Source organism: Cyrtonyx montezumae, unplaced genomic scaffold, assembly GCF_038088225.1.
Source record: "Cyrtonyx montezumae isolate F1298 unplaced genomic scaffold, pur_monq_1.0 scaffold_8, whole genome shotgun sequence".
NCBI classification, from domain to species: Eukaryota; Metazoa; Chordata; class Aves; order Galliformes; family Odontophoridae; genus Cyrtonyx; species Cyrtonyx montezumae.
Genome location: NW_027072089.1, coordinates 10,026,788 through 10,291,570, shown reverse-complemented (window position 1 = coordinate 10,291,570; position 264,783 = coordinate 10,026,788). Strand labels below are relative to the sequence as shown.

Sequence of the window (264,783 nt, the reverse complement as noted above, 5' to 3'; positions counted from 1 at the left end):
ACAACCCAAGAACTACAACAACAAAAAACATGTAATTGCCTCTAAAATTTCACTAGCATCAAATTATATTGCCAACTTTTCTTCTTAAAAACTACCATCTGTAAAAGTACACCTGGGAACATTCATTCTTAGTGTCTTGCCGCAGAGGGCTGTGGGGGCAATGTCAACTCCAAAAGCAAACCTTTTCCTACTCATTATACAGGAGGCACAGCCTCACCCAGCAGCTCCAGGAGAGATGGCAGGGATTCATCCCCTCTGCCACGCTCTGTCCTTTGCTCCTCCACAGTGCAGTTGCACAGAGTGAATCACCAGTATTAAAGAGAGATCATTACCTGCAGATATTCTTGCAGACTGTTCAGGTAAGTGAGAAGAAAATGCTGTGAGGCAGAGCAATAAAAAGCATAATTCACTTGACATGGGCTGCAGAGCAAGGTGAACACAGAAGCAATGTGACTTTATTCCAAGATATATAAAAACACTACTTTGAAGCCTAATGATTTCCTAGAACTGAAATAACCCACCCATAAAGACCAATGCCTTGAGAGAAGCAAGGGGCTCCTTGAATTGTGAAGATGTCTTTTCTTAAAGAAAGAGGAAGCGGAGGGAGATGAGATTTGACAGCCCTGCCTGGTGCTCTTTGGCTGATGCTTTTCTTCTTGAGATAATAAAAATAAGTGTTCTGAGCTGTGCTCCTGTGGACAGAGTGATTGTGGCATGGGCTGGGCTGGGGAGATGTCAGCACCATTTTCATCTCATGCCACCACAGTTTCTTTTTCCTCCCCCATGCAGCTCTGGCTAAAAGGGGTCATTTTTATATCCACTGTCTGTGAATGCTGAACAATGAAGCTTGGTGGGAGTAAGTTGTCAGGAATCTATGCATGAAGGCAGAGCTGGGCTCCCAGAGATGCTAGTGGGACTTCAGCTCTCCAAAGGTTTCAGAGTATTTCTGTGTTTAGGGATGGGGCTGGGTTCCATCTTATTCCATCTTATTGCTTATGATTCAACAGCATAGGTAACATCTATGATAATATCTATTTAGATAATAGACAATATTCACAATAGATAATAGATCGTGTCATAGATATCTATTTTTGGAGGCCGTGTCTATTATTAGAAGCTTATATGTTCCAATGGATTACATTAGAGTATCTCACTGTAAATGTAGACTTTCTTATTTGGTATTGTCCAGAGCACTGCGATGGCAGTAGTGCAAATATAATCAAGTAATAAGAGAAGGCAGTGACGTGGTTTGTCTGTCACCTGCCAAGAGTTTCACTTTCAGTTGATTTCAGCAACTTTTTTCTTATAACGTACTGAGTATTCCAAGTAATAAAGTAAATGCAAAGATGGCAAGCAGAGCTTCTAAAATATTTATCAGGGCTAGCGCTACAAATATGAGCCATTCCTCCATTTCTATTTACGAATTTGCTTAAATGCAGGTGGATGAAGTAATTTCATGAGGAGCATAATGTTGTTCCCTTGCATTACACACACATCGACTGCCTCTGATAGTGAGATCAGAAAACAAATAGGAGACAGCCTCCAGATTTTGCTGTTCCTATTCCACTGTGACCACTCAGTGGGCTTCCTTTCCTTGTTAATCCCAACGCTCCCTCCCAGACAAGGAGCTGGGTGTGCCAGAGGAGTGGTGGTTTGCAGTTCATGCGTGCCATGCTGTTGTATGAAAGCTGATTCTGCTCCACACAGACCATCAAAATGTTATTATAACATTAAGCTACCAAAATGTTTTTACAGATAGCCAAAGGAGAGAAAAAAAAAAGGAGAAAAAGGTTTATTTTTCTCAAGTGATAAGAAAGTGCCTGTCTTGAGAGATGCTGCACCTTTTATCTGCAGGTGGGTGCATGGAGGCAGAGCACGTGTTTCTCCCATTGGTGTGCTCTACAATGCCTGCATCTACCCCTGCCCCAAGGCTTCGCAGGCACTACCCATCCATGTGTTACCACCATGCGTGCACCAGTTATATTTCCTCTATCTCCCCCTATGGTCCTGACTGCCTGTGATGCAGTGAAGGACTGAGACATGGAACTTGGTGGGCTGTCCCAGCTAAAGCCCCACCTCAGCACATTTATTATCAAAACTTATATGGGACCTACTGAAGACAATTGCACTCTGGACAGCATCAACAGAGGGGTGGCCAGCAAGGCAAGGGAGGTCATTGTTCCCCTCTAGTCTGCCTTGTGAGGCCACATCTGAGGTACTGTGTCCAGGTCCAGGGCCTCCAGTACAAGAAAGATGTCAAGCTGTTGGAGCGGGTCCAGAGCAGGGCCATGAGGATTCTCAGAGGGGTGGAGCATCTCTCCTGTGAAAAGAGGCTGAAGGAGTTGGGCTTGTTCTTCCTGGAGAAGCAAAGGCTCAGGAAAGACCTCAATGTGGCCTTCCAAAACTTATAGGAAGATTATAGCAGGAGATAGATAGTGGGTAGATAGTGATAGGGCAAGGAAGAATGGCTTTAAACTAAAAGAGGAAAAATTTAGACTGGATTAGAAATAATCTACTCACAGGGAGTTGAGGCACTGGCACAGGCTGCCCGAAGAAGCTGCGGATTCCCTGGAGGTGTTCAAGGACAGGTTGGATGGGGTCCTGGGCAGCCTGGTTTATTCAGTGGTGACCCTGCCCATGGCATTGGGCTGCAACTAGATGATCTTTGAGGTCCCTTCCAACCCAAGCCATTCTATGATTCTATGAAAAACAAGTCATCCTTTTCTCCCCACTTCACAAAGCAGTGGAACAGGTATGTTTCTGTCTTGTTCACATTCTAAGATTAAATCTAAATGAGTAAGAGAGCGGGATGCTGCCAAGACACTTGGCTGATCCTACTGCCTAAGAAATGTCCATGGCAGAGACGACCAGGTTGAGGCAATGGGATGCTTGTGAGATCCTCTGGCCGAGGAGTGACAGAGGTGAGAGCATGAGGAGAACACAGAGATGTGGAAGTCTGAGGGTATAATCAGGAGCTTCTCCCATGAAGGGGGTGGGTGAGTGAGACTGATTCTTTTCTCTCCTACACGCCTTTATTTCCTTTTCTATTCCTCTATATCTCTAGTCTCATGGGGAAAACGTTGCTGCCAAAGCAAGGCTCCAGGGAGGGATTCTTTGGAGGAGAACTTGGCTTTGGGGAAAACAGGAGTTTTGAAATCAACTTCAATGGAGCCTGAATTTCACCTTTGCCAACTTCAGGCCCATACAGAACACTGCTGGCTGATGCTGACCTTTCCACTGCAAATGCACTTAGCCTGATACCGTCCTGTGAAATTTAGCATTCTTTTGTGATAAGTCACATTCCTCTCTCAGGGGTAAAGACAAATAAATACCGGCTTCATCATCCTGAGAGCTGGATCAGCAGCTTCATGTATCACTGCAAACCATGACCAAACCTTCATAATTCCAGTAGGAAACGACTGAAAATCAAATGTTTCTGCAGAGGTTTTTTATGCGAGGGACAAGTAGAATATTCTGGTGATCCAGGTGTAGTTATTTTAGGTGTCCCTTTCCATAGGGAGTAGGCACTGTATTAAAATCGAGGGGACTACGACTAGCTATTCCAGTCTTGTTCTTCTGGATTTGTGCTGTGTGTATTTTGGAAACAGTGGTATCTCTGAGCAGCAGATAGAGCGATGCCACAACCCACACCAGTGAAATGCTCCTCTGACTTTTTTTCCTCCTCCATCCTCAGTGAAGGCTGTCCTGTGTTCTCACTCTTTCTGTACTTTATTGACAATGTAGGTGCTTCAAAAATGCAATGAAGCAATGTATTGCCCAACAGGGTCTACACTGCATTTCACTCTCTATGTTCTTTCCAACAGCAGCCAAACCCTCAGTCAACATTCCAATGATTGAAAAAGCAGAAGCATTTTCTGTTTGGTAAGTACAGCTTTGGGGTCATTGACAATAGACTTTCAGTATAACATAGAGAACTCACATTTTCTTAAGTGCAGAATGGTTTTGACACTGTAGGTCTGATTTTCTGCAGTACTTGAATGTTTGAGCCTCTGAAGTCTTGAACTGCTCAGCAAGTGAGACCAGACATAGGAGATTCAAAAATTAGATCCAAAGAATGAGCCACCCAAATCTGTGAAGCCATAGAGTCATTACTGTTGGAATAGACCATTAAGATCTAGTCCAAGCATCAACCCATCCCCACCATGCTCATTAACCATGACCCTCAGTGCCACATCTCCACATTTTCATGAACACCTCCAGGGACAGTGACTCCATCACCTCCCTGGGCAGCCTGTTCCAGCACCTCACCACTCTTCCTGAGATGAAATTGTTCTTAATATTCAACCTGAAGTCTGAGCCTTTACTTTTATCCTCATCCCCACATTCTTTTCATATTCCTGCATGAACTCTGCCTGATTTCCTCGCTCTGACTTACATAAACACTTTCTCAGATGCTTCTCCCTCTGGCCTGTGCAGATTTGGGAGTGCCTGAGCACCTGGGAATGACTCAGCACTGATAACTGTTTGCAGCTTCAAACCTGTGACTCAGCAGGAGCAGTCAGTGTATGTATGCAACCACGTTCAGTCTCGCATTGGTGTGACAGAATGGTAGCCTCTCCTTGTACAACTTCTGCCTGGCAGTTTCTCACCTATAGGCTCAGCAGCCAGGCTACTGGCACTGTGTTTGTCCTTCCCCAGTCAGCAGTGAGGGATCCTTCTCCTGCATCATCTTCATCTCACTGCTTGCCAACCTCTGCGGACTGCTGCTAGTAAGAAGGGGACCAGTGCACTGGGGAGCCCCTGCAGAAGATGAGACCACTGTCTTCTCTACACTGTCTGCTTTTATAGACTAAGATGATGGGATGATGGGAGGTTTTCTGTATCTTCAACTCCTCCAAGCTCTATGTCTGGTTTGGCTGTGCACTTTGGGACAGAGGGGGGAGCAGGAAAAGGCCTTCCTGCTTTCACCATGAGCTCACCACATGAGGCTATAAAGGCAGGTAACTTCTCTGTTCTCTGTGTTTAAAGACTAAAAAAGCAACTCTGACACACTGAGATTAAAATAACCTGGGCAGTATCTTAATAGCTCATCACTGTTAGAAAAGGAAGAGAAAGAACAAGCTGGTAAAAAACCTCTTTCACTTCATTTCGTCTGTAAAAATGACATTTGGAAAAACTGTCACTTGAGCATGCTGAAGTCTGCAACTCTGCTGCCACCAAATTCCCCCACTCTCTACCTGCCTGCCAGGATCCCTGTATCTCAGCACATGAACAATCTTGTGTTGATGGGCTGTCATCCCCCAAAACGAAGAGGGAATCCTGGTGGGTTGCTGTTGTGAAGAGGAAATTTCATTAGAAATATTGGTAAAAGACAGAGGAGGCGAATGACAAACCAAGTCATCCACCTCAAGGGTGTCACGCAAAAGTCACTGTAGCTACTTTTGTACCTTCAAACTGGGAACAGAGACTGAACCATTTTGAAGACTTCGATCTTCAACCCTCCAGAGCAGTCCTGGAGGAGGAGGATGGCTTTAAGGTCCCTTTTGGACAGTTCTTGGCCAGATTAATGTGTTTGAAATTATTCTTGCTAGGAAACTTTTGTAAGAAATGACCTTAGTGATAACGATGCTCAGTTTTGTTCTGTCAGTTATGTTATGAAAATAAACATCTCCTTGTAAGCAGAAAAAGGCTGGTGGGACTTTGCTGCTTTCTCAGTGGGTGGCACCAGAGTTGTGACCTCAATAAGCAAGACATTTTTGTCAAATAGGGATATAAAGCCCTCTCTGCAAGAGGCACTGCTGGGATGCTGCGTGCTCTCACAGTCTGCTGTATTCCTTCCAGATGCTGTCTTGCTTCAAGCAGAGGTAGCCATAAACTAAGTATTTGGCCGCAATAGAGCATTTCCAGATTCCAGGGCTAAAGAAGAGATCCCAAGCCAGCATTCCTGTCTCACCTCAGCATCAGTTCATGATCTCAGAGCCAAAAGTGAGAGAGACAACTAGAATCATGGAATCATAGAATGGTTTGAGTTAGAAAGAGATCTTTAAGATCATCTAGTTTCAACCCCCCCTGCTATAGGCAGAGATGCATCCCTCTAGACCACGTTGCTCAAAGCCCCATCCAGCCTGGCCTTGAATGCTTTCAGGATGGGGCATCTACATCCACTCTGGGTCACCTGTTCTGTAGTCTCATCTCTCTCACAGTGAAGAATTTCTTCTTCGTATCTAGTCCATATCTACCCTCTTCCAGTTTGAAACCATTTTCCCTCATCCTGTCATGCCTATCTAAAAGTCCTTCCCCAGCTTTCCTATAGGCCTCCTCCAAGTACTGGAAGGTCTATAAGGTCTCCCTGAAGCCTTCTCTTCAGGCTGAAGAGCACCAGCTCTCTCAGCCTGTCTTCATAGGGGAAGTGCTTCAGCCCTCTGATCATCTTCATGGCATTCCTTGGAACTCCTCCAACAGAGGTGTGACCTTGCTTCCATCTGGTGCCATGAGTTTTCTATAGATCTGGTGATTTCCATCACAGACACTTTTCATGGGCTGCTGCTGCTGCTTGACTATGCTTACATTTATAGTAAAGGCAGCGCTACATATGCTTTGAAAATCACCAGCCCTTGCCTCTTGCATAGATAAATTCCTATGGCATAACTCTGGTTGTGCTTTTCTTCTGTGTGCTTACCCTACAACTATTTTTATCTTGCTGGGCACAGCCCTTTATAGCTATCTCTGCTTGTTTTCAAAAATCTGAGCTGAGCTTAAAATTTGGCACAAAACATATTTGTCTTAGTGATTTTGTGTTGCTTTTCTTCCCTCTTAACCTCCATTCCTTGCCTCACATCCCAAGTAGATGCCAATCCACCACCTCCTTCCAGCCACTCACTGGCTTCAGCCCTGCCTGCCCCTGAATGGGCTGCATTCCCACTGCAGCCCCTTCTCCCAACCCCAAATTATAAACCATCCTCACAAAAGTCAGCCACAGTTCTGTTGGCTTATTTCCAAATCTTATACTTACAGACCTATTTATAGCTCAAAAGGCCTGAAAAGGGGTCATTAGGGGAATACCGTTGCTGATGTAGAACAAAGAACTGATTCTGGGATTTTCTTTACACAATCACTTACTGAAAATAATGGTGTTTGACACCTGCATTTCTCCTACATAGAAATCTGGAAGCTGAATTCACTAACACTCAGTCAGCAGTGTACAAATCAGATGGAGTGTGAGTGCCCTGTGCAGCAAAGAGAGGAGAGGAGTCATCCCTGTGGTTCATAGGCTGACACTGTGTTATTGCTATTTATCTTTTAAACTCACTGAATTGCTCTTACTCTCTCTGTGACCCCACTGATGTACTTCTGTGCTTGAGAGGCAGAAGCAAGTAAATTAGACCTTCACAGATTCAGATTATATCAAAAATATACCATGCTCAAAGGTGACATTCAGTGAAGACCCCAAGTTCCTCCCTATATTCTGAAGACATTAAGCATTATCACTCATCTATAAAATGTAACACAGTTACACAGTGATGCAGAGAGAGGAATTTTTTCTTCTATTTCTTGATTTCCCTTCAGTATTAATGTAATGTGCACATCTGAGCGTGGGGCTCAGGAGTTCAATCCCCCCTCTCTGCAGCAATGAACCATTTTTGTGCACACTATGATTTGTTGTTTCCCTTTGGTTCTGGTGAGAAACACAAACCTACAGTTAATGATTGAAAATCAGGGCTAAGTTGGAAACTATCATGCATTACTCACAGAAATGCACTTGGGTTTAAAAAACAAAACACATGATATCTATTATGGGTTGTGCCTCCACAAACAGAAGTCAGGATTTGGTAAAAATGACAACTGCAGAACAGGAATCAACCTGAGAATGCAGCCACATGAGCTTGCCATGACATTTCTATTTCTTAATTCAGGTGTGTGGTTTTTTTCCTGTTTCCCTGTCATTCTTCAGCTTGAAGTGTTATTTTGCTGGTTGTCACAAGAGCTTGGCACTGATGTGCACCTGTTCACAACTCCTTTCCGCAGTCAGGCCAACGTTACAAGGACAGTCACGTTGACTTAAGAAAGCAGAACTATCTACCTATGCCTTATACAGCCTGACAGCCGATGAAGGCACAAGGCCAGATATTTCAAACACTAGATTCATAACAATTTTTCACAAGGTATTTTCTTTAAACTTCAAGCCAACTTTCTCCCAGCAAGTGTCTTTTTGTGGAGGGGCTGATGTCTTCTGTAAAGGTTCTTCTTGTCATGAATCATCCTTTAAACTGAACTGTGGACCTTGACAAGTGTCTAAAGGCCATCTTGTTACCCTGAGCATTCATCCTCTTGCAGGCCAGAAGCTTTGTTCTCAAGCATTGGCTGTGCTTGGGCAGCAGCCTGAGCTCAGGGCTTCTATACTGTAGATGCACTGCTCCCAGATTGTACCCAGATTAAAAAAAAAATAAAAAAATAAATGCACCTGAGTGAGGTTTCCTCTAGAAAGTAAGGCCAAAATGAAACCTTCATTCTGGGAATTCAAGTGTGAGTTGCAGTCTTGGGTAGTTTCTGCAGGCAGGAGCAACAGTGAAAAAATGGGGACATGGTGATTTTGGAAAGTAAGGAAGGTAAAGGGAGGAAGGAGCCAGAATCATACCTCTTTGGGTATGTGAGATGTGTCTTAGGGCTGAGACCAGAAATGCCCCTGCAGACATGAAGTGCAAGTCTGAGCCTCGTCAGGTTCTACATATGTTGTCTTCTGCTCATGTACAGACCTTGAGATGCACCTGCACACCCAGAGACCCTCTGGAGCAGAGGCCTGCTGGCTCTGTGGAGGTTGCTAGCTGCTCTTTAGGGCATAAAAAAAAAAACCTGTAACCCAGATGAGAGCCAAGGAGAGGCAGAACAGCACTGCAGCTGTCCAGCACTGCCAAGTGGGTCATACTGGCTCCAGCCACATCTGCACCAGCCCTTTGTGCCAGATCTGTCCCTGGACCTGAGGCCAGCTGGCATAGCCTGGCTGTGGCTCTGCTTCGAAATTCCCTCAGCACCCAAATCAGGTTTGCACAGTTCCTACTGTCAGTGATCCCTGGCCCGGGTCAAGGGCTTTCTCTAAGAGAGTGCTGCTTACCCTGGGCCACAAACACACCCATGAGCACTCTAACAATGTCATAGGGCTGACGATGACGCTCCAGTGCCTGAAGCTGGATGGAGCTAAGTTGAGCAACTCAACTCAGTTTTCAGTCCAAGTGTGCCCTTGCAGGGAGATACTCTCAGCCCTGTTTGGTGGTTGGGAGCTTGGGAGGAGATCTATAGGGACCTTGTGTGTGGGCCTTCACTCCAGTTACAGAGTGACAGCTGTGTGGTAGAGATAAAACAGAAATTTCTGGTTTAAAATAATCATAACACATAATTCAGCCTTCACCTTTTTTATTCCCTGCAGGATAAACGAAATCGTGACAAATTCCAGGCCACACAAACAGCTGTTACTTCTGCAAGTCGGACACATCCTATCCCTCAGCTTCTCAAGGTCTGAAGTGCCTGGAGAGTCAGGTCCTAAATAACTTGCTATGTGTCATGAGGGATGTGGAAGCATCTCTTTCAAGTCACAAGCTAGCACAATGTCCCCAGCAGTCAGAAAGCAAGTCTCAAAGGAAGGGAAGGAGCCCCAGAAGACAAATGTTATTTCAATGGTCCAAAGTCCTTAATTGTATATGTTCTTCTATATTATTTCTTTGATTATAATACACCTTGAAAAAGTATAATCCTGGAAAACAGAAAGAGTGAATAAAACAGAGAGTAGGAGAAAACGGGAATGTATCTCTTCTCCATAGCAAGCTCAAGGCAAGCTTCCTTGTTAAGGAAGGTCTGAGGGAGATGCTAAGTCACACAAAGCTCCTCCCAGTGCAAGAGCCCCACAGTACAAGCTGCAGGTGACCCTCCAGCATCCAAGGGGCATGCTCTGAGTGGTAAAGCAGGTCTCAATGAGGAAAGCTCAGCTGTGTCCTGGAGCAGTTGCTGGCAGTGTTGTCACCTTCAAAATGTGACTGTTTGATCTGCCTATGTTAACATCAGGTCAAAATTTAGGGCCAGGCAAATCCCTCTAAGTAACACCAGGTTCATCAGTCTCCCCACTTAGTAATTTACTAACTGCAATATTTCAAACAAACTTTTTTTTATTTTCTAGCATGCTTGCATCCTGAGGTCTTATTTTATCTGTCACATCCAGTCTGCTAAGGGAGGCAGGTTCTGTATCTTCATCTTTGGTATGATTTTCTGTTTGTCCTTTTAGATGACTTTGCCCAAAGGGTTGATGATAAAAAAATATGAAAGCTGATGTCAAAACAATTTCTCTGAGCCTGGAATACACATTTTTTTCATTATTCTTGTCATGCTCTTATATTTGTGTCTATTCTCTTCCCCTCTCCACTTATGATCAGTATTAGAACAAAGTAAAGCACATAATGAAGATAATTCTGCTTTCAGATTTCTTGGCTAGCACTGACCAACCCACCCTTATGTGAAATCTGGGAGCTCTGCACACAACATATGCTCTTTTTAGTCCAGAAATTCATAAAATCACATAATTTTCCATTCAAAACTGAACAAGAGCATCATCATGGGGAAGATCCTTTGATTCCTGCTATTGGGAGTTCTCTTGCTAATTAGCAAAGCTACAAGCTATGGAAGAATCCCAGCATCAAAAGAAAAAAAAATGCTCCATGTTATCATGCAGATGATCCAAAATGCATCTTATTTGGTCCTTCCATTCTGCTGCCAAAGAAGAGGTGAGCCAACCTCAATCTCTCCTCATGCCCATCATTCATTTGAGTGGGAAGCTGGGCTCTGGAAGGTCTTCAGGAATAAATCCTCCCTCCCTGATACATAAAAAGATGACAGGGATATTTGTTGTTATATGCTGTGGTGAAGAACTGAAAGGAGGAGGGATCACGTTGCTGAAAAGCAGGTTATACATGCTGTTGGGCATTAATTGCCCCTGGCAATGTGGTCTGTAATGAGGCACCAGTGTGAACATTCCCACTCTGTCTACATGGCCCTTATCATAGGGGTGGTGGGAGCCAAATGGCAGTCAGATAGGAGCAGAAGGCATTGCTACAGCACCAAGCCCCAGATAAAGCTGTTGTAGAAAGGGAGTTCTTATAGTGGTACCATAACAACACATAATCACCGGTATAGTCAGCTGAGTGGTTTCTCCCCTTCTCTTGAGTCACAGGAACAGGTTCTTTGAAGCACTGGAGCAGGCTGTCCAGAGAAGTGGTGGATGCCCCGTCCCTGAAGACATGCAAAGTCAGGCTGTAGGTGTCCTGTTCATTACATGAGAGTTGGACTAGATGACCTTTAAGGGTCCCTTCCAACTCAAAACAATTCTTCAATCTCTTCCTAAATTCTTTCCTCCCAACCCTGAGTTCTCTGTTTTAAAGTCACCTGTAAAAAGTCTAGACTTATAAATACATTGAAGAAATACACAGAAATGTATTTCAAACGTTTTTGGGCATCTGCCACCATTCTAACATTTGTGTTTCAGAGATACCATCTCCAAGGGTGACTTCTCAGAATCAGATGAGGTTTGGCTGGCACCACAGCTTTGTTCCTGTGTACATCAATTTCTACTGAAGGTAGTGCAGGGTGAGCATTTTTGCTCTTCATCTTGATAAGACATAAGCTGACAGTTTTGCTCTTTAGTATCGATGTTACAGAAACTCTTAAAAAATGTATCAGACGATGTGCTGACAGGGAGGACACATTGGTCCAGCTCCTACATCAAAGTCGATGCAAAAGGTACAGAAGAGTCACGTGTACCATGTGGTAGCAGAGGTGGGGTGATTTGAATCCACCTGAATGTTTAATATCTGCGGCTTGAAATAGGTTACAACGAAGATCCTTTCACACTCCAGGATCTCTGGCAAATTGTAGTGCCACAGTGCTACAGCTACCAAAGTCACTGTGGAAAATGGCTTTGACTTGTGCTTGGAACAAGGGACTGGCTGTCCTCTGATATTTGTTGCTGTCTCCACTGTGGATATGAAATGGTGGCTTAGGGTAAGTCTTTGTTTTTCCATCTGGCTGATCCTCTGCCTGCAATAAACCGTTTCCCCCTGAAAGAGGTGCTCATGCCTGGAGATGAATAAGGTCCAGCTAGGCCATGGCTTGAAATGCCAGGGTCTGCTCAACCATCAAGGCACATGTTAAGTAACTGTGCTTTTTTCTGTTGTGGCTGTTGTCTGTCAGCAGCAACAGGAACACAACCTCATCACCATCCTCTGACACAATGAAGGAGTTGGGTCACAGGTAGAGTACAAGAGATTTATGAAGGCAGGTGCACAAATGGCTTTTACATGGAAATACACACATTTTCCTGGCACAGGTGGTGCACATGATGTGAACAGTTTGGAGAACTGCTTTCAGCAGACACTCTTTGCAGATAGTGTTTGCTTTGTTTCGAAACAAGCAGGGAGTGATTGAAATGCACAGAGGTACTGGCAGTGCCACAATGGGAAAATTATAACACCACTCACACATGACCTGTTGACTGAGTTCACATACCAGGACATCTCTGAAGCTGAGGTTTGTGAAAGAACAGAAGAGAATCAATCAAGTCTATTCAGTGGGTTTTGAGTGCTCAATTCCCTTCAACATTTTAAAAAATGGTGGTATGAATTTTAATGCCAAATTGAGCATCCATGCAATTGCTTCAGTTTATGCCCATGTTTCTTGGCATGGGTTGCAGGGCTGAGGAAGTATCACAGCAGGGCAGAGGCTACTGGTGTCATCCACAGTGCACTACCCAGCAGCTGGCAGTGAGGGTTCAGCAGCTTCCTGGCTATGGAGCTGAAACTGCAGGACAAAAGTGGAGAAAGGACTAGACACGCTCCAGAGGACAATAGATCAAACACCCATAAGCAGTCAGGCAAGGAGGGAAACTGCTTCCTGACTCCACAGCAAACTATTTACATCTCAAAGATTTTGGTTCAATTAGCTCCTTTCTCAGTATGCAGGATATCCCTGCTATTCCTTTCCAAATCAAAACCATAGGTCACCAGCCCATTCTTCTTGGCAGGTAATTCTCTTGAATGGAGTTGTTGTGAGGTCTTGTCAGGACACAAGGTTGATTAACTCTATGGCAAGTATCTTCAGCATAGACCGAGGCATTAGCATTGAACCAGAGAACCCAGAAGCAGGTTCTGACCTTTACATCAGCTAAAGTCTCAGGTAACCCCAGTAGCTTCAAAGGATTTCTCTTAGTCTCCTGTTAGTTTAAACAGTCCAAAATCCAGTACGAACGATTCTGTGTGGACAAGAGTGGATCCTTCCACAGGTTGCTTTTGGAGTGACCTCCAGTTTTGTATGCCACTCTGGAAAACAATGGCTAATTTGGGGTAAGCACTGCGTACCAGATCATTGCGTGTTCAAAGCATGAGGTGGGCAGCTTTCCCACCTCCCTCGCAGTAGGATGACCCACACGCAGGAACTGGGCCAGGTGAATGGGCTGGTAACTGAGGCCAGCAGCCTGGAAGACTTACCTTCTGCCCTTTGTCAACTCTCACCCAGAACAGCGACCTGGATGATGAAGGCAGAAGAGGAGAGCAACTTGGGGGAGACTTAACTGGTAAATTTAGCTGATTTCAGTTTATACACTGAACTGGACATACACTACCAAGATCCCCTCGATATTTCAGTCTGTAAATGTCAAGAGCTGTCTTGGCACATTAGCGAGGGACACACCACACAGGCTATTACTGTCCTATTTTTTAGAATAAAATTGACCTTTTCTTTTTTTTCTCCAACATTGCCCACAGGAAGAGTCGGCCATCTCTGGATTTTATATTATCTGCAGCAGAATTCTCATTTTCCACCTCCTGACTTACATGGCAGGATGTGGTTGTCAGATAGTGTTCTACTTGCTCTGCATACACTCTCTGACAGTGCTGACGTGTTTATTATGATTAATAAACACTATTATTCATAGCACAGCAGCAGCTAGAGAGCATGATGATAGATGAGGGCCCTGCTCCTCTAGGCCCAGTAGAAACCCATAGGAAGAACCAGTAATTTAAATAAAGAATGCTATTGCTGTTTTACAGGTGAGATCAAGAGAGATCTAAGAATCTGTCCCATGCTTCACAGGAGGATGTGCAGAATCAAGCTGAGCTCACAGCCCCTGAGCTCCAAACTTATGCCTCTAATTTTACTGAGACAGAAACACAGAAGGAAACCACTGTCATACAGCCAAGAGCATCACAGGATATACACTCATTCTTTCAGCCTCATAGAGCTGCAGCACTTCCATTTCTTTGTTTGTTTGAGTGTTACCCTTCCCTGGTGATTATTTCTTCTTTTTTTTTCTTGGTTTGCAGCCTGTGAGTCATCATTGTGCAGATAAAAATTTCATCTGAAACAAAAGTAGCTCTGCTTAAATCCACAAAATAAACACTTCTTTTAATTTCCTTTTTTAATATCAAAGCGGAATCACATCGGGTCCTACTTCTTTCCCAACACTTCATTTCAAGGCATGCTCAGATAGTTGGGAGTGATTATAACCTTGCCAGTCTACATCCCACCCCAGATATTGCTGGACTTCAGAATTTCCTCTGGCAGGCCTATGGCATGGGTTAGGACTACCAGGGGTTCAATGCATAGTCAGGGACTGCTTGTGGTGTTACTCCAGGAGTAGTATTTCATGGATGGATGCCCCTCTTCCTCCAGGGAGGCAGCAGTTTTAGGATATCCAACACAGGTGTCATTTCCAAGGGCTGCTTGGAAGAAGGAGGATTTCTCTGAAATAGCAGCCTCTGTAGATTGCCAGGGCTGTAGATTAGTAAGACGAGGGCCTGCAATCATAGAGGCTGCTTTCTTCAGGAGGGGAACATGTCAGCAGAGTCTGCGAAGGACAACTCCTACAACAACAGAGCAGGTTGGGTGGGCAGAATACCAATGCTCATGTTGGAATTGGCCAGGGTACGGAGGCTTGCAACACTCCTCTTCAGAAAGCTAAAACAACATGAACCTGGCATTCAGGCAATGACGTGAGATGTAGCAAGGTGTGGTTATTAATGTTCCCACACTAAAAGGACTACAACATCAACTCCGTCCTGAAAGACAGTGTTCTGGCACACAGGTATGGCTTTCTGACACTGCAGCTACAGCTGGCATATTACTCAGTTTGGGTGCTGTTTAGAGATTATAAACACATAGCTGTCAAGGCAACGGTAAATTTGGTTAAGGATTTGTGGGTCGATTTGCCTCATAACATACTGCAAACCAGTACAGAAAAGTGTTTTCTTCTTTATAATGTTATTTTTTGCAAGTAAGGTAAAATGAAGCCAACTTCTCCTCAAAAGAAAGACAGCAGATGGCAAAATCTAGACGTACTGGTGTTAAGTGGAAAGAAGAAAAGCATCACAAATGGCCAGGTTTGAAAGCAAAGATGAGATATGATTTAGCCTTCTATTTCCTCTTCCCTTTATTTAAGGACAACATCTGACTGCACTTTCACCGTATTTCAAAGGAGTGCTTCAATTTAGATGTTTCAACTCCAGGCTTCCACTCTTCCCAAAACATGAGTCACCAGGGTGCTTCATTACACCAGTTAGAACTGACTTTCAGAGACACTAAATGCCAAACCCCAAAGGCTTGATGGTGGATATTCAAATGTGGAGATACTGGAAAATATGTGACCTTATTTTTCTTTGTAGAAATGAGATTATCCCTACTCAGTGCTGAGCACATCCAACATCCACAGATCTAACTGTAGATGCGAGGGTGTAAGGAAAGGGTGTTCATTAACACCACAGAAAGGCTTAGTGACTGCTCTTCTGTCCAGCAGGAAATCATCCTATGGAGAGGTTTACATTCTTCATATACCTCCCATCTCTCTGGGGCACAGCAGATCACATGGAACTACCTCTCTTGGGCCATCCCATCAGTGCACACTGAGATATATCTAACAGTAGCCTCAGCTTACAAAACACCCTGCCTCACAAAACTGAGTCATGTGCATTTACCTTGGCAACAGTTGCATCACAGTTCCTGTATCTTTGTGGCTGTTTGTTCTCTGTGCTTTAGCATTTTAAATCAAAGGCTGATGTCAATTTAGAGTTGGAGTTTACTAAATTTTCCATTTTTGATGCAGTCTTGTCGGACCTCTCAAACCACAAAGACTTATCAGTGGCAAGAGAGTTCTGTGACTGGGCAGACAGTGCTGGGAGCAGTGCTGACTGATCTGTGTGGCTCACTCTGAGTCAGAGCTGAGCCCATCAGTGGAGATCAGGAAGCACAGTGTCCATCAAGATACCACGTTTTGAATGTTTGAATGAGAAAAGAAAGAGCTCCACTGGGTCACCACAGGAAGTATGGCTGAAACCTTACCTGGTGTCAGGTCCCTTATAACACTAATTGAGGAGCTCAGCAATTAGCAGTGTATGTGAACAGCCCTCCGACCTAAGCTGGCTTCACTAGCGCACATTATCTAATGGCTTGGAAGGGAGAGGGAAGCTGTTGTCTCCAGGAGGCAGAGGGTCACTGTGATCTAATGTCTGTATTTGCAAACCACATCTTCTTACACATCCCTTAAACATCTTTTTCAAGCAGTATTATTTTAAAAATAGCTATGAGACAGATTCTAAAGCAGTTTCTTGTAAAAAATCATTGGTACACAGATCCCAGTATCCAAGTAGCCCTTTCAAACTACAGATATATTCTGCCCTCTTCAGACTTCCCTTGCAGTAAATAATGGATTAAGTCAGGAAAATCACATTAGAATGAAAATGACATGAAGCTTTAATGAGCCCATAGCTGGGGAAACTAACCTTATTTTCTGTTCTCCTCAGAAATAAGGATAAGGCTTATCATTATCATATCATGACCAGCTTAAACTGAGCAATTAAGGACAATAGCAAGATAATAGCAATATCTTGGAGGGAGGGTAAGTTCATAAAGACTTTTCAGAGCCCAGCACTGGAAAAAGGTTGTCCACAAAGGTGGTGGACACCCTGTCTTTGGAAACACACAACGGTGGACAGGGCTCTGAGCACCCTGCTCTAGCTGTAGGTGTCCCTGTTCATTGCAGGAGAGTTGGACTAAATGGCCTTTAATGCTCTCTTCCAACTCAAACAGTTCTGTAATTCTATGATTCTGAAGGTTCTGGTGCAAAGACAAAGCATCACTGTACATTCTTGACACCAGAAGAGCCCAAACATATGCTGCAGAGGCAGGATCTACTTTGCTTGCCTTCTCCTGCACAGATGAAGACTCCACTGCTTGCATCATAGCTCAACTACAGTTAAAGAAATGGAGTGTGGGAAATGCTTCCTACTCTCACTGAACTCCAGAAAACCTGTGAAGATGCTCCTAGGGTCATGGAAACAGTGACTCTGAAGGCTCTCAGACTGACTGTGTGAAACCCAGGTCTTCTAATTTCTGTGCAAATGCTTGAACTAATAAACTTTTATACAAAAAAGAAGGAATTATCTGTTCCGGTCATGTTCAGGAAAGAAAGAAGTGAGCTAATGATTTCTACCCAAGGGGAAATATGAGAGTGTTTTGAAAATCCCCAGTTCGGATGATTGAGGCCCTCACTACAAGACACCAAGGCCCTAGAGTGTATCCAGAGTAGGGCAGAGAAGCTGTGAAGGGTCTGGAGCACAAGTCTTATGGGGAGCGGCTGAGGGAACAGGGATTGTTCAGTCATAGAAGAGGAAGCTGAGTGGAGATCTTGTCGCTCTCTACAACTCCCTGAAAGGAGAACATGGTGAGGCAGGTGTCAGCCTCTTCTCCCAGGTGACAGTGATAGGACGAGAAGTAATGGCTTCAAGTTGTGCCAGGGAAGGTTCAGGTTGAATATTAGAAGAAATTTCTTCCCTGAAAGAATAGTGGGGTTTTGGATCAGGCTGCCCAGGAAGGTGGTGAAGTCACTGTCTTTGGAGATTTTCAATAAAAGGTTGAATGTGACACTAAGGGAAATGGCCTAGAGAGGTCACGGGCATGTGCTGATGGTTGTACTGGATGATCTTAGTGTTTTTTCCACCTTAATAATTGTATGATTGCCCTACCCCCTTCTTGTTGGCTCAAGGGACACTGCAGTGTGCAGCAATCTTCCACTCCCTTGTTTTCCACAGGCTAGAGATGGGGGTACACAGGCTGGAAGTCATGGCCCCTTCCAACCTGGCTCTGACCTGGTTGTATGGATGACCATGACATGAGCTGTGGATATTCAATACTCAGCAGCTAGGACATAGCCATGTGTCTCAAGTTACAGGTTTACGCCTAATTCAGGCTTTCACATAGGTACCTAAGCCCAAGACTTTCAAAGACTGGTTTCAAAGACTGATTGCTTCCTCCCATTTCAGACTGTCCTAGCAGTGTCCTGCTCAGCCCCCACAATACTGTGGGCCTCATTCTGGGCTGCCAGCTGTCCTTGTTGAGCACAGTGCCATAGAAGCTGAGCCCACGTAAGGCTAGGGGCCTTCTAGCTGCAGATATGAAGCCTACCTGTCACTTACAACTTCACACCCTACCTCCAAAGCTGCTGCATGAGCTTGTTTAGCTTCTAGGGGAATAATTTTACCCTGCTGTTCTTACACCAATCAAAGTGTGGTCCCAACAGTATGGCAAGCTGGAATAAAGAGAATGCGAGCAATTCCTGATGAAAATTGTTCTATTACTATTGAAAGTTATAGTGGAAGGACACTGCTACACTGGAGAGGATGTAACAACTGAGGGATCTCATTGCTTGCTTTTCCAAATGACCCCTCAGGGAATTTTCCCTTTCCCTTCCCTCCCTGCTTCAATGCCCAGCCAATGATAGGCCAGTAGCAGCAAATGCTGCTTGATAAGATGGCTGCAAACATACTTTACTCCATTCTACCCTATGTCACTATGTGGTTATGACTAGAGCTGAGAACATCTTGGCAGTGTCTTCATAGCCCATCATCCTTTCAACCAGTCTGGTTCTGAATGAGAGCATCTCTCTCTGTTCTGAGCACTTTCCAGAGAAGGACTCCAGGTGTTCAGCCCAAGTTCAGAGTAGGCCCCTAAAATGAACTCTATCCATCTATCTAATAAAATAAATAAAAGCAAAAGACATCAGCTTAGCCAGTTCTACAGTGATGGCCTGAGCTAAGGTTTCCTGATGTTACAGAAGTGTGGAACTACTTCCTTGATGTAAACAGTGATGTCAGTTTATGACTAGTGAGGATTTTTTTAATCGCCTTTATCTTCATAACAGCCCAGTAATTAAGACTCAGAAAGGATTGTATGAATATGTCTGCATGCAAAAAATGATGTTCTTTGAGGAGTAACTGATTATATTAACAGCTTCAGTTCTGGCTGAAATGTTCCTTAGGCCTGCCAAAGCTCAGGAGTCAACCCGACTGAGAAAGATGTGATTTCTTTGTATATTTTCCAACTGCTGCTAGAGTCTTTTCAGCCAGAGTCACAACCAACACAAACCCAGAGAAAGCACAGGGAGCACACAGATCCAGAAGGCTCAAACTGGAGAGCATGTAACTTCGCAGCATCCTGGAAGACAGCTGGGAGGTGTTTGTTAGCCACAGTGATACATGAGATAGAAGGAAAGATGACTAACAAGCCTTTCACTTGAAATTGTTGCTGTCTCATAATCAGTAACACAGCCTCCTCCAGGCAAAATCCCCCATCAGCCCCAGAGAGCAGACAGTGCAATGAATAAGTAAACTGAAGCTGGGACACGATTTCTCACATCCCTTGCCATTGCTGATTTCTAAAAGCGGTGCTTTGAGCTCTAGCATTTAGCCAGCAATGCCCTTGCTCCAGAATCATCATTGGCTTGACGATTTCTAACATAACTCACCCATTACACATTGTCTAGGGTTTGGCTGTCATGGCTATGAACAGTGAAATAAGGAGAGATAAGAGATCACCCAGATTATTGGCAACTGTAGAAGCTGTAGGGCGACTTTGGCAAGGCTGTTCTGCTGTCTGGCAGAAAGAGGAGCAGAGAGAAAAAGAAGGCTCTGCCCTTTCTGGAGGCCCAGCTCTTGGCATACCATTAGGAGAGTTTGACAGAGGTGTCCATCACCCAGGACTGATGGCAAGCCATCATTCTGGCTCATCAGGGCTCTTTACAGGCTCGGGACATCTCCCTGTGCACAATGTTTGCCAATGGCAGGAGATACTGGGGGTTGGAGTTACCAAAGCCTAAAGAGGAGCTGTGTGCCACCTGAGCACTAAGCTGGCAGCCAGGGAAGATTAAACCTCATTAGAAAGGGGTCGGGGTCATTTCCAAATAGAAAAACTCAGCAAGGAGGGACTGCAAGCAGGCTAGCTGGGCTGTGGTAACTGTTGGTGTCCACACTTCTACTCCTTTGCCAGTAGCAAGGAAAGCACATTCATCTCACCCTATTCCACCGGGGCTTAACATAATGTGTTTTATCTCATGGCTGCCGTAGGCTGTGTATGAATCAGTCAGCTATTGCAGTGCAGCCAACATGTAGGAACTCAACCGTGTGTCCCAGCCCTCTGGGCTAGCTATTGTCACACTGTCCTTCCTCCTGCATTTGCCTCAGCTTGTCTGTGGCCCTGTGGGGTTGGGTCACATCAGATTTACTTTGTGCCTTCCCTTAGCTGGGACTCGGTTCCCATTTCAGTTTTGCTAGGCTGTTTTCACATTTCTGGGCTGCTGCAGTTTAGGCACTTTTCCCTCCACACACGGGGGGTTTGCTGAGCTCTGGGAATATTTTTTGTTATGGTTTCAGTTAAATCACCAATTGCTGAGCCTTTCTATTCATATTCAGATGTTCATCTATTGCTCTTCATGGAAGTAATAAAGCTCTCTTCATAAGCAAGCAAACAAAAAAAATGAGCTTAGCACCAAAAGCTGTTTGAAACAGATAAAGTTTAAAGCATTACATAAAAAGTGGGGCTGTTTTTTGCAGTCCTCATTGTACTTAGAGGAGCATTTTGTCATTATAACTTTGGACTATATAGCAAAAGAATCTTGCAATAAAAGGCTGCCATAAATTGACCTTTTGTTGCAAAATCTGCCATTCAAGCATAAAGCAGCAAGAAAGGCTACATAAGCTGTGTTAAAAGTAGGTCACTGTACATCCACTGTTGCCATGGAGGGTCCTGGCTGCGTGCTGCTCACTGGGTTTCTCATTGGAGCACTGATACGTATGCAGGAGATACTCTCAGCTTACTCCACAACTTCACACTGGATAGAAAGGGCAGGGTGGCATCAAAGGATGTTGAAAAGCTGTGTTCCCAGGGTCGGACTGGTGTGGACCATCTATAAAAGTGATTTCTGAGAAATGGGACGTCCTAAAAGCAGGGACAGTGTTTCTGCAAACAGTGTGATGGCTGGCACTGCAACAACTGGGTAGGCTCCAGGGCTGCAGAAGTGACACCCAGAGCTGGTGGGAAGCTCTACCTCTGATACTAAAGCTCTAAATGAAGAAGCAGTACTACAGGTCTGCATTGCTCTAGTCTCGGTGAGCCTCTCACTCTGTGCTGTGCTCCAATCCAGTGCTGGAACAACACTGCCTGAGCAGGCCTTATACAACCGCAGCACTCCTCTTTTTCCAGTCCTCCATAAGGGCACCCAGACTTTTGTCCTAGTTTGCTCTCAGCCAGACAGAAAAGAGGAATAAACTTTTGCCTCCTCTTCAACTGTGGTGCCTACTAGAGGATCCCTGTGGGGTTTTTTTTGCAGTGTTTTTGACATTACTGAAGAGAAAGTTGAACTCAAGCCTCCAAGAGTCAAGAGGATCTTTCTCCATTGACTCCAGTGGGCTGCAGATATCTACAGACATTATTTGTAAATCCATCATGCTCCAGGAAAGTGTTTAAGTGAACAAAGCTCTAAAATGCCATTCTGAATAGGAATGGATTTAAGCTCATGATCAAAAGTTTTCTCGACTCCAACCCTAAACAGCATAATACAGATAATGTAAACTTAGTCACAGGAATTCCTCAAGAAAACAGTTATAACATCCATGTTTCCCATGGCTGTCCAAGCTTATCTGACTCAGCTGCACTAACAAGACTGGATGCAGAATCCCAGCTCCTCCTGGTCCTTGGCAGCTGGAAGGTAATGGAAATCAAAAGAACCTCCCCAGAACAAGGAATCCATGTGCCAGCTCTTTCTTATCCTCAGTTCATGTGTTTCCTGTTAAAGACTTTACTCAGCAGCAGGGAGGAGCCCTCATTTACCATCCTTGACATAAGCTGACGTGATAGGTTGAAGGCAAAATTGTTTTCCTTTGTGCCTCCATTACAGACTTACACAGTGAAAATATGCAGTCTTTGATCTTCTTCTGCTTGTGTTCTGCATCATTTTTTGCAGCTTACTGAAAAAAAGTCACATGTAGGTTTAAAAACAGATTCAAAGCAACAGAGTAGCTAAACATTCTGATTTGTGCTTAATTCTTTTTGCACAATAAATGACTTAACCATTTTAACAGACAATCCATCTGCCCACCTTCCCCTTCTATGGGCTGATGTCCAAAATGGCTTAAGCAGTGTAAGAGCAGGGAAGAAACAATGGAAGCCTATAAGACGCTAGTGCCGAATCACCAGAGGAAAGAGCAAAGGAGGATATTATTATTACTGCTACAGCACTGGATAGATATTAAGTTGTAACATTCTTCTGCAGCACTTCTGAGTGGTCCCAAGTGGAAGTGCAGTTCTCTCTACTCAATAAATATGATGGAAAACTCACTAAGCAGAATGGACGACGCAAGATCACACAGAACCAGAACAGCAAAGTTTGATTTGCTTATCTGGGAAAAAAAATGTGATACATTTAATGTCCACTTACAACTTCTTTTGAAGGATTCATATAAAAACACATTGAATAGGCTTGAAGATACTATATGCTAAAAGGTCCATGGCCTGTGGTGTACAGAAGAGCAAAACACAAACATAGATTTGAAATATAAATTTGTTAAATCACCTCAGGCAAGTATTATGATACTTGTGTTATCTCTGTAAGACTGATATTTAGTTCAGTGTAACACTTTACTCAGTTAAGCATTCTATGTCTTCAAACACATGTATGCACAGATGTGCTCATCTTGCAGAATCACAGAACAGCTGACGTTGGGAATCCATCTTTGGAAACCCTTTAGTAAGAGCAGGGGCAATTAAAAGAGGTTGCTCAGGACCCTGTCCATTTGGTTTTCTAATAGCTCCAAGGACAGTGACTCCACAACCACCCTGAGCAACCTGCCACAAGGGCACATTGCTGCCTCATGTGTCAGTCCTCCCAGCATTGTACACGGATGAGTGATAATGGCCTTAAGCTGTGCCAGGGGGAGATTCAGGTTGGAAACTGGGAACACTTTCTTCTCTGAAAGAGTGATGATGCCCAGGAACAGGCTGCCCAGGGAGGTGATGGGAGTTCCTGTCCCTGGAGGTTTTCAGTTATAGGGTAGATGTGGCACTTAGTGACATGGTTGTGGTGGTGATGTGCTGATGGTTGGACTAGACGATCTTAGTGGTCTTTTCTGACCTTAAAAATTCTATGATTCTAAGTGGAAATCACATGAAGGTGCATTTGGCCTCACTGTCCAGGTCAATAATGAAGAGATTAAATAATATTTGCTCAGGAACTTAGTCCTTGGTGTGTACATTGACAGGGGCTGATTTCCATCTAGACACTATGCTGTTTGTCACAACCTTTTGAGACAAACCAGCTAGTTTTCAACCCACCCCATTGTCTGCTTATCTAATCTATAATTCATTAGTTTGTCTGCTAGGATGTCAAGGAAGAAAATGTCAAGACCCTTACAAAACAGCACCCACTGCTTTCTCTTTGTCCACTGAACTGGTCTTCTCATTGTACAAAGCTATTGGACTGGTTGAACACGATTCCACCTTTGTAAATCCATGCTGATTACTCTCGATTACTTGGGTTAATGTGCTCTATCACCCTTCTTAGTTACTGGAAATCCAGTTATATGACCCAAATAATTAGGGATGAGGGGAATATCATTCAAAATCAATAAAAAAAGATTGCCTTATTTCTACAGCTTATAAAGCAGTTCTTATTTTTCATAGAAGCATTGTGAGACTTTGGAATGTCTGAAATACATACTGAATGTTATTTTTAGAAGAAATGAACAGCTACATCATAGGACATCCTAAGGAAACTTAAGAAAGAATGTGAGAGGTTCCTTACACAGCAGGAGTCCAGATCACTAAGTTGTTCTACAAGCAATTATCACCTATGCTTTTCATAAGAATTTTGACCAACTTACAGCTCCTTCAAAATAAGGCATGGATACATGCTGTACTATCACAGGAAGCATGCAGGATTGTTCATTGTGTTATACACATTGTGGGTCCCATTGCTGAGCATCTCATGAGTGCTAGAGGGTCCAGTTCAGGCCAGTCATTCAGCACTTGTTTTGGCATCTGACAAGCTATTACAACTTATTTGTCCCTTACTAAAGGACAGTAGCATGCTTAGAAAGGGTCCTATATCAAGATTATAGCAAGCAATAAAATAGAAAGCACTAAAACTCCAAATGTAAAGACACAGCTTTAACTTAATGTTTCTCAGATTCACATAGGAAGGAGAGGGAATGAACCCAGTGAGTGGGAAGTTACAAACTGGCCCTCAAAACCTGAAGAATAATTCTGATGTTTATTTATAATGTGTATTAATTCCTTAGAGTATACAGCCATATGTTCTGCCAAAAAAAAAAAGAAAAAAAAAAGAAAAAGGAAAAGAAAATTGGATCAGAGTTCCTACAGCTTATTTGCAAATTGTTGGAAATGTTTTAAAGCTTTTTATGACTTGTCTGCTCTTTAAATAGGCAGGAATGAGGAACACAAACATCAGCTGTTACCTCAGGCAGGTATCTCCTACCACGGGGCTACTCAAGTGGGGCTGCTGCGGGTCAGCTGGGGAAGAAGCCACGCTCAGCACAGAGGGAGCAGCCCTCACCCTGGGGAGAGATAGCACAGTTGGCCCCCTGCTAAGGAATGAAACACTTTCAAAAGGATTCTTTGTTTCTATAAATAATGTGTAAAATCCTTAAAGGGCAAATCTACACTCTCAAAAGCAACACAAAGTCCTTGAGCCCTAGACTGGAAAGCAGGTGCAACTGAGTTACCTGATCACAGAGATCCATAGGATCCAACCTGCCCGAACACTGAGAATGTGGGCCAAGAACTTAGGTTTCACCAAGCAATGAAACAAGGACTCCTAAGAACTGGGTTTTGAGAGTATTTAGCTGTTCAAATATGACATTGTGAAGCACCAGTCGCACCAAAGCACTCCTTGTAATTTTACAGCTATTCAAATTTACAGCATTTCAAATATTAAACTTAGTTCCAGTGGAATACTACTTTTTTCTCCTGTAAAGACTTCTGATATATAACCTAACAGTGATGAAAAAGCAGTGAATAAAAGTTTTACTTGTACATAAATGCAAATGATGAGTAACATTAAAAAAGTAACTATTAAAGACAGGATAGGACAAGAGATAATGGCTTTAAGTTGTGCCAGAGGAGGTTCAAGCTGGATATTAGATAAAATTTTCTCAGAAAGAGAGGTGAGGTATTGGCACAGGCTGCCCAGGGAGGTGGTGGAGTCACCAATCCTGGAGGTGCGCAAGGAAAGGGTAGATGTGGCACTGAAAGACATGGTTCAGTGGGCATGGGGCTGCTGGTTGGACTGAGTGATCTTAATGGTCTTTCCAACCTTTGTGATTCTATGAAAGCTGGGAACCTGCTTTAGCAAGGGGATGGACTAGGCAATGTCCAGAGGTTCTTTCCAACACCTCTGATTCTGTGATTCTGTGAAAAGACATTTGGAGATGGCATTTTCATTTTCTCCCTTCTGCCAACACTGTTTTCAAATGAAAATGAAAAGACTGTGGAATAAAATTCAAAAGAAATCTAGTATAAATTCCATGTAAGCCGAATGACATCCAGTAGACCTGAAGCTGACCTGGCATTTGTGATGTTTCACTAAATCAGAGGTGTTATTTTTCTCGTTGCTGTGTCCACAGGCTCAACATGGCTGCACGCCTTCCTTCCAAAGTGATGTACTGGAGAACATTTGGTAGGAATGAATTATGTTTGCATTACTGCAGACTACATGATGTGCTAGTACAAATGTCAGGTGAGAATTTCAGTTACGATAAAAATCAGTACAAAGTCTGTAGCTGGCCAGGAAACCTCTGCACATTTATGCAACTCTGCTCATTCCAGAGCTGTCAATCCAAACTGCCCCAGCTAAGAAAAGTAAAACAGCTACAAACAATTATTTTCAAATAACAAAACTCTTAAATTGTAATTAAAGAAACACTGAGCTCTGTTCTTTCTCATATTAGACAACATTCCATGCATATCAGGGATTAGTCAGAATTCCCCTTCCTCCACCTTGCCTTTTTGTAAACTTTACTTTTAATAACTGTCAGCTTCCTAAACCACAAAGCTCTCTCTTCTGTTTTGCTGTTATTCATTGGGGCAAAATGAAATGCTAAGGCAAGAAGAGAACACAGGTGTGTTTATTCTGCGCCACAGCAAAAGGAATTTGCACTCTAGCAGGAGTGGAAACACAAGCAAGGGGCTATAGGGTTGTTTCCAGACTTTGCCTGCTGTGGTGTAGGTCGGCTCACTAAAGCACACCAGCTAAAGTTGTGCCTCACCTGCCCCTACTGACACCACATGCTGTTCACTGTGTCTTGGAGGGAATGTGACCATTCTCTTCCTATCGTAGGGAGTCCCAAACTTGCAGAGAGAGCAGCAGGGTAGGAGGTATCTCATACACTTCTATTTCCCTCTAAAAACCAGCGTGCTTGCCTCGAAGTTTGAAACCTTGTCATTACAATGAGGCAGTAAGTGCCAAGGAGAGAGGTCTCAGTGCCTTTCATCTCATTGGTGCTTTGAAACTGGAAGCCTGGAAATAACATGACCCAGTTATTGTTACAGAGCAACTACAGAAGAAGACTCCCTCTTACTATACAGCTCTTGTGATGAGGCCAGAAACCCTTCTCCTGCCACAAATGGAAACATTCCTATGGAAAAATATGGTGGATCTTCACAGATGTGATGGGCCAGGGTTTAGGAAGCATTGAGCTCACTGCAGATGTAGATAGATCTTGGAGAGGGATTTTCAGTGGAGCTTAAGTCCCATTGACTTTCATGGCAATTAGATGTTGGTCACCAGTCAAAACTCCCACTAAGCAGAACTCCTCCCTGCTCCAGTTTTAGTCCTTTAGAAAAGGACAGTGCCCCTAAAAATGAATTTTGAGGGGGATAGTTTTTTAATATAATTTATTTATTTTTCTGTATTCTAGAGGAGGCTCAGAGAAGACCTTATCACTCTCTACAACTGTCTGAAAGTTGGGGGTTGGCCTCTTCTACAGGATCACTAGCGATAGGAGGAGGTTCAGGTTGGATATTAGGTAAAATTTATTATCTGAAAGAGTGGCGAGGTATTGGAACAGGCTGCTCAGTGAGGTGGTGGAATCACTGTCCCTGGAGGTGTTCATGAAATATGCATTATGTAGCACTGAGGGACATGGTTCAGTGGACATGGGGTTGGTGGGTTGATGGCTGGGCTAGGTGATCTTAGTAGTCTTTTCCAACCATAATGATTTTACCATATTTACCATAAAACTCTTGTACAAAATTGATCTAACACTCAGCAGAATTATTTCCTAAACCCAGTTCTTTATTTCTTCTACACTCATGCTGTGTCAGTGCAGTAACAAGGCAGTCTTGCTGTATGATGATGAGCAGATATATCTTCAGCACATACATAGTGTCAGCATGACCTGGAGTACTGAGTACAAAGCCACATTCCATTATGCTGGAGCTGCAGGAAGAATACAAAGAAATGGACTGTAACCAGGGAGGGACTTGCAAGAGCAGAGAGAGAAACAGAATGTATACTGCTTTTATCGTTGCTGTGCTCTTAAGAACATGGTGATCCCTCTCCAGTCCCAGGATGAGAAAAAATGCAGTTGTGAAACCTTCTTTATATCCACTCTCCAAAATATGGACTAACCAGTGGTAACGGTCCTTCTCTGAAGATAGCTTTTCCAAGTTAAACACACTTACTACACCCAGTGTAATCACATAAATAGCTACTATGCATACAAATCAAGTATCTTCCTCAGTATTTAAATGTGTGACCAGTTAGAGTATTCATGCTAATTCCTGCTTACAGAAATAATCTTCAGTTATGAAGAAAACACTGTGAAGGAGTGCTTGCATAGTTAGTAGACAAATACTAAAAACACATGGAAAATGCCCCTGCTTTCCAAAGTAAATCCAACAGTAGGTCTTCAATTGTGAATGCTGTCAAATATCTTACTAAACACTTTGAAACTCATTGCTTAGCCTATGCATAGACTGTACACAAGACTATTTAAAACTATTTCAGCATAAACGTTGGCATTTCTAGCCACAATTTTTCACCATCTCCTCACCAAAAAATGTTTACAATAGCTGAGAATATTCTTGCTCATGGATTTGTTTGTCAGGAACATCCACAGAGTTTTCTGTATATATTGCAGAGTACTGAAAAACCAAAAGCCAACACCCTAAAAGTGAACACCTGAAAAACAGTACTATATGTGAATAAAGAGGGGTAGTTAGGACTCTCTTCAAGAAGTGGGAGCTATGGAGCTACTTTCTCCAATGGCCACTAGGCTAAAAGTGAAAGTCCTTCCCCTTTCTCCCAAACCACACTGCTGCCCAGGTACTTTTCACATAGACCTGAGCACACTTGGCTTCCTATCAGTGCCTCTGGGAATGAGCAGGAGAACTTGCCTTGGCTCCCAGGTGCTTTAATGTCTCCATTTTCAACCATCAATTGATTTTAAGTTTCACTTAAATTTTGAGGGCACACAAATAGCCCCAATAAAGCCTCAAATTAACTGTGTTAAGGCATGACTAGGTGAAATTTAAGTCTAATGCAACTCGATATATTCAATAGGAAGTGCTCAAGTGTTGACTACTAAATGCTTGTAATCAATTTTTTTTTACAAAATCAATGAGAGAACTTTTGGAAAATATTTAATAACATAAAAAAATAAACAAACAAACAAACAGCAGAGACCAAAGCAAAGTGTAATCTCTTAATGAACAACTTCCAAGTAATAAAGTTACTCTGTAAAAAAACTGACAAGAGCCACTAATCAAACTATGCCACAGATGCCTTCAAACTCTTGATTTTTATCCCACTTAGAGCAAAACACCTTCTGATCCTTTAATACTAGAAGACAAGGGGGTGCTCTGTAGATAGAAGCAAGCTGTACTGTCATGAAAAATTACAGCCTGCAGGGGCATGCAGAGCAGTTCAAAGATTTCCTTTTTTTTGCTGCCCATTTGCAGGCTGATGGGATGAAAGGATGACAGCAGTCACTCATCCTTACCCTGGGCACAAACCCAGGGAGGGGAAAGAGGAAAAGAAAAAAAGGCTCCTTGCTGTCATTTGTCACCCACTAATTGATATCTGGGGCACTTTGGTACAAGCAGGACGCTCAGAGATGTTTATCAGAAGTGAAGCAAACATCCAAATTCTTGCAAGGAAGGTCTACTGGTTGTACATGGGGCTGTATTGAAGGAATCATGGAATCACAGAAAGTTGAAAGGGACCCATAAGGATCTTGGAGTCCAGCTCCTGGCTGGCTCCACACAGGACCACCTGAAATCCAAATCCAGTGACTGACAGTGCTGACCAAACACACCCTGAACTCCAGCACTCAGGACCATGTCCACTGCTCTGGGCAGCCCGACCCATGCCCACTGCCCTGTGGTGCACACCCTGTCCTTAACCCCAGCTACCCTTCCTGACACAGCTCCATGCCATTCCCTCAGGCCCAGCCACTGTCACCAGAGTGACAGTGTGAGGAGCTGCAGCCACCATGAGGCCTCCCCTCAGCTCCTCTGCTCTGGGCTGAATAACCCAAGGAACTTCAGCAGCTCTTAGTACTTCTTGTCCTCTAGACCCTTCACCATCTTCATTGCCCTCTTATGGACATTCCCTAGTAGTTTTATGTCTGTAAGACATTGTGGTCCCCAAAAACGGCACACAGTATTTGAGGTGAGGTTGCACCAATGTAGAGTAGAGTGGAACAAAAACTCAGGAAAAGAGGAAAGGTCTTTTTGATACAGTTCAGGGACCCTTGGGTGTTCAGGGTCTGGGAAAGCTGCAAAGAAGAAGAAATTTGGTCCAGGGCAAGTGGAAAGGATCAGATCCACACATGCATTTGTACATTGGGATCAGGGCAACTTTCTCTTCCTGAGCTTCTCATGATGCCCACCCAGAGCATCATGGGTTGCACTCCCTGGGAGCCAGGTTGCAGAGGTCTTCTGCCTTCTGGGGAAGGTCTGGGTGCTTCCTGCTTCCCCCAGATCACTAGGAAGTCCTGTGCAATCCTTTCTCTCTGTTCCCCATGTGAGGCAGGAAAGACCTGAAGAAACCCAGGTCTCAGCCTCCTAACTACAAAACACCTGGCATGCCTAAGTAGGCGTATGCGTGACAGGAGGAGGCAGCTCAGAGATAAGGGAGGAGAGGACTGGGACATAGGCAAGGTGAGTAGGCAGGAGCAAGACAGGGCAGGCCCAGCTGCAGCAAGGGTAGGAAGTTCAAAGATGGAACGTGCAGCTGGGCACAGCTTCCAGCCTCCTGTGCACGCTGCAGTGTGGCACTGGAAAGGCCTCCTGAGATACATGGACGCAGCAGAGAAAAGCCAAGTCAGCTTTTGAGCAAGCTCCTTCTAAAGGTGAGTGCTTTGAGGGGGATCTGGCAATGGCAGGGGTTAAACGCTGTTGGAAGTATCAGCATCATGTCTACAGACCATGTCTCAGATTTCAGGCATTGTTTACAGACATCTAAAAGAATACACCCTCGTGTTTCATCGCACTATTTATTAAGCTATTAGGAAGCAAAGAGAGAGGGATCCGTTGGTTCCCTACCTGCTCAGGGCTGTGATCAGGCATACCAACAAAAGCTAAATGACCACTGACTCTCCAAACCACATCAACTTCTATTAAAATTGGTAGCCAAATGGCAGAAACTCCAACTCCACTAATATTCAGGCAAGCTCTTCTGGGGTGTCTTCTCCCTCAGCAGCTTTTTTGCTAAATCAGACATTCAAAAGAGAGAGAATTGCACAGAACTGAAACTACTCAGGAAATCATAACTTTGTCACATCCTCTCTGCTCCTTGTCTAGGCTGACCATCAGCAGCACATCGCTGACATAGCAATAACATGGCCACGTGTACAATCCTGCATGGTGTGCACGTGCCTCCCTGCAGCATCACACTTCCCAGCCTCAAGCAGGAAGGCCACAGATGGATCTTAGTCACTGTGTCTCCCCCTCCCTCTGCAACAGGGCAACTTGTGGCCCGTGTAATTTTTTTCTATTTCTGGCATTTTCAGCAGTTTGCAGAGTTAAAATGTATTCAACTGCTTAACGAAGGATATCATCTGAAGCAAAATCAAGGTTGGGAAATCTGCCTTTTGTGTCTTTCTATGCAAAATGCCTTTAGGTACCTTGAGAAAAAAAACATTATTTTCAGCTCTGTCAGCCACAATTTTATCTCGCCTCCTCTCCATTTTGTTTTGTTTTGTTTTAATACAAAACACTTTCAAACAGAACCCAAACCTTTCCAAAGCTAACAAGGAAGGGATTTCTTCCTCCAACTGAAGTGGAGTAAGCAAGGTTGTGATGAAGCACTACGTGCCGAGACCTGTACAATGTTGGCAATGAACACGTATTAAGATGAGAAGATTCACTGTAAAACTGTGGGCAAAAAGGTTGGCCCCATCTCTCTCCCACCTGACATATGCATCATTGTTTCAACAGCAGACAAACAGCATGATCAGATTGTTTGTAGGAGCATGAAGGTAAATCTTGACAGTGTTTTGTTTCTTCTGTAGTCAGTGATGACAGAGCAGATGATTATGAAAAGCAATTGAAGTCTTTCTTCCCAAATTAGATGATTCATAAGTCTTTGCTGATGGTGTTGTCTTCAAACCAAAGGTTGTTGAGGATGGTGAGAGGAGGAAGAAGGAAGAAAGAGAAGGCATAAAGCACAAAGTCATGTGGTGTGCTTGCAGCAATTTCTGCAATCCCAAATCACCCCTGCATGCATCCCTTGAAGACACAGACATGGACACAGCATGCAGTGCAACGCAGAGGTAAGAACGGGAGGAAAGCATTAAGAAGAACATAAACAATGCCTATGTGGAAGGCTGAAGATTATGTGCAAATAATAGTCTAGACATCAGGTCGTGCACTTAAAGCCCATTCATAATTTCTCACTTTAAACCATCACTCTGTGCACCCCAAAATGAGTAAGCCTGATCAAAGCTCATCAAATCCCTTGCCAGAACACAGGGACCAAGGAGGGTGTGGGTTAATCTGTGCTACATCCTCACCTGCCTCCATCAGAATAACTAGGACAAAGCCAGTGCAGCTGTGCCAGTTTACACCCGCTTCAGCTATGACCTGTTCAGATGTTTTTGGAAGGAGTCCAGTGATAGAGTCTAGACATTGTTATTCAGAAATAACTTGATCTTCATCTTTTCCTTTTCTACAGAAAGGAAGAGGAAATGTATGTCACAAAGCAACGTTTCATGCGGAACAGCAGGGAAAGACTGGATGGGAACCCAATTAAAGGCAGATCAGAAATCTTTCAAAGCCATTTATAAAGTCACATAAACTATCTCTGTCTTCCTGTGACTGAATGAAAAGAGATTGCACATGGAGCAAGGAATCAGGTGATCTGCCTTGCAAAATCTTCTTCGCCTCAGAGAACAAAATTCAAGAGCCCATTTCATCAGCTTTGCCCCTTGGGTCACTGCTGCAATCTTCAGCTTTTGTCTTTCTCAGTTCCTGATCCGGCGGGCCCAGTGCCAAGAAAATGAGTCTTGTTACTGTCTGCCATCTCATGTTTGCAAGGAAAAATTTAAGGTGCTTGCAAGGTCTTCCGTGTTTAGGGGCTATTTCCAACAGCAGTTTTCTTTACCCCTATCTGCTTCCTAGCACAGTTGTCTGAAGCAAAACATCTTCTCTAATTCTAATATTTTCTTTCTAGCCCTCATTGCCTCCAGGTCTCCTGGCCACAGAGTTTTATTTTTAGCTTTTTTTTTCTTTATTTAAGTTCCGTGGATGCATTCAGCACTCTCCCTCCATCAAATATCAGCACCAAGAGGCAGAAGATGAGGGGATTCTTTGAAGGGAACATCTGTGAAGTCTTTGTGCTACACCTTCCCGAAGGCCCTGACATTCTGTCTCTTCCTTTGCTTCTACTTCAGCTTCTTGTCTCTTTACATGCAGCTTTTAAACTGTATTTTTAGATAGCTGAACAATTCAAACAGTTTGCCTGGAGCCAGTGTTTAAACTTAGTCCTATATTTTCAGGGGAAAAAAAAGGTTTAAAGTCCGACTGCTTATTTAGAAGTTTCACAAAGGTCAATCTCCTCCTGATATTTTTACATACTTTAGTTTTGCAGCTGCTTATATTTCCAACAAAAAATGTGCACTTCATAGAGGAACATTTTATGGGTTGAAAAATAAAAAGAAGCTACCAGATCAACAAAGTCACAGAGTTTGTTTATCTCCACTTTTCAGGTTAAACTCACTGGTGATGCTTGGGTACAGCCCAAGCTATGATTGGAAGAGATGAAAAGGTTTATGTTTGAGGTCCTCATATGGCTTCTCAAACATCACACACACCTCACTATGACCACTGATCCAATAAAAATATACTCATTTGCTAGTTCTCACTTACCAAAAACATTTTTGTAGGTTAACATGGCAGGGATAAGCATTACATTCTGCCTGTTCTCCTGTGGCTGGCCAAAAAGCAGGATAAACATCAACTTGAGTGTCTGCTAGCTGAACAAAAGCATATTCATGTGTCCAGATTTTACTTCTTTCCAATAGGGCACAGGTTCTACTTGCAAGCTTGGAACCACAGCCTTCCTTTGATACACTGAGAAGAAATTCAAGCAATCTCAGCAGCTATCAGAATGACTGGATATTTAGGAATAAAAATACTAAAGCATGCAACCTCACATCTCACAAGCATATCCCATCCCACGCTGCAGGATAGTCCCTGACACACAGATTAGTTCTCTTCTAGGAGATCTCCAGCTATCTCCATTACAGCCTGTCCTCCAGTCCCAGGAAATCCAACCTTCCTGAGTTTACTGAGATACCCATTGAGAAACTGTCACCATCAGCCACATGAAGACACATAAAGGATGGAGAGCTCTATGGGATTCTCCATGGAGGAGGGAACAGCAGCTTCTCAAGGTTTTCATACAGGGCACACTCATCTTAGGTACACCCAACTGGGCTCTAGAAGGCCTGACACCAAATTTATTAGCTAACAACTTGATTCCTTCCACAGATGAGGACAGTGATCAGCTGCAAGGCTGTTCCCTGGACATTGTGACATTACAGGAGTTCCACAGGACCTGCTGGGAAGCCATGGGAGGCTCAGGGGTCACAACATTGTCACCACTGTCTTAGCCTCATCTGCTTGGTATTGGGATTGTTGCTGTTATCATCTGCCTACCTCCTCCCCTTTACTGATGCTTTTTCATTGAGGTTCAGACTACTAAAACAAAGGCAAATAAAACCAAACTCTGCTGTTCTTTGTTTTTTTTTTCCTGCACCGTTCCTGACTTGACTCATCCACCAACCGCTTCTTCTTTTTTCACTTGCTATTTCTGCTGGTGCTTCCTGCCCCTTCTTTTTCCCCCATACAGAGGATACCAGCTACCACTCAGATATCAAGACCTTCAAAGTCTTCCTTCCTGCACTGCTAGCACCGTACAGTTCCCCAGCAATAGTGTCTGACAATGCCAAATTAAAGGAGACCAAGCAGAACAGAGACCAGAACACTGGCGTGGTGATTTGACATTGATAATCAAATAAAATATTATTTAGGTAACTATGACAGTAGATGGAAGGGTTCAGACAGAACGGGACTATGAAAGGAAAAACAATTGTGATGGGACTGTGCTGGAAGGACAATTTGCCACGTTCCATCCACTCTCTTGTTTCTCTCCATGGATATTTATAGCACACCTAAAGTAATAAAAAAAAATTTAGCCTTCTTGTGGCCTCAAAAGGCAAATCCAAACCAACTGTCTATCCTTAATATTTGCTTATCTGGGCTTCAGCTCTCTCACCCGTTCTTTTCTCTCAGTAAAACAAAGAATCATACTAATCTCCAGGAAGGTGCGAAAATTAACTCAATAACTTTAATGCTGGTTCTAAAAACCACAAAAGGGACCATGAGGAATTTAACATTCATGACTTCAGTGAAGCATTAAATAGAAACCACTGGAATATGATCCAAAAATTGCACCGCCAATCTCTTCAAGCTGGTCATTTGGCAGATATTATCCATCTTTTGCACTGGACAAAGCAAGCATCATACAGATAACAGCAAGAAATCATGCAGTGAAAATCTGTACCATAACGCATAGAAAAGGCATAAAGTAAGGTTACACAGTAAACATTAATTCTAATACTTTTGGAGTTTTTGCATTTGTAACTCAATTTTTTTTCTAGTACAGCCTTTTCAATGAAATATCAGTACAATGCAGTGAAAAAGAAACTCAAACGACAGCTGGATGTCATTTTTTCCCCTCTAAGGAATGTCACATTTGGAATGGCCCAGTGGGCAAAGGCAAATACATAATGGTTACTCAGAAAGCAATTAGATTCTGACCGCAGGGAAATGTTTTCTGAATGGATTGAGCTTTAATAGAATAGACCCAATAGTCTTTTTTGTTCCTTTATTTCGTATATAAGGAATCTTTTTTCCTTAGAGTTAAGATCTGGGTTAACACTGAACACATAATTATACTCTTCAGTTCTTTGTTATGAACTCACACGTCCATCTTTATAGTTACAACAGCTGCACTCTAAGATAGATATAAACAAAAAATAGCTAAAGATACTCTTAAGCAAATGACTCTCTACCTCTCTTTAACCAGGAGCCCAGTTTATGCTGGTTGTCTTTTAGCCTTTTCAGTTACAGAAACATGGCATTACAGGAATAATCAGTATTGTGGGTTGACACAAACATCAAAAGCAAGTAGTAACCCATACCAAAACTAAAAGGATTTTGCATGCCCTTGAGCGACTCTGATGATTTAGAAATTTCACATCATGAGAGTGTTAACATGAGAGGTTACACGGTACAGAAAGGTAACAAATAACTGGACTAATTCTGCTCTGAGCAACGTGAGTGAATCTCAGAGCAAAGGCAAGAAGGTTGAGGTAGGCTACATAAGCCAACCCTGCTACAAGATCTCTCCAGAGGCTAATCTGCAGCAGAAAAAAATAATGATACTATCCAACACTGCTTGATAACATAAAATATTACGAATACTTAACATTTCATATTCTCACACCCCTGTAATGACAAACTGTAAATATCTATGTTACCTGAATAAACAACAACAGTCAAGATTACTAAGTAGCACAGTACAAGAAGTACAAAAGAGTGAAGCAGGGCAGAGGGGAGGGAATAGAATCTTTTCTCCCTTCTATTTTTTAAGGACATTCTCATGCAAGAGGCAATTTCAACCCTGAAGGTACAAAGCAATACAGAGAGGAAGCAGGCTTGCTGCACAGCAAAACATGCTCTTCTGGGTAGCAAAGTATCATCAGAGAGGCTGAATTTCATAGAATCATATAATGGTTTGAGTTGGAAAGGGACCTTTAAGATCATCTAGTTCCAGCCCCCTCCTATAGGCAGGGACACCTTCCTTTAGAACAGGTTGCTCATAGCCCCATCCAGCCTGGCCTTGAATGCCTCCAGGGAGGAGGTATCTACATCCACTTGTGGTGACCTGTTCTAGTGTCTCACCACCCGCACAGTGAAGAATTTCTTTCTGATATCTAGTCTGTATCTGCCCTCTTTCAGTTTGAAACCATTTTTCTAAGTTCTGTTACTACATGCCCTTCTAAAAAGCCCCTCCCCAGGTTTCCTTTAGGCCCCCTTCAAGTTCTGGAAGGCCACTGGAAGGTCTCCCTGAAGCCTTCTCTTCTCCAGGCTGAAAAGCACCAGCTCTCTCAGCATGTCATTTGTTTGTGTTTGTTTTTGCATAAATAATTATGTTTGAGTTATTCCCAGTATTGCTCAACTAAAAGCACAAAAAATATTGACGCCTTATAGACTCATTTTTCTAGGAGTTCTGCTAGTTTTCAGTTGCAACAATTATATTCACAAGGGTTGCTTCATGCAGGTTTGAATATATCAGCTGTTGCTTGTCTTCACACAGAATTGATTTCAAGTGCCTGTAATTAGTTGGTGAGATCAGGTGCTCTCATAAAAGCTGGCAGCATTGGCTCAGCTTCTTAGTGCATTGAAACCAATCTTCTGTATCTGGTAGTGATCAGCAGCTGAGGTGTGAGTACAAATGCTCGAGGTTACATCATCACATTCCTTGATACCACGTGGATCAACTTATTTTTTTCCTCATTTTATTATATTATTTTATTTTATTTCTTCTTCTTTCTAAGTGGAAAAATACATTTCTCATTCAATCTCTCTGTCTTATGAGGGTTTAGCTTCCAGACTACCTGCAGACCTGTGGTGTTGCAACTTAGCTTGCAGTTTAAAATAAAGGAAAAGAAGGATTTGCTGATCTGTTCGCAGCAACAATGAGAATATTTACTGTGTGGTGAATGGGGTCCAGTTGCTAAAAAAAAAAAAAAAGAAGAGGCTTCTGTGTGATCACTGACAAGCCAGTAGTGAATGGATTTGGGTCATTAAACCTGTTCATAAGAAAGATAAAGCACCTGCCTGGATAGATAACAAAAGTGAAACGTGAATTGTATCTTACATAGTGCTCTCTCCAAGTGTGCTCAGGTCTCAGAGCACATTTAAATGGAAATAAATACTACAGGAAAACAACTGTGAAGATGGCAGATAGAGGAGGGAAATCACACGCTCTCCAGCCAGGAGGCTGGTAAGAAAATATTTTTCTTTCACTTCCCTGATCAGATTTCTGCAGTTACAGTACCATCAGCTAATATCGTTTCATGTTGGCTTTTTTAATCATAGAATGACCTAAGTTGGAAAGGACCCACAGACATCACTGAATCCAACTCTTGGCTCCACATAGGACTGCCCAAAATCCAAACCTTGTGTCTGAGAGTATTGCTAAATGCTTCTTGAACTTCAGCAGGCTCAGTGCTGTGCACACAACCCTGGGGACTGTTCAGTTCCCAACCACCAGCTCAGCAAAAATCTTTTTCTAACCCCTATCAGACACTTTCCCCATGCAGCTCCCTGCCTTCACCTCGGGTCCTGTTGCTGCCTCCAGAGAGCAGAGATGAGTGCCTGCCCCTCTGCTCCCCTAGTAAGGAAGCTGTAGACAGTTGCAAAAAGACCAAGAGAAAAACAGTCATTGCAGACAATCCTTTCAAGTAATGTCAATGTTATAATGGGAATTTGTCCACTGACACCCAACGTTCTCCACATGACTCACTAGAGCTCCCAGGAGCACATGGAAAAAAAAATTAATAATATTCAAATAATGTGTGAAAGACAATATATACTTTAAACGTTTCTACAGCTGCTCTTCACCGTATAATCACCTTCAGAAAGAATTGTAAAGATTCTTTCCTGATATCTTTGAGAAAAGTGGAATACATATTGTCCCCTTCTAGCCAAGTCACTTTTAAGAAATGTTGGAAGATCATGGTTACTGTGTTTTCATTTATTTTTTGTTTCTCTATGAAACAGAATGTAATGATTTACTGCCTCTTTCTCCTTTCTTTGTAGTGGCTCATTTAAGCTAAAAGTAATAGCCTAGTGGATGAAAACATAAAGAAAAACATGGAAACATTGTTTTCTGCCCTTTGCAGGCAGACAACAACAAAAAAATAAAAATAAAAATAAATAAAAGCTGTCAGTGCAAATGAACTAGATTTGAAAAGGTTTGGCCTCTCAAATATTTTTGACGTATGTAGTGTCTTGTATTACAGATATCGATGTTTACTTGGCTTATGATCTTTGCTCTGTAAATCTCTGTTTGAGCCTATGGTGTTGAATTTGCAAAGGGAACAATAATGTCAGAAAACAGACTTAGGTACAAACTCCAAAACAAGGAAACGTCGAAGTTTTTACTTAGTGCTATGGATGTATGAAGTGCATAGTTGTCTACTTTTACATTCATAAAATTTCATGGTAACTTTAAGTTCTCCTTTTGTGCCTATGGTCAGGCCATCCCCCTGCCTGTGACTCCTGAAGGTTCCAATGCAGTTGCTGTGCTCACTTAATGAACATGTAAAACATGATGGAACCATAGGGATTGCATCTCCAGAAAAGGTGATTCCACAGCCTCTCTGAGCAGTCTGTTCCAGTATTCTCTCACCTTCCAAGTCATTTTTTTCTCATGTTTGTGTGGAACTTCCTGTGTTCCAGCTGGTGCCCACTGCCCCTTGTCTGTCAGTGGGCACTGCTGAAAAGAGGCTGGCCCCAGCCATCTGACTCTCGCCCATTAGATATTTATAAGCATTAAGATCTCCCCTCAGCCTCCTCTTCTGCATGCTGAACAGGTCCTTTTCTTCCTGTGGCAAATACCACTTTTGTTCAGAATCTTGGCTGGAAGAAATGTTCCAGAGCCAATACAATTTTTTTTGAGGTATTCTCACAAAGACTATTGTTGCATATGGCCTTAGGGTCTTCTATTTCTTTTACCTTGGTTGCATCATTGGTCATTTTTTGTTTATTTTTAGATAAAACAGAACAATATTTATTTTTTAATTATTTTTGCATTCCCCTGATACAATAGGGAATATCAGTAGTGTTACAAAACTTGTTATAAAAGGTTTCTGAAATGTTTCTGTTATCACCTAAGCTTCACAGAGCTTCTTATTAACCAGAGAGAACAGAGGAGGCAGTTCCATACCATCTATAGGACGTAGCTATGCACCTTTTTTTTTCTTTAGGACTGTTGTTTTAAGAAGTACAAACAGCTGCTCAGCCAGTGTCCTCTCTTCGTTCCTATTCCAACCTCAGCTTCTGTTTTTCTTAGATACCAGGGTATGAGTCAACAGTGACATTTAAATCATATCTGTATTGAAGACACAGGAAACTGCTCCAACCAACAAGTCTTAATGTCTTTTGATATGCAGATGCTTTAGCTGAGTAACTCCACTTGCTTATTGCACTGACTCTTTCCTCTGTTTTTCCTAACTTTTACTGTCTCTTAGGTAAAATATGAAATGTAATGGATTATTGTTGTACACTCACGTGTACAATGGTTTCCAAATTCAAAACCTAAGTTGCAAAGTATGAAGGAACTTAAGGTACCTTCTACAATTTTCATCTGCTACATTAGCAAATATAAATTTATATGAAGAATATATTGTTATAAGAGTTACTGTTGGAATCAAGGATCGTCGACCAGAAGTCACAATTTAGCTGTCCAATGTACTCTGTGCGCTTTATCTTCTGTGTTAATCCAGGAGAATGTTTTATATTCTAATGCACTGCCTAGGTATATTTTGAGTTGCAATTTGTCATGCACCATTAATTTACAAGTCTAAACAAGTCCTGATATTAATTATTACTTCACATCAGCCAGACATTTTATAAAGCTATAGTGATAGAGTGTTCATCTCTCCCCAGAAGCATCTGCCTGCTGAATACTTGGTTCTCAGGGCTTATTTTTTCTCATATTTTGAATCTGTTAGTCTCTACTTAATCTGAAAAATTAAAAGCATGCATTTATGACAGACTTTCTTTAACCTTCTGCATGGTATTTGACATCCACAGAGATTTTCCCAGCCCTGGGATTTGTTGAGTCAATGTTGTCTCAGCTAAAAACCATCAACTATAGCTAATGTTTCAAAGCTGGCTTAAGCTGCACTCTTAAATCCATTATTTACACTCTTAGAAAAAAGCGATCTGATTTTTAAAAACAATTTTTAAGAAAGAGTAAATTTCTGATTAAAATCAATGAAGAGTAATTACAAGCATTCCTAATTAGCAAGTAGAAATAATATTCTATGTTCAGCCTAGAGTGTTTGTGTCTGGTCACACCACCTCCACCAAGACCATTTGGCCCACACACGCCCATCACACAGTCTGCTACATTAGCAAAGCAGTTCTTAAGTCTGGGATTAACATTCCACAGCCATGGCCAAAGGGACACCGCAGTCCAGGTCATACCAGTGAAGGAATTGCACTGGTACCTCAGAGAACTGAGGTCTAGGGGTTTAGACATGAGGGCACAGGGATAAAAATGACAGACAGTAACATGGTTTTAGTGGTTGCTTTTTTTTTTTTTTTTTTACATTTTTAAAGAATTTGAGAATATTTTAATTTTAGCGCCAACAAACAGCTATGTAAAAGCTGAGAAACATATTCTAAAGAAAGAGGGGGAAGCAAACTGTCAGTTTTCCCTTACAGTACAACCTGAAGGACACAGTGGGAGATGTGAAGATCCCTTCCATCGCATAGCCAAGAGGTGAAAGCTTTTTCCTTTCCTGCAGTGACCACAGCCCTTTCACTGTCACTGCAGGACACTACAGCCACAAGCACCACTCAGATCCCCCAGCCCCACAAGCACACAACTCTGGGCCATTGGTGGTGCTGCAGGGAAAAGGATGGGAAGAGGAAAGCCCCTCATGCTGGGAGGGGTAGCAGCAAGGGGAAGAAGCTGTCTTCATCCCACAGCAGATTGCAGGAGGTACACACACCCTACCTCAGGATTAGGCTTTAGCCAACTTACTTCTTTAGGCTGCCTAGGTTTATATTTCTTCTGCAGCAGCAATGCAGCCAGTTCTGCCTGGCTTACCTCCAGTAGCAAGTACACAGCTGAAAGCCTCATTATAGCACACACTGATATGCTGCCCTTTTATATCAAGAGCTGAAATAACAAACTCGGTTCATGCAAGGGGCAGAGCTTTGGGCTCATCTCTGCTTGAGAGGCCTGGTTATTTATTAATTATATTTAAAGTTTTATAGCAGCTTAAAAGGAATGTGAGCCAGAGGCAGCACTTCCAGTCAGGTCTCCCTTGTGAAATGCTTGTGTAATTTTCTGGTTTTAGTGCTGGCTTGTGCAGCTACAGAAGGCTCTAGTTTGTTTCCTTCTCTAATGCCTCTGCCAGTGACGGTGATTTCCTCATCCTTCGACACAAGAGTGCTCTGACACACGAAACCCCAGAAGAACCACCTTGTTGTGAAATCCCAGGGCATGGGAGTCCAACAGGCAAGCCAGTTCTGGGGGAGAACATTAAAAAAAAATCCTACCTAATTATTTTCTAAGGAAAATTCATCAGACTCCTGAAATCCCCTTCACTGAAATAAGTCAGTCACCTGCAAGTTTGGTGCGCTGCAGAATCCAAATTTCTGATTCAGAGCCAGCCAAAATTAGAATTCAAGAGCAGTGTTAAAGTTTAGTATAAGCAAATGAGTTGTGGATAGTGTGTTCAGTTTTGGGCCCCTCACTACAAGAAGGACAGTGAGGCCCTAGGGCATGCCCAGAGAAGGGCAGCAAAGCTGGGAAGCGGCTGGAGCACAAGTCTTACGGGGAGTGGCTGGGGTAACTGGGGTTGTTCAGTCATAGAAGAGGAGGTTCAGGGGAGACTATTGCTCTGCTGAACTCCTCGAAAGGAGACTGTAGCAAGATGGGGGTCAGCCTCTTCTTTCAGGTAACAGTGATAGGATGAGAGGCAGTGGCCTCGAGCTGTGCCAGGGAAGGATCAGGTTGGATGTTCAGAAAACTTTTTTCTCAGAAAGAGTGGGGAGGGATCAGAACAGACTGCCCAGGGAGGTGGTGGAGTCACCATCCCGGGAGGTTTTCAAGAAAAGGGTGGATGTTGTACCAAGTATTGTGGTCTAGAGTGATCTGGGTTGATCTTAGTGATCTTTCCAACCATAATTATTCAGTTATTCTGTATGACTCATCGCTCACTGTCTTTTGCTCCATGCAAAGCAACACTGTACTCAGTTTTGATTAACTCAGGCTGAGTCTGTCTAGGGCATGGGTAACTACGGATGGACTCTGCCATCGGGCTGCTGACAAAGGCACGGGTGCTCATCTCCAGCCCGCAGCCAGCCCCACTGCTGGCATCTGCAGCCACCTGCTGGTGGCCTCCTCCCAGCTAGGCCAACAGGGCATGGGTGCCCATCTTCTGGCCTCATTGCCTCCATAAACAAACGTCAGCTATTTCATTTGAGAGTGTGTTCTCATTTTGAACAGATATTTTGAGATCCCTCTTTTATGAGCCAAGAGTTACTTCCAGACACTTAGCACATATTAGCTAATGAGAACATTGCAGTTTTGCAAAGTAGGCTGCTAGTAGGCCTATTTTGCAGCAGGGCAAAATTATGTACTGATAACCAAGTCAGGTGGGGAGTTTAAGAGCTCGGCAGCCTTATTGGCATGGGGCATATCTGGCAGTTCCTGGCCACACAATTTGCTCCTTGCTGGTGGTTCTTGAGACCCTGGCCTCAATGAAGGAGAGATTGTAAGATATGATGTGCTGTGTATATAAGAAATACCTCAGGAGTCCTTGGAAATCTTTCCATGCTGTCCTTCCCTACTGCTGAATTTGGCTTTGTAGGAGCAGATAGAGAAAAGTCAGTCCTAAAACCTGATGCAAATTCAACATATTGCACGTGAGCTGCAGCTCGTTCTTTGATTAAATGAATTTGCATAGCCAGTATTAGTTAAATCCTAATGTATTAATGAAGATGCTAATCAATGAAGACGTGTGTAGAAAACAATATGCAAACCAAATAGGAAGGCGTGCTTAAGGGAGTGGTTCTGGAGAGGTTTTTTCACCTTGCTGTTGGGAGTAATCTGCCATCCTGCCTCAGAGAGGCCTTATCAGGATGAGCCGGTGAGAAGCTGCTTTGATTTTAGCAATTGAAGATGTTATCTGTGCTTCTTGATTTCTTTTAAATTAACATGTAGCTTTCTGTAGCGATGTTACAGGTTTCATAAGCAAACTTGGCAAAGACAGCAAATGTTAATTGGGCCTGCTAATCTCAATTTAATATGATGATCAGCATCTTTTGTTTTCCCTTCCTTTGCCGCTGACTGTGCCATTTCTTCCCTATTCCCCATCCTTCCTTCAGTGCATTTGTTCAGTTACACTGCTGATTTAACTTTTCCTGCATCTTACCTTCCCACTATGTGTCTCTTCACATCTCTGGCCTCTGGTGCCGTCCAAATGAATAAAGTGGAAATGCCATGTCCTTGAGCCCTTGCTGTCTGAAACCATTACAGAAAAGAACTGGATTAATTAACTGACTGTGATGGCAATTGGGAAATACAGAAGATAGCTGTGATCTAGACTCTCAGACCAGTTCAAGTCCCCTCCATAGCTCTTCTCCCAGTCATGTCATGAGGTAGGTTCCCACCTGCTCACCGTCCTTACCCTCTCTGAGATACTTGTTGCCCCTGACACTACTATTAATCCTTGGAGTTGGAGTTCATGATTTTTCTATACTCTCTTTCTCTGTCTAGACTCTTTCCAAAGCTTCCTCTCCAACCTCCAAGTGGAGAATTCCATCCATGCTTCCTGCTGTGCCTTCCCTCCCACCTTCTCTTTTCCATTCTTGGGTGACCTCTCCTGCAGACATGGATCAAACCATTAGCCTGTGTCAACTGCCTTTAAAACACTTATCTACTGCTAATTTTTCTTCTGCGCATTGGCTTTGCATCTTGTTGCTTCCATAGTGCTACATCCTGACAGACAGCTTGCTGCCAAGCTCACTGGGATACAAAACTGATCTCATTAAAAACCAAGCCCAACAACTCAGCTTTCCTTGTCTGTCTGGCTGGCAGCCAGCATGTTTGTCAATTTTAATGTCTTTGATATTTAAATTTAGCTTTCTTTTACCACTGATACCATTTGGCAGAAGGTGTACTTACATTGTTATTCCCAAAGCTATTTGCCAGGCATCTCTGCTCATCTCTGCTTCACTCAAGCATTCCCAAGAATTCAGTTCTGCTTATAAAAAATAATACTGGTATGAATGAACTATTAGTGCTATCCTAACTGGCTGAAGGGATCATTTAAGTATTTTTCACTCTTGTTTCCACTCTTCATATGTTTGTATGCTATATCAAAACTTGTCTTCTAGACAAAGAACCTTTAATTGTTCGTAACACATCTAACACCTTTCTGTGTGTGTCTGTGGGATTCTTTCACAGAATTCCAAGGAAAAAAAACAATTATTTTAGTAACAGGACAGTGTAACTACAAAGCTGCAATAGTGATATATGGTATTAGAAGTTGATCAGTTATTTGTCTGAAAATATCGTACTCCTGTGTTCCAGTTTTGAAACTAGTTGTGCAAGATACTGCAGGTCACCCTAAAGCTTCTCACTTGTTGAATGTCTCAGTTTAAGAAGAGGGGAAAAAGAAAGCCCAAGGGTTACCTGACACCAAGTCTCATTAAGACTCCTCAGATATATTTTTTCTGATGTAGAAAACTTCAGAGCTGTGCAAGTGTTCCTCCATGTATCTGTTAACTTTTGAATCCCAGGAGTTTTCATTAAGGTTCTTAGTTTCAATTTTGAGAAGGATCAGAAAAGCTCTTGGTTTACTAGGACTTGATTCTTGAAAATTTTAAGAAATTATAGAATGTTGATATTACACAACTGCATTTCAGGTGATTCCATGCCATGCCACTTTAGGTACCTCTGACTAAAATAGAGATGCTCTGGTATAAATATGTATATAAGCACACCAGCAGTTTGAATTCAGACACTGCCAAAACCTAAAGATGTTTACTGTGCCTCGATACCAACACCACAGCCATTACAGCACCCAAGCACTTTGAATTTATTTTAGATGGAAACAACACTGAGATCTAGGGGACAGATTTTTGCCTCTCCTATTTCATCTGCAGTATTCAATACAACATAGATGCCAACACGCAGTTCCACAAAACCATGGCTGAAAGAGTCTGTCTTTTTTCTGTCATTGCTTGAATGTGAGATGTTCACCTAGACCTAAATTATTTTCTAGTTTTCATCCCAGGACGCAGGCCAGAAGCATCTAGTTAAGGAATTCATGGGGGATATTCTAATAGTTGTTTTCAGTAAAATGCTTAACTGCTGCTGGGCACACCACCCAACACTCTCCAGTGTTCCAATGACCATACTGTAGTATCATACTCATTTGCTTCCCTTGTCCTGCTGTGTATTCAAGTATGCCATACAAAGCAAACGAACTTACACAGAGGACCAGTATATCCTGCAGGAGATGGGTAAAGTGCCATAAGGAACTGTGAGCTCTGGTTTTAAACCTTCTCCAGAATAAAGGCTGCCAGACTCTGGTGTTAAATTAATTTTTGTGGTACATTAGGCATATATAAAAAATTATTGGCTTTCTCTGTAACAGCTCAAGGAAGGCATTTAGCTGTGGAGTTACCTATGGTCTGTTCTGTTTATATATGTATCATGTCCTTTTCTAACACATTTTTTTGTTCACAATATAGCCCCAAACCTGTTAAATGCGGTGGAAACTGTGCTGGTGGTTCTGATGCTCAGCTGGAATTTTTTTTTCTCATGGTGCTTTAAAAGTGGCCTAGAAATAAAAACAGGAGTTTCAGTCTGAGAGGACTGCTTGACATAAATTAATTATTGTATGCATATTAATATTCATAAGGGACCCAATTATGTGGGAAAGTCACAGTGATCTATTTGCTGATTAGAAAAGAAAACACTGGCATGATTTTTCTGAAGTTCACCTTGTTAACTACAATTTGTGTCAATAAGCAAGTGCAAGGTTAAGATGGAATGGGATACATACTGGTGAGGTGACTGCTCAAAATGCAGTCAAGCAATTTTTCAGCAGCAAAGAATCACAGAATTGTGAGATAATTTAGTTTGGAAGGACCTCTGGAGGTAGGTTGGCCCAACTCCTCCATCAAAGCTAGGCCAAATTCAACATCACATTCCTCAGTGGGTGCAGAACACACTGAAGTGTGAAAACAGGAAATGCTTGAGAAAAGGAGGTGGATGTAATTAGGTCTAAGAGGTTTAAGAGCTACCACTTCAGGGTGGTTCTTTCAAATTTCATCCAGGAAAAAATATATATTTTTTCTTCCCTCCAAGCAGTCCTCTTTGTCCAGGCAGTATTAAAAGCAAAGAGATAAAAACTGACACCTCATCTCAGATGTGTTTTTCCTGTAAAAAATGAGAGTGATTTGGGGCAGCCATGAGTGGTGTGTAGCAGCTGTGCCTTATCTAACATCATTTTCATCTGAAAGTCAGCATCTCAAAAACTGCCTCACTTGCTGACGGACCGCTGCAGAAGTTGCTCACAAAAGACACCTGCCTCACATCTCTGGGGCTGAGAGAAGAGCTTCACAGCACAGATGTGTAGGGAACAGCAGTACCAATGACATCCTAAGAGCTGACATGTGATGAGCAGCATCCCTACACACAGTCAGCACCCTGTAATGAGGAGCTTACTGACACTGCTCTCTATAACACATACATTAAAGCCAGGGAGTGTGTTTATTCCTCTTCCTGGGAGGGGTCACCACCCTGAGACTGTACCCAGGATGCATTCAGCCTCGTTACAGCTCTGCTTGCTGTTCCTTTTCTGACTCACAGTGAGAGTGAGAATCAAAGGCAAGCGAAGTTCCTGGGAGAGCTGACCTCACTCAGCAGGGCTGTGCCACCTTCAGCCAGTTTTCAGGCTTCCTGTGTGCAGCAGGAAAGGGCTGACTCATCTGGTTGCTTGTGATGCAGAAACAAAAGGTACTCAGCACCTTCCAGGTTCTTTGGAAACTGGATTTTCATTTGTGTTATTTCCACACAGTGAGAGTGTTGCCATTTTGTAGCTGAGATTGGGCTTATTTGACAACAGGGGGGAAAAATGATAAAGATTCTTATGAAACAATTTGTATTTTTTCCCTATAGCATCTGTAATTTTTTGCAAGTCCATGGATTTAAAGATCTGGAGAATTATTAGCAGAGTAGATGTTGAGTATGCTTAACTTCTCCTTACATTTTCCACTTGTTTTAATTCCCATCGGTTTGCTCTTTTGAACCACCCGTGCTGGTACAGCCCTACTGATTGTGTATGTTCCCTTATACATGTCTAACAGATCTGTGATGAAACGTTTGGAATCTGCCAGCTCTTTTATTATTCTGTGAAGTATTGTAATACTTGTTTTAATATTATAATGTGCAATTAAAAAGAATGCCTGTTAGAAAAGTATGTGAAATTCTGATTAAAAAGCTGCCCTTGTAGTGAGAGCTTTTGGATTTATATGAACCATAGACTGAATTTGTTGCACTTTCTGAAATATTTACCAAAATGTGCAACAGTTATTTTTGTAAACTTACCTATCCAACATGTTTTCTCAAAAGACTGCTGTGGAAGAGTCTGGGAATGATATCAATTTGTGACAATACAATTATTAAGTTAATCTCCAGTTGTGTCTTATCAGTGTTGTTGTCCATTCAAAGCATTAGAAGTTCCAGACTGTATCACTGAGAATGTCAACTAGAAGAGCTCCTCAGTCCAGCTTTATTTTCAGTTGAAGAGAAATGTGCAGATCTAAGGAGAATGAATTAAGAAAGTTTTCAGGGAAAGGGATGGGATACTGCCTGTAAATTATGGGCATTCACAATACAAAGGCAGAGAAGAGAGCTGTTGTGATCTTGAGAAGCTGAACTACAATGGTCTTTTGGGGTCTGAGCACTTGGAGACACAAACTCCCACTTCTGTTGAGTGAAGAAACTTCCTGGCAATGATGGCTTCTTTTGCACACGCAGAAACAGGATTTGTGCACATTTCTGTCAAGCAAGTTTACATTATGAACATATCTAATTATCATTAGTAATTTTTATTCAAGTGGGAAAAAATAATCCTTGCAAGGCCTTTAAATTTGATGGGACACTTGAGCAAAAAGAGCAGCACCATGCAACAGCATCTCAAACAGAAAACTCCTGAAATGCTTTGAGGAGTTGACTTTTCAATATCATTTTGCTCTGGAACAGTCAGAAAGTAAACTAAAACATCAAATTCTGTTGTTTCTCAAATACTGAAGAACAGAGTGTGTGATTATGTCTGATAATGGAACATTGAACAGAAAATTGCTTGAGTCAATATTCAAAGCAGGGAAATCTGGACACTGCAGACTAGAAAAAAAGTTAAAAAGTTTGAGAAAGAGATAAATGAGGGTCAGCAGAAAGTTTGAAGATGGACCAGAAATCTCCAGTACGTTTAGTGCTATGATAGCAAAGGCAGGGCTTTGCACAATGAGAATGTCTACCAAGCTGACTGGAACTGCAAAAGAAAGTTTTAGGAAAACAACTTTCTGAAATAGACATTTATGAACACTCGACACTTGCCAGACCCTGAGTGATATGTCTGGTATTTTTTTAAAGGCAAATATGTACACATATGCTGTATTTATAGATGGAACATTTCAAACAATGGGAAGCTGATAAAATTAAACATCCATTGACTTCATAAAACAAAACAAAACAAAACAAAACAAACAACCTTGATACACATTTTTTGTAGATGAGAATGGATCAGATTAAAACAGGATTTTCTTGCAGCTGCAGATTTACCTTTAGGCCTCTGCCTTATGCAGTGACACAGCAAACCTGGTTGGCTGAAACTGTTGCGCTACTGACTGTCTGCCAAACATTTGTGACAGAGCTAGTGCCACAGTGCCTTAAATCTAAAATCCGAAAGTGAGCTAACCCTAAACACAATCACACAATTGGCCTTATCACTCTGGCCTGAAAAACACAGCAGTCTAAAAGATGCTTTGGTTGTCATTTACTTATCCCATGGCAGAGTAAGTCATGAATTCGGGGTGGGTTGAATCTGCCATCAATCTGAATCTGCCATCACATTATGTTCAAGTATTAAGTACAGTTCCACAGCTGCCAAAGAAGATGAAACGTCAGCCAAGAAATGTCACTGGGCAAGACAAACTTGGGAAAAAATGTTCAGTCTGATCTGTGAGGAAAAACACACAGCGAGCGCAAGCCAGAGAAGCTGTAGTTTGTGGGTGCAGTCAGTTCTGTAAAAAGTGTTGGTCTATCTTCAGTTATTTAGTCCATCACCCATATTTGGAAATAGAATGTAGAGAAAATAAGAAATACGCTTATTTCTGTAGCTGACTTTTTCTTGATAACACAATAGCATGAATGTGGCATAAAGAATTCAGCCCCTAGCTAATGACATCTTTCACAGTGTTTGATCCATTCCTTGTGTGGTCTGCTTATCATCACAGTGACCTGCGTGGTTTTGAATGTGAAATCCAGACGTCTCCAGGACTTTCTCTTTGGCTCTGGCTGTAAATAACAATAATGTTTGCTGGTATCCCAGTACCACACTTATTTGAATCTAATGACCATGTCCTGCCTCTGTTACTCTCAGTAATGTCCCAGCATTGTTTTCACAGACCACATCTCTCAGGAATATTTGCATTACCACAGCCCATTCAGGATTCCTCAGATGTCAGAACATGGTTTGTGTTCAGGGCGTGAGTACATCAGCCTAGCAAGGACAGCCAGAATCACACAAAAACTCAGGAAGACAGGATTCTTGGTCAGCAGGAGCATCCTGTGTGCCCAGGAAGTGTTGCCCCACTTGCATGGGATCAGGCTCTGTGATCCCTACTTGTTGGTTCCCACAGCTACTGGTTCTCCTGTCAGAGCACCCAGAGCTTCTCAATGCCTCCTAATATGGCATTTGGCTCTTTGGCGAAGCTAAGGATACAACTTGTCTCTCTGATACCCACTTTTAGCAAAAGCTGTTGTTCAGCAATGCACTGCTTTCTTTCACTCTTGTAGTATGCCAGACAGCAGAGCTAGAGGCAGCCTGGGTAGCAGAGCCTGAATATCTTTACATTCAAGCTCAGCCTGTAGCAAGAAAAGTAGATGGAAAACAGATGTCAGTGAAAGGAAACTGTTGCAGACAATAAAGCAGAAGCAGTCCCCTTTTTTGAGGCTTTTTTCTGTCCCTCTGGTACATTTGTCTCAGACTTGCCTTATTTCTCCTGGCTTCTGTGTAAATGTTGCTATATTGTTGGGACTTCTCTTAATAATCTCAGTTTAGATATTTACTTGTGAAGGAAGGAGTCTTCTTCTCTTCCCAGTCATTCACTGGTAGAATTATGATCAGCTTCATTTAATTTATATCAGTTATCAAGAAGTAACCAACTCGTTTTTCCCTCTGAAAGGAAAGGCTGCATTTTGCTTTAAAATCGCTTAAAATAATGTGTTGTAATATTCATTTATTACTCTGCTTGTACCAGCAAATCTGGCATTTAAAATAAATTGGGGAAAGATGGCAAGAGGCCTGAATGGATGAGCAAGGAACTCATGGATAAATTGAAAGGAAAGAAGAAGGTCCATGAAATGTGGAAAAAGGCCCTGTCCACCTGGGAATGATACAGGAATGTCATCAGGGCCTGCAGGGATGCAACAAGGAAAGCTAAGGCCCTCTGGGAATCAAATCTTGCAAAAGAGGTAAAGGATAACAAGAAAAGTTTCCTTAAGTATGTCAGCAGTAAAAGGAAGACTAGGAAAAAACACAGGTGCCCTACTAAATGAGGTGGGTGCCTTAGTAACAGGGGATGCTGAGAAGGCAGAGATTCTGAATGCTTTCTTTGCTTCACTTTTTAATGCTAAGACTAGATCTCAGGAATCCCAGACTCTGGAGGTAAGTGAGAGAGTCTGGGAAAGGAAGACTTCCCTTTGGTTGAGGTGGATCTGATCAAAGAGCCAAATTACACAAATCCATGAACCCCAATGGGATAAACACACATGTGCTGAGAGAACTGGCAGAGGTGACTGCTGAACCATTCTCTATCATCTTTGAAATGCCCTGGCAAATGGGAGAGGTGCCTGAATAATGGAGGATAGCCACTGTCACTCCAGTCTTCTAAAAGGGCAAGAAGGAGGATCTGGGAAACTACAGGTCAGTCAGCCTCACCTCCATCCCTGGAAAGGTGATGGAACAGCTTGTTGTGGATGCTATCTCCAGGCAGTCATAAAAGAAGAAAGTTATCAGCAGTAGTCAGCTTGGATTCACCAAGAGGAAATCATGCTCATCCAACCAGGTGGCCTACTTTGAGGTCATAACTGGCTGGATAGATGGGGGGCTAGGGTTAGCAACAGTGGATGTTGCATACCTTGACCTCAGCAAGACATTTGACACTGTCTCCCACAGCATCCTTATAACAAAGCTGAGGAAGTGTAGGATAGATGAGTGGATGGTGAGGTGGACTGAGAACTGTCTGACTGGCAGAGCTCAGAGGGAGGTCATCAGCAGCACATAGCCTGGCTGGAGGCATGTAACTAGCATTGTTCCCCATGGGTTGGTGTCAGGTCCAGTCTTATTCAGTATTTTTATCTGTGATCTGGATGAAGGGTTAGAGTGCACCCTCAGCATATTTGCTGATGATACAAAGCTGGGAGAATTGGCTGACATGCCTAAGGCCATGCTACCGTTCAACATGACCTGGACAGGCTGCAGAGTTGGGCAAGGAGAAACCTGATGAAGTCTAGCAAGATCAAGTGTAGAGTCTTGCACCTGGGGAGGAATAACAGCGTGTATCAGTACAGGTTAGGAGATGAACTGCTGGAGAGGAGCTCTGCGCAGAAGGACCTGGGTATTCTGGTAGACAACAGGGTGGTCATGAGCCAGCAGTGCGCTCTCGTGGCCAAGTTGGCCAGTGGTATGCTGGGGTACATTAAGAAGAGCATGGCCAGCAGGTAGGGGGAGGTGATTTTCCCCATCTACTTTGCCTTGGTGAGGCCACATTTAGAATACTGTATCCAGTTCTGGGCTCCCCAGCACAAAAAAGACAGAGATCTCCTAGAAGGAGTCCAGCAGAGGGCCACAAAGATGATTAAGGGCCTGGAGCATCTCGGGTATGAGGAAAGGCTGAATAAGCTGGGTCTGTTCAGCCTGGGGAAAAGAAAACTGAGAGGAGATCTGATAAACGTTTAAAATATCTAAAGGGAGGTATGAGGCAAATGGATGACGCTCTTCTCAGTGGTGTGTAGCAACAGGACAAGCAATAATGGCCTAAAATTTGAACATAGGAAGTTCCATACTAACATGCAGAAGAAATTTTTTATAGTAAAGATGATGAAGCACTGGCATAAGTTGCCAGAGAGGCTGTAGAGTCTTCTTCTGTGGAGATCTTCAAGACCCAGACAGACATCTAATTCTGTGACCTATTGTAGGGCACCTGCTTTAGCAAGGGGGTTGGACTCAATGATCTTTTGAGATCCCTTCCAACACCTGTGATTCTATCATTCTGTGATGTGTAGTGTCTCCACTACAGTCACAGAATTCCAGAAAGACTTAGGATGAAAGGCAGCTCTGGGTCCATTTGGCCCAACCCCTGCTCCAGCAGGGACACTCAGAGCAGGGTGCTCAGGACCATGTCCAGGTGGCTAAAGACACCCAACTGCCTCTGAACAACTTGTACCATTGCTCAGCCACCCGCATGGCACAGAAGTTCTTCCTGATGTTCACGAGCAACCTCACATGTTCTAGTTTGTGTCCATTGCCTCTTGTCCCTAAGTACTGTCCAACACTGAAAAGAGCCTGGCTCCATGCTTCTTGCACTCTCCCTTCAGAAATTTGTACATATGGGTGAGATCTCTCCTGCTGAGCCTTGTCTGCTTCTTCCCAGCTCTCTCAGTCTTCCCTCTTAGGAGAGATGCTGCAGATCCTTACTCATCTTTGTGGCCCTTCACTGGACTCTCTCCAGTAGTTCATGTCTTGTACTAGTGAGCCCCAAACTGGGCTCAGCACTCCAGGTGTGGCCTCACCAGGGCTGAGAGCACAGATCACCTCCCTTTACCTGCTTGCCATACTTTGCCTAATGCAATCCAGGAAACCATTAGCTGTCTTTGGTGCAAGGGCACATTACTGTCTCATGGTCAACTTGGTGCCCAGGAGGTCCCCCAGCTCCTTTTCTGTCAGTCTGCTTTCCAGCTGAGGATTTCCAGTACATATCAGTTCAGAGATTGTTCCTTAGATCCTCTTATCTGTCCCTCATTGGAGACAGAAGTGATATTTGCTTTTGGGTGCTTCTCCTACGACCTTTGATAATGACTGATTAAAGATTATTGAGCTGCCTCACAATGGCAGCTACCTCAGCATTCACAAGTAAAAGCCCATCAGGGCCCATGCACTATGTACACCCAACTTGCTCAGGTATTCCCTGAACTCATCCTCTTCTCCTAAGGGTACATCTTCCCTGCTTGATGTACTTAGATCCTATATTTCCTAATCCTTCATTTAATCACTACCCGTTGGCGTTTTATAATGATCAGAAGGTATCTCAGTAATGTGAGGATAACTCCTTCCATCATTAGCTCTGTTTTTCTCTCACACTAGTGAGCAGCTGGTTTTGAAATCATTAGAGAATCCAAACTCATAGAATCAAGTTCTGGGTTTTGTGGGGGGACAGGACCAGTCATTTAAACTGTCACATATAATACAGACCAACCAGTGTCAACCAGTTACCCCTCATATTTAACCCAATTATTTCTGCTAAAAGCATATCTTATAGTTGGGTAAAATATGTACAATGTGACAGCTGATTTACAGCTATAAAGAGATGGCTCTGTCACCTCTCCTGAGAGTCTGTGCCAGGCATTAATCACAATCAGAGTTAAACATTTGGGTCTTACCTGTCATAGAACAGTTCTCAGTCAGTTGGCAGCCTCTGCTTTTCAGCCAATGCTGCCTGATTAAAGAATCTGTTGGCATATGGGATTTTTCATTACCTAAAGGTATTTCTCTGCTATAATCCAGTCATTTCTCAGTTGTCTATTTGACAAATTCAACACACTGAATTTTTCACATGTCCTGTTGAAATGCATTTTCTCTAGTCCAAAAATCAGGTGTGGTGCTCTTTTGCTCATCTTTTTTCAACTCTAAGGTTGATTTTTTGCCATAATTCCCAGAGGGATTTCTGCTATCATTATCACCAATACCATATACCACAATAAAATCATTTCACCTTTCCTACCCGCTATACCTGTTTATGCATCCAAAGATTTCTTTATACTGCTTGCTACAGCACTGTCATGGATATGCACGTATAGTGATTTTCACAGTCATTTCTCTCCATGACACAGCCCCTCTTGTATACTGACTGAAATATAAAGAGAGCTTCAAAGACATCGCTGGTACAATAAATGTGATCTTAGCTTCCAGTACTCATTTGTTTTCAAAACAATCTCTATTCATTAGTTAAAAGCACAAAGCAGAAACAGCTACAGATGCAGCGTGTGGATTCCAAACAACACAAAGTAGAACTCCTCTGCTGGAACCCCCTCCCATCCAGTAGTGTTTCACGTGTGCTGCCGAGTATTTCACCGAGGCAGCAGCTCAGCTGCTAATCGGGTCCTGATTTGGAAAGAGGGACGGGGCAGCTTGAGCCTGTACTTCGGCACGAAGCTTCGCCACAAGAGGGTGCTGCTGGCCAGAAGCTGGGTGTGCTCCGCAGATAGTTCAACGCCAGTGTTGCTGCAAGACGAAAGCTGTTTTCTGAAGTATCTGTAGAGTCATAAAATCACAGATTATCTAGAGTAGGAAGGGACCCATAAGTATCATGGAGTCTAGCTCCCGGCTCCAGACGCTGCCGCTCAAAAATCAGAATCTATGACTGAGGACGTTGTCCCAGAAAGTTTCAAACTGAGATCTACTCATTGATTTTCAAAGCAGCATCATTTTCTGGTTCTCAGTTCTTCATAGCTAGTAGAGAAGTACTTCTGTGACCAGGTCACTGTGGTATCCTCAGGGTCTTACTGGGCTAATTTCCAATCAGTTACACTTGGACAGTTTTTTAGCATTGATAGAGGTTGAGAGCAATCAATATCCATTTTGCTTCTCTCTCTCTCTTTTTCTTTTTAATAAAATTTAACAAAACAAGAGAGGAATCTGAGATTGTATCTGAAAGAACCTTTGGAGAAACTTGGGTAATATAAGGTAAGTTATGTGTGTTTATGTTTCTTGCTGTTTCTATTTCCATTGCAGTACATTTGTACTTGTTACACATTCCTTTCTCTGTTTGAAAGATGGCTGCTGATAACCTGAGCTGTTGTCTTGGTGTATCAGGCTTATGTGGCAAGGCTTTGGTAGCAGAAGGTCCACTCTGGACCCCGTGTCAGATCAGAGGCAGCTCCAGCTGCTCCAGAAGGGACCTGCCAGTGGCAAGAGCTAAACTGTGAGCAGCACTGGTTGTGGCTCTGAGAGCAGATTTAAGAAAGGGAAAAAACTGCTGGGCAACAGGGAAAGTTATGGAACAGATGATATTGAGGGAGATCACACGACACGTGCATGGCAATAAAGGGATCAGACCCAGCCAGCACGGGTTCACCAGGGGCAGGTCGTGCTTGTCCAACCTCATCTCCTTCTATGACTGGGTGACCAGACAGGTAGATGAGGGAAAGGCTGTTGATGTAGTCTACCTGGACTTCAGCAAGGCCTTTGACACGGTCTCCCACAGTATTCTCCTAAGGAAACTGGCAGCCCGTGGTGTGGACAGGTTCACTCTTCTCTGGGTGGAGAACTGGCTGGAGGGCCGTGCCCAGAGGGTAGTGGTTAATGGAGTTAAGTCCAGCTGGCGTCCTGTAACGAGTGGTGTCCCCCAAGGGTCAGTTTTGGGGCCCATCTTGTTTAATATCTTTATTGATGACCTAGACGAGGGAATTGAGTGTATGCTCAGTAAGTTTGCAGATGACACAAAGCTGGGAGGATGTGTCAAACTGCCTGAGGGTAGGGAGGCCCTTCAGAGGGATTTGGATAGGCTGAACAGCTGGGCTGAGCTCAATGGGATGAGGTTCAATAAGACCAAGTGCCGGGTCCTGCACTTTGGCCACAATAACCCCATGCAATGCTATAGGCTTGGGGCAGAATGGCTTGAAGAATGTAAAGAGGAAAAGGACCTGGGGGTGTTGGTTGATGCTCGGCTCAACATGAGCCGGCAGTGTGCCCAGGTGGCCAAGAAGGCCAACAGCATCCTGGCCTGTATTAGAAATAGTGTAGCCAGCAGGAGCAGGGAGGTGATCATCCCCCTGTACTCAGCTCTGGTACGGCCGCACCTCGAGTACTGTGTTCAGTTTTGGGCCCCTCACTACAAGAAGGACATTGAGGCCCTGGAGCGTGTTCAGAGAAGGGCAACAAAACTGGTGAGGGGCCTGGAGCACAAGTCTTATGAGGAGCGGCTGAGGGAGCTGGGATTGTTTAGTCTGGAGAAGAGGAGGCTCAGAGGAGACCTTATTGCACTCTACCACTTCCTGAAGGGGGGTTGTGGTGAGGAGGGGGTAGGCCTCTTCTCCCTGATAAGTAATGACAGGACGAGAGGGAATGGCCACAAGTTGCGCCGGGGAAGATTTAGATTAGACCTGAGGAAGCATTTCTTTTCTGAAAGAGTGGTCAGGCACTGGAATGGCCTGCCTAGGGAGGTGGTTGAGGCACCATCCCTAGCGCTGTTCAAGAAGCGTTTAGATGAGGTGCTAAAGGACTTAATTTAGTAGTTGGGTAGAGATAGTGATAGGAGGATGGTTGGACTAGATGATCTTATAGGTCCTTTCCAACCTTATGAACTTATGAACTTATGAACAGCAGCTAGGAGAGAGGAATGTGAGGGAAAGGTGTGAGGGAAACAACTTTGCAGACTCTGTGAGTGTGAAACCAGCGCATCTGTAAACTACACATTGCGCTGACACTGACATTGTGTTGAGGGACATGATTTAGAGAGAACTATTGATGATGGGTAGATGGTTGGACTGGGTGATCTTGTAAGTCTTCTCCAGCTTTGGTGATTCTATGATTCCATACACCAACATGCAGATGTTCTAACTCAGACCTATTGCAAGAGTTTTCAGTGAAAAATGCAATGAACTGTAGCCTAAAGTGGTCTGGAGGAAAGGAACGTGGGCTCATGTCCCACCAGAGGTGACTCAGATTATATCACATGTAAGTAGTCCTTCAGAAAGCCATAAATGCCATCAAAGTGCTTCCTATAAGAGTATCATGCAGGAATATTCATACACATTTTGACAGTAGGCGTCAAGCGCCCAGAGGGAGTTCACACACAGTCAAGAGAAGATCATTTTTAGAGACCCTGCTTACCCCACCAGTCCTTGCTGTGGAGATATCAGCCACCACGTTCCTCTCCTTGCTCTGCAACAGGCCTAGTGCACAAGGAAGGAAGATTGCCCAAGCACAGGGTGTCAGTCCTCTTGGCTTTCTACCACTCTCCAGTGCCTGCGTTTGCTGCTGGTTGTTCTGGCCAGCTAGGATACAGGCAGCTGCTCAGCAAGGCCTGTCCTCCTCAATGGCTGTGTGAAGGATGTCCATCACCTGTCCTGTGGTTTGACCTCTCCCTAGAGGAACAGCCAGGCTAGGAAGGACAGTCAGCAGGCTTGATTCTGCTCATCAGCCCTGACTGAGATGAGGCTGGCATTCTTGAAAATCAGCCTGGTCTTACATTAAAAGGAAAAAAAAATGGTAGCCAAGGACTTGCTGTAAGTGAGACAAGACAGAATATTTCCTGGAAAATTAAATTGGCATTGATAAAAACTTGTGGGAAAAGCTAGAGAAAAGCATAGATCATCCAGAAGTCACCCACTGGAGATGGTGAGGCAGATTAGGACAGAGATAAGCAGCAGTTCAGGCATCTGTTTTGTTATAACTGTAGCAGTGAAGCAAGCTTGAGCTGAGCTTGTAGGCTGCTGAATAGTTCCCTCAGAGAGAGGATGCTTAGTGAGCTCCCTTTGAGTTACATTCTTTTGGTGGAAGAGCAGCAACCCAGAAGGCAGTGCGAACTTTCATCTAAGAGTTCACCTGTTCTCCATGCAAGGCCAACCCAGATATAGCATAGCTGAGTGAATGGGAATCACTTTTATTGAGAACAGTTACAAAAAAAATAAAAATAACAATGCATGAACTTAAAGCTTTACCATGTAAGAAAAATAAAAGAGGTGCGAGGTTGTTGGGATCCTAACAGTGAATGGTATAAGGACAACAGGAGAAGTCTGATAGGAAAGTTATAAAATCCTAAAAAAAAAAGATCAGAAGATTGCAGCTCAGCAACACAATATCTGTTCCCTTTGTGAATGGAAGTTATCCTCTCCCCATGTGACTGATGATTTCCCAAAAAGCAGAGTCATGGATTATCTCATCTAGGGCAGTGAGCATTACACTGAGCCTGATACCTCACTAATTGTACCTACGTATTTGTCACACGTTGGTCAGTAAATAATTGGGTTTTGCTCTTACACTGCATTTATTGTGCCTGAATAGATTCTTCTGTAAAGGCTACTGGAACAAAACAACCTTTGATACTTTAATCTAAAACTGAATGTCTTCAAGGGGTTGAAATAAATAACACATAGCAGTAAATTCAACTTGGAACTTCAGAGAAAAATATTCAGTTCTCAGCTCCAAGAGTATTTTGCTTAAGAGAACTTTTTTACAGTTCTTTAAAGATTAAGAAGTAACTGCAGCCCCCAATGAAAAAAAAAAGAAGAAAAAAAAGTCAGAAAAGACTGAAAAGAAATTATAAAGATGGGTGGAAGTGAAAGACAAAGAACGGAGTGGAAGTTATTGGCCAAAGAGGTTATGAGTTTTCAGAAGATTTTATCACATACATCTGAAGTCTAGAGTCACTCCTTGGTTCATTATAAAAACCTGCCGGATGGAACTTGCCAGCTGTGTGGATTTTCTCCACCTAGTTTTGTAGGTCAGGCATCTTGCTGAAATGTGTCCCTGCAGACACTATAATTGTAGGGTATTCTGATTATTATTGATATTTCCAACCCATAATTTTCAGTCATAAACTTTGTCCATCCTATACAGTTATGTTCAATGAATTATATGTAAAAAAAAAAAAAAAAAAAAAAGGTTTACTAGCAAGCAATTTAGTATGTGGCAATTAATCCTCTTGGGAAGCAAGTTTGGTCACCTGCAGGAGAAGTTCAATCACAGCCAAGTTGGTGAAGGTTAATTCCTGCCCCTTAAGATTGTTTTCCTATTTGCTAAGCTGTTTCTACCACTCCATTCTGTTCATTTCACTTTTCTTTCCTATTTGCCCTCTAGAGCTCATCTGTTCTGAACTTATAATGAGTGGGTTTTTATTGTTGATGTGTAATTTGCAATTCCATCTTGTGGGAATTCACAAATATGAGATGCTTTCCTGTTTATATATCTAGTGCACCTCTTGCTTCAGCTCTCTTCTGAACTTGAGGACTTAATTGTCTTCTGGATGAATTAGTCTCCAGCTACACAGAAACAAACTGCTGTCTGAGCACATGAGGGAGAGAAATGGCCTCTGGGATCCAACCTGGGTCTGCTGTAAAGAGAAGGAACCATTTGGATTGCATGCTCAGGCAGACAATGCAGAGGTTGCATTTCTGTTAAATGCTGTATAAATGACTTTTGATTATGGGTGTAATTGAACTTACCCACTCTGTATCATAAGAAGAAGAATTAAACACATTGAAAATATCTTGAAAAATCATGATGTGAAATCTAATGAAGTGATGGGTGGCACAGTTCCAACTGGTCAGGGGAGGCAAAACAGAGAAGGGGACAACGGGTAGATGTGGTTGTTGGGGCTAAGCAGGGTCAGGTGGTCACTCCTGTGCCTCAATCTGCATGCTGCCTGTATTCCTCAAGCCCCAGTAACTTTAAATTATGACCTGAGCTCCCTGGGCATTACAGCTTTCCTCTAAAAAAGATGTTGTCTTAAATATTGTGCAAAGAATACTATAGCTACTGAATTTATTTCCTTACTTATGAATAAATAAAAGACAAAATATTTTACTGTCTTCCTGATGGGAGTGAGAGAAAATATTGCTGGCCATCTGTTTGGCCATTTTAAAAATGAAATATGTCATGGGGATGAAACGTTATGATGTGCTTAACAATATTTTAAACCTCTTAGTGGGTTTTCTGTGCGCTACAGTTACATTTGACATTTTTTGCTGTATCTCATTATTTTTTGACATGTAGCAAAAGCTTACTGAAAACATCTGCAGAGTTCTTGTGATCAGTTCTAGAAAACATCCAACTGCGCTCTACAGGTTTGATAAAAAAATAAGTCACCTGACTTGTCAGTATAATTAAATCCCCACAGAGAACGTAACAGTTTTATATCCCTTCACACACCCACTGGCATATCTGCAATATCAGTTATTGTTCTCTCTGGAAGTGGCCTCTCGCTTCAAATCATCTGCAATTTGGAATAATTGCAGTTTCATATAGTCACCCTTCTAATTTTTCAGGAACTCTCCCACCTTCCTCTTCTGAACATTAAGAAGGCTCCGCTTCTTCTTACAATGATTACTGAAATGTGAAGATCAATATTTTTCTTCTAAAGTACACAGCAGACCTCCCCCATCCACCTGTCAGCATGGGCAGAGGACCACCATTTGTATGTGCACTGAGATCAGACTGCCCATCACACCGTGCCCAAAGAAAGCAAGGCTCAGTCTCATCCCGCACACGTGGGTCAGTTGTGCAACCTATGAACAATAGGTCCGATGCCCTGGATATTTGTCCTACTGCAGGTGCTGCCAGACCTCTATACTAGAGGTATTTCAAGGGTTGGCATCTTAAGATGACATTCTTAAGAAACCTGCTTCTGCTAAACCGGAGAAGTCTATCTTAACTGAATTGTTTTTATACCCTGGAGTTCAACCCATGATTTGTGGCTGCCAAATGCTGGTTGCCTGTGTTGAAACACTGGATTGCAGGAGAGAGCTGCTTTTAGCAACGAGCAAAAAGTCAGCTCCAACCTCTTCTCAGGTGCCCTTATTTCCTGCCTGTGAAGTCATTTTGTAATTTTAGAAATTCTTGTTTCAGCCTGTTCCTATTTGCCACTCTGAGCTTTGAATCATTAAACAATATTTCACAGTCATCATCTTGACAGTGTTTCACAAGTGAGGGAAGAATAATTTATTCCAGAAACAAAAATACTAGTAAGGTTCAAGAACATGGATAAATATGAAACAAATCAACCAAATAAAAGGGTGTTATAAAAAAAAGATTGGTAAAAAACCCACACAAATACCACTTATTTACTGTAAGCAGCAAAAGATAACTTTCACAGGAAACAGAAACCTAATTATGTCAAGCTCTTCACCATGGCCAGGACACTGAAAATAAATAAGGAAACAGTAGAGATGTCTTCTGATGTCTTGGCTGGAAACATTTGGAACATTTCTGAGACTTCGACAGATGCATCTGTGAGTGTCTCATTCAAAATCATAATCTTCAAATTGCTTTAATCCACTCTGAACAGAAGTATAAAAAAAATTACTTGGGAATTACATAATCCTGACAGAAGTTTTGCACAAGCATCTCATTAACAGAGAGATTTATTCTGGTGGAAGTAGGACAGATGTGTTATTTGTTCTCTAATTAAATCTAATTACAACCTGCAGGAGCAATGACACCCAAGCTCCATGTTCTCCACCAGCCACGTGTTGTCCTCTCCTCTATCTCTAACACAGTGTTCATGTCTCTTGGGTGACTTAGACAAAACAAAGTTCCTTTTCCATGGGTCACATTTTGTTGTCAGTGAGCTGAAGCAAGTAACCTTCCAGCTGCATCCATCAGGATCCAGGGCTGGGGGTGAAAAGCAATTTTTGGCAGTTTGGAGTAAAATGAAACAGGACACTTGACTCTGATCTTAACATCAGCACACCATCATCTTCATTCACATCACAGTTTCACTTCTGTTTTCTTAGACGCCATCCTCCTTTCTCTTAGCTCCTTAACACCTCACTGTTCCCTAGTACAACTCTTGCTGTGTGTTTTTTGTTTTAGTTTCAGTATTTTTTTGGCTTGTGATTGCCAACTGTCTTATCCTTAGTCTTCCCAAGATTTATGTGGGTTCCAGTAAATGTTCCAACTTAAAGACTGTGCTTCAGCTCATGCTTGGTCCTGGCCATGAAATATCCAAAAGACTCAGTTTGGTCTTCCAAAGTATTGAGATGTGGGGCTCAGTTCGTTATATAAAAAAAAAAAAAAAATAGAGCTTAAGGAACATTACTGAATTGAACATAAGAAATCAAGTGCAGATGTACTTAAAAGTTTTAGTCTCAGGAGGTTTAAATATAAAAATTGCTGACAGGTATATTAACTCTAGTTCAAACTGAGGATAACTGGTGCCTCTACTATGTTTAAGAGCCTGTGTTTGATCTCTTTAGATCACACATCTAGCCTTAACTGTCTGATCTGATGAACAAACCAAACTCCATTCTTTTACCAGCTCCTATTTTTGCCTTTATTCTTACAAGTCATTGAATCATTAAGGTTGAAAAAGACCTCCAAGATCATCTTGTCTGTTAACCCATCAGCACCATCCCCATTAAACCACATCTCAGTAAAACGTCTACACGTTTTTTGAACACTTCCAGGGATGGTGACTCCACCACCTCCCTGGGCAGTATGTTGCAATGCTTGACCACTCTCTGAGAATAATTTTCCCCTAATATCCAATCCGAACGTCCCCTGGCAAAACTTGAGGCCATTCCCTCTCATCCTATTGCTGTTGCCTGGGAGCAGAGGCTGACCCTCACTTCACTGCTACCTCCTGTCAGGCAGTTGTAGAGAGTGATAATGTCTCCCCTGAGCCTCTTCTCCAGACCCAAGAATCCCATTTCCCTCAGCTGCTTCCCAAAAGATTTGTGCTCCACATCCTTCATGGCTTCGCTGCCCTTCTATGGGCATGTTCTAGGGCCTTGACTTCTTTCATGTTGTGATAGGTCCAAAACTGAGCACAGCATTCAAGGCACAGCCTCACCAGAGCTGAGTACAAGGGAATGATCACCTCCCTGCTCCTGCTGGCTGCACTATTGCTGCTACAAGACAGAATGCCATTGGCCTTCCTGGCCACCTGGGAACACTGCTGGCTCACAAACATCAACCACCACCCGCAGATCCTTTTTCTTCTTACAGCTTTCCACCCGCTCTGCCCAGAGCCTGTAGCATTGCTTGGGGTTATTGTGGCCAAAAGGCAGAACCGGGCACTTGGTCTTGTTGAACTTCATCGCCTTGACCTCAGCCCATGGACCCAGCCCGGCCAGGGCCCTCTATTGAGCCTTCAAGCAGAACACCTTCTCCCAGCTTGGTGCCATACACAAACCCACTGATGATGTCTCCCACGCCCCCCAGAGCGCATGCGCGGCCCCGCAAGGCGGCGGCGGCAGCGGCAGCGGCAGCAGAAGCGGGATTCGGGGCGGCCCCGCTCATCCCGTCACTATGGCAACTTCGCTCTCCCGCCCCGCCCCTCGGCGTCACATCGCCCTAGGATCCCGGCGCCCGCAAGCCCCGCCTTCCCCTCGCTCTGATTGGTCGTCCGGCCATAGCGCCATCTCAGCATAGCACCGCCGATTGGTCTGATGCAGCTGAGGCACGGGGCGCGCGGTGCCCACAGGAGGCGGAGGCAGACGCTCGTTAGCATAGTCCCGCCCCCCTCACCGCCCGTCCGTCGCGTTCCCGTGAGGGGCGATCCCCGGCTCTGTGGGGGGGCCTTTCACCTCAGCTGTGGGGCGCGAAGGCTTCGGCGGCACCGCCCGGAGCTCGGCCGCCCCCAGAGCCGCGGGGAGGGCTGGGTCAGCCGCCCAGGGCTGAGGGGAGACCGCGGAGCATCGCGTGGGGATGGAGGCTGCCGGCAGCGGCTCTGGTGGCTCCGCAGCTCGGTGAGGCGCGAGGGAATCCCGTTGTGTTTCTCCGTTCTCTGGTGTCGGCGTGTTACGTTAAAAAGCCGTTTCTGGAGCGTCAGAAGTCTAAGGAAGCGCCCTCACCATGTGGACTTTCTTGGGCATCGCCTCGTTCATCTACGTGTACAAGAAGTGTGGGGACCTCCTCAGCTACGCCAACAAGGAGCTGCTGCTCTCCGCCGTGCTCTTCTTCTCCCTGGGGCTGCTGCTCTCCTATCGTTACCACTTCGGCGCTCCCCGGCAGCGGCAGCAGAAGCCGCACCTGGGGATGCTCTCCCACGCCCTCTCAGCTCTGCCCCTGGTGGGTTTCTTCTGGGCCAAACCCGCTGCGGGGTCCCGGAGAGTCGAGCAGCCCAGGCCCAGAAAGGTGAGTTCAGTCAGGTTGAGTGTGACACCCAAGTGGGGAGAGGCCACCCCATGGGCGCTTTGGAGTCGGCCCCAGTGAGGGCAGGGAGGGGTTGCGTTGCATCTGGTGTGTCACATTTTGTGCTGGTTTTATGACGGAAGAAGCAGTGGGGTTTTATGAGGGTGAATGAGATGTGAGTGTTTGAAGAAAACAACATAGTAATGGATCCTGTAACTGGCAGAGTCCCCCAGGGGTCTGTGCTGGGTCCAGTCTTGTTCAGCATCTTCATCAGTGACCTTGATGAGGGGGTAGTGGCCACCCTCAGCAAGTTTGCTGATGATACAAAGTTGGGAGGATTGGCTGACATGCCTGAAGGCTGTGCTGCCATTCAGCAAGACCTGGACAGGCTGGAGAGATGGGCAGTCAGAAACCGGATGAAATTTAACAAAGGCAAGTGTAGAGTCTTGCACCTAGGGAGGAATAATTGCATGCACCAGTACAGGCTGGGGGATGAGCTGCTGCAGTGGAGCTCTGTAGAGAGGGACCTGGGTATCCTGGTGGACGACAGGTTGACCATGAGCCAGCAGTGTGCTCTCGTGGCCAAGAAGGCCAATGGCATTCTGGGATGCATTAAAAAGAGCATGGACATCAGGTCAAGGGAGGTGATCCTCTCCCTCTACTCTGCCCTGGTGAGGCCTCATGTGGAGTACTGTGTCCAGTTCTGGGCTCCCCAGTATAAAAAAGACAGGGATCTCTTGGAAAGAGTCCAGCACAGGGTCACAAAGATGGTGAAGGGCCTGGAGGATCTCCCCTATGAAGAAAGGCTGGGTGACCTGCATCTGTTCAGCCTTGAGAAAATAAGACTGAGAGAGGACCTGATTGAGGTTTATAAATATCTGAGGTGTGGGGGTCAAAGTGGCAAGGCCAGACTCTTTTCAGCAGTGTGTGGAGACAGGACAAGGGGGAACGGACAGAAACTGCAGCACAGGAGGTTCTGCGTGAATGTGCGCAAGAACTTCTTTATGGTGAGGGTGACAGAGCACTGGCACAGCTGCACAGGGGGGTTGTGGGGTCTCCTTCTCTGGAGATATTCAAGTCCTGCCTGGACGCCTACCTGTGTGACCTGCTGTAGGGAACCTGGTCTGGCAGGGGGGTTGGACTCGATGATCTCTAGAGGTCCCTTCCAATCCCTACGATTCTGTAATTATGCTAGCAAAAGGGTATCCTCAATTACCAGTCTGCTCTAGACATTAGAGAGAGGAGCGTCTCTTGTGAGGAACCACGGAGAGCTGGGACTTTGCCCAAGAGAAGGGTCAGCTGGAGGGGGTTCTCATCCACGTGCAACAAAGTTGTGAAGGTAAAAAGAGGATGGAGCCAGGCTTCTCAGCAGTGCCCTGGCTGAAGACTGGAGGCAGTGGGCACAACTGCAGCATGGAAGGCTGCCCATGAACAGCAGGAGCGCTTCTGTGCTGTGCAGGTGACAGAGTGCAGGCATGGGTTCCTCAAAGGCAACAAGACCTTTTTCTTGGAGACCTCCAGAAGCTGCCTGGATGTGGCCATGGGCTCTCTGCTCTTGGTCACCCTGCTGGAGCAGGGGCTGAGCCAGATGCGCCCTGAGGTCCCTGCCAGCCTCAGCCATGTTGTGATCATCTTCCTCTTGTGTCTGCATAAAATGTATCCATTTAGACAGCAGGAGATAAAATAACATGAGTGAGGGGTCTGGAGCATAAGTCTTACGAGGAGCGGCTGAGGGAGCTGGGATTGTTTAGCCTGGAGAAGAGGAGGCTCAGAGGAGACCTTATTGCACTCCACCACTTCCTGAAGGGGGGTTGTGGTGAGGAGGGGGTGGGCCTCTTCTCCCTGATAAATAATGACAGGACGAGAGGGAATGGCCACAAGTTGCGCCGGGGAAGATTTAGATTAGACCTGAGGAAGCATTTCTTTTCTGAAAGAGTGGTCAGGCACTGGAATGGCCTGCCTAGGGAGGTGGTTGAGGCACCATCCCTAGCGCTGTTCAAGAAGCGTTTAGATGAGGTGCTAAAGGACTTAATTTAGTAGTTGGGTAGAGATAGTGATAGGAGGATGGTTGGACTAGATGATCTTATAGGTCCTTTCCAACCTTATGAACTTATGAACTTATGAACATGGGAACTATTCTTAAAATACCGCTGATATAATATCTACAGAACCGGGGCTCAGTTAGTCAGCCTGTTCTACTGTGATAGTGGAGAGCACTGGGCTTTCAGCTGGAATTTGGCAGGAGCCCTGCAATCTACAACCAGTAGGTGGATATGTATATCCAGTACATCTCTGGGTCAGTGTTGTTTGGCTCTGTGCCTGGGTACTTCTGGGCATTTTTGGCTGGGCACTGACTGCTTGCACAGAGCAACCTGAAACTCTTTTTGGATGCATGCCCTATTATTTTTTTTTTTAAGTTCTGGATTTTTTTTTTCTGTTAAAAGCCTGCCTTTACCTCAGTTTCTTCTTTCTCAAAGACGTGGTTATTTTTACAGTCCCATTGTAGCTAAAAACATTACCCATGCCGCTAGGAATCCTGGTGTCTGTGTTGTCCCAGGTACTCATTTCACTGAGTGACATACATATAATGTCACCTGCAAATGTACTATACTGCTGTCAGCACTGTAGTGCCGAGGCATTTGTGGAAGAGTGAATGGGACTCTCTTCATTCAACTCAGTAAAGTTAGAGAAATACGTTTTCCTGTGTATATAATAGCTTCTTTAATTGCTAAGTTCTCTGTGTAGTAGGGATGTATATGAGGGTATTGGAACGTGTCTTTAGAGACACTTTAATCAAGTGTCTGCCTGTTTGTTTTCCCTGCTTGATTTTTGTTGTATTTTACAGTACAACTGGTCTCATTTGAAGCAAAGCTAATCTAGAAGATTCTGTTCCTCCCTCAGTGGGCTCTCAGTCTGCTGGAAAAAAGTAGAACTAGTTGAAAGTCAAACCCCTGCAAAGATGATGGTACACACACATCAGCACATCTAACTCTGGATTATTATTTTTTTTTTCTACAGGGCAAAATAGAAGTAAATGTATCAGACATGCATCTGACAGAGGCTGCTTCAGTTACAACATTGTCCCCACAATATGATCCAGAAGTTATTGTTGTGGGTTCTGGTGTCCTTGGGTCTTCCTTGGCCACAGTGCTCGCCAGAGATGGAAGGAAAGTGACTGTAATAGAGAGGGATCTGAAGGAGCCTGACAGGATAGTTGGAGAATTATTGCAGCCTGGTGGCTTTAATGCACTTAAAGACTTGGGTCTTGAAGGTGAGTGTGTTTCAAAGTGTAAATACTTACAAATTTATGTATTTATATATATATTTATATGTATGTCACAACAGTTACTGCACTCAGTTATGTACTTTGATAAGGCATGCTGTATCTAAAATGCAGGAAAAATGAACAACTGTATTATCTACAGTGAACAAAATGAATATAAATTGCTTGTGTGTTTTGAAGATACTCTTTCCTAAGTGTGTTTTGATTAGAATAATTAGACTTCATGTGAAGAAATACTTTTAATAAATAAGGCTTTTAAAAGCTTTCTTTTTAACTCGTCTTCTGGCTTCTATTTTGCAGATACAGTAGAAGGTATTGATGCACAAATAGTAAATGGTTACATCATTCATGATCTAGAGAGCAAGTCGGAGGTAGAAATTCCTTTTCCGACAGCTGAAGATGGCCGTGTGCTGAGTGGAAGGTCCTTCCATCATGGCCAGTTCATCATGGGCCTCCGAAGGGCAGCCATGGCAGAGCCTAAGTGAGTTCTGTGTGATGGTGAATGTCTCAGCCTGGGTGCTGGGATGCTTTAGCACTGTTCCTGGCATCAGTGGGATTCCTTGGCTGTTCCACTGTGCCCTGGTACAGGGCTCCAATGGACAAGTCTGAGAGAAAGTGACAGCTGAAGCTGCTCTTTCTGTTCCCTGTGGAAATTTATGAGTGGAATATACTTCATATGTTAGCCTTTGGGACAAGTCTCTTTCTAGCTTATAGGAATAAAGGCTTTAGATAGTAGGCTCAGCACTGCCTTGTTACTGTGAGAGAACGGTCTGAGGCTAAAAAGTTGATTCTCTTAGAGCTGTTTCTGGGTTTGATTTTTTTACCAGAAGTACTAACCCTCAGGGTGAATGCATTCATTGGTCAAGAAATGTGTGATGTACCTTGGTGTTATTTATTCCAGCCCTGTTGTTTATGGTGCCAGGAATCAAACTTCTTACATCTGCGTGTTCAATCTATTTTTTTATTATTATTTTTTGCTAACAAGAGAGCAAAATAGCTAGGAAGGAGCACTAACTAATGGGAAAGGGCTACTCCCAGTAACTGTTGCACAATCTGGAAGACACATCCTAATCCTAATTAAATAAAAAATGTTTGATATATTTCCTCCTATTAAAAGAGAGGATGAGGAAACATTTCTTAAAACAAATGGATTCTAGATGCTGTTTCTGAAGGGTGGATTTTTTTTTTCCCATCAGTAATGCTTACAGGGGAATTACACAGGGTACTGTCTTCTTACACTACATGTCCATTTTGAAGTGGAAAATCACTTTCTTTTATTGTATCTTTTATATCCTATGAATCATTAGCACTAAAAGATAGCAGCTCTGCAGTACAGTTAAAATCAATGACAACTGCATTTAATAGCTGTAAAAGCCAAAGCTTTCTTGGTGATGGCTTCCAGTTCAGTGAAACTGGGGCATCTCAACTTACAGCTCCATGAGCTATACAGAAATCCTTTCAGCAGAAATTCATGAAAGCTAATGTTTGAGTCTTGAGTTCAGTCCTTACTCCTTCTTCCACCCTGTTTATTTCCTGTTTCATTTCTTCCGTTTGAATGATAGCACTTAAAACTGCATGTTACATCAAGGCACAAGAGAGGTTAAATACTCTTAATAATTTTGTGAAGCTTTTTCATCTCAGAACTTGTGAAAGTATAGGGAACAATGGCTACTCAAGATATTGTTTATCTGTTTTAGATAATATGAACTTCTTTCAGATGAGTAAAATTAATTCTGCAGAGGAAAAAAGTAGCTTATCATTAGTTAGTGATTTTTATAGTGGGTTAGAACCAGAGAAGGAAATAAGCACTTAATTAAATGATGGCTACGTAAGAAATATAAAAGCTAGTAGGATCTGCAGGACGCTGGTTCACCTGCTACTAGCCTGGTAGGCTGCTGCATTCTCTTGCTGTTGAAGTTCCCATTAGGCATATTTTCAGTTGTTATCTTCAAGAGCCTGAACTGTCAAGCTGTTGTATTCTCATATGGAACTTCATCTCATTTCTCTAAGTCTTTGTATTCTGTGTGGACGTGAAAACATTTCTGAAGTAGAGAAGGTGTATTCATTTCGAGCTGCTGCGATGGTGTCTGACAGCTCAGACACCATCAGGTCCAGGTTTAAGAGGAAAAAGAGGATTTGTGAAACTCAAATATCTCTAGTTTTGGCTAGATGCAGATGATGCTCAGTTCAGAGTCTGATTGTGACCATTGTTAGAGCTTTGTCTCTGACCTAAACAGGTTAGATTATTGAGGACTATTCTGTGTTCGTTAGGAACCTCACTCCTGTCTCATTTGTGTGTTAGCTAGTGCTTTGGATCTTGCTCCTGCCCTCTGTGTGGAGTCAGATCCCTCATGCTCTATCAATGTTCTCTGCTGAACAGCGGGAAATGCTCAAGGGCCAATTTCTGACTGTTTGTAGGTGTCAGACTTGTCTCCTTTGGCCAGGGAATGTCTTAAACAAAAGCAAGGGCTCTGCTCAGCAGCAGGGTGTTTATATTAAGCACTGTAACTTTGGAGTAGTCTCAAACATCAAGCCGAATGGTGGTGGTAAACTGAAGTTAATGACACGCAGTGTTTGATGGTTATAATGTGGCTTCAAAAAGCATCGATGAATCTTTGTGTGGTGCATTTAGAGAGAATATCATGGCAGAAGCAGGATTAATGAAAATCGCACTTTCCTTCTGTGCTTACTACCATGAATTGTTGGCATCCTTAATCCTCTTCCCTCCTGTTTTCACTCCTGTTTTATTTCAGTGCAAAATTCATTGAAGGAACTGTGACACAACTGCTTGAAGAAGATGATTGCATAGTGGGTGTTCAGTACAAGGACAAAGAAACTGGGGATACTAAGGTGAGACAGTTTTCTGTTTTGATCTTTGTTTAACTACTGTGAAAATAGAGTTAAGTGTATACTTTATTTATTTATTTATTAAGGATTTAAAAAGCACTCCTATCTCAGAGCTCTGAAAGCTTTAATGAAGGGAGATTGCACCCACTAGAAAGCAGTCCTGGCGTATGGAAATTCCTCTTATAACTCCTAGTGCTTTTTTGCTTTTTTTTTTCCTGTAAATATTCATATGTTTGGAGCTTAAAATATTTGGAAGTTACTGATGGAAGAAATAACATATTAAGATTCAAACTTTGTGTAAAGACATCTATGTTAAGGCATATGCTTGCTCTGTTGAGCAAGGTGTCAGAAAGTCTGGTGGTATGTGCGTGTTCATAGAGATAGCTCTGCCCATCATCTCTTGTGTCACAGAGGGAGAGTTCTGACTTGTTTTAATTGCACCACTGATTTGATTGCTCTTTGCCTCAGCTCAGGCAAAACTGCTGGCTAAATGCTGAGAAACGGAGTGAACCTGCCATAACTTTAGGAGAGATTGATGTAGATAGAACATTTGTACCGAAGTTCTGGTACGCTCCTAGAAAAGCCATAAAACACTTTAAAATAACTCTTCCAAGAGGAAGGAGGAGTAATAAACCTGCTCAGGCTTGAGGCATTGCAGTCCACGGGGTGTGCTAGGAGTGGGGAGCTGTAAGACAGCTGTGGAGGGGCACTGTCCTCAACTCCTTGTGAGGTAGCTGGAGGCAGATCCAAGCCCTCTTTGGTCTGCTTTTAATGTCACGTGATATGAACAGATGAATAGAATCCACTGCAGTGGAACAAGCTGCAGAATCACACAGGTGTGCTGAAAAGATGGGGGGACTTGGAGGCAGCAAGATTTTGCTTGTGCTTTTGTGTGGTGGTGGTGGTGGTTTGGGGTTTGTTTGCCTTGGTGGTAGTTGTGTTTTTTTTCTTGTTTTTGTTCCCCCCTCACCATCCAGTGTGCTCAGTCACCTAAGAATTATAGGCATTATTTTGGTGGGAGGGTGCATTTTGCTTGGAGATGTATTTTAAGCTTTGCATGTTCATGGGTTTTATTGCTGTAATTTTAAGTACAACTTGTTCAACTAGCATTAGGATCACCAGTGTTCTGGCCTGTGCTGTGTCTGACAGCATGGATGTTGTTCTCGGGGCTTTCAGTTTCCCATCTATACAGCAGTGATACTCAGAGTCACTGAGCACGGGACTTCTGTGGCTGGAAGGAGTTGTATTATTTGGTGTCTAGGTAGTCTCTCTTTTATAGCAATGTAGTGCTTAGAGGGACTTGTTCCAGGCAAGGATGTACACTTGCATTGCTGGCTCACCAAATGCTTCTGTCCAACTGTAAATTATTTTCCAGAAGTACCAATGAAACGTGGCATGGTTTTTCCTGAAAGCTGCATAGGAAAATTTATTCTTTTCTGTTCCAGCCAAGGACTAATGCTCCTTGTAAATCTCCAGTCATTATGTCCAGTGAGCTAACTGCAAATGACAGTGAGGCAGCTGTATGTAGAAGGAAACATCCATCTCTAAATGCTTCCTACTTCTTTTCTTATAATATGTTACCATAAAAATAAAATGCTTTATTAATAGTCTGAAGAATTTGCTCATGTTTGAGAATGGTGTAAGTATTAAACAGCAGGAATTTGTGCACATATTCAGGGTGAACCTAATCCATTTGTCTTTTTTTCCTCTTTCTTTGCCCATTGCTTTTATTTATAGAACCTAAGTGTAGTAGGTTCAGAATTCACTGCTTGTTCTTTTAATGAAGATCTGGGCGGGTTAACCATGTTTTGGTTTAGTACACTTTGGTTTCTTTTAGTTTTGTTTCTTGAACGTGTTATGTTTGCTTATTTATTCCTGAAGAGCATTTTGGGCTGTAGGTGGCAGTCACTCCACTGTCTGTTTTATCAAGTTCTCACACAGCCCCTGCAGCTACCATGATTGCATGTCTAAAAGAAGCTGAAGCACGTTCTTGGGCTACACTTTAGAACAAGCAGTTTAGCATCAAGATGAGGAAGGCAGGGAAAAAAAATCACCCTTTCACTTAATAACAGACATTTTATAAATGAATTATTTAATCATTTTATGGACGTTGTCTGTGGTCTTCTTACGTGCTTATTGTTTTGAAGAACATGTAATATGAAATTGAAATGGAGGGCTTGAGAGATATTTTCAACTGCTGTGGGGGGAATAAAAAGACAGGCAGATGTCCTATCTCTCTCTTTCTGTTCTGCTGCAGGAACTTCACGCGCCGCTGACAGTTGTCGCTGATGGACTTTTCTCCAAGTTCAGAAAAAACTTGGTATCCCAAAAAGTGACCGTGTCATCCCATTTTGTTGGCTGCATTTTGAAGGTAACTTGTGTATCCTCAGGTTGCACATGTATTCCTGCATGGATAATGCTGCATTATCTGTCTGCGTGCAGCAGCCTCCGCCCTCTTGGTGGTGTCCCGCAGCTGGTGGTGCCGGTGTGAGCTGGTGGCCGTGGTGATTCAGCAGACTGCTGGCACCCTGAGTGTGTGGCTCTGCCACATTCCACAGGCTTGCTGCTCTCCACAGTTTAAGTCCTTGGGAAACTTTCATGTTGTTTCTTCTCAATATGTATTTCTTCTCTTTGTGGCTGTTGTTTTCTGTTTGGGTGTTTTTTGGGGCTGGTATTTCCATCCAAGCATACGGGTCCCTGTGGAGCTTATTCATAGGAACTTGTACAGAAGAGATGTGTGGTAGGGCTTTATAAAATCAAGATCATAGGATCACCAAGGTTGGAAAAGACCTACAAGATCTTCCAGTCCAACCACCCACCTACCACCAATAGTTCTCTCTAAACTGTGTTCCTCATCACAACATCTAAATGTTCCTTGAACAGCTCCCGTTTCAGTGACTCCACCACCTCCCTGGGCAGTCCATTCCTGAGCCTGAAAGATGTTTTAAAGTCTGTGAAAGGAGATCTATGCAAGAGTACTTTAATCAAATAGAATTGGAGATAGCGTTACAGAAGTTTGCATAGGGAATAGCTATGGAAGTAGTGTGATTGTTAAAGCAGCTATTGATGCTTTGTTTGAAGGACTGTCTTGCATTCCATACAAGATGTTTTCTGACAGAATCAGCTCTTCTGTCCACTTCTGTGTCACACTGAGAAATGCTTGGAAGCATGCATCCATGCTTTTGAACTTTTAAGTCACTGGTGCATGTCTGTCTCACCTCTAGCATGGCTGAGCTTGTTGAGTCAGACTCAGCGTATGTGAGTTCTAGGACTGGCTTTCAGCTCTTCAGTTATATAACTGTGTGAACCAAATTATTTTTTCTACGTGGATATTGTGGTTAGAAGTTGGATTAACACCAAAATCTACTCTTAAAGCCAGCAGCTAAGCATATCATTTCTCTGTAGTTGAACAAGGGAGGGTGAAACCAGCTGAATTACCTGGAGTACTGTGTCCAGTTCTGGAGCCAACACAAGAAAGACACAGAGCTGTTGCAGCAGGTCCAGAGGAGGGCTGCAAAGGTGATCAGAGGGCTGGAGCACCTCCACTATGAGGACATGCTGAGAGAGCTGGGGCTCTTCAGCCTGGAGAAGAGAAGGCTCTGGGGGAACTTTATAGTGGCCTTCCAGTACCTGAAGGGGCCTACAGGGAAGCTGGGGAGGGAGTTTTTATAAAGGTATGTAGCAATGGAATGAGGGGAAACATTTCTAAACTGGTATAGGGTAGCTGTAGATTAGTTATCAGGAAGAAATTATTTACTGTGAGGGTGGTGAGACACTGGAACAGGTTGCCCAGAGAGGCCGTGGATGCCCTCTCCCTGGAAGCACTCAAGGCCAGGCTGGATGGGGCTGTGAGCAGCCTGGTCTAGAGGGAGGTGTCCCTGCCTAGAGCAGGGGGCTGGAACTAGATGATCTTAAATTTGCCTTCCAACCCAAACCATTCCATGATTCTGCAATTGGCCTTCAGCATAGTTACCTGAAACTGAACCCCAGCCTAACTAGACCCAGTGGTGGGGAATACTGAAGGAGAAAAGTTTCAGCACCTTGCATAAGCCTGGTTGTGCTGCTAGTGCTCTATTTTATGTAACCCCAATCTTTGAATTAGGTGTTACTCTGGACTTAGGTGCTTTCACTAGTTTGTGTTAAGATAATAGCACTCCTTCAGGGGGTGAAAAATGAGTTTTAGGCGTAAGCTGGCATCTGTGGTTGAAACAGTCTTTTGTTTATACTCAAAAAGCATACTTTAACTGTGCCCCTGCCAGCAGATGGGGTACCTTGTAACCAGCTACCTATGCACCTTCAGGATCTATACATTCAGGTGAGAAAGTGTGAGTCTAAGTCGGTAGCTGGTTGGCTGTAGCCAACTCAGGTTGGCTCTGCCTCGCTCTCTGTGGCTGCTGCAGTAACCATTGCATTAACAGCAAACTAAGGGAGAGCAAGCAAAACCCTGCACAACTTCCACTGGACGCAGACTGAGTTGGAGGAGCTTCAAAACTTTGTGTCCATAACCCTACAGTTATCTATCACTGCCTGAGTGCCTCCTCTTTCTCTACTTCTGGAAACTTGTTCAAGCCTGAGGAGCAGCTGTAGTTGCAGACCTGGGGTGCTGAAAGCCTCCGACTTTTCCTGTGGGGTATCCTACACTACAGTCTGGTGTACTTCAGTCCTTTCCAGGACTTTATTTATGGGAGTCCAAATGACGTTATGGAAAGCTTCTGCATTTTTTTCTCTTGAAAACGTGCTGTTTGTTGGAAGAAAAAGAAGTTATACAACCTTTAATATCATTCAGGATTCTATTTTGAAGCGTGTCAGAGAATGATTTTGCATATCTGAAGTTTAATATCCCTTCGTTAATTGATTTCAGTCCTTCTGCTTCTTTTCTTTTTCAGGATGCGCCGCAGTTTAAAACTAATTATGCCGAACTTGTTTTGGCTAAAACTAGCCCAGTGTTAATCTATCAGATTTCCTCAACGGAGACGCGGGTCCTTGTCGATATTCGAGGGGATATGCCAAAAAACCTGAAAGAATATATGCTTGAGAGCATTCATCCCCAGCTGCCTGGTGAGTGTGGTTTGTTGGTCTGTGTTCCCTCCACGCTCAGTTACTGCCTCAGTAACAGTTCACCCTTCCTGGATGATGCATCTCGCAGCAGATTGTCCGGTTGACCTTACAAGGTTAGAAGCTTGGGAGGATTGTATCTGTGAGGTTAAAATGGGTCGCGTGCAAATGATTTAAGACTCAACCAAGAAAGGGTAACAAAGAAACCTTGGTTTTTGCAGATCACCTGAAGGAACCATTTTTATTATCAGTTCAGAATGATCGTTTAAGGACTATGCCAGCAAGCTTCTTACCTCCTTCAGCTGTTAACAAGAAAGGTGTGTATGGTGAAATAAAGCGGGTGAGGGAAGGTGGTAGGAACCTGTGGGACTTAAGACTGTGTTTAGTAGATATGCATTTGTTGATCGGTGTGGCTACCTCATTCTTGTAATAAAAATAGATCTGAAAATGCACGTTTGGCACAGCTTAACAAGAATGTTCATATCAGCACAAGACTTTACATCACTGCTTCATCTTTAACTTCCAGTAACTCAGTGGGTCGTATTTCTTTAAGTTTGGTCTCCTTATGAGGGAGAACAAAGTGTGGGGTTTGAGTGCTAAAATTATATGGTAGTCGTGCAGTAGCTCACTGATCTTTTTCTTCCATCTAGGAGTTCTTCTTTTAGGAGATGCGTATAATATAAGGCACCCTCTTACTGGTGGAGGAATGAGTGTTGTTTTGAACGATGTCAAAATATGGAGGAGCTTGCTCCAGGATATTCCAGATCTTTATGAAGATTCTGACGTTCTTAAGGTGAAACTTCATTCTGGACTTAACTTAGACAAATCTGGTCTCCATTTTAGTTGCATTTAAAGTTGGATGCACCTGAGGGATGTAAAAGTCATAACTGAGGCACAGCTGTTCTCAACTCTTCAGATGATTTGTTAATCATTACATTGTGCTAGTTGTATTTGGAGCAATGAGCATGTGTTTGTAGTTTATCAGAGTGCATCCTGACAGCACAGTAGTAAGTCAGAAGGTGCTCACATTCACACGCCTCTTATCACCTACTTGAAGATCTTCTCAATTATGTTCTGTGTTGCCTAAATGAAATGCATTTTTTTTTATCCTTTTGCAGGCAAAAAAAGCATTTTACTGGTCAAGGAAAAAGTCTCATTCTTTTGTAGTGAATATTCTTGCCCAGGCACTTTATGAACTTTTTGCTGCTACAGATGGTAAATATACTTATTTTAGATTAACTTCTGATTGAGATTTGTTTAAAAAAATATTTCTGGAGAGTGTATGTGTTTGTATACGAGTGTACACATGTGGATATATGTGTATACACATACAAAGTGTACTGATCAGAGGATGTTAATGAGTTTTAGCCACAGTCTTCTTCCCAGTTACTTCTAGTGCTGTGTAAATTAAGTCATAGCAACCTAAAGCAAATCTGGTGTTAGTATTTAAAAACAAAATGCAGGATAACTGAAATCACTTGTTCTTGTGCCAGTATTCAGGAATATGTAGATTCTCTATAAGATGCTAGAAAAACAGCTTGGCATCTAACTGAATTTAACAGTAGCAGCTGCCAGAATGCTGAAGTCCTGTTTGATATCACTGTTGTAAATGCTCAAAGTTTTTCATTCTGTTGACTGTATTTGTGAGTCATTTTGAGTCATTTTTAATTCATTCTGTAGATTCCTTGCACCAGCTAAAGAGAGCCTGTTTCCACTACTTCAGACTTGGTGGAGAATGCGTCTCCGGTCCTGTTGGATTGCTCTCTGTGTAAGTTCAGCATGTCTGTAGCAGCTGCTGTGAACCAGGTCAACATTTGTGAGCTGCTGTTAGATTCTGCTTTGCTCTCAGTCCGTCACTTTTGCATGGGGAGAATGCTCCATGTGAGGCAGTGTTTTTGGGATTATGCTAATGTCTGAAGCTTTATTAGAATAAAGTTTGAATGCTGCCTTTTTTTAGCTTTTAACAAATGCCGCTGCGTACTGGAGAGGCACTGGAATAGTTTGTCCAGAGAGGCTGCGGATGCCCCATCCCTGGAGGCATTCAAGGCAAGGCTGGGTGTGGCTCTGGGTGTCTGGTCTCGTGTTGGCCACCCTGCCCATGGCAGGGGGTTGATTATCTTTGAGTCCTTTTCAACCCGGACCATTCCGTGACTCCAGGACAAGTGGTATGGGAGTTGACGTGGACTCTTGTGCCTCATTCAAACCGGGGAGCTGGTGTGGAGGTGTTTGGTGCATGACAAGTTGAGAGTGATGAGTGAGGTCTCCCACAACTTGAGCAAAAGGAACAGAGAAACGAGTAACTATCAAGGTCTTCTGAATGCTCCCCCAAGCTGGTGAACGCTCAGTGAATTGTTCTTTGGACACGTGTGTGTCTGTTTGGGAAGAGAGCTGAAGCTGGTAGGGCCTGGACAGGCTAACCTGGGAGCTGGTCAAGGCAGCAGAGGTGTCCGTTGGCTGTACTGCAGAGCAGAATACAGGTGTGCAGCAGCTCAGGGGGCGTGCTCGGTGTCACCTCAAGTAAAGAGCCCAATCTGTGACGTAGCATCTGTCTGTGCTTTTTTTCTCCTAGCCCTTGAATGTTCTCCCTCCTGCTTTCTAACACAGGTTATCTCCTAAGCCGATGGTGCTGATCGGACACTTCTTCGCCGTGGCGCTGTACGCCGTTTACTTCTGCTTTAAGTGGGAGTCGTGGCTCACCATGCCTCGAGCGTTTCTCAGCAGCGGAGCCGTACTTTACAGGAGCTGCTCTATAATATTTCCGCTTATTTACTCTGAAATGAAGTCCCTCATCTATTGAAGTCCACGGGGATATGACCAAACAAAGAAAATGTGAAGATCACGATGCCTTTAAACTCTTTGGACATGTACTGTTTAATATTGTACCATGTTTTCTTTTCAAAATGCAGTTTCCTTGATCGGGATTTGACTTAGTTTGGGTTTTGTGGTTATATACAGATATATTATATGTAAATATCCTTTTCTTTGCAATTAAAGTTCCAAGAGGAGTTAGCTGTTTACAAGGACTGTAAGGGAGCGTGGACATTGCCAGTTCTGTCAGAATTTCATTCCTCGCTTTATCCATTGCAGAGTGCACCACTAATATTAATAAACTGGAAAGTGAAAACTGTAACCCCCATGCTGCTATTATCCTTCATGCTTCTTTCTGCTCAGTAGCTCCACAGCCTCTTCCTTTGTGAACCGCTGTGAGAAAACTGCTGACGCGGGCCATTCCATGAGGACATGCCTGTTCTCTTTCAGTTGCAGCTACGGTGCTGTTATACCGATGCTGCAAAGGGCACTGCAAGTCACTGCTCTTTGCAATGTCACTGTGTCTCCAGTGTTGCTTTTGCAAATGCCACGTGTTGTGCTCTTCTGAGTGCGTTCTTTACACCACAGTTGCTTGAAACAAGTCATAACCAAAGCATGCTCACGTTCCTGCTGCACCCAGCTACTGAAAGCACACGGTTTTGAAACTGCCTTCCCATCTCACTTCCTTCCAGAAACTGAGATTTGGTTTTGCTTGATGGTGTGCAATTCACATTTAACACTGCCACTGATTTAAGCACAGCAACCACCGGGCTGTGGAAACAACCTGAGTGCAGCTGTTTCCAGCACAGTCTTTAACACTGCTTCTGCAAACCCGAGACAAGTACCGTTCAAGTGCCCTTCTAACACTCAATCTCTCTTTTCCTGTAGATGCTGCTGCAGTTACCTGAGAGTTGGTGTGTTTTACTGCTGGGCAATACTCCTCTGTGCGTTGCCTTCACTGGTGGCCTTTCCGTGGTTCTTGTTTCATTTTCCCTTGCCTCTCTTGCAGTTGCTCTGTGTGACCACGTGGCTGTCATTATTGTGGCTTGCTGACCCCACTGTGCGTCAGCGTGGCCCAGAGCTCTGAGAGCAGCATCGCATCATGTTCCCTGCTTAAAAACCTGGACTGTGTTTTGGAAGTGACAGATTGCATAAGCTGTATAGAAATGCCCATTCTGTGTTGGGCTGGGGGGACAAAATCAATGCAGAAGTTATTTTTAGTGTTCTATTCATCAGACACTGAAATGCCCGAGGTTTTTGCATTAGACACAAAGATGTGGATATTTTTCTAACCGGTCTCACTTTCGATACCTCGATATCTAGAACCACGTTCACAGCGCATGCAGACTTCTGGGCAGAGTGCTGCTCATCTCAGCTGTCATTGTTCGTGGTGATTAAATGATGCCCCTGCTGAGGGGAAGCACAATTCCCAGCATGTGGACACGTGTTTTCAGGATTTGCGACAGCTTGGAGAAGATTGGTTACTCTCACGTTTTCTATTTTTAGTACAATTTGCAGTCAGTGTCTCGAGGTTCAAGGAGGAACAATCTTGAGCCAAACACATACCCTCAGCCAACTTAAATAAAATGTGTAGATTTTTCTCGTGCATCTCCGGGTAATGAGTTTAATTAGGTCTGGATTTATCAGGAAATACTGATGTGCTTAAGCGTACATCCAAGCACTTTTCTTTCTGGAAGCCTGGCTAAGTGTCCTGCTGACTGAGGCAGATATCTCTAGCTGAAAACTACTGCAGAGAAAAACCTCGTGTGTCTATGGAAGAGCAACGTGAGACCCCATCCTGTGCAATGTGCTCTGTCTGCAGGGCAAGGTGGGAGTACCCTGTGCTACGGACCAAGCTGCGCTCACCTGGGACGCACGGCAGCACAGTGTGCTCTTCCAGCTGAGATTATTGATGTGTGCAGAGATCATCTGGAGCTGGTGGGTTTTATTCTCCACCTGCAGGCGTGTGGTGGTGAGTTGCGTGCGAGGAGTGACTGTTCTGGGCATGTGTTTGGTGCCTGCTTCAGCTGAAGGCAGAGGAGGGGTAGGAGGAGGGAACCACCATTCCCACCCACTGTTTCAATACCTTTATTTCCAATTGCATCGTGATACAAAAGTCCAGTTTCCACAGTTATTCAGAACAAAAAACTAGATGATTTTTATATGTCAACTATTACATACAACATTTATAAGGTGCAGTACAGGATGTACACTGCAGAGCTGAGATTCTTCGCACATCATGGCAAGATTGAAAGAAGCACGAATGATAGAGGCGAGCTGTGGGGACAGCTGTAGGTACTGCCTCAAAGCACAGCAAAATGGCAGTTCTCAGCCCCAGTCCTGTGTTTGGGCTTTGGTCCTTTGCCGTATTCACAGAACAGTTCTGAATTCATCAAAGATGAAGCTAGGCACGTGTGCTTCAACGACCTACAGAAAAGGAGTCGCTCAATTACCGCAGCACGTTGAACTTCCTAAGATTAAGGTTAAGTCTCTCTATAAGCACAGGCTTTCAGAACTTCCCTTGCCTGTAAAATGCAGAAGCTGCAGAAGGAAGGCAAGGCAAGGAAATGAAGGGCTGGAGATTCACTTTCTAAACAGCTCTCAGCCCTAGACTTAGTATATTGCTGAGCCTTGTTATTTAACTCTGCAGCGTCTTTCCCTTTCCTGAAAGGAAAGCAAGTACAGAAGTAACAAAAGCTGCACAGAGCTCAAAAAAAATGCATTTTGACCCATTCCTGTCAGAGCATCTGAAAAGGGTAAGGATTGCTTTTTGGACATTCCTAGAGAGTCCATCACTTCAGATACAGATACTCATTTACAGATGATGCCACGTTCTAGAGATGGCATGAGTGATTGGACTGCTGGCATGCAGCTGCAGCACAAACCGAGTTTAATGTCCCTGAACAGGGCTCCAGGTAGAAAAGAATGTGTACAAGTGTCCTTCCAAACAGAAGCGACACTTGTTATTTAGAATACCTGATCAGAGCCTTTTTTTAAATTTTTTTTTATTCTTTGGTATCTAAAAATGGAAATGAAGGGAGAGAAGAAAATATGCAGCAAATAGCAGTTGAACAGTCTGGGAAGAATCCAGGCAGATTCAAGTTGGTATAGAAACTATTCTACCACTGGCTGCTCATCTGTTAACACCTCATATGGCCATTCCCCAGTATTCTGAATTCTCTTTGAGCCACTGTCTTCAGATCATAGAATGGTCTGGGTTGAAAAGGACCTCAAAGATCCTCTAGTTTCAACCCCCCTGCTATGGGCAGGGTCTCCAGTCACTAGAGCAGGCTGCACAGAGCCACATCCAGCCTTGCCTTGAATGCCTCCAGGGATGGGGCATCCACAACCTCTCTGGGCAAGCTGTTCCAGTTCCACCACCCTCCGAGTGAAAAAATTCCTCCTAACATCTAACCTGAATCTCCTGTCTTAGTTTAAAACCACCGATGTAGAGCTCCACTTCAGCTCAGCGGAGCCAGCACACCCAGTGCTGTGACAGAAGACAGGGCATTTATTCCTACCTTTCTTGGTAATTTCGTGTAGCGAATGTAATCCTCCAGGAACATGAGGGCAGCCACTACATCAGCAGGCATCTCTGGTATCTTCTGGCTAATGTTAAGCAAACATGGAGAGCATGTCTTACCAACTGGTCAGCTACTTGCATAACAATCTACAAAAACACCAAGATTCAAATAATACTTCTCCGTTTTGTACTACGTGATCCATTACAGGATGAGACACACTTCGGTCTTAAGTCAAATGGACTTTACTAAGGAAAAAAGGAAAACAGCACTCTGAAAAAGCAGTGAAGCCCTTAATGGAGGTGATACATAGGAAGAGGGAAACGCGGATACCTCGTGCACTGTTCCATCGTTGAGCGGATGAACTGACCGATCAGAGTCAGAAACTGCTCTGTGTACCTCGAGTGGAACTGTTTCAGCAAGGTGAGGAGCCCCAGCACCAAGGGAAGCCAGTCGATCTGATCAGCTGGCCGCCTGCACACCACTCCTGCACAGAAAGAAAAACCCCAAACCATGTGTCTGTAAAACAACATATTCTTTGGGTAGAGGCAAACATGTATTACGTATTTCTCTCACAGCAAATGGCAAGTGACATTAACTGAGGCATGGGATGGAATGGCAAAGTCAGAAGTCTGGATGTTGTTTCCTACTCTGCTTCATTTTGCTCTAGTAAGTTCTGGTTTCAGCTAGGATGGAGTTAGCTTTCCTCCTAGTAGCTGGCATGGTGCTGTGCTATGTATTTAGGACAAGAATAATATTGACAACACCGATGTTTTTGTCGCTGCAGAACAGTGCTTACACTGAGTCAAGGATGCTTCAGCTTCCCACACTGCCCTGCCAGCAAGGAGCTGGGGGCACAGGGAGCTGAGAAGGGATGGGGCCTGAACAGCGACCCAAATGGGCCAGAGGGATACTGCACACCACATGACATCACGCTGAACAATAAAGCTGGGGGGGAGTTGGCAGACAGGTTCACAGAGGCTTGTATTAGATTTAGACAAGCAGTAAACAACTCATACGATACCTAAATTTTTGCTGTACTGAAGTTTTGGAAACTGTGAAATCAGAAACAGGAAGTTGACAGTGGGAAAATACGGCAGACGTTTTGTTGTGATGTAGATCTGAGGAGAGGAAAAATAAAAAGGGCACAGGTTTTCCATAACATGTTCCCCCTCAATGAATAACACGTGAAAGAAGAAAGCAAATTGCATCAAGCACGCAAATGCCAGTCTGACCTTATTTAATGGATTGTGAATGCCAGCTGCTTCCAGATAAGCTGTGATTTCATACAGAAGAGTGTTGTCTTCTTTAGGATAAGGTAGTGATGGATTCTGATAATGTGCTTCTATATCAGCCAGTATGGCTCTAAAAGAAAAATAAATTAAGTGCATTAAATACTTGAACTATCCAGAAATAAACCTCACACTAATACAACTACACAGGGACTGCATTAGAGAACGCAGTGACAGAACAAGTGGTACTGGCATCAAGCTAAAAGGAGGTAGCTTTGGATTAGATGTTAAGAAGAAACTCTTTACACAGGGGGCGGTGAGGTACTGAAGCAGGCTGCACAGAGATGCTGTATACACCCCAGCCCTGGAGGTATTCAAGGCCAGGTTAGCTGAGGCTTGGGCTGGTGAAGGTCTCCTGCCCACGGCAGAGTGGGTTGGAACCTGATGACCCTTAGGGTCTCTTCCAGCCCAACTCCTATTCTCTACTGGGTTCAAATTCAAATACTCATCCACAAGAACCCAAATCCAGCCAGACTCCATATTTTTCCATGTTAGAGATTTTGGGAGTGGTTGAGCTAACAACAATTCGAGTAACAACACTGCAGTAAAACATGCAGCCCTTCAGCACACATTACTTCTTACTTGTTGAGATTCTCCAGCGCAGCAGCCAAGTGCTTGGAGTCAAACCTGCACGAGTAATTCAACTCGTTGGTAATCTGCCGTCTTAAGATCTGCATCTGACCAACCTGTTTGTGCAAACAGAAATGGAAAAGCTGTGTGTTTTATCAGATGCAATGGGGGAAGAAGAAATTTAAACTAAGGGAAAAGAGTAACAACGTACAGTTTACAATAAAATAGATTACGTGAAGTCCTCATTACATCTCATTCCCTTTCTTTCCCTGATCTTTTCAATAGCACAAACAAATATTTGTGGCACTTGGAAAGAGAATCATTACAAATGGAAGATAAACAGACATTAGTGAGACAGCTCATTTAAATCTCCAGCATGTTCGACTGCCTTCTGTGTGAACGTGGCACGTCCAGGACACACTACTGCTCAAAACTTCAGCCTTAGCACTTTTACATTCCCACTGCACCGTGGAGAGTTTATGGACTTTAGGCTGTGTATATAACCAGAGCTTAGGAGCTCTCACAAATCCAGTCATGCTTCATTTGTAGTGTTACAGAACTCTATCGACAAAAAACAAGCAGTCTGAAGTATAAGCTTGGAGTGGACTCTGCATCAGTAAACAGTGTAAGCCTACCTTCATTATGGAGTCTAAATATGCTGTCCAGATCTTCAGAGTTTTTGCAATTGCTGCAGAGTAAACCTTGTTTGAATTTGCTAAGATGAAAAAAAAGATATGAAGAGGGGAAAAAAATAATAAATGCAAGTGTACTGAGACAACAGCTTTCTTCCATCTTAACCAGAAAGCACTCACCTATAATTCCTTTGAGAGGACTGACAGCATTCATAAGTGCTTTTAACGTATCCTGAACTGTTCTGTCTCGTAATATATTTTTCTGGAACATACTGAGGAAATTCTAAATAAAGGAAAGACAAGTGAAGTCCTCACACATGTACACTACACTTGATGTTGGTGGTACAACCACATTCTCAACATCAGTCTTTGCTGCTCGAGCAGAAGCAAGGAGAGAGTACTTCCACAGGTGAAAAGTTAGAGAACCCTGCAGAAGGACTTCTTGCTTTTCTGAATTACACTCATCAGAGTTTGGACAATTAGATTCACCTCCTCAATACACATGCCCACCACAAACAACTGCGTATTCAACTGTCATGCAGGAACTCTTCACAAATACTTCATTTGACTTAAAATCTTTAACCAGACTAGGACTACATTTTTCAAAGGAAGACTTGCTTACGCTCTCAGGCAATATGGGTCAACTGCATAGAACTGACACCTTATTTACATCATAGTGGACTCAAACAATCTGATCTTGTTGATATCTATATAGAAAAATAAAAGCTGACCCGATGACAACTGTTAAGCACACACAGAAACTGTATGCTTGAGAGGCACTGTGTCACACAGCTCCAGAGGAACAAGTCTTCTATCTGCAACCTTTGGGTTTGAAAGCAAGTTTTTCAAACGCTTTTGATTTCAATTTATCTTTCAAAAGTCAACAGAATTTTTATTTCAGTAGCAAAGTCGCTAAGCAATAAAAGCAACGCAATCTGGAGAAACTGAAGTTCAGCTATTACCTGCAGCTCCTTTACAATCATGAAGCACAGCAGTCTGTCTAAACCGTTGAGACCAAAGGTACCCAAAGTATCTTGTATCTCCGAGAAGAGACGACTACTGGTTACTTCCTGATGAGTTTTGATATCATACCAGGTGTTCATCTGGTCAATGTAACAAGTGGTTCTAAGGAAAAGTTAAGGAAGTGAGGTATTTCAGAATAAGCCGAGGACAGTTTCTGTGACAACATGAGTAATGAGTTATCTTATTTGGGCAGATATTAGAAAGTTCTCTCTGTGCAAGAGTTGTACACAACCGTGTTTTGTATACAGCTGGTGACACACAGTACTTACCTTGGGTCTGTGATCCTCAGGATTTCTCTACAGAGACGACCAATAAATGTTACAGATTCATCTACAGGTGTGAATTTTGGTATAGGAATATGAGTAGATTGGTATATGCTTTGCCAGTCTTGAATCTGAAAAACAAATTTACAGTGTTACCTTTGCACAGTTTTACTTTGCTCTCCAGATTGTTTTGTTTAACTTAAAGTAGTACAACAAATACAACACAGTAGGTCATACATAGCAGAACACCATAAAGAGAAGAATGAGTCCTATGACAAAGGGCAAGCAGCTCTAAGTGTGAAGGTCCAGAAACCCACCTCCACTCCTAGCAAGAGTTTCATCTGCTCCTTTCTGTGGTAAACTGTCTGCTACTTTGTTAGCTAAATGGAAATCTATTCACTCCTCTACTTGTGAAATATCACAAGATCTGGCCATTACTGCAATCTAAGCCTGCATGGAGGTGGCTAACTACAGTTATACAGAAGAGTGATTCTCTAGTTATCTTCCATTTCCTTTCAGGAAGGGAGAAAGGATATCACTCACTGACAGAAGATATTAGAACACTTTTTTGGGGATGTTTTACTCTTATATATATATATATATATATATATATATATATATATATATATATATATATATATAACTAATTCACTAAGGATGCTGAAATTGCTGAAATCATTAAAAAGCCAGGGCAGATAATTTTCATGGTAGATAACTTGTTCAGTAGAAGACACCTATATGGACTGTGCATGATGGACTACAACTGTTCCACCACTCAAACTTCAACATCCCAACGTAAAAGCATTTACTGACTTTTTATTCTTGACTAGCACCTTTGTTCTTAAGAAGTTGTTGCACTCCTGTTCCACATTGTAGTTAATAATACGAGACACTTCCTCTTGCCAAATTTTTAAACCATATATGTTGACATAATCCTGGATATATTCAAACGATCGATGGAATCCATCCATCGTTGCCGCCATTTCTTTCAGTTTGGGCATCAGTTCACTTGGCTAAGGAGAAAAGACAAAAGTAAAATGTTGAGCAATACAAAGAAAATATACAAGAACTCTAAATGGCTTTTTGAGCCACAGTCTCTTTGTACTTTCACTACGTTCCAGCCAGAAGTAAAAAAAGCACTGTGTCATAGGTTGTCTGACATTTCAAGTGGTGGTTCTTAGAAACGGGAGGAAAAATATTTTATAACTTTTCTTGTAGGACTCTGTGGTACTACTGATTGATCTAGGGACACATTTAACAATTTGGACAGGAACAAAGCAAGGAGTCATAATCCTTTGTCTACGTTTTTCTTTTTGAATTCTTTACCTGGCTCATTTACATATATATATGTGTGTGTATCTCACATGATGCCACAAATCACCACAAGGTCAGAACTGTGAATTCATAATTCACAGGACCCTCGGAGCAGAACAAAAATAGGATTTCCAATTCTGTGCACTCTTATTGGTCTATACACTAATTTTAACATCTAATGAGGCACATCAAATAACCTTTAAAAAGCTCAGAAATTTATCTTTTTATGTGAAGGAAATCTACACAGAAAATTAAGAATTAAGGTAGTACAATAAAAGAGTTGCCACACAAATTCAAATAACACCAAGCTGTGACACACCTTGGCTCTGGGGTTGAAGATGAGTCCCCTGTGAAGAGCCAGAGCTACTCGTTTTACTAGCTCCTTCCTTATTCCATCCTCTAGTAACTGTTTTGGGTCCACCTAAACAGAAAAACATTTTTTTTTTCTGAAAATCTGAAAGGTATCAAAAATATGAAAGGATATTAGGTTTACCAAGAAAGAGATTAAATATTGACTTTGTAATAGGAAAGCAGTGCTCACAGACACTCTTTCCCATCAGCTGCTTGTCCAGAGGATAAATACTTAAGGTATTTCTGTAAGATAACAAACAATTCCTTTAAGTTGAATAACAAAGGCTTGTTGTTCCCATATTCAAGCTTTGTTACTGATCCATTAAGAATGCCGTACAACTATAAAAACAAGAGTGTACTAAGAACTGCATATTGCTTCAAGAATGATCTCTTCTGAAGACCTGAAAGATACAGAAAGAGCAGCCTTCACCAATGGAAGAAGCAGCTCTTCAGAAAAGCTTACATGCATATTCCCAATAGAAAAAAAAGAAAGATCAGCTAAGGTTGATCAACCTCTTTACAAGGAGAACTGCAGCTTCTTAACCATCCCTTTCAAAGTCTGTATGCAAGCTCATTTTTTCTTGGATTTCTTTTCTTTTTTAATAAATATCTTCTATCTATGTCTTGCTTAACATGCTGAAGTATTTGCACTGAAATACTAATTGTCACCAAGTGACTTTTTCTAACCTAAATAACAGAACATTACCTTGATAATACCAACTAAAGTAGTTTTCATCATGAGGATACCTTCAGTGAAAATTGAAATTGCATGCGTTAGCTTGGCAACCTTTAATTGAAAAAGAAGACACAAGTTATTGAAGCAATTTAACAGATAATCACTCTAGAAAGATACACATCTTCTCCAGTGGTATCTGCCTTTAAGTGTATGTGATTTGCATTGATGAACTTCCAGCGTTACACCCTGTTCTAGTCTTATCATACAATAATGATATTTCTTTTCATTAGATTAATGTAGGTGTGTTACCAGTAGGAGAGAGCAGGTACTACTCAGAGGCTTTACACAGACTATGGCAGAAAAGACATGGCTTGCTGTATCACACGTATAAAACATCAAATCAGTACCTCTGAGCAGCCTAGAGACACATCTTGAAGTAGCTGTAAAACCTCTTGCTAGCAATGAATCCACTTCAATATTCCCACTGACAAAACACAGCAGCATCTTTGCTTAGTTTTAAATTATTATGTAGGCATCTTCGTGCTCAGAGTTCAGACAAGCCTTTTATTGACATTTACAGTGTAGAATAAAAACAATGCAGTCCTACAGAGGTCACAAGTGAGAAGATTCATGCAAGGCAAGTAGTCATTCCTCTCCTTCCTTGAAAGTAAAAGAATATTACAGAATACTGACTCCTGCATCCCTGCTCTCCCTTCCCCCAGCAAGCTTTCTTTACAGAGTTTAATGGGCAATTGAAAACCTACTGTTCAGATCTGAGCGTCAGTTTAATTAGAAACAAGTCTGTTCATTTAAAACTTGTAACAAGAGCATGCTTTGAGAAAGACTGTTGGAAAAAGATGGCATTCTAGCTGACAATCGGAGAACCAGAAGGTATATTATTCAGGAGAACGACTGGCCTACTCAGTTTTTTCTGCTCCTCATAATATTCTTGACAACAGTGCAGAAGACATCACATAGCCACAATAGCAACAGCAACTTCTTCAGGGAGGTGGTGGAATCACCCACCCTGGAGGTACTCAAGGAATGTTTAGGTGTGTTGAGGGACGTGGTTTAGTGAGAACTACTGGTGATAGGTGGATGGTTGGACTGGATGATCTTGTAGGTCTTTTCCAGCCTTGGTGATTCTATGATTCATCTGATGAAACCAACATGCTCTTGCTTTGTAATCATACTTGAAAAAGCTTAACCCTGCTGGTTTATTCACTCTAACTTCCTCCCTCTCCTGGAACACACATTCCAAAGTGTGATGGCTCCATTTTATACTTGGGTTGTTGGTCTATTCAGCACCAAAACTTCATACTCGTTTACAAATAGGTTTAGTTTTCCTCTCCTTCTCTACAAGATCAAAAGTTAAGACTTCTACAAACAGAAGGAAAATTACTTGTATGTCTTCAGGAAAACTACGGTATTCTCATTTAATATCACTCATCAACTTTAATTCTTAATCAACACACCCTATTTCACTTTTAAAGGTGTAACTCCATGAAGCTGTACCTATTTAAATTTAGGCTGAAGTCGGCTACCCCACATAACATTTTTAAGAAATCCCTGTTTTAACTGCACCTCGTATCGTGGTCCAAGCTGAGCATAATCTCGTAGCTTATCCTTATCCAGGCGAGTAGGAACTTCAATGATATCATGGGTCTGAAGCTTTATTATTTTGAGAAGAGAAGTAAACATGCTCTCGGGAATTATCTGCAGAACCTTCAAAAAAGAAAGATAAACAGTCACCACATTACTTTTTTCTATTTATAAATTGTGGAAAACTAATTATAGAACATGACAACAACATCTCTTCACACGCCTACCTTTCTTACATAGGAAACCAGCTCTCCAGAATAATACTGTGATACACTGAGAAGATCAGGACTGTTTGCTTGATTGATTCGGAGAAGCGGCAGGTCAAGGGCAGAAGCCAGCTAGAAACAAAGTGAACATTTCAACTTCATGTCTGCTTTTCTAATAAGAACTAAATGACTCAGCTCTTTCACTCGGGCTCTTAAACTACAACTCAAAGTACTACACTCTTCCTAAACAGCAGTGTTTTATTACAACTTCAGAAAGTTCAGTCTACTAAGCCACATTCCCTGCATTTATTTTTCCTCATTTTATCAGCTGTGTGAGCTATTTTTTCCTGTGATTTTACTCTCCCCTCCCCATGCTATTTTTCATTCTTATCCCTATAGACAATAGGGATTTGAATTTTTATTTGATGCCAAATCTTCACCATAACAGAAAAACGGTGCAACCAATCTATCTTCAGTTTCCTCTGGTACATATGCAGAAAATTCAATCTTTGGATGTGATGTCAGCAGCAAGTAACTGTAATGTGTCAATGTCTGATGATGAGACTATTTTGTCTAACAGCAGCAATGTTACTGACTGTATAGAAAGAGCATACATAACTTGGTTTTATCTTTAGTGAAACTGAACTACAGTTAATTCAGCAATTTTATTCTATAAAAGCTAGAAAACAGTGGTAAAATAATGCTTTGTAGTACTTGTGACTTTGTAGTCATAAGGCCTAATTAACAAACACGTTGGTTGACCTGCAGGGTTACAGTACCTTCATATACCCTCATACTTACCTTTAAAAAAGTAGCTCTGAGTTTAGTTACCATAGATGGACTGACTCTTATGCTTTCCTGCATAATAGATGTAAAGCTGGATAGGAAACAAAGAAAACAAATCAGTTCCTTCCCTGAAACTATTTTCAACTGATTTTTCACTAGCAACAGTGCAATCCAGAAATGGCATGGGAGATCCATGGAACTTCACTAACAGAAGATTTTGATCTGAAAAGCTACCAGCTAGGAAAAAAAAAAGTAAGATGGGGGAGATGGAGGCAAAAGACAGTGACATCAGGGATACATAATGAAATAGCAGCTTAGCAAAAATCACACTACGGAAAAGAAGCTCTGTAAAAGTTTTTCTTTCCCTGTCTGTTTCTGGTTGAAATGAGAACTCTTGTATTTTAGGGGACACCTAGTCAGACTAAAGGCTGGAGACAGAAACTTAACAAAACTGTTGTAGTCAGACCAGGGTAGAAACTTGACCTGCAGCTCAGAATATGACAAGCACAGCTGTTAGCTCTTATTCAAGTTGATAAGAGTTAAATATATTCACATCAATTCACAGAGCAAGACCTTAAGAATACTTCTTGAATTGGAGAGTTTAGAATAGAATAGTGTCATCCAGAAGGGACCTGCAATGATCACTGAGTTTCACTGTGCTATAGTATTAAGAACATTTACATGCATTACTTCCTGACAGTTTCACCACCAATGACTTGGAAGAAATGCCTCCTGCAGGGATACCTGTCAATTAGCTGCCAAGCATAAGAAAGGTCGCCAACTATCTGCATGGTGATCAAGACCTCTTCTTTGATGTTGATGGTTCGGATCATCTGATGCAGAAATTTGCGGGTGTCAGCCAGAAACTGGCAAACTTGTAGATTAGTTTCCAGCTGGTGAAACTCTTGGACCTGCATTCACAAACAAAACAGCAACAAAAATTCCCCCTTTGGTCCATTCATCTTTACAGACAGCAAAACAAATAGAATCATTAACCTGGCACCTCTTCAGACAGTGATACAGTAGTACACTTAAACCCTGGCCTACTTTAGAGTGTGCTCAATAAGAAATTTCATGAAGTTACTGTAGGAAATGCACTGGGATTCTGTTATAACCTAGAAGGAGAAATAACATGCATGCAACAAATTATGGTATTTTCATTCTGTCTTCAAAATTACCCTCTCCAGCTTCAGGTGAATCTCAGAATTTCCCTAAAAATCAGCAATAGTGACAAATAATATTCTGTACTGAATTCATTTCTCCAGAAATCCCCACTAATGCTGAGCTGCAGGTGGCATGATTCTACATGCTGTATCCTTATTTTACAATCATGAGGTCCATGGGCAAGTTCTGATGACAATATATACAAAACTGCAAACACACTCAGACTTAACCTATTATTAAAATGAAGATCTGTTCCGTAAATCATCATTTATCTTAAAATGTCTTTGCCATACCTCCTCCAGTGCCTGTATGAGCTGCACAGTTTTTCTGCCTGCTGCAGTGGAATCGTCATAGTTGAGAGACATTATCTGCTTGGAGATTTCTCTGAACCAAGCCTGAAGATTTTCTATGAAAGAACAAGAAGAAAAAAGAAAATCAATTAAATCTTTCCATTGATGGTAAGCAATAAAGATACAAGGAACTTGTTGGACAGTACCAAAAAAAACCCAACAAACCAACAACCCAAAAAAACACAACAACTCAGCAGAAAACCCCCTCGAGAAAACAAAACCAAAAATTCCTCATTGTTATACATGAAGGAAATTATTTACGAAGTGTTCCTCTCTCTTTTTACGTTACTATCCTTTCAGTGCATACACTTTCAGAGGAGCAAATGCCCAGGTGAATGTCACACAACATTAAAAAGCAATTATAAAAACCATTTGGCATTATAAAGCCTATCAAAGAAGTCTTTCAAATCATGAATTTGTGTTTTATAAATGGCTTTATAATGTCAACTGCCTTGACAGCTGCAATTTCTGTGTTTCAACTACAAGCACCCCTTACACTGATGCTTTATCCAGTTGGCCCAGGGAGCTGCTTTGGCAGGGGGTTGGACTCAATGATCCCTAGGGGTCCTTTCCAGCCCCTACAATACTGTGATTCTGTGAAATTAAACAGTGATCTAATATCCTTAGTTACACCAACTGGGGGAAGAAAAAAAAAGATATTTCAAGAACACAGCAAGAAATTTGGAAATACAGACTCGTGCTTTTAGGTAGTTTCCTTACAGAATCTCAAAAATTCAGTATAGAAATAAAAGAAAGTTTGAAAAAAAACACTAATGCAATAGAAATCCAGGTTAGCACTAGAAAAAGAATGAGAAGAAAACTTGAAGTATCCCCATATTTAATGGAAATGATCTTTCCACTCCTTTTTACATCAAGTACAATAACATGAACTCTATTGCATACGGAAAAGTGAAATGGTATTTCATGACTTTACCTGGCACCTCTAAACGAAGTGATAAAAAACATACTGAAAAATACAGCCATCTAAATATTAGGATCCTAACCAAGGCTTACCTATGGAATACAGACAATAAACCCAAGCAAGACAACACGTAAGAGACCTCTGTGGAATCTGTGTAAATCTAATTTAATCTACATTAAATTTTTTTGTATTATCAGTATTAAGCTCATCTATTTTCTTTCACTATTAGCTTAGAAACAGAAAACAAAATTACTTCTTTCCCTCCCCCATCAGTTCAGTTCTCAGCAGTTACCATTTTTCTCTACTCTTGTCAGAGGCTTGACTCCTGAAAAGACATCAGCAAGCTCAGTCATCCTTTCAGATCCCTCTTTTTTGTAATTCTCCCACTTTGCTTGTTTTTCTGACAGCATTTGCTTGAACATCTATTGATAACAAAGCATTTGGTTTATGAAACTGGCAAGACAACACACTAAAAAATATGAAATGAAATACAATACTCAAAACGGACGGAACAAACTTACAGGGAGCACTGCATAACTTCAAGATCTTAGCAGAATATTAAACACAAAGTTAAAAGCATTGTGAAATACAGCCGGTGAGAGGTACATACTGTGACAGAAATAAACAGAATACATACACACACACAGATACTGTTGGGTTTCAGTCAGTTACACAAATATCCTGAACCCTTCTTTTTATTTACAGATGCTAGAAGACTGATCTAACGTTGATTTACACTTCACATAATCATCTCAGCCTACACAGAGACACTCTATTCAGAAGAGCGTGTAATTAAAGTTAAACATACTCTCTGATATCTGACCAATTAGCACCAGATTGCTGATGTTTGTTTTACAGAAGGCATAAATTCATACATAGGTCTGAGAGTTCTCCTTGCAGTTTAACCTCAACATACAAAAAAAAAAAAAAAGAGCCTGAAAAAAGAAGTATTGGAAGCTGAAAAATGATACACTGAGTGGAGTATGCTTACCATCAAGATGCTCATGCAAAGTTCTCAATGAATACTAAGACTGAGGGCAATAAAAACTGCCAATTACTGAGAAGACTGAAAAGTTATCAGACATTTGCAGCTCTCTATAGAAAGCCCACAGTGAAATGAAAATAATTAATTCCTTCTAACTATTCTGTGTAATAAATGTGCAACTACTGCTTCAGCCTTCAGCTCTGTTGTGTTGTTCATGGGAAAACAATGAAGAAGGTGTTAGAACATTACCTCTTTCAAAATGAATTCAAATTGAGCTGTATCCAGAAGAAGCTGGAAAAGGACCTTGGGATTGTACCTAGAGTCTGTTAGAATTTGATCCTTTATCTGGCGGAGACGTTTGTTATTTGGATCACAAGCTGAAAAAGGAAGGGCAACAGTATAAAATTTAACCAAACTTTTCAATCTTTGTAAATAAAATTATATTCAATAGCTTGAAAGCAAAAATGCTTTGGTCTCGTAGGTCAGTCCCCACTCATTCTCCATTTACATGGATTTAATCAACTCTGTACAACCTTGCATTAGAACAGTTAAGGTTTCTGTGGTACTTTGGCTTCATTAACTCTTTTTCTGGCTTCTGCAAACTAAGTGTGAATTTAGCACTCCTTATTGAGAAGCCCATAGGTCAGCATTTCTTAAGGCTGTTATAGAAAATGCATGGAAATACAACACATCTCACATACTAAGGAAATACATGCATTTTTACTTCAGGTAATGGTTTTGGGAGCACGTCAGCAAAAGTACAGCTCAACAAACTGCTAAAATACAGCAGGTGACACTTTGCTGACTGCACACAGTGAACTTTGAGACACAAGATGAAATGCCAGCGTAGCAGGACTGACAACTCTGAAATGAGAGTGTGGCATCAAGTCTTACCTGTGTCTGCTGTGTGAAGCATCAGCCAGCGGATTGCTACATTGCAGTCTCGCAGGCAGTTCAGCAGTTTGGGAATATTGTCCAGCACCAGCTCTTCCCTTAGACAGCCCTCTTTGAGAAACTGCTGCACCTGAGTGTGTACTCGCTCAGTGACTGCAGCATACCTGTTTGCCTTAGAACATACGTTTGCATCAATATAATCCTTGTCTCTAAAGGAATGCACTATGTACAACGTGGCTGGAGCTCCCCCAGAACTGAATGAGGACAAGATAAGAAAAGTATTCTCATTCCCAATACATGCTTGGGAGGCATTATCTAAAACTATCTAGCTGTGTGCCACATTACCAACAGAAACAAGTAAGTAACTGCTTTAGAATCCAAGAAAGACAAAACACTACAGTTAGCTCAAGATATGCCAATACTGAATGATGATGACTACTAGCAACTATTCTGTTAAGTCACAACCTTGAAACTCTCAGGGAAATGAACACCACAAGAGGAAGCGAAACAAGCAATGCTAGGAGGACCAGAATCTGAGACTCTGAAGCTTTTCTAATTCAGTTATATACAAGAAGTATTCCTCTTGAATGAAATTCAAACGATGCTATACTCTAAAAAAATACTAAAAATGATTACACAGGTTGAAATCTTGCTAAAAGTATTGAAATCTGGTTTATGTACCTGCTCTTTTACATTTGCAATATCCAGTGTGTAGTTGAGGGCAGTTTTGGCAGCTTTGTAGGGTTCCCATGCTTCTGCGAGATTTACAGTGATTCCCATGTAAATGCTAATAACCTAAGCAGAAAACAAGAAGTGTTAGAAAGTGATACGTTACAGGCATCAACAGGAGGTGCTTTTTTTGATAGCCATATTCTTTGCTGCAGAGTAAGAAACGACATGAAGAAAAGCTCATTGGAGGCTTAGTCGGTTCAGAAAGCAATCTGATAGTTCCTTCAATCATTAGGTATCCATCTTTGTGAGAATTCTTCAGAAAAGGACCTAAGCAACCTGGTGGGCATACTGAACATGAATCAGACATGCAGGCTTATGAAAATTAAGACTAATTATACACTAGTGTACGTCATTCAGATTGTGGACAGTGTACTGAGGGAAGTGACTACTCCTCTCATCAGCCCTCACCAGGTCACATTCAGAGTAACGTGCCCATATTTGAGCACCTCAGTACACAACAGGCATGGACAAACTGCAATGAACTGAGTAGAAGGCCACTAGGATGGGACTCACTATGAAAGCAGAGGCCAAGGGGGATGGGTTTACTTACGCTAGAGAAAAGAAGGTTTAAGAGGTCTGACCGCAGGCTTCCACTGCTTAAATGGAAGTTACAGATAAGACAGAGTCAGACTCAGATCAGAGGTGCAAAGTAAAGAGTCAAGAGGCAACTGTCACAAGCTAAAAGAGAAATTCCAGTTGAACAGAAGGAAGATACTGCTTGCAGATGCTGCAGAATATTCTATTTCAATATGTTCAGAACGCTACTGGACATGGCCAGGAGCAATCTGATTTAAATCTGAAGTTAGCCCTGCTTTGAGGAGAAGGCTGGACTAGAAGATGGCCACACAGACTTTCCTGTCTACGTTTTTCCATGAAGCACTTTAGCACGATGGTATCAGAACGCAGCTAATGTAAGCATTTACAACAATAATTGTTATATTTAAAGAGCAGGTGTCCTTGCTTATCCAGGATTGACTCAGAGTGCTTCATTCTGAACAAAGTAAGACTGCTCCAGAAAAGAATCAGGACAGACACACAGGGAACACTTGTTTTATGCTTTTTCTTTCTTGGTTGTTTTTTTTTTTTTTTAATATATATAGTAAAAATTAGGTACATTACTTCTCTAATATTAAACCCAGAGAGCGGTTTTAAAACAAAATTAATTTTTACCCAATTATCAGGAAAGTATTTATCCACTATCTCTCTCATTTTTGCTTGCTGTGTGTGAAGAATATTAGCATCAAAATACAGTATCACATAGAGCATAGCAGCCTGAGTGGCCAGGGCAGTGCTGCGGTGTTCTGGTAATGGATACGCTGAGACCTGGGAACAGAGACCAAAATAAACAAGATAAAATAATGCAACAGAAACCACTCAGAAATATTGTAAAGCAGATTAAAAAGTACTATCTATACATCAATACACACACAGCACATAGTGTGCTACCAGGTAAGGAGGATATGCAGGTAAGCTGCTTATACATGCAGTGTATTTACCAGACATATTCTAAAGAAGTTGACTGTGGAGATGTCTGCCAACTTCCACAGGTTACAATAATATTAGTGCGTTGTACGTGAGTCAAATGAGGGATGAAGCTTAAGGTGATGTGGAAAGAGCAGAGCTAAAAATAAGGATTTCATAGTGACTGGGCGTGTTATAGTTCATCTCACAAAGAAGCAATAATTAATTTAATAAAAGAGACAAACAGAACACAGCTAATTTAATTATTTGGCAATACCACCGATTTCCACTGACTCCAATTAGCAACTAGCATTTTATTTTACAGATAATAAGATATTAAAAGACCTTCATCCTAATGTTGACAGTTGGCATCAAAACTATACTGAATAACACAATATTTGTCATTGGAAACACTGTCCTGCACTTATTTATTAACACCCTAGTTCACTCTTGCCTGGTAACTTCATTAGGTTAAGTGTTTAGACTAGTAAGAAAAATCAGGAGGCTTCTGCCTGCTGCCATCAAAAATAAGCTGCAATTTTCAAAGGAGGAAACAACTTAAGATATAATGTACTTCTGTAAAACAAACTGTACTCAATTTTTTGTACTGCACTTGGAAAAAGTACATTAATAATTTCTAAGGGAAGCATGATTATATTAATGTTTTTCATTAACTGTAAGCAATGAGTTAGAAACCACAAATTTCATTAAGAACGTAAAACAATAACATAAAGACAGCAATTAATTTTGAAATGAAATATCAGTTCTAAGTAAAATTTCTTGATTAAGAAGTACTTTACAAGAGCACCATCTCACTAACACCAGATGGTTTCCTACCAAAGCATAAATTACGTTGCAGAGAGGGCTTTCTTTGCAATGTGCTTAATGCTTTTTTTCCCCGTTTCTAGAACTCTGCAAAACTTAAGTATTACAGTACCTGAAAAAACACTTCCCCTTCAAATGTTATTATGTGCTTTCAGACTGTGAGCAGACATTCAATATGTTCCCTAATTTTTAAGCCTTTGCTCATTTCTTTTATCATTCAATAATTTTCCAATGCTGTTTTTCTGGCATCTATATACACCTTCAGTTCTCCACGATTCACTAATTCCAGTAATAAGATTGTCCATGTAAAATATGAACTGCTCAAAAGCACATGACTAAGCTCTCTCAATTGAGTTATATTAGAAGAGTCTGTAAATGTAGGAGCTATTATTCATACTTTGCTTCAGTTTTCTCCTAGTGATACAATCATATAGTTAAGACCTGTCACTGATGTGTTTCCTTTTAATCAAGTTGTCTTATTAAAGAGTGGACAGTCATTTAAAGACACTAAAGGAAATAGGTGTGGTTTGTTTTCTTGTTTTGTTTTAATTTCAAAGTTAGACAAACACTGGAAGGGGTTGCCCAGAGAAGTTCTGCAGGCTCTACCTCTGGAGATATCTAAAGCCCAGCCATGTATGGTTTGTTCTACTTGACTGTTCCACTGCTCCTACACCGAAAGGTCAGACTTTGTGACTGCAAAAGGTGCTTTTCACCCTCCACAAATTAGTGATTATGCGATCTGTACTTTTCTGGTTTCTGGCTTTCATAGTCGAGCACCTGACCTAAGAAACCATTTAACATTCAGTTTTAGATCCCTCTTATCTCACAGTAACTTACCTGATTATAAATGTCGTCTGACCGCAAGCGGCCAATAACCATGCTGATGAACGTTTCGCTTATGGGCACCCTGCTGAAGTAGCTCTCAGGGTAGTTTGGAGGTCTTCTAGCTCCAGGTTGGCTCGAGTATCCAGTGCTCCGAAGCAATTTACAGATATCATCTAAATTGGAATCAGCAGAGGATCGGGCAGCACTGTTTTATGGAAGGAAGGAATGAAAACTGAGCTGTGTGACCTAATAATTTCCTCCTTCCACTTTCCTTGTAACTATGTTCTTCCTCTATGAGAAAATATAAGATCACAAAATAACTGAGGCTGGAAGGGATCTTTAAATCACAAGGGTGTGAGCTCCCTGTTGTGGGCTGCCACCCACCAGTTAACAGCTGCCCAGAGTCCCATCCACCCTAGCTCTGGTACTAAGGTCTGGGAGATTTTTGGACATTCACCCCACAAATACAATTCTCAGCAAAGGACACCAATACCAGTTCCTACTGAAATCCCATTATATATTGAGATACAGAATAAATACAAATGCAAGCAAAGCAGCATAGGCACAGCATAGTTCATTTTCCAGTTAGACTATGTGTAAAAGTATTTTCACTTAAAACCTTCAAGATTCTACCTGTCACAAAGGATGCTGTCAGTCCACTCTGGAATCTCACAACTGCTTCAACTTACCTAGCCTTGTAACTACACGAAGTCTGACTTGCAATACATTTGCCATATTGATATCCAGAACTTCACATCTGTGAAGCTGTTACCCTTCACAGCTCACACCTGCAGTGCCACAGCTTTAGTTTGCCAGTGAACTTCAAATCTTTTGCTCCATTTTTGCAGTAACGCTTGCAACAATAGCTAATGCAAGGAGTTCTGCTGATAACCAGAGAGCTCTGCAGAATTATCAGTCTACCAGGGATCAAAGGAGTGCAAATATTTCCATTTACCTTAGTGCAATAACTCAGTGAACTGAGTATACCACACTACACTGTTTCAGCCCTGAGTACCTCTGAATATCAATCTAGGTTACCTGTATCTGTAATAGGAAACCAACATTCTTTCTCTGACTTCTCCTTCAATTTTCTGGTCAATGACCAGTAGCATGACTCCATACAGATAGAGCGCTTCACACTGTTTGGGAAAAGCAAGAATGAAGGAAATTCAGTGTTACTTCAAACTGTAAGACAAGTCATTGCTGACAAACTAACAGAATGTCAACTTCTCAGTCAATACAATGTGAGAAATGGCAGGCTGTAGACTTCTGCTTGTTGACCTTCTCAAGGCAACCCACAGCATTACAGCGTTCTTGGTGAATTTTATTTTTGGTCTTGTTTTGCACTTATCAGTTCATTTTCTACTATTACAACATTCTTGAATACTTACTAAAAGTTGTTTTCCATCTTCATTAAGGAGAACTGTTTCTAATGTTTGCTGAATGTAAATTCCCTCATTGAGGTCATCTAAATACCTAAGAACCATGACAAAGAGTTAGTAATTGACTATTTTACTCCCCAAAAAAGTCTCCTCAGAACACAATTGACCAAATTCCTCTGAAAGTCATCAGAGACAACAAAACATCCCCTGCAGTAGTACAAGCAGCTGCAAAGAAATGCTTTCATAGTAGTTTACAAAATGAGAGGCTGAATGGAACTCCTAGTTAAAGCCAACCAGTGGGCAAAATACTCCTCTCATTTCTAGATGGTCTATGTGAACCAGACTGCAACTTCTTAATAAACACCCTCTTAATAAACAGACACGTGGGTAACAGCCTGAGGACAAAGTACTGAGAGGGAAAAGCTCCTCCCCAAGTGCAAAATACAGCAGAAATGTCATATTTTCAAGTTAACCCCAAAATACCTCATAGAAACATGTTAAAAGTACAATTTGAAAGGTGGAGCTACAAATAGAGAATGTTCACCTGTATGAACAGAATATTTCTTCTTACTAATGGGCTGTCCAGTAAAATTACATGTTACATAATTCTAATCTTTTCAAACAAATCCATTAACAAAAGCAAATCTTACACTTAAGGTTCTCCGGAATTTTTTTTCTCTTATTACGTGAACTTCTCCTATTGCATCTGCAGGCAAGAGTAGTAAACTTAAGGCAACTCCACTGAAGAATTAAGTTCTTAATAAAGTAATCACAGAACCACAGAATTGTAAGGGTTAGAAGGGACCTCTAGAGATCATCAACTCCAATCCCAAATGATAGTGACAATAATGACAAAGAAAGCTAAAGAAAAACAAAACCAAACCACCAGTATCTAGTATATTGTTTTTCAATACCACAAAAATCTAGTCTTTAAGAAACTCCACATGCATTTATGGTACAATACCTGTTTAAATCTACGATGTATTTATGTACACTCTGAAAAGCCAGATAAAATCTTGTCAAAATTTCAATGTTGTTTTCACGAAATTCTTCATCTAAATCCAGTAACTCAGGTTTTGCTTCCAGTTTGCCTTCACATGCCTCAGGCCCCTACAAAAAAGGGATTTATGCTTAGAGACAAAGTCTGCGTCCACAACACAACCACACACTTTCCTGCATGAGGGTAACAACAGAATTAACCCTTCCTGCTAAAGCAGTTTTACAAACTACTTTATGATTGAAAATGTATTCCATAAAGAGGAATTTTACACTTTTTTTTTTAACAATGATTTTAAATATGATTTCTTCTATGTAAGCAATGCAAAAGAATGGTTAATGCTTTCGGTAAAACTCTGATGTACCCAAAGTGGTGGTGTAATCACTCTGAAAAGCAGCAGCATAGCTTCGCATCCCTAACATTCAAAAATCTTCTACTTCCCAATATAATTGTATTTCTTACCCAATCATACATATCTGCTTTTAATTTTTCCAGTAATTTGTGCAAATAAAACTAATTAAAACAAAATTCTAACAAACATCTGCAGGTATCTATGAAATCATTTACGCTTTGGGTTTCCAGCATCTGAGGCTCTCAGTCACTGCTCAAAATTTACAGCTCCTGTCAGTTTTCCTCCTCCCTAATGTTGCTGTACTACTAACATTAATTTTAACGTACAAATCAGCTAAAGTCAAACTGCATTGCCTCTGTAGCTCCTTCTAAGTCATACTGCAATAGAGGGAGATACAAAGATCAAGCTTTTCTCAAGACGTAAGGAAAACAAGGGCTTTTCTTGCTCACTACTCTTTTATTTGTTGATTCAGCACACGTGACAATTCCAGTGAGTGAACAATCACAGTACTGTCACACAGGAAAGGATGAAGCAGCTTTCACAGCTGCAAAGAATAAGCTACAGATAACTGAAGGAAGATGGGCATGCTGCCCATGACACTGCTCTGAAAAACACAACCCACTGCACAGGCTCAGAACCTGTCAGTGAAAAGTAACACTTACAGTTACTTCAGGAATAATATCTGAGATCTAAGGAAGAGAACCCACAATTCAAGCCTTATATGATCAGTATCTGCCAAAACTCACAGGCCAAATGACTCATCATACATGCTGAAAGACTGTTCTTCTACATATATACTTAGAATTTTAGTACTAGAAAGGAGTTATAATTTTATGTAGTTATACTTCTATTCTGCTCAGATGCCTGAGAACTCACCAGACTGTTTCTCCTCACTGAAACTGAGTGAGATGAGGTTTGGAACGACCAGAACTACACAAGATGCAGGATAGACCAAAACTAGAGTGCTTGCATGCAAGCACATCCCAGATACTACCTTAGTCTGGCAAACATTTGGTAAGGACAAAGCAAATAGCAAGTCATAGAAGGTTATTTAGGTTAGGTAAGACCTCAAAGGTCATCAGTCCAATCATCAACCCATCACCAACATGCCCACTAAACCATGTCCCTCAGTACTACATCTACCCTGTTCTTCAAAACCTCTAGGGACAGTGATGCCACCACCTCCCTGGGCAGCCAGTTCCAATACCTCACCACTCTTTCTGGAAAGATTTTTTTCCTAATATTCAACCTGAACCTCCCCTGATTCAACATGATGCTATCAAAAACCTCTCTGCCCTATCAGTGTTACCTTGCAGAAGGGGCTGACCCTCACCTCTACCACTACAGCCTCCTTTCAGGCAGTTGTAGAGCACAGTCAGGTCTGCCCTGAGCCTCCTCAGACCGAGCAATCCCAGCTCCCTCAGCTGCTTTGCTGCCCTTCTCTGGGCCCGCTCCAGGGCTTCAACATCTTTCTTGTAACGAGGGGCTGAAAATTGAACGCAGCACTCAAGATGCGGCCTCAGAGGTGTTGAGTACAGAGGGACTGTTGCAATAACACGTTACCTGTCAGTTCTGAAGGGTGTTAGTAAAAAATACGTCAGGATTCTTCTTAGCCCTTACGTCCTACCAGGACAACAACGCTTTGCTGGGAAGCTTAACATCAGAAGAAAGGGGTTTACCTTAAAGTAACTGAAATCAAAGATGATATCTCCATACTTCTGTTGGTCAGCTTTGTCCTTCAGCCGGAAAACCCCAGGGATAAACTCGGACAGCCTTAAGAGCTCCGCAATGATGGCATTCCCACAGGAGACGATCCGAAGAACCGCCTGACCACAGAGATTATTCTCTGCTAGAAAATCCAACATCGCGGAGCCGGGTGCGCAGCGGAAGCCCCGCTGCCTGTTTCTGAGCGCCCGTTTTCAGGCGATTTGAGGAAGAAATCCTAAAGCGAAAACGGGCAGCTCCAAAACCCCACCGCGGGGCGCGGCCCGGCCCGCGTCACGTGACCGCGCCGTCGCGCGTTGAGGCGCGGGATGATGAGGCGGTTCCGCCGCCCGCTCCGCCCCGCTGCCTCCATCGGGGCTTCGGCGGCGGGGACGAGGTGAGCTGCTGGTGGGCCGGGGCAGCGTTAGGAGGGTCTGGCTGCGTGGCGTGGGGAGGAGGTCCCATGTCCTGTCACTGGGCACTGTGGAGAAGAGCATGGGATAGTCGCCTTCATCTCTGCTGTAGGGTTTGCGAGGAGGATGCATGGGGAGGTTGGGACATTTGCTCGGAATATAACTTCAGGTTTCTTCTCAGCAGTCCTGGCTGGATTATATCTCCCCTGTGAAGACAGGCTGAGGGAGCCGGGCTTGCTCAGGCTGGAGAAGAGAATGGAGGATGGCGGCAGTGGCTGTGGCAGGAGGGCTGGAACTGGGTGATCCTTGGGGTCCCTTCCATCTCAAGGCACTCTGTGATTCTGAAACGACTGCTTTTTGTCAAAAGAAAGCAAAAAGGCAAACCTGCCTTGCTACTCTCACTTGGTCTCTTTTTCAGATTAGTTTGCCTCATTATGTTTTCCAGAAGTGAGATGTAAACAGCAACAACAGTGTTGTCTGAGCATACTTAAATTGCCTTCAAAAAGTCAGTTTGAGATGCAGTGGTATGATTTATCTGTGTAAATAACAGCTGTAGTTCCCATATAGTTTGGTCAGTGCTTCCACAAATATGAAGAGAATGAAGAAGCCTGTTTAATTTTTTAGTACTTTATTTTTTTTTCCCCAGACTCTTGTCTTTCAGGGTTTATCTGTGAAATTTCCTAAAAGAACAGCAACCTTGCTCAATGAATGAGATTTACCAAGTTTGAGAAGTGAATTAGATTCCTGCCATTAGCTCTGAAGTACTAAATGTGCCCAGAAAGATAAAGCTGCTAACATAATTTTGTGGGGCTATTTTGCAGTGTATATAGTTTGGATCACAGATTTCTTTCAGTTTTAGTAAGATGGCAAACAGCTGCTTAAAAAAAAAAGTTAACCATAACAACTTAAAGGATTTCTCGTTTAACTTTCAAAGAAGTCTTTAAGGAACCTTTCGAGTGTCTCCTGCTGTCAGTTTGACAGCCTCTAAAGATCTCCTGAAGATGACAGTCACTGACTTTTGACAGAGAGAGCATGAGCTGGGCCAGCTGGAGCATGCATTGAAGCCTTCTGCCTCCTGTCTGGCGCGATGCTCCTTTAGAAGGGAGAGAGGGGCAGTTCATATGTAATGCAGAAGTTCAAGGTATGCTGAATGGGAACCTAAAAGCAGTGGGATAAATGATAGTCTTAAGTGACCAAACATATTTATGAAGCAGAAAAAAAAAAGACGTGAAAGAAAACATCGGAAGGGAATACAATGTGACAGCAGGTGTTCAGGTCTTGTAATTTGCATGATTGTGAGGAACATGGCAATGTTGTTCATGTTTGGATGAGTGCAAGAGGTAGTTCTGGAATCCCAGGGTAAGTGGTAGAGAGAGATAAAAGTATGAAAAGCTTGGGCAAAGCTTTGTCCTTTCTGTTTTGACATTTTGCAGATCTCTGTTGGATTTTGGCCTTTCAAAGGCTACTGTTGATACAGCAACTCATCCTATTGTTATTTTGTGCACCACTTAGATATGATTTCTACTGTAACTCAATTTTGGTTGTGGATTCTCTTCCCTCCCTGCTCCCCAGTATGATCCCAGTGCAATTGTTGAAAAATCCTAGTTACCATTTACATAAATTAATGGAATGTTTCTGTCTGTACAAGACTTGCTTTTATAAACAGTTACGTGTTTAAAGGTTAGTGGAACTTCTAATCTCCTGGATCATTATGAAGGTCTGTTCACCACATCCTTGTTTCTTAGAATACCTACATGTTTTCCAAGCATTGTAAAGCATAGAGAAGGAAGAGCAGAAGTTGAAAGTTTGAGAGGAAACCACCAACTGATGTAACAGTGCAGACAGGGATAGTGTAAGCAAACCACTTGAATTTGTATTAATAACAGAGGAGAAGCAGTTAATCTCAGGTTGTGGGTCTGTATCAGAGGAGGCAGTGGTAGGAAAGACAAACCTGATTCTTCTGTGACCCAATGCTGTGTCAGTGTAACACTGCTACGAACAATGAAGTTTGAGACAACTCTGGGGAAAGCAGGCACCACTAGTTAGGTGGGCTTTATTTAAAAATGATGCTAGATGATTTATTGTTAAACATACTGTTAGAGCAGCTCCCCTTTATTTATTTTTTTCCTAGCAATATCTGTTGTAACAGGCTGGTAGTTGGAGAGGCTGAATTTGATGTGAGAAGTCTTATTTTTTGTTAACTGATAATGTGTCTAGAAAACAGGCAATCTTTTGGGCATGTGGACTTTTTTGGATCAGAAATCGAGCAGTAATTTTCAAGCTAACATTGTCTATGAGGTTTTGCAATAGCAAAAAGCAGGAGAAAACTGGAAGTTGCTTTTTTGTAGTGTAGTTGAACTTAATATTGAATAAGAAGGGAATCAAAAACCTCCGGTGAATTGCAGTTCCACTGACACTTGGGAACTTCATCCTTGCTCTCTGATGCTTCAGTGGTCCTGTTACAGTGCTTTATGGTTATATACCTGTGCTTAGGTTTTCTCCCCAAAATTCATTGGCTGTAAACTGCATTCAGACTTTTTTGTCTCTTTATTTCTAGAGTAACACTCTCAAGATGCAGAGGGGCACAAGAATCTCATTCAGCTCTGTGAATTCCTCTCTCTCATCTCTGAAAAACTGCCAATCTTACATAAATACTGGAATGGATATTGCTACTCACGTTGCCCTTGACCTGGTGGAAAATTTCAGTAAGTAATTCCTATGAGTGTATTCTTTCTTTTGTATTGCATCCTGAATCTTACAGATTAATCCTGGACCTGTATACCTAGGTTTATTTATAATCAGTATCTGTCTTCACTGTGGCATCTGTTGCTCTTCTGGCTTTACAGAGTGATTTCATTCCACTCACCTCATTGTCTTCAATAACAAATTCAATGAAAATACAAATACCAAGCTAACATTGTCCCAGCTTTTGTTACAACCAAGCCTAATTACATTCCTGTGCTTGTTATCCTGCTACTTTGTAAAAACTTCAGTATTGCTGGATAAGATGTAGAAGACCTCTTAAAGTGAATAAAATAACTTCTTTCTAATACTGCTTCCCTGTGTGCGTTTTATTTAATGTTCAGTGCAAGACTTTAAAAAATGCTAATTATTTTGAGTGCAGAGCTTGAGACACTTGTTAAGGGATACAGTTTTTTTAAATGCTTTCTGTTTCTCTGCTGGGAATCAGGCTCTCCAAGGGTACTTCAGTCTGGACATGTACAAGCTAGAGTGGTCTAAATCTCTAATTTCTTCTAATGGTCCTGTACAGTAGCAGATGCAGTGCAAAGTTACTTTTCAAATATAAATATTAGGCCTCCTATTTCTGTTCTTAGATTTATGATAATGTCTTCACTGGGGAGAAAGGGGCAAAAAGAAGGCAAAACTTAAAGCTTCTAAACTCAAAAAATCTTGAATTGTGTGTGTGGAGTGAGAGCCCTTGAAGAAAATAGTTGTCATTCATTACAAATCTTGCATTCAACCGAACCAAGGTTTATGTACAGTCAAAATTCCTGGATGGAAACTCATCTTAACAGTCAGCTTTGTAATGAAATGGGTATAGCCAGTTCTGCTTTTCTCTGCTTGTGCAGATGCTCTCTCTTACTTTGCCATAAACTTCAGTATCCATTGTGTTCATATTTTGAGGGGTGAAAGGCAATTTAAGCTTCACTGTGCAGGTTTGTTCTGAAGGTCTATGCATTATACTGCTAGTAAATCTCATATTTTCTTTCAGTCATGCACCTCTTGCATGTTAGTCTCCAATTACAGCCTTGAAGTTACTTTGCCCACTTCATTCAGTAACCAAAAGGGCTTTACTTAATATGTTGTCCAGAGGGAAAATTACTTTGATGCAACTTGTATGGTCATTGTTACTGTTAAATTATATAATGCAACTGGAAAACAGCTTCTAGACCATAATATTTAGTTTTAGCAGCGGTAGCATCCTGTGGAAGCTAGGATTATAAAGTAAATCCTTTTAACATAGAGAATGAGATGGACTACAGTAAAGCTATTACAGACTTGTACCTACTGTCTGGTGTTATGATGTTAACTTTTCACTTACAGTAATTGTTGTCTTCATTCCTACTCTTTTCTTAGCTGATTTATGTACATGTGAACATGGAACAAGCAAATAAGCAAAGCTCCCTCAGTTCTCTTTTACAAGATTTGATTTTCACTCCCCTGACCATGTAGAAATCATCTTCATCTCCTCCTCTTGGGCTTCATTTCCTTTTGTTTATACAATGCCATCAGGAAATATACAAAATTTTTAGGGTTTTTTTTTGGGTGGTTTTGAGTAGCATCATTCGGTCTGCTAAACTTGACTTGTTCTTATGTCCAACTAATTAGTATAGGATAAGTTCAGTTTCCATAGAACTGTAACCAAGTATCCTGCATAGCCCTCTTGTTTTGAGGGAAAGTATCCATTTCATTTTGAAACAGCTTTTGATAATATATTTCTGCATTCTTGTTCCTCTCCCATTTACAGTTTTAATTTCCAGCTTTTGACAAGTTTCATTACTAGGTTTTGTAGTAGCAAAGAATCCTGTTGTGATTGTTATTTTATTTTAGAAGCATTGTTGCTGTGAAGGTATCTTATTCCTTTTGAACTTCACCATGTACAACTACTGTTTGGGAATAGCCCTGGGCTAAAATTTTCTTAGGAAGGATGTGATAGAAGCTGCTTTACATCTGAAGGCATGCAGAGTTTGTACAGTAAGTGATGTCTGTTTCTTCTCTTGATTGCAACTATCCAAGAGCATGATTCTGAAAACATTTAGGTAAGCATTCTTATTAAATAACACACTCTAATGTTTGCTGGACTAGCCACTGTTTAATGCAGTAACATGAAGGGACCTCCTCCATGTAAGTACACTGGCTAGTAATTAGGTTGGTGTTTTGTTTTGTTCTGCTTTTTTTTTAAGGTCTAACTGCATCTTTTTTCTCTCAGACTACAGTAGAGGATGTACTGTGGTATTTGGGATGATCTGTAAGCAGCAAACACAATAAATCCTTTTTTTATTTTCTTTCCCCCCAAAATTAAAGGATGATTCATGAAAGAGCCCTCAGAGCTGTAAAATAAAAATAATATAATGAAGAAATATGAATTAACAAGTATAAATTTTCTTGGACATTTTAAGTGCTCATAGGTTGAGCCAGTTTTGAGAGTGTTTCCCTGTCAAGTAAAACTTTCTGCATTTTAACGCTGTAGGGCTGGAGAATGCTATTTACTTTCTGACATACTCAGTGAGAGAGCACTTCTGAAGAAAGCAGAAAGAAAAGTTTGGTGTTTCAGTACATTTGTATGCAGTTATAAAGCAGCCACATGACTGTACAGGTGGAGTGGAAGTCAAAGCTCACTAGGGGGCAGGCGAAGATAGCAAAGTAAGCAGTACTGCCGTGGTGATTCCGAAAAGCTCTGAAAAGAAGCTCTCTTCTTTATCTCTCTGCTGATCTGGCCGCGATCCCTGAGTTGCCTCAAGCCCTCTCCAGTTAAACCATCCCGAGAACAAAGAACTCTTCTTAAAATGGTTATGGAAGCTATAAAAACCTCTCAGAGCAATTGTGAACTTAAGCTATTCAAACAGAGGGTGGTAGTGTTAGGTAGAATAAAGAGGGAGTAAATCTGCTTCTTAGATCATGAAGCCCAGAGAGCTGCTGATAGGAATATAGATCATGAAGCTCAGAGAGCTGCTGATAGGAATAAGTGCCAACATGCAGGCAAGAATTGGCTCAGGATATTCCATGATTTCTGGTAGCCTTGTAACCTACGGTAACCTTTCTTTAGAGGATCTCAGATGCTTTACAAACACTGGCAAAGCCTCTCAGTTCTCCGGGGAGGTAAATAATGGCTACAGGGATTTCTTACTCTGCTGCTGTTAAAATGAAAATCTTTTGGGTGAATAAAGACTGCCATATAGAAACACTGAAACTGTTTAATAATCCAGAAGAGAGAAACTTTTCCTTCACCTAATTGAAAAGAGCAGAATAAACAGCTAGAAAACATAGAGAGGAGTTTTGAGTTGGACGTCAGGGACAACAGATTAAAATTGCTTACTCGTGGATAAATACCACAATAGATTTTTTGTGCCTTTGTGTTGATGTATGCTTTGAAAGTTTCAGAACAAAATCAAGCACTAGGTTTTCATTTGAATGGGAATTTCTTTTAGAGAATTCCTCCTATTGAAATGAAATTATCCTTTCTCTTAGCATCGTATTTCCCTTTAGGAAGCTGCCATCTTCCTTCCTACTGACTCACTTCAGTCCTTTTGAAATGGGTTTTATCTGTTTCTGGATGAAGGTGGCATGGCTGCAAGCCAGTGCAGATACTGAGGCTATGCTGTTGTAGTTGAACTTAGTCAAAGATGTAATAAAAGCTGCAATAAGTATCAGTGTGAGAAATCTGGAAAAGTGAGGGAATCTGTTTAACAGAAATAACAGCATAAATGACTTTGAAGATAAGCAGGCTTGTAGTGTTTCATCACGTTTTTACATTTTGAAATGTAGAACATCTGTAGCACAGAATGTACCAGTTAATCTGATTCTCTGCACACTGGAGTGAGTTAGTTTTACTGCTTCCTGCAAAATAATAATCCTAATAAAAATAATGTTTACCCATTTCACAGGAATATTGGAACAATTTATTACCCCAAATTTCTAAGCAGATTCAGTTATCTCATTCATGTGACTGTCTTGACATCTGCTTTAAATGTACCACAGTGGTACATTTAAAGTGATTTCTGCCATCTATCCATTTATACTGTCTAAAGATCATATTCTTCTCCCTTTTTCAGAAATAACATTGTGTTATGCAAATGTTTTTAGATGTCACTACATTATAGGGAGTGTAAACAGCAAAATGAGCTGTGCAGAGTTGGTTTAAGTATGTCTTCCCTGTACCCAAAATACTCTTGGTTGTTCTGTGGTCCAGTCCAGCGAAACACTGAGGGTAAGAATACACTTAAATTCCAGAGTTAGCCACCAAATTTCAGTCATCTACATTTATTAAAGCTTGCATCCTCATATCCTTTGGGAATTTGAAGGTGACATTGTTAAAAATCAGTTGCAAATGCAAATAAAAACGTCAAAGTTCAATAATTTATATACTTCTAAATTTAACTTCAATCTGTTGTTCGAGCTGTACTAGCGTGACTGAAAAAAGAATTAGCTCTCAGTACTTGTTAGGCAATTTCTCTTAGTTGTAATACTCCTAGAACTTTAAGCCTTCTGTTATCACCTGTGCACACTAAGAACAGCTATTTGCACTGCTCACTTAACTTCTGTAAATCGCTGAACTGTCTTTACCCAAACTCAGCATCTTCTGTAGAGGTAGAAAGGACATCCATTTGAAGGATAAGTCTGCTTTGCTTTTGTTTTTGTTTTGAATGGGTGTAACATGCCATCTGTATTGACTGATGAGTTGGTAATGGTATGAATATACCATAACAAATACAGAAATCCACTTCCAGCTCTGCTCTGAGAAATCAGATGTGAATTCTGCCTGTGTGCTGAGGATGGCATTTTATCTGTCTCCTTGAAAGCAGGGGAATTTTCTCAAGAATATGGGACTATAAAGTACATAGAGTTGTAGGTATCAGAAGAAAGACAATTAATTCATCATCATCTCCTGGCTACCCGCCCAGCACTTGGCTATTTAAACGGATAATTGAGGGGTAATTGCTTTTGTCTATGGTCTGGAGCCAAAGCCATGTGGAACTAAAATGGCCAAAGCAAATTGGGAAATAATTGGAGGGACAGGAGAGTATGCTAACTGTAGACACGATGATACGTATAGATAAGCATAAAGCATCTAAAAAGCACTTTAAAGCATTAGCACATAGGGTTTTGCCTAATTATATGAACAGGTTTTCAAGCAGACAGCAAGGTATTTCCTTAATGTCTAGGACGTTCTTCTAACTACACATTGCATTCCCACTGTAGAATGCTGAGGCCCTGGAGCGTAGCATAAGTGAGTGCAAAGCCGTTATTCCACCTGAACTGTAAATTACTTAGCAGGAAAAAGATGAGCTACTTCTTTTTTTCTCTCAAAAACTTGCCCTAAAATGTTGTGGCCAGCTGCTGGTGACTGCCTGCCATCTGTATAACTCAGTGGTGATCTTCCTGTCACAGTGTCAGCATCTATGTGAGAGCTCCATTTCCCCATCCCCTTTGCTCTCTTTCTCCTCATTCAGAAGGATTTTTTCTCCTCGCTGCTCTGTGCAAAGCAGCCCTGTGGGTCTACCAGAGTGTTAGTGATAGCATGTTGTGGCAAGTGCTCTGGATTTAGTTAGCCCTTTGCAGCTCTGGTTCTTCCTTCCTGCTTGTCTGCTCTGTTTCCTATTGCATAACCTGCTCCCTCTGCCAGAACAGCTTCCCTCAGTCTGACTGCTCATCCCATTTCCCTGTTCCTCCTTGCTGTCTCTGCACTGTAGTGTGCAATGTCCTTTTACTGACTGCATTTTTTTTCATCAAATTGCTTATGATTTACCTGTGTCTTTATTCCTGTTCAATGCTAGTCTGAAAGCAGTTGGTAATGTGGGTTTAGGTCTGTGAGGTTACTTAACAGCACTTCAGTTTCTCTTGCTGCTGTCTTCAAGTGGTGTTAAATAGGAATTACTTTAAACATTGCTGACCCTTGTTGGTGCAGGAAGGAGTATAGGGAATATAGGCATACGGGTCAGCCTGGCACTGTGGAATTACTGGCAGTCTTTTAATAGATGCTTCACGAAGTTCTATAGAACATCCACTATTTTTACATGCAGTGTCTTGCTAAAGACATTGAGGAAACCTATAACAAACAAAAAGTCCTGAAGATCAAAAGTTCATTCATCACTGGGAGCAGGGATCTTTTCTGTGGGGATTTCTCTGTCATCGATCTGAAACTTGTCCTGCTTGGAGTAGTGCCAACTCACTAATAAGGATGGAATGTCTGCCCGTGTTTTAATTATTTAACAGTTTGGTTCATTTGTTTCCTTTGTCCTTTTTTTATTTTTATTTTAGCTTATTCTGTCATTTAAAATTCCCATGCAGTGACTCCTGCAGTCTGATAACATGAGTCTTAACACTGGAAAAGTTCTGTGTACGAAGTGACAGTGATGTGATTGTGATGGGATCCAGAAGTGATCCCACTGGTAGTCGTGTTCCTAAAATTCTCGTGCTCTGTTTGTTTCCATGGTGACAGAGATCATTCATAAAAATAAGCAAACTAAGGTACTTGTCCTTAGGAAAGGCTACAGTTTATTGGCTGGAATGGCACTTTGCAATCTGATTAGGAGGTGACTTGAAGGATGAGGAAATGAGCAGGACTAAACTTTGACTTGTTATCCTACCTATCCTTGGCCTGGGAAGGTAAGGTGTGATGCAGCTTTTCTCCTCCTACATCCTGCTTTTGCATATGAATGGTGCTTTTTTCAGACAGCTGTCTGCCTCTGGCCTCATATTGGACAAAACTTTGGTCTTTGTTTTAGGGACTGTGCATAAGGAACCAGATCTTGCTTTTCTCTTGCACACTGCCATACATGCCCATATATCTGTTAAGATACTCCTGGGGAGGAAGTAGCAAACAATTTTATATACTGTGTAGGAACAGCATTAGAATTGAGCAGTCCATTATGTTTTTATGGATGCTGAGCAGCAATCTTACCTGGATTTGAAATCCCCAAGAGTGTGCCTCGATCTCTCAGATTTACTTCGTCTTTAGGCTAGAGTGAATTCCAAGGAGGGGCTGTGGGATGTTTTTTTTCTTAGTGGAGAATGCAGTAGCAGTCTGTCAAAGTCCATCCTGGAGATTATTGACTTTTCTCTGACAACTGCTTAGAAAAGAACTTTTCTAGCTGTGTGAGAAAGCATGGTAGAAAACAGACTAGTGATCCATTAAGTTGAGCAACCTTCACTGTGAGCCTCTGCCAGAGGCTTCGTTGGAAGCTGCAAGAATTCCCCCAGATAGTAGAAAGCTATTCTTTGGGGAAGTTCCTTTCTGACCCCAGGCATTTGTCCTCCAGAAGCTGTTTGTTAACTCCCTGCTTCACTGCTACACCAGTGTCTGTAGCACTAATTGGGAGCAAGAACAGTGTGGGCACTGAAGCGACTTTTTCTCTTGGGTAGGCTTTTTCCCCCGTCGTTTAAGGTGTAATTGCATTTTTAGGGTATTTGAGATAAAATGCTTCAGATTCCCTTTCTCAAGAATACTGTGCAGTTTTTCTTTCCTTCAAATCTTTCTCTGAAAATTCATCCTTTTAGGAAACGTGTCCTATGTTCCATTGTGCTTTGTAGATTGTTTTATATGTACATAACCTTTCAACTAGTGGTAAGGAAGATACATGTGTTTTCTTGAAGGTAAATGGTGTCACACTGAAGTATTTCTTCCTCAATTTTATTGTTTGGAAAGTGAAAGAACTGTCTGGGTTTTTGTATAGTAAGATAAAAAAAAGTACATTTGATGCATTATGCTCTTCAGTCAATGCCAATATTTTGAGAAGAGAATGTGGGTTCTTTTTATTTTAGTTTTTTCTTTTTAACTTATTTTTGTGCCTCAGTAATTGCAATGGAAAAACAACTTACAGTGTTTATTGGTAGTGCTGATGAGCCCACTGCTAGAATACAGTTTGGTTCTGAAGGCTGTTCTTCAAAGAAGCTGTGTGAAAAATGTGAGTTTGGAAATACGCCTTGTTTCAAAATGTAGAAAAATATGACTTAATGAAAGATTTGAACTGTTTTATTTTTACCCTAAAACCACCCTGACCACAGTCCGTGATCTTACGGAATGGGAAGAAATATACGTGCTTGTTATTATTTCTTGGCTGGAATTTTGGCTGTAAAATGAAAGCACTGTGGTGAGGGGATAGTGGCAGTGTTAAGCAGTGTGCTCCTACCTCGTTACCTTTCTGCCTATTCTGTGCTCTAGGAGCTGAATGCATCCACCTGTCTTTGTTCCTCAGCTTTTTCTCGAAGGAAAAAAAAAACCATTAGGTGGCAGCAGAGGCTTTCCTGAGCCCTTCCCGTTACTCATTCTCCTGCTGTGGTCAGCTGTGGCTCTGCAGGACCTCATTCCTTCAGTGGGTTTAGAGGGGAAGGTGCTGTATTATCACACCGTTGCATTTGGTAACACTAAAATATTAATGGAGGATTAAGGTAAACACTGGAGAGAGAGGATTAGTATTAGTTTTAAAGCTGTTTGAGACCAACGTGATCTACCAGTCTGACTTCGTATGTAGCACAGATCTTTGCATCTCATCCACTTATTCCTGCATGAAGCTGGTATGCTGTGGTTGAACCAGTGGACATTGTTTAGAGTGAAATCCAATCGTGATTTAAAGCTAGCTGAGTAACTGTCCTCAGTGCTTTTCCATGGAACTGTGTTAACAGGCAGCTTGCACCTGAGCAGGAGGTCTGTTTGGGACAGTCTTGTTTTTATCAGAAAGGCACCATTTTTAATTCTCAGGTTTCAGCAGCTGGTTTTCTCATGGTGTCCATTTTCAGGTACATACATGCATGTGTTTGTATGTATGTTTATACCTTTTTCATACGAACTTCCTAACAGTGGGTAATTTTCTTCCCCGAAGGTCACAGTGAGTTTGGAGTTACCTGGTTGGTTACCTCATGTACCCGTAGTCACTACAAATTCTCTGTGTCTTAGACCCATAAATTCTCAGGAGTTTGCAAGATAGATCATAAATGGTATTTAAATGCTGTATAGACCTTTTTGCAGACCCTCTGCCCACCAATGATGTTAACCTTGAGAGAATGAGCGAGCTTATGGCTGTGAGTTATATCCTTGAATTTGTTGGGTGAGGTTCTTTGGCCTCTGCTATGCATGAGATCAGAATAGATGATCCTAATGGTCTGTTCCAGCTTTACAATACTATGAAATACTGCAGAGGTCTTGTGTGGGCTCCTTAGCACGAAGATAAATCAACCTCTTTGAACAAAAGCCAGAGAGGAATATTTTATCTGAATAATTTACTGTATGAAAATATTCTCTGTAGTATATTAATCTGTCATTTTCTTATCATCATATTTCTGCCACAGAAATATGGCAATAAGAAACTATAGCTAGATCCTGTTTAAATGTAGAGGTATACAGTATATATAGAAAATAGCGTGGGCTTTGAAAAACCCACTCTTCCTGGAAGATTTAATTTTTATCAGTTTGAGTAGATCAGAATTTGATTTTCAGTGATATAATTGTCTGCCTAAATAACTAGGCAGGGAGGAAGAACCCGTTAAAGTTTAAATACATTTATATATGTGGTTGTCAACATTCAGCAGTATGTAAAAGTAAATAAATAAATTATATTTCTTTTCTTGATTCTTTCATTAGGGAAAAGTTTATCTAAGTTAAAAGTAAGCTTCCTGCTGTTGTGCTCTCAGTGTTTGGTCTAAGCCCTAAGAAAGCCCTTACATACACATGAGCATTCTGAAACAGTCATCTCGATCCCCTATCAGGAGTCGGTGGGCACTAACCTCTGTATTTTCTTCTTTATTTTCCTTTCCTTTCCTTTTTCTTTGGCTCATCTCTTCAAGAAATGAAGGACTTGCATTTGTGTGTTATAACTTTCCTTTTTTGGTACTCAGAAACTAATTCTACCTGCACTGATAGGAAAATTATTAGGAGGTTTTTTAATACTTTCAGATAAAAACATTTCATAAAAGAAAACTTAAAATTTCACTCTGGCTCAAATCCAGGTTCTATGACATATTTCCATTTATGCCAGTGTTACTTAGCACACTGACATCCTAGTGAAGAAGAATGGTTATAATATGCACTGTTTACATTTGAAGAATTTAAATGGGAATGTGTGCCTCATCAGTCAGAATCACACACACAACTTGGGTTTTTCTTACAATTGCTGGCAGTGAGATCTCTGAAAAATGTCAGCCTTTGGAGGACAGGCATAAGTTGTTTGCCTGAACTGCAGGTTTAGAATATTTTTTTATTATAATTCTGATAGATTTTTTGTTTCCCTTCTTCCTTTCCATTTCTCTCAAGAAGAACAAGGAGCTCATAATGGTATTATATGCAAGAGACAAAACAACTGTGATGCTCCAAGTCTGATTTTGCTGAAGCCTTGAGGCTAGGAACAACTGTGCTCTCAGACTGGTGTTGCCACTGTGTGGCCCTGGGCAAGTCATTCAAGTTCACCAGGCATCTTTTTAAAAAGAGATGCCAGGAGTGTTTTGAGATGTATTCATGTTTGAAAATAGCATACTCCCGTGTAGATATTCACTTCTGTTGTTTCTCATGTCTTGTATGCTTGTGAAAATTATGTTGCAAGAATCTAGATTCAGTTGTCTGTGATGGGGTAGGTGGCTGGAAAAGGTAAGAGCTAAGTAGCCACCAAAAATTGGGTTTGTAAGGGAAAAAAGGACAGCAGAAGCCAAGAGCCTAGCAAAGATAGCATTTTTACTTTTTGTGAATTAACAAATCAGAAGCATCATATTTTCAATATCACATCTCTGAAATATACAGAGAAGACTCAGTGAAGATTTGCACTTAACGTGAGTTTTTTGAGTGGATCCTTCAGATATGTCTGGAGGTGGATTGTCTGAATTTTTATTAGTGGGTCAATACATAACAAATGTGAAGAGAGAAAATTTCAGTAGCATTCAAAAATATGCTACTGAAACTGTTTATGGAAATAAAAGCACAACCACTGAAGCTCATGGCTCAGGAAAAAGTCATCTAAAGTGAAAGACAGTCTGTCTTTTCTCTGAATATGTTGTTCAACTGTAGTTGACAGAGAAGCTTGTCATTCTTCATTATCTTTCTTTCAGTTTTCAGCCACTGAATTGCATGGCTTTGTTTGCTTACCAGAAGCCATTATGTTAAGAAATCTCTAGGGCAGTTGTGGTAGGTCATGAGCAAGACTCCTTCAGCATCACTTCCTGAAACTAGTCACATTAAGCTGCTTTAGTCAGTCTTGATGCAAGTTATGCTTTCCAGCCTCTGAGTACTCTGTGTTGTTCTTTCTTTTAAATACCAGAAGAGCTTATTGAAGAAAAATGCAATTAGCAGGATTTAGTTTTGTTGATCTAGAAAGACCCTAAATTATGCTGTATGTGCCATATAAAGATAAGAACACATCTGCAAAGTTGTCAGCAATTTTTTTTTATTTAATTTTTTAAAAAGGAACAAATCCTCTACCTCTCCTTCAAACACTGAATAAATGTCTGTTGTTCATCATGGGCATCATACTCTGTGCAGGACACGTGGTAATAGCCAGACAGTCTGCAATCATTCACTCTGTTGGCCTAGATGCAGTTTTTGACAATGTTAGTGTTACACAGCCCAGACTGTGCAGCGCACAGCAGTTAGTATTAATGACTAGTGAGCTTTATGTCTTACTTTTGTTGTCAGTTCAGGTTTTTGTGTGTATTAATGGACTTTTATTCCAATAATACCAGTAAGAAAAAGGCCATGGACCGTTATATAGGAGGACATGAGAAAGTAGGTGACCCCAAGGATTGTGAACACCAGGGAGATATCACTTGCTAGGGAGTCAAAAGCAGGATAGTAAAAAAAAGAACAGATTTGGCAAAACTGGTTGCGGAGGAAGAGAAGAGGAGCAAACAGTAAAGAAATGTTCATGAAGGAGAAGAGAATTAAGAAATAAGAGGGCAACAGCAGAAGGTCAGTACAGGACAGCAGGGCAGTATGCTGATTGAGCTCTAGATGACAAAAGATTTTGAAATGCTTTCCTTATGAAGTCTCTCCTTTAAGCAACTTGTGTAGTTTCCACAAAGCTGTGATGCTTTTGCAAAGTAGGAGGAGTAGCCTGGCATATAAATTCTAGGAGAACAGTACATATGGCTGCAAATGAGTCACAGAATGGCTGAGTTGCAAGGGGCTCTCAGTGGTCCTTTGGCCCAACCCCTGCTCAAGCAGAGACACACAGAGTGGGGTGCCCAGGGCCACGTCCATTCAGCTCTTGAATGAGAAGACACATTTGGTCTTTTGATCAGTGCAAATTCGACATATTGAGGATATATACACGTGTGAACTTTCTTGATTTTTTTTGACACTATCAACAAATGCTGCAGTGTTCTGCTATAGCATGTGCTGTTGCGTTCAATAGAAGATGACAATCTCAAACTGCTCCGTAAATTACATATAATGGACCTTCTTATTAAAAAAGGCTTAACAAAAGGAGCCAGCTGGCTTAAGGAGAAGGTGGCAGATGAAAAGAACACAACTCAAAGAAATGTTCACACATTAAGGAAGTATTTTAACAGGCTTTCCCCAGACTGTAAGTGGGAATGGAATTATACATTGCATGTAAATGTCAAGTGACAATAATATCTTGCAAGTTAAATCAACCTTGCAAACTCTTTCCTATTTTTTTAAGCAGATGAATAAAGTTTAACTTGTGATTTCCTTACTAATCATCTTAGTAAGCAGTGGGTGAGGAGACTTTTTCTATATGGGTAGATTAATGTGACATTTTCACAAGACTTTAAAGAAAAAGTTTATTAGTTGTGGGTGTGGATCTAATTCACAGCTGCTTTTTGAGTGAATTAGGTATGCCATCACTCATTTAATTTCTGTATTTCTTCAGTATTTTTAGATTCCTCTTTTACCTGTTCTTTCTCGAAGGTGTATAGTCTGTCCCAATGTCTCAAGGTAATCTGTTATTTTAAGATGAAAACTTCTCTTTCACAGTGCACAGGTTTGGCCCAGTCACTTTTATAGAAAACCAAATTAAAATTCAAAAGTTTACCAGTATAAGGGTGGGAAGAACTTCTGAGAACTAACACGTTTCAGCCACACAAATCTCAAGCATAGTGATACAGTTGTAGATTTAATTGTTTTGTTAGCACAGTGTCTCACAGCTATGTGATAGTTTCCCAGTTCTGCTCAAGTACTGAACAGAGGGAGCCTTCCTGTATCTGGTTACTGAACATTTCCACAGTCAGTCTCAATTTATATTCTTATTAACAAAAAACAACAACAAGGAAACCCTATCCCTTTAAAGGGCACTAGGCTCCACAAAGTCATTTCTCTATGAACTAACAGGGTTACCTAAAAAAAATACTGAGAGATCATGATCTGTAGTGTACTTTAAGCCATGACACAAATTCCTGTTTCACGTTGCATGTACGTTCGAGACCTGGGCATCACAGAATCACTGTTCTTTTCTGCACAGAGATGTGCATTTTCCGTATGTTGACAAAGCAGCAGGACTTCATAGCAGGAGAAATTCTTGTATAAAGTTGGTGAAAAATGAAATCTTAGCAATGGAAAGATTTTGCTTTGTCACTTATCAGTATGCAAGCAACAGAATGAATGCCACATACCTGTGATTCATGCCAAAAAAGGGAGATCTGCCAATTCACAGAGGAGGTTTAATGCAAAGGAAGCCTGCTAGAGGCAGAATGAATTGCTGGTTTTCATTACACATGGAGTTTGTGACCGTACTTTGCTTTTTCTATGTAAGAAGCTTAGGTTGTGGGTTGTTTTTTTTGGTGGTTTCTTTTTCTTTCTTGTCCAAGTCATGCTGAGACTCTCAAAGCCCTGGCTTTGATGCTGCTGCATGGTTAACACTTCCAGGGTACCGTATCGGTGTGTGACTCATGCTGAATAGGATGGTGTTGGGAGCATCCCTTGACCTTTGCTTAAATGAAACACTGGCATTCTAGGCTCCTGTGGTCCAACCTTGTTTGTGTCCTGTTATCAACAGAAATGAGAAAATACCCAAACCATGTGAATGTGTCTGCATTTCCAACAAACATTTTGGCTTTGGAGAGGATACTGGTTTTTATTTCCATAAACCTTCTAAGAAATGGTTGTCTTTGAAATTCTAACAGGTCGGTGTTTCTGATATTAAAAACAAAGATTTCTAATTACAGTGTAGATTATGAAACTCATTTATCTCTTATTTATTCCAGTGTGTATGCAGACCAGCATCAGCTCTGTGCTAAGATGCATTACCTCACTGTCCATAGTGATGTAATGTGGCAGCCAAATTTTTCTAAATATTTTGAGCATACAACTGTGTAGTTTTTCTACCTTGAACTGCTTGCTGTTGCAGCTGGAGTAAAGATGGTCCCTGCTGGGTAGCTGCAGCATCCACTCTTGCAGTGCCTGGGGCCACTGATAAACTTATCTGACTTCTCAACTCAGTAGTGCCAGGGGTTGTTGAAGCAGAAGAACTTAGAATGGGAGACTATGTGGGCTCAGGGGAAAAAAACAGTCATGTTTGAAAGTCTCTAATCAAAATATTTGACATTTAAAAAGCAGACATTTTGGCATTTCTCCTCCCCCAGCTGTTTCACTTTAGGTCAATAATGTGAAAATTTTTGTGCTTGAAGAGCGTTCATTTGTGTCTGTGTGATGCTGTTGCAGTTGGTTGTGGAAGCTTAGCTTGAATTCTTTTGATTTCGTATGGTAACTATGGGCACAAACTGTAGTGAAGTAAATCAGTGCTGGATTGTCTGTCTTGAAGTGGAGGGTTCCCTTGGAGTGAAGGATTTTCTTTGTCTTACTTTCCCATATGATATCTCCTGTAGCTTGTACTCTTGCCCACTGCTATTTGGGGTTTGCTTGTATTAGGAAGTGCAACTCTGAGATTTAGCAGAACCGGTTTGTTGACTCTCCTATGCTTCTCTCTGTGTCCAGCCCTATTTTATGGCCAAGCCAATGACATTGCATTGTGTGACTACAATTTCTTGTGGTGCCACATGAAGTGTGTCTCATCCGTGCAATTAGATTTTGAAACTGATGTATCTGCAGCAGACTCGGATGTTTGGTAGTTTGAGCCCAGAACTAAGATAGTGGCATTTACTGAAACATAATATTTGATTTAATAAGCTCTGATGAGGGCTTGTTAACTTGCTCTCAGAAGTAGGCTGCCTCCAGTTCTGGATGGAAAATAATTTAACTGAGAATTTTCAAAGTCATGGGTGAAAAAGGTTTATTTTCCTATCTTTGCTGCTTGTTGTTTCTCATTTCCTCCCACTTCCCCAGAAGTCAGTTTAGATGGAAGACAAAGTAACTATCAAATTTAGTTTAACGGACAAGCATGAACAAGTGTCTCTTAGATGAGAGCTATAATACTAATTAACGGAAGCCAAGTGTATTCTGTGAAGATCCTTATGGTATTGTTTACAGTTGGATAACAAGAAATACACTTTGTATTAGATACAGACTTGCACTTCACCCTGAAATACTTTAACCTGTCAATGCAATTAAAAATAAGAGAAGAATCAGTTATTCACAACAGAAAGCATTAGCTGTTGACTATAAAGAAAAAAGGGGGGATTACATCAGTGGGACTTGCAGTGTGCAAGCAGGAATCCTGTGTTAATATAGAGGAAATTGTGCTTCTTAAAAGAAAAATGCAATATGTTGAAAATGAACAAAACAATCTTGCTGATATTCATTTACAGGGGAGGTGTTGGATACAGCAGCTTGTGAACTTTTTCTGGAAATTAAAAATACTCTTGGAAGCCTTGAAATAAAATACTTCATTTTAAGTAGCAGTTTCAGAACGTGTTCTGAGGGATCAAAAAAGAGCAATTATCCTAAGGGAGATCATAGAATAACATGAGTTGGAAGTGACCCATAAGGATCTTCCCATTTCCAGAAGAGAAACTTTTGTCCCAATTTTTATCTTGCTAATACCACATTTTGAAAGCAGAAATTATGTAGAAGAAGGACAGCAGTGGACTCTGGTTTTCAGTCTTCCCAGGTGTCCCATCTCTGGTTCTCAAGGAAGGCTGGGTCAGCAGCAAGCAGCTCTGGGCTTTGAGCTCTGTGGTCTGATGCAGACATGCCCACGCCTCCACAGGCAAGCTGCTGGTTAGTCATAGGAAAATCCTTTCCCATTGAAATTATTAGTGAATGTTGTTTTCAGCCTCAATTTCAACATACGTTGAAATCACTGAGAACAGAATGGTATATATATATATATATATATATATATATATATATATATATATAGTTATGAAAACAGAAGATATAAAAAAACCTTTATTTTATGAGAGTTTGTCCTGAGATTTCTGTGTGAAGATAACAAATAAGTACACCTTGTACTTGCTTGGAAAATACCAGTGTGGTTCCTTTACCTACTTCTTGGCTAACAAGTGGCTTAGGAGCTCCACTCTGCCGCAGTTTGCCACTTCTCATGTGTGCTGCTACAACTGTTTGCATATCTGCACTTTGAATTCAGTTCCTGGAGTACCATTGTTTTGGGGGGCTTGCTTTTGTTGTTGTTCTTTTGTTCTGGGGAGGACAGGATACTGTTTCTGTCTTGAATTGCTTTGTTGACCAAATTTATCGTATGACTGAAAAGTTATATTGTTCCAGCAGAGGAGAAACATGGGTCTCCTTCAGAGGTCCCTGCCAACCTCAGCTGTTCTGTGATTCTGTGATACCAGAAAACTGATGAAAGATTTTGAAAGATAAGAGCTTGAGATGCTTCCCCAAACTTCTGTGTCTCATAAATGTTTTATCCTCCTTTCAGTGCTCCTATTAGCTAGACTGTCTTTGTTAACTTTGTTTTTCTGCCAAACCACGTAGATGCTAGATGGTAAAGAATTAATGTCACCATGTCTATGGAATTTAGTAAAGTGTGTATCATTGAATCAAAGAATATCCTGAATTGGAAGGGACCCACAGGGATCATTTGGATCCAACTCCTGCCTACACAGGACCACTCAAAATTTCAATCCTTTGTCTGAGTGCATTGCCCAAATACTTCTTGCACTCCATCTGGTTTGGTGTTGTCACCACTGCCCTGCAGAGCCTGTTAGAGTGGCTGTCACCCTCTTGTGGGCGACCTTTTCCTAATACCCAACCTGAACCTCCCTTGGTGTAGCTCCATGCTGTTCCCTTGGGTCCTAAAGAGGTGCTGGTCAGGATCAGACTAGGTTGGTGACTGCATAGGCCTTAATTAATATTGTCAAGCAAGCATCCACTATCATTAGTGTTCTTGTACTATCTGCCTTCATGTCTTGGTAGCATATGTGTGGCAGTGAATGTAGAGGTTACAGTACTGCAAAATATGTACATATGATATAAGTATTAATGTTTCTCTCCCATAGCAAACTGTGTTTAGCTGTTTGGAATATTACAGTATGTCTTTTTGTTATTTGTGTCTCTTAGTCTAAGCTGAACTCTATTTGTGTTAAATAATAATTTACATTGGATTTTATACAGTAAAGTATGTCAGCTCATGCTGGACTATTTACTAAATCAAACTCTCTGTGAGAACCTTCCTTATTTCATTAGGTATTACCACAGTGTCCATAGGAGTTAGGAGTTATTGCCCATTCTTAACACGCAAGCTGTGTGGATACAATGGCAGAAATACTCAGTAAGAATATCTTCATTACTGCTCTCAAGTCTGAACTGCATCATTATGACATTTTAACCTTCCTCTCTCAGTCTCTAAGAAAAATAAGCATTATAAGGAAGTAACTTTCAAAAGCATTGCTGGCCTAGTTGTACTGGCAGTGGGGTTTAAAGGAGTTTCATGTTGAACAAAAGTTTCATGATTACTTTATTACGGAATAGTATAGTAAGTTCTTTTTAAAAGTGGTTATTGATACTGGGTACCTCAGCTTCTCTGTGCCCACTCTGAGATGACTCTGTTTTCAGAACATGTGCTTCGCCCACTCCCTGAACGTGCTGGCCCCTTGAGATGCTTCAAACTGGGTATTCAGAAAGGAGACATCCTGCGTGGTCCATTTCTGTTGAAATTCTGACTCTACAATATAATGTGCTTGGGTTTCATTTCCATAGGACTGGCAGTAAACTCCTGGGACACTGAATCTTGTCACTTCCCATTTCAGACAGTCACAGCCTACGGGGAAATGACTTGTAACAAAGGATGAGTTTTCCTGTCAGGAGCAGTTTGTAATCTAGCAGACGCTCTTGGCTCATCTTACAGATTAAAAGAGAAAATTAATCAGAGAATACTGGAATATTGGATAATTGAATTTTTTTTTCTTTCTTTTTTTTTTTTTTTATTTCCCCTCCAGTCAGTTGCTAAATAAAATTAAAGTTTCAATCCAAGCTGAAAAACAGTGCCCTTTCCTCTGCAAAATAAAACCTCTGAAGACTCGATTCAGGTAAAAGCAAAATGCTTGATGACCTGAATCCAAGTTTTGTAATTTGATTTGGAGTCTTTGAACAAAAGCCAAATAGAAAATACTGTGAAGTTTTAGGAAGTTTTAGGTTTGGGTGGAGCCATGGGCACAGTCAAATAACAGTTTTCCGTTGCTTTCTCTTCTTACACTTACTAGTAGTCTTATCTCCCACATACTTCTCACTTTTCTTCTCCCTAGTCAGATTTTTTTTTTTTTCTTTGATAGAATATAGGGAACTTGGACTCAAATTCCTTCTTTTCTTGAGAAGACTTGAATTGGTATTTATAACTTTGAACTCACTTTCATCCGTTTTCCATAAGAATGGTTTAGAGAAAAAGGTTGTTAGATATCAAGGAGTATCACAGAACAGTTGAGGTACAAAGGGACCTCTGAATATCACCTTCTCCAACCACTTGCTCAAGCAGGGCCACCTAGAGCCAATTTGTCTTTCCCTCATGGATATTTCATTTTGGAGGAGCTTTTACTGGTGTTCTGACAGCTGAAGATATAGGTGTGTAAAATCACTGCTACGCAGTCAGTTTGTAACTGTGCGTGGAAGCTTTATACATAAGTAGAATGGTTTCACTGGGGAACAGTGAGGGAAATGCAGCTTGAAGTACACTGCAGCCCCGTTAAGGCACTTCCTGAGGAGCTGGAGCTGTCTGTAGGACTGACTTAAGCTGTAAGTAGCTTCTGACTGTTAAATGGCAGGAAATTTTGCAATTGCTGCCCTGAGTTCCCATTGCTTCACTGGTTGTCATTCCTTCTCTGGTTGGCATTCTGATCAGCAATATTTTTTTCTTCTCTTGCTAATTGCAGTGGTAAGTTCCCTATCCAGATGTCTTCATTGGCACTGCCTGGACTTTTCAATTTCAACCACTTACTTGGTTTTCACATGAAGACACCTTCACTTGGGAGACTAATTTAGTTCTCTGGCCTTTTGCTGTTCCTTTGTATTGCTTCTAAACTCATTTTTTTTCCTGTTTTCTTTCTTTCTTTTTTTTTTTTTTTTACCATTTTTGATTCTTATTTTTTTTTCTGTATTAAAAATACGTTACAGGTCAGAGAGGTGAGGCTTAGAATAGAAATCTTCAGAGAGAGTTTTCTGAGGAGCTTTTCATGTACCTGGAGGGGGAAAAGTGAAGAATTGCCCACAGTGCTGGAGGAACAGCATATTGTTTAAGTTTCTGTTGGTCAGTATGGTCTGGAGTATCAAGGCAGGATTCAAGTGCATATAGACAGAGCAGAGAACTATGACTGCAATCTCCTGCATAGCTCTGTACCCTCTCCTTTGTGCATCTAGAAAGTACAGGGACATCTCTCTACTGACTTCCAAGCATTTTGTGCATCTGTTTAGAAAGATTCATAAAGCGTACATAGGTTGATTTTTTTTTTTCCAGATGTGTTATCCAAATTGAGTTAGCAACAGTTTTGAACCAACTGGATACAAGAGCAAGGGGAGTGCGGGCAGGGAGTGTCTTTGCACTTTTCTGTTTCAAAAATGAAACAGTTGCTAAAAACAACAACAAAAACGCTTAGCTGTATCCTGAATTGAGTGTGCTCATTCTCCAGAAGATGGAACTAAAGCGTGAAGTCCTACAGCCTGTATTCCTCTGCTGTCAGCAATTACTTGAACCGTACTGGCAAAGCATGTGTTTTTTTCTTGCTGCTGGTGTGCATAAAGACAGCTGTGTACTACTGCTATCACTGTTGGCTCAAGTGACAGATGTTTGTGTTACATATGCTTTAAAAGTCTGAAATCTACAGGCAGTAGTTTACTACTCTTCCTTTGCCTTGTACAGTAGCAGAGCCTGATGGTAAAAACAGTGTGTAGTCTTGCAATTAAAAAGAGCCTTTTTTTAAAAAAGTGAAGTGCAAGAGAGAGAATTCCCAGTGTCCTGGTGTATGGCTAAAGGAAGTTATAACAATGACTTCTACAGGTGCTACAGAGCAATAGCAGGTAACAAAAAAAAGGAAAATGGGCTCACCCCTTCCAGGAATGGCTCAAGAGGAGTGTGATCTCTATCCAAAGAGATACTACTGTCTTGGCTGCTCACCCTTCAATGAGGGTGAGGAGGGATGGATCCAGGCTCCACCCCTTCGAGTCACCCAGGTGCATTGCGTGCACCAGAGCTGTCTGGGTTAGCTGTGCCTTCTCACCTGGTGCTCAACCACTGGTTCAGGCTGTGACCTGGCAATTCTGTTGCTATTGCATGTGCTTTGTTTAAAATTGAAAACCTGGGTTTCTGTTGGTCAAGAATATAAAGAGATGAATGTTGATACTTCCATTAATCCATTTCACCTGTGTTTAGCTATTCATTTTAAGTACTGTTACACTTTGAGGCCTGGAGCCTTCCTATAATTTCATGGTATTCCAGGCTGTTTTGCATTTCATATAGTCTGCTTGGAAGAGAATAATTATTTCAATTGGTATGTGTTGGCTGCAGCTGTTGTACCATAAATCAACAAATAATTATGCTGTATGTTGTTAGTAACTTCTGTACAAAAAAATAGCTGTGGAAAAGCTTTAGCCATTTTTCTAAATTGTGGATGTATACCAGGAAATAAAATGAGTGATAAATACAAATTCAGGTGTAAGATTGGGATAAATGATTGTCATTTTAGACAAGTGTTAATACAGGAAGTGTAAAAATAGTCCAGACTTGAGTAAACTGTTACTGTAACTTCTGTTTTAGTGCCTTAGAGTTCATGATACGTAACTGCCCTGATCGATTATAGTTTGAATCAGCAGTAAGGCAGCTGAGCATGACCAGTTTGATCTCTTACCAGGAAAGAGAAATGGAACGGTTGCTGGTCTCTGTATGTTTTGTTACCTAATTTGCAGGGAGACTTTTCAGTGTAATAGCCCTGTCTGCATTATAAAAAGAGTTCACAAAGTCATATGCACTTAAATTCAGTTATGAGATGTGGATATTCAGACAGCTAATTTTAACATGATGCATAGAGGCCTTTGAAAACTAAAAATTGCAGCCTTGAACTGAGCTTTCTGTGAGTGAAATATGTAATAATGCAAAATGTATAATCTCTGGGTGGTGAGGGTAGGCACTTGTGGAGAAATGCTTACTGAACTCAACATGTTTAGCCTAGATAACAAGGAGATTTAACTACAGTATGCAACTTTGATGGTATGTTGTGGCAGTAGCTAAAAGTATATGCAGAGAGTTTAGAATGCATTCCTTAGATATGAATTAGAAACAAGATTAGAATAAAGTTTGATTAGATAACACAGTGGCACTGTTCCAGCACTTGCAGAGCATTTGATTTTGATGTTGAGCTAGGTTGGCTTGCAGATTGAAAGGTCTGAGTGCTTTGGAGAGCTAGCTGGCTTTGCAGCTAAAGTCTGGCTGGAGGGTGCTCAGCAGATAACGTTGTCCCTGTCTGATGGAAGAGGGAACGTGCCTTGAGTCTCTCTTTGCCAGGAATCTGCACTGCCCTCCTGACAACTGAAACAAAAGTAGCAGGGGGTTTGCAGAGTGAGTAGTGGACAATGCCATGTGAATCTTTCAGAAGCCTCATGTCAGCACTGAATTTGAATCTTCTTATAGTGCTGCTGCATTAGTGGATTGGTGGGATTTGGGACAGTGAGCTGTGGGGTGGTAATCAGGACAGGTAGTGAAGTATTTTCTAATTTCTCATTTCCTGTTGAGACCAAGTCAGCTGGGGTGTTCTGACTGATCCGTGGCAGTATCTGTCATAAAGAAACATTGAACGTGCTGGGATTCCTGCCATGGTGAACTGTAAAACCTTGCATCCTCATAGAGAAACCCACAGCTTCTCATCAGGTGTACCCAAGGTCTCTTCTGCATTAGCTTCTTTCTGGAGGGGCAGAAGAGATCTTAGCACACCAGGGAGTGTGCTAGGAGCAGAGGAACTGTGTGCATAGGGTGACTGCAGTGTCCAACATAGGGTTACATCTGTTTTTTAAAGGCAAATAGAACAGCCTGTAATGTATGTTTCCTTTTAAGTCTTCTTTGGGAGCTGGAGATATGAGTAGCTGGCGACAAGTTGGGAGACCTCCTTTTAACTCTCAGTGCCTAGAGCTATGGCTTGATGTGCAGTGAGAAAATGTTCTCTGGTATCTGTAAGGTCAGAAGTGTGGGATGGACATCACTGACCTATATGCAGTCCACCAGACTCATCTCTGCATCTGTAGTAGCTTCAAAGGCAAGCTGTGACCATGTGTTACTGACAGAAAATTCCGAGTTTTCACAGTATATTTAACATATGTACCTTCATGTGCATGGAGGTTCAAAAGCGGGGAGGTGACTGAACATCACTGAGGCTTAAAGCAGGCTGGTGGATGGGCAGAACAGTCAAGACGTAAAGACCACAGAGCAGAATGTCATTACTGATAACATCCCTCTTGCCTGAGCTGTGTTCCATCTCTTTGTACCTTATTTTAATGCATTTCTCAAGAGCAGTAAGATCAGTGGAAGCATTATTATTCTTTGTCTAAAACTATTTGAACTTAGGAGAGACGGCTTTATTATACTCTTGGTGTTTAACAATGCACTTTTCTTCCCCTAAGAAAATGATTTAGGCCACTGTAGTTTCTTTATGTCATAGATATGATTCATTTTTGCCATGGGAGGAGAGTGACAGTTCCTTGCTGCACAAACCTTTCCTGTGATTCATGGAGTGCCATTTATGTCAGCTTTGAAGGAAACACTTCATATGCATCCTAGCAGGAAGGAAAAAGAGCCTGAACACAGTTAGCAGATAGGATATGGAAATCGGGTGTGAGGGAAGGGAAAGGGGAGAGGGAAATGTTGCAGGGATGCCAAAATTCTGTCTGCAATATCCATTTGCCTACTTAATGAAAAATGGATATGTATCAAGCTTATATATAATTAAGGGAAACATTGTAACTGTAATTGCCAAGTTCACAAAATAGTATGGCTTATTATATAACTTTTTTGGGGGTAAATATAACTTAGCACTTTTCCTGCTGTCCTTTGGATCCATCACTGTTTTAAATGGCATGCAGTTCCTAGCCCTGAGTGATGTGTTTCAGCAAGTTTCAGGTGCTGCTGGTACGCTGGGATGGCAGTGTGCAGTGCTTTGTGCACTGAGAGTTTGTGCTCCAACATGTGAGTGCAGTTAGCAACTTAAGAGGTATTGTAGCTTGCCAGAGGAAATGATCTTCATTTGCACACACATGCACACAATTTAAAGAGCAACCCCATGATTTTCTTCCTAAAAAGAACCGTGCATATCAGCTATATAAGCTGCTTGTGGAAGAGAATTCTCCATTAAATGGTTGCTCCTAATGGTACGTGAGGTCTGTGGGGCACTTTCACGGCTTCCAGCTGCATCTCGTGGTTTCCTCTATACCTGGAAAGTGCAAATAGGAATAAATGGGAGCAGGAGAATTAGAAATTTATGTTTCCTAATTCCTGAAGTAGGAAGTGTAATTAATTTCCCGAACAGGTTAGGGGCTCGTGGCTGTTCATCTTCCAACTGCTGGCAGCACTTTTGTCAGAAGGTAATGTGTGCCCGTGGCACCTGCAGTGAGTCCTTGTCCAGCAGTGTCAGGACAGGAAAGCAGAGGTGTAGTTAGAGATGAAAGGAGTGAAATTAGGAACAATAAAGAAGAGAATAAAAGTGGATGTGAATTGGTAAGCACGTGTCCTGGTTCATTGATTTTTCCCTGGCAATTAAAATGTTACTGTCTGATTCACCAGCACTACTCAGCTTTCCATCATGTCTTGGCTCATAAAATGTCTCTATTTTGATTTTACATTAGCTGTGTTTGTTGGGGACAACAGGGTCTAGTTATAGCTATGGACTACAGCACACTGAAAGGGCATTTAAGTTTCTTGTGAATTTTTCTGAGGCGATGTGATGAGTCATGAAATACAACTTTTGCAGAAAATATCCCTATTGCCTAATGACTAGGTGTTAGTAGCTGAAATTACACACACTCTCTCTGGTTCACATGAAACCAGGGAAGTGTCCTTCTGAGTAAGCTGTTTGTTCAAGTTACCCAAGAAATGTCAAGGTTTATGGTTGCAAAATAGGAAAGAAGTATGTGTTGGAGGAGCTTGGAAACACCTGCTGTGCCTCACGGCATTAACAGCACCATCTGTAAAGAAAGAATGACGCCTGAAATGTATACAGCTGATCATCCATGTGCAACATGCTTTGTTTTGCAGATGATGAAGAGGATGTTAAAAGTATGGAAAATGTCATGTTAGAGTACGCCACAATGGACAGAGAGCTTCGTCATTACATGAGAGCAATTGAAGAAACGGTAGATCAGGTAAACTACCCCTCCTGTAAAGGTTACAAAACTATATCCTTGTTGAAGCATCGTCCCTTAATAGATACAAATGCTACACTGAAGTGGTACAGCTGGAAAAATAGGCCCTTGAGCAGTATAAAATCCAGAGGTCAGCAGTCCAGCTGTTCACCCCTGATCGCACGTTCGTGTGCTGCTGCTTTCCACATAACTCCTGCAGCGAGGAGAGCTCGGGGAACCGAGCCGAACCCTCATTTTTTTACTAGAGCCGGGGCATGTCAGTGTTTTCAGTGGGTTCCAGCTCAGCGCGCGGCTGTTGCACAAGAGGTGCTATGAGCCCAGCGGGGCTTGCGCAAGCTCCACTCCGGCGAGCTGCGCTCATCAGCGGATGCCGCGGCCCTTCGCCTCAGCCGCTAGGGGGCGCCATAGCCGCGCGGTGCTGCGAGCCCGCGCTGCGTCCCGCTCCCGGCCCGGCGCGTCCCCGCTTGTCCCTGAGCGCGGTCCGGCCCGCGGCCAAACAGCACCTGCGGTGCAGCCACGGGGAACGGTCCGTGTACCCACAGAGTGGATTTCAGTTCCGCCTGAGGGCAGGAGAGCTCCACAGAGGGACGTGATAGGCTGGATCGATGGGCTGAGGCCAACTGGATGAAGTTCAACAAGACCTAGTGCCGGGTCCTGCGCTTTGGTCACTGCAACCCCAGGCAGTGCTTCGAGGTTGGGGCAGAGTGACTAGAAAGGATCTGAGAGTGCTGGTGCACAGCTGGCTGAACTTGAGCCAGCAACCTGCCCAGGTGGCCAATGCCATCATGGCTTGGATCATCGATATTGCAGCCATCAGGAGCAGGGAGTCCCCCTGTACTCAGTGCTGGTGCGGCCACACCTCGAGTGCTGTGTTCAGTTTTTGGGCACCTCATTACAAGAAAGACATCAAAGACCTCGGGTGTGTCCGGAGAAGGGCAGCAAAGCTGTGGGGGGTCTGGAGCACAAGTCTGATGGGGAGCGGCTGAGGGAGCTGGGATTGTTCAGGCATAGAAGATGAGTCTCAGGGGAGACCTTATCTCTGTCTACACCAACCTGAAAGGTGGTTTTGGCGAGATGAGGGTTGGCCTCTTCTCCCAGGTAACAGTGGTAGGACTTGCAGGAATGGCCTCAAGTTGTACCAGAGAATGTTCAGGTAGGGGAAATTTCTTCTCAGAAAGAGTGGAGAAGCATTGGAACAGGCTGCCCAGGGAAGTGGTGGAGTACCTGGAGGTGTTCAAGAAATGTTCAGATGTGGCACTGAGGGATGTGATTTAGTGGGCATGGTGTGGTGAAGGGTTGATGGTTGGACTAGATGATATTAGTGGTCTTTCCCAACTTTAACAATTCTATGATTCTGTGATTGAAGTTCAAACTGGATGTTAGGAAAAGATTTTATACTGTGAGTGTGGTCAGACACTGGAATGAGCTTCCTAGTGAGGTGGTTGGTTCCCCGTGCTGTCAGTGTTCAGGAGGCATTGGGATACCACCCTCAGTAGTGTGCTTTGAGCTTTGGTTAGCACTGAAGTGGTCGGGTTGTGCTGAAAGATCTTAGAATGACCCTTCCAAGTGCACTACTCTACTCTACTCTACTCCTATCCCATCCCATCCCTCACAGAACTCCTCCTTAGAAGTAACACATTTTGATATCTGCTAATAGACACTCATGTCAGTTCTCTAGAGACTTCTTTAGAGGAAGCAGTATGTCCCTAATTTTCCTTCAAGATACAAAATCTGTGCTTCAAAGCGTTAAGGCATTAAAGCATGTCACTAAACCTGTCCTTTTGTTTGTTTTCTTGCTCTTTTTAAAACAAAAGGAGGAGAGCAAAGCTGTGCAGTTTTGCAATAGTTCTGTTCTGAAAAATGGCTGATTTTTTTTGTTTCGTAGAAAGGTTTTCCCATAATTTTTAAACATCCTGAGTCAGATGCTTGGCTGATACATCATTCAAATAATCAAATATTACATGTTTAAAAGGAGCTGGAAAATTTGTCTACATCAGCGAATCTCGGACAGCATCCTTGGTGTTCCTTGTACAGCCAAGTTTATACTTGTATATACTTTACAAAAGTATATTGTAAAGTATATTGCATATGCTTTACAATATTGTAAAGTATATACATTTCAAGACACGTTACCATAGCTGCAGTTCTCCTAGCTTATATATTTCAGGAATGGGACAATTCCGAATTGCTCTCTTTTATTGGAAGCATTCATGATTTTTAAAGCTTTCCCAATAAAACATGATATAGTCCTCACATCACTGGATATTAATGATGTACAACTGAAACATAATAGGTTTATATTTTAATTGTAAACTATTAAGTAATTGATGTGTTACTGTTGAAACACTATAAGAAGAATCTTCAGTAATCCTGTGTTAGGAGTATAAAGAGGGAGAGCACAAAGGCCTGTGCCTTAACTAGAAAAGCACTCAAACTCGGCTTACTTGATATGCATTTACTCTCAATCTTCAAGTTATCCATGGACTTAACTGCTTGCTGAAGCAACAGTACCATGGGCCAGGTAGGTAGTGATACATTCATGTTAGGACTGGATGAAGGAAGCAGCATCAACCTACACTCATGTGAAAAAAAGAAACGTTTAGCACATGCAAGGGTCTGTATGGATTATAAAGCCAATGAAAGCTGATCTCAGCATTTAGCCATTCTTCTCCTATCTCTGGGCCCTACCTCACTCTGGGAATTGTCTGTACTTTCCGCTGCCAGTATGCTGAGCAAACCTTTGAGAGCAAGAGAAATAAATGTGTATAATGTAGAGCAATATGTATGAAGTAGAACAAACATATGAATTGTTCTTTGAATAATATCAGCTCATGCTTTGTGCTGGCGGATAGATGTATGCAGTGCCTTCAGAACTGCACAAGGTATTTCCAGTTATTGGTCAAAAAACAGTTTCAAATTTACTTTGGGGAAACAAATATATTGTTGCTGAGTTTAGGGCAGCACCTGGAGGTAGCTGTAGAAAGGGTTGGGTTTAAAATAGCCTCTGCTGGCTTGCTCCCTGCTGCCATCTGAATTCCTTGCCTGAGGGCATTCTTCAGGAAGCTGCAGCAGGTCACTGGTTTCACAAGCAGACTGCTTTTTGTATACTGTCTTAACAATAGTTGTCTCAAACTAGAAAATGCATTTTATCTGATTACTCTGTGAGTTTGTTTGCTGTCACTTTATCAGATCTGTAGTTTCTTCAGGCAGCTGTGGATCTGAAAGTGGGTTATATTCTGTTTTACCTTCTTATCACCTGCCTGTAGTCCACGTCCAAGTGGAAGTTAGCAAGACAGGGAGACAGCATCAGTGAAAATTCCAGAGTTATTATTTTATTATGCATGTGACTGTCAAGAAGGTACCACACAAAAGAGGTATGTCATGTAAATGGCAAATAACTAGCATGGGGATACAGCTCTGAGTTCTTAAAAGCTGAGTTTTTGTTGGTTTGTGCTGCAGTTGGTGGAATGCAGAAGGTGAAACGTATCAGCATCCTATTCTGGTTGAATCAGCAGCCCGCTGAGTAAGAAGTGAGCAATTGAATCACAGTGTTTCCAACAATAGGCTGTGGGAAACCCTTTGTCTGTGGAAACTCCCTGTGCCGCTGGATTTTCTTGTACCTGTGGAATGACTGGACTCCTACTGCTGCTGCTTTTTTGATTTTTAACAAATATATATTTAAAAAGTTACCCAACCTTTGGGTTCGTTCCAAGCCGAGTCAGGACAGCACTCATATTTTTCATGTAGCAACAGCAGCAAGAGAAGACTGATGGGGCTGGAGCATCTCTTGCTGACTGCTTTATAAGTGGGAGAGCACCAGATTGGGACCCAGGCTGACTTTGCCAGCTCAGGTGTCCTGTACCTGGGAGAACTCTCAGGTGCCCAGTGCCAGCATGTTGTGCCTGCTCCCTCATTGCTTTCTAGGTTAGAAGGGGTGTTGGCTGTGGACTCTGATTGCTCACTCCTCAAGCATTTGGCTCTTTGAGGGGTTGCAAGAGCTGGGGTAAACTTTTGGAAGTCCTCAGACTTCTCGAAATACAGTGAATCACAAGGTACTCTTGATCTGTCTAGAAAACAAGGAAGATCTAACTAGCTCTCCTTCTGTAGCATTATTCCCACCTCTCTTTTCTTCTCCTATGCTCCCTTGTTTCATCATCTCATCATTTGACGTTATGCTGAGGGACATGATTTAGAGAGACTGTTGGTGATAGGTGGACAGTTGGAGCAGATGATCTTGTAGGTCTTTTCCAACCTTGGTGATTCTATGATTGCCATTAAATTTGGCAGGAGAAGAGGACGTGGCATTTCTTTTCCCTGTGCAAATGAGAGGAGCGTTGAGTTTGTTAGTGGCATTGTTTGCAGCGGTGACTGAGTTCTTCCTGTTATAAATTACTACTTTGCCAAACAAGCATTTGTCTCGTACTGTGTCTTCCTTTAGCTAAATCTCAGCACTGTGAGGAAGTACGAAATCTAAACCCGAGTGATGTGGAAGGAAAACATAAGAGATGTGTTTAAGGAAAGTATTAAGGGTCATAGTTAAGGAATGGCTGAGAGCAGGAAGAGAAGGATAGAAGGTTAGAGAGCATAGGCTTGGGTGGTGTTGAATTCATGTAGAGGGATTGCTAAGAGGCTCACTGGAAGAGTACTCTGAAAATTGTGGTGTTAAGCTGGGAAAAAAAAAAAAGGAGAAGGATATTAGAAGCTGTTTTGATGCTTTGGTTTCATTCCTTTCTGTCACAGCTTTCCCATGCTGTTTTAGGTGGATGATTCATATTAGCCTGTCAGTGGCTGCTGATATATGTCATCTTTGCTTTGATTGTCCTGCATGGAAACCAATATTAGCACTTGAACTTGTTTGTTAATTAAGGATGGTTATAGTTTGAACACGTGAATTAAACCTGTTTTTCTGCTGTTTTTTGTTGATAAAAATGCATAGGTGAGCATCTTGTGCACGAGTTGAAGTCTGGATGGTGCATTCAGCTCTATGTGATGTTACATTTTTTCAAGTGTTCAGTCTTCCCTTGACAAAGATGAGCACTGCACCTGTGTTTTGTCTCTACAAAATAGGCAGGAAATACTCTCAATGCTTAAAATCTGTTTTGTAATTTTGGAAATACGATCCCTTTTAGACCAGTAACTTCGCTGAAGGGGATGGAGGAGAAGTTTGTTCACTTTGTTGGTAATGCAGAGCAGATTACCTTGTATAGGGGTCTGCTGACTTCACAGCCCAGTGTATGGGTTTTAATCCTGCAGAGCATTAATCCTTTCAGTGATGCAGGCTGTGTTCGTTCTGAGAAGCAGCTTCTAACTGATCTAAGCTCATGTAGAAAAGGAAAGAATCCTGTGTAAATCTGTACTGTACAGGAAAGTCTATGGGCTATGTTTGACTCAAAAGCCATTCAGAAGAATTACTATTTCTTCACTTAGGACATAATGTTCTAGTGACTGGGGCAGTCCTCCTCCCTAGTGTGAGGAAAATGATAGAGGCTTGAAAGTATCACCAGTGACACCTGCTGCCTATTAGCACACAGGGCTGTCTCAAAATCAGATTGTCACTTTGTCTTCTGTAGGGCTGAGTAACAGGGTGACTATGAAACCCTTGTTTCATTTATATGTAAAGTTAACTCAGGACTCCATGCCACTGCACAGTGATTGGTGCTGTAATACCATTGAAGTGATGTCACTGAAACCATTTTTGACACAAAACTTCCTAGGGCCTCTCTGGATTTGTCAGAGGCTCAAGAAGCAGCCTGATTTGGCACTGACACTTTCTTAACAAGCACTTTGCTTTTCTTCTTGCTGCACTATCATGACAGCACGTTTTAAGGCAAAAGCCACAGGTGATGTCTGTATCTGTAACTGTGACCTTTACTATTCCAGCTGATTTTGGAGTGTTTGTACTTTCTGAAACGTGCAGTGCATCAGCGTTTCTTGATTCAGAAATACTGTATGCTTGTCCTGACAATTTTTTAGGTGCTCATTTCCTCTGGAAAGTCTTTTGCTATGCAGAAGCTGCTGAGAAAGATGTCTGTGAAGTGTGCACCCATGAAAACAGCTTTACTGAAATGGATAAATCTTCTTTGGACTGGTAGGAAAAGTAAAAAGAGCTCCTACGTTCATTTTGAGTCTGTCATTGTAGGAGCCAGTGAATCTGTCCTGAAATTCACCTATAGCATATGGAACTGCACCATCAGCAGCAACAGGTCAATCCTCTGGTGAAAAATGCTGTACCTGCACAGTGTCTTTTTTCCCATCAAATGGGCAGTTCATTTCTGGGAAATTTCTTTCAACTTCGAAGTCTTTTTTTTAAACACTGGATGCTTCCATGGCCATTATTTTGTTATATTGGATGCTGATTAAAATTTCTCTTCACGCTGCTTGTTGACTTGCTATCTACCAAGGAAGCCACTTCAGGCAAGCTTACAGAGTTCTTACAGAAGACATAAAATATGGACGTGGGGCCAAACCCTTCTCACGACTCGGGCAGAACAGCATCTGTGACTGTAGTTGTGCCTTTGCATGGGTAATAATGCCATAAGGCTTAATACATTTTTTGCATACACTTCTTACCCTGGCGTTTCATGGCTTTGGAATTCTTAATCATTTTTAAGTTTATTCTTTGCAATTTCTTTGATGTAGTTTATAATCAATAGTGTAATGCTTGTAGTCTCCGGACAGATCCAACAGTGTTACCCTATTGTAGTCATGTACTTCTTTCCTGCAGAAACTGGGACAAAGATGCATTTCAACACATTTCTAATGTTTACTTTCTAATATTTACTTTACCTTTTGTGTCTCTCTGTGTGTGTTGGGCTGAGAATTTGATAGAAGTCGATTTTTTTTATTTCCCCAGTGTTAGTAACCTATGTGGCTAGTTCATTAGAATAATATCTGAAGACTCCACATTTAATAAGTAGAAATACTTGTCTAGTAAACAGTATATAAAGCAGTAGGAGTACTGTAGTAGTGTTCTTTGATTTATGTGGGTTATACGGCACATCTTCAGGAGTGTCTCGTAACAAGCATAAAAACATGTCCTGCTTTTTTGGAGTCTTAACCCTGGAAACCCTTGTGCATGAGCATATCTATGTTTGACTTCTCTGTGGTAACATTTGTCAAGCTAAACGTGTTCCTAAATATTTGCAGTGTCAACTCTGTATTGCTGAAACGTGTTTTGGCTGCGTGGGTAGGGATGATGCAGCAGGGCCAGAACTGGTTGCAGAGTGAGGGTTTGGGTGAAAAGACGTGCTCCTCATGTGGAGCTGGGACCCCTCTGTAGATGGGGTAGCAGCAGCAGCAAGAGAGTTGAGAACAAGTGTGCAAAAGAAATCCTCAGGACTCCGTCTGAATTTGAAATCTCTATTTGCAATGTTGGGCAGTGGTACGTAGCAAACTGGCCTGGGATGAAGGGAGGCTGGATACTATTTTCAGGCCTTCTAAGAGCTTGTGTGGTTGACCATGACAAATAGCTTTGCTCTGTGCCATGGGCTACGGTCCTGTGTTCATTAATGCCACTTCTGTGCAGTACCATATGGCCTGGTAGCACGTTCTCATCAATTAAGGCAGATCACATGATACCATGCTCCTTGCAGAAGAACGGATGCTTCCTGATGGGTGTAATTCAGTGCAAAATTACAATTGGCAGAGCGAGTTGTGCTTAATCAGTGCATCATGCAGCTGTGGTGTTTTTGATCTTCTACTACACATACTGAAACTGAATTTACTATCTAGTCCAACCGCGATCTCTGTTTCCACATCTGTGAAATGTGAACGGTATCTCAGACTGGAAAGAGGTTTTTGTTGTTTTTTTTTTATCAGAAGATTTCAAAGCAATTTGTGTTCAGCTTTGTTATGACTTTATTTAAGTGCTAGGGTTTGTAATTGGCAGTCCGAACTGTTTCTAAGATTCCAGGGGTTCACAAAACAGAGAAGAACTGAAAGTCGCTGTGGTTTGAATCCTTTCTTTTCTGGGCAGTGTCTCTGTATCAGAGGCAGTGTGAGTTAGTGCTCTCTGGCTGAGCTCAGCCTAGTGGGGAGACAGAAAGTATGAAATGTTCTCTTGGTAGGTGTTGAGGTGGGCAGACGGTGCAAACTAAAAGGCCATCTCACATCAGGGATTGTTATTTTTTGTTGATTAAACCTATTGCTGGAAACACTGGAGCTGGAGCTTCGGTTGATCAGCAGTGAAAATAGTCTTTCAAATTAACCACCTCATCTAGAAAGCTCCTGCTGACAGCACAAGGATTTAAATGCTGGGGCCACTGTTGAGGGGAATGCTGAGGGCTGAATGATTCTCAGCAGTGGGGGGTTTCGACTTGAAATTAATTTCTCCTGCTAATTGAACACACCCAATTTGATCAGTGTCTTTGGGGAGACAAGTTTGGAATGCTTTCTACAAAATGCCTCTCTCCGAATGTTCAGAATTGTTTTAATTAGTGTAATTGTTTCCAGATAGTTTGTGCGTATGTTAATATTCCTCCTCCGAAGTTTAAATGTTAGACGACTCATTTGAAAACATGTACTCCTTCCTCGTATGTTTTCCTGACCTTATCGATAGGAGTATTGAGCTTCACAGATTTTCCCTCTGCTGAATTCTTAGCAGCTTTATGCTAAATCACAGATGAAGCGTTGCTTACAGCATTAATAAATCACACTTTTTTTTTTTTGGTGCTGATACTACCGTGAATGTTTTTGTTTTTGTTAAAGAGTGTCACTTGGAAAGATCTGTTAGAAGTTGTTACTCTCAATTGTAGCTTCCTCATAGCTTGTGTTATTTGGGAGTTTTTCTCAGTGAGTTATCAGATGCTGTGCATCAGCAGGAGTGCAGGTGTAATGCATTGCATGTTGTTCAGAATGCACTATATTCCTGTGACTTCATGTTATGCATTGCACTGAATCTTGATCTCCTAGAGAACTGCACAAAAGAGAAAGCATGACTTCTTTGCAGCTTGCTGCAGTATGCAACTCTGCCTGCTTTAATGCCTGTTAAAATTAGAAGTGTATACTGCTCAGAAATATGTATGCATGTAATTATCTTCCCAGCTTCAGATAGAGAGGTTTCAGAAAAGACCCAAATCCTGCCAGAAATCAATACTGGATGGCACAGTATCTCCCGAGCGTGGTCCTGCTGCTGATAACCTACTGTGGGTTACAAACACTGCGTTTGATAATAGTGGTTGGCAAGCTGAACTAATTTCTGGGCTCTCATCTTATTTAGCTGAGCGCATAACCTGACGAAGCTGCAGTGTTTATTTTATCCTTAGACTGGTGCGTTAACGCTTAAAGAAGTTGTAAAGGCACTTTGCTCGAAACTTCCCTGTGAAGTGTGACGTTCACATTAATGCTAACACATGCTGCACCTGATTAATGCCACAAACACGCAGAAGTGAAGAGCTTTGTGACATTGCTGCTCTTAATTCTGACTTTTATTTCCCAAATGTCTGTGCCTTACTGCGCTGCCACTGCTTCTGTGTGAACATTTCACAGCACTTGTTCAACTAGATGCTCATCTTTTGTTCAAAGCTGTTACGGTGCTATTTTTTCCCCAGCAGTCTGTCGTGTGGGTTCTGTGTAAGGCAGGGTGAGTTTTCAAGGCTTTCTGGAAAGATGGCAGCTCTCGCAGGGCAATCTCACAGGGTGTGGTTTTGTGGTGTGTGGTGATCATTGTAATGATGAAGTGTGGGTTGTGAATGAAATATTTCTCCGTAGATATTTTTATGCTTGCTTGAAGGTGATCAGGGGATACAGAAAAAGGCTGGGCTGTGCTAGGGGCAGTTTGGTTCCAATTCAGTAAAATGGTATGGAAACAGAGTGTTTTCTGGATTTGGCTATTAAAATCTCTGCCTAAAACAACCTCCCACCTTCCCCCGCTTGCTCGGTTAAATTCTGCTAACTAATGGAGTTGCAGTCCTCATCACCACCTCTTCAGCCAGAAGTCACAGAATTAACTAGATTGGAGCAGGCCTTCAGGATCACCAAGTGCAGCCATCAACCCATCACTACCACGTCCCTTAGTGCCACGTCCATGTATCTCTTAAATACCTCCAGGGACACAGACTCCACCACTTCTGTGGGCAGCCCGTTCCAATGTTTGAGCACCTTGGTGAAGAACTCCTTACCAGTATCCAAGATAAACCTTCTCTGGTGCAACTTGAGAACATTCCTTACATCCTGTCCCTTGACACCTGAGAAAAGAGACCGACACCCTCCTGGTGGCAGCACCTTCCTTTCAAGCAGTTGTAGATTGCTGACCTCTCCCCTCAGCCTTCTCTTCTCCAGACTGAACAACCTCAGGTCCCTCAGCTGCTCCTCATAATTTTTGCTTCCAGATCTCTTCACCAGCTTTACTGCCCTTCTCTGCACACGCTCAGGCAACTCATCATCACTCTTGTAGTGAGGACCCAAAACTGAACGCAGTATTGGAGGTGTGGCCTCACCAGCACTAAGTACAAATGAACAAACCTTTCCCTAGTCCTGCTTCCGTGCTGTTTCTTATGCAGGCCAAGATGCTACGGACCTTCTTGGCCACCTCGGCACACTGGTGGCTCATGCTCAGCCAGCTGTTGATTTTGCTGGGCAATTTTCCAGCCACTCTGCCCAACGTCTGTACTGTTGCTCAAGGTTGACATCTGTACTGTTGCACAGGGTTGTTATGTCCCAGGTGCAGTACCCAACGTTCAGACTTGTTGAATGTTACATGATTGGACTTGGCATGTTGATTATATTCGGTTCGGTGGGCAACTGCACTTCCTCTCTTCCTGCCCTCCCTCCTCCCCCCCATCCCCCACAGCTTTAGGTTTTAGAATCTCTTTCTTGTTCTCTTCTTTCAGCTGAAACTGGAGCTGGCTGTTACTAATTGGGTGGTGTGCTCTTGAAGAAGGCTTACAGAAGCACTGGCTCTTCCCCATCCATAACAGTGCGTGATATCTCCTGGCAGACAAAATCTAACAGAACAGTAGAGATCCTGTTGAGCAATGTCTTACAAGAATCTGACCTACTAGTCAGATTTGCACAGAACTGTCTTAGTCAATTATAACGATGTATGCCTCTGCTAATGCCGTGTGAGCTAATTAGTCCTGAAGGTAGCTAGTCATCCTCTTTAATCTACCAGTTAAGTTTGCATATGCCTGGCCTCCTTCATCAGTCAGACTTAAAAACATATATATGCAGACAAATGCCATCAACAAGGTTTATACTCACAGCATAGAAAACTATAGTTGTAATGTGTACTAGGGTCCAAAATGAGCCATTTCAGAATCCCACTACACTCACAAGTACTTTTAATCCTTCTTTTTAGTAATTTTAAGTCTATTAATTTGCTAGTAGAAGAACAATTTTTTATGGTAAAGATCCTGATAAAGTAAAAAGCACCCAGAGGATCACAGGTGTGGCTTTGCTTCTGTTCAAAGAGAAGCTGTCAATTATATCAGATAAGAGATGACTATAATAGCAATATGTACAGCCATGGATGGAACAGAAATGCTTATTCATTATGTGTCACACAAAAACAAAGGGCCCTTTAATGAAATTATTCAGCAGCAGATTTTAAACCAGAAGAGGAAGTAACATTTTACACAGTGAATTATTAAACTGTGGAATTAATTGCCACAGGATGTTATGGAGACCAGAAGCATTAAAGGGTTCAAAAATCTACTGGACAAATTCATGGAAGAAAAAATCACTGACAGCTATTAGATGCAAATACAGTCACAGTCCTGGGAAATCCCTAAACTGCAGGCTGCAAGGAGTAGGGGAAATATATGTTGGGGAACAGCTGAATATCATATTATTTGTCACTCTTGTTATCTTCCTTCTCTAGGCTTTTGCTGCTGCCAGTGCCAATGATGAGAATATTCTAGATGGATCTTCTGTCTGTTGCAGTACTGACATCTTTATGCAATAGAAATCAAGCTATTTAAAAGATACACAACGTGCACATGCTGCTGCATCCTGAAATCGATCCTGGCTGGCTGGCTACTTAGTTTTAGAGGAATAACATTCACCCTCTGTTTCAAAGCTATTTGGGAGCATAGTTCTATCTAAAAACTACCTTTTCCCTCCATAATTGTAATATATAGAACGTCTTCAGGGTATCTAGTAATTTATCTCTGTGTTCTTGCTCTTACATTTGATGATTTAAAAAATAAGTAAATGAACATCTCCTGCTCAGGGCATTGTTACATAATTGAAAAATTCTTAATCGCAAAGCTCACTGCAAATCTGTATCATATAAAACCACACAAACCATTTAATAATTAAGTAACAGCAGATAAAATCCTCCTTGAAGTTAGCTTAGCTACACCCACTTGGACCAAAGGAAAGAGAAGCCTTCAGCTAGATCCTTGTCATGCAGCCAGTTTTCTCCCTTCGTGCTCAAGAAAAGCTTAATAACTTGTTCAAAGTAACAAATCAGGCATATAACATTGATGAGAGAAGGTGAACTACAGCTCTGGGTGAACTTCTTATGGGGCAGCTTAGACATGATGAAATCCCAGCTTTAGTACCTTCTCTGATCGCAGGCATGGCTTTTCCTGAGCAGTGAGAATCCTTACAGTGTAGGTTTTTTTCTTATTTTAATAGGTGACAGTCTGAAGGTTTTAAGAGCAATCTTTAAGATGCTTGGATCAGTAAACATAAAAATGCCTTTTGCATCCTTTTCAGCAGCGTTATACACTAAAGGTGCTCCAACTAGGATTATATACATATATGGCCAATGGAGTTCTGGCATGGTTGCATATTACAGAGGAAAACTGAGAGCCCACAAAGCATGTTATTTTATTTTTTTAAAGAAAGCATTAAGTTGATAGCATTGTCAGGAAAAAAAAAAAAAAGGGTTTTTACACGTTTTCATTTGTTGAGGAAAGCTTGGGTCCACCAATCTGTGACTCTTTTGCAAGTAACTTTTGCCTCCCTATAAACTCCAGTTTCTCAGTGTCAGCCTGACCTCGGTGCCAGGGAAGGTTCTGGAACAGAACATCTTGAGTGAGATGACATTGCATGTGCAGGACAACTGGAGGATCAGGCTCAGCTAGTATGGGTCACAAAAGCAGATTCTGCGTGACCAACCTCATCTCCATGATCAAGTGACCATCCAAGTGGATGAGGGGAAGGGCTGCTGATGTAGTCTACCTAGACTTCAGCAAAGCCTTTGACACTGTCTTCACCAGTATTCTCTGGAAGAAGCTGGCAGCCCGTAGCTTGGACACGTACACTCTTTGCTATGTAAGGAACTGGCTGGAGGGCTGGGCTCAGAGGGTGGTGGTGAATGGAATTAAATCCAGCTGGCAACCAATCATGAGTGGTGTTCCCCAGGCATTGGTATTGGGACCTGTCCTGTTTATTGTCTTTATTGATGACCTGGATGAGGGAATTGAATGCACCCTCAGGAAGATGGCACCAAGCTGAGAGGAGTATTGATCTGTATGAGGGTAGCAGGGCCCTATGGAGGGATGTGGACAGGCTGGATCACTGGGTTGAGGCCACTGGGAGGGATGAAGTTCAGCAAGAGCACATGCTGGGTCCTGCACTTTGTCCACAACAACCTCAGGGAACACTTCCATCCCTGGAAGTGTTAATGCAACTTCTATATGTTGTACTGTGGAATATGGTTTGGTGGGGAAATATTGGTAGTAGGTGGATGGTTGGACTAGATGATCTTGGAGGTTTTTTCCAACCTTGGTGATTATATGATTCTATGAATCTAATCTTTGATTCTGCAGTAAAGTGATTTGCTAGGCACTATCTGCCAGTTAGATGGCAAACTCAGATGTACTATCAGTGTTACCCTTTGAATGCAGCAATCCCAGTGATTTTCAATCTACTGACTAGACCATTTGATTACATTCACCACTCTCCCCATGTCTGCCTAGCAGATCATTTCGCCATGTAGAGCAATCAGGTCGATCAAGCACGATCTACCCTTTGTAAGTCCATCTTGATTAATGCTGATTGGCTTTTTGTTCTCTGCATGTTTGGAAGTGCATTCCAAAAGGATGTGGTGCATAATCATTCCAGGGGCTGAGGTGAGGCTAACCAGTTTGTAGTTACCTGAGTCCTTTCTCATGCCTTTTTTGAAGGCAGAGATAACGCTTGCTTTTCTCCTGTTGTCATGGACCTGTCCTGGTAGTTATGTTTTTTGTAGGTGACAGACAAGACATCTTGGAGTCACATCAAGCTGGTTGTCCCACAGAATTCACCTAAAGGAGGTGGCAGCCTGTGGCTTGGACAGGTCCATTCTTTGCTGGGTGAAGAACTGGCCAGAGGGCTGAGCCTAGAGAGTGGTGGTAAATGGAGTTAAATCCAGCTGCTGACCGAGCACAAGTGGTATTCCCCAGGGGCTGGTAATAGGGCCTGACCTGTTTAGTATCTTTACTGATGACTTGGATGAGGGGATTTGAGTGCACCCTCAGTAAGTTTGCAGATGTCATCAGTCTGGGAGGAAGTGTTGATCTGTGTGAGGGTAGCAGGGCCCTATGGAGGGATGTGGACAGGCTAGATCGCTGGGCTCAAGCCAATGGGAGGGATGAAGCTCAGCAAGAGCACATGCTGGGTCCTGCACTTTGTCCACAACAACCTCAGGGAACGCTACAGGCTTGTGACAGATTGATTGGAAGTCTGTGTGGAAGAAATGGACCTGGGGATGTTGGTCAACTCTTGGCTAAACATGAGCCAGCAGTGTGCTCACATGGCCAAGAAGGCTGATGGCATCCTGGCTTGTATCAGAAAGCATTGCCAGTAGAAGCAGGGAGGCGGTTGTTTCTCTGTATTCAGCACTGGTGTGGCCACACCTCAAGTGCTGTGTTCAGTTTTGGGCCCCTCACTACAAGAAAGACATTGAGACCCTGAAGCGTGTCCAGAGGGCAGTGAAGCTGGGGAGGGGTCTTATCACTGTCTACAACTCCCTGAAAGTAGGCTGTGGTGAGGTGTGTGTCGGCCTCTTCTCTCACATAACCGATAGGACTAGCAGGAATGGCCTCAAGTTGCACCAGGGGACATTCAGATGAGATGTTAGGAAAAATTTCTTTTCTGAAAGAGTGGTCAGGCACTTGAATGGGCTTTCCAGGGAGGTGGTTGAGTCATCATCCCTGGAGGTGTTCACACATTGTTTAGATGTTGCACCGAGGAGCATGGGTGGTAAGTGGATGGTTGGACGAGATGTTCTTGAAGTTTTTTTCCAACCTTGGTGATTCTGTGATTCTTTCAGATGTTTTTTATCTGGCACTATAGATTTGAATGCATTTAGCTGTTCTTCAACTCATTCCTCATTTTTCTTCCATAAACTGCTCCTTTCCAGCCAGTCGTGGTGGAGCTGGAAATCTAGGAGTAATCATTGCCTGTGACAATTCAGGCAAAAATTTGATGAGTACTTCAGCTTTTTCCATCTCAACAATCACTAGTCTGTGTCCCTTGTTCTTTGACTTCCCACATTTCCTCTGATCTTACAGAATTCCTTCTTGCTGCATCACTTATTTTAACTCTAAACATACTTGAGGTTTTCAAATTTTGTCCCAAAGCATCAAAGCACTGCTTTTGTATTCCCTTTTTGTTGCCCATTCTTTTGCATTTCAGTTCATCAAGGAGCTCTTTGCCTGTTCAGGTGGGCCTTCTACTGAAACGTCTAGTCTTCTTTTACAACAGGATGATTTATTCCTGATTTAACAATAGCTTTTCTGTAAAAAATTCAGCACCTATTGTAGGCATCTTTTGTGTCAGTTTCCCAGGCCTTTCAGCCAAATGACTCCTAATAATTGATAGGTTCAGTTGCTTAAAGTCCTGTATCCTACACCTGCTGCTTACCATCTCAGTCTTTTTTCTGGATCCTCTGTGCAATCAGCATGGTCACTGCTTCCAAGCTAATATCTGAGGCCACACTTGCCACTTGTCCTTCCCTGTTTATGCCCATAGGTTGAGTATTGCCCTTGCTTGTTCACTCTAGCAGTGTAACTTTCTGTACTGAAAAGTTATCGTCAGCGCAGTCTGGCAGCATCCTGGATTGCTGGCACAGTGCCGTGGTGCTCACATGGTTGAAATCCCCCAGGGAGTACCAAGGCCAATAAGTGTGGTTATTTTAGATTATCCACTTTCTTCCCATCGGTCAGGTGGTCTGTAAAAGGCCCCTGCTGCCATGTGACCAGTATTGCTCTTGCCTTTGCTTTTGATCATAAGATTTCTGGTGGATCTATCTGTTTTACATTGGAATTCCACATGGACAATGGGATACTCTGTAAGAAAAGTGCAATTGCCCTTCTTCATGACTTGTACTTCCTGAGCAGACTTTATGACACTTTTCCATACATGGATGCTATCCCATTTCATCTCTGTGATTCTGATCACAATCTTAACTCTCTGACTGTGCACGGACTTCCAGTTCTTCTTGTTCATTGCCCAAGCTTAGTGCATTCATTTCCAAATGCTTGCCCAAGCTGTGTGCATTTGTATTCATGTACTGGAGGTAAGGCTCTGCATGCCCTCCCTTCTGAGTAGGAACATGTAACTTTCCCTTCTAGGCTTTTCTCACACATTCTTTCTGCTCCATGTGCACTGTCTCCTTACCTCTGGGAATACGTACCCATCCTTCAGTGAATTTAATTGAAAGCCATCCCCCCACTAGGTGAGCACATTCCTTAACAGAGATGTTTTTCTTTTTGACAGGTGGCTTCCCAATCTTCATAGCAGTCCTTCAAGGCATCAGTCTTCTGGCTACATCTGCTAGCCAAACTTCTCTCTTGACTATAAGCATTGAAGGAAACAGGACTGGGATTTCTGCCATCCCACGTTTGCTCAGATCTCCATGCTTCATTTGGGCTGCTTGGGATTTCCCTTGGCTGTGTTACTTCTGTTCTACAAGGGTTGGCAGCAAGTGGCAGAATCTTGGAGGCTGGATAAGTGATAGCAGTTTCTGCACTGTCAGTGACCTTGGCTCTGGGTAAGGAGCACACCTGCCTGGATAGCAGGGCTGAATTCATCTGTCTCACGTGGGGGATCATCGACAGTCACTAAGACAGCTTCTTCTCAGTGCTGAAAAGAATCCAAAGACTTGAGATACCCAGTTTAGTATTTGCTCTGAAAACACCCACTGCTTTTCCAAACTGTTAGCTAGGCACAGCTGGAGAAGGAAACAGCTTTCTTCCTGTTACCTGAAGCCACTGGCATTCAGCTTCTAACCTCTGCAAGTTCATATCCTCTTCCTTTGGTCATACGTTCCTTCTTACCCTACTGGCCTGAACCTCGTCCCTTGGAGAAACTTCTTCAAATCTATTGTTCTCCTGTGCATCAGTACTGATGCAGCAGTGGCATCTCTGAGATTTCTTCACTCTTCCTGCAGTCCAACTGCCACATTAACTGCTTTGCTTCTGCATTCATGTCCCGATGGCAGGCACCTTGCTGCTGAGGCTCCCCAGGTGAGCAGGAAGCTGATGCAGGTGAGCTCTGCTCCTCCTGAGACTCTCACCTGGCAGCAAGCTGCTCACGCTGCCAATTAGTTCTTTTGTTCCTGCCTTGTGATCTGTCTCGTGATCACTAGTACTGTCCTGCATTGCTGCTTCTCGCACTGCTGGTCTGAGTCGGGGCTGGGATCAGGGGATGAGTTAATTCTTCTGCTTTAGGAACAGAATTAGCAGTCCTAGTTTAGGGGTAGGCAAATTATTTGTGACTGTTGATTTATGCAGGATTTGGTTTTCTGTGCTTTCCACAACAACCAGTCAATAACGTAAATATATGTTATTTTTCTTCTGTGAAGTATTTTTAGTAAATCCTCGGTGCCTGTTTTATTGAATGACTAATGCGTTTTGGTACATCTGTATTACATCTCTACTGAGTCATTTTGTTTTGTAATGGCGCATTTAAATGTTTAAATCTCTACAGAAATTAAATATTGTAAAAGACTTTAACCTTTTGTTCTGGGGATTGGTTTGTGCTGGCATTATGTCACCACAACCCTCTGCTGTGGCAGAGAGCTCCAGTAAGCTGAAGGCTCTGAGAGTGGCGTATCCCAAAAACATTTCTCTAAACCATAAATGAGCCAATATGTTCTTGCACAGCCAAAATTTTGTTTTTTTGAATCAGATCTTCCCCTATTGCTGTGTAATGTTGTCACATGTAACGTTTCACAATTCTCTGTTGGACTCCTCAGGCCACTGCTCACCCAACACTTCTAAAACGTTCCCTTCTCTCTTCTCAGACTGCTGTTAATTCCTATTTTGAATCTAGAGTTTTGTTCACAGGGAAGGCTTTGCCAGTGTTGTAAACAGAATGGTTACATCAGTGTTCCCTGCCTTCTTGCTCTGAGTTGAGTGTTATGCTTTTTTCTGGTGTTTTATTTTTTTGCTGTGTTTTATTTTATTGAACTCTCATATAGGATGTGTAACCCAAAGTAACAATAAAAGAAGAGATTTGTACTGGATAACTGTTTACATTCTCTGCACGTGTTGCTCAGTTGAGCAGCCTTCCTTGAATTCCTTAGCCATATGCACTTCTTGAAATATTTCTTCCCTAGTCAGCACTCTTTCTTATATCAGCTCTTTATGCCCTTTTAGTCCTTGAACAAACACCTGTTATGCCAGTCTGGCATTATTTTGAAATACCTTACAAGCTTTCACTTGTGCTTCGTTATCCCGGATTTGTAATCTGTGTTTTTCCTGATGTGTGGTTTATGTTGCATTGTTGCTTGTCTGCCAGGTCCATCATTTACTTTGTGAGCTCTTTAGAGCAGAGGTGTGTTCATCACATCAGGTCCATCTGAAGCCCATACTGTATTTTTAGACTCCAAAGAGTGATTATCAATCATTGTGAAAGACCAAAGCTCCTTTATTTTGTTATCTATGAATACTGTTGAAGGCTTCTCATTGCCTTCTCCAAGCAAGAAATCAATGCCCACAGGAAGAACCAGCTTCATACTTGCAAAAATGGGTGGCATTATGACAAAATATTTGAAGTAGCATCCCTCCCTCCCCCAACAACAAACAAAAGCCACCTAGCTTTCACCATGGAACAAGTGAGCTGGTTCTGTGTGTTATAAGAATTAGAGATATGTGTAATAGGAGCTCTGAAATGAGTGTGATTGTGCTCTGTGAATCCTTGTATGTAATGTACTGAGAATAGGGTTTTCAAAAGTGCTTACATGATTTAAGAACCTTTAAGAAGCAAAATGAGAGAGTGATTCTTCAGCTGAATAGTTAGGCAATAAGCTGGGATATGGGAGAGTCAGGTTCAGGTACTTGCTCCAATTACCTTTTAATTAGTTATACAAAGTGGAACAACTTCAAACAGAAGAGATCGAGATGTCTTACCCCTGAATACCTAATAGCCTATGGGTTAGGACAACTCATATGGGATGAGCAAAGATTTGAAAACGGGTCACTTACCTTACTGATGACTGTTTTAACCACTCAGATATTAAATCTGATAGCATGTGGGTCTTTCTCATCCTTGTTTGTGAGGAAGGATTTGGCTGGCTTAAGTATCTGACTCAAGGAGAGGGTTTGTGGTGGAAGCACCCATCCCCATTAAAGGAACAGGACTCCCTGTCCTGGTGAGTCGCTCAGACGGCTTTTCACTTAGATGGATGACTTTTTTGTTCGCTGCTTTTTCACACTTATCTTTCTTGATCTATTTTATAAGAAGTCCAATTGTTTAATTTAGGGAGGGGGTTGCGTTAGATATCATGATGTCCAAAGCTTAAGTGCTGCAAATTTGCATTTCTGCTCCATCTTAGTCTTTTTGTGATTCTAATTATCTGTCATGAAGTAGGAGTTTATAATGATGCTGACAGACCAAACAGAAGGGCAAAAAGACTTTTACCAGAGCTGATATATTAGACATAAAGGCTTTACACATTGTTAAAATGTATTTACTGCTAAAGGAGGAAACCGTGCTAATGTACTAATTACATCATCTTGAGAGACTTATAATTATCTCTGCAGGATTTCATGAGTCTGCATCCATTTGATTTGTCCTAATTCAGAGTCTTGTCATCCTCATCTGCAATCTCATACCCAGATTGAGCATGGAAATCTACACGAGCGTTCCTAATATGCAAATACAGATCTGCAGTTCCACTTCAAAGCGACAGCTTCTGAAGTGGGATTTTTAATTATTCCATTTGGAGTTAGCGACTGCAAAAGTCTTTTTTTTTCCTTCTCCTGATGAGCTGAGTATTCCTTTCAGTTTTGTTCCTGATGTGTCGCAGGAGACACATCTCATTCTCTCTTCCATGTGAACAATGCAGTGACTGACCAGCTAATGGTCTCTCTGTTTACTGATTGTAATCCCTAACTTCCTCAGGGAGTTGTGTGTCCTGTTCTTGGTCTCTTTTGCAAATAGTATCTTACATAACAAAATGAGATTCCTCATTCTTCATCACAGGAATCTGTCAAGAACTTAAAGAGCAGTGGCAGATATCAACTGCCCTTTATTCATAGAGATGAATAGTGTCTGCTGTCAAAACTGAGATTCCTTGGACAAGAGAATATGCTGGAAAGGTTAGTGGAGATGAGAAACTCATGAGGCAATTAATATTATTGTGAGACTGTTATTGTGTGGCAGAAGGCGGAAACAAAAAGGTACAGTTGTGGTTGAGTTGTGGATGAAAGCTCATCTATTGTGAATAACTATTTTCAAGTTGAATTTTAAGTATTTTCAAACCCCGTTGAAAAGTGAGATGCAATTATATAAGGTTAGTTGTTTAGGATAAGTCATGCTGTTTCACTTTCTACGGTGTATTTTCAGTGTGTAGTGAGATGACTTAAGATGACTTCCACTGATGGAAATGTGCAGCAGTAGTGCTCCCAAGATGAAACACTCTCAGATAACCGTGGGTGCACTTATGTGAGCACATGATGTGATACATCCCAGGATCTGCATTGGTGGGACTGGTAAGTCCTGCATGGTGAAGAGACACACTCACTTCCTCTGCTCCATGGCTGCTTTGCCAGTGACTCAGGAGCTGGTGTTTGGTGAGAATGTAATGTAAAAAGGAAGGATGGAGGTACCCCGTAATTAGGGCTAGTAGAAATCAGTGAAGCATGTGATATACAGTGAGTGAATCAGAGAAATGAAGGAAAAGTGAGTTTGATAGATAGAAATGGGAAAGTGCAGTACTGAGAAGTTGTGGTGAGTAATGATTAGATCTTCAAAATGCACGCAAAAAAGGAAAAGCACAGCATTAAGACACAGAGGAGAAGTTCAAAACCCAGTATTACATACAGGAGTTTGGACTGTAAGTTAGGGGGAGAATTTGGAATGACAAGAGAGGTGTGATCAAGAGAGATTACTGGTGTAGGGTTCATGCTGGAAGCCTGGGAGAATCTGGGGAGACAGATTTGATAGCATTGCAGAAACTGAAAGAATAAAAAATGCATTTGTTGAGTTTGAAGATAAAAAAAAAGCAAATACTTGCATGTGTAGAGTGGCATGTCTAGAAGAAAATGACTTTTTATGCTTCTAAATCTTACAGTAAGTGTCAGAGCTTCCATGTGAGAAGTATCTCCATTTAGCAATTCTTGTATTTCGCAGACATACTCTCAGGTGGAACCATCTCCTTCATCTGTATAGCAGTAGTTGAGGAATCATTCTTTTCCTGTTTCTCCCCACCATGCTGTCACATTTTGCAGATGTAAGTTCATACTGCTGTCATACATTTGTCTGGTGTCAGAATTCAAGAGAACTCACAATGTCATTCACAAATGTCTGAATTTTTCAAACCTCTTCTGTGCTCTGTGTCCTGTGCTCAGCTGTCAGATTGCATCTCCTATCCATCTCACAGTTAGGCGTTGCTATCAGTAGTATTTGTTTAATTAGAGCTTATTACAGTATTCACAAATTGTGAGGTTCCCTTTACTGTTGAGAGTAGTAAGGTATTTCAGCACGCTGGTGTTGAGCTAAAATATGGACGTCAGTGTAATGGCTCATAATAAAGAAAGCTGTTCAGGTTTCATCACGCTTAGAAGACCCAGTCTTTTGTGAGGTTCTGTATAAAAAAACAATGCTCCAGAAGCAGCAAGCTGGGGTCAGCTGTGCAGGATATGAGGCTGTCAAAAACATATGGTTGTGAAGGGGCTTCTGAGCATCATAGTAAAGTGTTCTTAATCAAATATTATAAGGATTTTAAAGATGTATTCCAAAATGTTTATGGGGAGCTTTCCCACAGCAGAAAAAGAACAGAAGACAAAAGGGATGAAGGCACTTCTTTTGCAAGTCAAAGAGGTGGAGTGATATGGTCTGGCACTGCTAGTGCCTGCTGGCAAGGGGCAACCTTTTGATACTATATTAGATAGGGGCAAGGTGTGGACAGACTCAAGGATTTTCAAAAGTCAGTGGAAGGATCTGTAGGGTGGCAATGTAGATAGGATTAATTTTGTCTGTCACATAGCATGTGTTGTCTTTGCAAAAACTGCCAACTGTAGAGGAGTGTGTAAGCAGCTTAATTTAACATACTAAGAACAAAGGCCCTTTAAAGCTAGTTTTCTGATACAGTTCAGGTTCTGAGGCTTTCCTGAAACTATGTTAATAATAAAGACGGGTGCCATTAGGTTAGGGGATGAGATGCTGGAGGGGGGAGCTCTGCAGAGAGAGACCTGAGTAGTCTGGTGGACAGCACGTTGGCCATGAGCCAGCAGTGTGCCATTGTGGCTGAGAAGGCCAATGGCTTCCTGAGGTACATTAAAGAGTGTGGCCAGCAGGTCAGGGGAGCTGATCCTCCCCCTCTACTCTTCCCTGGTGAGGCCACATTTAGAATACTGTGTCCAGTTCTGGGCTCCCCAGTCCAAAAAAGACAGGGATCTCCTAGAAGGAGTCCAGCAGAGGGCCACAAAGATGGTAAAGGGCATGGAGCATCTCCCGTATGAGGAAAACCTAAATAACCTGAGTCTGTTCAGCCTGGGGAAAGGAAGACTGAGAGGGGATCTGATAATGTTTATAAATATTTAAAGGAAGGTGGGAGGCAAATGGATGAGGTTTTTCTCCATGGTGTGTAGCAATAGGACAGGTAGTAATGGCCTAAAATTTGAACGTAAGAAGTTCCGTACTATCATGTGAAAGAACTTTGTTATGGTTGAGGTGATGGAGCACTAGAACAGGTTGGCCTGAGAGATTGTGGAGTCTTCTATGAAGATATTCACAACTTGTCTGGACATCTGCCTGTGTGACCTATTGTAGGGAACCTGCTTTAACAGGGTGGGTGAACTTGATGATCTTTTGAGCTCCCTTCCAACCCTTACGATTCTGTGATCTGTAAGCAGAGAGAAGTAAAAGAATTGCAGTTGAAAACATCATTGTCTGTCCAATGTTATATGTATGGCCTTCAGGAAGCCTGTAAGAACTGGGGACACCTGTATAGCAAAGAGCATCTTAGCATTCTGGAGTGTCCTGTGCAACCTGTCACTCATGTGTGTACTAGGAAAGCCCAGGGTGTTTGCTAAGGCAAGGGAAGAGGTGCAAGCTGTCAGCTGCAACTGGTAAATCAAGAAGGATAATAATGGAAGTAAGACTTGGCATTTAGTGGCTAATTACTATATGGAGAGCTGTCCTAATAGGAAACCAGATGGGAAAACATTATTAGTGATTGAAGAATGTGATATGTGGAAAGGCTCAAAGGAGAGACTTATCTCTAAGGCATTTACAATAAAAGGCAAAGTAAAGGCAATCTGGCTTGAGGGCACAAACTGGGTCTGTCATATAAGTGAGGTGCAGCCACTTTTGCACCCATAGTTGCACACATTTGTTGCATCCATAGTTACACACCATTGCAGGTGTAAGGTAGGTGCTATCTGCTCATAAATAAATCTAGGGACGCACTCTAGTTTGCACTCAGTGATTTTTTTTTTTCTGGTCGGTGTGGCTCTGCACCATTGCTGAAGTCAGTGTTAAAGGTAAAGACTCTCTTGGATTTATTGCCATTTTGATCCTCATGTTAATATGGATATATTAATTCAGTGAGTCTAGGCTGTAAGTGTCAGACAGGATATATGTTTTTCAACTAATGCCAATTCAAGTAAAGCATGACTCTGTGCTTAGAAATCTTACTGCTGTTTCCTACAAGTTTAAAGGTTATGTTCAGTCTTAATGAAAAATGACAACATGACTCACATTGCTGTTTTGTGGAGTATGAAGAAGAACTGCTGTCAGTGAAAAACTTCTAGGGGACAAGGATATAATCATTGGAAAAAAAAAAAGATTCAAAAGGAGTAAAAACTGAAAAAAATCTGCTTGACTTTAACTGAATGCATACCTGGGGAATGTGGGAAACAGTTCTCGAAAGTCAACTGATTTTAATAAACATGATGTATGCAGTTCTCCAAAGGATAAGTCACACTTTGTGTTTAATCAAGGATCAGCTTCACAGTTGATATAAATCAGCAGGATTCTGTAGGAGCTGATGAAGATAACACTGATCTGTGCTTGTTTTAGGATTTAGTCCTTTTCACACTATGGAAAACATGGGTTTTAGTGATCTCAGTCCACCAGGCAGAGCCATACAAGAGTAAACAAGTTGTTAATCTGAAATCACCTTAGGGCCTTTTTCTTCTCCCACTGAAATCAATGTCTAAATTCTCATCAGTTTGAGTAGGACATTAAATGCACACACACAAAAAAAGGTTAATATCCATGTTAATGTATTTTCTAAATATATGAATTAATCAGCAACTTGGTAAACTGGTTCAACAGCCTGATGCACTTGCTGAATCAACCTTGCTGAAAAAGATGCACCATCTGCCTCAGCCTCTTCCATGCTGTTGAAAAGGCAACATTTTTATAAATACATATTTTTTTTGCTGTTGAAGGCCCTAATCTTTGCTCAAGCAAAATTTCTTAGAACAAGATGCTGTGTATCTCTACACCACCTTGCATATAAACTGTTTTTGTGGCAGAACATTAGATAAAGAGGAAAAAGTGCAGTTATGTTAGTGTTCACCCATCTTAAATCATTAATTCCTAGATCTGTTCATAAATATTTCCTAAATACTCTAGAATATTTTGCGTATTTATTCATTGTGTATTGAAAAACTAGAGAGACACGAGATGAAGGCAGACTTCTGTTCTTCATGATAAATATCTGCTAACTTTCTTCACGTTAGGATCTTGGGAAGATCTCGTCTGTAATGCTCACGTTTATTTCTGCCTTCACGAGATGGTTTTACAGTATTGGTAACCAATAGTTTCAATGCTAATATTTGAATGCGATCCCCTTTCCTTGCTTCTTTTTACCCCTTTGTACTTTGCAAAGCAAGACACTTGGAGAGAAAACTTATACTTGCCAAGCAAGAATCTTGTAGAGAAACAGAAGGATGCCTCTGCCATAGGAGGTAATAACGGGAAATGGAGCACTTTTTTTTCTTAAAACATGTGAAGAGTAAAGTTTTACTGGAGGTGAAACTTCCAACAGAAGAGCCCCAGGAAATGCTTGCTGTTCAGGGTGTAAAGTTGGTATTTTTGACCTGGTAATTTTGTATCTTTATCTGGTGCTCGCTTTAATCCCATTCTGTATATCCAGTTCCTTCCGAACAGGAGATTGAAAGCAAACAGAGTGGGCCAAGGTCCATTTTCAGCCTTACCAAAATGGCTCTCACATGTGATGATTTGTGAGGAGTGAGGTTTGGATATACCCCTGTAAGCACAGCATCAGCCTACAGCCTTTGTGCTTGCTTTTCTTTACAAAGCATCTCCAGCTGTGTTTGTAGTAGGGAAAAGGAACTGTGATGAGAATGTACCTTAGCTGCAGCCACCATACTGGTATGCTGCTTTTTGAAGCCCAGCAACTCTACTTCCCCTTCAGACTGTTATTCTGGCAGTTTGGGGCTACTTAAAACGTGCTGACAGCCATTTTCTGTTGTGCTGGCCCAGTTTAATAGGCGCTATGTGTCATAAGTGTGGGTCAACCCTCATAAATATGCCTCTCTTGGCATTTCACAACTGTCTGTGAAGGTGTTGCTCAACCAGAGTCCTGGCCCTGCAGCCATAGTGTGCAGAGGTGTTGAATCTCCTGGATCAGATGTGAGCCCTGAGGCGATCCTGACTGTGGCAGAGCCCTGTTCAAACAAGTGCTGTTCCTGCTGCTGAATGATGATGTCCTTTTTGACTGCCCTTGCAGATGTTTCCAAGAGCTGCATTTTATTTGTGCATCAACAAATGATCAGATGTTTGCTAAGGATTTGAATCCAGCCATTGAAGAATAATAAATGACTGTTTAGGTTAAGCTGAAATTTTGCAGCCTGATTCAGTTACAGTGGTGACTCACTTCGAGTTGGTTCTCACATGATTCACAAAGACTAGGGGTGACTCAACCCACAAATTTACTTAGCTCCCATGTTATTTTCCCTCTCAGTGAAAAAAAAATTGGTTGTAATAAATAATCACAGCAAACTTTGACTTACCCTGAGGTAAAATAAATGTGTGTGTTGAAAGGCTGCATATTTGTAATAATAAATTATTTACTGAGGTAAGGATGAAATAATAGGACACATGGATTGTTAAACAAGAAATGTGCCATGCATTTTTGTTTGATTCTGTTGCATAGCAGGTCTAAACAAAGGAAGAATGGTTGTTCTTATCTAATGGCAGTGTCTAGCAAGGCTTTTCTATCAATGTCCATACTTACACAGCCAACGAATTCTTGGCATTTGTTCTCTGAAATAAGTAATTTATGTCTGAATCCAGGCATTTTTGAAGCTACATCAGTTCAGAAAGTGTGAGATATACAAGTTCTCAAAAGTGGGTGTTAGGAGAGTGTCTTAGGCTGGTCACACCAAGTCCTGAACTACCTGAAGTCATCTGTGTTACAGATGTTGATTGAGTTCCAGTACAATATCAAATTCACAGAGGTAAGACATTCTCTCCCAGTGGGAGCCATGAGACACTTAGGGTTTTATTCTGAAGTCACAACTGCTATCAGTGTTGCATAAGCGTATGCACAAGCACGTGGCTGTAGTGTGAATGCGGTGTAAATTACTCTGAGTTGTGAATTTGGGGTTAGTTGGAGGCTGTTAACCTATCCTTTTTCAGGTTGTCTCAAAAGGATATAAACATCTAGGTAACCTCAGAGCACCGTGTGAGTAATCAACCTCCCTTTCATAAGTGAAACAGCAAAGAATTTGGAAAATGAAGGAATTCTGCCATGTCAGCTGACTTGGTCACCAAAAAGGTCACTGGCAGAGAGGATTGTTTCTTAGCTTCATAAATACCAAGTGTCAATAATACCCATAAATTAAACTTTAAAAGTCCATATCTGAATGAGATTAAGTTATAGGGAACAAATAATACGTGGCTTGAAAGATTAAGGAGAGAATTTGGAGTTCTTTGAAAAGATAGCATCGCTGGACAGGAAATGTCACTGAGGTTCAGATGTGGCAAGAAAGTTCAGTGAAATTAAATGGATGCCTGGCAAATTCCCCAAAACAAGGGGCATAAACTGTGACCCCAAGAAAGACCATGTAAGAGCAGTGCAGCCAAAGGACTTAGAGAGAAGGGCTCAAGAGAGAAAAGACTGGAGATGACCATGGAGCATCACATGCTGAGCCACTGCAGCACAAGTCCAGTGGGGCATTTTTGTGACACATGGAAAACCACCCTTCTGTCACAAAGTCTGCTGAGCAGCCACAAGTGAAGTTTTAAGGTTATTTATAGAGTGAATCAAATGCACATTATTTCAAACTTCCGCTCAGCTAAAGGAGAAGGTAGAAGGATGGCTGTGTGCTCGAAGTAGAGGGCTAGGGTATGTTTATTCTTGGTCCTGCTACAGTCTCCTTGTGCAATCTTAAGCCAAGCTATTCATCTCCTTGTGCCATGGTCTTACTATTTGTAAAATACAATTGATAGTATGTATGTCACAATGGACGTTTGAGGCTAAATTCTTTAATAGTTGCAGAATGCTTTGAGATGTATCACTGGGTAGAACAAATTACTAAATGCTGCAATGCTGCATGCAGTTATGCTAATTAGTGCCTTTTTAGGCACTGATCCCTTATTGTTTGTAGATTAATACTGCGTGCTGCTCCAGTTTTAGTCAATGATATATTTGACCTAACTGGCTCTGGGCCTGATGTGGAACGGAAGAATTCCTTTCCTTTTTGGCTATGCTGATCAATGAAAGAAAAATTCTCCGGACTGGCTCTTAAAATACTCGGAGTTTACAGGTTTCTTAGGCTTGTGCAAGCTGGTCTTGCAAAAGCCATTGGATTGGCCAGTGGATTTTTGGAGGCAGTCTAACTGTTTAACACACACATTGTACCAGTGAAAGAATCTACAGAAATAAGGCTCATTCCTGTGGATGTACGTTGATACCGAGGTCAAAGAGCTGCTGTGAACTGGCTGACTCTGTAAGCATTGCCCATCAAACACAATAACCTCGTTCCATGAGCAAGTGTATCTTTTGGTAAGTAAACCACAGCTGTGTTTCTTTAAACAGTGTATTTTTGGGGGATGTTTAAATGTCTAAATATGTCTAAATATGTTTTCCTATCAGAACTGCTGTTAGATCATGTGTGGTGTGCCATTAATAATCATACATAACATGTCTGTTCTCCTTATTGCTGAGCTTCCATGTGCGTACTTATTGCTGCTTTGGGACTGTCATAGCAGATGCTTTTGCTTTTTCTATTGCTGTAAACAAGCTGTTGTGACTGATACTTCTTTTCACCATATGTCCTGAACACTCCCAGTTCATAGTTGTATGTCATTTCCAGGATGCTTTGGAGGGTGTGTATGCCTCCACCCCATTTCAAAATCAATGTAACTCTCAATGGATTGACTAATGACTGCAAGGTGTTGCTTAGCATGCTGGTTTTGGCTGACAGTGCTACTAAATGAACAGCCGTTTGCTTAACGTGTCTTTCATGATTCCCATGTGAAGTAATTTTTACTGACAAATTGAACATACCAATGGCTTCAGGTTTGCTAGTGAGCATCTGTCTGATAGGTTCCTGAAATCCAAAAGGGTGACCCCAGCTTGTTACTTTGAGTACTGATAATTCTGCCCCATCCCTTAGCTGTATCCTGTGTTTATATTGGCCTCCTTCATTTTGTTTTGCTGATCTCATCACTATATCTGTCATGAATCTGTACAGTAGGTAGTGGGTGGTGAGAACTAAAGAAAACTGGAATGTACCTGTAAGTGTGGTGTGCTGATGAAGTGTGTAAGATGTTGCAATTCTGCCCCACTCCGAGGAGCCAGGATTGATGTCAAGTTTTTTTTTTCTTTTCTTTTGTTGTCATGTGTTGTTGCATTAGACCGTTCTTAAACCTGTTCATGGAATAGGACATGCAGCACCAAAGAGAAATTGCTTATGCGCAGCAAATGTATTTACTTGTTATTACAGTGGGCGGATATGCTTTATTATTCACCTACAACATGTTGACCTTCCAGAAGGTCTACCTGGCATTTTAGTAATAGCATGTGACAATATAGTATAGAGTGTGGTCAGGGATGGTGTCCCTGCTAATCATGTTAATGAAAGCAATCATCTGGAGGTGAACAGAAACCAAATTCAATTTTGTAAACACATGAAATAAGTTAAACTACAGGAAGGAGCATTCTTTGACCATCTCTTTCATCTGACTGTAGATTTCTACATTATGTGGTTGTCTGAGCCTGCGTCGTGCGTGCTGCACTGCTGGACTGTCTTTACTGCTTCACGTGTTGCTGTTGGGAAAACAACTGGTATGAATGATGGTTTTTCCTTGGCAACTGGGAATCTGTTCATGTTGCCTTTAGAACATGACATGCTAGCTTTTACCTTGATAGATATGTGACTCCAAGTGTATGGCCAATGATTCCCTTGTGGTTAGTGTAGTTGCCAGCTCGCAGCTCTGTGTAGCCCCACAGCAGCAGGGTCTAAGTTTCTTTGTATACATACAGTGGAGCTTCTCAAACATCTGTCCTTCCTGCTAACAGAATGATGTAAGTTATGGTTCCTGCTCTTGTTCTGCTCACGTGTGTTGAGTCCTTTAATTATGGAAGTCAGACCCAAGGGTATTACTGGAGACACTACTTGGTGAGTTTCCATACTGAAATCTTTCATGGGTCAAGAACTAGATAAAAAGAGCCTGATCTAACTATATTGATGAGTAAAGTTAGTCCACGTGGAGAAGAACAGTTTATTGACTCTGTCTTTGTGGCAAATGGACATCTGTAATGGATATCCAGATAGTTGCTTTTACTCTTCGTGTGAGTATTGGCAACTTGGACACACACACTGGATTGTGTACACATTATTTGGTCATAGTGCTCTCATTCTTGATGAGGGCATTCTTAGTGACTGTGTGTTATTTGGGCTACTCTTGTGTGTGTGGTCCTGTGTTCAGGCATGATGGTCGGGAGAGAACATCTGCACCAACAGCCTGAAGGAGCTGTCCCAGAAAGAGTGTCTGCACTGTGTGTTGTCCAAATCAAATCATTATTTTATGATGTGTTGGATTTAAAATGTATTTTGATGTAGTAAATGCTTTCTGTGCTTGGATACAGCTGATGCCAAATTTCTTCTGCAGCTGAGTGCAGAACAGTGTTGGTTTTGATTACGATGGGTTCTCTTTTGCAGCGATGCTGAGACAGACAGATCATTTGAGTGCATATGATTGCCCCATTGCCCGAGGCATAGGATGGCTGTTTTTCTTTGCTGCCCTTGTCATGTGTCAGAGGATGAGGACTGTAAGCTGCTGTGCGGTTTTCTGCAGCAGTCTGAGCACCTGCAGTGCTGCTTCTGGTCTTTCTTAGTGCTTGCTGTACTGTCCCATTTGCAGCTGGGCATAGTGGTTGGTGATCTTCTATCTCCAAGCGCTTTTGAAAACTGCAAGCTGTCACCTGGCTGCATGTGTTGTCTTCTTTTTTAACTTGCTGTAACTTGCACCTGCCTAACCTAAACGAGCCAAACTAACTTTGCTTTTGACAGAAATAATAATAGCTCTGTGGAACTCCTGAAATAAAATGTATCCCATAGGATTTCCCCACTCTGTGAACGCTGGAACGCATTTAGTGAAGGTGTCCTCAGTAGGCTCTCTGCTGTCTGACTGGTGAGGGTCAATATTTAAGGTGTGCAGCTGGAGAGGAGCACAGATGGCATTGGCCTTGTTTCAGATGGACATATTTTGCCCTGTGCTTTGTATAGGCTGGAGTAGAAATAATTTTCAGTTCATAAAATGTTTATGATTCCAGATTTGACAGATGCTGCCTTTTTTCAGAAGTACTGTAGCTGTACTTTTGTTGGCCATCATTGCATAGCATGGTCCCCAGCCCACTGCTGTTATTCTTAAGAACAACAAGGAAAGGTGCAGTGCCCTCACATTTAATGTTGGCTTGAGAAGCAGTAGGGAAAACTCTAATTACTGGTTTTTAGGGAGTTCGTGAAGTACTTTCTTAGAGTAGCTCTATATTGCCTATGTGGTGACTTCCATTATTATTTGTAGTCAAATTTTTCATTTATTCCAGAGGCAATTACTTAAAGCAAGTGCTTTTAAAGTAGTGGTCTTTTTGCCTAACTGTATGGCTTAATGCTTGTTGTTCACATGGCACAAATAAATTGGTTTCCTTTTGTACTGGCTATCTGTACTGCATATCCTGCTGTTATTACACCAACCATCATATAGGTTATAAGCCTCTGAAAAATTCGTTGAAAAATGATGAGAAGGGAATTAAAAAACAACAAACAAGCACTAGGCAATGTTGTTTCTTTTCTTTTCTTTTCTTTTTATTTAATTTCTATTTTTCAGGCATCTTTTGCATCTTTTTACCATCTGGGACAGAGTTACAGTTTTTGTTATATTCACATGCACTGCTGTGCCAGTTGTTGACCTTTCCCACTCAGCAGAGGTAAACTTGACCACAGAGGTTCAGTTGTCCTTACTGTTAATGTAGGATTCACTCTGTGTAGAGCAGCTGAATTAAATGACACTGAGTTACTTCTTCTCAGATAAATAATTACCAACAGTTCATAATTTCAGAGCAGAACACCTAATTTGAGCCAAAAGGAACTGATATGATGCTCACGAATTCATGGTGGACATTTTTATATTGTAATGTGTGTCATATGAATTACAGCATTACATCTCTTGTTCCTTACAGATAAAACAAGATAAACCAGAAAAGATACCAGATCTAAAATCACTAGTAAAAGAAAAGTTTGATGCATTGGAGAGCATGAACAGTGATTCAGATTTGGAAAAAAATGAAAAATATATGTATTTTAAGGATCAACTTAAAGATATGAAGAAGCAGTGTAAGTCTTCATTTATTTATTTATCTATCTATCTATCCATCCATCTATCTATCTATCTATCTATCTATCTATCTATCTATCTATCTATCTATCTATCTATCTATTTATTCAGATTATTTGTTAAATGCTGACATATGTACTAATATCTTAATGTATAGATGTGCCAGTTGTGCCTGAAATTGAGGTGAATGTTCTGAATTCAGAACTTACTTAAGCTGATATCTGTGTAGCAGAAAGCTGATGAAGCTACCTAGGTAGTTTTATTTAGACTATCACAACTCCTGCCTTGCTTGAGTACAAGTACCATGGGAATCCTGTTTCACATCCCTTTTTGTAAGGTGGGCTTTTTCCTCTGAAGACAGGGGTTTTTTCTTTAATTGATAGGATCTTCTAAAAGGATTAGGTAAGCTGTTTTCTTTTGTCACTTAAACAAATTGCTCCCGTTTCACAATTCGGATGTGTTGCAACTCCAAGAAGACCTTTGCTTTAATCGTAGAACCATATTGTTGGAAAATGCTTACTGTGTGTTTTCTTAGGTTTACGACTTCTATGCACGCACCGAGAAATGCTGCAACATATTAAAATCTGTTTTTCTTAATTCCCATAGTTTCAAGTGTTAAAATTTGAAGTTATTTGTTCTTGAGTTCCCAGAAATGGTGGAGAGTTAACAGTTCTGGTATTTATGCAACACAACAAAGTAGTATACTTTTATTGCCCTACACAAATAGCAGCTATTAAAGAATCACTCAGATTACTGTTACTGGGAAAGTTCATGGGCTCTAACACTATTCGTGCTGTTCTTCACCAATCATGGTTATGTTTTGAAATCATATTATTCTGCTTACTGTCCCTTGACCCCTGTACCTATTCCCTCCCACACCACATTTTGATTTCAACATAAACTGGTATCTCAGGAACTTCAGGAGTCATAGATTAATGATTTATACCATTGGAAACCAATATTCTGGATTGTCTCCTGTAGCTCTCCTTGCATTTTTTTTTTTTTGAGGCCAGTGCAAAACCCGCTGAAACTAGTGGAAAGAGCTGGCTTCACTGGACTTTGGATTACTTCCCTATAGAAATCTATGAAGTGTGGGGACGTGCTTGACAAGGTGAATTTTAGATCTGATATCTCAACACAGGCTAGGACTAGAGCTTGAGGGTTGAATACCTTTGTTTCCCAACTTTGTAGTTCTTCAGAGTTGGCGTTTGAGTATTAGCAATGATGCCTGAGTTTAATAGAACTCTTGGCACTGCTCTAAGAATGAACACACCAAGTTGCAGACAACAAAAAAAGTGTAATTTCAACTCCCTGCATAACCTTGCAATTATTACTGCCCTGCCATCATGTTGTAATGCCTAATTTCCAGGTGTTTGTAACTGAGAAGATAAAATCTTGATAACTGACTTTGGATTTACTTTCCAGTCTGTGATCGCCTGAGGAGGGGTTGAGTGCCTCAGTAGTAGAGTCAGCTCAGGCTGTGTGACTGAGCTGTAGCTGGCAGACCCATTGAAAAATTCCCAAATTAAATAAGCACAATAAGAGTTATTCTTTAAACAACAACAACAAAATCAAGGACATCATTATACTACTACTGCCTGAAATCCAAGGCTGACTTATTAACACCTTTGTTTTGGTTGTGCATAGAGATCAGACAGCAGCTGTCAGGATATGCCTGAAGATACTGCATGGACTGATGTTCAGTATTGCATGACCTGTGTTAAGTACACAGACTACTGATCAGCTGGGTCAGGTTGGGGTTAGTAGGATTTGTAATGGTTTTGATAAGGTAAAATCATCAGATTTTCTTCCATTGCAGCCTTTAATGGGATTCAAAAGGTTGAATGGGAAATCCTTAGTTGACTTTCACGAAGTCTTGGATGTGATATAATGTTATTGCATTCAAAATAATGATCTTAAATTCAAGTAAACAATCTGGTTCAGCCCACCCTCTCTTGAAATAAGTACTACCTCCAGTCTGCTAATACAAATGAGTTGAATTTCTCAATGCAAGCCCAACTGTACTGCCTTAAACATGCATTCAGTGTTGTCTCTTGTTCCTGAATAATCTGTTCATCCACTGCAAAATCACTTTCCTTGAAAATACTCCAGGAAGGCTAACAGACATTCTTGAGTAATAATGGGTAACTGAAGATCAGTGGAGTCTGTTTACATATATATAAATTTGCTTCTGTATGAGGATGTGCCCTGGAAGCAGTAAGACTGCCTGGTTTCTCTGTTTCATGTAGTAATGTGATCTTCTTACGATTACCCTCATCTTTTCTCCCTCCTTTTGTGTACTCGTGGCTAGCCTTTAAAAAGGCTCAAAATTGTAAATGCAGAATTGACTATTCACAAACTTAAAAAGTACAGATATTCACATTCTTATAGGATCAGGGCTGCTGATCTTAACACCTTTGTGAGAGGATAAACTGGCTTGTGATCTCCACCTTGTACAAGAAGCCTCATTGTTGGACTTTATGTAGTAAATCAGTATGCTGATATGTGTAATAGAACACTGTCAGCATTATCTAAAATACCACCTATGCCAAGGAGAAGGCAGTGTTACTGTACAGAGTGAGCTCAGAGGCAGAAATGTCTGTGTTGCAATACCAGCTGAGCTAAAGAGCCGTGAAATCTGTAATGCTGGCTAGTTTGAATAAGCTGCTGATTTACCTTATAGCACCCCTGTGTACGTGGTGGTTTTTGTTTTGTTTTGTTGTAAAGAGAACATTAAGGTCACCCTGTTAAATATTCAGCAGCCATACTAAAGTCAGCATAGTCATACGCATGCTTGTTAGATTCTCCTAAATGAGCCGTGTCTTCATTAGGGTTCACCTATACAGATCTCATCATGTAGTTTATTATAATGTGTCTGCAAACTCTCGTACACCCTTTAGAACTACTTTTTGTGAGCTGTGTATATCAGTATTTTCACTAACAGCTACTTGTTTAATCTTTTTGTTTCAATTTGAAGTTTTTTGGATTTGGGCTCAACTTCATGCATAATCCCTGACCCATTAAAGGCACTACAGGCACAAATACAGTATGGTCCAATTTTTGCTCTTTCCTGGGATTTGGTTGTATTGCCAGCTCAGATGAAATATCAGAACTGCAACCAAGTTTTCTCAGAGGAATTTTTTGTGACGTTTTCCTTTGTCCCAGCATTTTCTGCCTCACAGGGGCAGAAGGGTTAGGTACAAAAATGATTTACCTCCCATGATGGGTTGCCATTAATCCCTGCATGTCTTTTATGCAGGGTTTAACATTTGTATTCTGAAATAGCTGAACAGGGACATGTTATGTTCTCACGTCATCTTTTTACTCAGAAATTAACTTGGCATAAGGATTTTAGGTACAGTGTGGAGTGTGAAGCAGTTAAATATAACCTTGCTGTATAACAGAAAAGAACTAATGCATTTTCCATCTTGTTCTTGAGATTGAGATTTGCTCCATGGTAAATGAAAGGGGAAGGAAGCTGCCTGGTTGTTACCTGCCACCTGAGCAGTGACACGTGCTGTGGGAGGCAGCTCTAAGTCCCAGGAGGGAGAAAGGCACAGCATCACCTTCAGGTTGTCCTCATCTCCAGGCAGTTGTGCAGGAAGGAGACCTTCATTTTAAACTCTAGCAGCAGCAGATGTAGAGATGCCTTAAAGCAGTTTCTGTTCTGCTCATCTTTCAGACAGTTTGCAGGCAATCTGTGAGCTTTTATTGCACAGCTACTTTAGCTGGAATTTGTGTGAAATGATGTAAAATCCCCACCTCTGGTGGTATGTGTCAAAACACTGTCGGGCAAGTTTATGTGAACAGCAAGTGATTGCTCTGAAGTCTCCCTCCAGAGCTATGTTACATGCCTAAATGCCCACTTCTTATTTTTAAGGGAAAACAGTTTCATTCTTCTACTTAAGGCTGATTAGATAGTAAGCAATACAGTAGAAGTGTTGAGGTTGTTGTTTTTATTTTTAACCGTTTCTTGTGACTATGTTATCTTTCCCAAATAATCGAGCACTTGTAAGCATATTTGCTAAATCTGATACTATCATAAAATTCAAAATGACTGCATGGATGGTTTCCACAGAATTTTTTCCAGACCTTGACCTTACATGACTGGTGCTCTCCTTACATGTCGGGGTCCCATATCTGCAAAGTGCTTAGTGATCTACTTTTGATTATGTGAAACGTTTAAGCAAATTCTTCAAGTTAATTGCATGAGTAGATCCTTTGAAATGGGTGAAAGGGTGAAATTGTTGTCATGTTTCACTTCCTTCTTGGAGGGTAACCACAGAGCAGAACTTTACAGGACTGAACTCATAGGAGCTAAGTCATGATTACTGTAGGAATTGTAGCTTTGCATTGGTATCTTCTGTAAATTTAAAATCCCCCCTCGTGTTTAATGTTGCATTAGCAAGTCTTTTTATTTCATGCCAGTGTACATATCAAAGGCATCTTCTGGCAGGGAGTATGAGAATTTTGCCTTCACAAAATGAAAGTAAGTGCTGTCTTTAATCTGTATGTATCAGTTTAAGTTTCTGATACCCTGTGAAAAGAAGTAATCAGAAGCTATCATCTTTACTCCTGTGACCCTAGCTGCCACTGTAGTATTTGCTGAAGGTTATTTAGTTTCACACTCAGCGCACAAAGTGGGACAGGTTTCATAGCCCTTTTATAGTAGCTGACAACATGCACTTTGGAACCCCTGATAACCACCTCCTGCACAAATGCTCAACAGATGTGTACTTCATTAGCAGTCATTTTGTAGAAAGTGCTAAGATTTGGGTGAATGACAGTATTGCTGGCTATGCCAAGCAGTTTAAGGAGTGAATTTGACAAGTATAAGAATACTTTTTTTTTTTTAGGCAACAAATCACTCTTGAGACACAGTGTTGGTTTTGGCAGCTATTTTGTCATAGGAAACCAGTAATGTAGTTTGGAAGGTAGCAACAATGTGGTTGTAGTGCTCTTCTGTGCCCTCTCTGCTGAGGAAATGGAATCTCTGAAATTTTACAAGGAAAAAGTGTCAAGATTTAACATTCTGCTAAGATAGGTTCATATTCATTGGTAAATCAGCAGATATTTCCTAAGGAGAAGACTTTAATATTTAATGTTCAGGTAGGCACCACTATATACTGTTGATACCTACATTTTAAAACCATGAATTTGTTGAGAGAAAATGATGTGAAAAATGTTACTTTTGATCATTTTGAGTTAGAGAAAATAATACGTGAAAGGCATTCTCTTTAAATTCATAAAACAGCCTTTCTAAAGATTTCAGGGAAAACTAGAAGTCTACTATATGCTTTTAGGAGGATAAGAAAACAAGCTGCAGCTTGACACCATGTAGTATAATGTATGATAATTTCATTCAAATAATCCTCACAACATCATAGTGAAGTAGGCAGGTTAATTTTTTTTTCCTTACCAAGTAACAGAGGTGAAACTTTAGTAAATAGTCACTTATGTAAATGAATAAGTAAATAGAAACTTGAGTAAAAGTTACTTGTACTGAGTTATTTTCTCATCTCTACACTTTGCTTTTCATCTCTATTCTTACATGTATTGGCAGAAGGTCAGCTAAAAAATAAGGTCAATTTATTTTTTATTGGTACTGTTAGTAAAAAGTAATCCTTTAAGATCCCTTTACTAATTAGAATAAAACAACTGCAGTACAAAAGTTGAAAATCCCACTGAAGGTGGGATTGATGTTATGACAGTTCAGTGCTGTGTGTGAGATATGCACTTGTCCTTTCTGTAAAGTTCCTTACAGACAGCCCTTTAACTAGCAAAGAAATGAGAGCTGATCTAGGACTTTGAAAGTTTAGGAGACCTCAGTGTAGTTCTTCGCTTTGTTACAGTCTTTGTATGAGTTCAAGTCATTTAGGTTCAAAGCATAGCACTGGGACTTACGTGTCTAGAATCTTTGTGAGTCTGAACATTACACCTGTATCTGAAATTCAGTGTGTATTGTGTTTGTGAACTATTTAAGGAGAGAGTAATGAGCATGGATTTGTTCAGATCCGTGGGGAGCAAAGTAGCCACACTGCAAAACATTCAGTTGCTGTCTTTTGTCGTGTGGCTCTCCTGTGGCACTAAATCATCATTATTATTTTTTTCTGATTTTTCAGTTCAAAGAGCTGGAAGTAATAACATAACTGTGTTTTAGCCTACCAGACTGATTTTTTTCATGGCGTGATGCTGAGGGAGCAAATTGCAGCCCCTTAGGAGTGACATGAAGATGGGTAAAGGCATTTGTGTGAATGAGACCTGACTTTTGGGTGGGGTTAGAGGATCGCCCTGAGTGAAGAGAGAAACTTGGCAGGGACTCTCCTGTGAGGATATTTTCTGGAAGGAACTAGGTGGCTTTTTCAGGAAGGATTGGGAGTCCGGGGTCTGAGAGTGAAATGGAATGGGTTAGTGTGATAGTGATTGTATCTGACATACAAACCTGTTTCACTGAGCTATTGGAAAGAGAAACAAGCTAGAAAAACAAGATGCTCAAGTACTACAGCTGTGGCATTTATTGAGTACCTAAGATGGATATCCAGACTTCAAAATTGCCATCAAATGTTGGTATCCTTGACAGTATGCAAAAAGGGATCAATTGAGAGTGAATGGTGCTCTCAGGTGCTCTCATGAGATCTGAGGCAGTTTTTCTGAGTCAAAAATTAACTATGTTGATTGCACAGCAAGCGGAAGCTTCCATTAACAACCAAACTTTTAGCAGATTCGTGGAGAACAGCAGTTTCCAATAGATCTGGTGCAGGTTTCTTTGGTGAAAAGGTTGTCTTTGCAATGAGATTTATCAAAATTAAAACTTTCTGCAGAAGTTTATTGCTTTGACACTAAGAGGTCCAAAGTGGAATTTGCAGTTAAAATGAAAAGAATCACCACACCCCTCACAAAGCCCTTCTCCACTGGGGGTAACCCAGAGATAAGGGTTTCAGCCTCAGCAGTTTAGAAGCAGACCTGAACTGATGGTGGGCATCGTGACTGACCAATTGGCTCTGGAATCAGACTCCCCCTCTCTGTGTTCAGTGTGCATTTAAATACATGTAAAGATGGAAACAACTGCAGAACAAAACACAGTGTCAGAACACTGACCCTTTATCCCTGTGGTAAAAGCACTCAGCTGAGAGGGGTATCTAAATCAGCAGGAGCATCAGATGTAGGCCTTTCTTATTATAAATACCTGCCCTTCCAATCAGTGAACACTTAAGGGTAAACTCTTTTTATCTCTTTCTGTGTCCCTCATCTGATCTGTAAACATATTTTTAAAAGATCTGTGTTTCATTGCATTGCAGAAGTCTCTGCAAGATATAACTCTTGCTTTCAGATGAGCCCAGCTTTCAGATCAGTGCCAAGTATATAAAATCTAGAAAGGAAATAGAGTGTTGCATAGAAATGACTTTTATTATTATTATACACTTAGGGATAATACTATGTTTGGGTAATTTATTGTTACTGTCATGGGATAATTCTCTTTTAAGTGAGCACATTGATGGCTACCAGCATGGCATTTTTACTGTTTGTAAGAACATAGGTCAGGAAGGGAGGGAGCTTCTGGATGCTGATTCTGTTCCTTTGATGTTACAGTCAGTCTCATCATCTAACAAAATGCAGTCAATCACATCATCTGAATTTTTCCTCCTCTGCTTTTAGTGGAAAAGCGATGGAGAACCTTCCAACTTTGCTCAGATTGTGAGAAATATTCAGGGAAGGCAAATCTCTGGTGTAATTTGTGCTTATTTGTTCTTGTGCCAGCACTGCACCCTAGCTTATATAGATCTTCTCCCTCAATGGTGTCTAGTTTAATTCAGTCAGTTCCTGTATTTCTTGACCGCATTGTAATCCATTTGTGAAGCGTGGAAACTTTTAAAAGCTTGTGTCTTGTGACCATAAGTGAGTTCACCAGAAATATTTTATGAATTACAGATGAGTAAGAAGCTCAGAAATTGATGTCAAAGCTTGTCCACAGAATTCTGAAAACTTCAATAGTTGAATTATACACTATGGAAAATCTGATTTTCCATAATAAAACATCAGCAGTTTCATTTCTTTCATGATCTAATAGCACATATTATTTTTATTGTAAAAATCTGAGCAATGAAAATGCAAAACTGCTTCTGTCATTTCACTGCAGTTTTTCTTGCCGTTTTGTCTCTTGTGTGTCCCTTATGAGGAAAGGCTGAGAGACCTGGGTGTGTTCAGCCCTGGAAAAAGAAGACTCAGAGGGGACCTAATCCATGTCTACAAACATCTGAGGAGTGGGAGGCAAAGGGATGAGGCTGGACTCTTCCCAGCAGTGTGTGGTGATAGGATGAGGGGAAATGGCCACAAACTGAAGCATAGGAAGTTCTGCACAAATGTGTGTGGGAATTTATTCACAGTGATGGAGCACTGACACAGCTGCACAGAGAGGTGGTGGGGTCTCCTTCTCTGGAGACATTCAAGACCCGCCTGGACGCCTACCTGTGCAACCTGGGCTAGGGAGCTGCTTTGGAAGGGGGTTGGACTCGATGATCTCTGAAGGCCCCTTCCAGCCTCTACAATTCTGTGATTCTGTGATTTTAAAGATAGAGAATGGAGAAATTCCATTCTTGTGCCATGAGCTTACAGCTTAAACTTCAAGTGTGATCGTGGGGAGGGAAGTGAAGAACGACCCAAGGAGATGGAGGCAAAGAAACGGGGAAAAAAAGCATCTTGCTTTTAAGGTTTCTGGGTTGAGACACTCTCTTTTGGTAGTTATGATATTCAGGAAGAAGGAGAGAAGTGATGACCAGTAGAGATTTAAACTTAGGGAACTTTGTATTATTTACTCATTTATTGTGCTTATTGAGTACTTGCCTTACTCATGGAGAGACAGTAATTTCCTTTACTTTTCCTATGTATTCTTTGTGTATGCACAGAGATCAAAAGCAATTCTACTACAAGAATTCTCTCAAGTAAAGCATTTGGATTGAGTGCCAGCACAAAAAGCATTTGAGGAAGAACGGGGAAGTAGATCTGAGATAATGCTGACTAAATAATAATTCATCATTGCATATCACATGCATAGTGACTTTGGAGTACTCCAGTTCAGAGAAAACACTTGGTGTTTTTATGGTTTGTGAAACTATTTGCCAAGTAGCTCTTTGGTGTCTTCTTCAGAAGAGCTGCAGGTTGAGCTAGATCTTTGTTTCTTAAGCATCTGTGTAGCTTCTGAAGTCACTGGAATTTCCCTGATTTATACTTGAAACATATTGTAACGTGCAAACTAGTAACATGCAGGAAGATGAATAAACATCCTTTAATTCTTTATCAGAAGTTCGCATGTATTGGCCGCTTACTGTAATTTTTGGTAATCTTATTGTTTCATTTCCTTAGGCTTAGACATCAGTAACCTCACGAAAAGCCTAATTTCTTTTCCTCTTATCCAACTTATTGGAAATTTTCTTTATGCTAACCTAAACGTGTTAAGCATGTTTAGCTGAAGAGAACTGGGGAAGCACAAAAGGATTGCAAAACCCATCTTTTAGGATTGTGGACCTCAGGCTGACTGCCAGAGCTCTGAGCAAAGTGCCTCGGCTCCCACGAGGAGAGTACATCTATGTGAACAACTTTGGTGAGGAATCCATTCTGTCAGCGTAATGCACTTTACATCTGTATGTCAATCACAGTATTGCACATGATAGCTAAAAGCGTGCCAAGTATAAAGTAACACAAAGGGAGTGAATTAAGAGCTTTAACTGTAAGACTGAGTGCATATACAGTGTAGATGGAGGGGAAATGAACCATGACTCTAATCTGTGGTTTGGGGAATTGCAGGTGCTCAAACAATTACTATGTTGTCCGGGAGCTAAAGTGGTAGTTGTGGAGGGGTAACCTATGATATGCTGCTTTCAGTCGCCATTAGCACAAAGTCAAAGAAGACAAACATCTTTGGTGGCATTTACACTTACTCTGTAACAGGCTTGGAGCGTTCAGACATTCACTCACATATGAGGAGAGGCTTAAGTTGTCACCTTTCAGCTGTTATGAGCTCTCATTTGAAACACACCATCTGACTTTACAAGTGCGGATAGGTTTATCATGTCTTAGCATCTCAAATATGGATGCAGATTTGTTGTGTTACCAGACTTGCTGTGAATGATTGCAGGATTAAAGGCAAGTTGCTTAACAGGTGTTCCAGCAGTCACCAAAAATACCTCACAAGGGAGAGAAGAGTCACCTAACGACAAAGCAGTTAGTGGAGCGGTGGTGGGAGTGCTTGTTTTATCTATTAGTATTGTGTCTGCAGCTGTTGCCCAGGAAGTAAGGTGAATAATTTCGCAAATAAGCACGTTAGAAAACGCACTCGCGGGCTGTTAGATGTGAAGATGTCACTTTTGGCTCCTTTGGATCCTCCAAGAGCCCCTGATGAAATTACAGGCGGCTTGGCAAGGATACCAGGAAAACATTGCTGTAGGCTTTCACAGCCTTATGCCTTCTATAGGTATTTGCTATTCATCATCAGAGTAAGGCTGATGGATGGGACGGGCCTTACATCTGACACCATAGAGTTGCTCAAGTGCTTTTAAACAACCCCTTCAGGCTAGTCTGCAGAGGGCACTCTTCAACCCTTTGGTTGTGGCAAAATTTGCAGTGTGTAGTTGGGTAAGGGTACAAGTAAGACCAAAAGTAGGAAAGCACATGACTGTGCTCTCCAGTAATTGTCTTACTCAGCCAGGAGCAGGAGGTTGGGTTTACTACATTTCTGTTATCGCCTCCTCTATGTCCACTTGGGTGGAGCTGTGCCTACTTTCAAGAGCTAAAGAAGTCACAGGGCAAAGCTGTATTCCTCATTACCGGGGCAGCTCTGAGCAAGAGCAGAAGTTCAGACTTCCTGGGAGAATCTGAGGAAGACTTAGCAGATTTAGAAGCTTTTGGGACTAGGGGGGCAATGATTTTTCATCATTTTGAACTTTGGTGTCTGTAGTTTGCGTCAGTTCTTTGGATTTGGTCCAGACTTAAGTATTTTCCCTCCTCCTTGTTTGAAAGTTTATGGGTGAACTCAAGACCTCATGGAATCAAAATAAATCTTTCCAGGAAGGCGGTTCGTCGGGATCTATCTATAAACTTCCAGTCCAAACTAAGTTGCTAGTTTATAGTCAGATAGGAAAACAGGAAAAATAAAACCCTGCGTATCCTAGCATGAAAGGCTTTATACTGAAAAGATGTAGAAATTTTTCTTTGAGGGGAAAAATGTAAAAGCTGTCTGATTGCTTTATCAGCCTCTACAGTAAAAATAGTAATTACTGCAATTTAAGACTAATGAATAAATCACTGCATTAAAATGGGAACAAAAAGGTTTAACAAGCAATCATACGTAATCATTTGGCAGCTCTGTTATTAGTGTGGGCAGCGGTATTCACCTAACCTTTGCTGCAGCAACATTATTCCCTCGCCTGCAACACAGATAAGTTCTCCCTTCCTGCTCTCCAGCACACTTTTGCCACTGCACGTCAGCTGTCTGCGTAGCTGGGCTCACACTCCACAGTTCCACAAATGCCTGCCCACCTAAACAACACCTCTGTGCAGATAGCTGCAGCGTGTGTGCCTGCATGTGGCTCTTGTCATATCACGGCCGTGTCACAGGCAGACACATTCCAGCTCTGTCCTACTCTCTTTACCACTTCCCTCATTTTACCCAACTGCTCCCCAGCCTCAATCTGCATCCTTCCTGGTTTTTCATCAGTGCTTTCCCTTTTCACATGATGCCACAAAGGCTCCATCTCCTCCATAGCTTCCTCCATGCCCACTCCACTGTCACGTTACCACGTTACTTATTACCTATGACTGATGGATTCAGTTTCTCTAGTGAGACCAATCTTGTTTTGCCCTGAAAAAAAACCATCTGCAGCGTAATTGTCTTCAAAGCGAATCATTTGCATTTGCGTTTGACTGCAGGGTTGCTGATACACCGCTGCACTTCAGGTCAGCTGTGTACACAGCACAGGCAGTCACCTAGGGCCGCTATCAGTACCACTGATGGGTTGCTTGGTGTTGCTTTACATTTTCCTTAGAGTTGGAAAAACTAGTAGCTGAGTGAGTCATGAAGCCCAGCGTAGCAAAATTTAGTCGTAAATGAAAGAGGAACATTTCCATATTCTTCTTTTGGCTTAATTCCTGTGCCTAATGGCTGTGTATATACCATAAACATTGTGAAGGAGCAGCCATGGAAACACTTGTTTTCTTGCATTGCTAAATTTACTCTGGGTTGAATATTAACACAGCGCCTGGCATTACTTTAAAAGCAAAAATAGCTAAAGTGTGACTCACTATGAGTCATTTACTGCTAGTCCTGCTATACTGCCTAGAGCTTGACATTGAACAAGTTGGCAGCCTGCGTTGCTACATTTTTTTCTAGGAACTTTGAACACATTTCATTCTTGTGAATTCTCTTGTGCAACAATATTAAACACAGCAATGTGTTTATTTTGCTTCCAAAGTCGAATGAATCAGAAAATGGTGAAACAGAAGAGTATTTTTCTTGGAGATTCTGGAAGAGTTGGGTTCTGAGAATTATTTTTTAGCTGCGGTAACGAACTGATTGCATGGATGCTAAAAGTTAATTACACTTTATCCAGATTATGTAACACAGATTTTAAGCATGTTAACGTTTATTCAGTTATTTATTTATTTACATTTTCAGCCGAGGTGTATGAGAGATGAGAATAGAATACTAAGCCTGTACTTGAGAACGTGTTCTCTTTGATTGGCAGAGGCTTTACGATGGGAAGTCAGTTGGCATTACAGGGCAGACAAAACGAGGCAACTGTGCTCCTATTGGCCTCTGTATTTAAAAGGCACACCCTAAATATGGTGCTTGGTGTCTGCCAGCGAGTAACTCGCTGGCTGCCTGTGGGAATGCCTTGGACAGATCACCTGATTTCAGTCAGACGGGAAGGGGTAATGAGAGAGGGCTGAAACCAAAAGCAATTTGCTGAGGCAACCATGTGATGATATCCTGAAATACACTGGCGGGGCCGAATATCACTCCTCAGTATGCTAACACTTTGTTTCCAGCTGAATATCATTTCTAACTACATGCCACTTCTTAGAACAGCAGATAAAAAATAATAAACATCCTTTAATATTTTCCATATTTCTTTCTTACATTTCAAGTTATTAGTATGGCTTTTGAGCAGGAAGAAATTCATTGTAGAGAAAGGTAATGCTTTCAGCGTGTAACACTCTGCCTGTGTTTTGAGGAGTTACCAGAAAGCAAATTAAAATATCAGTGAAGTAAATTAAAACATGTGGGTATGGTTTAAAAGCCTGCTGTCTACCTCTTCCTCGAACCACAGATGATGAAAATAGAGGCAGTTTGGTACGTTTGTCTGCATGTTGAATAACGCATGCTGCTGCAGGGTCTTTATAAGTGAAAGACTTTTCTCTATCTAATCTGTTAGAACAGCAGCTTCAAAAATATCTATCACAGTGATTTCCCTATAAAAAATCTCATCTTAGTGACTCAAGAGAGAAGTGATGATTAATTAAGCTTAACAGAGGCATCCTATATATTGTTTTAATAAGCACTGCTCTACATTAACACAGATTTGTGAATAAACTGCACGGAAGAGAATTCTTTAAGGGTTTAAATTGTTCAGTAGATTTAAATAAAGTAAGGTTAAACATGTTTTTCTATAATCATACTCAAAGCTATACCATGTTATTTTCCTAGAGTGAAAAAAAAGATTGTGTTATATCAAACAATATGAAGAGGAACATGGTTTTGTCTTTTTTTTTCCTGTTACCACTTTGACAGTGACCCCCAAATCACTGTTATTGAGGTGGTTTCAGTAGTTACTCATGATATATGCTCTTTAGCAATCTTTTCAAAGCAACTGAATAGGCAGTGCCTCAGCCACACCTCCAGACATGTTATGCAGAATATAGACACGGGACTTTATGTTGGGAGTAAGACCGTGCCTTTTAAAGACAGCTCTGTGTAGGAGGTTTTTCTGCTCTGAGGATCATCAGAAAGATTGAAGCTGCCTAAGGCATGATATCTCTTGGGCATCTCTATACACAGTCTGTAAGTGATGTCTCTATTAAGCTGTAGCAATTTGTTCCCCTAACGTGTGTATGTTTCTGTGTATGCACTCACAATTGTCAGTTTGGCATACGGGCAGGGCAATGACGTGGAGTCTTTCTCTTTAGGACGTAACAGAAGATGATGATGTTGTGAGCTCAAGGTTAAGCTTACAGGAGCAGGATAGTCTATCACTGAATGTGAGTATCACTAAGGAGTTTTGACTATTTGCCATATTTGAAGTATAGAATTGAAGTGAAACCAGTGTCCTGTTACACGTAGATCTTAAAATGACGGGTGAAAACTTTCAGTTCTCATATAACTTTTTGTTGAAATGATGAATTCGAGATTATTTTCTTTCATATTTTCAAGTGATAGAACAAATGTTATTTAAAGCTGTAAAGCTTTTCAGCATATACACAATGCTGAAAAAAATCATATCCACTCAACCTCTATAGGCTGCGAGGAGGTCCATCTTACTGCATTCTCCTGGGTCTTCAAGTGTGTTTGAAGTATGGTATAGGAACCAATATAAGATGTCAGTGGAAAAGTGACTAACAGTGCACTAACAAATTGTATTTCCTGGGTATATTAAGTTCCAGCACTGCCTTCAACTGCAGAAAAAGGCTCTCTTCGTCACTTTTCAAACTGATCTTATCTAACCTTGTATCTAACCTGAAGAACTCTTACTTGCGTATAAGAGATAGATGCCTAGAATATAATTCCTTAAAGCTTTGTAAATATTATTAACTATTTTTAAGAAAATTTACTTAAAGTGTAGTATTTACGCAAGATATAGATGGCAAGGAAGAAATGTCCTTTGTTCCACTGGTTTTTGTAACTGTGCCTCTGCAGAATCAACCGTAGTGACTGAGGTTGTCCTAAGAACCTTTAATCTGAAATGTAGTGCTTTTTACTGCAGTGTGTCTGAGGCTGACTCACATGCACAGTCATACAAGATTCAGCAGCATCATTGGACCGACTGTTAATCACTGTCACATTTGAGAAAAACAGACTGTATGTTCAATTGCACGTTTTTGAACAGCTGCCCAATTCTTTGTCAGAAGCCATTAGTTTTGCGGATGTCACTGCTTCTGTTTTTTGTTTTTCCACACTTTTTGAAATTTATGGCAAGACTTACACTAATGGTGGCAGTTATGAGTAGATGGGTTTCCCTGACATTAAGTGGAGATGAGAGACATCTCATCAGATGCATGCAATTGGAAAGATCTTCCAGTCATTCCACTCCTTACTCTTAGAGAAATTAAGTCACCAAAAGAAATGGGAGCAAGGAGAAATGCAGTTCACTATGCACATTAGAAACTCTTATTTTAAGGTTTACCTAGCTTGTATATTTCAGATCTAGTTAGCTAACTGTGTCAGTTGAGAAATTCAAGATACTGAAAGCTAAGTTATTGCATCAGTGCTGTGCATTACAAGTCCAGAAATCCCCATTTAGGAGTTTAAGGAATCATTTAGGAACTGTGTCTTTGGTTTCTATATGAACTTGGAGTATCACAGATTCATAGAGTCGTTAAAGTTGGAAAAGACCACTAAAAGATCATCTAGTGCAACCATCAACTCATCACCACCATGCTCACTAACCCATGTCCCTCTGTGCCACACCTCCATGTTTCTTCAAAACCTCCAGGAACAGTGACTCCACCACCTCCCTGGGCAGCCTGTCCAATGCCTCATCACTCTTTTGAAGAAGAAATTTTTTCCTAGTATCCAACCTGAACCTCCTCTGACACAACTTGAGGACATTACTTCTCATCATATCTCCAGTTAACTGGGAAAAGAGGCGAACCCCATTTCACCATGTTTCCATGACTGAGGAGCTTGGTTTTCATCTTTATTACGTTGCCCTCTGTGTATCAGGGAAAGTCTGCAGCTCAGTGTGAGTGTCTGCAGGCATGTACAGACACATTGAGCTCTTCTGCCTGCCTTGTCTTTACATCTAGCCACCACAGTGCCATGCAAATGTGGCTGTACAAATTCTGAATCAGCAGCAGTCTCCATCTGTTCACCCAAGGGGATGGGCGAAGGAGCTCTGTTTACACCTACCTATGTACATATGCCCTCAGATTCTTCAAAATTGCAGAGAATGACAAGCATAATTAGAACAATGTGCTAATACTTGTGAGTTTAGAGATGTCTCCGCACGAGGGTTAATTTGCTTTTACTGCTTCTTTCTCCTGAGCAGAGGTCAAGCCCCTGCTTGAGACATCAGCGTGATTAATGTGATACTGGGTATCTAACACTGCACTGTTACTGTATTTTTAAGCTGGTAAAAAAAGATAGTGGGAACTGAGAAGTGAACCTATTGACATACCTTCTCTTCAAAGAGGAACAACAGAAAAAAAGAAAAGAACATTCTGTATGTAAGATGTATGAAAATTAAACCAAAATTGCTTGAACAATGTTGTTTGAAGAAAAAGGTCATGATGTTTTCAGTTCAGGTATTGTCTTAGACCTTAGTAAAGCACTACAGAATGTGAATCAGTTGATGGTTATCTGTGATGAGCAGGTAAACAAAAGATTTATTTCCCAATGGCTTTTTCATATGATGGTGACAAACTCCATTGCACAACAATGGTCACATTCCAAAGTTGCAACCAGGTTCTGGAGGGCTTAATTTCACAACTGCTTACTGTGTCCTATTGCATTACAATGACCTTTCAATAAAGAAGAGAGATTGCTGGCTTGTTTTTTTTTGTTTTTTTGTTTGTTTTTGTTTTAAGTTAAAAACGGAATGAGAATATACTGTGGTGCCCTACTTCTACATAGCAAATCTTGTTCAGAAGCTTTTTATTTTTTTCAATATTTTCGTTAACTTATGATGTCTAGATCTACTTAGGGTTTGCATTCACAGTGGCAACACAGTCAACTATTTAAAAAAGTAATAATTTACGATATAAGGAGGCAGACCTTAAAAGTATGTATTTTCTGTTATCAAATTATATATCATACTTCTGATATCAATGCAAGAAAATCATACATGATTTTATTTTTTAGAAATCAGAAGCTTATCTGTGTGAGATAAGCTCATGAATCCCTGGTTTCTGAAATAATTTGTTTGAACAAATATCTACAAGGCAAAAGTTAAATCGTATTACATTGGAACAAGTATAAAAAGTAATCTAATTATTACTTAATTCTTGGCTTTTACAATAGATTTTGTTCTCATTCACTACACAGAGACTTATTTTGGGAGTTGAATTTGAATAACATGAAACACTCTGCCACAAATACCCTCTTACTTCATAATGTGAAACAGTTCTGTGCTCTTCAAAAAAACTTCAGTGAAAAATCAATGAAGACAGTATCCAATAACCAGTGGGAGCAAGCTGAAAAGGCTTGGGCTGAAATTAAGAATGCTTTACTGTCCGCCCTAGGAAGGCCACTTAGAGAGAAGCCTGAAAGAAACTTGCTGTATCAAGTCTATAGAAGACCATCTAGATTGTTTCTTAAATAAGTCGAGTCTTAGATCATTGGTGGCTTGAAGGACTGTGAACATCACATTTAGATCTGTGCAGGTAAAAGCAAATGGGTATAAATTCTGAAGTTTGCTTAAAGCTTGTTCATGATAACTTAGTAATAAATGGTAAGTCCATCCTCAGCTGCAGCCTTGCCTGTTGTCCACACTGTTTGTGTTGCGTGTGTGCTCAGAGGCTCAGGGCTGACTGGAGGATGCTCTCAGTGAAGAAAGCTTGAGGCTGCCAGTGCTGATCCCAAGCTGCAAGTCCTGTGGTCTGAGCCAATCAGATGTGAGTAGATCTGAACTCATAATGACCGCAGCTCCCCAGCAGATCGCATAACCTCTGCTGTTTGTAATCATAATTTGGATGCCGTGATCCTGAGCTATGACTGTGCTGGCAGCTGTGACACCTAGAATACTTTGCTTCCAAACGGCTGTCGATCTTTCATTATAGATGAAGGTCAAGCATTTCCCCCCAAATCCAGTGAGAAATAAATTGAATGTATAGCACAAGCTTGTTAGTGGTCTGTGTTGTTAATATCAACAGATGTCTTCTGAAGAGTCCATAGCTGAAATGAAATTCCTAGCTGGGAGGAAAGGTCTCACCCAGAGAGAATGTCTCCTCCATTTCCACCCAAGAAGGAAGCTTCCCATGGTGCCAGCAAGTCTGAGAGCAGAGTAAGCAATTAGCAAGAAAGAACTTCAAAATTCCTAAGCAAGAAGCAAGGCTGACGAGGAGTGGAGACACTTGGGATTTTTCAGCCTGATTAGCTCCACTGACAGAGAGATGATGTATGCTAATTACAGCTCCTTAACCTCCTTAGAAACAGTTGCATAAAAGCACACAACATCTCCATGTTGAAACGTAAGGTACTACAGCATTCCCTGCCTTCTCTGCAATGATGTGCTTGGACCATCTGCTGCACTGACCAGCCTGGATGATGCATAGGAAGGTGTGCCTGTGAGCCAACCCCTTCAGTGGTTGTGGGTACAGGAATGAGAAAGTTTCTCATTAAGACGTGTGGCTGAGTAATATAACCCCTGATAGTGCCTCTTTGGGTCAGTGAACCTCTGAGGGTGGATCGTCAACACTGTGGTGCAGCATATAGTCAGTGTTTGGTAATGCAGATCTCATCCAAATATAAAGGGTATAAAAGTTTTTCATGAAGAATAACATTTCAATTTTAACAGGTGATATTTTCCATTCTAATTTGTTTTATATGCCATCTTCATTATAACTTGAAATAATGGCATTTCCTCTATAATAGGCAACATAATGAATTCAGATTGTTCAGCATCAGAGGGAGAAGGAGAGATCAACATAATATTTAAATTAAATCTTTGTAAATACAGAAGTTTCGTCATAGTTAATGACTGTCACATTTTTTCCAGGAATTATAATAAAAGGATGTTTTTGAACTATTTCTCAACACGTTTTTTCAGGTGGTTCATGAAACATTGTTTAAGGCTTAAAATATAAAAGCAGTCTTTGAGAAGAAAGTGGTTTAAAGTTATTCTCTTATAAAATAAACAACCAAAGACTTGAAAAAAGATCTAGCTTGAAATGATGCATTCTGTTCTGCTTATTTTCTAGACAGGTCTATTAAACTGATGGTAGTGTCGTAACACCATAATGCAATTCCCTTATGGAAATTAATTCATAAACAATAATTATTTAATAAGGGATGTTTTGTGTATGTAGCACTACAATTTAATCTGGAAAACCTTGCACACTGCCTAGATTTGGTTGTATGAGGCACTGCAGAAAATATGTGCCAATGCAAGCCTTTCACACTGTCATAAAGTCTGCTATTTTATGTAGGTCATCAGTACTGAGGCAAATGCCATTCCTACTGTATAGTAACCTTTCCCAAAAATTCTGTAAATGATTTAATGTTTCATTTCAAGGTTATTTCAGTGAAAATGAATATTTAAGTGAAGACAGATGACTGTAAACATGGCAAAAATGGTCGAGAAGTTGCATCTTCTAACTGACTAGATTTTGAGTGAAGCGGGTTCCTTTTTCTCCAGATCCTGTTGCAGCCATTGACATTGGCAGTCTTTGAACTGCTTAGCTTCTCTTCAAGAGCTGAGCTGGAAGCCATGGGGTTGCTGTCTCTCCGAAGTGTAGCAAAAGTATGCTGATGGAGGAGTAAATATACAAATAGCCTGCTACTTCCAGATGAGATACATGAAAGTATATATAAGCATTTTAAGTTCTTGTCAAAGAAACTACCACAGCACTTGAAGTGCTGTTACTGAATTTGAACGTACTATCAACTAATCAATGGTTGTACAGAAACATATTCAAAATATATGGTCTAGGCTTCAACTCAGTGTCTCTCCTGGATTTGACTCAGCACTGTCGTTCTTAAAAGTTGTGTCTTTTTTATTTATCAGTATGATCAATGTAAGCAGGAATTTTTCCCTTTGACAAGCATTTTTGAGGTAATCTGTTTATTAGACCCCATTACACGGTCTGTTTGCATCCACTTCCATAACTCCACACAACCTACTTGTGTCAAGCTGTGTTCCCACCATGCCAACTGATTTGAGCCCTGTCTCACACTCTGTGCAGTGCTGATAGCTCACTTCCTCATTGCTACTGTTGCAGTCTCTCCTTTTCTGGTTAGTGGCTGTTGGATGGTGTTCTGCAGTTTTGCTGTCACGTACCAGTGCCAAGTACAAGATCCCATGCTTGAGATCTTGCAAAGAAGATTCTTTGAGCATCAGCCCAACACCGGAGGCCCCTTCCAGATGTGCGCTCTGGTTTGATCTCCCCATGGGTCTGGATGCCCATTGTCTTGATGCTTTTCACCAGATACATGCAGAATCACACATCTCTGGGGAGTACACTGGGAGATAACCAATGACAAGTCCTTCAGCTTCGTTCTTAAACCTTGCCTGCTGTTCAAGTAGAAAAAACAGGATGATTCTACAACAGGTGTCCTAGGTGATTTCTGCTAATTCAGCTGGTAATCCATCATGTCTTTTAACTGCTACAGAAAACCTACAGTAAATGCTGTCTAATCTGCATAGCAGATAAATCAAACTGCTTTGGTAGTTTATTGTGACTACACTAGTTTAGGAAAGAAAACAGCATATTCAGAAAAGTTAAGAAGATGAGACACAAAAAATCCCTTTGCTGCTGCTTTTATTAAACTTGTGTTGTTGATTTACTTCTATGAACTAATTTTCCTTGAATTAAGTTTTGTGTTAAAACTTCCTGCTCACCATCAGTTATGTTTGTATGGTTTTCTTGGTAATTCGTCTTGATTAAGCTGTGTTCTGATCAGCAGCTGTTTAGAGGTTGCATGGGGAGGCTGCCCAGCATGAGGCCTGTGTTAGCACACAGGCAGAGTTATTTTAACTTCTAAGGCCTCAGATGGCCTTGGAAGTGCTTCTCTTTACCTATTTTCTTTTTCTCCATTTTCATGATTTTCAAGAGTTTTCTTATTTTTCTACATTAACTTTCATTAGGATATTTTTGATCAGTGTTTTTTGGCTTTGTGATGCTGCAGACACAAGCACACAGCTGTGAATTTCCCACCGATTTTGTCTTAAATAAAACAGATCTACTGCTACCTGTACCTGTTCTGAAGCAGTGTTATCTGTTGTGTACTACAGGATAATGATTGCAGCCATTCAGTGCAGCCACTCGAGATATCCACCCATAATGTGAGCAAGTACAGTCTGAATTTCTTTTTAAAAGTTGGCTTATCCTTACAGGATTTTGCAATCCTGAAGCCTAAAGTTCAGTGAGTTGTTTTTCCTGTCTTAGCAGAAACTGAAAATCTCTTACATTTCCAGAAAAGACCGTGTAATCCTGTAAAAGACAGTAGTTAAAAAAATGTCATAATAGAAGTTAGAATTTTTGCATCTTTATATTCAGTGGATACTTTGCAGTGCTGTAACTCTTTTTGCTAAACCTGAATTTCATGGCTGCTTAAACCTTGCTCATGCCATAGTGTGACTTATCAGAATCAGTTGAAAGTGAAACTTTTTCATTTCAGAACTGAAGGGCACAGATCTAAATCCATTGAGTAAGTTCTAGATCTGCAGGCTCAGAAAAGTTGAAAGTAAAATTTAGATGCCTATCCTACTTCAGCTGTTTAAACCAGAAGTCTCTGGAGCAGGTGAAAGCAGCAGTTTGTGTATTCCTCATTCCTGTCCTTAGAGACCTGAGTTTTGGAAGAGCAGACTGAGCCTGAAGTCCTTCTGGTTGCTTCACAAAGAATGTGAGCGATATATTTAGGCACTTCAATTATGCATTTTCAGTTCTTTTTACATCACTCGCTTAGTGTTCACACTTCCAATAAAGATGTCTTCATTTCACTGCAGATGATCTCAGTGCATTCTAAGAAGTACAGAGTGACTGTTCCATGCCAACAGGTTGAGGTTATACCCTGTCAGCTTAGACACTGAAAATGGAAATAGCAGTTCTCAGTCCGTTGTAAATGAGAAAGAAAACTGCTTAGCTTAAACCACTGTGAAGATCACTTTTTAAGATTGTGATTATGTTAGCAAAACCTAAACAGAGTAGATCGTCATGACCATGTAGTCCTTTCTGTGGGCTGAATGTTATCTCATTACACAATTGACAGCTGCCCTTTTGCTGGTCTCAATCTTCCACTTCTTAAGAATCTTCATCCTTGCCCTCACGACACCTTACTAAGCAAAGGAGAAGCTTCAGGACAAAATCCTGTCTTCCTCCACGTGTCCCTTCAGAACTGCTCTGCTGTACTGCATGGCGAGAAGTCTAATCTAATTATGGGTGGGCAGATGGTGTGTTGGGATTGTTCTTCCCCATTGGCTGCGAAACCTGTGCATCCTATTATTTGTTACCCCGTCTTTGCTACCACCCCTAGACCAACCCACTTGTTTGTTTCCTCCACCTGGTTTGTCTTGCCTTTTAGACTGTGCGCTTTGGAGAAGAGATTGTCTATGCCTACTGCCATGCTGCTCAGACCAGGCTGGCATTCGTGTTCTGCAACATATGTATTATATAATTGTTAAACTTTTGCAGGGATGAAGAAAGTTTATATAAAAAGAACCTAATTCTCTTCCAAGATGCACCACGTTTAAATGATTTGTAGGCTTAACGATGAGCAGAAGCTTATATCACATACATCTAAATAGAGCTACTTTGGCAGACTCCCCGTGACAAGAGCCAGCATTCTATGAATGTAATTTAATCAATGAACTGTATTTAGACCACTGAAATTTATTCAGTCTAAACAAATCCAGACTTCTTCATGACAAATGTTTAATCCTTCAAGATTGCATAACTGAGGGATTTAGGGATTAGTTAGCTTTGAAAACAGGTCAGGGAAAACATCTACATTTGATTAAAAGCTAATTAGGCAAGGAAATAAGTAAAATAGTATCAAAGGTTTAGAAAACGTCTTTCGCAAAATGAATTTTATGTAATGGCACAAAGAATATTTTCTGTTTATATAAGAGATGCGAAGCCTGGTCACCCAGTTCATTTACACCTGTAGAATTCAAGGGAAACTTCGCTAAACAAATGGTGCAGGTGAGAGCTGAGCTAGGAGTTACGTTTTTCATTTCTTAACGTGTGTTTGCAGTTCTTCAGAGTTAACTAATGAGCATCATATAATTTTATCAAACCTTCAAGATTACTGTTAAGAGCTATGATTCTAAAATGTGTGCAATATCAAAAGTTGCAGTGAAAATGGGGTTATAATCCTAGAAGTGAGATTGCTATAGGAAGAGTTTAGGAATCACTGCATTACAACCAGCCAAAGTCTAAACTACTGTGAACTACTATTCATTCCACTTTTCTTCCTCACTTCACCTCCTTTGCCCTCTTAAAAAGGCCATCTGCTTTCTAGGGCTGCCTGGCATCATGGAATGGCTCGTGTTGTCTGAGGTTATATAGCCTCAATGTCTGGGTGAATAAGGGTTTTATGCTGTCAGGTTATTGGAGAACTGAGTTCCAAAACACGTACAAACAGATGCTCAAAGGCTAACTGTTTTGATGCACAGAGAAAGAAGTGCTGTCTCTCAGAGCACTGTGTAGGTCTGTATAAATTTTTGCATTTGAGGATTGCAAGAAGCAAAAACCACAAAAAATCTTCCAACTGCAGCGTGGACAATGCAAAATCCATTTGTTCCCATTGACAGAAATTGCAGAGTACTTTCTTTTCACTTCATGAAATTTCTATGTAATACTCTGAATGCTTTTCAGTTTAACATCAGCAAAGCTAGAATCCAGCACAGTGCTCAATCTGCGCTATTGAAGAATTTTGTTAAAACAAGCAAACAAAGCATTTTATATTGGCTGCAGTGTCTCTATCTCTAACATATCCCACGTGAAAAAAAACAAAAACAAAAAACTTTCTCAACCACTGTGGAGTTTCTGTAAAATTATCAGATACTGTAATTCATTTGAATGCAACTTCTGACAGGGTGTGTTATTATTTATTTCATTTTTTTAGCTTTCTAAAATTTCTTAGTTTTGAGGTGATATGAATGTAAATAAATAATTTGTCTCTTCCTCACTAAAGTTATTCTTGGAACACATGTGCTTTATTTTATACCTGAAAAAGAATTCTGGTAAATGGCAGTTTATATTAGCAAGCATTTCATATCCAGATGGCAGCTTTGTTATAGAAGCATTGAAAAGCATGCTAGTGGTTATGCTGAGCATACGAATTAAGCAAATTAATCATGGAAGATCATGGCTGGCCTGGGAAGATGAGAAAAAAATGCCCAGCAATGCATGAATATTTCACTTGTGATCCAAAGTTCAGTATCAGAGTCCCATATAGCTCAGTGAAAGTCTTATCTTCTTCGGTTCCATAGAAATTATTTCCTCTTTGTTCTCTGCTCTTTTCAAATCTCATCTTAGAAGCTGTTATCTTCTATGCTGTGCTTCTCAGTTACCTCATTCTGTATTAACCACCTGGTCAGATGTTTCTATATACATTGATTTTATTATTTACCAGAGTACGTGAATTTCTGATTCAGCTGAGAAGTGCAACTATCCAGCTGCCTTGAGGTTGTTTGGGGGTACTCTGAGCAGAAAAACCCAGTGGAATGCAAAGGTGGCTCAGGCCTCAGGCCGCTCAGCTGCTCCATGAGCCATGCTGCCAACACAAGAGCTGGATGCATGTGCCTTTGAGAGAAATTGCTTTGTTTGGAGATTTACTGCAAATTTTGGAAAACGCTGTGGAGTCTGCACAGATCCAAGCTCATAGGAACGTGTGTTAATATTTTTTATTTTATGGTTCATTTGATAACTGGAATTTCTTTGTGCCTTAAGTGCCATCTTCTGTCAGTGTGCTAGACAGAAATAGCAAAAATAGCCAAAAGTATGGGGTTTGTTTGTTGAACAGAGGAAATCAAAAATTTCTATGTATTGAAAATTTTGAAAATAATTGCTGAGGGAGCACTGACAAGTTGTTGTTCTGAAATGACATCCAGCAATTCACTTGCACTGTGTTCGAAGCTGGTAGAATAGCACTTCCAGCTTCCAGAACTCTAAGACAGCCCTAAGGCATTCCCTTTTTGCAAGGTCTATCTCCTGCCTCCTCAACCCGCAGTGTTAAAAGTCTTGAACACCTGCAGTCCCATGTAGGAGTAGTAGGAGAAACTGGTGGTGATGGAGCCTCACCTTCACAATTCACCTTTGAAATTCAGGGCATCGACTGTGATGAGACTAAAATGTTCAGGGAAGTTTCCTTCACAGATCACAGAATTGTAGGGGTTGGAAGGGACCTCTGGAGATCATCGAGTCCAACTCCCTGCCAAAGCAGCTCCCTAGCCCAGGTTGCACAGGTAGGCGTCCAGGCGGGTCTTGAACATCTCCAGAGGAGGAGACCCCACCACCTCTCTGTGCAGCTGTGCCAGTGCTCCGTCACTGCACTGTGAAGAAGTTCCCACACACCTTTGTGCAGAACTTCCTATGCCTCAATTTGTGTCCATTTTCCCTTGTCCTATCACCACACACTGCTGGGAAGAGTCCAGCCTCGTCTCTTTCCCTCCTGCTCCTTAGGTATTTAGAGATTGGATCAGATCCCTTCTCACATCAGCTCATCAGGAAGTTATGGGGAAGATGTACAGATCCCAGACCATTTTCTCAAATTGAGAAATTGGAGACTTCTACTTTTTTCAGCAAAACTCTCTTACCTTGTGGTTAGCTTTAGTTGCTAGTCACTTTCTAATGAATTAATACAAGCATGTTCAGAGCCACATCTACTTTGCAGGACTTTTTTGTAGCATCGTGCATAAGCGGTCAAGATTTACATGAAATTGCAGAATACCAGAGAAGAAGCTAACTCTTGTTTAATAGAAAGATCTAGAAGACATATTTTTTCTGCTGTCAGTGATTTCATTTCAACATCTGTACTCAAATGTTGAATTTAGGAAGTACCACAGAGAGTTAACCTGCTCTCTGGTATCCATCTTTGTCTTGTTTTTTTTTGTTGTTCGCATGTCAAAAGCAGTTTTTTTCTCAAAATCCTTCAATTTGGATTAATTCCAAGCATTACATTTAATCCTGACATTACATTTTACCTCTGGTATAACGGGATGTGTAAAAATGTAGTCAGTATAAAATATTCACTCATTCTGGACCATTTTTACAGAAGCCAACTGCTTGGTCTTTGATAGGGGCATTAAATCAGAGCAGCAGTGTTCCATTTTATGATGCGGTAGTATGCGCTTTTGATGTTGACTTTCATATGCAGTTGTTGATGACCCAGATTTTGTTTTTAGCTTTTAGTTTCTGTAGAGTTCACTGCATCATCTGAAGCAAACCAACGTAAAGGAATAACTGCTATGCTACTGGGGGAAAAGGAGACAGCAGACTGGCTTTTTTGATTCTTCCTAGTCAAAAGACAAACAAATCAACACAAATGTGTTTCATACACAGAAGGACTTGTGCTAGAATCAACACCGTGAATCACAATCCCATAGCCAAGCTGGAGCTGTCGCTGTTTCTGTATTAACTTGAACAGATACCTGTGTTTTATTGTCCTCTGAGAAATAAGGGAACACAATCACAATGACAGGTCAGTCATAACTAAATGCTGTTTGAAACATAATAGTCATTTTACAGTCAACTTGTTATATTTGTTGCGTCACAAAGATTTATTGAAGAGATAAAAGTGGTTATGGAAAACACTGTCCAGTAACTATGGTAACAGTTATTTGATCTCACAGTAATTAGCTTAGCATTTGGTTGCACAATACTTTCACAATACCTCCTCGGTTAGTTCATTAAACAAAATTAGCTTTTGTTTGTACTTTCATCATTTGTTGTCTTAAGATTAGTTTAAGTTCAAAAGAATTGAAAAATATGTTTTCAAGCTGCTATTGTACATGACTAATTTATGCTATACATGGATTTTCTGCCTGCTTTATGCAGTAAGAGTGGATGTATTAGTTCTAGAGGTATTTTACTGGTTTAAGTGAAAATTATTTTATGTGCGGGTATAGCTGTACACACACCATTAGTATAGAAGATGTGGGTACCAGCATGAACACAGGTGTGCTCATAACACACAGTTAAGGAAATATCATGAAGGCTGCAAAGGCAAGCTTGCAAACTAAGAAGTGTTTGAATTAGAGTGCTTATTTTATCCCTCCCGCACCGCCTCACCTAGGCACTCAGATGGCCTTTACATTACACAGTCATGTTTTAATTTTACATCTTGATTCTTATTCAGAATTTTGTATTCTTTGCCTTGTTAGGGATAGGTTAGTGCCTTTTTCTTACTGCTGTTGTGGGCATTGCTTTCTGTCTGTGAGTTATTAAATACTGAGATTTTGTTGTGTTAAATTCAAGATAGAAACAGAGAACAAAAGGCCAGCTTGTTGTTCATCAGAGACCAATCAAACCTCGTTCTTAATGCAGAGCTGCTGCTTCCGTTGTGCTTTGTTTAGTGGCAATCATTACTGCAGTATCTACAAGCATTAATGAAATTGTTTTTACATTACCCATATGAACGGATTATTATTATTCCCACTTAACAGATGGAAAACTGAAATTCAGAGAGATTAACAGAGATGTTTTTGGTAGCTCTTGAGAAGTTTAGGGCTTGGTTTATCAGCGCTGTTCAATGGCACGCAGTTCCCACTGCCATCAGCATTTATGCTAGCAGGGCGCAGTCTTACGTCAGGTTTAATAGATTGTCTCAATTCTCCCCTTTTCTAAATTTGGAGTAAGGAAACTCCCTTTCTAACTTCCCTTTTCCTTTCCTTACCAGTCTTCTGTTTATGCCATCCCTGTCAGGCTGCTCTTGCCAGTCTTCCTCTTTCAACCCCAAGGCTTGTTGCTTACCTCATTTGGATCAGAAAGGTGCTTCCTCCACGTAGTTGCCTTAGTTTAGGCAGAGGAATGATCATCTTCCTTCCTTTTTTCTGGACTCACACCCAGTCCAGATGAAATCTCATTATTACTAAGGACAGGTTTTTGGGGGAAATGTGCAGATTTTAGGTTTTCAGATAGTTACTGTTCCATCAAACGGACAGAATATTACAAGAAAGAAAAAATGCTTACCTGACACCGAGATTATATGAGCTTAACTTCAGGTCTTTATTTCAGCACAGCACTGGAACTGTCCAAAGAACAAGCTATCAGAGTGAGGGAGATAAAAATGCATGATTTTCCTTAGGTTCGTTATGTTGGTACACTGGATGCACCGTTTTTTGATGGAAATTCAGTCAGTCCATCAGTTCGCATTTAGCAAAATGTTAAGCCCTATATTACTAGCACTGAATATCTACTGAATTTGGTTCATTTGTGTATCACACCAAGTACAAGGAGCACAAAATATCATTAATTTACCTTATTTGCAACTAGCATTGACAGGCAGTTTTAAATTATAGCTCAAAGGAAAAGTATAGATCTCTTAATCACATGAAATCGTGGGGGTTGGGTGGGACCTATGGAGATTGAGTCCAACCCCCTGCTGAAGCAGGCTCCCTACAGTAGGTTACAGAGGGATGAATCCAGGTGACTTTTGAATGTCTCTGTAGAAAGAGAAAGCAGGAGGGCTGCTCTGTGGTTCCCAGCCCTAACTGTGTCTGTGTGATTTCTCTATTGCTAATGCAGTAGTTACCAATTTTGGTTGCAAGCTTCACACAGTGAAGGTGAGGTCCTTACAAAACAAGCCTAAATCTCATGAAGGTTAGTTTGCTTCTCTTAGAGGTAAGTCTCACAGACCAGAGACTGAAAACCTTTGACTTCGAGCTCTTCAATGAATGGGGACGGAACTTTCAAATCCTAGAAGCCAGAAATGGGAACATGAAAACATTTCTTGAATGGCAGAGGTATACAAGGCACTGCGAAAGTAAACAGCATTTGAGAGAACTTTTAGAATTTAAAAAGATGTTTTATATGACATACTTACATTAAAAGGACCAACATTGAATTTAATTGTCCAATTTAGCACTGTGAGATTTTTAAAGGAAAGTTATGTTCTGTATTTGCTATTGCCTAAGGCTTGGCTGCCAACTTCCCCTGTAGGCAGACCACTATTGGTCAAAGTGTTTGCTTCTGAAATAGCATTTGCAGTTGAGATCATTCTCATAAAGATGCTTTTGCTGATGACTGTATTAGCTCAAAATGAAGGTTATATATATATACGCTGAAGAGTATTCATCTCCCCTGTGCAGTGTTTATGTTTGAATCTTAAATGCTGCATCTGTGGCAAAGAGAGAAACATGAGAGCTGAGTGCTGCAGTTGCTTGAGAAGGAATGGATTTGAAGGTGGAGTTGGAGGTTTGGTAAGAGCTGCAGGAGTGGGAACCCTTTCTTTGCATAAATTAGAACGGAGTCTCATTTGCTACAACTGCATCCACATGGAGACTCTTATTTGTACAAGAAGTTGATTTCACAAGATAAGCAATCATGGATTTACTTGTACATCAAAGAGCCTGCTGTTTGGTACGTGCTGTTTTATCCTCTTAGCAACCTCAAAAGAAAATATCTGGGGAAAGATGCACTGGAGTTTGATCACATCAGTTTTTTTTTTTGCCCTGTATATGGAAGCAACTTGCGTAGAAGCATTTAACAACTGATTTTGATCAAAAAACTTACATCTAATGTTACATTTTCTGAGATGTGTGTGCAGTCTAGTTCCTCTATTCTTATTCTAAATTGCATTTCAAAAATATTTTCCTTTTGGATTGACTCCTTGGTTATTGAAGAAGTCAGTGTGGTGAACAGCATGGGGGGAACAATAAGAGCACGAACGATTTTGTTCATGTTTTAGTCTTTTTCTTTGTCCTCAAAAAATCAGTTTTCAAGTTAGTTGCGAATTTGGACATCTGGAAGATCTTAACTTTCTCTTCTCGAGTTTTAAGGAAATTCGTATTTATGTTGCCTTGTGTTTCTAAGAAAAAAAACATGTAGCCCAAAGTTCACCAAAATGTCACCTTCTGGTAATTGTTGTTTCTGTAGTCCCCAGTGCAGTTTGTGATTGTGCAAAGTATCTTGATCAAGATGTTTTCACCCCTCAATGGCTGTGAGTGTAGGTTACAGCTGAGTATATGTCCCAAGCACGTGATCCTGAGAACTCTTCGAGGTTTTATGCAGTTAGTCCAGCTCTAGCAGGCTGGAGATCTTGCCATGTGAAACCTTGAAACATTCTTCCTTGTAATTTATATTCATTTAAGTAACAAATTAATTAAAAAAGAAAATAAGGTCATCATCAAACCAGATGTATCAGATATTAAAATGATTTTATTTTCTATTCTGTAACATCTATTTCACAAAACTGAAAACTCAAATCTGCACTTTAAACCTCGAAAAGAAGAAAAAATCTTAAATGCAGTTCCTAAACGTATATAGTTCTTACGGTCTAATTAACAGTGACAGGTCCCTGCTCCAAGCAGCTTACAGTACAAATACTTGATGGAATGTGATGTGCCAGAGAAAATGCACATTGTTTGTTAATTCTGGAATATTTGCTTTGGTGCATTTATATAGGATTAGCTATGGATTCTGTATCCACGCTGTAGTATGCGCTTTCAGTTTCTTCTTACAGCACTGTGAATAAGCCTCTTATTTGGAGGAAAAGCGCTTAATTGAATTTTCTGTAAGCTGAATTTTTCTTCTTTTGTATTTCCTTTGATTGGGAGCTCATCTGGGAGTGCATGAGCAAAAAATTCCACATAAAACACCTTGCATATTTTGTGTGCTGCAAATAAACAAGAAAAGTGACAGATAGTAAACTTGCTTATTCCCTTCCAGCTGCACAGAATGATCAGAAAAGATTTCACCTCACTGAATGACCTTGTGAGAAATGTTACCTGCTTGTAATCAGACTCAGCCCATAGCATGGACTATGGCTGGCAAGATAATTGGCTGCTCAACATCACACACTATGTGCTCCACACTTGCTAGTCTTATTAGTCTCTTCCTTGTTAACGCTCCAAAAATAGGAGCATAAGCGTATTCCTGACACTAACAGCAAAGCTGAATGTCCATCTGTTGCACAATCAGGGAAATATCTTTAATGCCCTATAAAAAGCCCTAAAAGTCTGGTGTGTGAAGCAAGGGACTAAACCTACATTCCTCGCTGTGCCACTCATTTGGGCTTACATAGGTCTCTTACGTTTTATCCTGCCCTGGTTTCTTCAGTCATCTCTTGCCTCTGTACTTGATGCCTCATTGCAGAGCTGCAAGCTTGTAGAGCAAACAGAAGGGAGATGTGCTCTGAGTTCTGGAAGGGGGTGCCAAACATCAAAAACCAGTGAAATAATACATGCTGCTTACTCCTGATTTCATCACAGCTTTATCCTAATCCTACTTTCTTCTCTGCTGGAATTACATGTTTATTCAAGCTATTGCCAGCTGAAAATGGCTTCACATGTTGCCAAGTACATCTGTGAAACAATCTTTTGACAGCTGACTTGTCTGTTTCTAGAATCATGGTTCTTAAGCAAAAAGTGATGGAGTACTTGAACAGTCCAAAGCCACTTCTCACTTACTAACAGCTGCAGATGAGGAAATGTGAAATGCCCAGACTGGAGAAAGGACATCCCAGTAGGAAAGTTCTATTCTAAAAAATAAAAGGAAAGCAGGAAGATTATAATTCCATTGCTTAAAATGTAGATAAAGGTAGCAACACGGAAGATTCAGCAATCTTTATCTACAGAGAGGAAAACTAAACAGAGATGCTGGTATCCTGCTGCACTCCTGATGAATGTTTCAAGTGTTACCCAAGAGACAAAATGCTTGAAAGCCTGACAGTTAATTTCCTGCAGATTAACTGCAAGCGCTATTAAATGGAGAGTTTTCATTTCAGTAAGACCAAGATTTAATCCATTTTAAGAAGAAAAAAAAAAGTTCAGTTATTTTCCCCAAGTTTGCTTGTTGATGACGTTTGGAGAAGTTCCAGGCCAAGTTTGGCTTCCCTCAGTGCTCTGTACAAGGTGTGTTGGTTTTGCCCCCATTTCTTCACTCCTAGACAATAGGTTGCCTAATCATCACATTTATGCTGAATGTCTAAAAGAATGTTTGATTGTCGTTTATTGCTTCTGTGAATGAGGGACATTACTGATACGTCGGATGCTATTCTTTGTGCACCTCACCACTCTTCTGAGAAAGAGCTCAACAGGTACTGGCAGACAACTGTATGTCATCATCAACTGTTTTGAAATGCAGCATCCCTTAAGGCCGTATTCTGCTTCCCAGGTAGTTTAATAGGATGCCTTGTAGAGCCACCACTTCAGAATTTAGAAAGGAGACTCATCAGTATGCTGGTGAAATTCAGATGTGTCTCTCTTTCCTCAGAAGAACCTGAAAGTTCAGCATCTCCTGTGAAGTAATGCTTGGATGATATTGCCAGCTGGCTGGGTTCAAGCTACCTTCCTTTCAGCCCTGGGAAAACTCAAGTGCTACTTCTCATTAAAGGTCATTGATATAAGGAGGTTCATTCTGCCTTTGTCTGCCTGTTTATCCAGGCAACGTGCTCACCAGTAACAGAGCTGACCGAAGATCTCAGAATCCCCCAGGACGTGCCCTTTTCTCAGAAATCACCATGTTGGATTGTTTCAGCATGTCTTCTCACTACTCTGTGCTGCCAATGATTTATTTTGCCTGTACTCACATTGGAATGGCAGCATGTGCCTTAGATGCTGGTGCTCACAGATGGGCTTTCCTGTCGCCTGTAATTAGTTTGGATTCAACAGCACAGCTGGTCATCAGTTTGCACACACCTTTAAATGTGTGCAATCTGTTTTGCATTCTTATTCTGTCTTCTGCTAGAGTAACAGCTTAACCATAGTTGCACCATTATGTTTTGAAAGTTTATAATGAAGCTGAACCTGGCTTCAGATCTCCTTTTCAGCCCTTCGTACTGGTATCTATTACCCTTGCATTAGTGTAGCAAATACACAGAACCTTCTTTAGCTTTGTCCTTGGAGGCATATGTGCTCACGCTTCCTGCCACTTAGGCAGCCTTTTGAGATGTCTTCTTAAATCATCAGCTTGTTCTCAGTTTCAGTGTCTTGAGATAGTTAGCATCAAATGGGTTCAGTTGACAATTTAATCATGAAATGAGAGGCCCACATCCTAAAAAGCCCTAAAATAAAGGACTTTGGCACTGCCATAAGCATGCTGTATTAATGTGTTTCTTTGAAAACTGGATTGGTTTCTCTTTAATTTACAATCTTGCAGCCTTAGAATTCCAACTGTTCTGCAAACTATTTGACCCCACACGGGGTACTTTCCATTGTATGTTACTGAACTTTTGCATAACACACATTTCATTTTCTAGCGGAATGTGGAATTTCCAAACTCTCTGAACTCCAAAGTATGACTTTTCAAAAACTGCTTTCATCAAACCTAAGACCCATTTTAAGCTCTTCGTTAGATAAGAGCGCTAATGAGTTGAGCATACAGCAACTGCTCTCCTCAAGCGCTCATATAGAGAAAACTTTTTTCATATCTAATGAGATAACTCATGCAGCGTGATAACTGGATGCGGCAAAAATGTCTCACTTGGCTTCACATCTCTGTGACATGCTAGGAGGCAGCTGCACTATGGATTCGTAGTGAGGCAATATGTAGTAGGGTCTAAAAATAATAACAGTGTGACTCCATTCTGTCTTTAACCTCAGATCCTACACTGAAGCATCAGTCCAACTGAAACTGATTGGTATTTTCCAAACTATTGTCATGTGTAGGATTTTATTTTTCTCTTAACGTATCTATCAGTAATTATTTACTATAAATAGTCACTAGAAGCAAGCTGCTGGAACGCTTAATGTGATTTTGATTACGTGCCTGCTGGAAAGGAGACTTTAAATGAGAACAGCAGGAAGTGGTAATAAATCAAATGCGTGAAACTTAATGACAACAAAATTTTGGCAGGAAACCTTTGATTCGGTTTCAAATGTAGAAACGTTTCTTTTTTTCTATTAAATCTTGGAAGAGCGAGAAGCTTGCTATGCCCTTGCTGGTTATCTTTCTTTTTCCTGTGAAGTGATGCCTCTCCGAGCTGTGCTGCGCTGGCATCTTCCTAGCAGAGCTGCGTGGCAGAGATCAGCAGCACTCAGACAGCTGACACGTTGGGACTGCTTATCTTAAAGACAGTACAGCTTTGGACTGAAATGTGTTTTCTGTGTCTGTTTTCTCTTTTTCTCCTGATTTTGTAATATCCCACACAGCCAACACATTTATATCCTTCTGTACTGTGGATACTACTAATGGGGAATGTATGAGCTGGCTCTGATGAAGCACTGTTTTGCTTGAATACCTATTCCACAGATGGGGAGACCCAGAAAACCAAGACTTAATTCCACAGAAGTATTCCTGGAGACTCAACTCTTGTGGGTGTCAGTGGAAGTCAGGCACGTCATTATCTTAGTGTGTGTAGATTTAAGTGATTCGTGCAGGATCTTTCAGAAGGTGTGTCAGAAATGAACCTAGTTCTCTTCTGTCACAGGCTAATACTTCTTCTAAACATCTTTCCTTGCTTTCCTTGGTCAACCTGTCTCTATACACACCTTACATACGTGCTTCAGGAAACTTTCCTGCAAGCAGCCCTGGTGCACCAGGAGTAAAGCTGTGCAGATGAAACTTAGCCCTAATGACCAGGGACATAATTTTCAGAATTAGAGTGCCAGACCCCGTAAAGCTTTCAGAAAGCCTTTAAAGTATTTCTGCTCAGGTGGTGAACAAGTTGACATTGTTAAATTTCCTAAGTATAAGAACGATTTCAATAGATGTACTATTGAACTGCAGAATTAGTGTGGTCTCCTGACCCATGGCAGAAAATCTGAAATGGTTGTGGGTGGTAAAGACTTTATCAGATGTGGAAAAACTAAGTCTTTTTCTGTGGGATATGAGAAGCCTTTTATTTCAAAAAGCAACTGAACTTGAATGAGGAGAAGACAAAATAAAGAGCAGGAGTGACAAATTCCATCATAAAAGAGAATTAATTTGAGGTGACATAGGGATCCATTCAGGAAAATGGGTGTAACATGGTAACATGTACAGCAATAGGAAAAGGATCTTATTAAAAACAAGCAGAGAAGGCTAAGAGGTGATATAAAAATTATGTATCCTCTCCATGAATGTTGTATTCATCCTCAGGGATTTTATCTTCAAAGAGAAACTAGCTGAAGTTCAGAGAGAGGCAGGAAAATTATTTAAGGCACAGGAAAACTCTTCTGTATGACAAAATCTAGACTGGAACTGAAGTGACCAAAGAGGCCTGTAAAATAATGATTTGTGCCAGGAAAAATGATTAGAGATTACTATTTACTCTTACCCTTATTTCAGATAGAGATAGTCTCTACATAGACTGTGCATTAGACTCTGGAGAATTCAGATAGGTTCCTTCTAAACCCACAGGGCGGAATAGTCTTCTTTTTTAATCATAGAATATCCCAGGCCGAGAGGGACCCTTAAGGATCGAGTCTGACAATGCAGCAGCTTAAAGCAACTGAATATAAAAAATAAAATGTGTGTTTGGTATGCCTCCTCAAATAAAAACAAAGGTATTCTGAAAACCCAGAAGCAAAACAGCATTCAAAGAACAAATAAGAAGTCTTATAAGGAGGGATTTTTTTAAAGTGCATAAAAACTTTAGTCATAAGCCTACTGTGCTAAATAGCCAAATATTCAGGTTGGAAGACTCATTGTTTATATGGGAAAAGAAGAGTTCTGCAAGTAATTCTAGTAAATGTTGTTGATTCAAAAATCAACACATGCATGATTCTGGATTGCGTTTGAAAAAGCGTCCACATTATTGAAAGCAGATCACACTGAAAAAGAATTATTAGAAGAGTATACTGCAAGGAAATTATTCAGGACTACTATTGAGTGCTACTGAGAAAAAAAATTCTTTTGTAGTGAATAAAGAAAAAAGTATAGTCATTGACAGTCAATAAAGATGACAGAAATAGATCTTGCTCAGCAAGGTGTGTATGCATGCGGTCATATATGGGGTGAGTTCAGTAACAGGGTAATGATCACCTCCAATTTAGCGATGATTTCTACATTGCTGACAAGTGTGCAGCTGGACACGGTTACAAAAGCGTTCGATGTCCTTTCAGTCCACAGAGCAACAGGCTCAGGTGACATGCTGAGTCACTGGTTTTACAGGAAATCAGCAAGGAAATAAATGAACCTTTAACTGACGTTGTAGATGTTTGCTGGATTAAGAGCACTGTTGGAGGATTAGAAAAACAACTTTTTTAAACTATGATGTGACTTATAAATTATAAACAAGGAGAAATAATTCAATATTTGGACTTCTACTATGAAACCTGCAAATACTGCATACATCTGTGATGTAGAAATTCTGCAAGCAATGTCCGTAGTGTACACAAGTACTGAAAAAAAGAACCAGAACTGTTTGTATTCATGTTTCCCTTTGTTGAAATGCAGGCCTCCTACCTGTATTTTGCAGTCTGCTTTCTTACTAACCACATCTTGTGTTGTCTGGACAGTTTTCTTGAGTGATTGCTTTGTTGTTCCTATTGTGCTTATTTTCATGTTCCTCCCCACCTACCAATCTGTTCCCATGGCTGTACTATTCAGCTTTATGTATGCATTTATGCTCTTTGTAGAAATAGCTTCAATTCATCTCAATTAAAATGGGTATCCCATCAAAATGAGCACTGCATATACATGTAATAGGAAATAACACCTGCTCAGAATAACATAGAGTCCAGGTACAGAAGATACAATGAAAAATGCAGTACTGTTCCTCATTTCTGTTAAGCAAAATCCCAAAGCTTACACAAAAACTGTGATAGTGCCCCGATCTTCTGAGTACTGAACTATTCCTATACCACAAGACTGATGCATGCTTGGTGTGCTTCTTGAGAGAAATATTGATGGCCTCGACTCATTGTTTGTGGTTTTAATTATTATTACTGTAACTGTATGATGCTTGAAGGTGGAGAGGGTGGTGAGAAAGGTTCTTGTTTGTTTTTGTAAGTAATTGGTATTACACAGTCTGAGTCCTATATTAAAATATTATTTTTATAACAAGGTAGAAGAAGGTGAATGGAAGGAATGGTGGATGGTGAATTAACCCGTCAAAAACATCCTGAAAGAAATGAGTAGAGTAGAGCTGAGGATCACAAAAGTAATTTCTCAATTAAAGTCAACACGTTACATTGAAGAGTTTTTATTAAAAATAGAGAAGGAAAGTGTGATCATGTGCTATTTACTCATTTTTAGCAGAAGTTTCATTAAGCAGACTTCATTTCATAATTACTTGGAAGTGAGGTTTCACATCCTTCCTGAGACTTTTGTAATATCGTCTCTTTTCTGTATTCTAACTACCCAGGAGTCCCTTTTTCTAGCAGCGCTTTTGTCATTTCATTGTATGAGGAGTACTTGAATTAGGCATTATGTTTTGAAACAGAGAGAAAATCTTCCATGGAAGTGTAACAGAAGGTATCTGTTAAATCTTCCCAAGGTGGAGCTGAGCGAGTTACTGCTCTTCTAGGCAAGTTACTGCTCTTCTACCTTCATCCGTCACTATTCATTGTGCCACAGAATGGCTTGGGTTGGAAGGGAGCTCAGAGCCCACCCGGTCCCAACGCCTACCGTGGGTTGGTTCCCCACCCACCAGCTCAGGCTGCCCAGGGCCCATCCAGCCTGGCCCTGAGCACACCCAGGGATGGGGCACCCACAGCTTCTCTGGGCAGCTGTGCCAGTGCCTGACCACTCTTGAGTAAAAAGTGTCCCCCTGACATGTAACCTAAATTCCATCACTTTTAGTTTAAAGCCATTTCCCTTGTCCTGTCACTATCTGCCCATGTAGAAAGTCACTCTCTCCTGCCTGTAAGCTCCCTTTAATTACTGGAAGACCACAATGAGGTGGAACCTTCTCTTCTCCAGGCTGAACAAGTTCTCTCCTTCATAGGAGAGATGTTCCAGCCCTCTGATCATCTTCATGACCTCCTCTAGACATGCTCTTACAGCTCCACATCTTTCCTGGGCTATGGGCCTGGAGCAGGACTGCAGGTGGGGCCTCACAGGGGCAGAGGAGAGGTTCCAGGCTTGGCTGGGATTGTCAGGTTCAGATCCAGCAATAAATCCCATGACTTGGTTGTTTTCTTTCACTGTTTCTATTTGTATTTTTCTCTTCTGATTGTCAACACAAATCCATTACTGAATATATTTCAGTGCTGGAAACGGGAAAAAAAACAGTAAAATTAGTTCCTCCACAGATTCAGAGTATATAGCAGATGATGAAGGATCTTGAAGAAGTCTATTGCTCTATTGATGAAGAAGTCTATTGCTCTATTGCTCTATGATGAAGGATCTTGAAGAAGTCTATTGCTATGTATCCATCTTTACATGTGGTTGAATTTCCTCACCTTTGTCTAGTATTTTTCACTATCAATACAGAAAATAGCTTATCTGTTACTCTTGTATTAAAAAGAACAACAGTCATTATCACAGGTACTGCTGTATTTGGACTGGTGGGTTATTGATGACTTCACAGGCCTCTGCACCATAAATACACAGTAACTAGTTTTTATTTTGTTATCACTGGATATATACCTTGCTCTTAGTCAGTAGTTCTTCAAGTGTGCTACCAACAAAACCATCTCAAATTCAGACACTGAAGGAGAGCCTTGTTTGTCGAAGGTTGTCCCAGCAGTCCTTGCAGCTTCAGGAATACGGCCGTGTGTCAGGGAAGGCCTATAAGGAAATGGATTTTCCATAATTCTGATTTTGATGACTCTAGTGAATGACACATTGAACCACACTCTCAAGTCATGATGACAGAATCATAAACAGTGATCTGTTATTGGACTCTGACAATCTTGTGCTACCAATGATACAGGTATTCCCCCCCCCCTTTTTTTTTTAAGGACAAAAATATGTATTTATGAAACTATTCTGTTAGGCATACAAGAACTTAGCTTCAGGAAAGAGTCATGTTTGTTTCAATATGTAAGAAAGGTAGACTTGAAACTCCCGGTGTCCTCCACTGTGATTCTTCACAACACGTAAGTAAGGCATTTCAAAATATGTAGAACAAAACCTAAAAATTGATTTTGTTTCTAGTCCAATGAAACAAGAGAGACAAAAATACACTACAGAGAGAAAACCCAAATGTTTTTTCCTGGAAAAAAAAAAGTGTAGAAGAAGGCTAAAAGAAGCTGAATAAACTAAAGCAAAGAAGAAAATAAGGCTGAAAGTTAAATTATTGGCTTAATAAAAGCATATAGGCTTACACAGGAGCTTTTAATAACAACAACTCCAAATAAAACCTTAGTTGTGAAACAGTTCATGATGAAGTTATGTCCAAAGCATTTAGAACATCAAAACCATTAAATGATTTTCAATGGATTTTTTTAAGCTATCCTCTTAAGAAATGATAGCCTTGTCAGAGTTAGATAGCTCTCCGCATTTATCTGTTCAGAATGATTGTGAAATACTTGGACAGTAATGGGAACAGAGGACTGGAGGACTCTTATGTAGAGAATACAGTGCAATGTTATTAAGATTTATTTAATGTTATACATCACTAAGTTTTAGATGAGTAGTCATTAAAGTCACAGGAAGAAGGGAGAACTTCATGGTCTTTGTAGCTCTATTTGCAGCAACAGAATAGGTTTCTTTTTGTGCCTTAGAGTTTTGTGACATGTAGAAAAATGCTAACAGAAAAAATACTTTAAACAGTTAATATCCTATTAATGAATATTCCGGATATATTCTAGATATATTCATAATATGATATTTTCCACTCCCTTCTTTGAATTCCAAGCTTTATGAAAATGTAATAAGAAATGTAGAGAAAGATAGTATAACGAATCATAGTTTGGGAAGAAACATATGGAAAGGACTTTGTGTTGGCTACTTGGGGTGGCCAATGTTTTTGTAAGTGAACATACAGGAGCGCTTAAGACTATTCGGAAGATTTATATGAATACTTCTTTAGTTGCATGTTTTTAAAATGAAGGACAAGGCTCAAGTGGTGTCAAGGAGTTTTTTTAGCAAGATGTTTCAGAAGAATATTGCACAATTCCTGCCCTTCAAGTTGGAAGTATTTAATCACACTTGCTGTTATGAAATATTTTGTTATTCACGTCAAAACCATAGATATGAATGAGTATGAATGGAATTATATTTGGATGTGGCTAATAAAGAATTTTTTTTAGTTTGATAATATCTTAAATAAAGATGATTATTTGCTTAATACGTGAGGTCAAAAGAGTAAATTGCAAATGCCTACAGAAACCACAAATACAGAGCTCAACATTTTAATATTTCCCCGCTTTTTGATTTTGCTTTCAGTAAAATTCTCAGCTGCATGTTACATAAAAATGTTATTATTTAAGAATATATATATTTAAAGAGTAAACAGTGAATAGATTTGTCACAGTTTTCTTCAGAGACCATTTTCTGTTTTCCTGTTGAGAAAGTGATACACAGAATCCCAGAATCCTAGAATTGTAGGGGTTGGAAGGGACCTCTGGAGATCATCAAGTCCAACCCCCCTGCCAAAGCAGCTCCCTAGCCCAGGTTGCTCAGGTAGGTGTCCAAGTGGGTGATGTTCATCTCCAGAGAAGGAGACCCCACCACCTCTTTGGCAGCGTGTGCCAGTGCTCCGTCACCTGCACTGTGAAGATTGACTCTGTAATGTCATGCCTGGTGTTTTTTGTTTTAGGTTTGCACAGCTTCTGTTTTACAACACCATTTTCTTATCCTGCCACACTGAAAACATCTGTCCATTCAAGGTGGCTGTAGTGTGCTTACTGCTTCCTGACATCAGTTACATGGGCAGAGTGCAACCTGCTGAAGTCTTGTCTCTGTGGTTATATGGTCATCAGAAACCAAAATAAAAACACATCCTTATGTCATAACATTATACCTTGTAATTGCTGTATCTTGTGCAATCCTTTCAGAGGGGATTTCCCTTTCTTTCCTGTAAACTGAAATCTTTCATGTAAGTACCATGTAGACATACTTGTTTGTAAAACTGATCTTATCAGAATTATTCAGCAGTTCCCAGTTCTCTACAGGCATTAAGAAGTATTTACTATACTGGTTTTTTAACTGGAAAAAGGAGATACTTTGAAAAAGAGGTTTAGTTTTTAATGTCTTTATTTTAATTATTATTTTTTTTAATGGGACAAATGTTATTGTATTTCGATGAAGACAGTAAACTAAGTAGCATATGTAGAGTTAGACAACTCCCTCCTAGGGATGTAAGGAATCCCTTGTTAGTCTATTATCCACTATTGCAACAGTTTATAAACAGGCTGTAAGTATTTTGTAAGTTTTATTGATGTTGGAAAATGATTCATTGAAATGTCACAGAAATAGCCTTATAAAACTGCAGAAATATGTCTCATTGCTATGCCTTACTCCTCCCTTCTTGTCCACCTACCAACCTTCTGCCAGCCCACTACTCCACTTCATCGGTACTGTCATATCAGAAAGCACCAAAAGCCTCACCAGACTCACAAGAGGAGGGTTTTAGCACTTAATGTTAGGAAATGTTAGAGCTGTCACCATTTTCGTCATTTTTGGGGTCTGTGTTTCATGTATTGTTTTTGATCTCAAATCAGATACAGCAAGATTTGAATGTGTTGAGCAAAAAAAAAAAAAAAAAAAAAAAAAAAAGACCAGAATTGTAAAAAACTTCTTATTCTGACTTAGAATGAAAACTGGCAAATGTGACTTTTTCCTTTCATTTCAGGGGAGGGGTGGTATTGAAAAGAATTTCCAGAAAAGTTTGAACAATTTTGTTCCATTGTAAGCAATAAAGCACAGTGAAGCAGCTAGTATGTCCACACCTCTTGAAAAGACACCCCCAAACCTGCTGTGGGGAATAGCAAGAACTGTCAAAGGAATTCCTTTCAGTGTGTTACTACTGGGTATTTAATTCAAGTAGAACCAAACAAAAAAGACTGAAAAGCTAAAATTGTATTGAGCCCATATGGTTATCAGCTGCTCTGGAACATTTAAATGTGTCCCCTACAACACAGGGGGAAGAAATATCAGCAAAAGCAACAGTTTATGGTTCTCTTTTTTGACCAGCCACTAGTGAGAGGTTTTCCCAGTGCTGAAGTTCTGGTATTTCAAGTTTAATTTCAGAAAGAAGGAAGAAAGGAATTTGTAGAAACTCTCCTTTTGCAGCCTCGGATATTTTTCCTTGCTTCTCTTTCCAGACTTTCCTGTCATTCTTCATCCCTGCCTCTCAGCCTGTCACTCCCACCCCTTCTCCTTCAATCTGACTGTTGCTATATATTTTTTTATCTTCCCATCCTAATTCTTGCCCAACTCATCCTCCTTGTGCATTCCTACCACTTATCCTATCTGTTACCCAAAGCTGCCTCCCTTCTCCTTCAGAGGAGAGCTTTCAGACTTTGAGTGCCCCATGTAAAGCAGTTTGTCCCTTTTCTTTGTCATTTGGGTTGGCCCTTTTCTAACTTGACTTTGTTGTCAAGATGCAAAAAACAGAACTGCTTACAGTACTCCATGTGTGGGTGCACCATGTTTTACGCAGAGGCAGAAAGACACCAGTGCCACAGTCTGGCATTCCGTTGGTGACCAGCAGCTTGTTGGCCTCTTTCACTGATGCTGTTTCAGGATTGCTGGTGGCAAGTCCAAGGCCTCTCTCCTGACTGACAACTCTAAGTTCTGAGGTCAGTACCATGAAGTTATGGTTGAGTCTATTTTTGCTTGGATTAATCATCCTTCACTTACCTGCACTTCAGCTTTCCTGTTCTCTCTTTGACCGCTTCTCTGAAGTTGTGATGCAGTTCCTCGTCACCAAGGAAGCATGTGACCATTCACAAGCTGAGGGAGCTGGGCTGATTCAGCCTGCAGAAGAAAAGGCATTGAGGAGACCTCATGGTGGCCTTCCAGTACTTAAAGAGAGCATGGAGAGCAACTATCTACATGGTCTGTTAGTGATATGACAAGGGAGGATTGTTTTAATCTAAAAGTGGGTAGATTTAGAGTAGATGTAAAGAGGAAATTAGGCAGAGGGCGGTGAGGTGCTGGCACAGGCTGCCCAGAGAAGCTGTGGACACTCCAGCCCTAGAGATGTTCAAAGCGAGATTGGATGGGGCCCTGGGCAGCCTGAGCTGGTGGGGCACAGCCAGCCCACGGCAGGGGGTTGGGACTGAGTGGGTTTTGAGGTCCCTTCCAGCCAAAACCTTCCATGATCCTATGGTTCTGTGATCTTCACATCTGGAGATTTCAGTGCAGTCTCATTTCTCTGTTACTGGTCACCAGCTGTGATACCTGGGAGAGATCACTAATGTTACATCACATTCTTCTCCAGCTTTTGGTATGAAAAGGCTCCTTCTTCAATCCTTCAGAAATGTATTTTAATTGACAGTCTTTTGAAGTAGAAGCTTCTAAACCTCAGCTCCTGTTTGCGAGATTTTTTTTCTAAAATTTTAATTTTTTTTTTTCCAAAGCTTTTAACATGTCTCGTTTTGTGTAGAGACATCAAGAGACAAATCCATGATGTTAATGTGTCCCTTCCATTGCCAAATATCTGATACTGGAGATTCTTGAATCCATCAGTTGCAACGCAGTTCTACTAATCTTTGAAATTCTCACTGTGTCTTGGCCTACTTTCATCTCAGAAGAGCTGTACCATGTTTGCTTTGTTGGATTTGTTAACAAAACAAACAAAGCCAAAGTCAGGCATCTGTTTCATGCAATTACTTTTTGAACCCCTAAAATTTAACAGCAGTTTAGCATCACTGACACAGGCTGCACAGAGAGGTGGTGGGGTCTTCTTCTCTGGGGACATTCAAGACCCGCCTGGACGCCTACCTGTGCAACCTGGGCTAGGGAGCTGCTTTGCCAGGGGGTTGGACTCCATGATCTCTAGAGGTCCATTCCAACCCCCACAATTCTGTGATTCTGTGATCTGCAATTTGCAATCATACTGCACACAATTTCTGTTAAAGATTGTACAGTGGGAGAGGCTGCCTTCTGCTGGGAAGGGATGCAAAGGAGGAAAGGTGCAATATTTTGAAAACGTAATTTGGGAACCAAGTTACAGAGATACTATGAGGTTTGGTTAATTTAGATAGAGCTTCATTCTTAAAAATGGTGCTGGTCTAAGGGGAGGCCTAGAAATCCCTGTGAAGCCATCTATAGCTTGAATTCAGAGTTTTAAAAGGGCAGACCCAGTTCTATCAATATAAATGAATACACTTCTGGTACTGAATTTAAAACCCCTCCTCGTGTACCTACAAGGTAAAATGCACAACAAATCTTCCCTCTCCCTCTCCACCCCTTCACCCACCCCAGCACATCGTTCTCCGAGTTGATTTATGACAGTATGCAGCCAAGGGAGCTCACTGGGGAGTAGCACAGAGACTGAGCCTTGTTTAAATCAAGCCTTAACTCCTGTTTGGCCTCTGCTGGCAGCTCTCCATGAACGGCAGAGCAAGATCACTCCATGGCCTCGCTGAGCTTCGCCAGAAACAACTGGCAGGATGCAGAGAGCAGATCCTCGGAGAGAAAACCATTAAGAGCAAACAATGCTAAGTCGTGTTGTGAACCAAAATATTTGAAAACTAGGAAGAGCTTCAAACATTTTGAACCGTGATTTTAGAAATATGGCAAGAATACTTCTTTGCAGTTTTCCCTTGAACTTTAGGAATGATCTTAAGCCCTCTGAGATCAGTAGTTTCTTTTAATCCTCTCTTGCATTGCAAAAATACTTTGTTAACTGTAACTGTTTCCTTTCAAGATTCTGTTTCATTGTCAGTAACACTAGAATTTGTAACCTATTACAGAAGATCTGAATGCTAAACCTTATTTTGTACCTCTCCTTATAATTGCAAACAGCCTACCTTTCTGCTTTTGAGCCAAACCCCGTATTAATGCCCCAAACTTTTTTCCAACACTACCACAAGGTTGGAAGTTTTTACAATTCCTTTTTTTTTTTCTTTACTTTGGGGAAAGTATGTCTCAGAGAGACTGATCGTTGAATAAGACAAAATATTCTGCAGTATGATTAGGATTGGAGGCCACGGTTGCCTGAATCACAGTCTGCTATCCAGCCAAAAGCTCTTCTTGAAAACACGAAGTGTGGCTACAATGATTGGGAGAAATCAAAAACATACATTATGTTAATGTGTTTTCTGACATTTCCACTAGGTTTAAAGCTCTCACATTCTAGCTTTTTTTTTTTTTTTCCTTTTCCTGCTTTTTTTTAAAGTTGAACTGTGGAAATTAATTTTTTTGTTTTGGTTTGTTTTTTTTTTACTTGCCCAGTTGCTGCAGTCTGCTTCCTGAAGTCGACACAACTTTTGCTGAGAGTCAAGGGTAAAGTGTATGATACAGTTCAGTATATTTCTAGCCCCAAAATGTTAAGAAGCCAAATTTATTAGGTCAGCAGATTCTGACTTGTGGGAGAAAGGTGGCTACATTGAGGAAAGGTGATTTAAAGGGTGCTAAAAATTGTTACTGGAAAAATACAAAAGCAAGTCTATTTTATTCCATCTAACCACTTTACTGAAAAGATTTCTTGATGTCAAAAGCTAGTTAGGTATGCTTAATTTGAAACTTCTAGCTACATGCAGAGTGTGAAGGTCAAATCTGTGTTTCTCAGAAGAGATCAAGCCATAATCAGTAGAAGAACAGAGCTGACTGTGTTAACCTTGAATATATATTTGCCTTAGAGGATTTTGAACAGATTGTCTACACTTTAATGACATGTAAGACTTCATTGCGTCTTCAGAGAATACAGCTATTTTATATCCTTTGTGTTTATTTCTTGCCTAAAAATAATTCACAAAGGGACTTGTTTTGTACATGAGAAAATGTGGACTTCTGGAAAGTAAAGAAGGTATTTTGGTAGCAGACACTGTGTTCCTTCTGTGTAAATAATTGTATGTGGATAAAGAGTTTGTTTTGTTAGAAAGGTTTGTCTGAAGACGGGAAAAATAATGCATGGAGGGTTACCTCAGAGCATATCAGTAACTGATGTTGGAATCTGATGGCCAGCTGAACATTCAGTTTCATTCATTTCATGAGGTAACTAGCAATGCTGTTAATTTCATGAGGTAACTAGCAATACCAGCATAAACAGAGCCAGTGGTTAGATGTGTGAGGAGGTGTCCTGATTTCTTGAAGCAAACGAATTATGTGTACTGACCACCTTGAGAATTAGGATATTCTGCTTTGCAAATTCAATGCTAAACTAATCTCGAGGTGTTGATCTTTGTTCTGTAGATTTCCTATTTATACACATACTTCACATTTTCTTATTGGTTTCCTATTTATACACTTCTTCTTTATCTTTTTACTCTGTTTTTCCTTGTTTTGTAGGTAACTGTCCAAATCATAACAGCAGATTTTCGTCTGAGCCCTTCTTGTGTTTATCTTAGTGTCGAGGTATGCGAAATGAGGTGGCAGAGAGACAGGTTGAGGTACAGAAGCAAATGAAAACGGGGAAGCTAGAGGTGGGAAGAGATGTAGGAACTGCAGATAGCAGTTGAAGTGATGTGAATGGTTGAGATCACTCATTGAAAAAGGTGTAGTGACAAAGATATGAATTGTTTCCGACACAGAAATGTTGTGCTAGCAGAGTTTTGTAAATACAGTTTGTGATTTAAAAAAAAGAAATAGGCCTAAAGGGTCTATCAAGCGAAGCAGCCTAAAAGTAGAGAATGATTAAAGCTTTGGAATAAATAACTAATACATATTGAATATGTAGAATACAGACAAGGGAGTTACAGAAGAGAAATAGGTATAATTGAATAAATTTATCAACATCAGTAAAAATGTTCACTGTAGCTTGGCTGCTGAGTGTTTTCCACAGTCAGCTTCTAAGCAAGTGTAGTTTAAGATAATGAGCTTTTATGGTTCTTCTTCTTCATTCTTATTTTCATTGCAATGAGAACACAAAATCTGCACTTTATATGCGATTGCTGTAAAATACACACATTTATTATAAAAGAGAGATGTTTCAAAGCCTCTGTGAAGTCCATTAAGTATTTAGGGCTTGAGAGCATCAGACTAAAACCAGAGGCTGGGGAGACATTTGTAAATTTTGAAATATGTTCCTTAGAAACATCAGAGGATCACATTGTGTTGTAGAATGCCTTATGCTGAGTTAGGCGCCTTCCCATTCTGTGCAACAAACAAAAACACCTTTAAGGACAGGATTTACAGCATATAACAAGCTCAAGCAGCAGGGTTATTGAAAAACCTCTGTGACCTGGAGCACTAAATGGAGGTGCAACAGCCTGTCTGCTTCAGATGGGGGTACCTTGTTCTGGGTGCAGTGGGAGACACATCATTTGTTAGTTTGGGTGTGGGTCCCCACCTTGCTCTTCAAAAAGAACAGGGGTGACAGGAGGAGACTGAGCAAAAGGCAGTGTTGGGGTGTGCAAGCTGAGTTGGCTCTAGTACTGCTCTCAGGATATCAAGGACAGCTTTTTCCTATGAGACAGTGGGTGTGCACACTAGAAATAACCCAAGGGGATAAGGGAGATGCTCAAAACATCTCCCTCTGTGTTAAATGCCCTTAACTTGGAGCTCAAAATCATGCTCTAGACTTCTGGCTCTCATTTTCAACTCATTACTCTGGCTGCACTGTGGTCCAGTGTCAGTCGAAGACATCGTTGTCCCCCCTCATTTCCTTTAGTAAGACTTCAAGCTACACAAGATTTATTTTTCTTTGTTATTGAAAGAAACAGCAGCACTATTGCTTTCTTCTCTTCCTGACACATTTTGAAAGAGACAGTATTTTCTCCTATTGTGTTGAAGGAAGGAGCTCTGAACTCCACAGAAGCCTCCAAAGTCTCAGTCTTTGATGACAGGAGGCTTTTCTAAAGAAGGCTCCAAATTCCCAAGCATGAGGGATTTGAAATGCTTTCAACAGCACGTGCTGTGTGGAATCACTTTGCTAGCTAGCTGACCTTCCTAAAGCACCACGAGAGGCTGCAGCACCTGAATCCTTCAGCAGCATTGCCTCTAAGGATCACTTCAGCTTTACAAAGCCAGTACCCAAGTGAGGCAGTGATGGAAAGTTACATAAAAGGTAAAGACTGACACAGGCAAGCCATACTCTAGGCTGGTTGGTGTGTCCTTTTAGTAACAACTTCCCAGCGGAATTAACTTTAGCAAGGGATCCAGGTAGATATCTCTGTGTGTACTGATGATTGCTATACATCTTCAATTAGCAATTTGGACAGTATAACAAAGAACCTTCCTGACCATTCTCTGCTAGAATTTCATTATCAACTCTCCCAGCCCAGATGTGCATGCTGGGGGAGAGACCCACGTTGCAATTTGTGCCCCCAGAAGTGGCTCTCACCCAGTAATTTAGCAAAGACTTATAAATTGTACCGCATGGCAAACTGGTGTGCTGTACATCTGATTGCAACAAATAGTAATTATAGGCATGCTTGAAGCAAGACTTTCATAAAACTGAATGAAAAGTATGATTCATCTCACAGAAGACCCACCCACCCATTTAGCCATTGACATGTCTGTTGTCTTCTTTTACTTCTTTTTTTTAAGTTTCAAAGGGAAATGAGACATCTTGAAATGTAAGACCTGCCTGAACATATTCCTCTGCAGTATTTAAATCAATTTGTAAAATAATATTTTGATTATAAGGTTTCCTAATTTCTAAAATGTTATTAACTTTCTGCCTTTCCACCCATCTGTTTGTGTAATAATCACAAGTATTGCTCAACGTATTAAATCTGATGTTGGCCTCCGATAAGGAAGTTTTCATCATTTTGAGTCATATTTGAGCTTAAGTCGCTAATATTTTTAAGTACTGTGTCTCAAATGGTTTTACGTATGACATTAGAGCTGTGTACTATATCCAGATAGTGAATTTTCTTTTGGAAAAAAATGTCCTGTGTTGTACTTCTACCTGAGATTTCAGTTACAGACTCTTTTTCACGTTATAATGCTCAACCCACTTTAAATGTTCAAGTATCCAATAACTAAATCTTTGTGATGCTGCACTTTAGAGAAGATAGCTGTGGCTACCTGTGCCAGGCACGTTTAGAGCAGGAGTGCAGTGGGGTGGTGCTAGTGCTGCTGGTTTATACCAGTTTCACTGTGTTGGCTGCATGATTTCTGTACCTTTTTCAGAGCTTTAGATCAGTGTGGGCACGCTTACCTGCAGGATTCAGATTATATTCTCCAAATAAAATTCCCTTGCATGTGTTATTTCATATTTATAATTGTATTATTCCATTTTTCATGCTTGAATGTGCTTTGTCTAAGGGTTACTTAAAGTCTAAACTTCATGTGTCTGGCTAGGCAAAATTCTTCTCAGAACATTAGCCACGGCAGCAGCAACTTTGGGATAACAAAATGTCTGTTGAGCACAGTCTGCAAGATTGCCCTTGTGGACCTTATTTCATCATCAGGATCAGAACGTGCAGTAAAATTCCCTATTTAATAAAAACAAACTAAAACTCCTTCTGTAACTTTATTGCAAGAGGAGAAAAGAATTCATAAGGTGCTTAGCAATTCAGACTTACTGAAAAGAGAGAGAGTAAAATAGTAGATCTGGTAGGGTCATTTGCTGTCATTATGCAGACAGCGGAGTGCATAATTATGTGGCAGTGTGATTTGTTGTATACAGCCTGCACAGATACCCCAAATGCAGCCTGACTTTACCAAATCCAGGTGATAGAAATATACAATTAGTCAGAGGTGTTTTCTTGTTTCCACAATGAACTCAGCTGTCGTGGAGACCTGATTAGTGTGTGCTGCAGACCTGTAATGAGGGAAAACTTAATTATTCAGATTCATCAGCATGCAGAGGTGTTGGATGATGCCACATAAGTCTGCTCAATCAGCATTCCAGAACATATGCAACCTGGGTGTTTAATAGTGGTCGTGGTTTGCTTTAGGCATACGCTTGAAGGTTAACCCTGAGATTTTCAGTACTGTTTTCCATTTGGTGCAGAGATCTCCTGCTCTAGACAGCTTATAGCTAGTGCTGCTCTGAGGAGCTTCACTTTATATGCTGAAGAAATTATTATTAACTGCGTGTGTAGTGCCATAAAAGCACTATACCTCTTTGCTCTCTGCCCCAGAATGCTTGCAGTCGAAGAGAAATGAGGCAAGACAGTGAGAAAGCCATAAAGGAAAAGGAGGGCGTGGAGTGAAACATGAGGCAGATAAGATACAAAAAAAGAACCTGACAGATAGGACTCCTGGAGCAGGAGGTTGTGAGTGTGCTTTACCCTTGGGGACCTTCCGAGAGCTGCCACACCCACTGATACACTGCGTGATTTTATGGATAAAAATCACCCACTTCCCTTCTGCTTGGGCAGTGCTAGCTACCTCAGTTGGGATCCTCACTGCCCACAGTGTCCCTTTGCTCAGTGTGTCTGTATGTGCCATCCCTCTCAGAGAAGGGACCCCTGTAAAATAAATTGGCTTTCCCTCAGCATCCCCCGTAACGACTTCTGTTGTGGAAACACCAGTAATCCCTGACCCAGTGCTAAAGTAAAGCTAATAATGCATTTTTACTGATTAAAAGAAACTACTGAAATGCTCTGTAAGTACAAGCTGTGTGCACAGCTAATCTGTAGAAACAAACATGCTGCATGTACCCCATCTCTATCGCTCCACCATCTGTTAGCTTCACACATCCATTATGTTTTGTCTTTAGTGAAGCGTTTCTTGGCTTTTCTAGACAAAGCTGTTTTTAAACTTAAGCAGCTTGGCAGCTGGGCACGTAACGTTGTGGCAATAAAACCTGTGAAGAAGAGCGGATGGTGCATTTTGACAGAGAAGTGAGATAGTGTTCTTAACCCAAAAGAAACGTACCCCAAATTGGCCACGGATTTGAAAATAGCACTAAAGAGGTACAGGAAGACTGAAAGTTGGAAAGAAAAAAGTAAGCCATTTTTCTACTTCTGACAGGAATCTGAGGAACAACGAATCGAGCAGCTCCTCTTCTATGAAAACTCCAGTCATCAGCACTAGCCAGAATTCCCATTTCTATACACCACATAGCCTTAGGTCTGAGGAGACCTGGGCAAAATTCTCATTGCTTCTTATCAGTAAGATTCCCAGTGCACAACAAAGGGAATTCAGAAGTCTTCTGTGATGTCAGACAGCATTGCAGGGTCAGAGAGCTGAGAAGATGACCCGCTCCTCCTTTTGAAGAGCTCTTCCAACATCAACCTGTGCCATTTTTTACAGGAAAGTAGGCTAAAGTCTTTGATGGTAGAAAATATGAATAGAAATACTAACCTGCTATTCTGCCTTTGAAAAAAACAATGCCAGGTTTTAGCAAAGTGTGTTATTCTGACAGAAGCTGCTGCAGACACCTGCTCTAACTTTTCTTGACTCAGAGGGTGGAGAGGTGCTGGCACAGGCTGCCCAGAGCAGCTGTGGGTGCCCCATCCCTGGAGGTGTTCAAGGCCAGGTTGGATGGAGCCCCTGGGCAGCCTGAGCTGGTGGGGGCTGCCCTGCCCATAGTAGGAACCTGGAACTGGATTGTCTTTCAGATTCCTTCCAACCCAGGCTATTCTGTGACTGAATGATTTGTTTTTCCATGGTTCTTCTAATTTCCTATATTCTAATGCTCTTGAGATGTCTGAGGGGTTCTTTGAAGAAAGACTTGTCAGGGAAGATGGTTAGAGGCTCTGCAAACCTATGGATGCCACTAAATCTTGGCATGTGGAGAATTGGATGTTCCAGAAGGAACTTGTGGACTGCTGAAAACAGCACATCTTAGGTGTTCCACAGGACCAGCAAGAGGGGTACTGAAGCAACCACATATACATGCAAAGTAAATAGTTTGCTCTGCCACTGCATTAGCAAGGAAACCACTTCAAACAACTCTCTCTACCTAGGGAAAATGTAGTAATAATAAGCAATAGCGTAAGCCTCCACTCCTTGCCCCAGAGGTTGTCTACTAATCCTTAGGAGCCTTTGCACTCTTCAGGCTTCCTTTTTCTTCCCTTGCTTGTCATTGGAAAAGAATTCGTATGGGTCAGAGGCATAGTAATGTAGAAAGAAAACATTATTAAGGAAAAAAAAACAGTACTCCAACGAATCCCTTTACGAGAAGTAAACAACAGTTTATCTTCTTAAAGGGAAACAGAAGCTTATACAAAAAAGTTCGAAATCCCTGCTGCTTGTGAGTTGCTGGAGGTCTATCACACTGCTACTTCTGAGAGGAAGCTGCATGCACTCGTGAGGGTTTTCATTTATTCCAGTTAAAAAGCATTCCCTGGCTTGAGATCTCCCTGTAGCTAATTAAAGCAGAAAGCAGAGCGACATTAGTTATGAACCAGAGTGGGAGTCAGAAGATGTAAGCTCAGTTCCCAGCCCTGCTACCGACTTCCTGGGTGACCTTGGGTAAGCCTCTTGATGTAGATTTTCAAAAGACCTCTGGGCCAAATTTTCATATTGAAGTTTGATTTTCAAAGGAGCTCAATATCTAGTGATTTCCATGATGTTGATTACGGCCAGAATTTCGAGCGAGCTCAGCAACGAATATGCTGAGCTCATTTGAAAATCGAGCCCTTAATCTTTTTCTGCCTCAGTTTCCCATCTCTGACAGTGCTGGTAAAATATTTTTCTTGTCTGTCCTGATTGTTTGGGCTGTAGCTCCGCAATGCAAGAAATTGTCTTTCCATGAATGTGTATGGTGTCTTGTACAGTCTTGTTTGATCTCTATTATGGTTTTTAGGCATTACTGTAATGATTGTTACACTAGTGATCTGCTTCAGAAAAAAAGAAACTGCAATCAGAAGAAAGTATAATTATTCTCTTGTTTCTCAGTGAAGAGATGTACTAATTTCTTTAGTTTGCTTGGCAGAACATTGTTTGGAGAGCTATATTTAACATTAGCACGTGTATGTTAGCTGATTTCTCTTGTCTGTGAAGGACGGATAACATATCAGAGAGGCAGGTTGGATTTGTTTGGCATGATTTGACCCGAAGAGAAACATACTGACAGCCTCTGACCACCTTGTTATTCTTTTGTTGCTTCTAATTGAATCGTGTAATAATTTACTGAGGAGAATTTTCAGGTGCTGCTTGCTGTGGAATTCCTCATGCCTTCCTGCCCCGGGCCGAACACCATCACCCCCTTGTTGTTACTCTTGCACCAGCTCTGCACTTTTCCCACACCGCATGCGTTCTCTTGCAACATCTCTGAGCAATATAACATTCTCTGTTGGCAAAGGTATAGAGTGCTTCTTCAATTCATAAATACTGTTTGCTTCCCGGGACCCACTACAACCCATTCCTGAAATTCCAGATCAGCATTGTCAGTGATAATCGAGCTCCTGGTTTCAAGCCGTGTGCTGTGCAAGCCAGAGGCCAAATGGAGTAACCCAGCAATGCATGATTGCAAAGACTGTCACTTCCCAAGGAACTCTGCTTGCTGCTGAATGACTGCCCTGTCCACATACCTGTGGGTGTCACTAACACAGTGACTCTTTCCTGCTGCGTTTGTCATATAAGGGAGGACAGCACCTCAAGCAGCTGAAAGTTTTGAAGGGATCATTTCCTATGCTGACAGCATGGGCATGCGACTCACTGCTGTTTTCCAGACTGCCCTGTACCCTCTTGCTAGTTGTTTGTTGGTCCGAGTATGTACCTTCTGGAGTGCCCTTTTGGCACTTAGGTGTTTTCCTTTACATGAAACAGGATGCTGGAGCTTAATGAGCTTTGCAGTGAGAAACCTGGCAGGACACCCCTAGAAAATCCATAGTTGTGGCAGTTCTTCAGTTAAGGTTGCATGTGTTTGATCATGGGAGAGCTTCCTTGTGTTTTCCATCTCTGACTAGCATTTTCTGTTGCATTTTTTAAGGATGTTGTCCTGTTATGGTCTGTACTAAAAATCCTTCTCATCCTCTATATCTAATGAAAGATTTCCTAAATTGTTTTACATGTTATGCTGTTGGCATGCAAGGCGTATCAAGGCAGTACTTGGTCCAGAAGAGCAGCCAGCAGAGCTGATATCTGCAGATAAAAGCTCAGAATCCAGGAAAGAGAGATTCTGTCCTTAAAGGATTTCCACTCCTTCCAGTCACTGAGCCCAGTTTCCACTCATTTTTACTAGCTGCAGCCAAAACTGTAGGAAAGGAGGAATCTGAATTACTTGTACAAACCCGAGCCTCTGACACTGATCTCACCTAAATTCTGGGTTGTGGGGCTGTGCTTAATTTCTGATGTAAAAGAAGCATTGACCATGCCTTATCTTCACAGCTTTGCAATGGGGATCCCTTGGAGTGACTCTGTACTATTCTTTTTCATGTTCTTTCCTTAGGTAGTGCATCCATTTTGAGATACAAAATCGTGATCTTTCTCAGCATACATGTAGGGGTTTTGTGTGCTCCTGCCAGAGCTGACGTGCCAACCAAAGCGTAGCAGGGAAAGTTAATAGTTTATTAGGAGGGCAACTACGATGTTACTCCATCCTGGTAATAAATATAAGATTGAAAAGGTGAGCGTAATGTAAACTGCTTTGCTGGAAAGATGAGAACTGCACAGAATACCATGTGATTTAGTTATGTGCTCATCTTTTCATTGTTGCTAGGGAGTGCAAGTGACACCCGTAACTGCTGTCCCATCAGTTCAACACCTGCTTCCCCTGCTCTGTCTGCTCTGCTTAGCTGTTCTTGTCGCTGCTGATGTACATCTGTGTTCAAGTCCTTTCTCTATTCCATTTCATGACCCTATTAAACCTGATCTGGGAGGAAAGTGTTGACATGGAGAGACCTTGAAGCCTTAAAAGACTTAGTTTCTCGCTTGCTCTTAGCTGAGCCCATTTCAGTGTTCCCAGCACACCTGCCATAAAGCACAACCGTTTCCAGATTCTCTATTTTCTGCACCATAAGGAGAAGTGTGAAACACATGTGTCAATATATAAATGCCTCCTATAGCATGGCAGTGGTTTTCTGATCATGTAGCATTAATGGAGGTGCACTCTTCCAGCTGCCCTCCTGCCAAATAACAGTCTGCAGAAAGAAATTTGAAATAACTATTGATCAGATTTAAAGCTAACTGCTAGTTGCCATCAGAAAGCACTAGGCTGCTGCAGTTACAAACCGTAAATATTTATAGCTGTGCACTTTAGCATTAGATTTCTTCTACTGACTGCCATTCAAGAAGCCTAATCTTATGTCACAGGACAGGTTGAGAAAAGTAGCTGTTCAGCTGTTCCTGACTGATGATAGTGTTATGTTTAGCCCCTGTGACATTGTTTTGAAGGATGCTATATAAATTGGGATTAGCAACATTTCTTCTAGGAAACAGCTTACTGAGGATTATTATAGTGAAGACCTGCTCAGTGTGCATGGTGTGGTTTATGCAGAATGTCTTAGTGCAGCACGTGCAATATCTCTGCCTTAACCTCAGTGAAAACCTTGCCATGTTATGTTTGAGCAATGGCAGATCTGTAAGTTCCTCTTTAAAAAAAAAAAAAAAAAAAAAAGTGGGCTTTATTTCTTAGCTTGTTTCAGTGCGGTGTTCATTGATGATTTTTTCCCCTTTTCTCACATATTTTAGCAGTGTTATATTAAAAAAAAAAAATTGAGCTGGCAGCAGTACTGACTTGCCTGTCCCAGAGGCCATTTCAGCAGGGGCATTCCAGGCAGTATAAAGCTGCAGAAGAACTGCAGTGCTTGCTCATGGTGAGACATAAAATAGAGAGGAAATTCATTTCTTCATAATGTAGCTCCAGTAAGTTATGTGAGATATATACAGTGCTTCACAGCACATTGAATTGTAAGTCTCTTGAAGTTATATATTTGCAAATGAATTAAATATATTTTTGAAGTGGTTAAGAGTTTTAGAAAGCACTGTGAAGGACTGAAATGCATCACTAATAACAGAATTGCAAATGTTGCTCTAAGCATTCATTAATACTCATTCTGAAATAACATATCTTGCCTAACAGTTTTTAAATGTCTTGACGTCAGGCTTTAGGGTATAGGAAAAAGAATATTCACTTTTTCTTCTTTGTGCACTCACATCTTTCTTCTTGAGCTGTACATTATCTGTCCTGTGAAAGAGGCAGCTCTGGCTCTTCAGCTTCCATAGGGTGAAGAGGGCCATGGGGCATGTTGCCTGTATTGCAGCCACCCCATTGCCTGCCACTGAGGGGCTGCTCCTGCCTCTGCCCTCCCTGCAGTCTCAGACAGCTGTGGGTTCTGTGCCATCATAGCCCATCCTAAAATTGCCAGGAGGAGGACTTGAAGACACAAACTGAAGTGATAATCAGAATGATAATCTTATAGGGGTGCTTCTTTTCATCATTTGGGTTGCTCTGCCTGGTGCCTTCTCACGTTGTTTCTGCCCCTCTGGTACCATCCAACGTTTCTGTCACAGGAATGTTTTCTAGCAGAACCATGATCTGTCTGAAAATCTGTCACCAGTTCAGCTTTTCAGATGGGAATGACTACAAGAATGCACAAATGATGCAGTAGCAGGGGCAAAATGATCTCCAGTTGTATAGGTTACAAGTTTGACCCCTTTTACTCTTTGTCCTCATGAGTGAAAGTCATGGAGCTGTTAGAATGGGCCCAGTGGAGGCCATGAAGATGATCAGAGGGCTGGAGAACCTCTCCTATGAAAGAGGGAGCTAGGCTTGTTCAGCCTGGAGAAGAAAAGGCTCCAGGGAGACCTCGTTGGAGTACCTGAAAGGAGCTTGTAAGTAAAAGGAGGATCAGCTTGCATGGGCAGATGGATAGGGTAAGGGGGAACAGTCTTAAATTAAAAGATGGGAGATTTAAGATCTATATTAGGAGGAAATTTTTCACTCAGAGGGCAGTGAGGCAATGGCAGAGGCTGCCCAGAGCAGCTGTGGGTACCCCCTCCCTGGAGGCACTCAGGACCAGGTTGGATGGGGCCCTGGGCAGCCTGAGCAGGGGCTGGGACTGGTTGGGTTTCGAGGTCCCTTCCAACCCAAACCATTCTGTGATCCTATGAACAGTGGTGGACAAAGGTCCATTGGACTAAGGTGCAAGAGAGCCTCAAAGAGCAGTTTTTCCTTTGAGCTAATACGTAGGGAGTATTTGTCGTGGAGTATTCTGAGAGAATTTGAATTAAATTGACAGAACAGATTGTCTAAGGCTTGCTAAGGACTCGTGCATAAATAGATGTGGCTCTAAGCTGCTGTTAATACCTGACACGTTTCCTCTCAGCACTCCTGTCCAGCCTTAACAGTGCCTTTCTTGAGTCCACTGTGGAAGTGGATTAGGGTAAACAGCCAAAAGGCACTCCTTGTGCAGGGTAGGAGCATCCACTCGAGGAGTTACTGCCAAGTAGCTAATGCATTCTAAATTCACACCCTAGCTTATTTTGCAACAGCTTCCCTATGCAGGCAAGCCCTACATGCTCATTTCATTTGATGGTTAGCATTGCATCAGTGACATTCCAGATTCTGACCACAATGTTAGTAATGGAAAGTGGTTCATCTTCTAATGAAACGGTAGGTCTTTTTTTTTTTTTTCCTGGTTGCAGCTTTTGCAACTTTTTCTTTCATGTGTCTGGGGTGAATTTCTTCATTTTTTTTAAATGAGCGTGATATTCTCCTTCTCATTTCTGATATGTCAAATGATGCTCTCCAAGCACAAAAATTACCTTTTTACAGTGTGCTGGATGAAGCAGTGATTGTTAAGCCTTTTTTATTCCAAAGAGTAGGTGAAAACCCAAACTAATAAGTATGCCCTTTCCACTTATTTGTAATTTAGCAGTTTTAGTCTGTCTGTGTATTTTTTCCTATGAGATATCCCAGTATTTCTCCTGCTGTGCTCTTATTGTGGCATCTCCAGTACTTGTGCTGTGTAGTCATATGCCTGGCATACTTTCATATAGACTTAGAGTTTCCTGGTCATTTGAGTAATCTGTTTATCGGTTGGGTTTATTTTCAGCAAGCCTTTGGTGTTTAACTTGCTTATTAAGTTTGCATGTCATTGTGGGTGATGATAGTTAAGACAGAAGAATATGGCCTTCTTAGGTTTTCCAGAAATAGTGGCTCCTCTGAGCTTACTGATGAGCTCTCATGACATCTTTTTAGGTAAGATTCATCTCCCCCAGGAGCTTCTTCAGATCTAGTCCAGACTATAGGGATGAGGAAACTGCTGTTTGAAATGTCAGCCGCAGACTTTGAAGTGTGGATTTCTCATGTTAGTATGCAATAACAAAGTAAGCAAGAAAGCTTCCCCTCTCTGTTTGCTTACCAAACTGTTCCAGTTGCACGGTTTACAAATATGCACTTTCTGCTCACATTTCTAGGGATGCAGCTCCCACTGCATGCAGCCTGAATTCCCAAAATCTAAAGGCAAAGTTGATGTCTTAGTTCTCACTCTGTAATATATGAGTCGAAAGTTTCACAGGACAACTCTGGTGGTGGTAGTGATGTTTTCTTTTTTCCTAGGTGGGTTTTGTAGTCACATATTATTCATTAATGGGTTACACTAATTTTTATCTAACTTACAAGTGTCGTTACATCTCCTTCACTTAATTTCCGCAACCCAGAGTCCCAAAATACTTCCATCAAATCACAGTCTGCCCTCATTATAAGGTTGTTCTGGAAAACTGACATCGGCCAGCTATACCCTGCAGTGAAAGGATGAAATGGGAACACGATTTCCATGAGGAATAGTGTATTTTAAAAGGAGCGTAGCTTAGGGGGACAAAATATTGTAAAATATGCATGTGCTGTGAATTCAATGGCATTTAAAGGGAGTTTTTAGAGGATAGGTGCTTTGCCCAGGATATCGTCCTTTCCTTCCCCACTCTTATTATGTAAAGGAACTAACAATTTGCTACTTCATTCATCTAATTTGCTCCTCACCCCCCAGGAAAATCGGAATGGCTTAAAGTCACAGGATTGTCACTTTATTTCAGATTTACCAAGTCCATGTCTGTATAATACTTGCACTACTATGTTAAAACAGGGCACACATCAAGGAATTGTGAGTAAATTTACAGCAAATTGCTCGGCCTGGACGGGAGCAAGTAAATTCGCAGTTGCAAGCAGGAGCAATATGTTAGAGGGCACCTTCCTTAGATCCACGTGTGTATCGCCACACCAGCAAGTAATCAAATTGTAATGTACTTTAATGCAAAGCCTAGTTTGGCTTGGTTGGCAAATGAAACTATCGCTTGCCTCCAGCTAAAGCAGACAGCCTTTGAACTTTCTGACTGCAGCTGTAGCTTGCACACCTTATTTTCCCTTTTAAAAATCAAATTAAACTGTAACCTGCAGCCTCTGTGGTAAGTTTCAAGGAAAATTAAATTGTTGCTAACCTTTCTAGCAAAGATAACTGTCTCTAATCAAGCTGAAAAGTCCAGTCCCAAATTCCCCGCACCAAGTTCAGACAAATTCATTGGAGGAAAACTCCAGGGGCTATTAAGTGTAAAGTTATTACTTCTGACTCAGGAAGTCCTTGGGCACAAATAGCTAGAGGCTGGGAAATTTTATCAGGAATGTATTACCCTGTGCTTCCCCTCTTCTTTCGTTCTTCCTGCGGCGTTTACTGTGAATCGGTCCGGGACGCAGAGCACGGGGCAGCTGCTGTGGTTCTGGCTCTGAAGGCAGCTCAGGCTCTTAGCACTGGCAGGTGCTGTCCCACTCTTCAGCATGGCCCCCAGTGGTCTCAGCAGTGTGGTCCTGGGGCTTTTCCCTCCTCTTGACTTCTCCCTGGTCCCTTTAACCTTGTGCTAGCAGCGGCCTAGGTCCAGTCACGGTCCCTTTTCACCCCTGGGCGTGACGTCCTTCACCTCTCTCCCTCTCAGTATTTTCTTTGTCCTGCTGGCAGGAACACTTGGCACTTGATTTACCTTCACAACATTCATGTTTTTCTTGGAGCTCTCAGAGATAGGACTTTTCCCAGCCTGCATGAGTTGCTGTTATTTCTATAGAGTCAGCAGTACAATAGACCCTCTTGGGAGCCAGGACTGTGTCTGGCTACTGGCTCAGCCTCACAAAGCCTCAGTCCTGCGTGCTTAACATTGCTGTTTGATTCCCAGGATTAGTGTCTGACTGATGGCAGGTGAGAAGGCTGAACAGTGCAGCACGAAAGGAAAGAAATCAATTAAGTTCACATTGCAACATGTGCTTTCTCGTGGCCAGGTTATTTCAATCTTCCTTGCCTTAGAGAAACAGGAATTGGGTAGAAGACATTGTTGGCCCTGGAAGCACTGAGCAGGCAGTGGTTTGTCTGTCAGAGAAGTGGAAATGACAGCAGAGAAGCATTTTTGTCTCTTTGGTTTTAGTATGTGTACTACCCGTGCTTAATATGACCCTCAATAGAGCAGCTAGTAGCTCTGCACTGTAGCGTTCTCATTCTTCAGAGTTGCCTTAAACGTTCTCAGTCTCTCAGCAGACTTGGTAAGAAGTGAGCTAAGGCATATTAGTCACGTTTTTATCAGGAGATGAAAGTGATAGAGATATAAAGTACTACCCGCTTTTAATTAAAATGGAATAAGTCAAAAACAGTTGGCAGTTGCAAAATTCATTACGATGTGTTACCAAAAATAGATATCTTCATGAGAGTGCAGTTTTGTTCCAACAGTGGGCACTAATTAGCAGTAAACATAATTGCTAAGATAGCCAGATAGAAAACGTGTTACTGACACTCGTAATAGATGGCAATTGGCTGGAGTAGAAGACTAGAAACTCTTAAGTCTTAAAATGCGATATGTTAAGAGTACCAAAATAGATCTATGTAATTCTGTTGCTTAAGGCAACATTTGAATTTCAGGAACAATAACTTAGTGTTTTCTGCATCTGGTTTTAATTTGCAAGGAAGACCCGGTTTTAGGAAAATGTAACCTGACTTAGCTGAAATATGTATGACCCGGTGTTCCTGTTTCTTCTTTCCATAGAGAAGTTGTACTTAGAAACTTTTACAATTTCTTCTGGTAAAATTCCCTTTGACCTTCAGAAAAACATCTTCCAAAACAAGTTTATGGGCATAGGTCTGCGGTTGATAACGTCCTACAATCCGCTTTGAGATGGATGGATGTCTGCTCTTTTTGTGCAATCTCCGCAGATTTTACTGTAAATGAAGAAGTTATTTTCCTCTCTCTTTCTGTAATCTAAAACACCAAGCAGTTACGACTAACCTGTGGGTGTTTTATCTGACTTACGCCAATTTGCAATTGACATGTTTGAGGTATTGCTTACATAATCCCAGTCTTACATATTTATTATTAAAAATATTAGTGGCTTAGGAAAAGGAAATACTTTGATAATTCATTTGTGCTGTGATAACCTCTTGAAAGCAGGACCCTGCTCTGGCAGACTGTTCACAGTCATCACAAATGAAGTCCAAACAAGAAGTGTTTAGGACAAGCTTGCAGCACGAGGACTGAATCCACGACAGTTCACATATCCTCCCCCACCAGAACTGGATCTTGGCTTACCCAATCTCAGACATTTACTATGAGGCTTCTAAATCACCTCCAAAGCCAGTAAGAGAGAGAAGTAAACTCAGACTGTGATTTATCCTTTATAATTGTAAGGCTTGAGACATTCAGGGTAGAGTCAAGCCTGGCATCTAAATATTACTGATTTAAAAAATCAGTCATCCCTTGTAATCAGTCACCTGCCCTGGATCTTGCTAGTACTGCTGTGCTCTGGCTTCATGGGCTGTCACTGTGCTGGTGCACTGTGTGCCAAGTACCCAAGCTGAAGCAAAGTACAACATACTGAAGCACACGCTTCCAGATGTTTCAAACAGGAAAAACTGGAGCTGCAGGACATCAAAATTTGCAGATCCGTGAATTTAAGGAAATTCTGAATCTCCTGTTCTTTGTTAGTGTTAGTCATAGGAAAATAATCAGTGTGGTATTTACAGAAACCAGACCCTGCAGAAGCTCACACCTACTGATAATCTGGCATATTCTTTAGCCTTACTAACCGAGATTTCATACAGTCATGGGATCACAAAATGGCTTGAGTTGAAAGGGACCTCAAATCCCACACAGTCCCAACCCTCTGCCATGAGCAGGGCTGCCCCTCCTCCAGCTCAGGCTGCCCAGGGCCCCATCCCTCCCGGCCTTGGGTGCTTCCAGGGATGGGACCCCCACAGCTGCCCTGGGCAGCCTGTGCCAGTGTCTCACCTCCCTCTGAGGAAAGCATTTCCTCCTAACATCTCATCTAAATCTCCCCTCTTTCCTGATTGCTTGACAAACTCCTGGCATGGAATGCAGAGCGGGAGCAAGCTCTGGTAAGGAGGAAGGAAGGAGAAATGTGCAGGCTGTGGGGAACGATGGCTGCAGTGTTGATGTCAGAGTACCCAGAGCAAAGCTGGGCCTGCTTGCCTGGCAGCCTGCTCTGTTTAGACTGGGTGTGAGTGGCTGCATTTGCTCCCAGGGTGATGTCTTCTGTTATCATGCGGAAGGTGATGGTACTGCGCAGGCATGCAGGGCTGACCATAAGTTAGGACACACCAGTCCTTAACAGATGTGGAGGGCCGAATACCAGGGATGCAAAGATCAGCTGATAGCATGTGGTAGCAGCTGCAGCAAAGGAACCAGAGCTGAAGCTTTGCAGAAGGCAAATCATAACTAAGACACTCATTGTGCTGTTGTGTTTCTCAGTGCCCCGCTGTCAGGAAAAGCCAACACAGGGCCCTGAGTGATTTCATCCCCTGCAAACGCTGTGCTCCTGCACCGCTCCCACATTTCTTATGATAAGGGTAATGTAGCACTGGGACAGGTTGCCCCAGAGAGGTTATGGATACCCCCTGTCTCTGGAGAAACCCAAGTAGGGCTCTGAGCAAACCTGATCTAGCTGTAGGTGTCCCTGTTCACTGCAGGGGAATTGGACTAGATGGCCTTTATTGGTCCCTTCCAATTCAAATGATTCTGTGATTGCAAACCAGCTGGACTAAAAGCCTAAATTCATAATAACAGAACAGAGGTAGGAAAAGATACTCCTCTGGCTCTGGGGGATTTCCCCCTCTCTGTCAGCCCTTCACTCTCTGGTACCAATCCACCAGGTTACTTCAGTAACGTTCCCATTGCCTACCTCAAATAACACATTCTTGGCTTTTGTTTTTCCCCAATCGTAGCCTTGTTAAAATACAGTGGCATCACTTAAAAAATTAAAAAATTATGTTTTATGATGAATAGTACAAACTCCACTTAAAATACTGTGTTTCCAGGCTATATAGCAAGCCCAGTTATGACATTTAAGCACAAACTGATCTTGAGCTCTGGACTGCCAGGTCTGCACCTCATCCTGTGTTAGATTTTGAGTGCGCATCTGCAAGCTGCTGGAATTTGAACAGGGAGAGCATAAGACTTTGCATATATTCAAATCATCTTGTTTTTTCTTTCCAGCTCTCCTTTCTAGCAGTGACAGTAAATAGCTACCAAAAAATAAAAAGGTGGTTTCCATTTAATAACACTAAACAGCTCCATTTTGTAACAAAGATCATAGTAGGATATTTTTGCAGTATCTTGTTCAAGGAATGGATACAGAAAGAAGTTGTGGCATCTTTGATATCAGAGGGGATAATGCCCAAACGCTAGATCTTATTTGCTTATTTTAAGTATTGGCCATCTAGATATTACATGGAAATTGTTTTGTTTCCCATTATAGTTCGTCCTCAATCAGATAGCAATGATAATGACGACATCGAACAAATCGATGAAGATATAGCTGTGACTCAGAGTCAGATGAACTTCATTTGTCCCATTACACAGGTATGCTATGACACTGTAAGAGATTGGGAAAGAGCCATTTCATGTCCTTCATTGGATTGTTTATTACAAATCCTTAGTACTTGTTAAAAATCAGGCAAGCATTATCAGAGAGGAACAACACTACTTAGGGGGAAAAAAAACCAAACAACCACATAAGTAGCAGGGCTGTTTCCTATGCAGGATCTGACCCCATAACTTCAGTGCAATGCCATGTATGAGTGGCAAAAAGACTTCCTGCTGTTTTACATGAGTTTCATAAGAAGTGCTTTCAATGGATGTTCTCAGTTCCGTTAAATCAAACCTTACTGATTACAGGAGGAAATGAAGAAGCCAGTTCGAAACAAAGTCTGTGGACATTCCTACGAAGAAGATGCCATTCTAAAAATCATCCAGACTCGAAAGCAGCAAAAGAAGAAAGTCTGGTAAGCTAACAGGAATGTGTGGAAAAGCTATTTGCTTTGCTGTGTAAGTGGAATTTTACTCCACTTGTTCTAGGAAATATATTTAGATTGGCAAGGCTACAGGAAGCAATACTTCAGCGTCTGCCCAAGTCACAGTCTCCTCATTAGTACAGTGCACACGAAGGTTTTTTTTTCTCTAATGAAAACAGTGTGCAAGGAAATATTCAGGAAGTGTGTGGGGAAGTTACAGCTACTCATGGTACCTGCACAACAGAACAAAAGAGATTTTATATAGCTGTGAACAACAAAGAGAAACTTCAGCTCCATAAGATTTAGTTGCTCATTGCAGTCCCACTGCTCATTTAGCAAGCTGTAGGGTGAATGAAAAAAAAGAAAGTCTCCACTGTGCATCTGCAGTTACATTCCAGTACAATTAGCAATGAGAAGTATTAAAACTCAGCCTTTTACGTAGTACAGAATTCAAGAATGACCAGAAAAAACTGTGTACTTACTACTGCAATGCAGTGAAGTGATTCTTAGCACCAAATGCTTTCCATGTAGGATATATTTTGTTGAATGAAAACATGTAGAAGTTGAGTTATTAAACCAGAAATTCTTCCTGATAAGCTTCAAATTTTGAATTGTTTTGATCCTTTTGAAAAGCAAAACAAAGCAAGAAGAAAATTAGTGCCTGTTTCCATGCCAAATACTCTCATGTTTTGGTGAAACTTAGACGTTGTGGACATGCAATAAGTGTGCAGCTGCTCAGGAAGATCTGTAGAGAGTAGCAACCTGATTTCTCAGAAGATAAAGCCACAGTCTGCTTACTTCCCCTATCTGTAGCTCTTGCATTTCTGTCAGACCCTACACACACTGCCACATGGATGCAGAGTGGGGCAGAACTTCTTCCTAACTGCAGGAAAGCAATCAGGAAACAAAAAAAAAAAAACAGGAAATACAGTGATGGCTCTCAGTGGCCTTCTGTACTCAGGCCACTACCTTGAAGAACAGGGGATAAACACCTTGTCTGAGTACCTTATGAGGGCCGTGGAAATAAAAGTAGAGGGCATGCAATAGGATGTGGATGATGACAGAACCAGCAACATGGAAGGACAGAAATGTGTCTGTAAGAGTGAAGAAGATTTGGGAAGTAGCTCACAAGTTGGAGAGAAGAAAGTAAGAGCTCTGGAGGATAGGAATAGGCTTGGAAAGTGCTCAACAGCTTAAACCACTACACAGAATACCTCCTGACCTAACAGGAGGGTCTCCCTGACACCTCTGACTTACCCTGTCCTCTGTGCAGTAAATAACCCTGTGAACCCCACCATCACTGAATCTTTGTTAAGCCACATAAGCTTTGTCAAATCACTGCTTTATACCAGCAAGCCACATTGCTGCTTCTCTCTTCCAAGCAAAGAGAGATTTCCATCTGCAACAAATTAAGTCCTTTGGAATAACGTGGTTATAGAGACTGCACTGGTGGATCTGAGAAGTTTCTGATAAAACTAACAGGGTTGTAGAACTGAATTTTTATTTTCTCCTTTAAAGAAATGAATGACTTAGAGGAAATAGAGAGTGAAAAACAATCAAAGCTGTAAAATGCCCAGCTTTAAAAGCAACTTTATATCCAAACTGAAGTTATTTGTGCAGTCTGAATCCTAGTGGATCTTAATCTGGAGTCTTGGGCTTGCACCCTTACCACTTGGGACAGTACTTCCTGCAACATGCCAGAAAAGTTAAAAAAAAATAACAGCACTAACCAGGTTTCACTGTAACCAAATAGAGAAAGATTGCCTGGTTGTCTCTGCCCTGTCTCACCAATCTGCTGTAATTTTAACCTTTCTCAAGAAAATGCTGTCAGTCTTTGAAAAACCATAGTCTGCATCACACATAATGAGTTCCTCATTCTGGAACCATCCTGTCTCTGTTACTCAACATTACCCAGCATCATTCAAGTAGGAGCAGGTATTCTGAAAGAGCACAGTGCTGGCTAGGGGAGTCCTTTCTGTCTTTACTCATAAATCAAGGCTGTTGCTCATTGCAGAGCCAGAGAAGCAGCTGTCTCCTCACACATACTGTACGCAGTGTTTGAAACCACTGGATGTCCTTGGTGCATTTGGCAGTCCTTCAGCTGACACACACACACAGCCAATAGCTTTGTGCTTCTAGACTCGGCCACAGAAGACTTGAGGCAATCCTGATATATCTCAGTTTGCTCACTATTTTCCATTGCCTGGAAGGACACACTAACACTTCATGCTTACAGATAACTTGGGAAGCTTTCTAAGCACTAGTTATTCATTAATCTGTTAAGTTGTTAGTCTTATAATGTGATAAATGGGAAAACTGAGGCACAGAGCAATTAAGTGACGTACCCATGACACACACACACACACACACACAGCAAGCTGCCAGCAAGTCTGAAATAAAAGCTGTGAATACTGAATATAAATAAGTTCAGCACTTGAGACAAAAGTTATTCCTAAAATGGGGGGGGGGAGGGGAAATGTAATTTCTGATGAAAGGTACCATCCGTGAATGCTTGGGCCACTGCCTAAGGGAAATGACCTCTGGGCCCTGAATATTTTTCACCCTGTTATCTTCCTCTGATTGTTTCAAGTAGTTGTAAGCCTTTTTGTATTGGATCTTCATTTAGAGGCTGTTCATTTGACCCCATCTCTCTTTTCTGTGCTTCCTTAGTTCATAAAAGGACAGGCAAATTTTCACACTAACTGAGTATTCCAATTATTCACTAGTCAGCCTCTGCGAGCCTCATTTAATCTATTTATTTCCCTATAAATTAATTTCCATATTTATCTATCAGTGAAAATTATACCACTCCACTGCAGATTAATGGGGTAAGAGGTAGTTACCTGCAGTTTACAGAGGACTTCAAAGAGAGAAAGCAACACAACAAGACTTCTGTGCTGTGTTAGTATCACTACTAATGCAGTGTACAGAGAACAAGGGAGCAATCTACAGGTGAGAGGCTCCGTCTCTGCCTTCCTTCCTTCAGCTGTTGATTCCCACCAATTTAGATAAATGGATTTATTTTTCCTCACAGAGAGCTGGTGAAAAGAGGCAATGGGGAGCAGACTGAGTGTGAATCCCAGATAAATGTAATGAAGCAGCAGATGTTATGTAAAAGCCTGTGTCTGACTAATACAAATCTTCTCACTTACTGGAGTCTCTCTTTTCTTTTCAACAGCTGCCCTAAAATTGGCTGTAGCCATGATGATGTAAAAAGATCAGATCTCGTGCCAGATGAAGCACTTAAAAGAGCGATTGACAGTCAGAATAAACAAAGCTGGTCAACGCTGTAGAAGTCGGCTGGATATGCCATTGCTACAAAGAAAATTTGTTATTAGAGGTCTTGTGAGATAAGCTGCTGATTGTAAGCACATTGTGTAACGGATTGTTATTTAAAGTGTTTTGTTTGTAGGCAAAGTTGAAGGTCTCCACTGTAACTGAAAACATTTTTTCGTCTGCCAAATATGAGGAATTCCAGGTTATCTTGTTTTTCCCCCCCTCTTGAAGTTCTAAGTAAGTGTTGCGTTTATTTAATAAAATGTGGCTTTCAGCCTTCAGCTTTCCTAGTCAGCAGACTTATTTTTTTCAGCATATTAGAGGTGCAGATTCTTCCAGCATTAAAGCACCTCAAAGGATCTTGGTTTTGTTCTTATAATTATCAAATACTCTGCATTAACTTAAGCTTTTCTTATATTACATAAACTTCATTTTTCTGTGCATTTGGGTACACATTTAAGAAAGGATGTAAACTTTGTGACGCTCGGTAGTTACTCCCCAGATGGATCTACAGGGCAGCTGCTGGTAAAAAGAGCTGCCCTGGTGGTCAGGTGGCAATTTTCTTATATTTGAAATAGAAAATGCAGGATTCTTTGAGCTTTGGGATCCTTAGTGAGTCAGATGATTTTTCCTAAGTCATTTTTTCTAAATGTATGAGCTGATATTTAGTACAAAATGTAGCCAGGGTGCCTAAATGCTAAGCTTTTCATTCTGGGTTGCTGTTTGCTAACAGCTTTCCTTTATTAGACCATTATTAACCCCAATTGCACTTGAGTGCAAACCACTTCAAGCTGAAATTATTATTTTTTAATTGAAGAATATTCATCTGCAAGCTGATTTCATAGCTAAAAAAGGGAACTGGGGCATTATTGTTTGCACTGAGCTTTTGTGTTCAAAACACTTCACGGGAATTAGGTGGGTAATTTTCATAATGTGGTCTCATCCCTTCTCAAAACTCAGTAGTGATCAGAAGTGTTTCTGACTGGAAGCCCAGTTGAAATACTGGAAATGGAGATGAGAGCAGTTGAGCACTATGCACTTTTTTTCCACTTAGGAGTGAAAATCAGATCCCTTTTAAGACATCTCAGGTCAAAGACTGCTCAGGAGATAGGTTATTGATTTTCAGAGAAGTAATAGAGTTAAATACCACAAGAGAGGAGGTTAACTATTGTTTGTCTCAAAAGTGGTAGTGGTAGTGGTGGAGGGATCCCTGTGTTGTAGCTTTTCCTTTCATCTTTAAGTTTGTGGTTAAGTTTTCTCTGTCATCGTTTATAAGCAGAACACTGAGAAACAGAAAGCTGTGTGAAAGTTACGTTGGTTCAACAATCTCTACAGTTTCTGCTAGAGGTGCATTAGTGTTGCCCTCGTGGATCTAATTCAGTCCTTACTGGTAATCAGGCTACCAAGTCTTCAGATGCAAAGATGTTTCCACGCATTCAATGGCTGTGGTTTTACACCTCAAATTTAGTTCATGGGGATATCTGGACGCTTCAGATAATACATAACATTGTAAATGTTAAACTGTGCCAGACTAATTCATACCATTAAGCTGGTGCCATGATAATGACAAAGTACTTGGTCTTCCTTTCCTCCTCTGCTAGCCTGAGTGGGACAGCATCAGTGAGTCAGAGTCTGAGCAGAGTCTGCCAATGCAGCCTTCTGAAATCACTCTGAATTGTAGAACCATAGAATTGTTAAGGTTGGAAAAGAACTCTAAAATCATCTAGTCCAACTGTCTGCCCATCACCACCGTGCCCACTACACCCTGCCTTCAAAAGAATCCCACCAAAATGGGTGACCAAAATGGGTGATGTATTGCGTAGGTTCAACTGATAAAACTGCCTCTATTTACTGTAATCAGTGGAGCTCTGCTCTCCAAAATGTTTGGCCTTGTTGAATTTAAACAGCGTCCAAGGAATCCTACTGCAATGAATGAATGAATTTATTATTTTTCTGAACCTGGAATTGGAGCCATCTTGTTGATTTTTCATGGCTCGTTCTCTCTTACAGTTGGTGCTTCCAAATGCTTTTCCTTCTGCAGTGGAAATAATGCAGGCTCAGTCATCAGTGTGAATTGCAGCTGGCATTTGGTAGGTGGAAGGACAGAATTGCCTTGGCAGCCGTGGCAGGTTTCTGTGCCTGTCAGCTGACATGGTGGAAGTCCTGAATGCTGCTGCCTCGTTGGGGTGGCTGTACTTAGTGACAGCTCGTTGCTGCTTCGTTGGCTTTTGTGTCACAGCTGTGACCTCGCTGTTCCCGTGTGTCCTGTGTCCTGCCTAAACTCTGCTCTGGATAGAAGTAGGTTGCAAGAGTTAAAGAATAAAAATAAGTGTCTGTGATGAATAGGCTGATCAGTGTGACTCACAGAAGTGGAAACAACAGCAGTTAAAGCTCAAATCTTAATCTGTTTTGGCTATATGATATCGTATGTAAACAGGCATATGTTAACAGTTCACAGAGTAATTTGTGTCTCATTGCTTGACGTCAGGAATTTTGCAATAATATTTAAGGAAAGAAACTCATAGGTGAGGCTTTTTTCTGTCCCATGAAGGGTCTTTCACTAACGCAGCAAACCTAGGTGGAGTTGGTGAGGGTGTGACTCAAACCTGGTGAGAATCTGTCTCTGCCAGAGAATCTCCATATAGTATTTTGTTTAAAGAAACACCTAATCAAACAAATAAAAGGCAGTAGGGATCTATATGCAAAAGCTTTCAGCTGTGCCCTGGGGCATGAGCCATAAGCACACCTCTCACTGCAACAGATTTTCCATCTTAAAAGTAGAGACTCCCTCTGAAGTTTTCAAATCAGCAGAGCCATGAAGTGTAAAGAGAAGAACTAATCAGGCAGGCATCTCGTGGAAGATTTAGCACACTCATGCTAAAAGGAGCATGCACTGCTCTGAATCAAGGGTACATTCATCATTACTGCTCCTGAGCTGTGATCTTATTCATTCTAGAAGAATCACAAAGACTGGGCTAAGTCAGTGCCCCCTTGAGAAACACTCGGAGCAGGAGCAGGGGCTGGAGGAAGTGAGATCGATGACTCAACACCAAGGCCAACACACTGCCTTATTTTAGACAACGTCCTCTTGGATATACTCATGTTTCCTCATGAGTGGCTGATGACAAAGGTCTTACCTACCTGCGGTCACAAGTACCTCGTGACGTTTTTCTCAAGAATAGCTCCAGCACTGTGGCTGAAACCAGTGCAGAATTCACTGTGGAACAAGATTAACTTTCACTGTGGTTTCAAGTGAGCGTTCATCTTCACCTTCTCTAGAAATCTCCCTATATGGATCTGAGACACGGTGTGATCCACCAGCCTGGCACTAATGACAGTGCTCTGTCACACAGAGATGCACCTGGGAAACGTGTTTCCTGCAGTGGAAAAAGTTAGACTCTCCAGAGGACATCTCCTCCTTTCTCTAGCTGCACCCAAAGCATTAAACCAAGGGCACCTCAGTGCAACTACGGGTTCATCAGCAAAACCATCTGTCATCCAGGAGTCTTTTTAACACAGAAAGTTCTGACTGTAAACAGTGATTCCAAATCTTCCATAAATAACGTTCTATTTTCTGGTCTCAGAGGACTTACTTAAATGACACGTCATTTAAACACGTGGCATGCTTACAGCAGTGCCCAGAGGGAAACTCTGCGTGTGGATGCCAATGGGTTGTAGGCTGCCGGCCAGCAACTGGGAGAAGGAAGAACATCCCATTGACTGCTGAGCAGGTAAAGTGCTGGGATGTGTGCGGGTCGGGCAGTACCCACGGATGTGCTCAGCAGTGTAGCAGGACTGCATCAACATATGTACAGACGTGTGCATTTCATCATGTCCAAACACTGCACATGAGGTAGCAGCAGGGTGGAGGAGGCTGTGCCTCGCTCGGTTCTTCTGCACTTAGTCCAGACCCAAGGACGGAGCTTGAAGCACGCACATGAATTGAACTGCATGGGAAGCTTAACAAAGGAAGTGTTTGCTTGTAAACTCGGCATGAATAGGATCCTCTCTGACCGCAGGGGAAGCGGAGAGCCACTCATTTACTGCCGGCTTGTGCAATCGGCTTCTGAAGTAAGAGCGGGGTTTGAGGTTTAAGACCTGAACCTTCACACATCTCCGAGCAACAGAAGCAGCCTTCATACTCTTTGGTCTGTAAAGGGACAAAGTCAGGAGGTGCTGCTCATGAGACTCCTTGAGTCTGATAACAGCCGGCTTATCAAAAGGGAATTATGTAAATATCCCAGCAACAGCAGCCCTCAGATGGGCTTCTGGGAGGGCTCGAGGGGAGACATCTGAACACCATCACACTGCAGTCCCTTTGATGTCACTGCACACTTGTCATGTGTTTTATAACTCAGCATCGAATCCACCACTGAATGTCACAGTGTGTAAGGCTGATGGTAGCATTTCCACGGGTATGATTCCTTCCACAGAACGGGACTGTTAGTTCTTTATCACCTGGGCATGCAACTAGGAGCCTTTTCTGTGCCGGGGGATTCTACACAGCAGCTCTGCAGCAGACCATGGGTTGGCTGCTGGGTTTGCACTGCTGGTGTTAAGTCCAGCAGTCGTGTAAATGTCATTAGACATCTTGAAATAGCTTGTAAAATAATAGTATTTATTTGTCTGATAGTTTAATGGTTGCTGGACAGTTTAATATTCACTCAAGTACTGGTGTATCATGCATCTTCCAATAACTAAAGCAACGACTTTCTAATTCCCTCCCAAAGCAAGCAGCCAGTTTATTTATAACTGGCCCAATCCGACAGAGTCGTTCTGTGCATCCCACGAGAACACTGTCAGAGTAACCAGACCTGTCCCAAGCACTGGGGAAGTGGGGAGATGGTTACACAATTCCCATCGCCGCCGGCTGCTCCAGTTACAGAGATAAAGGGTCAGAGAAGTGGAGCAGTGGAGATATAACTGAGCATCGCAGGGTGAGCAGCTGAGCAGGGGAGCGCAGGCACTGCTGAGCCTCAGACAGATGCTGGAATGCCATGGGAGAAAATCTCCTTAAGTAACATGGGAATGGAATGGCGATGCCCGAAGTTCCCTTAGGGAACACTTCAGACTGCTTTAGGACTTGGGAGGTGCTCTTCACAAACCTCTCCCTGGAATTCCTCCCGTTTTCTGCACAGGTTCACAACAAAACCCATCTCACGTGACAGCACTGGTGGAGGTAGTCAAGGGAGGATGAGTTTCAGCCCTCTGAGAAGCACCGACGTGCAGTCAGCAACCTGCCGGCCCTGCTATCCCCTGCTTTGTTATTTTTCATTTTGGGTGTCAGTTAAAATTAGAAAACACAGAAGCCCCAAGCAGGGAATCACTTCTCTCTTTAGACATCAGGAAGAAATTCTTTACTGTGAGGGTGGTGAGACACAGGAATGCATTGCCCTGTGAGGTTGTGGATGCCCTCTCCCTGGAAGCTCAAGGCCAGGCTGGATGGGGCTGTGAGCAGCCTGGTCTGGAGGGAGGTGTCCCTGCCTAGAGCAGGGGGCTGGAACTCCATGATCTTAAAGGTCCCTTCCAACCCAAACCATTCTGTGATGCAATGGTTCTTACTGCACTCTGCAGCGTGTTGGAAGGCATTTGATGATGGTGAGTCAGTATGTGGACCTTTCCTCGCAATCCACACCCAAACAATCAGATTGAAAATAAGGTATAGAGCATTATTTGGTTATAACTTTGCATTGCTACTACATGTTTATTCATAACATTAATGCCATGAGTACCCAAAAGCATTTTAAAGAAGGAGGGAGCTGGGCTGGTTCAACCTGGAGAAGTCTCCAGGGGGGAGACTCGCTGCAGCCTTCCAGTACTTAAGGTTGGAAAAGACCACCAAGCCTGCTGCCCTGCACTACAAAGGTGGCAGCTGTTCCCACAAGGCAGACCCAGGCATGGCCCATCATGCAGCAACAACCACACCGTCAGTGCACCATTAGAGCTGTGTTGGCTGGAGCGGGGGCATGGGGAGCACAGGGCTGACTCAAGTGATGGCACATAGCTGTGTGCATGTCGAGGACTCTGAACAGCAAAGAATTCCCACTGTGCTTTCTGATTTCATGAAGGGCTTTGAGAAGAGGTTTCAAGATTGCCAAAAGAATCATCCATTTATGTTCATGTTGATAAAAATACACGGCCTACAAATGTTCACATGGAATGTATAGAGTTGCAATCAAGTATTCAACTCAAAGTTCTGATCATGTCTCTTTGCCAGAGTTTCATAATGCCTCTTAACAGAGAAATATCCGTCGCTTCACAATCACGCCTTATTCATGTCATCACTTTTTGGCACATTTGTGAACAGTTATCAAGGATGAAGTAAAATTTCATCCAAAATCTCTGACAAACACCATGAGAGCTCAGTGAGAACTGCAGCCGCTGCCATCGAACCAGCCTGGTGCGTTAGCTTCACAACAGCAAGGTCACATGTCCCACCAGCTTTATGCTTTTGTTCCTCTCTTCTTTTTAACGTTTTGAGAAAAATACTAAAAATTAAAATGTTCTGTTACTTTTATATTAACGATACTGCGTATTTTAGGAGGGCTGATCCGAAAGTAATGCCTTCTGTTTTATAATGTTAGTCTTCAGGGTCAGAGATGTATGTTGGTGGTATGGCAGCAGAGATTGACCCTTCCCACCAATGTCCCGTTACACACTGTTGCTGTGTGACAGATGGCAGCAGAGGGACACTCCGACAAAATGCATCTGACACAGAAGTGCTCATGAAGTAAAGTTATCGTTGAACAACTCCATGCAGAAAAAAATGGCACCTACTGATGTACGCTGACATTTGCTGAACATTTCTGGAGCCCAAGCAGAGGGTGTGAGGACAGTGAGGCGGTCGGTGGTACGTTTCAGCAGTGGTGACAGGGTCACCTTTGCTGGTGCAGATGGGACATGCAGGCTCTTGTTCATTGCTGGCAAAAACACATCGCTAGTGGTGGTGACTATGTTGAAAAACTTAGTATCTGTGTCCAAAGACGATTCCTCCTCACTTGCAGGAGGCAAGCCAAGATGTCCTAGACCAACCATCTAGTGTCCCCACCGTGCCCACTACCACACTTGTTCAACACCTGCAGGGATGGGACACCACACCTCCGTGGGCAGCCTGTGCCAGCGCATCAGCATTAGGAAGGGGCAGCGGGGCACAGCGGCTGGGCCCCCACCTCGGGACGCCTGGACAGAAGCCACCGACGGGACGCAGCCTTCCAGGAGGGGAAACGTAAAGCAGAAAGCGTGATGGGTCCGCGCGTGCTTTGCCTATAAGGGGAGCAAAATACAACGGCGCGTTCCGAGCTGCGGTGAATCGCTCAGAAACAATGCGCGGACGTTCTCCGAATGGTTTGCTAACGAAAAGAAGAAAGAAAAAAAAAGAACAACAACATAGAAAGGAAAATGCAGCCCCTGGGATATCCCTTTATGGCATACGCGTTTTATGTTTAAACGCATTAATGGGTCTGCTATGCCGTGAGTCAGCCAGCAGCACGGTTTCATGCGTTTCTTAAAATACACGGCGAGCGCTGACGGCGGCGCCGGGCAGTGCCCGCGGGAGCGGTGCCGCGCTGGGACGGGGCGGACGGGCGGGCACGGGGAAACCTCAGCTCCTGAGCGCCTGGAAACCGGCGCCTACGCGAACAGCGAAGCGCCTTTTCCCGTCTGCTGCCTTTTTCTCTCCTGTTTCCCTCCCGCTCGGCGGCTCCCCGCCCTGCGGGAGCGGCTCCTCGCTGGGTGCCGGGGTTCCTCGCGGGGGCCGAGGAGCCTCGTGGCGAACGGAGCCGGCCTCCGCGTTTCGCTTTCACGCAGCTGGGAGCACCGACACTCCGCAGCCGGGGCCGGGATCCGGGGTCGGCCCGGAGCGACGGGCGCGGGGGGGGAGCACCGTACGGCGCGGAGATCGGGGCAGGGCGGAGAGCCGGGCGGGGCGGAACGGGGCCGGGCCGAGCTCCCTCCTCCCACTTCCCCGTGCGTCAGGGGCCGAGAGGAGGAGGAGAAACCATCTTTTTTTTTTTTAAAGCCTCCAACTACTTTAGCGCGGAGTCGGCAGCAGATGGTGGACACGGCGCGGGGTTGCGGCGGGGACAGCGAGGGGATGCGCCAGCCGCGCTCCGCCCGCCCTTAGCCCCCCGGCCCCGCTTCTTCTCCTCCTCCTCCTCCTCCCCTTCTTCTTCTTCTTCCTCCTCTCTCCGCTCCGCTCCGCGCCCCCCATGAGCCGCCCCGCTCCGCCGCCGCCCCGCCGCGCCGCCGCGCTCCTCCTGCCGGCAGCCCGCTGCCGCAGCGCCCCGGCCAAGCGGCTCCCACCGCTGCACGACGGCCCCGCCGAGGAAGCTCCGGCCGCCAAGTGCCCGCGCCTGGCCGAGTGCCCCGGCGGAACCCCGGACTGCCTGAGCGCGCCCGGCTCGCCCTGCGCGCCCGCCTCGCCCGCGGCCGGCGGAGGGGCGGTGGGGAATGTGGGCGCGGCGGGGCCCAGCCTGATCGCCTCCTATCTGCTGCTGCCGCTGGCCGAGCGAGAGCAGGTGTCCCGAGCGCTGAGCGTCAGCTCCGGCAGGGAGCTCCGCTGCAAGGTGAGCGCGGGGAGTCCCGGGGCGGCTCGGAGAGGTTTTGGGACGGTTTGCGGGTTCCGTTGGTTCGGCTTTCGCTCCGCGTCGCCCGCGCGGGACGCGCGGTGGAGCCGTGGGGGGGGTCTCGGTGCCGCTCCTCCATCCCCAGCACTGTTTGCAAAGAGTCGCTAGACGCGGTTCCGCTTCCAGCGCCCTCGAGAACGAACGCTGTGCTCATTTCCTCCGCACAGGTGTTCCCTCTCAAACACTACCAGGACAAGATCCGGCCCTACGTCCAGCTGCCCTCGCACCGCAACATCACCGGCGTAGTGGAGGTGATCCTCGGAGACACCAAGGCCTATGTCTTCTTCGAGAAGGACTTTGGGGACATGCACTCCTACGTGCGGAGCTGTAAGAGGCTGCGGGAGGAGGAGGCTGCCCGGCTCTTCCGGCAGATCGTGGCGGCCGTCGCTCACTGCCACCAGTCGGCCATCGTGCTCGGAGACCTCAAGCTCAGGAAATTCGTCTTCTCCAACGAAGAGAGGTGAGTGTGACCGGGCAGGGAGCGGGGAAGCCCCATTCGGAAGGGCAAAGAGCATCCCGAGAGCGGGGTGGGTGTGTGCCCCGTGTGCGCCCACCGGCTGCGGTTGGGTCTTGGCCGAGGGAGCAGAGAGAGCTCTCCATCAGCTGCCCCTCTTCCAGCAGAAGTTCAGTGAGATCCATTGGTTGTCACGGGACAGCAGTTGGGGGGTGGTGGTGGTGGATGCGTTCCAGGGCTGAATGGATGAAGGGATGGGATGCGGAGGGAGCAAGGGCAGTGTTGCTTGGCATCTCCGTGCTGCTGCTGGTGCTTCTGTTGCTCCGTGGACGTGGGCATGCACAGTGCAGTGAGCAGCGTGCTGCTAGATGTCCTGCAGGGGGGAAAAGTGGGCCTGGGTCACAGCAAGGTGGCTCCAGCTTCCCCCATCTGCTGGGATGAACTTGTAGATTTAGAGCGGGGCAAAGCATTCAGTGTCTCCCTGGAGAGCTGGCTGCTCTGTGCCGGGCGCTGCACGTGGCAGAGCTGGTGCCAGCCCCAGGAGCTGAGCTGCTGCTGTGCTGTAGGAAGCCCAGAAAACGGGTCCGGGCCGCAATGGGGTCACGCTCAGTGTGGCGAAACAGAAGAAACCGCTGTGTTCGGTTTTCTTTTACAACTGCTTCTATGGGATATCGGTTGTGAAGGTGATAAGACAACGAACCAGAACTGCACCTCCTAAACAGAAACAGCCGTCTGTTGACATGCAAAGAAAGTAATTCCTTTGAAGGAAACTATTGCAGCTTTTCCCGCCCCTAGTGAGATGAAACATTTGTTGAAATGTTACATTGCGCACGGCCTGGCTTGTTTGGAAATTGGCGTTGCACAGGCGAGTGTCATGTGCGCTGCGTTTGGCAAGAAGAGGGTTAAGCAATGGCAGGCAGGCGCTGGGGCTCACCAGCACAGGTGCAGTTTCAGTGCTCCCGCGGCCAATCCCGGGCCCACGGTTCGCATTGAGTCACATTTTCCGTTTACAGAACCGATGGGTATTTTGCATTGCAGCGGGAGGTCACGCCGAGGACAGGCTGCAGTTAGCACATCCCCGCGGCACGTGAGCCCTGGCTGCTGGTGGGAAGCTCCCGGTTTGCTGCCGCCGGGACCAGGGCACCACCTGGAAAGGCAAAGGGGAGAGAATAGGGATTGAGCAAGCTGCTGAGCACGGAGAGTGCAGAACAGCCAGGCTTTGTGTTGTGGAAATGTACAATGCTGGGACGGTGGCACGAGTTCCTCGAGAGCCCGGCGCTCCCTGACATGCCAGCGAACAGCCATGCACGTAGCTACACTCGGGTCTGGGATAAGTGTCCCCGGTGCAGATTAGGAAGTTGTCACTTCTCCTTTGCTAATGCGTCTTGCTGCCCCGTGTCTCTAACCCATAGCTTCTCCCTGTTGCCCCCCGCAGGACGCAGCTGAGGCTGGAGAGCCTGGAGGACACGCACATCATCAAGGGCGAGGACGATGCGCTGTCGGATAAGCATGGCTGTCCCGCCTACGTCAGCCCTGAGATCCTCAACACGACGGGGACGTACTCGGGGAAGTCGGCCGACGTGTGGAGTTTGGGAGTGATGCTGTACACGCTGCTCGTGGGACGCTATCCCTTCCACGACTCGGACCCTAGCACTCTGTTTTCCAAAATTCGCCGCGGACAGTTCTGTATTCCCGACCACGTCTCCCCCAAAGCCCGGTGCCTCATCCGCAGCCTCCTGCGGCGGGAGCCCTCTGAAAGACTCACGGCCCCCGAGATCCTGCTCCATCCCTGGTTCGAGGCGGTCCTGGAGCCGGGATATACAGACCAGGAGACAGGAACTTCCGATCAAATCGTTCCAGAATACCACGGAGACAATGACGATATCAGTTCCTTCTTCTGCTAACCCTGAAGTCTCACGAACCTCTCCATCCTCACCTCCGGCATCTCCGTAGGGTTTTGTTATTTTATTTTTCATTTTTCCACGTTACAGACTCAAAGCATCTTAAAAGTGCCAGTATGGTCAGAAAAGTGACCTTGTTTCAGATCAACGTTGACCCGCAGATCTCTGCTGTGAGCGCACAGGGGTTCGATGCTCGCCCCACCGGCGGCTCGGTCCCGCTGCCCGGAGGAGCCACGTTGCTCTGCTCCTGCCTCCCGTGCCCTCTGCCCTTCCCTGCTGTGTTTCAGCTGCAGAGTGTTGTTACTGGCGATGGGAGAGGTGTAGAGCCAGCCCTCAGCTTCTCCCTTTGCCCCAGGTTGAATGGACAGTGATGCCCAGCAGGTGGGGGGGGGAGGCACGGGGCATATCTCTAACTGAGCAAATCTGACAAATTAGGTTTTATTTGATTTTGTTTTGTTTCGTTTGTTTGTTTTTTAAAGCTGGGGGAATTGACTCGGTGTCTTGCAAAGCAGTTTTCTGACTGTAAGTGCACTTTAGTGAGGGAAGGAGGTCTTGATCAGCGCGTCCAGCTGCCTGCTCGTTGCTCTGCTCTGCGTTTCTGTAGGGGTGAAGCTGTCAGATCCTCCTGTAAGACAGGCCCTTCTGACACATGGGGTAGCTGATTTCCAGCTGGATCCCCTCTGATGCCATTCGCTGAACGCGAAATCGTTTTAAATAGCCTTCATCCTTGAGTTACCACAGTGTGTCCTGTGCGACTTCATGCCCTCAGCGAGCTGGTCAGGCAGCAGGTCTCAGCTCCCAGTGCCAAAACGTATCCATTTCCCAAGTGTAACACTATCAGGAGGGCACCTTCCCTTAGACAGCGATAAGGGGCATCTTGTACAGTATATGTAAACACGTTCACGTCTTCCTACAGGCTCAATTCTTCTTCCCCACCCCCCCTTGCTCCTAGAAAGTCAGTCTTAAGAATAAAATCTCCATACGCCCTCGAGTTGATTATTCAGGTATGTTGTTGGCCCGTGGCTGCGTTTCTCCCCCCAATCCTTAATTTTTATTTCTATTTCTTTTTTGCATGATTACTCATAGTCTTTCCAATGTGCGTGGATAACGAATAGACCCAAATCATTAGCTTCCCAGGTTAGGGGTAAGCAAAGCTTAGTCCTGCCTCGGATTCCTTTGATCCACACCTCGTGCCCAGTGGCTCACACAGAGATGGCTGTTTGCATCGGAGCACGGTGCCCAGTGGACGTGAGGTGGGCAATGGGGTCATCCCTGGGGTGGTCTGGCCGCGAGCTGCCGGCGCGTTGCAGGAATACCATGTATACCTCATGGACTGTGTACTTTGTACATACCTTACATGTGGGGGTTTGTTTTATTTTTTGTTGTTGGGCTTTTTTTAATGTCTTGTTCCATTGTACTTCGTTTGTCCTAGTAAGAGGTGTCAAAGAGCAATTTAATGTGAATTATTGTTGGCAATACTAACTTGACAGAATCATGAGCATTAAGAGCAGGGCACTACAGCTCTCCGTTGCACTAAACCTCTCATGATTGCTTGACATTTGTATCTGTGATACAGTTTAACCCTTCTATGGAAAAGAACAGTGAATTTGTATATATTGGTAGAAAAATCTGCTAGAAAAAGCCGAAAACACTATGTCCAACTTGTAAATATGTAGATATCTGTGGAAACCTGGATGATAAAGTCTGACTTGTAGAAAGTTTTAATAAACTTGGTTTCATAATGTTTGCTCCCATTCCTGGTGGTGTGTCAGGCTCTGCCTCAGACGATGGGGTTTGGCCTCAAAGTGCATCAGCTCGTGAATGCTGTCTGCAAGTGCCCCATCACCCCCTGGTTAAATCTGCATGGAAGTGAGAGGGGATGGGCAATGCTGTTCCCAGTCTTTGAGACCGGGGAGGTGGAAAGGCCATCAGCTCTCCCTTGAGCCGTGTGGGACAGGGCATCCTGTTTGGTAAGGGTGAGGAAGAGAAGTGACTCTGCTTTGGAGGAGTCAGCCTCAGTTCAGCCATCGGGTTTCAGCCACCCAACACCAATCATCCTCCTGCCTTTCAGCCTCTGCATTCTTTTATAACTGGGCACAGATGGCAGCAAAAGGCCATCCTCCTGCACCTGCCTGCGTGGCCACGGGATGTCCAACCCAGTGGAAAATTGGGTCTCAGGTGTCTCCGAGGGAGCAGCTCGGGGAGTGTTGGCTGGGCTGGAGATGGGCTCCAGTGCTGCCGGCGGAAGCGCAGAAGCTGCTCTGTGCTCCTGTTAAAAATGAGCTGTAAGCTGACAGAGCTGCTGTGCTTTGTGGCTGGGAGCGAGGCGTATAAATAGCAGCAGTATCAAGGTTAGAGAATGTGCTTTCCTGAAAGAGCTCAAGCCACCCTTGTAATCCACCCCAAGCAGTGAGATCATCGCTCGCAAGTACAGAGGAGGAGGAAGAGAGGCTTGGTTTTTATTTATACTTTGCCTCATGTTTAACTTTGTCCTTTTGCTTGAAATCTGTTCACCAGAGCAACTGCTTCCAGGCAGGTCTTGGAGCCAGGGTGGCTTTGAGAAAGGCTCTGCTCTGAGAAAGTGAGCTGAGAGCGAGGGTGAGAGCTGAGGTGAGGGGAAGGGAGCCGCTCAGTGACGAAGAACAACGGTGCGATGGCTGTAATTAGGTGCCTTGCCTCCCACTCTGACAAACCAGCAATCTGTGCAGTAAGCATATTTTCTTGGAGCTCTCTGAGTGAATGTCAGACACCAAAATATCTCAAGTTATTTGACTGATGTTATTCTTGTGAGAGTTGTAAAAATACATGTGCAGCATTGCCCAGCTGATTGAGTTACCACTGCCCTGCTGTACCTTCAGCCTTGGACCCAAGCCCTGATGCATCCGCTTAGAACAACTGCAGGAGGTTCATGCTTTGGTGAAATCTTGACAATGTCTAAATATATATATATAAATATATTTTTTTCTTGCCCGCCTTGAAGTCACCCTCAGTAGGTGAATGAATAGGTCACCCTATGACTTTATTTCACATCGGCAACACTGCAGAGCAATTAAAAGAAATGGCAAATGGTAGTAACATCTGCAAAGAGCCTCTGTGTTGCTTTAGGGATTATAATGCAACATCCGTTTGTACAGCAGAATAAATGGCTATTGCTTCGTAACCTCGTCGTTTGTATTATTGTATACAAAGTTTCAGAGCGTGTTGAAAGACCAGCATATTAAGTGATTAAACTGATGGTGGGTGTGAGAACTTTGATTTATGCAATGCATACATTTCTTCTCGAGTCATAATTTGTCTATTTTTAAAAGGTCCCTTTGGATGAGGACTACAGGAATCTCTTGTTTATTTCTCAGAGCTGCTCACCATTTTGTACTGAAGTTGAAAGAAGTCGCTGGCCTCTCCAGAAGGTGCTGGGAGCCTTTGCTCCTCATCCATTTGCTGCTGGAAGCAACAGAAAGTTGTGGTTTTACCGTGGCATCCCGGAATCCATCCTCAGCTAGCTTCCAGCTGCCTCCCTTATCTCCCGGATATATATTTTTATCAACCCTGGATTGATACTTCAGCTGCTTTTTAGCCTTCTGTTCGATAATTTTTCAAGCAATAGAGCAGAGTGTAAGTCAGCTTCCTCCTGGAGCGCCAGGTGAAGCAGCCAGCTCAGCGTGCTCAGACTGAAGGTCAACATCTCCTTGCCAAGCGGGTGACACTGCTGAGTGTATGGGCAGTTCATTATGAAGCACTGGCTGAGTTCCTGTTCCACCGATGCAAACAAGGACCTTGATTTTAGGAGAACACCTTAAAATTGGTCTAAGACGCTTCTCCATCAGCTATTTATGAAGAAAAGGGGAAAAAAACTCCACTCTTTTATAAAGATACATGGAGAGATTCACTACACTTGGCTGAATCACAGAGGCTGTGCAGTGCTCCTCTCAGCTCTGCATTAATGGATTGAGGGCAGGCCCCAGAGATAGCTTTAAACACACAAATTATTCAATCAGCGCTGAGTGCACTCTGTCAAGCAAATCTCTTCAGATTATCTCTTTATACAAAAGCAGATTTTTTGTTCTTTTTTTTTTTCATGCTACTGCATTCTGTCAGGATGAAAAATCCATTTAGCGTTAGTTCTTTCAACTAAAAGAGGGAAGGTTTGGGTTATTTATTGGGAAGAAATTCTTTACTCGAAGGGCAGTGAGGCACCGGCACAGGCTGCCCAGAGCAGTGGTGCCCCTTCCCCCTGAAGGCCAGGTTGGATGGGGTCCTGGACAGCCTGAGCTGGTGGGGAGCAGCCCTGCCCATGGCAGGGTTTGGGGCTGCAAGGGCTTTAAGATCCCTTCTAACCCAAACCATTCTGTGATTCAAAGATTCTGGCACTGCACAGCTTTAGCAGTATGAAGAAATATCCCATGCAAATGCTAATTACAAATGCAAAGTTTCCCTACAGAGCACGGAGAAGAATAGCCTGACATACAACCATGTTCTGAATTAATCCCTTGCAAAAATGTCTCTGTTAAATGCAACATCTCTCAGAACTATTGTTGGTGAAAGTACCGTGAAATCTGCAACAGTTCTTACACTGATTCCTCCATAACTTGCAAAATCCCGCTCTCTGAGTGAAACCCGGGATCCCTATTGCAGCCGGGATCCATTTTTGTTACAGCAAAACTACAAATCCTTTAGGATATGAGTTCCCAGCTGGAACTTTTTTTTTTTCCCTTATGAACCTGGCTATTTAGAAAATGCCTCAAAGAGAACTCATTAGTTTTCATTGCACTGTATGCATTTAACCAGCTAAACAAGCTAATGTGCAGCACTTCATTTCCTAATTTGGCTTTGAAGCCGTCGCAGAAGTATCAATTACATTCTGTCAAATGCAAACATTAACATAACTGTATGAAGCAATCATGTTTCTAACAACAGCAAGCACTGCCCAGAGGACCAAAATAAATAAAATTCATAGAGCAAGAGGTAACGCTTTTCTTTATGGCGAGATTAGGGCTGGCAAGCGTTGGTTTGTTTTCCTCTCCGGGGATGGGGAGCAGTGCCTGTGGGGCTGCCCGGGCCAGCCTGGTCCCATAGTGCAGCTATCAGCAGCTCAGCCAGGGCACGGCCTCGTCACAGTGGGTGTGGATTTCTGCATGCAACTCCCCGCTGTTATTAATGGTTAATTAACGTGCAATTTGCAGAAAGAGATGAAACTCGGACCTCGTCGGCACACAGTGAGCACTCACGCAGGCTTATCGTTTGAAGAAATATCAGGGTGACACCAAGGGTGGATGGCAGAAAATAAGTGCGGCGTGAATCAGCTGCCCCTTGTTTATCACACAGCACTGCGGTGGGAAAACATTCACCTCCAGCGACTGCTGCCTCCTGCCAACAACAAAAGTCGCGTTTGATAAATTATTAGTGGAGATGTTCTCAGTGGCTTTGCTTAGATTTTACTCCTCTTGCGCAAATTGCAGATTAGGAAAGCATTAAGTAACAACAGTGTGGCTAAAGTATTACACATCACCCTGGCTATTAGCCAGAGAATGTAGCATGCAAAAGCTGACATTGCCTAAGAAATCAAATATAGCTCTGGTCAGCATAGAAAATGACTCTTCCCTACCACCAAAGGTAGTTGCTCAGTTTCTGTTGTGTCACCCAGTGTCTTGCAGCAGAAAACTGCTCATTCTGAGGCTTTCTTTTCCTTTTTCTTTTTCTTTTCTTAACTTCCAGGTAGTGAAAAAGCCACAAACATTTAGATGAATCACAGAAACCATAAATGTAATTGAGTGTAAAGCCATTGTTGGGCCCTGTGATGATATCCCCATCCAGTCTCAACTTGTCAGAGTTGTAGTCTTACAGAGGTTTATATACTTCAAGGTTTCTTTGCCATGCTGTCAGCTGGGGGCAAAGTACTGACATAATCACAGAATCACAGAATAATATGGAGCAGAAGCACTGCCATTGACTGGGACAGAAGCCTGCACAGTGCTCTCATGGCTGGTGACAATGACTTTGCAGTGAGAGGCCTGCTGTGAGTAAGTGCTTCCCTTGGTGATTAAAGGCAGCAGAGTAAAGCTTTGCCATGTTCACCCCTGAGCCTTAATGATGAAGCTGAAGGACAACAGCACCCAAGCTCCAGGTGAAAGGGTGAATCCCACCCTGGTGTGTGTGTGAACTGTTGCCTGAGCAGCGTGGTGGTGAATCTCTCCACATCAATACGTGTGCACAAGTTGCCTGTGTCCATTGGGCCAGCAGGGCCACTTGTCCCCCAGAAGTGCTGGCAGATGTTTACAGAGGATCAGGGAGCACAGCAGGTGCCCTTCAAGCTCCCCCTGCCATGTCCCCACTGTGGCACAGGGACAACATGCCTCACTGATGTCCACCTTGGCATTTAGGTAGACCTTCCTTTGAGAAAGTGTCTCTGTTCTTTCAGATCTCAAGATCCTGCAGCAGTGAGCTTCAGAGTGGAATGCTGCTACAGGGCTTTTCTTGGAAAGCGGATTTTCTCCATAACACAAAAAAATGTCAGGAACTGCTGCAAAGGACCAGCTGGCCTTGTGTCCATGGGAGGTCACCCTGGGAGATGGCTGTGGAGCCTGGAGTGGCAGAGGCCTGGCAGAAAGGCTTAATCAGCAAGCTCATGGGATTTTGTATCACGGGTCTTGTGATCCTTAATATGTGAGAGCCCCGTCTGCCAAAGTTAATGATCTCCAGGAGATTTCCAATTCTCATGGGAGGAAGAAAGAGCCAGTGCCCAGCCCTTGCTGTTGAGGGATTTGAAAGGATGTGTCTTGTGAACCCTTTGGACCGTTCCCTGCTTGTCACCAGCGTCCTGGACAGATGCTCTGTGCTGTACAGGCATGCTTGAGCTGCTGCCTCATTATGGCAGGCACAGCTTTGTCTTTTTATCTGAGCAGCTGGCAAAACAATAAATTAAGAAATAAGTCCAAGTCAGCAAATAGCTCTCTTTCCACATACACGAGGTTAGAGGAACTGCTCCCCCTCCTCCAGAATGATTTCCTGACTGAGTAACATTTTTCTCAATCTTCTCTTCTTCTTTTTCTCCAGGCATGTGAGGAAAAGTGGGATGTGTGGCCCAGCCAGGGGGGAGGACCTCGCCGCAGCATACTGTGGCCCAGCCGCCTTGTGACCATGTGCTGACCACAGCCACAGCCCTGGGAGGCCTCTCCCCATCATGGAGCAAGGACTGTGCCACTGCACCATAGGGAGAAGCTCTCAGCTCATCAGGATGGGCCCCGAATATGAGGGAACCCCTTCCATGTGATGTGGGATGCTTGTGAGGAGCTAGGATTTCTGTGCTGGAGTGGAAGAGCTGGAGGCATATCTCCCTTCAGTTCAGTGCTGCATGGGGTTTGGAGTCCTTCAGCTGCTGGCCATGGGCAGGGCTGTCCTCATGGGGCTCAGTGGGCGAGCAGGGACCGGGCCGGACCGTGATGCACATCCTGCTCATGCATGTGGGCATGAGTCAGAGCCCGAGAGGAAGAGGCCTCGCCCAGCACGGAGCGGTGTCAGGCACTGGGTGAGGTGCTGACAGAGGTGGCCACCTGTCACTGCTGGCAGCACCTGCACCTGCAGTGTGGGGAAGGGGTTCGGAGTCAGGGTTTTAATGCAAATGCGACAGGATAGATTTTAGAGATGTTTCAGAGATGTATGTCTTGGAGGTAGAGGAGCTGCTCAGGGCTCTCAGAGTTATTCATAGAACCATAAAGGCTGGAAAAGTCCACTGAGATCATCTGGTCCAACCATCCACCTACTACCAATATTGTCCACTAAAACATGTCCCTAAGTACCACATCTCCACATTTCTTGAACACCTCCAGGGATGGTGACTCCATCACTTCCCTGAGCATCCTGTTTCAATACCTCACTGCCCTTTCTGAGAAGAAATTTCTCCTAATATCCAACCTGTAGCCTCTCTTGACTTCCTCCCCTGGTGTAAATTAAGGCCATCACCTCTCATCCTAATGCTGTTACCTGGGAGAAGAGGCCAACACCCACCTTGCCACTACCTCCTGTCAGGTAGTAACAGAGAGTGATAAGGTCTCCCCTGAGACTCCTTCAGACCAAAGTTGTGACTAAAATGCAGGACCCAGCACTTGATCTTGTTGAATTTCATCCCATTGGCTTCAGCCCAGCAATCCAACACATCCAGACCCTTCTGTAGCGCCTTCCTACCCTGAGGCAGTTCAATACTTTCTCCCAGCTTGGTGTTATCTGCAAAGTTACTGAGGGTGCACTCAATTTGCTCATCCAGATTATCAATAGATATTAAACAGGTCAGGCCACAGTACTTATCCCTTGTGACCTCCCAGGCTTCCTCCTGCAGCTAGTGTGTGCTGACCCACACCCATAACAGGTAGAAACCTCTGGAAAAGAGATGCAGCTTTCTTCCCTTTGGTTTGGCCTCAGTCTTGCTATTTTCTGCAGCCATCAGCTGTTCTTTACCCAGGTGCTAATCTTGCTGGGGCACTGGAACAGCTGAGATGGCCCTGACAGCCATCCACCGCCTTCCCAGGAAACAGGTGTTCAGATCTTTTGACCCCTATGAATGTTTGTGTTTGATTATTTCTGGAAATACACCATGATGGCCTTAGTGCAATTTCTCAAGAAGTGAGATTCATCTTTGCTAGGAAGCTGTCGTGTGTCTCAAGCAAAGGTCAAGCTGAATAGTTTTGGAAAGTGCTCCAGCTGCAAGGGGCTCCAGGGCCATGTGAGTGGAAGCGTGTTCGTGGCTTGGCAAGTAATCAGAAAGCCCCAAATGTCCACTGCACTTCTCAGAGTCAATGGGTTGACATGCAGGGAGTAACGCTGGGTAGGACTGCAGCCAGCTGTAGACAAGCCACGGTCTCGCAGCTGTGGCTTTTAAAGGGCTATTGATTCATTTGGAAACAACTAGCACACGTGGCTTCATAACAGGCAGGAAAATTTAGTCTCACCACATGTCAAAGTACAGTATAACAGTGAGATTTTTCCCGTGACCATCACATCACACAGCCAGCAAAGACACTGCACCTTCCTTAGGTATGCCTGTAGGCTCCAAAGCACATGTGTAGCCTTCGAAAACAAAGGGAGAAATTCTTCAGTTAAAGGCCTCGTAGGGAGGGGTTAATTCCAGGAAGCAGTCAAACAAAACAAAATAAACTATGCAGCTAACGACCCAGGCTGCTGGAGCAGTTCAAAGTAAGGAAAAATAAATATCATTCTGAGTGAATATAGAAAATGCCTGTTCTGGAAAGACGCAAGAGCTTCTTCAAGGAGCTTCACTTCATAGGCCAGATGAGGATGCTCCTTCAGATGAGGACATGCAGCACAAGCCCCCCAGAGCCATCTCATGTAATAGAATCATCAAGGCTGGAAATGACCTCTAAGGTCATCTAGTCTAACTGTCAGCACATCTCCACCATGCCCACTAAAACATGTGCCTCAGTGCCACATCTCCATGTTTCTTGAACACCTCCAGGGTTGATGACCCCACCACCTCCCTAGGCAGCCTGTTCCAAAGCATAATGACTCTTTCTTTTTATCCCAGTTGCCCCTCCTTTGCTAGAAGAGTTTCAAAAAACGCCCCTGTGGGTCCTACCCCACTGGTACAAGTTAGAGAGGCTTCACTCAAACCAGATGTTGCTGAGGGGGCTGCCATGAAGGCCTGGGAGCCCGGCCATGTCCTCTGCAGATACAAGCCAGGGCCCATGCATAGGGCATCTGGTCCTGCAGATGCCATGTACAGAATATCCCAGACAAATCTTTGGGGTATATGAGGAAATTACTTTGGCATGAACTATAATGCCACAGTACTAAGGGTTTCTGCTCTGACATAAATTATAGCACAACCATTGTCACCTGGAGCAAACCCAGCCTCCTCCTGGCGAGCAGCTGCATCACCATCCTGCTTCCTGCCTGCTGGGTCAAACTTAGAGATCCAAACTCGCTTTTCTCTCTGTGGACACTGAGCAGTAACCCAGGAATAATTCTCCCAGTGCATGAAACATTCCTGTGTAAATCAATGGGAACTGCAGAGCCTGGCCTGAAGTCAGGATTTCAGGATTTGACCCAATTTAACCTTGGCATAAATAGTTGCTCAACTCCTTTCTTTTTTTTTTTTTTTTTTCTTTCCTTTCCTTTCCTTTTTTTTTTTTTTTTTTTTTTTTTGAGGCTCAACAATTAACTTTCAAAACAGCTTTGAAAAAAAAAAAGGCTTGAGTTCAGAAGTGCTGTGCAAGCCAGCAGTGTTTTGTTAAAGTTACTTCCACTATTATGGTATTTGTTGGCGTCAGCATTTTGTGTGAAGTAAAGTGCTGTTCTGGGCTCTTCATAGAGGGCAGAGCAGTGTGAGCCCAGGGCAGAAGTCTGACTCTTCCCATATTCAGCACCCAGGTGTGGTAGTTCCTGTTATCAAATTCAGCCATCAGGATTTGGGTTTTTTACTCACTGAAGCAAAAATCAGCCACATGCAAAATGCAAGTCTTGCTTGCTGCTCACATCTATGGGTTCTGGTAGCAAAGCTTTATCAGTGAGGCATTGAGGGGAAATGGAAGACAAGAAGATGAGGTGGTCTATATGATCTTGCATACGGTTGAGCTTGGCCCAAGGAGCTCACCTCCGGCCCTTCTGGTTTCCATGTAGTGAGAGGGTCCTGCTTCTCCAGCCGCTTCCAGGAGGTTCTTCCACAGGGCTGATGCAGATGAAAAGCATTTATTCCCCTTGCCTTCCACCCACAACAAAAGGCATCATCTCAACCTTAAAGATTTTATTGTTTTAATTACTCCACTTTATTTTGGAGTTCACTATGCAATTACTTGTTATTACATTTAATAGAGCATGGGGGATGCCAGCACCATCCAAGCCGGACATCTCATTTCACCCCAATGCTCACTTGTAACCCTGCACTGAGCAGCCCCACGGCCCAGCAGCACTGCCACAGACCAAGGTCTGGCTGTGGTGGCAGCTGCTACAGTGGGAGGATAAGCATCAGAAGTCAATACTGATCGTGCTGTGCCTGTTGGGCAAATCCAAGTGTATTTCCAGGGAAGGGAAAAACTGGTTTTATTACCCCCAGGGCAAATAAGCACATCATTTCTTTTGGGTTTAGAATAGAATTGGCAGGATGGCCACTCACAGGTTGTTAACCAGGAGTGGGTTTTAATAAATACTTAGAAGTGCTTTTGCTTAGCTGTGATCACAAACTTGATTCCAATCACAGAAGATGAATATGTTGACAAATCAAAGCACTTTTTGAGATTTAGACGTAGGGTCTCAATTTCTTTCCCCCTAAATATCATCCTCAAGGTTTGGCTCCAGACCTTCAGCCCTTCCAGCAATGAGAAACCCTTCCAGGCTCTCCAACCATTTCCCTCACAGAAGACTGCAAAAATGAGAGCAAATAGTGATTTCAGCAACAGCAAAATCTCAGATTCCTGTTGGAAACCCTTTACTTTTAGCTTTTTACTTCCCTGCTCCCTGTGACTCAGTGCTGGCTCCGTGTGCAGCAGCGTAACTCGGGGCGCATCATCTCTCTCCAAACACTACAACTGTCGGGCAGATTGCTCACTGCTACCCATGTGCAGCTGAAGGGATTACAATGTAGATTAGGATCAGGATTGCCTTCCTAAATGTCCTCAGCCTCAAAACAGGTGTACGGGGAAAACACGTGAGGGAAATCATTTGCTGCTGGAGAATCTCTCCAGGAGGAACTGTTGGATAAATACTAGCTGGAGATTGGGATCAGCAGTTGCTAAGCTGGGCTTTTCCCATTGGAAGCAGCCTGGGAGCAGTGTTACGGGCTGCAGGCCTGTGCAAAGCAATAGCATTGTTGTGTGCATGTGTGTGTTGTGGTAATTGCCCAGGCACTCACATGCTGCGCCCTGAGAGGTTCTGGTAACATGGCAAATAACAAAGGAATGGGAAAGGAGCTGCCGCCCACCTTTGCAGGAGAAGCAGACAAAATAGGGCACCCACAGCTGGAGGATGAGTTAGAAAACGGGGTGAAAAGCAGTGCAGCATTCCCAGGATTGATGCATCTGTGCTGCCTTTTGTGGAGATAATCCAGTGTGCGCTGAGGTTTGTCCGAGACCTGCAGATGCACAGAAGGAGCCACAGGTCCAATGTCAAGATGTACTCCTGGCACCTTTGTTACAGTGTATTACCTCTGGCCCAAATGTGCAGTAGATCAGTTTAGATTCTTTCCTTTAACGCATCTATGCTGGATTCAGGTTGGGGCCAGCGTGTATTTCTCGCCTGCTTTTTTCAGCTGGATAGACTTAAGCAAACGGAGATCACGTGACTTGCCAAAACCACCCAGTGAGTCACTGGTGCAGCCTAGATTAGATCTCAGGAGCTTTCTGGCTTTGATCTAGCCACAAGACCACATGGCTTCTCTCTATAGTCTTTGATGAAAGGCTACATAAACACACTGAAGGGAGTTTACTAAATTTTTGAGAGGTTCGAGTTTTGCCCCCGAGGCAGGCAAAATTGGAACGGGCTATAAATGGGTGCTTTGTGTACTGGGGTAAAGAGAGAAAAGTCCACATCCAAAAAGCTACAAGGAGAGCCCTGCAGAGGATAGCAGAATGCTCGGGATGGCTGTGCTGCGAGTGCCATACCTGCCATCTGGGCCCTTCCACAAGAGCTGCTTACCTTATACAGAGAGCTCGTTGCGTCATCCTGCAGAAAGTATAAACACATTAAGCAATGTTATTCTCTAAAACATCAACACATGAGCTACTTACAATGGACTAAAAAGTCATTGTTGCTTTGAGGATATATTTGTCCCAAGTGATTCATAACAATCTGTGGCACTGAGGCTACGAAGACTTCTAAAGGATGCCTCCACTTCCAGGCAAGTATCCACGGAAACAAGCCCACAAGTTTGCTTTGTTTGCTTCTTTTTACCTAGGATAACCTTTTAAGCTACTTTGTAGGCAGCTAGGCTCCCTGGCTGAAGTCAGCACTGATCCTCTGCGAGCGCTTGGCTTTGCTCTCTGTACCTGCTGCCCAGGACCGAATGCAGCTTGGGTACTCTCTGCTCTCAGGATGGGTCCCATAGTTGGGCAAGGCCTGTCCTCTGCCCTGGGAAAGCTCACTCAAGTCACTACTTTTAACTTTGTAAGTTGCTTTTCTTTCTGTTTTATTTTTCTCCTGCTCTGACCCTGCTGTCCCCCCACCGTCTGACTTGCAGGGAGACCTCCTGAAATACTCTGGATCCCGTGAAAGCCCCACGGCCGCCTGGCACCCAGCCCTCAGCTCTCAGAGAGCCACGTCACGAGGGTGAAGCAGCGTGTGTGTCTGTGTCAACACATAACAAAACACATTGTGCGCACCCTGAGCTCAGGAACTAATACGTGCTCTGGCAGGAAGACAGCTGTACCAGCAAGAGCACAGGGTCATAAGCAAAGGCAATATTATCTCCTAGGGGACTAATAAAGACAAAAGACAAAGCAACTGTTTACTGTACTACTGAGAAAGCTGTGTGGGACACTGCACCGGGGTACACGGCAGCTAGTGTCACACGGATGTCAAGCACAGGTAAATGTTCAACCCAAAAAGCATACAGAAACTCAGCCTCAACCCTACCTAGCTGTCAATTGCCCTAGCTGGGCAATGAGACAAGAGAGTAACAGGCACATCAGAGAGACTGCCTGATTTCCTCTTCTCCTGTTACTCTTAACTCATCTTTTTGACTTGAACACATCTAACGGCGTGACCATCAGTTTAGGCTGTCTGTTAAAGTTGGTTGTAGAGGTACAGGGTCAGCCCCTGGGGTCTCCATGCTTCTACACCAGGACTGGGAGCTGTACAGCTGCCAAGCCCTGAAAGCCTGCACTGCATTAGTGCCCCGTACCAGCAGGAAATGTCTTCCTTCTGGCACTGCAAGCCACAAGATGTGATTTATGAAGTTCTACTTAATAAAACTGGAAATGAGGTACTGATGGGCAGCTGTGAAAAGACCACCTTGCTTGCACGGGAGAACAGCACATTCAGTCCTCCGGTCACCTCTTCACAGCTCAGAGGAGGAAATCCCACCAGGATTTTAATTCAGTGAACTGTTAGTTTGGTCACTTTACCCAGCCAACAGCAGCTCCCTGGAGCTGAAAAAAACAAAATAGAGGCTTGTTCCTTAAACTTTGCATGGCCCTGGGTAATCCAAAAGAGAGCCTTCTTCTTGCTCAGGAAGGACTAATCACTTCATCTGAACATGAGAAGTTGCTGTTGTACCGCAGATCATGATCAAATTAGATTTATCTCATGCAAGTAGATTAGAACACGAATTGCCAGCCTATGCATGCAATACACACACACATCCATGAACATAAACACACATCTCAGGATTCAGGAGTGCACACAAGGCTGAACCCAGAACCCAGGTGGAGAGCTTGTTGCTGCCTTGTGTAGAGGAGGATCTCCATGTCTGCGGTGCTGGACAATCTCTGCTTCATCAGTGGCTTCGACTGCTTCAGACATCTGAGTTTGTCCATAAAGATGGTATCTTTGAGGAGGATTGGGCAAAGCTTGTGGTGATGGAACAACAGTTAAGCCATAGACAAGTGCATGGCCTGGTAGGAGTGGAAGAGATTGAGCTGGAGATTGGGTCCCTGCCAGTGAAACTTTAGTAGCCAAAGGGCAAGCTAAGTCCTTGTGACCTTGTGGTCAAATTTCTAGCTGCAGCTTCTGCAAGAGAGAATCCAAGTGATGCTGGTGCCCTTGCTGAAGTCAGCAGACCTGAGGAACATGTATCATTGTCAGAAGCCCAAACACAGGCTGACAAACTTCGTCACTTCTTGGAGACAGAGGCTGGTGCATCACATTACTTCACTGTGACTGATGGAACCGAGATCTCTGTGGAGCAGCAGAGAGCACCGTCCTGGGGAGACAGATCACTGACTTTTTTTAGTGATGACATGACTGCAGGCGTGCTCACCATACCGAGGGTGCGCTAAATGCACTTTCCCACTTCAGGGCCATTACAGCACGTTTCCAATCCTTTTCCTTGGTGTTCACACTTCATACAAATTAATTCTATCACAACCAGTTTATTATTTTCTTTTCTGTGGTCCCCTCGTGTCTAAGTTTTGTGTATATATGTGTATATGTGTGTCTACATGCACAAATTTAAAGCAGTTGCTGGCACAGTTGGCTGGAAACATAAATGTAAAATGAGAAGTGCTAATGAAAACTGGAACTTAGCCAAGAATATTCTGCTGGATGGAAATGGAGATAGAAATTAGATCTGTAGGGTAAGAAACAGCCCGTTTAGAAAAAGATGTAGAAAGAGCAATATAACACAAAGAAGCAACGCATAAAGCAGGGAAGAAAAGAGGAAAACGGAATGGCAGTGATTATAGACTACAAGCTAAAACAATGCTAGGAATTGATAAAAGGAAACCAAAGGATTAATAGACTATCAACAGCCAGCAGAGTTAAAGAAATGCAGAAAACATTCCAAAAATCCTGTTAGGAACAATGCTGCCTGCTCTCCCAAACACATCCCCATGGCAATATAGGCCAATTGCTAAATGCAAATGGTAAAATCATAAACAGTTGTGCAAAAAAGGCAGAAATGTTCAATAGCTATTTCTTCTCTGCATTTGGAAAGGAGCAGGATATTCATCCCATATGATGTTGCGGATGAAGTAGAGCATTTACCATCTGGAACAAAGGAGGATGTGAGGCAGCATCTGCTAAAATTAAATGTTTTTTCACATCATCTGGCCTGGCTATCTTTGTGTCTTAAAGGAGCCAGCTGAAGCGCTTGGTGAAGTTTTATATTTACAAATCTGGGGAAATTCCAAAGATGTGGGTGAGTGCCAGGGCTGATCTGGGACTTCACAAGCCTCAGTGGGACACTCTGGGGAGCAATCGGCTGGTTAGCGGGCCAGCATCCCTTCGACAGACTTACCAGACCTTAATTTAGGCCTCCAACAACAAGGAATTAGAGGCTAAAAATAAAAGCAGCACTAATCAGTTGGGTTTCGTGGAAGGTAAGTCTTGTTAGATAAACTTGTTGTCTATTTTTTCAGAGAAGATTAGAGATCTAGTTGACACAGTACTCTTGGCTTTCTCCACCACATGACAACTTGATTAATGAGCTCACATTATGCAGGATGAATAGGGCACACACCACCTGGATTAAGGCTTGGCTGAGTGACAGATGTGAAAATGTAGTTATTGATGGGGAAATAGCAGCAGGCCAAAAATGTTCAACAGGATAAAGCCAGCCACATGGAGCTCAGTGCTTCTGAGCTGCAGTTTGAGTAGCTCAGACTTCTCTTTTCTGCAGTAGAGGGTTCGAGAGCCCAGCATTGCACGTGTGCCTTGGCAAGGTCTGTCTCATCTGTTTGCATAGCACTGGGGTGCATCTGCGCAATTACTTCCATTAATCAGGTGGAAAAGCAGGGAGGCAATGGAGATGGGCTGATATTTCAGGAAGCTGTGATAGAAATGATGGATGATGAGAAATCAACTGCTGTCCTAAGGGGCAGCCTGCACACGCAATGCCATACGTCTGGTCTGACAAACCCACCGAGGCCAACAAGCAAGTCAGTAGCAGAGCTGGGAAGAGAGCTCAGCAGTCACTGGCTCTGGGCCTGACCCAGGCTGACTCACTTATCTTACACATGTTGCATCTTTTCCATGCAAGGAGCAGGCACTGACATCAGCAGAGCCCAGAACTCCTCCCGCAGGCCAGCTTTCCCTCTTCCCAGCCAAACCTTTGACTTCCACTGTCATATCACTGGAGCAGCACCTCATAAAACAAACAAACAGACAAACACTGCCGAAGAGGACTCCGATAGAAGGTGGAAGATCTTGTATGCTCATTCAGTGTTTGCTCTTACTTTATCACTTCCTGGTCTCTCCTGACAACTTAGCTCTTCAGGAATTGGACTCGGTCCTTATGGGCTCCATCCAACTCGGGATATTCTATGTTTCACAAGGAGGTCAGCTTGTAGGTACTGCACTGTAGGAAGAAGACAGGTAAGGAAAACTTCATTATGTACATTCGTATTTGCTCCTATATCTGGCACAGGAAAGAGCTGGTGTCTTGGAGCTGCTTCAGTGCTGGGGCTGCTGGCGGAGCCCCATCCTGAGAAGAGGACAGAACAATTTTTACAGGAAAGGGAAGAGTGAAACAAGGTAAAATAATTGGTTGGAAAACATTCTATATCCTTTGGAAACCAACAAGATTCATTTCATTTCCTCTGCAGTGCCTCTGCTTGATGTGGGATTGCTGCCAACTATGACATCTCCCCTAGGATCAACAATAGAGACCAGGAATAACCGACAGCTGGACTCATTTGGGCCTTCCTTTCATGAAAAAAATTACATGGTGATTAATGAGCAGAGCAGAGGGCAGAAAATGAGGCACTGGGGGTTCTCCAGGGAAAGGCTGGGCTCCCGTGCCTGTCCCTGTGACCGTTCCCCACCCATATGGGAAGTCTCCCAAGGTCGAGGTTGCTCCCCACTGCCGTGGTGGTGGCACTGGCGACAGAGGAGGAACAGGGGTGTGGATGGACATCGGTCCCCTCTCAGTGCAGGGGTCCCTGGGCAGGGAGCTATATCTCAGTGCCCACAGTGGTGCGGGGCAGGCAGGGCAGGCAAAAGCCCAGCCTGGCTGCAGAGCTGTAATAATGTGTTCCAGGGCTGTTTTCATCTGGAACAACCCTCTCTGAGCTATAATCACACTCAGTCACCCCAGAAGATCAGCAGAAACTCAAATTGCTTCTACTGTATGAGTGCAATGCAGACAGGCATGCAGCCAGCACACCCTGCTGCTGCCGTCCCTGCAAGCCCAACCGCACCGACAGCACTGAGCCCCCAACCATCTCCTACGTCTGGCTTCTTTTTGGAGACCTTAGCGTGCACCCATGCAATCATAGAATCATTGAATCATAGTGTCATAGAATCATTAAGGCTGGAAAAGACCACCAAGATCATCTAGTCCAACTACTAACCCTTCTCTGCCAAGGCTGCTAAACCATGTCACACCTACATGTTTCTTGAAAACCTAGGTCTTATCATCAAATGCCAAGAGCACAACCAGGGTGAGAGGAAATGATGTGGGGCTGGGATTGCCTCCAGGAGACCCTCAAGGGGCTTGGTATAGGTGAAGCAGAGATCCCCAGGTGGGTGGCTTGCTAGTTCCGTGACAAGGACTAGGGAACTTGCTGAGGTGTCCCAATACCTCATTTGCATATTTGCCAAATGCATGGGTGAGGAAAACTGTATTGCTCCTGGCTATCTCAAGATCAATGCCAACCAGCGTAACATGAGGGGCAGAAAAAAGTGTTGATGCACAGAAGAAAAAAATTAGCCATGACTCATTTCAGAAGGATAGAGTGGAGACCCCTCTGCTTTTCCTGTTCGTGGTGGGACAAAGCTGCAGATGCCATCTTGATGCTCAAAGAGGAGGTGCCAGGGCTGCCATCCTTCTTATGGCTCCAGGGCACCCAGAAAAACCACCTACCTTCCTGGTACATCTGCATAGCTTCAGAACCCACCTGCCCCTGCATGCCCCAAAATCTACTTAACAGGAGGAGATCACAGCTCCTGGTTGAGAGAAACACTGCTTCACCTCCTCAGGGCTTCAATGAATATGCCTCCACTATACAGACTGAAGGCAAATCTGCCTCCCAACCCTCAGGTGTGTGTATCAGGCGCCTGAAACTGAAATTTCAACAGAACCAAAGTGCATCTCTCAGTGGTGGTTGCTGATGGAGATCATTGGAGCAGACAGGGGGTCCTGGCTCACTTTCATCCTCTAGGAAGGGCTGAACCAAAGTTTCAAGAGCACTGGAGCAGAACTCAGATGAGATGAAACAGCTTTTTCTGGTGAAGAAGCAGCGGGATGCAGAGCATTGTGGGTGAGGGCTGAGCTTAGTGCTGAAAGCATCACAGCTGCAGGAGGCTCACAGAGATGTGGGCTCTGCATCTGGGATCAGGAATTATGCAGGAGCAGAATCCATGCACGAATGGGCTGCTCATTGCATGGAAATAGCTGGAGCTGCTCCCCATTTGTGCAGCCTGTGCTGAGCTCTGGCACCTGGATGCAGCCCATGGGTCACCCTGTCCCATCTGAGGGAGCCACACGCCTGGAGGACATCTGCACGGAGCAAGGGCACATATCCAAGGCATGGGAAGGGATGCAGCAAGGGGCTGTCCAGCTCTGGGCTGCAGAAGTCAGGCTGTATTTACATGATTCTGCCTACGAGCTCCCAAGCCCCGGTTCTTGGCAGCTACAGCCTGATTTGTCTAGACTACATCTGAACTCGAGCTGGCTACCAGCCAGCACAAACGAATCTCTCACCACTGTGCTTCCCACACATCCAATCCTGGGATTAGCATGGGCAGAGAGAGCTCCCATCTATCTGCAGCAGCCAAAGCAGTTGGATTTGCTAGAACACTTATCTCCCAATCTCTTCGACACATCTTGTTTTGTATTTGCAGCTCGTGCAAGGGTCCCTGTCCTTGACTGGAGTTCCTTGGAGATACTACAAAATAAGTGCTAACAATTTGCTCTATAAATAAATATGTTTTCTAGTAGCTGAGCCAAAAGTGGATGAAGTCCATAGACAGCTTTCATCGATTTTACAGAGGGACATTTATTTTTGTTCCGAATAATTAAAAAAAAAAAAAGTTATATCAAACAAAAAGATTTCTGGTCATGACTGACAGTCAGGCTACGGTCCTATTAGTATATCAAGCAGCACAAATTCCTGGGCCCTGCTACATAGTCATCCATGCTACTTAATAGTGAAAATGTCCCATTGTGCAGTTCTGGCTGGCTCTAACTAGAAGGTTCCCAGCAGTTCCCAGGCAGCATTGTCTTGGAGTCAACAAAGGCTGTTCAGCTTGCAGTGTGCAGGTTTGGCTGCTCTTTTATGATGGATAAGGGAATTAACTGTATGGACGTGGTGTTCCACGCTAGCTGGCCTCAGGGCTAGAAATGGTCCCAGGCAAATTTATTTTTTACCAATATAGACATAGCCTTTGGTTGTGACCACTTAGTTAAGTGCATGTAAACAGGTAATTAGGATTGCACAACTGTTGCTCGGACTAATTTTATATGCCAGATCTTTAAAAGAGAGTGGGTGCTCAGCTCCCAATATGCACCATCTTTTAAAAAAGCAGCAGTAATTGTGTGTAATAAGCACCTGAACACCTGGCCCCAGGGGGTCTATAGAAGGCTGGCAGAATTCAAGAGGTGTAGTTCACTTGGCTATTTCCATGGAGGTTTGGGTTGAGTTTTTGTTTGTTTTATCTTTAGGACAGGTTTTGAAATTTGTGGCTTACTGTGTATGGCCAGATGGATGTGAGAGTAAGGAAAACTGTCTGCTCAACAATTTTACAGAGAAAACTGCCAAGCTAGAAAGTGGAGTCCTTGAATGTCCAGGAGGAAATAAGAACAGGAATGGTCAAAAATAAAGTCCTGCGGCTATTGGAACATCATCAGTTCTAGCTTCTGGAAACCTGGTCCACCACATTATAACCACGGAAGAAGGTGTTTTAAAGTAATTATTTAAATAGTGTTAATTAGCTCCATAAAAATGAAAAAGCTTTTTTAATTTTTTTTATTGAGTATTATAATAGGATTTATTTCTATGAGAAAAAATAAGGCTTTTTCATATTTCTTCAACTTATTAAACTACCTCATGTTCTTTTAACCCACATTAGATTAATAGCAAGGGAAATTTCAAATGCAGCTTGATGTGATTTAACATGTTTTCCCTTCATCAGCCTGATTGCTTGGAGACCACATTCCTCAAACTCTTTCCTGCCGTGCTGATCATTCAGTGCAGCCCCAGAACTGGGATAAATCCTGGATTACAGTGGGATTCTGTCAGACTCATGACCCTGCTTACAGCTGCAGACACTCTAACTGGGCTTTTGACCCCTTTTATTGGGAATCATGGTGTTTGTGTCAAATTTTTTCAGTGTTCTTCAGTTGCAGTTGGTTCTATCTTCAGTGGGAAGACAAAGTTGAGGGCTTTCTGATTCAGGTTATCTATTTGCAAAATGAATGCAAACTAACACTGTGTGCTAATTAGTCATGCACAAGAAGAATATATGTATAGTATATAGATAGAGACTTCCTCCCCCCCCCCCCAACTTGTAGGATCTCCAAACCTCTTGAAAATGTAACAAATAGTTCCCAGAGGTCACTTTATCTCCTCCTGAACTGCAGCCAGCACTGGAGTGATCTGTGGCAAATATTTAACATTCCAGAGCAACAATTTAGGCTAGGAAGTGGAAAGGAAAGCCTTGTTCAATTGAAACTAGAGGGAGATTTCAGATAGGCAGGATGTAAATACCTAAATTGTGCTTCGATTAATTACGGCTACCTCCCTGAGGTAGTCATAAGCTAGGTCACCTTTTATAAACAGTCATAAGAGGAAAGGAACTATAGAAAGGGAATTTCAAAATCATCCTTCACAAACATGAATGAGTTAAACACTATCTGATAAGAAGGCAGTGTCTTGGGTTTTATTTTCAAAACATCCCATGTGTAAATGAGTAATGCAACGTTCAACCTCTTGAGCAAGTGGCCATGTACATAACAAGCTGTTTACTCAAGATACTTCCATCAAACACAATCAGGTTGCCTAACTAAGTTTGCAGGCAAATTTTACAAGACCCCCATTGCAACAGGTACTGACTGCAAAGGCCTCACACAAAAGTCTAAGAAAGGATAAAAGCTAAATGTGACACTGATAGTGAGCATTGACGTACAGAAATGTTATCTCTGGGAAAACAGGAGCTGGTGACAGTCGGGCTGCTGGAAAATAAAGCCTGTCAGGGAGCCAGCAAGAGTAACACTAGAGGGAAAACCTGCCAGTCAGGGGAAAAGTGAGAGAGGGGAAAGGTTTAGTGGGAGATTTTGTCCTTTTCTGATACTGATTAGATGCTTCACAGAACACAGCCCGGAGCAATTTGATTTGATTTGACTGCTTGAGGCAATATGCCCTGGAAGCACATGCGCACTGCAAGAGCATGCACAATTTGCTTTTAGAGCTACATCTGATAAATGAGACCCATGATGAAACATACTATTTTATCTCAGAAAAAATCTGCATAAAGGTGAACAATAATCAGGAGAAGGTTCAAATATTACTATTATTCTGAAACCAGTTACTCTCTAGTCTCTCCGACATATTTTAATTTCTGTCTTTCCAAGTTTTGGAAATGTCTGCCATCAATTTCTCTTAGAAAATTGCATTATTTCCCAAGACCAGTGATGAGTGGTGTTCATCAGGGATCAGTGTTGGGACTGGTGCTATTTAACATCTTTGTAGGTGACATGGACAGCAGAATCAAGTACAACCTCAGTAAGTTTGCAGATGACACGAAGCTGAGTGGTGCAGTTGACACACTAGAGGGAAGGGATGCTATCCAGAGGGACTTGGACAAGGAAGAGAGGTGGCCCATGCCAGTCTCATGAAGTTCAAGAAAGCCAAGTGCAAGGTCCTACACCTTGACTGGGGCAATCCCCAGCACAGACACAGGTTGGGCAGAGAATGGCTTGAGAGCAGCCCTGAGGAGAAGGATTTGGGGATGCTAGTTGATGAAAGGTTCAACATGAACAGGCAATGTGCATTTGCAGCCCAGAAAGCCAACTGTACCCTGGGTTGCATCAAGA

At 42.2% G+C, this 264,783-nt stretch overlaps 4 protein-coding genes and 1 long non-coding RNA gene across 5 annotated transcripts; 4 read left to right on the top strand and 1 right to left on the bottom strand.

Annotated features, from left to right (window-relative positions):
* Positions 1 to 31,875: 31,875 nt before the first annotated feature.
* LOC136059050 (uncharacterized) lies at positions 31,876 to 33,658 on the top strand. The gene is made up of 3 exons (XR_010623182.1): positions 31,876 to 32,108; positions 32,510 to 32,690; positions 33,543 to 33,658. It is a non-coding gene; the product is annotated as an uncharacterized LOC136059050 (long non-coding RNA).
* A 31,025-nt stretch (positions 33,659 to 64,683) lies between these two features.
* SQLE (squalene epoxidase) lies at positions 64,684 to 79,336 on the top strand. The gene is made up of 11 exons (XM_065752452.1): positions 64,684 to 65,024; positions 68,040 to 68,292; positions 68,605 to 68,785; positions 71,058 to 71,154; positions 73,409 to 73,522; positions 76,038 to 76,209; positions 76,428 to 76,523; positions 76,857 to 76,999; positions 77,325 to 77,421; positions 77,887 to 77,974; positions 78,811 to 79,336. The coding sequence occupies exons 1-11, from the start codon at positions 64,743 to 64,745 to the stop codon at positions 79,001 to 79,003; spliced, it is 1,716 nt and encodes a 571-aa protein (XP_065608524.1). The 5' UTR covers positions 64,684 to 64,742; the 3' UTR covers positions 79,004 to 79,336.
* A 2,008-nt stretch (positions 79,337 to 81,344) lies between these two features.
* Positions 81,345 to 104,019, bottom strand: WASHC5 (WASH complex subunit 5). Its single transcript, XM_065753340.1, has 28 exons — positions 103,819 to 104,019; positions 101,755 to 101,900; positions 100,800 to 100,884; positions 100,447 to 100,547; positions 99,421 to 99,613; positions 97,468 to 97,620; positions 96,247 to 96,360; positions 95,566 to 95,737; positions 94,921 to 95,048; positions 93,979 to 94,108; positions 92,708 to 92,820; positions 91,995 to 92,161; positions 91,266 to 91,341; positions 90,486 to 90,596; positions 90,241 to 90,381; positions 88,687 to 88,767; positions 87,949 to 88,050; positions 87,149 to 87,328; positions 86,322 to 86,446; positions 85,992 to 86,154; positions 85,210 to 85,312; positions 85,033 to 85,112; positions 84,410 to 84,513; positions 83,771 to 83,900; positions 83,560 to 83,656; positions 82,869 to 83,022; positions 82,536 to 82,623; positions 81,345 to 81,441 (listed from the first exon to the last, which is right to left on the bottom strand). Exons 1-28 carry the CDS (start codon positions 104,002 to 104,004, stop codon positions 81,385 to 81,387), a joined length of 3,480 nt encoding a protein of 1,159 aa, XP_065609412.1. The 5' UTR covers positions 104,005 to 104,019; the 3' UTR covers positions 81,345 to 81,384.
* A 166-nt stretch (positions 104,020 to 104,185) lies between these two features.
* NSMCE2 (NSE2 (MMS21) homolog, SMC5-SMC6 complex SUMO ligase) lies at positions 104,186 to 231,578 on the top strand. The gene is made up of 7 exons (XM_065753465.1): positions 104,186 to 104,240; positions 106,816 to 106,961; positions 131,520 to 131,626; positions 163,671 to 163,824; positions 227,364 to 227,467; positions 227,783 to 227,889; positions 231,077 to 231,578. Exons 2-7 carry the CDS (start codon positions 106,829 to 106,831, stop codon positions 231,189 to 231,191), a joined length of 720 nt encoding a protein of 239 aa, XP_065609537.1. The 5' UTR covers positions 104,186 to 104,240; positions 106,816 to 106,828; the 3' UTR covers positions 231,192 to 231,578.
* A 7,558-nt stretch (positions 231,579 to 239,136) lies between these two features.
* Positions 239,137 to 242,496, top strand: TRIB1 (tribbles pseudokinase 1). The gene is made up of 3 exons (XM_065753675.1): positions 239,137 to 239,738; positions 239,966 to 240,258; positions 241,688 to 242,496. Exons 1-3 carry the CDS (start codon positions 239,382 to 239,384, stop codon positions 242,154 to 242,156), a joined length of 1,119 nt encoding a protein of 372 aa, XP_065609747.1. The 5' UTR covers positions 239,137 to 239,381; the 3' UTR covers positions 242,157 to 242,496.
* The last annotated feature ends 22,287 nt before the right edge of the window (positions 242,497 to 264,783 follow it).

Excerpts from the sequence above, each read along its gene's own strand:
- SQLE (XM_065752452.1), top strand. The coding sequence starts at position 64,743 with ATGTGGACTTTCTTGGGCATCGCCTCGTTCATCTACGTGTACAAGAAG. Across the intron at positions 68,293-68,604 it reads TAAAGACTTGGGTCTTGAAG|ATACAGTAGAAGGTATTGAT; the intron begins GTGAGTGTGTTT and ends TCTATTTTGCAG. Across the intron at positions 77,000-77,324 it reads AAGATTCTGACGTTCTTAAG|GCAAAAAAAGCATTTTACTG; the intron begins GTGAAACTTCAT and ends ATCCTTTTGCAG.
- WASHC5 (XM_065753340.1), bottom strand. The coding sequence starts at position 104,004 with ATGTTGGATTTTCTAGCAGAGAATAATCTCTGTGGTCAGGCGGTTCTT. Across the intron at positions 97,621-99,420 it reads CAGACGACATTTATAATCAG|GTCTCAGCGTATCCATTACC; the intron begins GTAAGTTACTGT and ends CTCTGTTCCCAG. Across the intron at positions 92,821-93,978 it reads GACAAGAGTAGAGAAAAATG|AAAATCTTCAGGCTTGGTTC; the intron begins GTAACTGCTGAG and ends GTTCTTTCATAG.
- NSMCE2 (XM_065753465.1), top strand. The coding sequence starts at position 106,829 with ATGCAGAGGGGCACAAGAATCTCATTCAGCTCTGTGAATTCCTCTCTC. Across the intron at positions 131,627-163,670 it reads TTGAAGAAACGGTAGATCAG|ATAAAACAAGATAAACCAGA; the intron begins GTAAACTACCCC and ends TGTTCCTTACAG. Across the intron at positions 163,825-227,363 it reads TAAAGATATGAAGAAGCAGT|TTCGTCCTCAATCAGATAGC; the intron begins GTAAGTCTTCAT and ends TTCCCATTATAG.
- TRIB1 (XM_065753675.1), top strand. The coding sequence starts at position 239,382 with ATGAGCCGCCCCGCTCCGCCGCCGCCCCGCCGCGCCGCCGCGCTCCTC. Across the intron at positions 239,739-239,965 it reads GCAGGGAGCTCCGCTGCAAG|GTGTTCCCTCTCAAACACTA; the intron begins GTGAGCGCGGGG and ends TCCTCCGCACAG. Across the intron at positions 240,259-241,687 it reads GTCTTCTCCAACGAAGAGAG|GACGCAGCTGAGGCTGGAGA; the intron begins GTGAGTGTGACC and ends TGCCCCCCGCAG.